This window comes from Coloeus monedula (genome assembly GCF_965178545.1).
Source record: "Coloeus monedula genome assembly, chromosome: 3".
NCBI classification, from domain to species: domain Eukaryota; kingdom Metazoa; phylum Chordata; class Aves; order Passeriformes; family Corvidae; genus Coloeus; species Coloeus monedula.
The window spans coordinates 2,803,663-3,092,020 of record NC_138783.1 but is presented as its reverse complement, the minus strand read 5'-3'; the positions used below and the strand labels follow the sequence as shown (position 1 = coordinate 3,092,020).

The window sequence follows — 288,358 nt, the reverse complement described above, 5'->3', positions numbered from 1 at the left end:
TAAAATTATGTCTTATGTGGTTTAAAAGTCAGAAAATAAGAGAGAGTAAGGTCCCCACATTTTAGTGGGTTTGGATATGTCACCTTCCTTGCAATTGAAGGGGGATGCCAAGAATTTTAAAGGCAGCTCCTTGATATCGTTCAGGAGAATGATGTGTCTGGTTACTCCAATCAGAAGCTCCAAGAGAACCTTCCACGCAATTTTTATGAATTTTTGTTTATGGTGTGAGACCACCCAGGCTCAAGGCGGCCATGCACAGATGCACCACATTCCACAGGGGCAGGGCAGGGAGCCCAGGACACAGGTGGAGGACACGTGTTGACATAAAACAGGAGAGCTAAGCAAGTAATTCACACAATTTTAAGTGCTCGAGTAATCACACCCTTTTTTATACACCACTTCTATTGCTCTGATCTTGACAATCTTCTCCTCACTTCATAACTAAAGAGTTTCAGCAATTCCCATGTTATTCCCTTCAGCTCCTCCAAGGCCTCCAGGGATTTCTTCTCCCATGCTTAACAAAAGCAATCTTTATATATGCAGGCAAACCCTCTAATTGCAACTGGAGTTGCAAACGTAGTTTTTATAGAAGGAATTATTCCCTAATTTCCCAACTTTGAATTTCACAACAATTTCACAGCTGACCTGATATCTCCTTTTAGAAGACCTTTGCTAAGCAGCTCATAGTTTACCACTAGAAGCATCATGTCTGTGGCCAGACAAGGATTTTTTAGCCTTGTGAATTATATAAGTAATACACAAAGTGATTATTGTAGTTAAAGCATTAATTTGATGAACACAGAAACTTAAAAATAAATGTTCCAGGTAGTTATACTTAGATTATGAGGTTAGAATCTTATTTTTCTTTTATACAAATCCAAAACATTATAAAATTTTCTTGAGTTGAATTTTGCCAAAATTACCTCTTTCAAATTAAAAATATTGTGTTTCTTATCGGTTCCTTTTTGCGTATCCATTGTGTGTCATTCCTTCCTGTAAAAATCAGAGAGAACCCTTCATTTCAAAAATTACAAAGCTGACAACAGCTTTGATCAAACAACCTGAGAAATATTTTGAATGTGATAAAATAGCATAATGTGAGTACAGTTTATCTATTTGATTGTGTTCCAAACCTGACTAAAATTTCTCATCAGCAAGTTCAAAATGACTGAAGACTCTTCTGCTTGAGAAATCTTCTCATGTCAATGATGCCTGATGCTTTCCCAGTTAATTTAACTCTCAACCCAAGATATTTTTACCTTTTTTCTAATTTAAAACCACTTTAATGTACCACACATATAAAGCTACATGAACCAATCGGTGGTGTTATTTTGAATAATATGGCTTTTATTTTTTCGAATAATAAGGAAGGATGTGTCTTTTCTGGTTTTATATGAAGCTACATCATTTTTTGGTAAATAAGGTGCAGGCAATACTCTAAAGACTGATTAAATATCAACACCTTATCATGGATATCCTCAGGAAAGGACTGTATACATGCTATATACACACACAAATTGGAGCAGAAACTGTGTATAACACAGGAAACAACAACTTTTACCTTACATCTAAATTCTATTTTTTTTTTTAATTCTAACCCTTATCATTTACATATTTTGTATTTAAATACTTGTGTTGGTAAAGAAAACATTGGCCTGAGATTCACAAAATAATATTTAAAGGATTTGCTCTGGAATCCTCCAGTCACAACTTTAATGGAGGGTGGTTTTACTGCCTGTGTCTGCTATGTCTGAGGCTTCAGAGTTGTCTTCTTGAAAATAGTTCCATTTTGTCCCCATACTTCCTGCTGCTTTATATGGTTATATAGGTCGCCTTTTAGAAATGCACCTAATGCTGCAGGGAAGGTAAAATAGACCAGTCCTATTCAGTGTCCATAGAGAAAAGGTTTTTTACTTCCTGCACCTGAAGTTAGGGAGAGATAAAAAGATTTATTTCCCTCAGTATTCAAATGGTAAAAGAACTTGTCTTATCTTGTTCTTGCTTAGCTCAAAGCTGGGCTTCTAAAATCACTATAAAACAGGAAAGAAAAAATAAAACCAGGATTAGAGCCAGCTCATGGGACCATGGCAGTGCTGCGTTAGGGGGAAAAAAGCACATTTCCATTCTGCCTTTTGTCCTGGTGAATCGAAGGCTCTCTGATTGCTGGTGTCACGTAATGCTGATCAGAAAGGAATTAAGTGTCCAGTGAGAATGTGCTTCTATCAAAGAGCTGGCAAATTGCAAGATTTAGAAGCCCAGAGGTCAGTGTAAATCTCCATATCAGAGGCAGCAGAATGGCAAGGGGGGAATCAGAGGTGGGAGGAATCTATTACAGTCAGCTTAACCCCCTACATCCAGATTTCTGTGAAAACAGACATTAATGATCTCCTCTCACTTTTCAATCATGCTGTGTTCACCCAATTACTTTTGCTTAGAGAAATTTCACTCTTTTTTTTTTGTTCCTAATTCAGTATTTTGTTTTTATCTTACAGTGATAGAGTCCAGCCTGAGGAGGAACTGAATCCAGTACAATAATAGCTACCTCAGCTCCTGCCATCTCTCACTAAAAGATGATTCACAGAACCCTCCTCAAGCAAGATGTTTGTCATCTCAAGAGTTCACCAGCTATTCACTCTACTGCAGATTGCTCCAGATCAAAGCCTTTCTGAGAGAGATAGAAAAAGGGTGGTTGAGGGTAGGACCATGAGAGGCCTGGATTTAGGAGACTGCTATTGCTAGGTTGTGCTTTTGAAGCTCTGAAGACAGAATCAGAGGAGCTACAGTGCAGATCACCTATGATAACCAGAAGCACATACTTATCTGACCTCCTTCACCCTTTTTTTTCCACATGCAAGCATACAGAAAAAATCCTTTTGTGTTCACTTGAAATTTTACCTTTTCAACCTGAAGAGTTGTGCCCACTGTCTAGAATTCCCTCATATTCCAAGTGCTAATAATTACGGGGAAGAACCAGCTAAGAGTAGCTCAGGTCTTCAGATTTTCTCCAGTGGGACTAACTGCTAATGTCAGAAGGAAAATAAGCACTGCCCTGCTAAATCTCTTCTCAGTTACAGACTGTGTTTAATGCTCTTTAAAGAAGCAGAAAAACAATTCCTCCTACTGCAGAGCATGGAAGGAGCCCTTTACAAGTCAGACTTTTGGATATTGTGTTTTGGGTAACTAGGGCTACTTATCTCAATGAACTTTCCTTTTCAAAAAAAAGATTAATTTTCTTATTCTCCATTAAACTGAAGTCAGTGGATCCCTGATGCTGAAATTTGCATGGCAGAACACTGTCAGTGGCAAAAGGATTGGGCTTTCAATCTGGGCATCTAAAATTAAACACTCTGTGCTCAGATTGCCATGGGGAAGATGTGAAATTTTCTGCCAAAAATAAAAAAGAAGGAAAAAAAGAAAATAAAGAAACCCAGTAAGTGTTAGCTGAGAGTGGATAACCAATAAGTTGAAACTGGCAATTCTACTTATCAATACCCCACTCCACAGGAGGCAGTAATTCTGTCCTGGGGTGATTGTCACCCCCAGTTTTCTGTTTGGTCAGTGAGGGCAGAAGGGACACCGCAAACAATTCCAGCTCCTGTCACAGAGCCTGCCTGAGCATCTTTAGGTTCTTCCTGTTGGTGTCTGTTTTGCACGTGTTGCTAACAAACGCAGGCAGCCAAGCTCGATCATCCCCCCGCATATGGAGCTTTGTGAAATGCAGATGGTGCAGTTTAAGTTGTTCATAATTAGGACTCATGTCACTGTAACTTGCATGCCTTTCATAATGGGATATAAAGCCCTCCATCTGCTCTGAAGCACACTAATGTAAATAACTCACTGGAGCAGCTATTTTGTTTGTTCTGCTTATAGTGAAAATAAGGAATTAGCACGGATGCCTTGAAAGGGTCTGCTCATGCATTCCCTTCCCTGCTCTTCCATGACCCACAGCTTCGCACTTCTCCCTTGCCGAGCCCTGGCTCCAGCTTCTATTTCCCTTCAGTTGCTCAGGGAGGACAGAGCTAATCCTCAGGAGGGAAAGCTCATTTATAACTGTAATTACAGCCCACTGGGAGCAGCACAGAACCAATGTTGGCATCTTTCAGAACTGCAGTGAGCACTAAAGAAAAGTTTCCCTCTGTAAACTAGAGGAGCATCCGATATCCTCTTTGGAGATGACATCATTGCCTCTGTTAAGGTGACTGCTTGACCAGACTGTGCTCCTGCATTGTGTTTATTCTCACATCATTCCATTAGCTTCAGAGAAGGCAGTTATTACACTAATTTAATTGCACTAATGTCCTGTTGTAGAACCAGCCACTTGTGAAATGACTAAAACAAACAGATTTCTTTTACACTCTTGAGGAGTTTCACTTGGTTGGTCTTTGACTTCCCAAACTTCTACCAAACTGGCATTTCTGCTATGGCCACAGCAGGAAAACTGAGATTTCAGGCACTTTCCTGTGCTAAGTGCTGTAAACACTGAACTGGGAGGCCGTGAGGGGAGAGGAGTGAAGTCCATTATCAATCAATATAATCAGTGTCTTTACATATCCAGGATCACCTTTCTAACCTTCGGCGTTTCAACCAGTCAGTCAAGAAGGGCAAGGAAAATTCTGCACAGCTCAAGCTCATCTTTTTTTTTTTTCCTTTTTTAAACAAATATGACCCTTCCAATATTAAAAAGTCCTAGGAGCAACCAATATTCTTTTTCTTTTTTTTGGCTAGTAAAAGTATCTTGTGGATCACTCCATACATTTTGCACGACCCTGAAATCAGCTTGTACCTCAGGGAAACAATCACCTTGTCCTTCACGAGACGCTATTTTTAAACACTGAATTTCAAAAACACCCTGTATTTTTGCCGACACAAGGCAAAATTTTTGGATGGTTCCCTCATCTCCCAGTATCATTAGCTGAAGGATCAATACTCCCAGCTGTCTCACCAGAGACCCTAACTTGACAGAAGAACATGATATGGGACCAAAGCTGCAGAACATCTGGAATTAAGGTGGGCTCTGTGGATGTCTCAGCATCATCTATCACAAACCTGAAAAATGCCTTGATTTTGGACATCTGTATCTACAGAAATTCTTTTCCAACTATCACATCACCACAGAGGTGTTTAGATGTGATGTTGTATTAGTTAATCCTACAGTTTTGCTTTTTCAGGATGTTCTTTAGGTAATTTTCTTCATGTTCACCATCATTTCTTCCCTCCACTTTGAAATCTTTGTGTGAGAATATAGTTCTGCATCTGAAAGAAAAATTGAGAGCACAGAGCCCTGTACAGGTGAGCAACAAGTTAAAGTGGGTGAGTACATTCCTGTGGGAACACCTGAGAGAAAGTCTCCAAAACCTGGTTACTGTAATATCAATTCCACACTGCAAGAATATGCAAATTCACAGTAGGTGTCCTTAAAGAAGACACAAGCTACTGGAAAATCTCCTATTGTTGCATGGCTGCAGATAAAACCAGAAAACAGACTATTGCATAATGTTTTCAAAACTGGGGATTTGAAAATTTGATATAATGACAAACTTAATGCCCCTTGTTTTATATATTTCAAAAGATGACAAAAATCCTGTTCACAAGTGATGATTTGGCCTTAAAGGTAAAATTCTCTCCTTATATGAAAACATTCTTCAACTTCTCCTCACAATTTCCTCCTTTTCCATTGATCCAAAGCAAGAACATTATGTAAAAAGATATTCGGGGCTTTAAGATCTGCTTCTTACAGAGTTTTAATGCTTCTCTTCACAGACAAACATTAAAAAAACCACTGCATTTCTTAAGGTAATTGAACTTCAGAAGAATATAATTATTCATCTTTCAAAGTAACTTAAAAATTAAATTGTCACCTTTTAACATGTCCAAACTCATTTGAATTCAACACTAGACAGCACGTGCATATGTAACATTAGGTTGTCTTAAGCACTGCTCCATTTTCATTTTAAGGCTCCTTTCATTAGTTTTGATTGATGCAGTGTTTCCATGTACTTCTGAGCTGTAACTGTTCTAAAAACTGAATTTCGTTCATCTATTACAGGAACTTTTTATGTCCAGCCATGTTAACAAGGGGTTGGATTGTTCTGCCACCCAGGTAATATCATGTTGATGTATTTGTGAGAAACTGAGTTAGAAGGAGGAAGACACCATGAAAGCAACTCAGGATTTAAAAATAGAAATAAAAACCCAAACTCTCCAAACCTAAAAAAAGAACTTAGAAGTCAAAAAGAGAATTTGCCCACGTGTTTAAAAAGTCTGTGAGATTCCTCTCTCTGTTTGCAGCAAGTCCTCTCTAAAGCAGAGCTTCTACAGAATGGAAAGAATGAGTTCCATCCATTAGGAAGATGCTTAGATACTTTTTCCACGCTGAAAACAAATGAGCAAATAGGAGCTGAGAGCAAATGGCAGTCATGATATCATTTGTTTTCTAGGGTTTCCTTTTTAACCAAATCTAGTGGAGATAAGCAAGGTCCCATCCTTCACTGGTAATATTGAGTTCAGGGCAGAAGCTCTCCCAAGCACGAAAAACTATACTCCAGTTGCAAAAGTTTAAAATCAGCCACAGGGAACTGGAAGAATTAAAACTCTCTTCCAGGGTAACAGTGATTCAGATGTGGGGTTTGCACCCTAATGCAGCACCACAGAAAACCAAAACTCAAAGCCTGATCTGGAGTGGCAGTTTTTGGGAGGATGATTTTCAGCCATGGGTTGTGTATCATCACAGGTTTCATCAGAGAAAAAATTCTGCCCTTGTTTGGTAGAAATCTGAACCTTCACCCTCTCATTTACATCCAAACACAGGCTGCAAATGGCAGCACCTAAATGTGTGACTGCTCATTCTTTTATTTTTAATTTTTTTCAACACCACTGTGCCTTTGTGAGTTTGGTGACAAGAGATGAGAAATAAGTCAAAGCATGCCACAGATTCCAAAAAAAACCCAAAAAAACAAGCCAAGGTTTTACCTTGGGGTTCAGCCTTCCTAAGGAAGGGACACTGGGGCAGCTGCAGCCCCAGGCACCTCTCTGGGGACAGGTGGGGCCAGGATGGGCTCTGTGGGGCTGTGGCTGACAGTCCCAGGGGGCTGACATGAGGTTCTGGACCCTGGGCAGGCTGGAGAAACCTCGAGGAAGGGGATCAAGACCCTCTAGTGGCCTCAGGGCCCTGGTGGTTTTGTTGGAATAATGATTTAAGACAGGCAATAACTCAGCTGACAGGAGGCAATTTTAAACCGTCGGTTGTTCTGACAAGATACTGCAAACTTGTATAATATTTTTAAAGGGGAAAAACCCTCTCAGACTGCACAGAAACACTCAAGCTCTGCTACAGGCCAGCAAGGCTCCTTTTGGTTTGTACTGGGGCAAGGGCAGGAGAGAAAAATACACGAGAAACCCTTTATCACCTCCTCTCAGACCTTACTGCTACAAACTCCTGCCCTGTCACACCTTTTCAGGCCCCCAGGCTTTAAAAAGGTCCAGTTTACGATCTTGTGTAGTGTCTGTGTCATATAAGAGCTGCTTTATAATGTATGTTCTCTGTATCATCAGATATGGGCAAATATATCCACACGATGTTTGCATTTGTGGGTTTTTTTTAGTATGTCAAACAGGTTTCAGTTAAGGTAAAAATCATGGCCTGCATCTATATTTTTAAAGCATTACATGCCTTTGAAAGAATATGGTCTGGATGTAGAATACTTATTCTGAGCCTCAGGGAAATCTTTTACAACTCAGTTTCACATTGAGTAATGCTGGTCTGGGCACTAATTTCTGAAGGGCTTGGTCTGTGGCTTTGAGAGACCTGGCTAATGGCACTGGAGCCATCACCAGGTTCCCTGGGCTTCTCAAGTGAGAAGAATGCTCCAAAAGAGGTCTGGTTTTTGGGTTTGACCAATAAGAAGACAAACCCCAGAGAAGATGGCTCTTTAGAAATCATTAGATTAATGTGGGCATGTAAACACGACCCTGCCTGCCTCTTTTTTTTCCAACTTGCCTGTTTATATGGTGTCGTTTTTCCACTGCTCTACCAATCTGCCAGCCCCACCCAGGGAGGTACTTGTTTCTAAACATGAATTGTCTCTATAAGGTGAATTATCTGAATTACCTACGTGCTGAAAGGGCCTGTGGTCTAATAATGTGTGCTAAAAGTGCATCCTGACGTTTTCTTCTTTCTTGCTGCACCTCTGCTCTTCAACTCCTGTTTACAGACTGGTCACACCATTTAGAGACACAGCACAGCTACTATCATGTAAAATAAAATTCACTTCCACTGCCTGAAAAATGGTTTTCAATAGTGAAAATCCTATTTCTCTTTTATAGGGTTGTATACAACTTTGAGACAGAAACTTCTCTTAGCTTAAAAGAAAATATTTAACTTGGAGTGAATTAAATTGTGAAGGTATGATTTAATCTCATTCTAGATAGAGCCAATTAACAAACTGCTATCTGAGACAGATACTAAATTAATACTCTTGTTAGTGCTTTCAGTAAAAAACTTTTTTCTAGAAATATTAATTTCAAAAGCTAAACAACTTGTTTTACCTTTGCAACCTTAAAATGTACAGTCAGGAAATAAAAGATGGCTGAGTAATGCCCCTGCCTGTAACTCTCAGACACAGATTCTGGTACTAAAAATTGCATTCCCACAGCACTTCTCATTCATTCCAACAGATTCTCAAAGCAGTATTAAGTCCAGATTGGCATAAGCACTATAAAAAGCCTACAGCAGAAACTATTTCTCTCTGAAAGATTTTGCCTTTGCTACTGTATGTCTGACATCTTTAATCCCTTTTTCTTTTGCTTTATAGCTTTTCTTGACCTGCATTGTTACCTTACATAAAAGCTCTCTGTTCTGTCAGCTTTTCTACATCTCTCCTGGCCTTGTGCCTGCCATGCCTGGTTTAGCTGGAAGTTGGGTATATTAAGTCTGATTCAAAACTTGTTTATCCCTTTCAGAAAAAGGTGATTTTTTTAAGTAGCTGGAAAGCACAATTGGTTCTGACAATGTTATTTTGGCAGGACTGGGGCAAAAAACCAGGCAGCACAGCAGACATTTCTCAAGCAATTAAAAAAAAACAAAACAAACCAAACAGCCCGAGTCAATCATACATTCAAATGAAAGATGCAGCATAAAAAAATTACAACTTTCTGCATCGCAAAAGGCTGAATGCATGCTTGGAACATTCATTAACCCATTGGTTTTTAGAATGTTGAAACACAAGGGCTTAACTTTCTTTATGACTCAGCTTTTCAACTGTCTAGAGATGGTGAAAATAGGAAGAGCTGAAAAACCTCTCAAACATCAAAATTTTAACGTATGAAAGGAATTGAAACTGCAAAGTTTCAACTTGCTCTACTGTTTCATATTCCCCTGCTCTTGATTTCACCTGTTTGTGGTTCTGCTTAGCATATACAAGGTATGTTGTTCTGATAAAAGTACTGGGCTGATGAATTGCTCAGGAAGAAATATTCTAACAGAGTAGGCACCAGTCCTTATGACAAGGAGAAATTTTAAGTCCTAATGTCCTGGCAAGAACCTGGAGAGAGTTGGAAAAGAAATGCACGCAGCAGTGCTGAGCTGTGAGCAGTTACTGTGCACATGGGAGACAACTTCCAGCGAGTGCATCCACCAGCTTCTGGAAAATATTCCCCAGGATCGACACAACCCTGGCTGCAAGGAGGATGTGCACCTGCAGAAACAGGATATTGTGGTTAAACGTAGGGCAGGAAAAATGTCTGAGGCATGGAAAGCTTAAACTAATCGCGTGTGATCCGTGGAGAGGGAAGGGAGATAGGGGACACAAGGAAGTTGTTTGTAGCCCTGTATCGTTTAGTTGGGCTTAGCTGACACATCAGGCAGGAAACCTGTTTGCTACAGCAGGATTTTCACAGGAGCTGTAACATATGACAACACTGCAGCCTTGTCCTGTCACCACTCTCTCCTGTCATGCTGACACAGGCAATTTTGCAGCCATACAGCCAAACTAATCATGGAACTGAGGATTCAGGTTAAATTCTGCCTCACCTGAGAAGATGGATAAAAAAAGAAGCAAGGAGGGTAAGATGGAAAAAGAAAAAATGTGACCCTCTCTCTTTTGGCAATTTAACCACAATTTCAGTTTAGACCAGCTTAGAGCATGCAAAGAATGGATCCTGGAATGCTGAAGAGGAGAACGATGCCCAGTAATCCTAATTGCTGATAATAAAGAAAGATGATTTTTAATGTCCCCAGAGAAGAAAAGGAGTTTGGGAGATTGTGTTGTTCAGTTGGTCTAGGCCCAGCAGTGCAGGGAGGAAATGGGAAAGCTGAGGACTATTTTTGCCCTATTTACTTTTACTGGACTACTAGTTGTTCTGTTGGTCTTTCATAATCAAGGACAAAATTCTGTCCTGAGCTTTACTCCAGGCACAAAATGCATCTATAATGACCTTTCCCTCTATCACTCTCTCCAGAAGACATCTGCTTGGACCTGACAAGAGAAGCATTTCTGCTCTTGCACTTACAAAGGCAGACCAGCCTTTGCTGATGGGGGACAAACAGCTGCACATGGAGCAGAGAGAGCCAGCAGAGTTCCGGCCCGTGTGTCCTGGATGAGTAATTCAAGCCGAAAGGCCTTTGCAAGGAAATTCAAGTATTGCCTGGACTGTATCACCATTTTCACCCTGGCTGCTGCAGAAGAACATGTGTCAATACTTGAGGAAACAGTAAGGCCCGACAGGAGAAGAGGGGCTCTCACAGTAGAAAGCACGCTCCCTTCTTGGATAACATGTCAAAGACAGCTCCCCCACAGCACAGGGTATTGCAGCAAACTTTCCATGAGGCTGTTCTTGTGTCAGTGTAACTTATTTCCCTGAAAGAGTCTCATTTCCTTCCCTTTTATAAGTGCCTCAGGTGACACCCCTTATCTGTAACACATTCTTCTCTAATGTCAAGCAATATTAAGCCTGAGTAGGTTGTACAGAGAATACTGGTCCTGGACGTTATTTTAATAGCAATTCCATATTCATTAACATTGGCTTATATGTCAGAGACCAAGTTATTCCACAGGGCAAACAAACCTGGCAGGATTTAATCAAAATGCATCTAACGACTATCAAGGACAGAGCATTTGAGAAAATTTGCTGGGACACAGGGTCTGTTCTTGAAGAAAGTTCAGCTTTCACAGTTCACAAAACATGAAAGCTCTCTGGCTGTTCAGCAGAGAGAGCTTGCAGCCTCCAGTGGAAGATTTCCAAGGAGGGTCTGCCAAGGAGGCCGTAGAGGCAGCCGTCATCAAAGAATAGTCAGTCAGCTCTCACCTCTGCCGAGCTTTCAGAGTCTGGAGACCCAGAGTTTGCTCTCCTCCCACTGAGCTTCTTCAACAGTAAGAAAAGAAATGCCATGAAACACTCAGCTATCAAACATATTCCCCTATTCCCCCCCCTCATTTCAACCCCATTCCTTTTCCTCCAGTCATTTACCCTTTAAGTAAAGAAGCTCCTCCTTCACATGATTTTGTTCTACCACTTCAGATCTGGAAAACCTTTGTAAGTGCTTTTTCTCTGGCTGACATTGAGTCCCCGTTCTTGCAGCTGCCATGGATGTTTTAAGCAGCATTTTATTATGAGTAAAATCAATAAGGCAGTTTCGCAGCCTTTCTAGCGCTGAAACAAACAGAATTAGCTTAAATGACAATCTTATTACTGCTGTAGAAGCTTCAATAAATGGGAGCCCTTCCTACTAAAATATAAACCAGACAAAATTAGATGTAACAAAAAATCAAATAACCCAATTAAGAACACTGCATCCACAGCACAAGTGGAAGATCAATACCCCTTCAAAGGTGCAGAGAGTCAATTGCCCCCATTTGCACATAAAGAATTCGTTCATCAAAGCACCATCTCATAGCAGGATTTTGAGGTATGATTAACCTTTCATGGTGTTTTAGTCTAAACTACAATCCTCAGTGCTGGGCCTGACTGTAGACAGCACTCTGTGGGCCTAAACGAAACAGCATTTTTCTTTATGCATTAATATGGCCAACCTTATCCTCACTCTACGAGAAGGAAGCTTCAGAAGTAATGACTTAAACCCCCAGTAATGGTACTTCTGTGCTAAGCCGTTGGAAATACAACATGATGCTCTAAAATAACAATCTTAATCATAGTCATTATAAAAACAGCTCTTCAGTTTTCCTCTCAGTTCTCCATGGCTTTCTATCATGTTGAGGACATTTGTTATATTAAATATTCATTCACTCTTTTTTTTTTTTTCTTGTTATGATTGACACTGCTGAAGTCCAAATCCAAGAATTAAAAAATGAGGAGATGTAGATTTCCTGAGGGCAGATACTAAATCCCTGGAGGTGTCAGGGATTGTACTTAGCTTTGCAAGTCACTCTGGCAAATCTGACTTTAAAGACCTTTAAACCCTACAGAGCTCTAGTATAGGCAAAAAGACTCCAAGACTCTGTATCCTATCTGCAGCCAAGATACATGGGGAAAAAAATCACAGTATTCATAACCAATATAAACCCCTTCACCCTATGTATCATAGAGGGTATTACTCTGAAATGCTCTGTCAAGATCTCCAAATCATTTCAGAAATCACAAGCACATAAAAATTTAAAAGTAAGCCTCAGCTCAACATCTCCCTTCCCTCCTGACCACCCTAATTCCTTAATAATTTTGTTTAAACACTTCTAGTCTCTTATTTTTTGTGTTAGCTGTTCCCAGACAGACACCTGTTTCTTATGACGGGACATATGATCAGAGTCAGGTATTCTTTTGAAAAGATTGGAAAAGTCAGTGGAAAACTGAATTGTGCCAAAATCAAAACTATTGAGAAACTGAATGCAGATTTAGCATACAGTGTTGGTTGAAAGAAATGGGTGGGAAATATTTTGGAAACGCTAAAATATTTCCTTGTAAATTTTGGGAGAAAGGAATGGTATTCAAATCACTTTGAAAGGTCATTTCTCATTCAGAAGCTGAAGTTAATAGAAAAAACAGAGTAAAAAAGCAAATTTCTTTGGAGTTAAGGGGAAAGTTTTAGCCTAAATCAAGGTAAAATTATGGATTTTTGTTTGATAAAACATTTTCTGTTTAGATTCTAAGAACATAATAAGTTTTTCCTTATTTCTTCATTTTAACCAACAACAAAAAGTCCCCCAAACCTCTCCTGCTATGCTTGTTCTATCACAAAGAGTGCTCGTTAATTTTTTTTGGTGCTTGATTAAGGAGACTGCACCCACCCATCTCTGGATCAGCCAAATACTCTTGTGACTCAGTCGCAGCATCCAGAAAGGAAGTGGAGCTGGCAAACCTGCACCCCTTCAGCTTTCCAAACCTATACTCTCCATGAATTCAATGACACTTTATTACTCTTAAAATGATTAATATATTTTTGCTGGCAATACATCATATTCCTTTTCTGTCATTATTAAAACAGTTTTAAGGACTCGGTATCCAAGAACCTTGCCCAAGGGGTGAGGCATGGAGGGGGGAAATGTGGAAAGTCCACCCTTGCACAAGGCTGTGATTCAAAGTTGCCTTTTCAGCTCCTTCTCCCACAGGAAGAAAATCATCCAGCAGAGCTGGGGCAAATCCAGGCCTTTCTCTCCCTCCCTGCTTGGAGTGGTCACTGGGAGAGCTCAGCAATCTCTACACAGCACCAGCAAACACCTTCTCCAGCCTAAATGTGAATATCATTTCCTTTTTTTGCCACGCCCAGTAAAACTTCAAGTGTTGTATTTCTCCTGCTTCTGTGGTCAGAATTTTCAGGGGAAACACTAAGATCTCCACTCAAGGTATGGCCCCTAAAATCCTTTTGGTTCACCAGCTAGTGAAACAAACACACAAATAGATTTAAAGGTTCCTAAAAGGTGAGATAGGTGAACTACCAGCTATGCAGTCTTACTGTGAAAGAAATCAATTTGGAATTTTTCACCAGAAAAGGATGTGGGATAAATAAGGCAGTTGTGACTTGTTCACCAAGAATCCTCAAACAAGGCTTTTACCTGAAGAAAGACGAAAGGAGGTATAAATCTTGCTTTTCTTTTTCAAGAAGGATCTTCTTCTGATAGTTTCCTGGGGCTGTCTGACCATTTTAATCATTAGCTGTAAAAATTGAAACAGTCATTTGCATTCATTGCAGAAATTCAATGTATGGAAAAAAGGATACAAGGAATAGAAAGAGATAAAATGTAAAGAATTGTCAGAAAATTTGTTTTCCCTCTTTAATGTTTGACCTGGCATAAAAACAGATTAAATTTTAACTAACCTTTTTGGGGTTGGCTGGTGTGTTGGCTTTTACTGCTGTTGCACGTGATTAAACTACGTTGTACTGAATGTGCACTGGTTGTTATCAGGAATAATATAGAAATTCAACACCCAGAAGCCAATTCCCTCTTAGAAACTAGAAGACATTCCCACTCTCTCTGTCGTAAACTCCAATATCATCTCTATGTGCAATTTTGTTATTAAAAAAATTACTCTGCTTAATATGACTTAATTTTGGGTTCACTGACTATTGGGTTTGCAAGTCCACATGTGATCTTAGATGTATTTAGAGTTCACAAACACAAATATGATGAAATAAAAATGAAATTTGGGGTTATATTTGTCTTGTTCCTTGCATGCAAGCCTGTCATGAACCCAAGGCTACTTTTCCTCATACAGACGTATCTGTTCTGTTGTGTCCAACACAGCCATAAGTAGCAATATAATTTCTGAATCCTGATAAAACATGAGTTTTTGTGCTGGCTTTTGCCTCCCACATTCACTTCAGTTAAACTACAATGCTTTCACACATATGTTATGATTTTACTGACTGTATCTTGTCCTGTCTTCTTTGCACACATAAACATCCAAAGAATTTGAAAAAGAACCCCCAAAACATTATTCACAGATTATCTGTATTAATTCTGATTTTAACTGTTGGCCCTTTTTCACATGTTGATCTCAGTTTTGCCCTGCCCTGACTGGTACTTGGCATTTCCTTCTCCACCAGGCATTTCCACTTTATTTCTAGAGGTCTGTGGAATTTTGTTCTTAGAGAGGAATAAGTTGAAATAAATAAATGTATTTTGAAATATTTTCTATATCTAGCTATATAATGCATGAAGTAACTCAGTGTGAGGGTATGTTAAACTTTCTTCAGAACAAACAAGTCGGGAAAATCTCAGAGAGAAAACAAGTGAGGCCATTAGCACAGGGTGTGATGGTCTGAGGCCACTCAGACAGCACACAGCCTCTACCAAAGCATGCATTAACAGCTAATGAAAAGCAATGCTATTCTGTTAATATGGATTAGAGATGAAGTCTGAACTGTGAATCCTTGCCAACTTAAACCGTTCCTGTAAGAGTGTGAATAAAAGAATCCATGGACATCTTCCTGACACAGGGGCACTAAATCATCCTAAAATCAATACCAGGGCTTTGGTTTAGTCATCTCCACCAAGAGCTAAAGAAGGCTGGCATTTGTCTGCCAAATCTGTGGCAGGATAAGAGGCACAGCTTAAATAAAGTGGAACGGAAACTACTCCAGCTGCCCCCACACGCATTTTTTAAATCCTGACAAGAGTCAGTCTGGGAATGTGAGGATTATGCCAGGCTGGAAGAATGAAAAAGAGCACTGCTTCTGGAGCATATGTTTCCTCTCAGTCTAGAGGTGGTCTCCTCGTGGGCCTGAATTTCTTTGCACTTTCTGTTTGGCGCGAGCGTGTAGGATCCAAAGGTATTTTTAACACACAACAAGAGAGTGCTTGGGCAAAATGCCTCCCACACAAGATGACACTCACACTGGGTCTCTCCTAGTGAATTTCCAGAGTATATTTAAAATATTTATATTATACAGATAATTTCACAGTATTTTTCATTTTAAATTTCCACCAGCCGCAAAACAATTTCAGACACATCATAAAAAAAATAAAGGACAAAGGAAACACAGTTACATTGTTACTAGGAATAACTGGGTTTTCCTTAAGTACTACTTATTTTAAGAAAATATAGCTTCATTTCTCTATTTTATACATTGCAGGAAAAATTCTGGGCAGAAACATTCCCAGCAGTTTAAATACCAAGGGGTTTAAAAAAAATGAAACAACAAAAAAAAATTATCATAGAGGGAGAATGATAAGTTTTATGAATAGGAATGCAAAACAAAAACATTCTCAGTGTGCACAAATACTTCTATTCAGCTGAAATTAAAAATTCCTATTTTCATAAATAACAGCTTCAAAGAAAAAAACATATTTCCTTCACAATGCCAATTCCCAATATTTAATATTTCACATTACCTTTTTACTCTACATTTACCGGGTATTTGTTATCAGCTAGCAAAATGTTGTATTTCTACAGGTTTGCTTGAAACTGAGCCACCACCAAAAATAAATAGAGAAATTACGGCTCAACATATGACAAAAATCAGCTCAATTTTGTTACTCTCAGTGAAATCACACCAGAGAAAGATGAGAATGTCAATCTGCAGTAAATTTAGTAGGCAAACAAAAAGGAAATCATACCTGAACTATCCCAGTTAAGTTTGATTAAAAGTTTAAAAATTTTACTGCTTCCCTGCCCTCCAAAGCTACATAAGGTTTTGCTCATATGGTCTTGCTCTACCCTCTTTGCTGAAAGATTTCAAGAAATTCCAAAGTTTCCAAGGGTAGGGGCATGGTATAAGGAATTCAGAGACATTTTCTAAGTTCTAGTAGACACAGAGAAAAATGCTGCAGTCAACAGATTAAACTGATATAAAAATCCATATCATGCGTGGTGAGGTGGGGTATACCCAAGCTCCTTTCCTGATGTTCATAATTTTCAGGTTTATTTTAAGCTGATGACCCTCAAAAGTAGAGTTGGTTGGGAACTGCTTCTGGAGTTACCTCAGAGAAATGGCTGTATATATGAAGAAAAATATGGTTTTTAAGGGTTGTTGATAAAAGTTAAAATGAAATTCTGGAACTGATAAAAGCTGTGGAGTGGTAACATTCAGCTGCTTGAAGAGCCTTGAAAATATGGTGGTGGACTGGCTGCTGTAACAATCCTCACCCTGGCCCAGAAATTCTGAAGGAAAGGTAAAACTTAAAACTTGACAGGTTCTCCACTTCTGACTAAACCCTCTGGTAGGCATCCTTCACACTGGTTTTGATTTTACATGTCCTTCAAAACCACCTAAAATGGATTAAAGATTTGGCGAGGGAGAATTTGCCACAACCTTTGATAAAATTACTTTTTGTTTAATTACTCCCCCTCATTGTCATTTCTTTTCCCCCCAGTCCCTAATTTTGAATCTAAATTTACTGTGTGAACAGTATTTTAGGTTTCTATACAAGTTTTACTATGCTCCACATGGTAAAAAGCATAAAGAACTCAGAACTTTAGTCAAATAAAACAGCACCATATTTGCATTCTGTGCAGCACACTGGGTTTTGGAACAACCCCTCAGTTTTGAAAGCACAGTAAAATCCATCTCTGACAGCAGGGTGGTTACAGAATCTGTTTCCCTGATGGCAATCAGGCTCATTCTGTGTTCCAGCCACACAGCCCCAGTGCACTCGCGAGTCCTGTGCATGAACACAGCAACAACAAACACTTCAGCCTCAGCGGGGCTCAGGGTTCAGCTGTGGTGCTTTTTAATGTTGTTCATGCTCAGGTTAATGGGCAAAGCAAAAGGCTTGTTTGCCCTTATGAATAACTATATTTCAAACAGTAATTTGAGTTGAGGGTTTTCCATCATTTGCACTCGAAGTCACGGATCTTTGAGCACCTTCCACGTTTTCATAATTCCTTTTGCTGGTAGACTATTGATTCCTAAAGATAACACGACTGGAAAGATCAGTGAAGGTTAGCTAGTAAAAGAAACATGCATCATTTAAAATGCCTCTGTGCATCTGGGAGTCCAACAATACCTATTAGTATTACTTAGGAGTTACAGGAAGCAACTGCTTTTAGGATGATTTTTAATCCAGACTGTTTGGCTGTCAAGCAAAGCACCAGCTATCTTTTCATATGAAGGCAACTTGGCCACATAGTAACAGCACATTTTTCTGTTCAAAGTTAAATAAAACACCAAGATTGGTGTTTTACACCAGCATTTGGTCTTCAATATGAAATCTCTCCAACACTTGAATTGAGTGGAAAAGGAATCCTAAATCCTTGCTCCCAGAGATTTTTCTGTCACTAAGTCAAAGAAATAGGACTCCGGATGCCACCATCAGGTCACCATGCCTTGTGCCAGGGGCATTTCCATCCCTGAACCAGGCATCCTTCTTGCCCACATGGGCCAGGATGGTAAGACCACTGCCATGTTAGCCAGAGGCTTTCCAGCTCCTTGCAGCAGCCACTGGACCTAGCAGCTCACTCTGGGAAGGAGGCAGTGCAGAAAGAAGGATAAGTACTGCCAAAAAGTCCCATGTGTGCATGGCTAGAGCACAGGACCTGCAGGGTTGGACCCTCAGATGCAAAGAAAACACTCCAAGAAGAACATGGGGAAAAAGCCCAAGTGGAGCATGCTGCCTTATGGCGGGGGCTCTCTGCATTTTGCAGTTGTAGGATGACCCTGGCCTTTATTTCCACAACCTAACAATGAGGTCAGCTAAGTTTCTTCTCCCTGTACTGAGTTTTGATTTTATTTACTCACTCCATGGGTGAGAGCAGAAGGAATAATTCCGTTTACTGATTTGTTCATTCTGAAATACAGTGGCTGGGTCTAAAGCAAACAAATTCCCTCATGGGTCAAGTGTCTTACATGGAAGAGCAGCACTTCTCTTTCTTGCAGCTCTTGACTGAGCTTTTAAGGAAATTGCAGGTAAAGCATGAGCAAAATAATTCTGGTTTTTAGAAAAATTTTATGTTTATGAAAGCAATTGATTGCATTAAGAAATTAATGTTAATACTCTGGCCTTCTGTGATTTTTTTTTTAATATATTCCTTCCTACTAAGAAGAGATATCTATTAAAATAATTAAAGAGATCACAGAAGCAGAGATTAAAAAGGTGTTTCATTTTTTACAACCTGATGGAAACTGAATTCACGTCCACAACTAACAAGAGGTATTCTGTGTGTTTGGAAAAGCAAATCACAGATATACGTGGAAGATTTTGAATAATCTTCTTCTTGTGTCTGCACTCACACTATAAAATCAGACTCATTTGCATCTTGTACATTTTTTTCCTTTCCTTCTCTTCGCCACCTTTCTGCAAGCCCTTGCTATCATCCAGTGTGAAAATCAAGGTAATCTGTCTGTAATGGGCTTCCCCAGCTATGATGTAGCCATTTTCCACCAGAAATGGTGCTGTTATAAACTCAACTTGCAAGCATACCTAAGATGGCAATTTGGAAAATTGTACAAAGCATAAAATACCTGGAATAAAGGCAAAAAATGCTCTCTTTACAAACATTAAAGCATTCAGTGCTTTATTACTGATGGGCTTGCTTCTATTATCTGTCAACCTATACCCACCTTTGCAGTGTTCTAATGCCAGAGATAATTAGTAGAGGTTTGTCAATTTGATTTTGGTTAACTTTTATGGCCTTTTCATGTTATGGTTCCTGTGGGAGCTTGCAGTTTGCTCACTGGCCAAGCAGAAAAATGCATTTATTTTGGGCTAAACAATAGCACTGTTTAATTAAGAGGTGTCACACTATTTATTGCCTACCACGTGCTGTACCTTTGATGAGGGGGCTATAAACACAGAAAGTTCGTCAGATTGAATTTCTCTGCTGTAATTTCCTACCAGAGAAAATGTGACACAAGTCAGAGAACCAATTTCCCATTTCTATTTAGCATTTATATTGACAGAATTAATGATTTTATCATCATCTTTGGCCTGCTCCTAAATGGAAGACATATATTGCCTGCTGAGACAGTAATTTTTCCACTAAATTATGTATATATGTGTGTGCATGCACTTATATACACTCTCATATATATATATATATATATATATATATTTCTGCACTTATTTTTCCATGGGGAAATTATACCTTGTTATTAAATCCCCTATTGAGAAACCAAGGGTAAATTGCTGGGAAAGGTAATTAGGAAGAGTAATAAGAACGATCTTAGACAATGATTCTGAGAAGGGATAAAGGTGAAAGAATCCTTTGCACAGTCACCATGACAAAGGGTTTGGGAATGCCCAAGCCAATGAACTCGTGGCATGCTGATGGAACTAATTTTGTTTCTGAAGTTCCCCACGAGAATGCTGTACAATATATATGCTGCACATTTGTCAAAGTTGCCATGTAAGAAATTTCAATTTCCTTCCCTGAAAATAATTGATCAAAGGATCATGAAGTTCAAAAGACTAGGGAAATGAATAAATATTATATAGGGATATAATGCATTGTAATCATACTGTATATACTATTTTAATAGAAATCTGGAGACCCCTGTTACAATTCTTGAACCTCTCAACAGAGCCAGCAAGATCCGTTTTGCAGTTTCACATGCTGGAATTGGGCTGAACTCCTTTCCCTGGTAATCTAACCATCTTTATAATTTTGTTGGAGATCACTAGCTTTAATTTACTGCTAAAATAATAAGAAGTGGATGATATCTTACATCCCTTTTCGTGGATATTCCATACTCTGAATAACTTCTGTTGGAATCTTTGGTAAGTAAGAAGCAAGAACAGCCTCACTCTGTTTTAGGGAATATCTGAACTCATCTGACAAAGAAAGATCCATTCAAAGGAAGAAGAACAAGTTTCAGAGGGTGAATTACACTTAGCTCTCCTCTTGATGGCTTGACACAGGCAGGCTCTGTGCATACAGGTTTGCAATTTGGGGTTGTCAGGCTAAAATATAAAAAAAAAATTAAGTTTCAGCTCATGTCTTTCCTGTTATTAAGGCTTTCCCCTTATTATGGGCTTGGGGTGTCATTTTCCCTCAGTTAGGGCACGGAGGCACCCGTTTTTTTCTACATGAGTGACAGAGCTGCCTACCAGAGCTGGCCTGGCATTTTAGGTCCCTTGACTCCTTATCCCAGGCCAGGCCAAACATCTCACCACACCCAGGCAGAGCAGAAAGGAGAGAACAATGGGTAATTTCAATCCCAGCCATGATGGTGCATGGTCACCCACCTCCAGTGCCCTGTGAGAGCACAAAGAGAATGATTTCCCATTGCATTTTTGCCCATAGAGAGGTGCCACTGCAGGAACATGGGATGACTGGAGTTAACGGCAATCTAAACAGAAATGAAAATATTTTACTTGAAATGTTTGCCTCCAGTTGCTCGACAGGCCAAATGAATCAGGGTTCAACACGAATACTGGAGGTTAACTTGCAATTTGCTGAGTATCAATGATTTTTTTCTGTGAACATCTGAGAAGGGAAGTGTTTTACTGAGCCCCAGAACATTATTCTGATGTTCCTACACCTTCCAATTAGCCTGCTGCAGGACAATCTTCCTCAATTTCCTGTATATGAATTCACTGGAAATAAACATTGAAGTAAAGTCTTTCTGGCCTTTTGGTTTCTTTCTTTTTTTTTTTTTTTTTTTTTTTTTTTTTTTTTTTTTTTTTTTTTTTTTTTAAATTGCTCTTTCAAACTCCAAATCTGCTTGGGAAAGCTCCCAAAAGTAAATCCCTTTTCATATGGGCCAGCATCCTTGTCTGCAGTGTTGTAGGATGCAGATGTGTTCTGACTAAAAGTGCTCATTTGATGGTTACCATTTCAACTTAAGATATTTGGCATGAACAAATTAGCCCGGGTTGAGAATATTCTTATGGGAAGAAGTTACAGAAAAGTACTTTCTTATACAAAGCTACTTTTTTATATAGGCTTATAAAAATTATTATATTGCATAGCATCCATCTGGCAGCCATTTGGCTTCAACAATATGTTAAAAGGCATTAGAGAAGCATCCTAAATTTACAGATTGTTCCAACTGCCAGGGCAGATACCCTTACAGGGTATACAAACAGCCTGTACTGGTACTACAAACACTTTCTGACTATAAAATTATTGTGTGTATTTTCTGCCCATGTGCTACAGCTGAAATAAGAGCAGTCAGGATGTGTTCTTTTCATAAAAAGCACAATTTCAGAAAGTTCTCTAATGGAGTATTAGGGCCAGGCTTCTCTCAGATTTCAGTTTCTGGCAGGTTTTGAAAAATTACTGCAAATTAAAAAGCCATAAAATTAGTATTGGCATTTTTTTTCCCCCTACTTTTTAGTCATTTTTATCAGTGAAACAACCAGCATACTTAAAATACTATTGAAGGGAATTAATATTATTAAAGTTAGTGTTATAATGGGAGTTTTATACAGAAATATATTTTCGATTATGAATGAAATAAAAATGTATCAGAAAATTGTAATTATACTATTTTTAGAATGTAAATTATTGAAATTTCATATTGTGCAAATTAGAGAGGAATCATATTTCTTCCTAGAGTGTGGTTAACTTATTATCTGTAAGGACAATATTAACAACCTTAGAGGACATGTAGGATTTGAATTCTGCTGTCTGCAAACTCATCTAAAAAAGACCTGCACTGTTTTCTGCCTACCTAAAAAGGACTGTAACAGTAATGTGATTATTTTGGTAATTTATACATGAAATAAACTCTTAGAGGTGTTGTAATTATGTATGTTATGGGAACCTGAACATATTCCTCATCTGGAAGGGCTCTCTGCTGCATTGTAAGCAAGAAGAAGTAGATCCATCCATGACATCAACTTCCCTTTCCTTTTGAGTATCACATCTAAAATGTCCTGAGGAAATAAAACCCAAAACAAAATCAAGGGATTTGATTTTGACAGAAAATGCCTCCCTCTGTAGAGATGTTCTGGTTAATTTATAGAGTTTCCAGTGCTCTAATTGGAAATGCAGAACCCAGGATAGCTCACAGACCTCCAACTCTACTGACCATGGAAGAGTCTCCCACAGCCTGGAGCCCATGGGAGTATCCCAGGCATGAGCTCTTAACTGGGGGTTTCCAGCTCGGTTGTGTGACGAGAAAAGCTCTGAAAAATTAATGTAAATTACTCCAATACAGATAAGAAATAAAAACAACCCCCCATTTATAAACCATTGACTGCCAAAGCTGAATTATGAGCTTTGAAGGCTTCTTATAAGCAATGTTTTTGTAATGGCAACCTGTGGATACTTTCCCAGTCCGTTCTCCTGCCACAGCTTCCACCTAACAAGGGAGAGGAAATTGCTGAAGGACATTACAGAAAACCCTTTAGGAATCCACACGCCTGTGAAGGAGAACAGTTAATGATAGTCCCCCTTCAAAGGGGAAATTTTTGTGCCACATGATTAAATCACATCAATAGGAAAGTCTCCCAGAGAAAGATGTTTCTGCAAAGTCTTGCCAGGCAAAAAGTGTGATGTGAATTATTTCTGTGAACTGAAAAAAAAAAATGGATCATCAATTTGTCTTTAACAAAGTTCAGTGCAAGCAAACACCAGAAAACTCAGTTGTGATGCTTTGCATGGTCTTGGCCCTGCTTGCAGAGGTTGAAAGGGATTGAAAAGTGAAGACAGAAGGAAAGGTGAAAGCAAAGGAAAGAGGAAAAGAGGCACTGTTCCTATATACAAACCAAATCTCCAGAAATCTGGTGCTGTCTGAGTTAAGTTTGGAACAGGGTACATTCAGAGTGCTAAAAGTGTGACAAATTAATTAAGGAATTTTAACTATTTCATTAATGATTCATACCCTCTAAATATCTCCCACCAGTTAAGGGTATTATAAAGGTGGTGGCTGTGTTGTAACCTACCCGTATCTGACCCCTTGCAGCAGCATTTATTGAACAGAGGAACTAATTCATGAAGGAAAAGGCAACCACTACATTTTGCTTCTATACCTGCTCTGTAACCAGGCTGCAATTTCCTATAGTGTTTTCATTACCAAAAATTGTTCAATTAATTCCTTCAACATTGCAAACAAAACGTCAATTCCTTTCTTCAAATATTCACTCCTGAAGGAGTATTGATCAGTCCACACTAGCTGGATAAGTAAACAGCAGTGTTTCTGGTCTCCATCAGGCTGATACTTAAGGACCCTTGGCTCCTACACTTGTTTATGAATCCAAAACTGTAGATCATGAATACTCCAGCATACAAGTTTGGCATTTGCTTTGCACAAACACGCATCATGCTTCCAGTCACTTTGATTTTCAAAATGGCACAATTTTGTGGAACCTCTGGCAACAATCAAAGTCAGCGCAGTGAGCTTACAACATTTGACATTTTACCTCCTGGAATCAAAATGACAAAGTTTTTCTTTACAATTTCTTTTTCTCCCCCATTTCAAGATGGAACTTCAGAGCCACTGAAAACCTCTGTGAGATTTAGAGCCTCAGGAGAAGGCAGAAAGTAGTCCCATGCTTCATTTTAATCTTCACCTTCTAGTCATTTTTATAGCCCCAGCATTGTAGCTATCCCAGAGGTGGGATGTCTGCAAGCAACTCCAGTGCTTGGGGAATGTGGAGCACTGAGCAGCCAGTGGGCCCTCACAATGTCATTTGGTAAAAAGAGCCTGAAAAATTAAATTCATTTCATAACCCCATATTTTTCTTTTATTGCCCACAACCTTAATCTTTTACTTCACTGAAATGGTATGCAGGAAAAAAGAGCAGGGGCAAGATACAGATATTAATGAGGTAATGGAAGAAATTACTTAAAAATAATTCTAGGAAAATTGATTTTCAAAAGTTATAGTTCTGGCTCCTCACTTTGGCTTGGGGTTAAGGTTTTAGTAGCCACATTTTCAAGCTCAATTCAGGCACAACCTATGGACTAAGTTAAACAACCCCCACAATCAAAAAGGAAATGCAACACCTAAAAATAGATTATCAAGTATTAACACAGGTCCAAAGCCTAGAGGACTGCCAATCTTCAAATCTGATATCTGCAAACCAGATTTATTTAAGTCCTAGAAAGGATTTCAGCAATGGATTAGGTGACAATAGTGTTTACCAAGTAGCAGAGTAGGAAATACAGGATGATGGAGCAGATGACATGTTCATTATGCTTTATTTTAAATGCTAGACCTATCCAGCAGTTAAAATCACTGCTATTAAGGAAACTACATCTACACAATTTATTTAAAACTCTACTGACTTCCAGGTTCATCATCTTGAACGTGGTTAATTATTCCTTGCTATTTTGAGATATGGAGAACTCCAAAATAATTTTAGAGACATCAATATAGATAACATTTTTATCAAAGGAACTCCAGACCAAGACAGACACAAGTTATTCTCTGAGTTCCTGCCAGCTGCATACAAGGAAGTGGCATGCCAAAAGGGAACCAAAAAGACAACATACTAATTCCTTATGCCAATACTTCAGATGCTGTTTGACAAATAATGTGCTGAGAACACAAGCTTAAACAACAGACAGGTGAATGCCAGTTGTTTTCCAACAGTGACAGGTGCAAGAAATCTTTAGGAAAGTGTTCATTAGGAGCAAGGCTCAAACGAGGTACTTAAAAATTGTGGCTTCATTTAGGTCATTTATCATCCTCCTCAAAGGCCCTTTTGTACAACTGAATTTTGAAGTGCTTTGTTTGCTCTTAGATCATCACAGCTGCCATGGTATCACTCCAAGCAGATGTTCCACAGACAGAGAGCCCAGCTCACTTCCAGAAGTAACTCCAAGTCCCTCCCTGGCACTGTTGCCCCTGGATGTGGATTTGGCTATGCAGGTGCCAGGGGTCTGCACAAATAAAGTGCCAGCAGCGGCAGACCCCAAGCTGATTCCACTCTGGAGAGCTCCCCACCCTGAATTCTTAACTCTCATTTTTGTTTTGAAACAAGCAGACAATAAATCAGCTCAGATGATTATTGAACTATCTCAGCACTCTGCTGTAAAAATAAGAGGGAAATGGGATTCCTTGACTTTGCACTGCTAGGATTATTCCCCACATGCTACTTGTGTAAAGAGCAGGCTCATGTCACAAGCTAACAAATAATTCCTGTGAGACAGAAGCAGTGCTCACCTGCACGTGGCTTCTCTACCTGCATGGCTGCGTGCTACTGCACAGCCTGAGAGCAGGGAAGTGGTGCTGAGGGAATGCAGAAAACTCACTGGAGAAGTTACTTCACTCTTCCAAACAAAACTTCTACAAATGTGCCTCTTCTGCACAAGACATTGAAAATTCTTTGCCAAAAGGACCTATCTAATTTTGTTCTGGGGGCCATGGTGAGTTTTGCTATAAGATGTGGAAGGTGATGGGAGAAACACATCCTGAAAATGAGCAAATGCTGTGCAGGTCAAACAGCTCTTGTAAAACAGCTCATTAATGGCAATCCTAGACTAGGAGGCACCTGAAATTAGCAAAGTGCAGAATTAGCTCAAAACTGGCAGATCAGCTCCATCTTGCACAATATCTCTTTAGTTCCAATAAGCACGAGGGCAGAGACATTTAACAAATATTACAGTTCTCTATTTAGACAGAGTCAGGATGACATAATCCCATCCTTTGAAGGCAATGAAGTACTTTCCAGTCCATTAGCAAGGGAGAATGGTGTCATTAGACAATATCCATTAGAGAATTAGTCATTAAAAAAAGTTTAACTCCAGGACCGATGATAACTTTTGCTCAAGACTCAAGAAGTTTTGGAGATCTCTGGCTTGCTATTTCTTCTAAAAAATTACAAAACCAGGTACATTTTTGTTAAAGTTCACAAGAAAATGCCTATAATGGTAAGGGAGGGACATCAATCTAAAAAAAAAAATAAAAAAGAAAAATTTAGTAGGAATTCAAAAGCCATGTTCTAAGGAATATAATCCTATGAAAGACAAGTGGTGCCCAATAATCACAATGGCATCTTTAATAAGGTAATGAGTTTAGACAATAAAAATAACTGACATGTTAAAATTAGACTTTTGAGATATTTTTGACCTTGTTCTACACATCTCCCAATTAATAGCACATATTAACAAAGCATATATTATATGGATTCAGACTTCTCTGCTTCTCAAATATGAAAAAGAAGGTGAGCAGTTAATCAATTATGAAAAGTTTGTTTAATTAAGAATTTTTAAGGATCACTTCTAGGCAACTATCTATTAAATTTAAATGTGACCATGGCTAACATTGCTGTAGTTGATGTGGATTCTTGAAAAAGTCCTTTGAAGAATAACAAAGGGTTGAAAGCACGTTGAAATCTTAGGACAAAAATTGAGATCTTCAGAATTACTTGAGAGCAGTTGGCCAAGTCATACAGCAAGATACATAGAGATGCATGCTTGCTTATCCCTCTCAAAACTTGGGCAAAGAAACCTAACATTAAGGATTATTTAAACCAGTTAACAATGGCTCAAGAAAGAAAATAGCTGGCAATTAAACCAATTTCAGTTAAAACAAATAACAGCTTGATTAACTTACTCGAAAGCACAACACATAAACATCTAGAACACACCCCCTGAGGGACATAGTGCAATAGCTTCAAGTTGATACCTTCCTAGAAATTGAGTGTTATGCCAACACAAGTTTCTAGACTCAACACACTGTTAACTGTGTGGAGGGTAATAGCCTGTGGAAAACAGGAGTTCCATCAAATTGATGTAACAGTCCCTTTTGGATCGAAACCCTGGGAATTCAAATCTGGGCCTGAAAAACGCTAGCAAGAAAAGAACACCCTCTCCCACTACTTAAAATAAACCCACCTCATATCCTCACCGCCGCTGCGTACTGTAATCTGCCACTTGAAATTATTAACATCTCTGGAGCCCAGTTTGTTAAATAAGGGGGAAGAAATGCTGGCTCTGTGCCTAGAAAACCTCAGCTCTTCACAACAGCATCTCAGGCAACAACGCTTTTAGTTTCCATAGACTGTAACCACAGCTCGTCCTTTAACCCCACTTTCCAGAGTTAAGTAGGGATGACGTTGATATCCAGCAGAAAATTTGAATTTCCTGTCGGCATGGGCTCTTGCACGAGCTGTCAGTTGTGGGTGAGGCAAAGAATTTATCTCCATCCCTTATGAAGTCCTAAAACAATCATGAAAATCATTTCCTCTGCTTTCCAAACCCTCAAGGAACAGTTTCTTGAAAAGCACTTCCATATGGTGGTAGGTACAGGAGAGGACTCATTTGGCCAGAGATTCCCTCTCTCTCAGACAGCAGAAAGGTCCAAGATGGTTATTGTTGGGTCTTGATGATTAAGGTACTCCAAGGTACTGCTTTTCTTCTCTCTGCCTAGATACTCCCACTTCAGGAAGTTCCTCAATATAGAAAAATATATATGATTCATTAAGATTGAAGCTTTTCAATTCTCTTTCACTGATCACTCATTAAAAAGTAAAAAACAGGTATTAAATAGAGGAAATGTTCATTTTTCAGAAACATGCTCTCATTCCCATTTGTCTGCAGCAGGAGAGGAAGAATGTAACAATACCTCAGTTACCTCAGTGCTGTGACATGGAGATACAGAGGTCTGGACCTGCCCAGTACAGGCAGGAGTTACTGGTCACCCTATAAAATTATATTTTCATTTGCTCTGCATGGAGATTAAGCTCATTAATATAAGAAGACCCAAATACCTCCTGTTCATCACATTTTTAAGCTATATACAATCTAAGAATGAAATTTGTCTAAATCATACAGTGAAATTAGAATCAAAATCACAGTAAAATTTGGATTTTTTTTTTCTTTTTAGATAAAGAGACATGGCCTGGTTTGCAGAAGACTGCTGATCTCACCTTGAAAAATAAAGGCCTTTGAGTACTTGCTTCAGATTGGTAATTTCCAACTGAAAATTGATGAAGAGCCATTTTGTTCAAAGCCTTACATGTGATGTGAATCCACTTAAAAGCATTGGAGGAAATGATGAGATTTCCCTTTCTCATTTACCTGATCTCCAAATTCTATTCATTTCCCAGCAGGTGTAAAAGCCCAGCCCTGCATCAGTTATTTGGCATCCTGACATCAACCTTGCTGGGGTCAGCATGCTGTTCAGCATTTCATGGGTTATTTTGAAGCACCAAAACTGAGGATACCCAGGCAGGGGGAGAATAGAGAGATTTTCGAACAGGTAAAGGGGTGACTAACTCAGCTGGACTTGAGCACAACAACAGCAGAAGGCCCAGGGGCAGCTCTGGAAGGCTCAGCATGGTCTAGTGGGGTTCTTCTCATTTTAGGGGGCTCCAAACAGAGCAAGGAGCCTCAAAAAGGGCGTTGGGACTTTCTTCAAACAAGCACAGCATTCTTTATTAACCTCTAACTCTCTGCTCTTGGTTGGCTGGGAAAGTGGAGAAGGAAAGAAAGAGGGGGGGGAAAAAAAATAAACCCCAAACAAAATGCCAGGATCAGCTTGTGCATCCTACAGTGGCAAGAAAAGGACACAAGGGTGTGGATCTAGAACAATCACTGGAGGAAGAGCCCCCGAAGGCACATCTTTTGCCTTAAAGAAATGGATTTGTACTCACTTTCTAACATTGGCTTGGTCTGTCATGGAGCTAAATTGGAAAAGGGACAGAAAGTATCCATCTTTCTTCCATAACTTAAATTATGAACAATGTTAAAGAATAAAATACAGAATGATCATGCCATTAAGGCTAAAAAAAGTATTGTGCATATAGCACAAACCAAAGACAGAAGATTTATATGAACTGTTGGAACAGTTCTGCATTTTTAAATATTGCATTGTAACTGTTTAAAACTTTACCTTCAGTGAGTGCAAAATAATTTGTTTCTTCTGTCCCTGCTAACTGGGAATGCAATATCACAGAATCACAGAATATTTGGCGTTGGAAGAGACCTCTGGAGGTCACCCAAGGCAGCGTCACCTGGAGCAGGGGACACAGGAACAGGTGGGGTTTGAATGTCTCCAGAGAGGGAGACTCCACAACCTCCCTGGGCAGCTGTTCCAGGGCTCTGCCACCCTCAGAGTAAAGAAGTTCTTCCTCACTTTGGGGTGGAACTTTTTGTGGTTTTGTTTATGGCCATTGCTCCTCATCCTGTCATTGGTCACCATCCTCTTGACGCTGCCTTTGAGATATTCAAATGCAGTATGAGATCCCCTCTCAGTCTTCCCTTCTCCGGCCTAAATAAGCCCAGCCCCCTCAGTCTCTCCTCAAAAGAGAGGTGCTCCCTCATCATTTTTGTCGCTGTCTGCTGGACCCTCCCCAGTAGCTCCTTGCCTTTCTGATTTGATATTTTGGGAATTCACAAGGCAGAACAGTTAAACCCACCTTGTGTCAAGTAATACACAGACAGAAAAGGTGGAGATGGCACATGCTATGACAAGACATCCTGAGAGTAGGGATTCTGAATATTCTGTGAAAAAACTCAAAATAAATGGGGACAGGCTTCATTTAAAGAATTTAGTATTTTCAAAACAGGAGCATGAATTCTGCCTTCAGTATTTCTAAGCCTATTGCAGTTTATTGCAGAGTTTGTGACTGGAATTAATCACAGTTAGCAACTTTGATTTCCTTTGTAAAGCAAAATGCATTTAAACAGAGAGGTAGGAAGATCATCATAACAAGGTGACAATTTTTGCCTTAAAGGTTCTTCCAGCAAGTTGCACGATCCCCATCAGCAGGGGGTGGCTCACACAATTCGGCTGGTGGAATCAGGATAAAATCACAACCACATCTGGCTGATATTTAAATGTCAGTAGTGCCTGCAGTGTAGCTGTGCTCCCAGAGAACTGAATACAAAAGAGCTCAGGTACCTCGTGCAATACCAAGGGCTTGATGTTTGTGTGCTCTTCAGAAGGAGCAAGGGGAAGAATTAAACCTGTGGCCTTGGAGTATTGCTGTGCTACATTCTGCCTCAACTTGGCCTCTATATCAACAATTATCTACTGCAAATTTGGTTTGGTTGGAATAGGAGCAATGTAACACAACATTTTATATTTAAGAGAGCAGGTACCACAGCTGTCTAAGCCCCTTTTTTTCCCCATTAATGCCCATGGTCCTTTCTAATACATGAATTGGAATAGAGCATCCATCTAATCTTTGGAACAGACTGTAAACTTTTACATTTAATGTGATTAAAGTACATCATTTTCTCATTCCTGACAAGTTTGGGGAGTTTCTTTCTGATGGTTAACAGCTACCTTGCTGAGGCTAAGTTAATAATCAATTACTTCTGTAACATTTAAGGCCTGTCAAATTATTTTTGGACAAGATTAATCTTTTTCTTGAATTCATATAACTGAAGTTCAGCAATTTACTTATACCAGCTGCTGTTTTCCCTCCTTTTGCTCTTTAGCTCTGGAAGCATAAACCCTGCCTTGGTCATAAGAACAGGGAGGTGAAACCATTTACAGAATTATCCTCCACCTTTCAAGTTAGTTGCATTAAGTTTGGTCAGTGAGATTAAGGTGAAGTCAGCTACGGTTTTTTGGGTGGAAAAAAACTACCTCTTAAAATAATAATAATTTCTCCCAGCATCTACAGATAGGTAGAACAGATATACTAATAAAGAGATAGTACGACGTATTAAGAAGTTAAAAAAAGACCTTTTGAAAATTCTATGTGTTCCAACGATCACTCTTAGCACTCTGGACACTTGGAATGATAAATTGGGTCAGATGGTTTACAAAGCCTAAAATTTGCTAAATGTTCATTCCAAATACTAAATTTAAAAACAAATGTTTTATACCTCTTTGTGGTTGCTTTTTTTTCAGAGTGCTAACAAGTATCTCTGCCACGACAGCAGCGTTATCTCATGTCCAGTAGCGCATTTATTTTGTGATTAAAAATAGGACGTTTAAAAATTGATCTGTTTAGAAAGGTAAACAAGAATCATAAAGCCTGAAAACTCTAATAGTACTACACAAATCTCTGGGAATAAACCTACAGAAATGAAACAAAACAAAAGACTCACAAGGCTCTTCTCACTCTCAAGCCCCATATAAGGAGGGAAAAAGACAAAAGTATTCTTATCTTCAGTGTTTTTGTGCTTTCAGAACTACTCTCTGGGCATGTTTTTTTTCATGTTTGCACAATGAACTTGAGGCTCACATGCATGGAAAAGTTAATATCATGCAGTTTTCCTGTTCTGTTATCCTCACACATCTCCAGTCAGCATTTCCTATGGAATCATGCAAGATATTTTGGGATTGGTCTCGGGGGTTGCTGTAATTTTGGCCAAAAGTATACTTTCCTGATAATAGTTTGTCCATACTGAAAACTTCCATTAGAAGCATGAGCTTTAAAATGATCCTGTCAAAACACTCCCGAGCAGCCTTATTCCTGAATCATGTTTATTTTCCCCTTGGTACACCCTTGTATCACAAGTTCTGATGTTTTCCCACTTCTTCATCCTGTAGCAGCCAAAGTTCCCATATTTTTTGTCAGCCCCCCTGCTGTTTGCATGTCTGTAGGTGATGGAATCTTACTGCTGATGGGGGTTTTTTTGCTGTCTACTGGTGATGACTCTCAGCATGGCTTCTCCACCACTTTTTTCCCCTGTTTCTAACATCTTTGAAAAGGGCCAAGCTTCCCCAGTCTGCTGCCTCTGTTGCTGCTGTCACAAACCACACAGCATTGGAGTCTTTTCCTCTCATATTCATCCAATTCCCAGCTATTATCACTCCACCCTTAACAGAGCCAAATATCCCCTTTCAGAGCAGGCAATGAAATCTTTCATTGTCATTTTAATTTTCTCACATTAAAAAAATTATCTTCCTTTCTGCAATGCTCATGTTGTCCCAATACATGCTCCAAAAACAGGGGATACAACACTCAGTTCCTTCAAATTTGGAGTTCATCTTGAAATTTTTTTTGATATAATAGCCCTGAAACTCTAGCTTGAAAAGAAGTGACACATTGATTTTTCCCTGTCTCTCATTTCCTACTTCTTTAGGAATTGAGATGCATTATTTTCAGGGCTATCGAGTACTGTCACATTTGAAAAGCATTTCCTTTGCAAAAAAAAAAAAAAGAAAAAAAAAGTTGTTGAAATATCACAAAGAAGATTGATTCATCTCTCAAGAAAAAGTCGCTGCTGTCTCACGGGTAGTTTTGGCAAAATCATCTACTTGGATTAATATCAGCTGCTTACTTCCTCCTTTCCTTCCTCCTTCCCCAACTGACTACTTAGTCCTAGAGAGTGAGGCATATGAAAACCCATGTTTTCTTGAGGGCTCCTCTGTTTCTGAAATTATATCCTGCCATTGGAGACCAATAAAACTGCAAAACTTTGTGTAAATTGCTATTGGGTTGGAAAATTACCGATTTTGCAAGCAAAGGATGTGACTTTATATGGTAAACAAGCATCATTCATTCTGGCCTAATCTAAAATAATACAAGGCTTCAGAGACAAAATGGGGAAAAATTAAAGAAGAAACAGGAAAAGAAATCCATGTGTCCAAGAATAGTTACTAAAAAACCTCAAAAGTCAGCTAAATATTAAATTAAATAATTTGGTGCCAATTAGCTTTGCTGAGGCCACGTAGGACCCCAGGCAGTGATTTGGTGGCAGAGTCCGGCCATGAGTATTTACACACTCTGGCAGTAATTTTATATTTAATCTTCTTATTTCTGACTTCATTTTGAGGAAGAAGAATAATTTGTTCTGCATTCATGTCCCTTCAAGTTCTAGCCTGTCTATAGTGCTGCTGATAATTTTGTTTATGAAATAATAAAGTTTTCTGTGTCATTTTATTTTCGTGTGCCAACAGCAGTGCAGTAGTTTATATGATTTAGGATCAACTATGTTTTGGGCTATGAATTATACAGAGATCACAATAATAAGCCAATTCATTCTTTATCTTTCTCAGCGAGAATAAAATTTCTTGTCTTCTTTGTGAAGTGTTAATTTTTGAAAATGAACAGGGTCAACAATGAAAGCATCCTTTGCTTGCCAAAGAAATAATTTGTGATTTATCACATGGGGATTTGCAGTTTTTAACTGAGTTGCGACAAAGAAATCACCCTTGTCAAGCCATCCAAATGACTGGAGATTAATAATTCAACCAGTGAACAAAGACTTTTGTTGCTAGAAAGTCTTACAGCTCTAATACATCTTTTGTCTTTCTGTGAGTGACTCTTTAAGGGATGTTTCAGTTTTCTGTTGGAAAAGCCTTTGTTCAGATATGAATTCCCAGGGATGAGCTAAGTGTTGTGAGAAAAGAGAACATATTCCTTCATGACTATCAGCTGTGTTGTCAGATTCACCACTGGACAAAACATCCAGATAGGCCTGCTGAGTGGAATAATCAATTCCTTCTCCAGAAATTCTTTGGTTTACCGTCTCAGCAGCTGCTCTGATTTCTGTGTTTGCCTCCTCACCACTTGGCACAAAATCTATCACCGTTTTCAGTATAAAATATGTAGTTTTTTCTCCACATTTTCACCAGTGTCCTCTCATGTCTCCATCCCTGTTGTGTTCCTCCACTTTCATCCATCCCTTTGGAGTTAACTGGCCTAAAATCTACTGTTAACCCAATTAAAAGTCAACAATGTGTTTATCCACCACACACCAAGAGGTCTGTCCTGAGCAAGCTGTTGTCGTAAAACAAAGATACCAACACCACCAAGTTTTTATCAGGTGAGTAACTGATCAGATGGGATGCAGAAATAAGGACAAACAGTAATTTCACTACAGAAAAGATCTTAATGCTACACAAGAAATAGAAATATCTTCTCTTCACAAACTTGCCACCTATTTTCTTCACTTCCCTGACACAGTATTTATTTTGGTAAACACAAGCATTTCACATAGAGGTAGAAGAAAAAAAATTTCTTCAACTGAGGGAGAAGAGATGGGAGAAAAAAGCCTCAGGGCACACAGCAACCTGTCAACATATGGAACGAACAGTGATGCAGACCAGATTTGTGGCCCAAACTCCTCCCAGCACAGACTCTGCATTAGGAAGGCAGTGTTGGAATGGCTCTTTGTGCCAGGAGGGCCACAGAAGAGAAATGGAACCAAGTCCTCCTGATAAAGAGCACCCACGCTGGTTAGATTTCAGTTCTGCACCTGCTGCTTTCAGCCTCTGCTCCTCAGCTGCTGGCAGAGCTTTCATGGAAACAGGAAAAATTTCAAAAGTTCTCTCATTGCTGTTTAAGGTCTTTTGTCTTTCTTCCATCCTTGATTTTGTTTTAGAGTTTGGTTTGGTTTTTGGAGGGTTTCTTCTATTATTATTTGTTTGGGGGTTTTTGAGAATCTGTTTTGCTGCCTGCTTACTCTTTGTACTCAAAATTCTCTGCTTTGAACTTCTGCTGCCTTCACCCATTCCTGACTCTCTATCAGATACATCTCCTAACCTTTACTGATTTCTCCCTCAGGTTGATCAGTATTGCTCTCCTGCAATCAAGAAAAATCCCAATTTTCCATTTTTTTAATATATGTATATTCATTTTCCTTACCTGAATTATTGGCCAAAATTTATAAACCAAAATTACAAAGCTCTCTTTTTAAACAAGAATTTGCATTACTGATTTCAAAGAATTTTTATTTTTTGAAAGCACTGACCTTTTGTAGTTCCCTTTGATTTCTCCCCAATGAGGCACTCAAAGCATTCAGAAAAAAAAAAAAGAAACTCAAACAACTAAAAACACTCTTTGGTTTTCAAGAGGAAAGTTGGATAAAATTAAAAATAACTTTTAATCCTTAATTTAATAAAATTATTTTCTAAATCTCTGTTTCAGATATTTTCTTCTATTATCAGCCCTGTGAATACAAGAATGTTCTAACCATATCCTCAAGTCCTTTACACATAAATTTTGGCTACTGTGAATCCAAAAATGATCCTCATTTTACAGATGAGCAGACAAAAAAACAGTCACAACATCCTGAATGTGGCCTCCAGTTTTGACTTTGAGTCCTATCAGCTGACCTAACAACAAGTACAAAATCAAATGTCTCCCAAAACATACAGGGGGCTTCCAATATCTGTTTGTTTTTAACATTAATATTTTGATAACTAAGAGAGAGGTAAGATAATAGTAAGACCTCTAGAGAAGTCTGGTAAGGGTGATAAGAAGGACAAACCAGAAAAACAGAAATCCTTTCTTCAATTGTCTCTGCTGATCTGACAAAGTGAACATCGGGAAAAGCCACTCCAGTTCAGAACCCATTTAAAAAGGAAATGGTGCCACATGTAAAATAATTAAAAAAAAAAATTTAAAACCACTTTAACACCCAAGACAAAGTTGTCATAGAAGTCAGTCAAGGAAATGGTAAATCTTTAAAATGATCAAATAAAATGAGATGGAAGTATTTGGCTGAGATTCCTACTGCTTAATGTTTTTCCCCACTCCTGGTCAAAAGGGTTCCTGATAGAGCATTTTCCGGAATTTTATCCAACTTACTCTGAAATGGCAAAATCAGCAGGAGTGACACAGAGCAGCCCAGTGTTCCCAGCAGCAATAATGATAAATAACACCCTGTGAGCATCCCTGTGCTTACTTTTTCTCTGCAAGCCTGAATTACATCAGTGTCAGCTTCCCACAGTTTGCCCCTAAGCCACAATGCAAGGACTGCTGGTCTGGCTCACTGTACTGCTCAGGACATGTTCATTATTTCATGAAATATTCTGTATTTCATTTTATCATCTCTTTTTTTTTTTTTTATTTCACGGCACATATTTCATTCTTTGCACAGAGCCACAACATGAGCAACCACAACAACACTTTGCAATCCACAGGGGGAGAAAAAACATTTTGGGGTTTCCCTTCTCAAGCAATAGATCCTTCCCTCTTCCACAAATATGTTTCTACCCTTCTATGGAAATATCCCCTGGAATGTTACATCTTAGACTTCCCAGATATTGGAGAATTTTTATAGGTACTTGAGGTGAAACTCACAAAGGTTTGTTTTTGCAGCAGTGTCTTCACCATTTCATAAATTGAAGAAATAAATTTGTGGAGTGTTGAGATTCCACATTCCCCTGGGGTCAAAGCACTGCCTGACCACACATTTTGGTGTTATGGGTGACAACAAGCTCACATGATCCACACAGTAACTCTGACTAACAAAAAAAGCTTTGTAACACCCCCAAAGTCCTGACATATCAGTTCAAAACAGTCATTTAGATCTGGTTGTGGTTTACTTTGTAAGTAAAGATTCCTGATTCAGATTGTCTTTTTTTTTTTCATTTGTTTCACTGTAAATGTCATCATTAAAAAATTTCTAGTGATTTCTTTTTGCCTCTAGATGAATCCAGTGACAGAGCTCCCTTCCATACCCCCAACCACCTTTGTGAGTCTGGAGAAATTGAAGATCACATGGGCTGCTTCACTACATCCCTCTGAAGAAAAAGCTTAGCATTCAAAACTTGAAGGGATGGTTTTTCTTGTTTTTGGAAGTGTCAGGTGTGAATTAGTGAGATGCAGGCACTTATGCACAAATGTGGATTAGTGAGATGCACAGTGGGGTTCTCTGCTGAGCCCCACTGGCATCCTCAAAACAAACTGGTCTGTACTGGCCAGAGGCCTTCATTGCTGGCAGGATTCATAGCCCAAGATAAAACTCAGTCAGACACACGTGGACAGCCATGGAATGCACACCCTGAGGTGGGCTCTCTCTTTGCCATCCCACTCCATCTTTCGCTTCCCCATTTTCCCCGTGAAAAGATGGGAGAGCAGAAAGAGGAGTCTAGACTGCCTAATGACTCTGGCAGAGAGGGAAAGAAGAGCCCAGTGCCAGACTTCAGACTCAGCAGAGGTAACTGCTGCTTTAATTTCCAGAGGACTTCTCCCCCAGACGCCAAAATCTCCCATATTACATCACGGCCCTGCAGAGCTGATGTTGGAGAGTGAGAGAAGACAGGTTGATTATTTGAAAGGACTTGGATACCTGGGCCTCAGCCCAGATTTCTGCAAGCACTCAATGAGTTACTCTGGGTTCACTGTGTATTAGAGGAAACTGGTTAAAACCAAAAGAATTTTCATTTTAAACCTCTCTAGTACTCAAATCTGATGTTTTTAAACAAAGATGGGACTTGCTCCTGCTTTATGTCTTTGCAGGAATGTATGTCACATAATAGTTTTTGATATATATTCCTAACATAATCCTGAAAACCATGAATTCAGTCAAATAAAGCAGGTCATAAGTGCTCACTTAAAAATAAAATCACATTTGGAATTAGTCTTGGACACAAAATAGATGTACTATATATATATTATCATGCACTGAACCTAAGGGAGGCTTTGCACATCTCTGCTGAAGGGAGTTAAAGCTGCCCAGCAGAAACAGAAGGGAAAAGTACATTTGAAATAACAAGCTGCAGTGAAACCACTTGCAGGCAGATAAGCTGTTTCAAATAAAACAATGTAACCAAGCCACAGAATGAAACACGCAAAGAACCTGAACGGAATCTTTCTGCAGTTAAAATTTTGACTTAAAATTTGATTAACACAGCTTGCTAATTATTGGAAATACTCAGACAAAGACTTTTCTATTTCTTAATTTATATAACCTATGTTTTCACTTACTTCTTGCGGCAAAGAATTTTGGGTGAGGCCCAGCATTTCCAGAAGCTGTCACTGAACAAAATCATTGAATATTTTGTGGTTTTTTATTACTACTGAAGGCATGGGTGGGACCCCAAATATATGAGGCCCTTAAAGGACTCTTAACCTTAAACTGAGGCACAAATACTTGATAAAAGGTTATCTGTACCTTCCTCTAAAACCAAAAAGTCTTCACAGAGTCCTCCATTCACACCAAAACTGTGGGAATGTATTTCTACTTTGCATGGAAGATATCCATAAATGCCATAACCAGGAAAGTAGGCAGTCAGGCAGTGCCAGTGCAGCTCTAATTGTGCCATAAATTCTGAAAACCTGCTGTTTAGCACTAAAAACCAAACCTTTCCTTTCAAAATGGGATATGAGCAGACAGCTCCTCATTCCCTGCAGGATTTAGCCTGTGGCTGTGATCAGCTTTTTCACTTGATATGTTGATAGTTTTGGCTGTGGCACACACACCACCAGGTGGTTGTCAGGATCTGTTGGGATTTTTATTTGATCAAATAGCTGTTCTTGATAAATGCCATTCCAGACAAGCCCTACATGACTGTGTCCTGCTCTGTCATATGCAGATCCACATCTGGACCTGGGGAACTGCTTTATGTTCCTTTTGCCATTTAAATTCCTAAAGAAAACCAAGAGGTGTCTTCATAGTCTCCTTGACAATGACACAGGTGGGGAGCCCATTCCTAAGGACCCTGGAGAAGAGGGGATTCAAGGGCAATCTGTTCTCCTGTGGCCCCAGGAATTCATCACTGGTGGTGTCATATATCTTATAGCTTCAGGGAATGAAAAGATGTCCTTCCTGAAGGACGTTATCAACCGTTGTTCTTAATTTAACACACGCTGACTGAAGGACAGAGATGTCATCATAATATTTGGCTGTAGATTCCCTGAGTGTAGGTCGGTGCCTGTTTTCAATTCTCTGCCTCCTGCCTTTCACCTACATGGCTCTAAAACTTAGGGACTTATAAATCCAGTATCCTTAAACTGTCTTTCTTTTTGACTATTATTTAATACAAATAAACAGTGATTATGTGGGGGTGGTTTTGCTTTGGGGTTTTGTTTTGTTCTTGAGAGGAGCAGCAAGTTACAAAATTGTACACCTAACTGCACAAACCAGAATTTTAACAGGTTGAAAATGCAGTATACTGAGAAATGTTTGAAATTTTCAGCTTGGACAACACTGGAAAGAACTGTGTGAACACTGCAAAAAACCAGTGATGAAAGTGAGTTTCTTTCACTCTGATTTTGTTTTGCAGAGGAAGAGTAGCCTCATACAAGCATTAAGTTTTCTAAAAGCAGTATTGGCAACAAGTGCCTTCATAATAGCAACACTAACAGTAGCTATACACATTAATATTAAGGTTATGTAGGTGAACATCTGAACAGGCTTTGTCCTTGTTTCTCAGATTTGAAACATGATGAAGTGAGAATAAAAAAATATCAGACAGTTCGAACGTTCTGATACATTTTCCTAGGTTATGAATCTGTTTACATCTTCATGATATGCTTAGCATTTATAACTATCTTTCTTGAATTTACTCTGAACTGTAACTATACACACAACTATTTCCTCTACAAATTTCCACAAAATCTATTATCTTGATGTTGTAATTGCTTTAGCAACCTTATCAAACCTATCCTTCAGCTTCATCCTTGTTTCACCTTTCAAGGTTGTCTTTTATGTGCTCTGCAAACACACAGTTTCTTGCCGAGAGATGATCCTTGGGGGCAGAGAGGAGTGAGGCGAAAGAGAGGTGGGGATGAGGGGAATGTCCAAACACTGGTTCTGGAACACAGCATGCTCCAAAAATGCATTAAAAACTTCCTTCTACCATATTTTGCAGCTGCATCACAGATGAAATAAACAGACTTGAGGACCATTTTTTCATGCTGTGCATGTGTATGGCATGTACCAGACAAAGATCCCATCTATGTGTTTTATATTTAAATACACACCTGAAGAACTGGTTTGGTGCAAAAGAAGCAGCATCACTATTGGCCTCTAGTAAAAGAAGAATTTTTAACACCATGTGGAAAAGAATCTGTACCCTGTCTCTTTGCAAGAAACTGGGGATGTTACAGGGGAAAAAAAAAAAAGGTGCCAATAAAACTTGGACCACAGAGCAGAGTATACTCAGTGGAACACCTGGCAGTCACAGTGCTCACCTCAGTGTCCTCTGCTTTAATCTAGATAAGCTGCCAGCTGGATAGAAAGGTTTTCTCCACAAACACTTAGAAGAAAAGCCCGAGTTGCTCTCAGAGTAGTTACAGATACTTTTTCTTGTTAGTTTCCTAAGGCTGTAGAAGAGAAGTAAAGGCATTTCCAAAATAACATCGTAACAACAGAAGGAGAACAGGAGAACAAGGAGACCTGAAGCTCATCAAAAGCATTTTTCTTTCACTGAAGCTGTGCACATCTTGGCCCAAGCTGAAGCGCTCTGGGGCATCAGACATTTGTCTTTTCCTTTGGAAGGAAAGAAAAATCTTTCCCCAAACCAAGGGCTCTCCTAAAAGCTCTACAGTGGGAATTTCATCTTTTTTTTCACATCCCCTTGTTTGCTCCTCTGGGAGAGTGATTAGCCCCCAGGAAGCTCTGCAACGGAAAGCAAAACCCAAGGCACCCAGCAGGTCACACTGTGTGCATATATTTATATCTGGTGTTTAATGGAAACTAGCTACCTTTAAGCTATGAATTGAGACCAGCTTAATGAGCTTGATTGGCTTCATTCTCAATTAAAATTCTCATCCTGCTGATATGAGCCTGAATGCTGGTCCTGCCAAGCTGCCAGAAGCAGAAGTGCCCCTCTTAGCTGAAGAGGAATTTTGCAAGAAGCCAGACACACAGGAATAGATAGGGAGGGGGCTTGGTTAGGCTTACAGAGTTTTTTAAGGTACCTGGTTTTGGCAGCTTATTCTTGCTCTTTATAGTCATTAGGCATTTGCAGCCCTCAAAGAATTTATTCCCCAGACACTCCAAGTGAAACAAAAACTGCCATTTATCATCCTCGCTTTTATAGGACATGGAATAGAGACAGAGAAAACAAGAGGGCAGAAGCTCCCCCTCCTCTGCAGAGGAGCCCTGTCAGCCCTGAGAGAGTCTTGTGCTTCCAAAACTGCCTTCCTCTCTCCATGGATTTCATTCCATGAGCTCCAAAGCAGCTGGCAAACAGTGCCCTGTGTGACTGAGGTTCTCAACTCAGCTTCATTCATTTGTAGCTTAGCAAATTTCCACAAGTCAGCTCCCAGTGCCCGTGTGCACAACCCTCAGCAAACACCAGCTAATGCTGACTAAAATAATCCCTTTTCTTGTGGGTTTGAAAGAGAATGCATTGCTTTTCACCCCCATGCACATGGACAGTTGATGGGACCACTGAAACTGCCATCATTTGCTTGGGCAGCAGAGTTTTGGAAGAGAATGAGCTCAAATGTGTGGTTGTTCAGTGTTCAGCATAACCTGAACACAGCAATGCAATTATTTGCTTTTTGAAAAACCAGCCCACTCTCATGTTCCCATAAGCCTTAAAAACACTTTGTGGGCTTTTATTTTGTTCAACAGGCTACTTAATATTTACTTTTTCAGGGGAAAAAAAAAAAAAAGGATGATCAAATAAGACTGAAGTAAAAATAAGTTTACAATCTCTTCAGAGGCACGAGGGGAGTGTAGACTCAGCTCCTAGTGGCCAGGTCAGAACCAGACGGACTTTGAGGTCCCTTCCAACCCAAACCATGCTATAATTCCACATCATTGCTTCTTTGCCTTAAGCCTCCCTAATTTTAGCAGCCTAAAACTGCCACTCAGCCATCCCCCCTTCAGGAGCTCATCACATCTCCCCTCCCCAAGGGGGGCCCTGGGGGCTGCTGGCCATCCCCAGACCCCACTGTGGGCACCACCACGGCCAGACTTGGCTTCCCCCAGCTGCAGCAGATGTTTAGGGGTTTGGGCCAAAGGAAACTTTGTAAGGCTTTTCCTCCCCTTCAGGGAGGAATGCCAAAACAGTCAAGAAATGGGAAACATATAACTTTATTCAGCTTTCCAAACCAGGAGGGAAATGCTGCTGTTGGATTGTTTGGAAGAGCGTAAAGGGCCAAATTCTGCCATTGAAAAAAAAAAAAAAAAAAAAAAAAAAAGAATGGGACTTGCACCTGTGTAACTCAAACATCCCTGTCTGCATAAAGGGGCGGAAATCTTCTCTCCACTTCAACAGATAATATATAATTTTCCCCAAACTTCTCCAAACAAGCATAAAATAACAATGTATTTTTTAAAAACTAATTCTAGAATGGAACAAGGAACAGTTTTCTACACAAATCTGGTGCCTTAACTTATCACACTGGGATAACAATGTTTTATTTGCCTTCACAACACAGGCAGCCTAAGGTTCTTGAACAGCCAATTCTTTGTTTAAATTAGATTTTTAAATTAACTGCGTCTAGCTTGTCATCAACCCAAAATTTCACTTAGTTTTTAAAATTCTAGTTACTTTAAAGTAAATAAATACAACAGCCTGGAGAAGGGTAATATATTTTATCGCTTGTATTTTAATTTTCTGTTTGTAGTTTTTCCCGCCTTGATAATGCACAAAGATGTCTTCTTGTGGAAATAATCCCAGTTTTCAAATATCACTCATAAGGATTACAAACAGCTTGAACATTTACATTTCTGCAGACACCCTGCTTGTAGACCTCTCTACCGCAAATTCCATCTGAGTAATTAATTATTTCACTGAGAAACAGAGCTGTTCAATTTGAGATAAAAGCACTACAAGAATTCAGAGAACAATCCTTGAAGGCAAAAGACTGAGCACATCTGCTACACCCTTGATCTACAGGATGGATTGTTTTTCTTGGACTCTAGAGATGGATGGATGCATCAAGAAGCCACTAGGCTCCTGTTCAAACTAATCTGGAATGCGAACAAGGTGGGTATCAGCTATTCCACTTTCTTTGGTGTGGGATTGTTAAAAAAAACTGAAATTGCACTTACCCAATATTTAAGCAAGTCAATAAAATACACTCAACTCACACTTTTTCTGGAGGTTCACAACAAGTTTCAGTCATGAGAAGAGCATTTTTTCTGTGAGCATGAACCGTTTAAAACTCCCAGTCCTGTAAATCTCTGAGAACTGGAACAGACCCAGGATTCTGTGGAGCCCTGGTGATCTGAGCTTGGAGCCCTCCCCACTTCTCTGGCAGCAGGGCAGTTCTTAGAATATGCAATTATTTATGGAAGTGTTCAAAACCTCAAGGAAATAATAAGGTTCTGATGACAGATAGGCAAAGTTTTTGTTAAAGTAAGAATTAAAGGCTTAACATTACAGGTGAAATTTCAAATGTAACCAAAAGGAAGCAAACCCCAATTTGGTGCACTTACACAAGCATTCTGAGGAAAAATCCCAACTTTCTTTCTCTACCTACATGACCACCTGCAGGATCATCCCATGTCCAGTTCACCATCACCTCTGGTTAGTGCACTTATCTCTTTAACTTTTAATATCAGCGAGGTGTTTTTAGGTTAAAATGGGACTCTCCTATTTGCCAACACTGCAGTTTGGCACTTGGCTCCCAAGAACCTGACACGATTCCTATTCCAGTATGTGCCTAATCCCACCAAAGGAAAATATGCATAGCCAACTATATGTCCAAAAAAAAAAAAAATAAAAAGTACGCAAACCACACACAGGTTCTTTAACCCGTGTGAAAGAACACAGTGAAGCTGAGAGTGTCCAGCCACAATTTCAGTCAGTAATCTATTTCAAAAACCTGTTTTTTCTCACATTGTTCTTAAATGTGTCCAACCACTACAATTCAGGGAAGGTTCCTCAACAGATCAGTGGAATCCGAAAGTAATCCCAGGGAAGACAATTTATTTTATTTTACAAATTAGTCTCTTTACCTTCAATTAATTGTGAATTAACTGAAGCCTTCTTTGTGTCAAGTTTGCTCTTCAAGCAAATTTGGATACTCTGGATGCAAACATATCCTGCCTGTTGTTCTTGAATTATTTGTTACATTCTTAACTTTGTATTTTGAGGGCCTGACAGTTCAGAATAAGAGACTTTACAAATGACACTTTTTTTTCCCCCCCTCAGGCTGAATTATCATTTATTCACAAAAGTGAAATTGAAGGTTATGACACGTAAGGAATTTTTTTTTCCCCAGGAACTTCTTTATGTCTATGTATTTGCATAGTCTGAGACTCTCATTCTCACTAAGCACCACAGCCATACCTCACGTTAACTGAGTTAAAACCACTCATGTCTAAGGGTTATGGATTCTCCAGCTTATTTATAAGTTTCATTTGATTAAAAAGAAACCATAACTTACACAGATATTTGCTGAGAATGTATGAACACTCGTGTTGAGGTCAGGAGTTCCGTAAGAATCGCAATTCAGATCATTTGGGAGCGGTCCTACGGTGGCTAAATCCTTTCAGAGGAACATTATCAGGAACTTGCTGTTCCTTAAGAAAATATTTTCTAGAAATGATTGCTACAGGCAGGTGAAAAAACCATTTCTTTTCCATTATACCCATGATGCAGAGACAAGTAGAGTGCAGGTTCAGAAATGTCTGTCTAAAGGGAAGAACAAAGGCCTGGGATAATGAAAGCTCTGGATTTCAATGCACAAGAGCAGTCTTTATGTTTGTGGCAACAAAACAGAATTCTTTCGTAATGGATCATCCCAACCTCACCAAAACATCTGGTCATCTTTTCCCATCTGGACTCTTTTTTTTCTTTTTTTATTTGGCTTTTCACATCTTGGGACTGGTGAAGGTGAAGCAAGTGCTGGCAAAGAAAACCAGTGAAAAGGGTTTGATAGTTTGGGGCTCAGCCAAGAGGAGAATGTCAAAGCTGTTCCACATTGATCCCCAAGTGCCTGAAGCCTCTAGCAAAAGAGAAGGGCCTCCCATGAGACAAGTAATTCAATCTTTTTCTGGCTGGCTCAAGTCTTCTTACCAAAGGCTACGAGTTCATGGTGACCTTAAATGAATTAAATGGAACTCTCTAATTCATAGCTATCGAAACATCACCTGCAGCTTTAACTCTCGCTTGGGAGACCTGAAATACGAGAACCATTTCCAGTTACTTCCATTTTCAGAAATCCTCTGGACATAAAAAAGCAATGCCAAGGCATTACAGGGCCCCAAATACATGGCTGTTATCAGTGTAGAAGGATTAGCACTTCATCCCTTCATGAACAAACCTCACCCACTTGATGTTCACACTGCAAAGGTCCCCTTAAAACCTGAATCTAGAACAAAATGAATCAAATTCATGGCTGCCTACTTTTTAGTCTAACAATGGGTATTGATGTTTGTGGCCTGTTCTTCTGCTCAAAAAATAAACTTTCAGCTTTTAAAAACATCAAAGCTGGAAGCATTTCCTTTAGGATGTGACTTCTCTCTAGCAAGCTTTTTCAGAGCAGAACTAATACATGTATTTTCAAAAAAAAAAATTAGGGTTTTATCTAATAATTCTTTATGTATTTTTATAGAGGAAATCCTTTAACCATTAAAGACTTTCCCTGAATCTTATGTTCACAATTTTATTGACCTTTTACTGTCAGTCATATTTTTTCCTTTTTTCTTTAGCTTTATCCAGCTCCTTTCTGGAGCTGTGCTGTGAACACTCTGTGGTGCTCCAGACACACTATGATTTTGGGAGTAGTTGGTGAGAGTGAACAAAACCTCCCAGACAGTTTTTAATTCGTTGTGAGGGGAAATGAACCCTAGAAGCAGGGAAAATCCTTCAGAGAATGAAGACAAGGGACTCTCTTCAAGTCTAGACTTGTTGCAATTCAAAAGGAAAGGTGTGAAACAGGAAAGGGCCAAGAGCAGCAGGAACAAAAGCTCAGGAAGGTGGTCAAGGGATCCCTCACACTCAGCACCTGTGAGGTTGAATCTGGAACACTGCATCCCATCCCCACCTCCTCGGTCCCCAAGACAAAACAAGACTTATCACAAGGTCGTAAGAGAGGTACCAGGATGATCAGGGGCTGAAGGACATGTTCTAGGAAGAAAGGCTGAGGGTCTGGGTCTGGTTCAGGCTGGAGAATGGATGGCTTTGAGGGCCCCCAGCAGCTGCCCCCACTGCCTACAGGGAGGTCATCACGAGACAGAGGCAGGCCCTTCCCAGGAGTGCGCAGCAGGATGATGGCAGACAGCAGGCAGAAGCTGAAACAAGTAGTTCATGCTGGAAATACAGAAAAACCTTTCCCCCATAAGATCAGTGAGACACTGGAACAGTTCCTGCCCAGTGCAGTCTCCAGCCTTGATGTATTTCAAGATCTGGCTGGATCAAGCCCTGAGCAACCTGGGCTGAACCCATGGCTGACCCTGCTCTGAGCAGGAAGTTGGATTAGAGGCTTCTCTAGCTCCCTTGCAAACTCAGTTGCCCTCTGATCCCATGAAAATTCATGTTTGCCCCTCAGGTGTTTCTCTCATGACTTTTCCAAGCTTCACAGAGCTTTTAAGAAAGCATTATAAAAATATTACAGTGGCCTCTTGCTGGTTCCCCTATGATCCTGAAGTCCTGCTGTCACCACTTAGCAATGCAAAGAGGTCATCATCTATCCTCTGAGATTTTCACACACACCTTGCAGCGAGAAAGTATCAAGGTACAAATTCTGTGTTAATACACCTGCAGGGACAATCAAAGACAGGGAAAAGGGAGCACTTAAAAAGGGCTAAAAAAAGGTATTCACTCAAGCCTAATAAATACAGAGAAAGTACAGCAGCCACAGTACCATGTAAAGCTGTGATAAAAAGAATAAATATTGCAGAAGGGGGTGTAAAAGGTAAGATTTCTGTGTGATGTAGCATTTTGGGCCTCTGGGACACCCGCAGACCTTAATTTACTGCACCAGGACCCACACCTGGGCACTCTGAGCTCATTTCTGCTCAGGCTGGACAGACACTGCAGCCTCATCTTCAGCTCCTGGAAGGAGATGAACCCTGGTTCGCCCCTCACTGATCCAGGAGCCGTGGATGGACCCCATCATCATCACCCCTCTCTGTCCATCCAGCGTTTATCCAGGCTGGGGAGGGCACAGACTGTGCTGGGGCACAATCCATTTTCTGGCTTCTGCTGTCTCATGGATGCAGGTTTCTTAAACAGCTCCAAGGGAGAATAATCAGGAGAGTAAGACACCATCTCTGGAAGAACCGTCATACATGAACTCCTCAGAACCTGAAACATCTGCCACACTTATGACCACTCCAGTAAAAGCAGAATTTAAAAAAATAGATGTGCACTGTTGTCCAGACACGGCGCTAATCTCACCAACAAGAAAATGTGTCCTCTGCAAAGTTCAAAAAGGTAAGGCAGGCATTAGCAGAGGAACACATTTTCTGAGGTGCTATTATTCCCTTGGAAGACACTGTTGAGCCCTTTAGCAGTTCCAGTAATTGGAAGGAAGGCAGTGCATTTGCAGAGTCCTTTGGAGTGTTTTAACTAATGTCACTGCAGAAGCGTGGCACCAGAGCAGCCAGCTCACCTGCTACTGATACCACTGAGAAGATAAATATTCCCCAGATCTCAGTTGGATGAGCAAAGCAGTAAAGATCAGCTCTCAGCAAGCTCCCAGACGAGCACTGATTCTGTGTTTTAAAGTTTATAGGGTTTTGGTTTTAGCTGAGTGCAAGCACTCCCCTATTGATCCGTAGTCTGTGCCATTTCACAGAGCCCTGTAGAGTAGCAGGGAAGATAAGGGTGTCTGACAAGTAATAACTCCTTTTCACCTCTATTTTTGATTCTATATCCAGCCATCAGCCTTCCAAAGGCACCTGTAATGAAAGCTCCTAGGTAAATGAAACCCAGGTCCCCTCCATAAGTCGCAGCTAATACACCATTAAAAATACTTCTGAGGATTTATAGCCCCCAAAAAATACACACTGACTGCACAGAGAGCATCTTATGGGAATATCTCTGGGACAGAGAACTGGGAAATTCCATCCTTGTGAAAGATGGACTTTATTGCTATGCTCAGCAACACCATTATTTTGGTTAAGAACTGCATTAAAGAAGAATTAGCTAAAATAAATTGTATCCCCCTTTGGATCTGAGTATCTCTACAGAGTTTTAGGAATGGGGATTTGTAGTAGTGCCACTCTGCCCCACCTCTTTGCATTTCCCTATCACCAGTTAGGAAACCACAGAAGGCATGAATATTCTATGCTGCAGAACACAGTAAATTTAATAGGTTTACAGGTTCACTGCTTCTGAATGCTGCACAGCCCTCAATGCAATCAGTTATTAGTTGGAGGAGTTAAGCTTTGTTTGCCCAGGAGCCCTGGTAAGATCTCAAATAAAGTTTACTCAAGTACATTTGCAGAGGTGTCACTGAGAATCCCCATAAAACGGTCCTTAAACTGCATTTAACAGGCTTTACTTGATTAATTGAGAAAGATATTGGGTGCTATTGGTGATTAGTAGACACCTAAATGTTCCATTTACAAGAGTCTTAATAAGGAAGCATCTGAGGAGATTAAAACTTGAATTTAATTTAAAAAAAAAACAAATCAAACCACACAGATTTCTTTAACACATCACCTGAGCACACGATGTTGAACCCCAGCAGCAGGAAATCAAGACCACATTGACAACTTCTGACTATCTGCATCCTTACTAGCAAACACTTGTGTTTGTTAGTATTGCTTTAAACATAAAAAACTTCCCCAAAAATTTACATTTATATATATATACATATATATAAATTTATATTTTTATATATGTATATTTATATATATATATCTCACTTGAACAAAATGTAATTCATCCTTTCTGGATACAAATCTGTTAACTAATTGGAGACATATTAATTCCTACATTAATCCACCCTAAAAGTGATTTTTATTATTTTCCCTCAAACTTTCTCAGCCATCACTTATATGAGATTTACTAGATCATCATCCAAGATTTATCTTATGTTTTCTCCCCAGACAGACAAAATGCTGCAGTTAGGAGGGTCTATAAACTCAAAATAGAAGTATTCAGTCTTTGCTGATATAGGTGCAAGTAAGGCATCTTTTAAAGTAATGGATAAAATTATTTAATTTACCAAACTCAAGTCAATAATTCTAAACAAGACAACCAATGAGTATCCGGGAAAAGCAGAACTAAAAGTAATTATTTTATATTTATGCACCAATAAGAGAATTTATCCCAGTCCTATTGATTTCAAATGCTACACAAGACAAAAAATCCTTATCCAAATCACATGTCACATCAGCTTCTACTCTGTGCCGAGTCCAATCTCAGATTTCCAGCACATTTCTAGAGCTTAAGTTTGAACTGGCTTTGCACTCTGAGCAAAGTAACACATCTTACCCCAAACCTACGTGTTTCAAGTTGAAAGTAGCTGTTTGAACAAGATGGTCTCAAATGTGAAACACTGGGGATTAATTCCGGGAAAATGCTGGCTGAATTGTACAAATATTCAATTATATCTTACAAAAAGAGGAAATCCTCACACAGGATCTTGATTTTAAATACCAGTGATAAAACATCACCAGTGCTACAAGACTCACACACACTACACTAAAGAAAAATTACGTCCAGGAACCTGGATTTCTGCTCTAAAAAGCTGACATCTGCCAACAGTGCAGCAATTCCAAGAAAATTCTGTTTTCTCCCAAGGAAAACAATCTCTTCTTTCAAAACGGGGTGCAAAAATTTGGGAAGGAAAACTTTCGGGACTCAGTAAAACAGAAATTTTCTTGGTAAGAGAATCAAACTGGTTGGTTGTGCTTCAGAGAGGACATTGTACAGGCCCAGTGGGGCCAAGAGCGTGAGGAGCAAACAACCCCAGAGCAGCTGCTGTGACATTCTCCCAGAATGAGATTTGGTCGTGGAACTGTCAGCAGAATAAACCCAAGCACTGCTTTCCAGAAAACAAAATTTTTCCAATCTGATTTTCAGTCTGGCTGACAAAGTTTATCTGTTACAAAAGCAACAAACCTCACATTTAAGACCCCATCATGTGTTCAAACAGAAAAAGAACATTTTCAAATAGACCTCTGTGATTTCAAGGAGATACTCAAGAGCCTTTTATCACTTTGCATCACACTTTGGCTTGTGAAGTCTCAGTTGCCTCATAAAATAAGGTTTAAGATATTAAGTCTTCTCTGATTCTGATGAAAATATACCCATATAATTCCTAAAAGGATGCAGCTGACTTTTGTAATTATTTTGTACACACTCTGTCATATTGTTCAAGTACATAGGAGAAAACTCTTAGAAACTCAAATAAGACAGAAGAAACCCAAAAGCAACAGTGCTGACTGATGAGGGGCTGCAAAGACTTTTAAAAGCAGGGAGAATAGAGAAATTACAGTTGTAACCCATGTAGCTCCAGTTTTACTTGTGCAAATCAGCACCACGTTGCCCCATTTTAAAGCACTGTTCCTCTTCCCTGTGTGCAGTGTAAAAACCTACAGAGCTGACTACGTTTTATTAGTGGAGAGCAGCTGGGGAGAAGAGAATTCCTACACAGCACCTTGTCACGTAGAAACACAAGGCATTATTTTTATTAATTGTTGAGCAATTTGTCTGCTCTACCACCAAACAACTTTCCCTCATGTGCAATCCACAGCCCTGCCAAGAGAAGGCTGCCAAATCACCACTCCCTCCACCTGAAAGCCATTTTCATAAGCTCTTGTTTAAAGTAGAGACCAAATGGTTATTGTATTTTTGTTAATGTAATGCAGCTCGATTATAACAACCTGTGGCAGATACACAGGATTTGGACATTCATGCTAACAGATGTTTGAGAAGGGAACAATTCTGTTTGGGTTGTTTATATGCCAGCAGATCTTGTGCTGAACCTATATAAAAACCATCTTCCTCCCCCCTGAACATATATATTAGAGGAAGGACTACATTAATCCCCAGTGTAAATCCACTGAAGTCAGCAGTGCTACATCAGCAATGAATTTGACCCTTTGTGGTTAGCTGACATTTATTTTAAAGCACAGTCATGAATCCATCTTCCCCCTGTCTGCCCACCTTCCTAAAGAGAGGACGTGCTGCACCAAATAATGAAGTGAATTACTTGGTGGTGGCTTTCTGAGTATGTGGTGAACTTCTCCAGTTATCTAAGGATATGGTTTCATGTGTTTAACTCTTGTATTTGGATAAAGGGATTACACCATGAGTAATGTCTAACAACCATTGCATACAGTTTATTTGCTTTGCAACATCTGCTGAATCTGCTGAAGCTCAAATCCAATTAAAAAAAAAAATCTGGAAAATAACTAAAGTCTCAGCAACGTACCAAATTAGGGACACTGTTTTTTGCTTGAAGAGAAATGTTTCCATGTCCATGAGAATACAAAATGGCCCTGCCTCAAACCCATCCACTGATTTACGTCACTGGTGCTAGTAGGAAATATAACAGTGAAAAGAAAAATAAACAGTAGAAGAACAACAAAGGGAAGAAAAATAAGTGCAGAACAAAGCAGAAATATAATTTCCATGAAGTTGTAATGCTGAGAGAGGGTGAGAATCAGAATAACAGACGGAAGGTTTTGCTGATGAAGTAATAACACAATAGGGAGAAATTGTGTTGGACCTTTTCAAGGTTTCTTTGACCAAATCTCCTATTTGCAAAGGGCTTGGGTGGCCTGGCAATCTCCTTCCTTGTTTTCCCTGTGAACACTGACATGTGGAATATGTCTTTGAAGGTCCATTAGGAAAGTGACTCCAAAACAGATGTATTTCCCCATTTATTAGCAGGTACAGGCTAATGATAAACAGCACTGTGGCTATTACCTCGTGCTTAAATTACTGCCTTAGCAAAAGACCAGTACACTTAATGATTCTAAGGAAAGAGAGAGCAGGAACAAGTTTTTAACTTTAAAGAAAAAGGTATCTGCCATCTGTTTATTTTTTCAGGTTTTTTTGCTCGTATTTTAATTTCTCTCTCTTTTTTTTTTTAAGTGTTCATTAACACCCCTAATCCTTGAGTGCCAAAATGGAAATCCTTGACCAGCAAGCATTACACTAGAGAACAAAAATCTTTGTCAAATCTCCTCTCACCTGCTCCTAACACAAAAAAGGAATTGGAATTTATTCTTCTTGAAAAGGGATGCTTTCAGTGCCAGCAGTACTTTCATGCTTATTCTTTAATATAATTAAGCAAACAAAAAAAAAATAAACCGAAAAGATGTTTTACTGATGCTCAGTGGTTGGTGTGGCCCTCCTCAAGGGTTGTTAAGAACATGGAACAAAAAGTTGGACACTGAGATTGAATGTTCACTTCTCTATCCCAAAGAGATAAGTGAGGATTTTCATCTGAAGACTACAAAATAGCCGGGGGGAAGGAAAAAAAAAAAAAGAGGAGGGACAAGGTCAAATACGCTGATAAATATGAGGCTGTTTGAAGCCTCTCTCTCATCATTTAGGGAGAAATCATCTCACCAACAAAGCTTGCTGGTTCTCTTCCATTTTTTTCATCTAGGGAAGGATCCTAAATTGTGTAAACTCAAAAGAAGCTTGCTTAGGGCTTAGGCAATACCTGGATTTGTTATCTAAGCATGGCAGTTTTATCTGTGTCATCGTTTGGAAAGTTGTCAGTCCTGTGAGCGTTTCTCTGAAGTGTGAAATACAGACCCTACTTCTCTGATCAACAACCTTTGTTTACAGCCCCTACTTTTCACCTAAACTTGGGAATTTTAAATGAAATTTAGCTTACATTCATCTTTTAAAATATTGAACAAAAAGAGGTAATTTAAAAAACCCCAGAGCAACAGTTTTGTTGATTCTGTGGCAAATTCCAAGCTAACAGAAAAATCCTGAACTACTTGAAAAGGTTTAGTCTAAGTGATATTTACTGTAATAGCCACTGCACAGTTTGTTGTTCCATCCCAGAGCAACCATCAACTCAATTAAGTAAATGAGAGAATACAGTTATTCAGGGAATGTACACCTCTAATTAGATGGAATTATTTGTGCAGTTAATTCATTTATGGATAGATTTCTCAGCAAGCCCACGGCTTCCACTGCTTTCTCACTGCTGTACTGGGCTTAATTGCCATTCTGTTTCTCTTAAAAACCTTAATGGGTAATTGAGTGCTGTAAGGGAATGCAGGTGGGGAGAGTGAGATCTGTAAAGGACAGGCTGTCCTCAGTCACAGAGCTGGAAAACAACCTTTTTCTTCCTTCTGACCACTCCTATTGCCTAACCTGCACTTCTTGTTGGTACAAATAGGCACAGCATGGTGCTTGCACCTTGCCAGAGAGGGAATGTTCAGCCTGAACCTCACCTGGCAAACATTATTCTGCTCCTGGCCAACCCTCCTTGCTGTGTGTTAAAGCAACCTGACCTCCCCTCAAAGCAGCAAAGCAATGACTCTTATCAAATGATGGAACAATATCTGGGCAGGGTTTTCATTATTTCATTTCCACTGCAAATACCCACATCACAGATACATAAAACCCATAGAACAAGCCTGTTTTCTTGTTAACTTCAAGTGATTGTCACCAGTTCAGAGAACAAAACCACAGCTGATTTTAGGAAAGTGTACACAAAGAATTTTTTAAAAGTTACCAAATTCTGGGCCAGAGGATTTTGCTGTCTGACTCCATGAGGAAATGTAAGACAGTTAAATTTTTCAACTTGTTATTTTTATTGAAAAGCACTCAAGAGAGATTCTTTTTTTTTTTCCTTTTAGTGACTTACTGCACTTTGGATGTTGAAAGGACGTGGTTCTATTTAAATTAACAGTTAGACATCTGATCAAGTCACTCATGATTAGAGCTCTCCAAAAATACGTATCTGCTGAGAGGACTATTTTTGACTAATTAGAACATGGAGAATTTTTATCAGACTGGATCAGTTACTGTTTAAAAATTACAAGGAAAGGATTGTAACAACTGAGCTGAGCTATATTTTCAGTGTACATAAGTTACTGTCTTGTGACAGTAGAAAGAAAAGAAAACAGCTGGTGGAAATAGTGAGATGGAATAAACCAGGGAGTTTCTCTTTTACAGCCAGCATTTGGTGCCTGTTGTGTGGCTGAAGCATCGCTGAATTTCTTCTAAGGAACAATTTTCAGCTTAGCACATACAATACCTATGGACCACTGAAAGAGGGCAAAATGCTCCAATAAGCTGTGATAAAGTGGAACATGACACCCAATTCTTGAGGCAATTTATGACCAGAACAAACACCCTCTTGCCAGCAGCACGCACAGAGCTCAACCAGTGGTTTGTTCTGCCTCCCCCAGCCCCCTGAGAGCTGCAGGCTCACCCCCTGGGAACTGAGGGATATTTTCCTAACAGCAAAGCAGAAATCATCGTCCAGTGGCTGAAATTCAAGAACTTCCCCCTGAAGTTGCTTGCTTCCCTGAGGTCTGCTTTTAGATATGTCACTTCAACACTTCTCCATCCTCCTTCGACTCCTGGCTGCAGCTGCTTGGGTTTCAAGGTGCACAGATCAGGGATGGTCACTGCTGGCTGGGGCAGCACCACGGCCCTGACCCCAGCAAGGGTTGCTAAGTGCTCTTACAACACAAATAAGGATCTGGTGCTTGGCAGCTGCCTGAAATTAATGGGCTGGAGGGGAACTGAGGGACTTTCCAAGGGTTTTGGAGAAACCTTAGGCCAGCCACTTCCCATTCTGGATCCCAGCTTTTCCATCTGTAAAAGCTGAGGGTGAGATGCTGACTTCATGTGAAAGCACTTGGGAGCCTCCACGAAAGCCAAATGCTAAAAACATGCCCCTCTGTCAGGAGTTATAGCCCATTTGTTTTAGTAATATTGGACAATATGAATTACATTTAAAGGAAAAAAAACAAAAATTACTTCCTTAAATATATGAACTTTGCTTGCTGCTACCTTGGCTGATGATGCAGCCACACAATATTTGGATATTGGGGATATTTGAAACATAGTTCACAGAAAAGATACATAATGCCCTGCTATTAATGTCATCAGAGGAAAGATTATTTATGCTCTAGAGATTAAACCTAGATCTATTGGAAAGAAATAAATACAGGTATGAGCTGCTTGATTGATTTTTAATTAGACATTTTAAGATGTATTTATTTTAACTGGTTTCAGGGACAGATCATTATTTATTGCCACATCAGGTTTTACTGGAAACTGGAGGTATGGGGTTCATTTGCCAAACTCACTGCAGACATGAGGGGGGATAGACAAGTCTCAGTCAACAACTGAGAGGATTTTGGAGGAAATCTTTTGATGGCAAAGCAATCCCAAAAAGCAAACCTAGAGGAATTATAATTTCTACTGGTGGAAAGCAGCAGAGCCCACATGGATGACAACAGATGATATTGCAGCCTCCAGGAATCGAGGGATGGAGCAGTACTACAGTGTACATCCCCTGTACCCACCACCCAAATTCCCTAAAATACCTCCCAGATTACAGAACCTCAGAGGTTCCTGTTACATCCAAACCCTCTTATCCCACCCCTCAAAGCCCAATATTTTCTGGAAACCACTCCCTCCCTAAGGCTCTACCCTCTGCAGCAGCAGCATCACTTGTAAAGGGGTTTCAAGTCACTGTCCCCACTGCAGATGTGGGATTACACTCCCTGGCTCTTTTCCTGGGAAAATCAGCCAAGGGATAAGGCTGGGAGTAGGAAGGCTTTGAGCTGCAGAAGTCTCTTCCTCCCACAATACTACACTGATTTGCTTTGCCTAGAGGGGTGCAGAGCAGAAATAAAGAGCAGAGTTTCCAGGCAGCTCTCACAGATAAAAATTATTACCTCTTTTGTCTGGCAAGCTTTCCAGAGTTTTAGCACAAGATATGAGAGCAACAAGTCCCCTTGGGCCTGGCTTTGTGGTCAAAAGGGGCGTGCTTGGGAAAACAATCTGGTTCCCTCCACTATTCCCCAGGCACTGAACAGTATTCCTGGATAAGTAACTCTTCAAGCTGAGTCCCTGGACCTGAGTCCACCCATTCAGCAACAAATCTCAGCTTCAAATGGTCCAGAGGCACCTTGGGAACAAGGGACAAACACTGTGCCCAGGCTGCCTCTTCCAGCTGGGACCTGCAGGACATGGCTGACAGGGAAAGAGATTTTACATCACTGCTGCTCATTCTGCTTCTCCCTTTCATTTTCACAAAGAAAAAGGTAGTTTTGAGGATTTTCATGGAAAAGAAGCATACCCGAGGCCAGATAGGAAATTAAGGAGGTTCAGAAATATTTTTCAGGGATCACAATGAATGTGATCACATCACAGTCCAGTCATTTATAATTCTCTCCAGAAGCCAACAGCTAAAGACTAAAGGTGAGATGCCCTTTAGCATGAAAGAAACTAGATAATTATCTAATCAAGTCAATACTTCTCAGAAGTGATGAATTAATTCAAGCACTCTGTCACTATTTACAAGGCACTTACCCAATGAAACCTGTAAGTGTTTTGCACTGACAAGTTACCAGCAGGTTTTGTTACCTGTGGACTTGTATTTCGTTCTTTTCTGCCACAGGAAGGAAAAGGCTGAAATTTATAATTACTGGGGTGCTTTTAAATAGTGTAATTTTTCAGTAATACACAAAAAAAGGGGGGAAAAAACCCCAACAACAACCAGACTATTCCTATACACGTACACACAAAACACCCAATGAAAAACCACAACCAAACAAAAACAGAAAGAGAAATCCAGAACTTTCTCTTTTTAGTTGAAAAGGTGCCCTCATGCCTTCATAAAAAGACACAGCTGGCGTTAGTGGCAACGAATAGGTGAAGAATTCACAACTAAACAGCAAATGAGAGCAATTAGGCCAGCCAGAGCTTACAGAAAAGCAATCACCCAGCTGAGTGTCTTCCCTGTTCAGGTGACCAAGTGCCCTTACAGTTCAGGTCTCCACCAGGAACTCAGACTCTGTGTGTAAATGTGGGGGAGTTCCCGAGGATTCCCCTTCTTCCCATTAAAAATCAAACCCAAAACTTATTCTTTTGATTATGGAGAAGGTCACAGACCTTAAAAATATTTCAACTTTATTTCAGACTAACACAGTGTTTTCAAATAGACACTAAACATAATATTTATATGGATGGATAAATAGAGAACAAGTATTGTAGGTCAGCAAGTCAAAAGCTTCCCCCAGTTACTGCCATCACACTAAGCTCATATTTGCTAACTTTTCCTATCTCACTGTTTGAAATCACACACGTGCACCACAGTCCCAGCAATGTTCAAAACAAAGCATCTCCAGTAGCTCATTTAAGGAACAATTGTCTAGGCAGAACACCGAACTTTTATCTGGAAGTCTCTGAAGACATCCAGAGTGGGGAAACAAAAAGGAGAACCAATCTCCAACTAAAAGTGTAGTCTGGAGACGTCCTCATTTTCATTACCATATTTCAATTCAGAAAGACTTAATTACCTCCTGAGGATCTGACTGTGATCTAAGTCACTTCATGTTTTTAACAATGAAAGTTGTCCCACTGTAGGAAACTCTTGGCTCATACAGCACTACACCAGATATAGGTAATGACAAAATTATTGGAAATAACTCCTAAAAGTTCCCACGTATTAAATCATATGATGATTATTTTGGGGTCTTCTTACCTCTCCAGTTCTGCTAAATCTTTCTCTATCCCTTGTAGCACCACCCATGCTAACATGCCTCTCTTTTCTGCAGTGCATTTTTCTTTTCCAAGCCAGTTATTAAAGGATTTTTGTTTATTGTTTTGGGTTGTTTTTTTTTTTCCATTTATTACAACAGAAGAAAAGTATTTACTAAAATAATTCACAGTATATCTCCAAGTTCTGACTTTGCCTTGAGGATTTCTAAATATAACACTTCTACCTCTCAAATGCAGCAGTAGTTACAGTCTGGCAAGATCATTGTCCAAAGTGATGGAACACGTGGGATCAAGTTGGAGCAATGCTGTTCCTCTTGCAGATGAAAATAGAGTAATGCATTTGTGGGTCCATTTAATCCTTTCTTTGCTTTTTACAGGCCAAAGGTCCTCTGGGGATCATTGCAAAGTGTTCCCAAGTGCTGCACTCCACATTTGGGATTGGCTTTACTGACAGATGTGAAAACACCTAGCCAGATATTCACCAGCCAATGCACAAGAGGATGCTGAGAGCATAAGTAATCACAGCTAAATTTAAGAATAATGTCCATTTAGGATTTAAGCTATTTTATTCTGAGTTTTTTTGTTTGTAATGAGTTAGTTTACTGATCTGCTTAGAATACAGACTTGCTGTTTGCTTGCTGCAGAAAGTCACCAGATTAAGATGAAATTCAAAATGAAGCAACTGTCCACTATGTGTATAAAGCATAAGTAATTTTAGATTAATGAAACAGAATAGTCTGGATCTCACTGGTAGTGTTTGAGGTCCTAAATATTTTCATTTAACATTAATTTATAATTGCATCTAACCATTTTACACCTCTTCTCTGAGTTGCTTCCTAACCTCATTTTTTGCATGTTGACACTGAAGCTCAGAGTTATTTCCTGAAGTTAATCACCATTTTTATCTTTCTAGCTCTCATTCCTTTTCTACCACATATCTTCATGCCTTATAATCACATGACACAGTGCTTGTTTTTAACATGTTCCTCCAAGATTGAGACTTAGCACAGAATGTCACTGTGTATAAACCTTAATCCAAATACCCATGGCTGTTCCTCAATAATTTAGAAAGCTAGTCACAAATTGATGGCATTTCTTCCTGGTGGTAAGATGTGTTTAGTACAGCTCAGAAAAGCTTTCTTACAGCACTACTTCTCTTTTCTGGGTGCAAATCCCTCATTAACACTCAAAATGATTTTTTTTTTTTTAGGATTAAACTCGTTACAGCAGAAAATGTTTACGAACCTTAAGCCTGATTTCTGGATGCTTTATTCTCTTAGCCTTCTCAGCTGGATTCTTTACTCTCAGTTTCCTCAGCTGGATTGTCAACATCTAACCCAAAGATCTTTATTAAATGTTTTCAGATACCTGCTGCTCCATTTTGTCATGTTTCACTTGGATCTTGGTTGGCAAAGGTGATTTGTATTTTGAACTCTTGGAAATAACAATCTGCAGTACAGCTCACTGTCTGTTTATGCTGCCAGGTGTTTCAGAAGCTGTGCTGAGCCAAAAGCTGGCAGTGAAAGGTGGAAGGGACTCCCCTCTGGTGAACAAGGTCTGTCCAGTGATCAGGACATCCCTTCTTGGTGATCCCTGAGGACTTGGTCAGCAAGGACCACTCTTCCTCCATTCAAAAACTCCAGTTAGGAGGCAAATGAACTTTTGAAGCACCAGCTCAGCCAGCCATGGCCATCTAACAGCTCCCCAATACCATTAATCAGAGTCAGAGCAGCAGCACCAAGTCAAAATAAGGGTCCAGCCACTTCTCCTGTCTCCCAAATAATTCTTGTAGCTTCTATCTGTTTGCAACACAGACTTTCCAAGTCTGACTTAACAAATTGCATTTTATATCAATTTTCCTGGATGCCTTTTAACAAAAAAACCATTTAGCTTCCGCATCATCTGGAAGCAAGGCCTGTGCTGGTGTGAGGCCTGGATGTTACAGACATTGCAGCAGCGAGGAGGAAGAGAGGTGACATTTCTGTGATCCTCAGAGCCACCCAGATGACAACACACATTAGTATTATGAGGGAAACAAGGTTAACTCTTTTTGAAAGACATGCACAACACTTCAATAGAATTCAGCTCTGATCTTTATCTGGGCTTTTATTTGTTTGGGTTTTTTGTTTTGGGTTTGTTTTTTTTTGTTTTTTTTTTTTTAATCACATCAACTGAACTTTGAGGCCACAAATCAAAGAACAGGGTCACTGCTGGAGAGTTCCCTCATTTCTTTACTGCTATTTATTGCCCTGGCCCTCCATGCTTGCATGTACCCAGTTCTTAATTTTTTAATTGTCCTCAGTCACTCATTGAAAAGCCTGTCAAAAATCTATTTGCCAAAGACAGATTCAGCAATGAGCATGGACTTTACTTGCCTATTATGGAAAGGCAAATACCTATTGTTTTTCCTTTTGTCATCAATGGTTTGAAAGCTTTAGTGTGTAAAGTACGAAAAAATCAGCTGTACTTGCTGTTACTTATTCAGGAGATTAAGATGACAAAGGTGTCAAAACAAACAAGCAACACTGATCTACTGCAAATATTTTGTATAAAAGCTCTCAGGAATCCATTCTTAGCATACACCACATGTTTCTTCTTAACGTGGTATTACTGAACAGGGTAAGAATCGAGAAGGTTTTGGTAAGTCACCACTCACAGACAGATAATCTTCTGCACAGAGGAAACTCACACTGGGATTTCTCAATATGAAACTACTGAAAACACACACGAAACACAAATGGGCCAAAACCACAAACAAGTTTCCAGCCCACAATATATGAGTACACATTCCCTTCTCTGAATAAAAGCTCACACTGATGTCAGAAGGACCAGAATAGCACCTTAAATCCAACATCTGCCTCTCAAGTTTTGATCACATCACTAGAGGAAAGTGAGGACAGAAAAAAGTATGGTTTCTACTTGGAATAAATTCGAGTAGCATAACTGCATAAAACACATGAGGAACTCAGTATATTTATTCACCACTCAACTCCCAAGGTGCTGAACCAGTCTCCTAAAGCAGAGTCTCTGAGTCGATCATTTTCGCCCCTTGGTCATGAAAATTTTGATGTCATTAAGGATAAAAGATGCGTATAAAAACAGTGCAACACAAATATTTTAAAATCCTTATAGCTGTCAGGTGAAGATGCTGATTTTAAAGACAGCATTCCCCATTTCTGACTAGGATCAGATGGCTCATTATGTGCCTTGAGATACCATCTCCAGTTTCCTAAAAATCACTCCACTTCAGTACCTCACTGCAGTTACCCCATCCTCCCTGCTCCAGAGGGTGATGTGTTCCTCAGTACAACTGTCCTGGCCATGCTTTAGAGGCAGGAAAAGAACTCATTAGTTATTAATCTGTCCTGGACATCCCACTTCTCTCCTCAATCCCTAGGTGATTTTACTATCATGATTTGTTTCTTTGCCATTCAATGCCCCTTGCAGAAGGGTTTCAAGTAAAGCCTATACATATTTTTTTTTCTAGTAGTACAAATTTGACATCCAGTGGGATTTTTTGTTGTTGTTTTTTAGATTTTTTTTTTTCTTTTTGAGAATTTTTCTTCCTTTTTGATGAGATCTAATGAGACTACACAAGGTAGAAGTGGATATTTTGTTCTCTCCATCCTCTGGAAGATATAAAGTGTATTGATCATCACAGGCAATGTCAAACACCCAACAGCCACCCGAAGATAGCACAGCAAGAAAGTAATAGCTGCAATAAGGTTAAAACCTAGAGTGAAAGTAGTTTAAAACCCCCCCAAAACCAGAATAAAGCTAGAAAATCCTTCACTGATAATTTATGTGTGCTAAGGAGAGAACGCTGAAACCTGAGCAGTGTGGTCAAAACCCAAGGGTACAGCAAGAAGTTGTACTCAGTGAGAAAACCAAGAGTAAAACACTATATAAGGTACTGCTGGGAGATGATCCAGGTGGGAGACTGGCTAGGACTGTAAATTACAGTCCAGGAAGTGTTCACAGAAAGAATAAAATCTTTTTCACTTATTCCTATTGAAAAAACCTCCAAACCAACCAACCAACAACACAACCCCCCCCCCCCCCCCCAAAAACCAAAACAATCCACATTACCAAACAAAATTTCTTTTATAACTTAAGACTCATCAAGTTTATTCTGTGTTTCAGATGCAGTTTTATCACAAATTAAGTAAAATAGAAAAAAACAAAAGGCTAACGGCACAGGCAAAAAAACCCCAAACCAAACCTCAAACATAAAAGCTAGCACCATCCTGTTTCTGAAACACTACTATTTCAAAATCTACAAGTCAAGGTAGAGTAAAAATTCCATCTGAGGTACAAAAACAGAAAAGAAAATTCTAAGATGTACTAATGAATTTTAAGCTTTTAGACCGTTTCCACTCTTTTTTGTCCCTAAGAATCTTTTGTTTTGTGAAATGTGTGACAGGTTTAAGGTATCCAGGCAGAAAGATGTGGTGGTAAAACTCAAAATAGGTCACTGTACTCAAAATGACACCTGAGGAAGAGTAAGCATCACTAAGATCAACCCTAACATCCAGTTAACAACCCCAACTACGATGGGCAAGCCTCCCACATGAGTTTTGCCGCAGCTTTCTCTGATCACAATTTTTTGTCTTCCTCACGTAAGAGTCAGGCAACACATTCTATGGTTTAGGATTTTATTTCTCCATGTTCCTTTTATGAGAGTTTCTGAAAGTTTTGTAACTCACCACCTTGACAGGTTTGAAGATAGATATATTAATTTCCTGACACTCTGGCAGCAACTGCTCTGATAAAAAGGTAATAGCAAGAAGAAAAATAGGTGTTGCTTCCCTGCATTAATTCATAATATGGTTTCACATTCTTTAAGCCCCTTCCTCTCCCATGAAGTTGCTAGTGGAGGGCACTGAAGCAACAATGAAATTCTGCTCTAGTGAAGGAGGGAAAAAGAGGCCTTTCTGTCCCCACAATAAAATGCGAAAACTGAAATTTATATCTAAGTTGTTCCCTGAAAAGCACTCCTCCTGTAAAAGGCTTGCACGGTGCCTGTCTAAAGAAACGCAACTGCAGCATTGTCAAATTATCCCCTCAAAAGGGGGCATTAAGTTGTCCCCAACAAACTCACACCCCTCTGAAATCTACATTTCAGGGCTGAATGTCTTTGCACTCGTCAAGATTGGAGAGCAATGATTATGCACATCTATAGTCTAGCAACAATCCATTAATCTTGAATTTATTCCTTGCAACAGAACATTAAGTGCCTTAAAACATCCAGGGCATAGATTCCCTTATGGAACTAATACAAAGTGAAAAGCTGTACAAGGAAGGTACCAGCACAAGACAGATACACACTAAACAAATGTTATTACGGAAAAATAGCAATTAAGATTCTCTTAATTAGCCTGTCATTTTGTATTTATCATCATAATGTTTGTTTTACAATGCTTTATTAAATCTGGCTTTATGACAAACAGTCTGCTGGCAATGCCTCCTGCTGTGCAACATATGGTGTTACACCTAATGAATATTAATGCTGTGAAGTACAAATGGTCTTCAGGGACAAGGGCTGATGGCTGGGAAACTCCTGCAGATGGCATCATTATTCAAAGAGCTTCACCTCACGTGTTTCTCATCAGGTCTCCTCCACAGCTACCTAGGATGCTGCCTGTGGGCTTTCAAGGGAAGACTAATACATAAAAAAAATCTTCACAGGCCTATTCCCAATTTTCAGGGGGTTTAGGGGTGTGTGTGTGTCTTTTCATTTTGTTTTGGTTTTTTAAACAAAAGTTATAGATTAGCTTCATGTTACAAGTTCTTCTAGTCTTTGCTTAAAAAAAAAAAAAAAAAAAACAAACAACCAAAAAACAACAAAAAAGCCCCCAGCCATCTTCCCAAGCTAAAGACAAGCCTCATTTGGGATTTCTTACTGTGCTAGACAATGTCTAGTGCTGTTCTGAGAAGATCATTTTTCCCTTTTTCCCTGGTCACTTTATTTGTAGCTTTGGAGCCAGCAGAGTCACAGCTCTGAGCTGGACACAAAGGGACCACGGTAAGGAGTTACAAGGAGTGTTAGGCCTTATCTTTCCCTCTCCACTTTTGGAAGCCCTGGGAAGCTCACAGCAGGAGAGCACTCGGGCACATCCAGCTAACAGAGCTCAAGCCCCGCAGCACTTACTCAAAAAATAAACCTGTGTAATTGGGAGACTCTTGAAGAGACCAGGGAACGAATATTACACTGGTTTTGTGTCCTGTATCAGCCTTCACTGAGAAAAACCTTACTGATTACTTCAAGCAGAGCTACTTCTACACAAAGCTACCTCCTACACTGCTTCCCTTAAGGACCAAATCTCTCCAGAGAGACCCTGTCCTTTTATTGCCACCTCCCTCTTCCAGCCCCACCTTCTCCTGTGGGGAGAAGTGATCCTATCAAGTGTGATCCTATCAACTGGTAACTCAGGGAAGGGAGAGGGGGGTGTGCTATCCCCAAATTTCCTTGCCCAGGTGCGTTGGTGGTACATACATGACTTTATTGAGGACAGAACCACCCTCATACCAATAACTGAGCAGTCAGTTCTCTTCCACCCATCCCTGGAGGTGGAAGAGGTCTATCTGTCAAGAAATTCTCTCCCTTTTTTCTGGCTGGAAAATCACAACACCAAGAGAAGTAGTTCATTATGATTTCTACAGCATATCTGTTTAGGGAGCTCCTGCAACTGCACAGATTCCTACTCTAAACAAGCTTCTTATTATTTCACAGCTTCAGCAAAGTAGCTCATGTCTGGCAATGATATGACCCAAGAAGTTATTTCCCAGTCTTTTCAGCACATTAAGTTTTAAAATTTTATTATTGAATATGACTCATTTTTTTGAAAAAAAAAAGCTGCTTGATTTAAAAATTACTTTCTATCATCATTAAAAAAAAACCCCAGACAACAAAACAATCAAAATAACCCACAAAACCCCCCAGCCCACATTCAAAAGCCCTGATTAACTTTGATTTAATTGCTTCCCTTTGCACCCACAAAGAAACAGTGCTGTATCTCAATGAGCAAAGTGATTATGGCTTTCCCTGCACAAAAAAAAAGCACATTATGTTTGTTTGAGAAATCTTCTAGATTCTTCTGGAAGCTTACAAATTAAGAATGACAAAACAGAGCCACCAGATTTTCATAACAAGTGACTCCCAGATTCTCCATCAAGTCTGACTATAGAAATGACAGCTGTGCTCACCAATAGTCACTTTGTTTATGGTACACCAATTATGCAGCATATTCCCCCAAACAGCTGGGCAAAACATGCTTATTTGAATGCCATAAATGCTTCAGCTATTCACAGAACCACCCCAATACATGCTTTTGGCTTCCTTCTGCTGAGAGAAGTCACAGTTTGACTCAGAGTACAGAAAAATAAATACAGCACTGGCTGCCAGAATGCTGAAGATAGGCTCTTGGTTTTCCCCAGAGTTATTTTGAGAATATTACATTTATTTCAGTCTTTCAATTGCCTGTTCCTGCAACAAATAGAAGAAACAACTCTTTTATGTTCAAATATTCTTGGTAAACACTGCAGAGACAGCACTGGCTGGAACAGAAGAAGCAAATCAGCAGCTCGCTCTAGGCCATAAAGAGCTTCACGGCTTTTGCAACACTTCCCGACCCAAAAGGTTCAAGTAATACACAGAGATGGCCCAGAAGAGTAAGAGCACATAGTGCTAAGCCAACCCTACACCTTTACAGTAGAAACCTCCTCCTAGAGGAAAGGAATTAACCCTCACAGGGTCAGGCATCATCTTCTCAGATGAAATCAGACTAATCTACATTTTCATCAGGTTTTTCAGGAACAGCAATCACTGCACCTGCTGCTCTCCAAGCCAAAACAGTATGGTTTGAAATGAACCAAGTCTCATGTACATATCTTAGGGTGTTTGAGGATATTGCCTGGACAGACAAAGCTTGGTTTCTGCTGTCAGAAAGAGCTCTGTGTCCAACTCACACATCACCTCCCAGCTCCATTCCTCATTCCCAAAGAGAATCTCCAGTAGACATACAAAGAACTAATTAGATTGACAAATTAACACAGTAAACTGTGGCTGAAAAGCCAGTAAAGGTTCATTTAAGTCCTGAGGATCAGAAGGGTATTAATATCACCATGAATGAATCAGTGCAGAGAATTCCTTGTCAGCAGAGAATTCCCCTCTGGTGCTTGAGAGAAATCATCTGGAAGCTGCCACAATTCTGGTGTGAGGCAAGAGCAAGGGGAATAAATGGCAATAGACGTGTATTAAAAAGCTATTGAATTTATCAACAAAAAACTCTGTGGAGTTTTGGCAGTCTTTGGACACAAGGTCAGAAGCTGTCCTGCCAATGTCCTCCTCCATCCCTCTGCTTGGCTGACGCTTTTTCCCACTGCACGCTGAGAACAAAGCAGAGGTTGGACTCTCACCCTCTCTTTACTTGTTTTCCTGTTTGTTAAAAGACCATCAATAATGAAGGCAGATCTCTGGGAATGAGGTTTGTATTCAGCTTGTGACATTTGTTGTAACTGAATCCAAAAAAGTGTAAAACATCGTGGATGTTTCTGTGCAAGTGGATAAACAGTAGCTGCCGCTTTATGGATATTCTGGCTTATATTTGGCTTTAGAAACTAAAGCAGTTTCTAAAGAGGCAAATGCTTCATTTTTCATATGGGATCTAGGGAATACATCACATCTGATTAGACTGAATTTTAAGGCAGAGACATTACAGGCCAAACTTACAGTCTTGATATAATAGACCTTACACTTCTACATTGCTCAACACAGACGGTGCAAAATCTCTTAGGAGTTATTTCTTCCCTTGTCTTCCTTTTAAAATAAAAGGAAAAAGGGTTTTGAGACACAGAAGATGACAGAAAGCTTATATTTTAGCCTGATAAAGTTAACTCAGTTTATTTGCCAATTTTGAGGAGCAGCCTGCTGTCAAGGAGCAGGATCTCTCAAGTTATTTGTAGTTTGACATCAGAATTGTCTCTTGCCCAGAGTGCTTCTCCTCAAGGCACCGACCCTCACTTCCCTCTCATGGCAGCCCCTACCCAGCTCGGTGTCTGAGCCTGTGGATGGGACAGCAGGGATGAAGGGGATGAGTAAAACCACAGCAAAATCTCTATCCCTTCTCCCTTCTCCTTGCACACTGACTCAGGGCAGGCCAGTCCGGGGCTGACAACACACCAAACTGGGTGGAAGGAACAGCCTCGACCTCCTGGGGCAGAGAATACCCAGGAAAGGCACTCTTTTGGCACTGCTGAATCCAAACCTACAGCAGCTGCTGAGACACCCAGAAGGTCTCTTTCTGTCTGGCTTAAGGCTGTAATTTTGTAGCCTGAGGCTGCTGTCTTCTTTTGCCTATTTACCCGAGAGGAACAATTAGCAGTTTCCCCCAACAGAGGTATCTGAATACCACTTTCTGATTGTTATTCCTGCTTCGTGGCTCAGCATACACTTTTTTAACCTTTATTTAGTTTTCAAATTAACAGTGTTTGTATCGTGATCAGTTTAAACCAGACAATTTCCACAGCAGTTTGTGCTCTTGTTACCCAAATCTGAACAGTAGTTCAGCATTATAGCTATTTCAGCATTCAGATCACTGACCTTGAAAAGCTCATCCAAATGATTGATAATGGAGCTTCATTCTTTAAAATGGGTCTCATTCCTGATAAAGGTACTACAAAGTAAACACAATTAAATGTAGGTCTGAAAACTTTGCTGCTCCTCCTCCAGTTCCAGACAGCTTTCCAGATGCTGAGGTCAGCTTGTGAAATTCTGCACCAGATCCCCCTCCAACACCTTCATATATTTCTAGGAAGTTCAAACAAGCAGCTACAGAGAAGGTAAAACCCATAATGGTTTCCAAGGATGAAGCCTGCAGCTGCAGGGCTCACTGTGAGAGCAGAGGCAACTTTTCTTGGGCTGCTGATACAGCTTCAAAGATAAACACAGGCACTAAAATAACCAGTCTCTCTCTTATCTATTGTACGTCAAAGCTGTTTTCTCTCTTGCACAGTACAGAGAGGGAAAACTTCTTGGCTGTTTGGTATCTTATGCAGCTGCTTGACTTCTCTGAGGGGACATAATTCAATACTGAGAACTTTTCATACCCAGACATGGGTGGGAACAATAACAGATTCCTACAGATTTTGGGGCAAAACTGGAAGAGAAGTGACTTTTAAAAAATGACTGGGCTACACCAGCTCACCTGAGAGTTTTCATTACACTTCTAAGTATGTTCTCTAAGCAACAGAATAATTCTTTTAATTGACATTAACCTCCAGCTGCTGGGGCTAGGGGTAGATTTTACCCTGACCCCATTCTTGCTACCAGGCTCCTGATTTTTCCAAGAGAGTGTAAATCCCACAGTGTCCAGGTTATAACATTTTCCCCATCACTGTACCAACAAGCAGGTCAATTCAGCTGGCTGAAATAAGCAGTTTCTCCAGAAGACAAGAGCATCTCATCAAGTGTTCTATTCCTAAGCAAGCCAGCAAAGGTTAAAACAGCATTAACGTTGATGTCCTGCTTATGAAATGTTTGTCACACACAGGAGGCGAGTGGTTCACAATACTGTGCTAATTCAATAATGAGAGTAGCCATGAAGTTTGTGGTTTTTAATTAATTGGTGTTGTATCCATCTTAAATGTCAAGTACTAAGCTCCTAGGAACTATGCACCATCCATGAAAATAGCAGAAATGGCAGGTATAATGCATCATATCTTATATACTAATAAAAACACAGACTGCTAGGCTTAATAAGGTCATGGCTTACTGCTGTCTCTCAACAATAAAAAGCTTAATGCAACGCTGGGTTCTGCATGATCTTCATAGCCAGAATTAATGAGGAGGAATCACAATTAATAGTTTTCTATGAACCAATGGATCACAAGTGACAGGGGCTTATTCACAATTTATGAAGTCCTGATTTTTTCTTTTTTTTCTTGGTGGGTAGAGGGCTGGAAAATTGCAAAGAGATAATGAAAAGCAACTACTACACAGAATATGGTAATGCAGGTTTATAATCAGAAGCCCCAGACGTGCCCATGGCAGGGAACTAGTGAGCTGCAAGCTTGCAGCTCCTACAGGGATGAGATTTAAGACACACTGACAGAAAAGTACCTGGGGCAGCATCTGCAAGTAAATCACTACTGTATAAAGTGACCTACAGAGGGCATCTTTCTGCATGATTTGTGGTCTGAAACATGAATCACAAAAGACAGAGGAGAAAGGTACCTGAGGAGGGAGAGCTGAGCAAGGAGGCAGACTTTCCTCTGCTCACTTACCAGTCACAATATCACAAGGTCCTCCAACCCTCAGGACCTGGGTTTCACAATAAATCATATTCTGAATACTCACAAATCAAATTTAAGTCATGGGTCTAAAAGTTCATAGTTACGTGGCTCAAGCTACCAGAGTTTCAGTTCCCCAGCCTTTTCTAGGTTTATCTGAAATCCTGTAAAGGCTTAGGTTTATACCTTTGGGCACGTACAGAGTTGTCACAGTCTTGATACAGGTGGGCCCCTTGCTACTTCTTTATTTAAAAAAAAAAACCAACAAACTTACCAAACAAACCAGCAAAAACTACCAAAAAAACCCCCATGATACAGACACTAGGTTTTTGTCATTTAAAAGTGAAATATTTGAATCAACAGAAAGAGTGGACCAGAAATACTGAGTCCTAGACCAGACCTTCACCTCTTCTCCCTAACCTTTCAACAGTATTGTCCCTCTTTAGACCACAGGGTCATTTTAGAGCCCTCCTAACTGCAGGTAGCTCTGCAAGTCCCCAGGAGACATCACAGCCACACCAGAGCTCAAACCAGGAGTGTCAGTGGTACAGTGCCCAAGCTTCCCAGTGGTTCAAACCCTCAGCTTCTTTGGCTCCTTAAGATCTCCCGTGGGCCACAAAAGGAAAGCAAGGTGACCTCCTTTACCTTGTAAGGGGAAAATACCAATGGAAGTATTCTGCCTCTGATCCAGAGCCCACATGGCATTTGGGCCAGCACTGCAGAGGGTTTGAACTGAGGTGCTCAATAAAATGTGCTTTGCTTTCTCGCAGCTGGAGAACAAGTCCTTCTGTAGCACAGGGAAGTGACAGAAAAAGAAATGGGTTCCTTGTAGTGGCAGAAAAACACAAAATTGAATGAGTTTGGGAGGGCTTTGCTGGTACAAATATTGTCAAAGTGAACATCACTGGTTCAAGGCTCCCACACCCTTTCTCCTCCCCATCTCAACCTAGAAACCCTTTTAGCACCTAATGTGTTTTCCATTTTAACATTTTGGCTAAGCAAATCCAGTGGTTGTTTTCCCTGACACAGCCAGTTAGCAGGGAGATAGAAACGAAGGCAGACTGATGAAACCTGGCACAATAATTCCAGCTATGACATAGACTGTGCACTCTTAGATTAATTATTGAATTGGGGTGATTGGTTACAAGGTGAGCTCCTGTTTTCTTTCTGCAGCAATAGATGCAGATCAGAGCAGGCAGCTGGTGACATCAAAAGGCCTGGGCAGCACATCTGATTTTCCATTTGCATCTGCATAACTCCACCGATTCAGATTTATATGGGGGTGGAACAGAGAATAATCAAAGCCAGTGTGCATTATCTGAGCTAGGGCAAAAAATGTCAGCAACCTTAATCTTTATAAGGAATCCATCAAGCAGGGCTTTAATGCAGCCTGGATGGTACACCCAAAGCTGCTGGTGCACAATGATGGATGCGTGGCAGGTAACAGAGCTTGAAAGCAAGGAGCAGATAATTGAAATACACGTGTAAACTATTAGGCTATCACTCCCTGCGGGGCAGGCAGGGGGAGCAGCAGCAGGATGGCTTCCAGGTGGAGCTTCTGGAACCTGAACTGTCTCCAGCCCAGGAGGGGACACATAGCAAGGGATCAGGAGAGAAAAATATCCCTCGATTTTTGATTAAAAAAAAAAGGCTACAGATGCACACAGCACGAATAAAAGTAAGAGCTATGACATGGCAGAAGGGCAGGTTCTGGTTAGGAATCTGTAGTTAACAGAATTCTTTCCCTTAAGTGGACTGATAATGGCAGGAGGCAGGGAGGAGGAGGAGGGTGGAAGGGACTTGCAGGAACAGCATCAGCCATGCCCTGACCTGGGCTAACTGCACATCGCAACTCTTCAGCAAGCAAAAGTGACTCCAAGGTCGATGTAGTCCAAAAAACCAGCACAGCACATATTCCTCACATCCCCCTGTGCAGAATGAGGCACAGCTGAGCCAGACAGGGTGGGTGCTGGCAACCCCACGCTGCTGGACAGAGCCTTCAGAGTGACAGTGCACCGAAAAAAACCCACCAGCAACACTGATGCAGGGGTCTAATGGCTTCTCACTACCTGCAGGAGTGGAAAAACACCTTTAAATCCTATGTGCATCTTCTATTCTAATATATCTGAGGATTCAGCCCTAATATTTCATTTTTACCCACACAGTCTTTGATATGTGAGGACAGGAACTTCAGAACTCACTCATGCAAAGCTAAGGACACAAGCAGAAAAGTGATCCGTTTGCAGGGAACCATTTGACATGGATCAGCTACTGGTTCAACTATTGGAAGTGAAAGAAAATGGGAGCGCATCCTTTTACACAGACATAAATGTCAGAGCTGTCCTTAGAAGTGAAAGAACAATTATTGCAAGAAATAAAGCTGAAACATTTCCTGTAAACACACAGATGCACAAATGGTGAACTTGTGAAGCCGTGTGCTCATTGCAATGCTGCAGAGAGTAATAGAGCAGAGGTAAGTTACCTTGGTTAGAAATGCACAAAAAGCCTGCACATTTACCCGCCAGCCACAGGACATGGTCTGCTTGCAGGGCTGATTTCTTCCCCCCAGTGCTCCTGGTCACAATGGATGTTGTTTCATCCTTCCCCCCATCCTTGGTCGGTCCCTCTAAAACACAGATAGGTGGTTGAACTCTTCCAAACAATTTTTGAAGGCAAGTTTTTTTCTGCTTTACTCTCAGAATGGGAAATAGAGCTGAGTGACACCACAAGTGATGACATCAGCTTTAACAGCTCCTCAAAACTTAGATTATGCATGAAACATTTCTCCAACAATTCCCCAAGCCCCTGGTATTTTTCCTGGCCTCCAATTGCAATGTGTTAGCCAAGAAAAGATACACTTCACAGGACCTCTGGAGATCTTTGCTCTGGTGATAGCTTGGAGCTGTATTCAGCACAAAGCCCCTACACAATGGCTTGAGCCATCACCTGCTTCTGTCTCCCCACACAGAACTTTGATGCTGATCCCCAAAACCCCATTTCCATTGCACACCTCCACTTTCTCCCACCACCCTGGGTCTCCTGGAACATTTAACCTGAAGATGTTCTGTATTTGGAGCATCAAAGTATTTTCTCCAAGACCTGTGCTATTTGATGTGCACATGGTTCTCATTAGTAAGGAATGGTTTGGGCTTTATGAAGAGATTAACTTTGCTGAACTTGTTCATCGGGTGAAAAACAGCTTTCAGATGCAGAACTTCTGTGATCCTTCCTTACCCAGGATGATTTTAGGATATGAAATAAACCAGTTGCAAAATCAGTCTTGCTCCTTGCAGACTCTGGGAGTGAGTGGCAATAAAGGGCATATTCATCAAAGGTTAGTGCTCAGAGTGAAGGAGTCCATATGGCTTTAGACTGGAACAGGGGGAAGAGGCAAAGGAGGGGGACAAAGGGGGAAAATTTCAGTCAGGCCAAAGACTATGAGAGAAAATGTATATTTGAACAAGAGTATTGCATAAGGAGGCCTGAATGATACTTCCAGAGATAAGTCCAACAGACAGCAACTTTTCAAGTGCTAAAAGAGGGAGAGGAAGACTGTCAGCACACCTGGTACTGCATTTACTGTGCTCGCTAGAGTGGCTGAAGAAGTCAGATGAGCATGCAAATTAAACAATAAAAAAAAAATCATTGAAGTCAAAATTGGGAAGATTTAGTTTCAAAGTCTTTTAGTCTCATTATTTGTATATTTCACACAGCTATTTTTCAAGAGCTACCATATTGCATTTTTGCAAGACCCTGAACAATAGACTATGAGTGAATATATTCCAAGCAGAAAGAGATTGATTGCCCTGGAAAATTTCCCCAGATATTCCAAAATCATGTAACCCATACCTTGAATAAGTGTTGAGAGCCTCCCACTGCCAAATAGGGAATTTAAAATTCTAGATATTAAAGCTGATTACTTCAAGTAAGCATGAAAAAGAATTACTTAACTGCATAAAAATGAAGAGCACTGGCAAAATAAAAGAAATTTCTCTTGATTCAACTTAAATATAAAAAAATAACTGATCAAGCAGCCCAAGGTATTGTGCTGCATTCTCACAGTTTAGCTGGCATTCACACCAGACCTGTCTCTGCCCCATATATCAGAGAGAGAAGAAAAATTGCTTAAAGCCTCAGTATCATCAAGAGATTTATAAATGGCAAGGTTTAGTTACAGCAGATTGAATTCATGCCTGCATCTTATCAAACTGGGGCCAAATTATGCCACAGATCTCAGGTTTAAGGCGAGGCACAGGGAACAGACAAGCTATTCACTTGCACCCAGGGCACAAAAGGGAAGGGCCAGATGTGGGAGGGAAGGTGAAGAAGTATCATTTAACCAGAGATGTTAAATCCAGGTCTTAAAGTGTGCCAAGGGAAAAAAAACCCACAACCAACCAACAAGTGAACAAACCCATCTGCTCTTGTTGGTTAACTCAATTGCAGCCCCACCTCAGCACTGCAGGAATTACAGGGTGCTGCACAACTTCTCACCAGGACTGCATCCTGCACTTCCCCAGGAGCTGGGGGAATGCTTTCTGCCGCTGAAAGCTAGGAGGTAGATGAACATATTTTCTCCCTTGCCAGCACTTGCTGTACAACTGAGGCAGAGTTTCACTTGGCAGAACCGTGTTCAGAAAGCTTGCAGCACCCCATCAGACTTCCCTCAGCTTCTTTACACTTCCCTCATGCTGGAGCAGAATGGAAGTTATTCTGAAGACTGAGAAAAATGTCAGTTTAAAATATTCCTGTGTGAATTTGGCACCAGTTATCTTGCTTAGTGTCTTCACTGTAAATTAATTAGCTCTTCTACAGACACATTTTCTATTTATAACACTTTCCTCAGTGACATTGCTGCTGACTTCTTCTTGCCTAAATATTACATGCCATCTGTGGGCTCCCTGTTGTTTCACCCACAAGTCAAACAAACAAACCACAACTGAAAGCACTGCTATCAGTGCATTCAGAAACAAAGCTGATGGTATATTTTAAATTTGGCAATATACAATGGGCAACATGCATACATAGAAAACAAAACCAAAACAATTTATACAAATAGCTGCCCAGTCCTTCTGTGAAAAGAGGATGCTGTCCCAAATTGCTCCCACTGAGGGTCTTTCTCCCTCTCTTTCTCTTATAACAACACTCAGGTGTTCTATACTACTTTCAGAAGGAAACCTTAAAAGACTGTGAAATGATGATTCTAATATGCACAAGGAAGTAAAATAAATTGTGAGAAGCAGGTTATAGCCAATCCAGGAAACTTCACATACCCAAGAGCTAACTCTACTGATTTCTTCATTGGTCTGCTCTGTCTCTTTATAAGGGTTTCAACTGATGAATAAAATGCAGAAAAAATACAAGTTGCATTAAAAAAATAGAAAATACTTTAAATCTTTGCATTAATCCCTAGAGGTGGAGCTGCCCTCTCATAATAAATTTCTTGTAATCCCCTACAGATAAATGACACTTAAATTTACACACACACACCCAAAAAAAAAAAAAAAAAAGACACTTCAGTTGGGAATAGGTAGCTGGAAATTCCTTCTCCTCCTCCCTCAAGAATCTGATTTAGAAATATGTTGAATAAGAGTTTTGTTCCCACTTAAAAAAAAAAAAGAAAATCAATCGACTATCACAAGATATGCAGGTCACTAGGGGATACAGGGGAAAGGGTGAGGAAAAAGGCCAAGAAGCCTTTGGGAACAGGAAGAAGTGGTGTGAAAAGAGTGAACCTGAAGAACAAATATTGCTGTGCAGGGACTTGCAGTCTCCAGAGAGAGGAGAACCCTGAGTGATGCATCCAAGAGATTGTTGCTCGAGCAACTGCAGAGATAAGCACTGTGCACCAAAAAGAGCATGAAGAAGCTATAGAGGAAACACTGTTGTCAATCTAACAATGCTTTTTCTTTCTCTAGATAGAATATGATAGAAAAGGAAAACTTATTGCCTTCATGAATTCTTATCAAGGTTTACAGTGTCCTTATGCATCAGGCATTAATATTTCACACATTCGAGGTGAGTCAAAGTGTCCCTGCTCCCCTCACAGGTTTTCTCTTTGGTGCACAGCAGAGATTTTTGGAGACATCCCTTATCACATACCAATTATTTAGCAAATACTTCCCTATGTCATCTTTTCCTAAAGCTTCCTACAGGACACAAAGATCTGTCCCAATTGGTGCTGCGTTTAACCAAAACCAAAACCCAGTGCCCAGAGACCCAATGGACTGAACTCTCCTCTGCAAACACTGATTAATTTTCTTCTTCACATTCTTATCACCATTTCTGATTCAGGTCCAGACAGAAAAAGACAGAGGGCAAAATATAAAGATAAATAGATATAGACACACACCTTGCCCAAACACCCTCGTGCACCTTGGAAAACACTTGATGTGTTTTTTACCTCCCAGTCACCCCCAACACCAATTTGCAGTTACAATCAGGTTTTCATCTTGGCTATCACACCACAAAGATCGCTAGCTAATTGTCGGTTGTATCTTTTCTCTCCTTATAAAACTGGGGAGATGTTAAGCTTAGCTATAGTGTGGAATAATTCCTCGACCCTGCTTTCAGAGATTACTGCCCCCACACCAGCTAGAAGCAAAGAAATCCAATGTCTCCATCTACAGCTTTCAGGTTCTTCACTAGCATTTTAAACAGAGATTTGGACAAAAATTAAGGCAATTGGTACCCCTGAAAAAAATCTTCAGACACTTAAGGCTTCAAAATGGCTTATTAAATTATTATTGAGACTCTAATCAATCACATTCCAGAGATATTATTAAAAAAAAAAAAAAGGCAATTTCTGAAAAGCTTTAAGGCTTTAGCACTCTTTACGTCTATAATCAGTGCTTAGATTCCACAGCTTTGCCTGGATTTAAGCACTTCCTAATACAGTTAAGTTCATCAAACTTCTGCAAGGTCAGCATAAGATGTTCTGGAGCAAATGCCTTCTAAACCCTGTACATCCAAGCTCCAATAGCAAAAGAAAAGGAAAGTGGGATACACCACAGGATTTTTCTACCATTAGTGTTACAGATATCTCCACTTATGAAAGTTTTTAGCAGAGAGTAATGCAATGATTAAACAAGACCCTGGTTAAAAGCAGTGAAGACTTCAGAGGGCAGGAAAGGAGGGAGAAGGAAATGTGACACAAATCAAAAAACTGCTATTTGACTGAAGGAAAACGAAAATAAAAGAGTCAAAAGCAGAGGTATGAAAAACCAAAAGACACATATGCACGAGGAAGCTGAAAAAATACAAATGAAACACACGCAAATGAAAAATAAATTCACTTGATACAAAAAAATGTTATGTACTGGGCTTTTTTGTGCCTTCTATCTACACAAATAAGAGATGCAGCAGGAACCAGGGAAATAGTAAATGCTCAATCCTTCCCCAGCCACACAGAGTAGAGCGAAGTTTGGGTCATGACTCAGAATAGAGCAGACATCCCAGATTTGCTCACTGATGTAAAGTTATCCTTATTGTTTTAAGGCCCCTTTCTAGGGACAAGTTTCATCCTGAGGACAGGCCCAGTAATTACAGGCAGGTCTCCTCAGTGATGAAGTTCCAGCCATGGCCAGACAACATCAAGAAGGAAGGAGCACCCAACATGTCTCCTACAGGCACTTGGTTACAAAATTGAGAAAGCACCAAGCACAAATAAGAGGGAAATGATGGATCTGAGCAGTTATTCTTTCGACATTCCTGCTAAAGGCTCTTCCAGGAGCAGTTTATATCCAGGCAACTCACTGTAGCAGTGCCCATAGTTTCCTAATCAAATTAGAAAGATTGAGTCATTAGGGTCAAGTGACCAGCCACAAAATGATTAAAGACAGTAATCAGGAAATCAAAACTAATTAGTACCTAAGCCTATTAAAATGGCTTCAAAAAAAATTACTTGTACATGAATTTATGTCCAGAAGTTCAATTTTGAAAAGTAATAGAAGCTTCAGGTACAAGTTGCAGCATTCCTGAGAAGAGCAAAGCATTTCACTGGGACAGCAAAACACAGGAAAAAAAAGGGCTTAGTTCCAAGTCAGCATTTTTAGGTGAATAAGCAGATTTTGAAGGGTCAGAAGTGTCACAGAGCTTGCAGTCTGAGCTCATCTGAAGAATCTCACACAGAATTTATGGTTAACTCATCTACAACTGCATTTTTAAACATCCAGCTTCCGGAAATTTTGCTCCTAAATTTAGAAGCAATAAAAGGAACTGTTTTCAGAAGTTCTGAGAAGCTAAGGGGAGAAAACTAGAAAATAAGTAATTTGCTCAATTTTTAGTTGCTGGAAAACCTCAAAGTCTAGGATTTTTTTGTATGTGGAGACCCAGAAGCTGAGACACCCTCCTGGTTACACAGGACTGGATAGGCCACCAGATTTCTAGCTTTTTTCTAACGCAAATGCAACCCTTAATTTAAGACATTTCAGCATTTTTGTATTTATTCTCCATTAAAACCAAGAAATGGAAATGAGCATAAAAATTAGGAGTTATAGGGAACAGAAAAATCTCATGCAACTATTTTATATGTCAAGTTCAATTCTGATTTCACTTAAGAAAATAATTTTTACTTGTTTTTATTAGGAACATGAATCCAAAGAGATTTATTCATATGATATATGGCTTATCCTTGTGCACAGACAAAGTTCTTTTGGAGACAACACTTCCAGGAACTGTGAAATTAAGCACATTATTCTTTCCGTAGCGAGGTTTTCTTCCTGGCCCAGTCTCTTCTGCAAGCTGTCAGTACATTTTAGGAAACACATTTTCTTGCATCTCAGCTCTTAGTTCAAAGCACACTCACAGATTTTTCTCATGGCAACAAGTAACACAACATGCATAACCAACTAACCACATCATCAAAAGTAATAACACAGCAAGCAGTTTTTAAGTTCAAAATTAATGATGTGATGATTAGAGTCAAAATAAAAGCAGAATTATTATTTTTTCTTTTTATCTCTTGATCATAACTTTTCTACTCCAGCCCCACACATTTTCAGATGATTTTTGGCTGCTGTGTCACCCAGTTTCATAGAAAAAGGAGTCTACTCTCCTAGTCATTAATGCAAACATTAATACCTCATACTCAAGTCCAGCTGAGGATATATAGGATTTTGGAACTTGAGTAGTCTGTCATACATTGTGATTTCAACTGAATGAGATTATTTTTAAAAAACAAACTACTTCCCATGGAAGTATTTATTCAATTTTATTTCATTTTTAAAGAATAATCTGGAAAATTCTGATGCAGAAAAATATGTCACAAAGAGACTCCTTGGCACCCAGCAGGAACAAGAATTGTAGACCTTATCCCCCATCACCACCCTGTCCTTTGGGAAGTTAGGTCACATATTTTAGCTTGTCAATGAATTAGAAACTATATTTCTGTTCAAAATTTTCTCTTTTCTTACACCAGCTCTTGCTACTTTTCATATGTTACCTCAATTCTTTCCTCAGCTCCTTCACTAGATCTCTATGCCATCTTTATCCCATCTTCCCCCTACAAAATCCCATGGATTACTTCAGAACTGTGGCTGCAGCAGTTCTCTCTTTATCTCTCTGATGGCCCTCCTCCAGTCACTGCCTTGTTCTAAGGCTCAGCGCAGAAAGAACCATCTGGTACACGTTAAACAAGCTTAGATTGAAAATTACATTTTTTTTTTGTGGCTGGAATAGGCCACTATGGCTAAAAAGCAAAGGGAAGCAGGGAGCACCAGCTGCAGAGTTTATTCAAGCCCTGCAGAGGATCGCATCTGCACTGTGCCTGACGTGAGCACGGCACAGAGGTCCACGTTCTCTGGCCTGAGGCACATGGGAGAGGAAGGGTAGGAGCACATTGAGCTGAGGGGCAGGGAGGCCCTAAACTCGACTTCGTAGGTGCCATTTTGGATTAAATACTAAGATCACTTCAAATCTGCCTCAGTAAAATCCCTGCAAGCACACCACGAGCCACACAGGCCAGCAGGCAACGCTGCCTGCTGACACAGAGAGGAGCTAACACTAAAAATTACATGCACAGCACATTTCTCAGTGTTACACCAGATAAGCAGCATGTCTGGCAGTCATTCAGTTTGAGCCCGTTCTGTTTCTGAGGGTGTGTGTTTCTTGAGGTTTGGCTACCAAATGTTGTGCTCTAATTATCATTGCTTCCTGGAGTTCTCCAGCCCCTGAGACAGACCCTCACTGGATGTATTGTGCTCTTTGCAGAAGTAGCAGCTGCTGGTGTTCACCTGGATGCATTCATCAGGGTAGAGCTCCTTAACACTATTTCAATCATTTTTGCAGGAAAATCAGCGCTAAACAACCCCAAATCTCTCCTCTGCTTCTTGCTTATATGAAGCTTTCAGCTGTTCTGAAGCTTACTGTAAAGACGAGAGTCTATGGGTTGTTAGCAATAAAAATGTTAATTTGGCTCTTCTATAAAATAAACTCAGTACTAAATTTAAAAAAAATATATAAAAATCACATTAAAGTAGTTACAGCAAATTTCCTAGGTAATGAAGAAGGTATGGTCCTTCATTTCCACCTCTATCATTAGTTACAGATGTCGAATTTTAAAATATTTTTCCATGATCATGGACTGTACGCCCTGGGAAAACAAATATCTGGGGGAGGGAGAGGAATTTGCTGAGGAACTTTTCTCTAACAGTAGTTTTTTCATCCACTGATTTACAAGCCACTGATTTACAAGCTGTGAATGAATAGTAGCCTTCAACAACAGGAAGCCATGGCATTGAGAAACCCTATAGCGTCAGGTGGAGCCTGGAGACAAGGCTGTCTGCTAGCAGGGAAGTTCACTGCAGGAGCCCCCTGTAATCAGAGCTGTTAGCCAGAAGGAAATGTCTTCAGTGCTCTTACATGGCTCTTAATCAGATACTGACAGAGTCCCTTTGATCCGTGCATTTCCAGGACGAGGGGAGCTGCAGTTCGCAGTGTGTCTACACAGATTTCACAGCCAGTTCCCAAAGTGTGCAGCCAGAGAAATTACTCTGACTTCACCCTCCTCTCCCCTTTCCTTTTGCTGTCTCAGAAGATAGCCAGGGACCCAGGAACGAGCAACACAGAGCACCACAGATGCTTAACAGCTTTGCTGGTCCCCTGCATGCAGCAGGGAGTCAAGCCTTCCCTCGTGTGCCTCAGGGCATTTTACAGCCTTGGGGATGGGGCAGCAGGAGAGAGAACACACTTGGTCAGCTGGTCCAGACTCATGGGGAGTCAAGGCTGGAGAATCAGGCTGAATCAGTCTCCTATAAAATAATTGCGGTCTAAATAAGAGTGTAAGGAAAGCATTACTGAAGATTAAGGCCCTCTGTCCTGTCAAGCTCCCTCTGAATGAATTACATTAATCAACTACTAAGCATTAGATGTGTAATAACTTACAGAAGATATTGCATGGAAAGCATCAGCTTCACCCAGAGTGTAAAATGCTGTGGCACTTGGCAAGAGGAGAAGTGAGACAGCTCTGGACATTCCCTGTCCATGTCATTGCAGGCACATGAAAGCTGGCACACCCCAGGACTCATTTTTTCAGTCATTAAGAGTAATTTGGGAAACCAAAAAGGCTCCCAAGCTTTTATTGCTTGAGGACAGGACCTCTGTTTCTAATAAGCCGAAGACCACAACAAGAGGTTCCACACATTACACAAGTTGAGGAGGGAAAGAACAGGAGGCTACAGAGGGAGTGGAGGGGAAAATGGTTTTAGGTCCCATTCCTCTAAAAGAATGTGCTGTGAGCAGAGAGATCATCAAGCAAAACAGGAATATATTAATCAGGCAGTCATTCCTCATCCTCTTACATCACCTGGCTGTACCCCGGTGCAGCAGGGGTCCGGAGCAGTGGGTGATCATACACAGCATATGCAGTGACCTGTGCAGCACATATGGTATAGACATTGCAGAAACTGGAGATAAAAGCTCACCTGCTGTTCTGTGGCTTTCTTAATAGAGTGCCTATGCACCACCAGGTGAATTAAGAGCAGAGTAGCAGCTTTAACTCTGGATTTCCTCACCTCTGTGTTAGAACGCCTTTCTTGTTTAATTTAAGTACTTATTAAGTCATTGAGGAAATGAAGGAAATGAAGAATGTGATGTTAAGACAGAGTAATTTAAATGGAGCAAAGGAGCCTTCTCAAATTTATTCAGTCTTATTGCATAGTGAAAGCTACCCCACAACATAAAACAGATATAGATTTATCCTATAGCAGATTCTCTCTGTAATAATAATAATCTTAATAATTACAGGCATTTAAAAAAACTAACATAAATGGCTCATAAAGGCAGAAGAATACTGGCACTGTTGGTCACAAATACATCAAAGAATCAAATGAGATCAAAACTAACATTTAAATGCCCTAAAAGGCTTCACACCTTCAAGGATGAAGAGAAAAAAAATATTAGAACATTTGACAAATAAATGGTTGCTCATTTACAGTTTGAGAGTGCACCTGAATGCAATGTATACATATTTTATTAGGCACACAACTGGTCTGGATACTGGTAGCACACGAAGAGCTTACAGCATTTTATGGCAGAAGCCTCACCTTGGGCTTACTGCTTGCTCCTTTCTGCTGTGTTTGTAGGAGACAAGATAAAACATTTCAACCCAGATTCATCCCACATCATTTTTGGTGCCCCAGCAAAAAAATAGTTTATCAAAAATCAGCAGTAGTTCCATATCATGATCTGGATAACACATGAAATGTGAGATTTCATTGGTTCTTATTTTTGGTATTTTCCTGGGCTTCCCCACCACTGCCTGCTATGCAAGGTATATCACATAATCTTGCTTTTCTATTAAACAGCTTCTATATTTGTTCTCATGCACAAAATAAAGTTAACATGGACCCATATGCTGTGGCTTGTAGCAAGAATGACCTTCTAAGTAATTGTTTCCTTTTAAAGCTAATTCTGCCATCCATCTACTCTAAAATTTAATATAGAAATTGTCAGAACCAGCTTTCTACTGTTTCATGCATGACCATTTTAAGGAAAATTGAGATGGATGCAACACAAAGCAGAATGAAACTCTTTCCTCTACAGCCATTAGATGGTACCTTTTATTTCAGCAAAACTTTTTGCATCATGGAGGAAATCAACCTAAAGGGTGGAGATGGAAGTTTTTATGAAAGTCTTTAAGAAGCTTGTTAATCACAGACAGCTGATGGAAATGGAACAAGAAGAGGATAATAACAAGCCCCAATGTGGCTTCAGTGAGCTTGGTTAGTCTACAGCATTGTGCCTGTCCTAAGGAGACAGCAAAGCACCCAAGAAGAAATCCTCCCTCACTCCTGTATGATGGCTGTCAAATATTAGGATGCTGTTGTCCTCGTGGATGTTTAGAGATATACATTTCTAAATCAAAACATAAACAAACAAGTGAAACCACTGTGCAAGCCTCAAAACAAGAGCAACCTTGTGTGCTAGCCCACAGATTGAAAGCAGATGTAGGGCTTGGTAATTAGGCCTGATTCGAGCTGCATGGAGTGCATAAAGGCAGTTGTTTTGGAAATGAAGGGAAGGACCAAGGTAATGTAAATACAATTTGTCTTTTTGCTGCACATGGCAACAGATTAAAGAACGCAAGAGAATTAATCATGGGTCAAAAAAAGAAAAAAAAATCTTCAGGGAGGGCACTTAGATTCTCTCATCCTTCAAAAGTGAAATGTTTGAATGCTGCTCTTTCGGGGTTTGTATTTGCATTATGCTGATGTGCAACCTGATCAGCAATGTCATTTATTTTAGAAAGTTCTATATTTATTGAACACATGTCTCTGAAAATGTACAATTAAAGTGGTTGTGAACTTATCAGGAAGAGATTGCTGATAGCATTCTGATTTGGTCACAGACTCCTGCTCCAGTCAATGGAACTCCTGCTTCCCAGCACTTGGATCAAGACCCTGTGCTTAGGAAAGACTGAATGCAGGCATCACCTTTTCCAGATGAGTGACACCAAAATGGTGCGTGGAGGAAGTCACTGTAGATGAATCATATGATTTCATGAACTTTCCTGGTAGTTTTGGCTTTGCAGAGAATTGAAGCACTTTGCAATCCGTTCCCAAAGAACTGAAGTGTGATTGCACATCAACAGGACACAAAATTCATAGGTTGCTCCAATATCCTTTCAAGGTACAGTGTGGCCTCTGGATGTTGGATCTAATTATTCAGGCTTGTCCAGCATCCCCACCTGAATGTGATGTGGGGATGTGACAATGTGAGATTTCTTTGTTTATCTCACTAAATGCTGTCAGTCACACACAGGACACAAACACATTTTATGAAACTTAATGAAAATGTTGCATTAAACACTGAAGTTGTGCAGGCTAAAATCCATTACTTATGGTCTTATCACACAGATGAAAAAAATCCAATTTTTTTTGACTTTGAGAAGGAAGATCTGCTATTTAATAACTGCCTGGGGCTATACTGAGAGCATCAGTGTTATAAATATTCACTATTCTTAATCTCCGCTTTGTGTTTTTCATCTCATAACTCAAAATGTTGCCATTTGGATTTTAGCTCAGTTTTTCCAAAAGCCAAAGCATCACAAAAGACCTGCACTCCTCTAGGATTAAACACATGCATTCCCACCACACCTGCTTTTGTAACAGCAGGATTATCCCTCTCTCTGTCTCTTTTGCCCCTCCCCAGTATGTAAAAAAGCAATTTTAAGTTGCAGTGTGCCTGTTTTAAAGGCATTGCCCTAACAGGCCTTGCAAGAAGTTTTAAAAATGAAATACAAGTATTTGAATTAGTTGCAAGGGCATGAGTTTTTAGTAGGAAATCAAATTAAGGTTCCCTGTCAATGTTCTCAGAGTACATATATATTTATATGGAAGCTCACTAATAATTATTTTTACTGTTGTGGTTTAGGGCTGGGTTTTCTAGGTTTTTCAGGGGTTTTATTGGGTTTTGGGGTTTTTTTCCTGAATATTGTAGGCTTTAACAATATCAAGCTGAAAGGAAGTAAAAGCACTCACATCACTGCAGAGCAGCCAAAAGAATTTGTTTTCCCCTTGGTTTCTCCATCTAAGATGTGTTAACATCAGATTCTTGCCCTGCAAATGGTGACAGGATGCTACACTGTTCATGTCTCAGAAATTCACTTTTCTTTTTCCCTTCATATGGAATGTATCACAAAAGAACCAGGGCCATTCCACTAGAATTTTTCAGTAGGAGTTAAATACCTTCTTTTTCTTCTTTTTCAGATAATTAGAGGCTTGAAAACATTAGTGATTGGTGTAGCTCTAGCCCGAATGATCCAGTAAAACACAGCAAAAATAAATCTCCCAGAAGGAAGAAGCACTGAGAAAGATTTTTCAGGTGGTTTTCTTGAGGGGGAAGGTGATGGGAGCAAGCAGAATGTGGCTTAGTGAGCCTCCTTCCACAGTTCTCATCAACCCTCAACTAACTTTGGCTTCTGAACTACTTATATACTGATTTACAGAAAGCCTATGCATAGCACTACTCAAGAAGGAGAGAATTTTGCATTAGGATTTTTTTGTGTGTGTGTGGGTTTAGGGTTGTTTTCAATGGCTTTTCCTGTTTTATCCCAAAGTCTGAGGAAGCAGAGGCAACTCTAACCCACCACAGTACTCAGGGCTTCATGTTCCCCACAGTGAGAGAGATTTCTGCAGCCTCAGGGGCAGCGAAGCCAAAAGCACAACAGCTCGAGCTGATAAAAAAAACATTCAGGAAATCAAACTCTGAGGCTGGGGAAAACAAAAGGGAGAAAAAAAAAAAAGGAAGATGTTTGTTTTGAATATAGTGACATTAAATCCCAATTTAAAGGCAATTCAGGAATCTCTGCAACCATTTCAAATTTGCCAGCCCAGTGGTTTATGAAAACAACATGAATTCTCTCTCAAAGCAGGAGTCCTCACTGCTTCCCCCTCCCTCAAACACGCACACTTTGGACCATGCAATGCCTATTTTAAAGAAAATTCAGTGTCTTTGTCACCTTTGAGAGGCTCTGGTCTCCAGTTAGAACTCCCGGGGCTGTGGTGGGGAGGATCCCTATCACATCAAGGAGGACCCAAGAACCCCCTTTATTGTCCCAAGTTTTGTTTTACTAGCTTGTTTCCACATCACTGACATTTCACTTTCTCAAAAAAAACAAAAAACAAACAAAAAACCCCCAACACAACCAACAAGAAACCAAACCCATACAAAACTAAAGTAGCCTTCAATGAAAAAATTTCATTTTTACTGTTTTGCCATGCACAAGTTCTTCTTAACTGAGAGCAGTGTAGCTATAAGGTGTCTAAAGTTGTGCTGAACCAGTTTCTCAATTATACTAAGCTTTCTTAACATTCAAATACTAATTGGCACTTTTACAATTTGTGTTTCTAGCTTTCTGTCTGAAGGAGTGGCTCCAGGCTGGGCAGCCAGCACCACTAGAAAGCCAGGATTAACTCCAGAAGATGTCACAAAACCTGCAGAAACCCTCAGCAGGCTGGGAGCTCTACAGCTAACAAGAGGATACAAACACAGTTCAAATTAATTTCAAATTGTGTCTTCCAGCAGTTCAGCTACCAGGTGCCTGCTGTCAGTGAAGAAAGCTCCAGCATCTAGATAGGTCTGCTTTCTAATACATGGTTAATTAATAGTTTGATACAATAATTTTTGTCTCTGACCACTTCTCATTTGTTGAATTGTGAAGTTACCCTCAAGCTCCCCTTTCCCTGTCAGGATGAATGTTGTTCTCCTAATATTTCAGTAAGGATAAATTCGGGGGCACAGGATGGTAACAGCCTCCTTCAGACACATATTCCTGGCAGGGGAAGATGTAAACATTAAGCTTTATCCTTCTGTCTAAATTCCTAGAGACCTTTACCATCCTCAGGTATTTCTCCTCTGCCAGGATCAGTTCTCACTGCAACCAACCAATGGCCAGGTTCAGGGATCAGCTTGATCATCTTTCCAGAGAGCAAAGCACACGAGAAATAGCAAAGAATTTTTCTCCACAGAGCAAACCTACAAAGTCTCTAAATTGAATGTAGCAGCAGCTCTCAGACACTCCTTTACTGTTATTTAGATAAACAAAGTAATTCACATCCACCCCCAGGTAATTGCTTTAATAGGAGCTTTTGGGGGGGTCTTGTAGATCTTTCTTGTTCTCATAGAATACACATCAGCGAAAAAAAGTTAAAGTCTTGCATCAGGACATTGGGCTGAACAACTGTTTCTATCAAACCATGTCTGAGATTTTACCCTCTTTCTACTTTCCCCAATTCCACTAGCAAAAACATTGCCAGTACCCCTTTCCTTGAAGGTTTATTTGCTCTTAATAGAAAAGTTGTGCATCCCTGCACAATTGTCTGAAGGCCAGATGGATTAGTCTTCCCTCTGCTGAGTTCTATGTCTGTTGGTATTCAAATATTTTGGGACTTGGTAACTTATGAAAATTGTTTACCTTGAGAGGTCTCCCCACCATTGGAAGTGTAAAACTCTGGGAGATCCCCTTGCCCAGGAATCTGATCTCTTCTAAGCTATGTGTCTGCAAATTGCTTTCTGTCCTTAAATATACAAATATCAAATATTTTCTCATTGTGCCCTCTCAATTGCCAGTGCAATGAACTCTTCATAAACTTCATTGTGGCACATTAAAATAGTCCATCCCATGAGATATTTCAAATGCAATAGTTTCTGCTCAATAAAGAATTATTCTGTTGGCTATTGTGGTTGTTCAGTGGGAGCCATGAGAGACTAAGGACATATGGAAGAATAGGAAAAGGATTTCTATCTTTCTTCCCCTCTCTAGCCCTCATTAAATACAGGCAACCAAGGTTTTGGGCAGACAACCTCGCACCCATAGACCCCATCAGCTATCACTGTTTAAAATTAACTGAGATTTATTACATAACCTGAAAAATAGAAAAGGTAGGATAAAGAGTGATATCAGCTTTCTGTAGATCTCCCTTTAATTAAGTTTTTTCTGTCCCTACCAGCACCCTAATTTTATTAATCCATGTATTTAAAAGTATCACTGCACATACAGAAGGAAAGAAATCAAAGTGGTTGCATGATATTACAGGTAGCTGTAGCAGACACCTCAGGCTGCTTCCAGCATCACATTTTCACCAGGGAACAGTTTCCTGGGTACTCCATGCACTGCTACATCCCTACTTCAACTCCAAAGAAAAAGAAAGAAAAAAAACCCCACAGATGCCAAAAACCAGACCTAAACCTGACACGCTGGCACGTTCCCTTTTTCTGGGAACACTGCAAGGCACACAGCAGAAATGGTTTCACATGTCTCTTTCATTCAGATTCTGTAAAAAGCTGAGCAGTCATGGATGAAGATGTGCTACTGAGACTCACAGAAATGTGAAACATTTTAAAATTGAAACTGCTGGCCTTTAAGTGGCTGTAGGTAATAGCTGAGCTGCAGCCACACTGCTTTTAATTTAACAGCACTGAGTGACAAATGATAGCACAGCATGGAGAGAAATGGCCTCCCTGCAGAGTCCTGCTCTTTACTGCATTTCTAGTGTGCTTACTAATCAGATATGAAAATAAGCAGCACCTTTTAGTTTACGAAGGGACTTGAACTAAAACCTCACAGACCTCTCAGGCAGTTGAGCTAGGAAGGTTTTCCATCTGGAGATTCTCTCTTGCTGTAAATTTCTCTTTCACCTTTATGTTTATCAGAAAACCAAACATAAAAGGCTAAACGGGATTTTTGGAAGTCTTTAGCAAGCCTTAGCACAGTCAATATGTAAACTATGGGTGTAAAGTTCCTTAACTCTATCAAGGTACTCCTCTCTAACCCTAGTACTCCTTTCAAGACTTGTCCTCAGCCTCCTATTTCTGACATTTTATTTACCCACAGTTTATCACCACAGTGGTGACAATAACTGTGTCCTCCTACTTCTGACCCAGCTCCAAGCTTTAATCTCAGGACTCCCATTATTTACCCTCTACCATCTGATGATTTTTTTATATTAATTAACCATTCAGATCACCCCATTGCCCTGCAATTCAAACCTTGTATGAATTCCATTTCTAAATACAAGTGGTGTCTGATAACCATAACTATGAAACAAAACATTCAACAGAGTTTATGCAACCAAGCAAAGGATGGTTTGCAGGGGACAGCAACTTTTGTCTCACTCCTCTCAGAAGAGGGCTTATTTGGGCATTGAAATGTGATTTAAATAAGCTTTGAGACTTCCTCCAAGGAAGCAAGTGCTTCTCCATAGCAGAACTGGGCTCTTTTGACTTTTTTTGAGAGGAAAGGTGCTGCTGCTGTGCCAGAAAAAAAGGTGCAGGGTCTCAGGGGCAGCAAACCCTTCTCATGTGCTGCCAGAGCAGGACCTCAAAACATCTCTAGAGATGTCACACCTGCCCCATTCTCACCCAGAAGGACAGGATAAAAATCCACAGAGCAATGCTGATAGATGGGGATACAGGTGCCACAAGAGGACAGCAGGAGTAGTTTTTATCACCCTGCTCCACTGAGCATTGCCCTTGGCCACACACGGGATCCCAAGGCATGATAAATTGTCCTGTCTCACAGGACAACATGCAGCCCTTTGTCTCGGAGTATTTTTCTGTTATGCAAAGGGTAAGTCAAAGCCCTGATTTATGTGAGGCTACAGCCACTGCTTTGTTCTGTGAGAGGGTTTTTGGTGTGTGTTTTAGACTTGGTGTTCGTGTCCTGTGCGCAGGACGAGCATGAAGGTGGTGAAGTTCAAAGGAGCGTAAATGACTCGTGCTGGTCTGTCACTCAGTGACAGCAGAGCTTGGGCACTTGGCTTCTGCAGAACTTTAAGTCTCCAACTTAATAAGTAGGTAGGCAGGCTGTTGGAAGCCCTGTGCATCTAGTTTAAATATGTAACAATAACAGAGAAAAGCAAGGGACAGGGTTGGAAAAATTATGTCAGCTCAGCTGAGAAGTTCAAGGAGCTACTGCTATTTTCTACTTTGATTTATTCAGGGAAAATAAAAAGAGCATATAGATTTAAATAACTGAATTTGCCCAATTCACACCAATGGAAGTGCTGGCTCTTCAATGGTAAAGGCTCAGCAGTGTTTTCCCACAGTCACAGATACACAGAGGTGACACAGACATAGACCAGACCTGGCCCGTTCTAGGACATATCTCTGGCAATATTTTAATTGCTGGAGCTAAGCCTCATCATACTACCAATGCTATTGAATAAAAGCTTTCATCTGAAGTAACACTTTCATCTGAAGTAATGTTTTTACATCCTAAAATTGGTCTTGATCAACTTTACCCTCAGGAATCAACAGAGACTCCTTAGGGATTTTATTTCCACTGCCCAGTTTCCTTGCCCCCACTAAAATTCTGGTAATGGAAAATTGACATGCAGAACCTAAATCATTCAAAGCCACTGGTCTTGTTAATTAAGGGCCTCCTGCCTTCAGATTTCTTCCAGAAGTCAGATTTTCCTTTAGGTCCTCCAGACCTCCCTTGTGTTACTGTTTCAGTCACTTCAACCTCAGCTCTGCTCAGTTCTTTACCAGAGCTGCAGGGTGTGTCTATATAGTAGGGCTTAAAAAACGCCTTAATCTTTCACGCTAAAGCTCACAAGGTTCAATTAGATGAGAAACAGGCAAAACTCTGATCAGCAGAGCCTAATTAGTGTAGATGTGGCCCTCTATCCCTCCCTCCCTGGTGTAATTGGCAGTAAAACATGCAAAAACAAGAGGAAGAAAGGATGTGCTGGAGACAGAGGTGATCATCTTAAACAACTAACTAATCATTCATAATCTGGATTCTCATATTTACTAAATACATCCTCTTCCTTTCCATGGGCGTGTGTTGGCACCTTCAGTAATTACTCCCAGAAACTTAACTCTCTGAGGCAATATTTCTACCCTACTTAATTGCACAAGGACCAACTTGCAGTGTATCAGCACTGATGAGCACTGACATCCTCCTGTCAGCCAAGTAATTTGTTGGCAGAAAATGCCACAGACACTTTCTTCTGTACCTTTCAAAGCTTCTCATGCAAACGAGGCAGAGTAATTAGCACTGACCTTTGGCTAATGCTGGTTGCCAATCAGCAGTGCTTCCCCCACTCAGCAGCTGCGTTTGTACATCCCTATTTAACAACCAGGAGTACAAAACAGGCACAGAAGGCAGACAGCAGTGCTGACGATTGCTCACCAGAGAGGTTTAGGATATTCCCCCCAGCACTGCTAGAGGTTGCAAGTGCCCAGAAGGAAAAAAATTCCACCACACTCCACACCTCATAGGAGTAAAGGAAATTTTTAGCCCAATAATCGAAGAAACCACACAAATGGAAAGCAAAACAAGCAGTTTTCATTCAGAAAGTTTCAGTGATAAAAATGCAGGAAATGGAGGAGCTGCAGAAGTGTGGGCAAACTGAAGTCTGGTCTGGGACCTGCTTCTCTGAAACAACCCTGTGGAAAAGGTGATTTGAAGCTTCAGAATGCTAAGGTTCAAAAGTTAGAGTGACCACATAATGCTCCAGGTTTCCATAAGTGACTTCCCCGAGACAAGGAAGGGCACAGGGGGCTGCTAGTCCTTCCCTCTGGCAAGCCACCCCCCTAAACTATCAGGGTTCATTCTGAGCTCCCCTGCTCCAGGCAAATTGGTTACAGTCTCATTCACTGTCAAGCAAATCCAACAGAAGACAAATCACCCTGCATCAATCTTTTGCAGTCTGCATATAATACAAAAGAGCAGCAACCTGACACTTTAATCATGGCACTGTTACAAGCTGCTGTTCCCCACCAAGCTGAAAACGCCTTTTGCACTTGGGCCTGTCATGATGAGCCTCATCATCAGAGTGGAAAATGCCATCTCTGCCTTTTTCAAGAATACAGATTAATATAGAAGCCACTGGGAGCTGCTGGGGCCTACCAGGACAGAGGAGGAAGCAAATGGTCCTGGAGCACAGATATCCAAGCAGCCCCACCACCAGCAGGTTTCAGCTTGCTCTGAAGATCCAGAACTGCTGGCATGGGGATCTCCATGATACAAAGCCCACAGGTTCTCTGTCTAGTTCAGTCTGACCCCTCAGCAAAATAAAATTTTACCCTAGGAAGCTGTTTGTCAACAGGATACCTTCCTACCTGCCACATCCATAGAGTCTGTAACCACAAAAACTCTCTGCTGTTTTCAGCATCAGTTTGTTAATGGTAACTAAAGCATTTCTCCGGTGACATGCATTGTCTATCACAGACGGACATAAAGAACTACTTCAGAGCTCCATAACAAATCCACTAAGTCATGAGAAAATATCTAATTGTCTATCCATGATCTACACTTTTAAAAAGTCACGTTTGCTTCTGCAGGAGCAGAAATGTGTAAGCTTTACGTGGGGAGAAGGGGAAGGATGATTTGTATTAAACTTATTAATTAATCACAAGGCCACATTCCTGAAGGAGTTCTGCCCAAAGAATTTCCATTGGAAAACAAGGCAAGACATACAGCTCATACCTAGAAGTAAAATTGAGATAAAGTCTTCTAAGTCCCACACATTTCTCTCTCTGAATTGCTCCATGGAACATCTTTCACTTTGAACCAGAGGAAATGTTCTTGGGACAACTTTTCTTTAGGAGACGCTGAGCCAGAAGCTTGCTCTGAAGCCAGGGAAAACTGCAGCTTCTCAACACCTTCAGCAGATATTACTTGCAGATATACACATATGCATGTATCACACGTACATAACACACACAGAGCTGCAGGAAGACATTTGAAACAGAGCTCCCTTTTGTATTTACTTTACAATCACCATGGGACACAACAAATTAACTGAACTAATCAACTAATAGAGAACATTAACTCTTTCAAAATCTAGATGTTGTGGTTGCTGAATACGCGAATTGATACCAGACAGCCTTTAGCCACTGACTGTGTTACTGATTATGTCCAATTATGGCAAAGAAAAAGGATTCTGAAACATTTGAGCTGGGGCAGAGGGAGAGAGAGAAGCATAATTTGTGCCTTATGTTAGGCAGATCCTCCTCACTATTATAGCATTATTCAATTATTCACCATCTATTTACCATCAAGGAGACAGTCTGGCCATGTGCTCTGCAATATTTACCCTTTTGCCAAGCTGTCTGATGCTAACACGTCCTATTAATAGGGCACCAAGGGGTGACACCGAGCAAAGCCGCGCTGGAGTGCTTCAAATCATGTTCAGCTCACAGCCAATTTGTCAAGGTGGGAGGTTGAGTTTCAGGCCTGGAACGTAGTTCACATTTCAGCATCCTGACAAGAGGCAGCGCCGGTGCCTTCTGCAGGCAGGGAAAGCGATCCTCCGCGAGCCTGCGACAGAGCAGCGGCGCAATTATCCCACACACCCTCCACAGAGAATGCCTCCTGTGTCTGAGCACCACAGAGCTGCTCCTGCTGTCTGCCAGGATAATTAACTGTGTGATCTCTTTACCTATTGCTGTGTCTGGCATCCACAGCTCGGACACACGCACAGAGAGCATAAAGCAGACAACACTCCCTGGTCACAAGGGTGGTTTAGGCAAAGCGCTGCTTTAGAGGAACTACAGACGTCACTGCCTTTCCACTGCAATCACCTCCTTTCCCCAACCCCGAGTAAAAAACCAATATAAAACAAAAATAAATCAATCTATATCAACTCAGAAAGGAAAATTCCTGTTTCAGCAAAAGATTTGCAGCTCAAATACACTGGGTGTATCTAACACTAGAGAAGAGCCAAGCCTCCATCTTAAGGCACATCTGTCCAGCTGGGCAGGGACACAAACCAAGGCTACCACCATTCCTGGTTTCAGTCCACCAACTTCCACTTCTCAAGCCACAAAAAAAAAATCTCTGCATCACCCCAAAGCATAGCAGAGCTTGCTCCCAGCCCATGCAGCACCCCAGGGTCACGAGGCCAGGCACCCACACCAAGGGGCTTTCCATGGAAATAGGTTCCTTCCCTATCTCAGGGCCTTGCAGTTCACCTGTAGCAGAGCAGCTATGCCAGGAACCCCCTCTCAGCTACCACATAAAACTCTTTCCAGCCACATTTTAACCAGTGATAGCCTACAAACAAACCCATGCCATCCAACCACAAGACAGCTCTAGGTTTACCTCAAATGTGAAAATGCCAAAAATGACAATATCAGCAGTTATTTTACCTTTTGCCAGCCAGCAGAGAGCAGCCCTCAGGAAGTCCTGGTGTGCTTGGTCATCAGAAAGAACCAGACACACTTGCCATGAGTTGCTTTAAGCACTGCTTTAAGTATGCACAGCTGTGACAGGGGAACCTCCATTTACACCCAAGCAGAGAGGCTCTCTTCAGATTACACAGCATTTTAAACAGGTGCTGAGGACTGTACATGATAAAAGACCATAAAAAAATAGGTGCACTAACCCCAGGGGTGGTTTGTTTTTTCCTTTATAAGTGTTTTTAATTGATTCTGCAGGACAGAACACCAGAGTAGCCTTTTAATCCCAACATAAGTTTTGCCCTGAGTAAAAGTTTGGACTGGATTTACTTTTATCCAAATCTGTCCCTTGTGTAACTCTGTGGAAGACAATCAAGTTACAGCATGGGAAAATACACACTTTGACATCTAAATGCAAGCTTTCTTTATTAACTCACTGCAGATGGATGCAGGTGCAGGTAGTTGCTACTGATCCCATTTAAAAACTCAGCTACACAGTTTCCCCTAAAGATGTGTGGATGCTAAAAGGAAAAGGTCAAAGCTGCACAGGTCAAATGTTAAGTTCCTTCAACAAAAAGAGAGGTTCCTGTGACAGTAGGGCAAGTTTCTGGTTGCTTGGGTCTCCACTGTTGCTCCCTGATGACCACAGGGTCCAGGACAAGGGCACATCCTGCACCAGGGATGATCCATCTGGATGACTGGGAGATACATTTTGGGCCCCTGAGGATATGACATATTTCTCTCCCGCATGTCATTACATTAAACCACTTCTTCTGTATCAGATGATCATTTCCTCGGCAGTTTCTGGAAGGAGGTAAATCCCTTAACTGCCTTGGAATAAATCTGCAAGTCATTAGGCATCTCAGGGGGACACGGGGCTCCAGCTGTGCCAGGCTGCAAGGCAGTGCTCCTTCCAGGCTTGGAATAGTAAGAAAGGGGACAGGCCTCTTCCTATTTAAGCCTCAAAAAGCCGAGGTACAAGCACGATACAACTTGATCATCTTTTGTTTTCATTTTCTCGTTTGGCTGCAGCCCCGTTAGTTTTGATTTGATTTGTTGGGGGGTTTTTTTTCACTCTCATCAGTTAACAGGAATTAAACCAAAGGAAAGGCCTCACTAGTTTGATCAACCCACCCAGGCAGTTTTGTAAACATCCAGTGACTCCACATGTGGTATCACTCAGTTAATAAATAGAAGCTCATGATTTCACCATCCCTGTTGCTGTGCAGTGTCTTGAAGGGTGCTGCCGTGCCCCAGCCCCTCACAAATGACAAACAAGATGCTGATTTTCCCTGAGAAACTGCAGCTCAGGTAGAACTGGAATGTAGTCCAGACCATGAAGATCCAAAACTGGGATTTCACAACACCTTCAGAGAAACACCTGCAGTCTGAGTACACTACAGATGGTGTTTCTGGTGGCTTTCTGCCCACCTCTCAGAGGCCACTCTGTGCCCAAGGGGTACCGTGCTGCAAAGGATTCACGGCCCCCTGGTCAGAAAACTCCTGAGGAGCAGACGAGTACAAGGCTATATGAGAAATGTTTTGCCTCTGGATAAGTTTTTATGCTGCTTGAAGCTCATGAAATTCTTTTTTTGGAGAAAAAGAAAAGGGTCAGAGCATGATATCAAAGCTTGCACAGGTGACACTAAAGCCTTCGTGCTCTTCTGTCCAGCAAGAGGCTTTAACAAGACCAATGTTTTCCTGCACACTTCATCCAGGAGAGAATAAAATTCTCCCTAAGATGCCCACCTAGGAAAATGGATTGGATTTGTTGAGCTTGTTGGCTGACCCATAAAAAAGTTCTTTTAAAATATCAGTTCTCCACTGGCTGCACCTGCACTGCTCAGGACTGCTGGCATTGAGAGAGTACTTTCTCATTAGAAAAATGCTCATTTGTGGAAATTCCAATAATCTACGAAAAATCTAAAAATATTTATCCCCAAAGCAACCTGATAAGCAGCTAATAAGTCCACAGATGTACTAAACTCCATTTTTCTGCTGTGAGGACTGTCTCAGAGCAGAAAGCCATGGATTTGAGATAGCAGAGGAAGTCATATAAACTCCAGCTACACATCTGGCTTGATCCTAGAAATTTCCCATTTCTTGGCAGGTGGGCACAGATATCCAGACTCTCCTCTTTTGGGCTTCTGGGAGTTGTGTGTGGGGGCAGGCATCCCAGAAGGTCTTTCCAAGCCTCCAGCAGGGTTGTAAATCCTGTTTTTTTCTGCTCTCCTCAGGATTTTATGCTCTGTGGACCAGAAAGCCCCCAAAGCCTTAAGAATCAGGATTGTCCAAAAAAAAGTCCTCCAAGGGTAATGCTACGGACTCCACAGCTAGATGTAATCATTCATTTAACAATGGAAAAAATATAAGAGGCTGGGATTTCACCTCCCTTTGGCTTTAGCAGTGCCCTTGGTGGGGTGGTTGTGCCCTCCAGCTGTGCATCCTGCAGTGCTCTGGGTCCTGCTTGGCATCTTTCTTCCACCTCCAGCCACAGCACAGGTGGCCTCCTTCCAATTTAATTTGTCTGGATGGCAACTTTCAGGCCTTGGAGATGCCACCACCTCTAATTTTCACATGCTTTGAACAACTGCTTCAACAGGTTATCTAAAATGGTGGTTAAAAATCATATCCTAAGAAAAGGAATATAACTACTGCCAACAGGAGTATAACATATTTTAAGGTTGTATCTACTAAAGAGGTCCTGTTTCTACCTGTAGCAAAAAAAAAAAAAAAACCAAACCAAAACAGAAAAAACCCCAAAACAAACGCAGGGTTTATTTTAAACTCTTTGTTTTGCTCTTGTGATGTCTAAATTATCATTAAAATCGACTCCGAGTTCCCAAATCCATGCAGAGACTTTGTTTTTTCCAAACAGGACAATCAAAATGAAACACTTCCTTGGCTTCTTTTTTTTTTTTTTTTTTTTTTTTTTTTTTTTTTTTTTTCCAAGTGAGATTTTTTTGAGTGCAATTTTCAGAAGTTCTATGAGCACATATGTACTAAGCCCGGCTTGGGGACTGAGCTAAATTCTGTGGGAGCACAGCAAGGTAGAGAGCTCAACATGCAGCACTAAAAGGAGATTGTTATGCGTGTTGTAGCTACCTGGTTTTGAAGGATGGGGTCTTTCAGCCCAGGGCAGGGCTGAGAGTAGAAGCAAACCAAATACTCTTCCAATTACAGGTCATTGATTATTCTGCCAAGGAATAAACACCAGATAGTTTTATATAATTTATGTAACTTAATTCAACCTCATGATCCCACTAAAATCAAACAGGGACCCATCCTTGCATCTTTTTGTTCAAAATCTTATTCCTTTTGCTTCCCTCACTGGGAATCGTTATCTTACAACAAAAATAAGGTCTATTGTGACCACATGGAGTCAGTGATCAGCAGCTTTAATTGCCTTCATCATGCCCCTTAGTTAATTCAAGAAAAATAATGGTTACAGTGAGTGGATAGGAGAAAAGTCTTTTCTCAAGCCACAGGACTCCTTCAAGCTTTTGGTCATCATTGATAGACACTGCAGTGACAAAGGTTACATTAAATGATCTTTAACAGAATGTTCTTTAAACACAAATTTAGCAAAAAAATCCAAACCAAAACAAAACACCACTCAGCAAACAGTATAAACCCAGTGCTTTGGCACAGCCTGAAGAAATGAGACGGAAATTATCAGGGTTGCAAAAACATTTATTTCCACTTACAGAGCAAAAACTCGCCAACAAAATCAAGTTGTCTGATTGATTTTAGTTTTTATTAAGTCATCCAGGCCTGCTGCAGCCATAATCTTCATGTTAAAACCTACTGCAATTTCATTTATTAAACATTAAAAAAAAAAAAAATTCATACAAGCTGATGCCATACTCTTTAAATTTCTTGAAGCTACAATTGACTTGTAACAAAATCCCCCGGTGCATTACAAAACAGGGCTGTCAAGTCATAACAGCTCTATTACAGCTTCTGCTCCAGTCTCTGTTAGCCTTTGTACAGACTGCCAAACCCCCCCCCTACCCAAGGGAAGTTATACTCAACAACAGAGAAGAGGAAATTGTCCTCGTATGAGCTGTTCTCCCGCCGAACAGATTGCACAGGTTGTTCTCTTGTTACTGTAATGCTGAGGGTGGAGGAGTGGTGCAGAGCTAGAGAAAAGCCACGGGGTGATGAGCAGCAGGAGAGCCGTGTGCAGTTTGGGTTTTTCCCCCACTTTGTGGTTCTCAGAGGGTGTCAGGATTTTGTGACAACAAACAGGCAGGGCTGAGCAGCCTGGGGGCAGAGGGACCACGCTGGGTGGGAATCAGCCCTGATCCAGGCTGCAGCAATATTAATGTCTGCCTCAGACACAGCCAGCAAGGGTTGTCATCTCTCTGTGCCCAGCACACCAGGGAGATGGGAAAAATGGGATTTGTCTCTTAGGCCAAAGATTTTTCAAGTGTAGGGATGGGAAGAGCTATGTGACTCCAGGCGAGTCATGAACTCTGAAGCCGAAAAGACAGAGAGGTTTTTCTGCCTCAGACCATACCAAATGATTTCTGTGAGATGCCAGACTATTATTTTATTGAAAGACTTTGGTGACAGAGGTTTCAAACCTGCTTTTGCTGCTTACTTTGGAGCATAGCTAGTGTCCAAGTGAAAACATCGAATTATTCCACAGCTACACCCCTCATTGTATTTGTTTTCCTCTGCTGTGATTTAATCATTCCCACTGTTTTGCATAAGGCACATTAAGAAGTTTCAGCAGAAAGAAGAAATTTTCCAGTTGTTAGGTTACAAAGTAGACCTGAGATCTTCTAAAATGAAATGAAAAACCCAACAAGAACCAAAGCCAACGAGGCATTTAACAAAGTCGTGCTTCTATCTTGGCTCTTCCCTGTTGCTGAGGCACAACAGATACACACAGAGAATGAAATGTAACGAGTTTCAAATGATGAGCACTTTCCTTCGTGAAGTATTCCACCACCATCCACCATTTAGCCTTGCCAATACCAGCAGTGCCCCAGCAAGGGCTGGGCAGTGGCTGTGCAGGTGTTGGTATCCCACAGGGAAGCCTGGAGCTGAGTTTTGGGGTCTCCAGCCTGAATGAAATCCCCTCCCTTGCTGTCTCCGCCCATACCTGCTGCTTCAGACCCTTCTGCAGCTGAGAAGCAGAGCTGGAAATCACAGCCCCACAGGGAAATTCTGGCCTTCAGGAGATCCCCAGGGACTGTGGCACCATGGGGTGTGATGCCAGGGATGTGGTGGCAAGATCAAAGCAAGGAAGAAAAACCACCCCGTACCTAACAGAGCATTTTTTCTTCTCCTTTCTTTCTTACATTTTTTCTTTTACCTCTGAGAGTTGGATAAAGTGTGCATGGCCTAAAAAGAAAAATATGTGCACATTACTCTAAGCTTCTAATGGTAGCAATAAGTCTCAGGGGTGTTTCTCCGAGCTGCAGTTGGACTTTTACAATACGCAGAACCCCCTTTTAAGGCATCTCATTCTGGTTTCTCACAAATGCAAAGAGCTAGGCAATTACTGAGGGGTTGGAAATGCCACAACCCTTAAATGACACAAGAGCCGGTGTATTTTTCTTCCAAGAATCTTACACTCTCATGTTCTGCAAAGAGATTTATAATGCACTGCTCCCATTCCACATCCAAGCCCCTGCACGGCATCTCTGGAGAGAGGGGTAACTTTACCCTGTGTCCAAACCCTGCTAAGGCTAAATGAAGGAAACAGGAATGCTTCCCCTGAGTCCTCTACTCCTGCCTCTGATATTACTGAGCTTGGTATTTCTGGGACTAAACCAGATATTTTAAAACTTTTTTTTCTCTCACTCTCCCACTGGAAAATTAATCAGCTTTTCACAAACTGTAGGTGAAATTTCTGACAACCCTCTGAGCTTTTTCAGATTCCTTTGTACTGGAAGATAGAGCTTTTCTCTGCATAGTAGTGGCAACCTCTCTCTCTAGACATAGGACTAACATTTAGCCTAAAACATCAAGTAGATTTCATATATCTGGTGATTCAAGCCCATAAAACTTTTACTTGTTAAATATTTTAAAAATATTTCAAGGATATTTTAAAAGTTTTATACTTTCAGTATCACAGTAACTACACACAGCCAGACCTGTCACAGCAAACTCAATATGTTTTACAGAGTGACAAGAATGGTTACTTGGAGAAAGAATTCCTGTTGATAAAATGATAGGATAGTAGCAGATAAGTCTGAAAGTTTCCCTTTTGGGAAGCCACTAAGACATTTTTGACCATTGGTTCATTTGGCTCCATGCCTGTTTGAGTCGGATCCTGCACAGACACCAAGGACACGGATGAAAAGAGTGTGTGATCTAAATTTCAGATTGTAAATTCCAAAGGATTAGGACAAAAATATCCAAGTTGGTTGTTCCACTGGTTTCCCACAAGATGGAAAACTTTTGTTCTGTCTTCTGGAGGACCACAGTCTACCGTGACCCATGGGATCTTCCTGTTGAGAGCAGCAAATTGTTTAATCTGTAATTTTAGCACTCTTCTAGCAGGCACTTAGCCACAAAAGGCCATAGCCAAAATCATTGCAAGGACTCAGGAGGAGGTCATTTAACAGCCAGTAATTACCTGTACTAAAGGTAAAGATTTGGGCTTGGGAAGAAATCCTGTGAAAGAGGTTCCTCTGAAAAGGCACAGAACAGATCCCAGTGAAAACATTGAAGCAGATAGAGTGGGAGAAAGGGTTCTTTTGGTGCCGTGCTTGTCATGGTTAAAAACAGACTGGACACACAAAAATGCAGTCCAGACAGAGCACCTAAAACCCAAACAGCAGTAGGTGTCGTGGCAGGCAGAGAGAACAGGCCAAAGAGCTGCTTGTGTTCATGATGTTTATACACATAATGCCTCCAAACACTTGTTGAGATGGTGGAACCTGGTGTACACAGCAGAGCTGCATCCCCATCAGCCAACATTATCTTAAGCGTGGAGGAGCTGCTTAGCGTGCGGGTGCTACTAAATCTCTCTTTTTTCAGTCTAAATGCTTAGCTTAGCCAGTTATGCTTCAGCAGAGGATATATTGATAGAAAGAGGATATATTGAATAGAAATCACAAAAGAAGGGAAAAAGAATGCACTTAGTTTTGGAGGTTAAGACTAGCAAAGGTCTCTGACTTCTTCAGCTTCAGTGTTTTCCTTCTGTTCTTCTTCTGATGGGATCTCTTACCTTGCAGCAGGAGATTGATAAAGCTGTTACAATTCTGATGGCTGGGACAGAGGTTTACTTTAATTTGATCTTTATTTTATATTTGTTTGAAGGAATTTAATTTTTTTTTGGCTTAATTGGTTATTTAGATAGTCCATGCTGGGGAGGTGCTCCCATACAGATTTTTGGTGGTATCTGATGTACCTGATTTTTCACAAAAACCCTATAGAACCTTATATGAAGAGGACTGCTTATATATGAAGAAGAGGTAAAAAGGGGCAGAAAAATAATTTCTCAGTGTGCCAACTCCTCTGTCTCCAAAAACCCACATGCACAAGAGAAGCTGGGAACAGAAAGTAAAAAACTTAATTGAGTAATAACAGAATATAAAAAAAAAAACCTCCAAAAAACGAAAACCAAGCAAAAAACTCAAGAAAACTATATCTAAATCTCAGAAATAGATTTTATTTGTTCCAATTGTTTCCTATTTTCATTTAACTTCCTTGGCAGGTAGCCCAGTGCTCCATCAGAGAGAGGAAAGGAAGTTACAGCATCACATTGTTGTAGGGATTGAATTTTATTGCTTTGCTATTACAATTAGGCAAGAATTAACTCAGTTAATGAGGCACAACTTTTTTTAAAAGTATATACAAGTGGGAATTGTGACTTAGTCCCCAACTAAAGCCCCCAAAAAAAACCTTTATGAAAGTGAAAGAAAGAGATTACAAATAGCTAAATAATAAAAGGTGATGCAACTTGAAAGGGGCACACTAAAAATGGGAATCATTACTGGTGGTTAGCTGACAACCAGCCTGGGGGAAGCTGCATGTCTTAGCAGTGGTCAAAAAACCTGACAGCAAATACCCAGCTGGATCTGCAAAAAGCCACCCAGATAAGGCAGAAAAGATGGGGACAAAATGTCTACACCGAATGTGATTTATGGGGGGAAGAATCCCAGGCAAATCTAAATGTCTGGTGGGGTTCACAGAGTTAAACTTATATGGCACAGAAAGTGCAGCAAGGCCAACAATCAATAGTGCAGCTACTGAAACACTGCTTCGACTCTAAAATACCTCCTCAAGTCATCTCCTATCCTTATTTTTGGGTTTTCTGGTGGATTGGGCTGTAAGACACAGCAGATGGGGAGCCCCTATTGCCAGCAGAGGGAGGAGGGGTCAGGGCGATGCTTGGTGGGGACAGCAGGGGACAGCAGGTACCAGGGAAAGCCTGCAGGAGGAAGGGGCTCTGCGACACAAAACTTCCGTGGTTTGAGCCTAATTTTAGCCTCTGTTGAACTGCACAAGCTCTGAGAGCAATGAAAGTGAAAGGAGAGGAGCACCCTGTGAAAACAAAATGCTTCAAATAAAATGTAAACCATACCCAAGGACTATTTCCTGCTGAGTGGGGAGGGGGAATGACAGGAAAATTGACATCAGAGATGCTTATTCGAATCCCTGGTCAGACTATGGTGCAAAACTACCAGACCTCCACTTAATTTTTTTTTTTCATTAAAAAAAATAGGTTTTAGCATTTATATGTGGGGGTTTTTTTACAGGCTTCATTTCATCTCAGTGCCTTAAAATAAAATGTTTTACTCTATGCTCCCATGAACACAGTGAGACTAAACGCTCATTTTTTCTGTCCACACAGGCCTTGAGGCAGGAGAAGAAGCCAAAAGCCTGCTTCCCTAAATCCCCAAATATTAGGAATAAAAAGCTCTGGTTATTTCACAATTTCTTGCAAACATACATTTCTTAAAGGGCTGGAAGCTAACCTCAGTATTAATTACAAATGCATGGTGAGTAAACACTCACTTTACTGAAGAAACTAAAAAATTGAGCTTCCTGAGAATACTGGATAAAAGGGCAGTGGAGATACAGGATATTTCTCCTCTAGTGGAGAGCAATAAAGTGAACTGGAAGATTTCTAATGAACCCACACCTCAACTACCTTCAAAGTGATATAGCAGTGACGAACCTTAGCTACTGAATCTAATTAAGAGCAAATAACGAAATTTGCTAACCAAATGCTCCCTTAATGATGACTCTTAAGAAGCACAAGAAGTGGCCCACACTATGTTTTAAACCACTCCTTTTCAGAGCAAAGAGTCCTGCAGAAGTCCTGGAGTCCAGGCAACTGGAGAAGAACAAAGATCATCCTGGGCTTTAAAAAGAGGAGAAAAGCAGAGCCAGGCAATTCCAGAGCAGTTATGCTAACCTCAAACACCCAGAAAGATATACATATATATATAGAGATATATAAATATATATATCTCACACAATACATTTCTAAGCAGCTGGAGGATTACAAGGTCTTAAGAAACCAACTCAGATTTGTCAAGAATAAACAAATCCTGTCAAACTCATCTAATTTGTTTCTGTGACAGCATAATCTAAAAAGTAGTGGATGTGATTTATCTTGTCTTTACTAAGACTTCTGGTGCTGTCCCCCATGACATTCTTATGAGCTAACTGGGGAAATATGGGCTATTATGAAACCATTTTAATGTGAAAGCAGAGTGAGCTGAAAAATCCCATGTACTCAGCACTCTTCACTTACCAGAGGTTCTCTGGCCATGTGAAAAGGATAATGAGGAAGCCAAGAGAAAGCTGGGTTTTGTGTTTTGTGCTGTTCACCTTTGCATGAGTAACCTAGATGAAGACCATGTGCCTGTTTGTATGTGGGAATGAATCAAAGCTGAGAGAAATATCTCTAGAATAAATATTTTTAAATAGGAAAAGTAAAATTCATTAAGAAATACCAAAGGATTGAACCAAGGACTGAGAAAGGATCTGAGTGCACACCTATTAAACAGGGAATTACTGACCAGGCAGTGATAGTTTGGAAAGGATCTGAGGAATTAGAGCAGCTCAGAAAATGAAAGGAAGTCAATAGCCTGGATATCTACATGAATTAACAGGAGTGGCACATGAGACAGCAGAACTAGTGGTCTGATTTCACTTGGCATTGCTTGGGCTTTTAATGATACAGATATCTGGGTCTGGGCATCATCCTTGAGCAGAAATGCAAAGTGGAAAAACACCACTTGGGCAGCACTAGAAAATCCCACAGATACATTGAATTTATGGAACAGATTATCAGCAATTTACCTCTCCAGACTCGAGGATCCTGATGGGTCCCTTCCAAATCAGCACATTCTGAGATTCTGTGGTGGTGGGGGCTGCCAGGCAGTTCCTGGTCCTGCTGCTCTTAACTGAATGCATCCTGCTGCCCTTCCAGAACTGGCTGAATAAGCACCATTTTACAGTAAAAGCAATAAAAACACCAATTAGCCATTGTGCCCTCTAGGATCCAGAGCAAGTATGATGTACCAGCAATGCCAAAGGGACAGACACAAGTCAGGGTAAAGCAATTCCTGAAGTGCAACCTACTCACAGAGCAAATGCTTTGCACACTGCATGGATTAGACCCCGTCAGAGCCACCTCCCTGGTGCTCATACACAGCATCAAACCCCCCCTGTTTGGAAGCTAAAATGGCACCATTTACCCACTACAGCATGAAGCATTCTGGTGGCAGGAAGAAAAAGCAGCTTTCAGTCCAGCTGTTGTCATTTAAGGACAAATCCAGCTCTGGGTGACTCTTTTCTGTGATTCCCCTTTCTGTTGGAACACATCAAGATAAAATGCCACTTCCCCCCTGCCCCCCCCGCCAAAAAAAAAAGTATGCTACATCCACATTCATAAAGTTTATCAACTTACAGACTCCAGGACAGGTATATCATTCATTGTTTTGCACCAGTAAGCAGAGTAGTATACAAAAGCATGCAAGATCAGGTATGGTACAGAAAGAACCTGCGAAATTCAAGAAACTGGCAAGCATCAAAACCATTCCTATTTTGATAGGAAGAGGATTCCTGAGTTGTGTATGTTGGCATTTTCAAAGACCCTGTACTTGGGTGAAGCACACAGAAACAATGGGGCAGGGACATAACAAAACAGGGGCAAAATATTATCTAATACAGATACTCAGAGGCAAGAAATGATCATGGGGTGAAATTACAGTACGTGGTGGGCTATTTTATTTTGTTGAAAAGTACATCTTTGACTGGATTCAACATAGTATTAAGATGAAAAGAGGTCCACTGGTGAGGGAGGAAAAAAAGCAAAAGTTTGGAAGTACTTGACACAACTAAAATAAATGACAGCTTTTTTCGATATCCCATAGGCAGGCTGTAGAAGATGATGTTTTCCAGTATCCATGGAGAAAGTAAAGTCTTTGACTGATGTAAGTCAGTTTTGCACAAATGCTGGTCTGTTTAGTTAAAACCTGCACTGCTTGTTTCTTTTAATAGATAATAAAGGTAATATCTAGCTTTCACTCCAGACCCATGCTTTAACACTCAGAATTTATCCATATTTAATTACAATTTTATCACACTAATCAAATAAATTTACTTTGTCCTCCAAGCAATCACCTCAGTATTTCAGTATGTAAAAAATACTTTCATTATGTTTATTATAAAAATATAAATGTTTCCACTACAAATCATTTTACATTAGTAAGAGGCCATCTACAATTGCACAATATATAATCTAAATGAGTAAGTAATGCTTTCGAAATACAAGTTAAAGTAAATACATATTGTCAATCAAATCACATCTATACATTGCTTATTGGATGCTAAGTTACAGCACAAAAACTAGGTTATGTTAACAGAAATAAATAAAATGGAAACTATATTGAAAGGTACAAACCCAATAATATGGCATGGCATTTTATGAGCAGTTTGCATTTTGCTTGATGTCCATAACCTGTACAGGCAGATGGCCACACGACCTCTATTTCTCTACTCCACACTGAAGAATTGTACACTGCTATGTTTACATATGTACAAGGGGACAGGGAGTACAGGATGCTTGCAACAGAGGCCACTTAACAGTACAAATCAACTTCTGACAGGGAGAGAAAACCAAACGGGTTTTAAAAACTCTCTACTCCTAACAGCAAAGAAAAGCAAAACTGAGCTGCTTTTTTTTCCCAGTGAGATTGAATCTTCTATGCTGAGCATGCCTGAACAGTGGGCAAGGAACACGACAGGACACATGACAGGAGGAAACTGAGGGTGGTTGGTGCAAAGTTTTCAAGTGTCTAAAACTCTAAGAACTTCCCAGAGAAGCACTTCCTAGAGGTCAGCCCCCCACCCCAGCCCCTCGCCCCACTCTCCTGCAGCATAATGAGGCTGAGGAGAAATGCCACAAAAAGCTGTCCCCACACAGTCAATGTCTGCCACTGGATTTTGGTGGCTTAAATTCACTAAGTGTCTGATTCAGAGCAATCTCAGCTCGAAGAAAACAAAGATTCTGGATGAACTGAGCAACAGAGCATGCTGCATTTCATGAGAGATTGGGGCAGATACGGAGAAGTGTTCTTCACATCTTAAATGCTTTAGTTTAACTTTCTTCCACTTTTTTTTTTAATTTCAGCTTTAAAACCCATTCCCTATTCTTTCAGAAAGAATTACTAATTATTATGCTGTGAGTGTGTTTCAAATCCAGTCCTTTATAGCATGTTCACTGCCAGCACTCATGAAAAAACCTCTAACTGCTTCTCTTTAGCAATGTGTGATAAATGTCATGCCTGGACATTTATAAGTCCTGGACTCATGGAGAACAATTTCAGCCCCACAGACCCTAGAAACTGATTCTTTCCTTACTTATATACCAAGGAGTTTCAACACCCAAGCCAACAGAAGAAAGCACAACTGGTTACCTGGTTTTGCATGCACAGAGCAAACACAGTGTGCCATTTACTCATCTGCCTCTCACACAGTCTTGGACTTTTAGGGATTCACTCTTGTTCATCAGAATCAGGTCTAGATTCTAGAATGGCAAGCTGGGAAACAGAATGGTTTCCCCTGGTGACCAAGGCCTGCTGTCTGTGTGCCTGGCATCACATCTAGAGCGTTAAGAAGCACAAGAAGTGGCCCACACTGTGTTTTAAACCACTCCTTTTCAGAGCAAAGAGTTGTGTCTGCTCAGAACTGGGATTGATGTGCTCCAGAGCAACAGCTTAGGAGCTGGGAAGCTCTTTGGAAGATGCTGAAAATGGTGCAGGGCCCTCAAAATCCACTTCCAGTCTCCTTTTTCCATGGGGAGATGTGAACACTCTCCTAGACTTGGGCTCCCTCCTGCTTGCTTTCAAGGAACAGGTAACCACAGAAGCTGTGCCAAGAATTCAGGTCCTCTGCAGGGTGGCAGTGTCTGTACAGGGGCTTTCTAGCTCAGGCATGTGTAAACTTCCACACCAAAGCCCCACTTCACAGCTTAAGTCATCCTTTTAAACAGGGGCCACTTCCCAGGGAACTCAAAAAGTATCATCAGTTAATGCAGGATGCAAGAACCCTGGCCCTTTTTAAGATTTTCTTGGCAGATCTCTCACCTGAACACCGCCCAAGAATAGGGGTCCTTGTTGTGACAGGAAAGCAGCCTTGGGGAAGGAAATGGGAAGTGCAGTTTGGGGCAGATACTGATCTAAAGATCAATGTACACACCACTGTCAAAACCCCAGCCTGGTTGAAAATACCACTCACAGCAAGTGGAAGAAATCTCAACAAGTCCAGATGCTTTTCATAGTGTCAGTGCTGAAAAAAAGACCACCTTTCTTTCCTTCTGTACTTCATGCAGGATGCTATGAGTGTAAAATAATCTAGTAACTAACCCTCAGACAACACCTCGGGTTGAACCAAAGAAGTTTTGATAACATTTGGCACTTGGCAATAATACAGCCAGGTTAAGGTATTTAAGCATAAATATAAACAATAAAGAAAAAAAAAAAAAAAAACAAACCCAAAAAAACAAACCAAGAAAATAAATAAGCCTTTTAAAAATTAAGACTTGTTTCTGTTTAAATGAACACAGGGAAGCTAAAATAATGGTGAAAATCTTTTGTCAACTAACTCAAAGTCACTACAAACTTTATTTGTGTGTTCCTTCCTGAAGTTGAAATAGCATGTTACAATGACATTATAGTAAATATGGCCAGACAGGTTGTGAGGTATAGTCCTCCATTTTCCTTGCTTTTAAAGAAATAAAATACCTGTTACAGATCTCTTCTGTATAAAAATACTGCAAGTCTTTCTTTCTTCTTGTTTGCTGTATAGATCAAATACACAGCTTTTATGTCCATGGGGTTTTTTTTCTGTTATTCAGTCACTTAATATTCAAATGGCTCTAGGTTTTAGTAACACTGGTTTTTACTTGGAAGGATTTTTTCACATATTCTTTTTCCTTTTGAAATTTACTATCTGCATTAACAGTCAGTCAAGAGCACCCACACTTTAGGATTAATAGATAGAAAACAAGTTTGCTCCTATTTTAAGGCATTTATACTCAATATTTGAGTGTCTTGTGGGTTTGAAATCTCAGCCATTACATTTCCAAAGCTGTTGCAAAGAAATCCTTTAAATTCTGCCGTTTATCAGCCATCACTTCTGACCTGTGATGCAACTTTTCTCCTTTTTTTTTTTCCTCTCCTGAGCAACATGATTTTGGTAGCTTACACAGGAACGGGGCTGTTCTTTGTATGAGTTTCGAGAGCTTTGATACTGCTGACAATCTTCTTCTGTGGGCCCACCACTGTAACACCAACCTTCTTCATGTCACTGGAAAAAAGAGAAGATGTGTGAGTGAGGACGCTGAGTTTCCTGGCACTGATCTCAGCAAACAGCAATGAACTTGTCCATCTCATAATGCTGCACTGCAGGAGCCTCCAGGTACAGGGATATTGCTGAAACACAAGCCCTGGTGCAAAAAATACTGACAGCCACTGTCTGAAAACTAAAGGGGGCTGCAAAAAATAGAGTGAAAGCTCATTTAGCCTCGTTGTGTTTGCTTACCTGGATGGAAACTGTTCTCCAGTGATACAGCACCGGGGTTTTCGGGCAAGGGGGTCACAGGTGGATCAGCTGAGCCTCTCTAACACCTCCATCTCCTATCAAACTGATGGCTTTTCCTGGGCAGTGCTGACACATCACTGCCCTCTGAATGGCCCTCTGAACTCTGCTATCAGCATTGAGGTGAAGGACTCCATGGCCAAGCTTGCAGGGTCTGCCCTGGTTTTCACCTCGTTCATCCAGGATCTCCAGTCTCATTGCTCCTTGTGCAACACAGAGGTGGTTTGACACCTGTGAAGGGCTAATTAACCAGGGGCTCACAGGAAATTGGGCATTCCTAGAGGATTTCTACACTGTCCCCAAAGGGTAATTGTTACAAAAAGCCATTAGCACCCTTTTTATAGATGCAATAACACACTAATTAGTGGCATTGATGTGTTTAATTGTTGGTAGCACAGCTGCTGAATACTTCTCCGTAACTGGTAGTGTATCCAGCCAGCCCAACTGGGAATTAAGATTTCCTTTGACATTAAAATTTTATCTGTACTTGATGCCTTTTCAGGTGCAGAGAGAACATTTATCCTACTCTTACTTGTCACTAGAACAAAGATGGATTGCATTTAAAATGTAATAAACTTGCCATTTGCTCACTTCCAAGCATAGCAGGAGGGAGTTCAGCCCCTGAGTAATTATTAGCATGGAGGAGGGAAACAGCAACAGAGTTTGCACCCTCACCTGGTTTGGTGACATATGGGCTGGGCAAAAAAGGGAAAGATTGGCAATGTGCCAGCTGTAGAGAAACTCCCATATAAAATACAGAATACAAAGAATCAACAGAGAAACTTCAGTGGAAGAAAGTGATGCTAGTGTACCAGAGGATGCATGGTGCTACCGTATTGGAATAAACAGGGAATTTCCTTGTACTTAGTGAGAAAAAGCTGTGGGACCATGGCCTTAACACAGTCAGCAGACATAGATTTCCTTCATAAGTATTTCAACTACAACAAATAGCTCCCATTTGTCTCTTTAAATGGAAGAAAACTTTAGCTAAGAACTGGAAACACCGTATAAAAGTGCTACCTTCATGCTTATGCCTGAACTTGTACCTGTGAGGAAAATCCACAGCAGATTCCAACTTACTCTGTGGAAATCTTGGCTATTGTGTCACAGGAGCTGTACTCCACACCCGTGAAAATGTCCTTGCACTGCCCTGTCCGGAACCCATTGAGCCAATCACCCGTGCTGCGGAAGGCTGAAATGTCGATGCTGCTTTGGTCCAGGAGGAGATTTGACGGCCTGAAACGACAGAATAACGCAATGCAAGTTAGGGAACAGACGGAGAAACAGATTTACTTTGTATCTAAACTTAGCAGTGGCAGGAGCACCCAGGCTGGATGTGGCTTTGCTGTTGGTCTGTGGGAGTTCTCAGCTGCCGAGGCCACCACAGGGGCTTATGCTGGTGGCTCTGACAAATGCTGTGTAATCATCCTGCTGAAGAGCAGCAGCTCCCCATGCCCGTGTTTAAATCATTGCAGCATTCACAAAGCATATTGTCACCTCCCAGTTTAATGTGCAAAGCATTTACAAAGACTAAATCGGATTATATTTATGGGATTCACCCAGTCCCAAACATCACACAAACGATGCACACTCCAGGCTCCAAGTTGAGCGTGTTGGTAGGATTTGGTCATGTCAAACATTCAGAATATTGTGGCCCACTGAAAAACCCTAAATGTTGCTACTAAGTTAGAAGCCTCAACAATAAGTAAAGTACCTTATTTTTATTGTTTTATTGCAGGCTTAAAGCCAAGCATGTGCTTTGCGGTGCTGCACTTGAGACTGAACTAGAGAATGTTCAAAGCAGTTATCTCTGCAACTTCACAGCCTATTTTTTGCCCCTTAATTCTTTTTCCCCTCTATAACCTGCACAGGAGTCTGACTACTGCTGCTGAACCCATTTGAAGTGACTTTTGTCACTGAAAGCATTGAAAATGAGAGGTGGCTGGACTGACAGCATAATTTAAAGGCAGTGATTACACAGTGTAACAGGTAGGTGACAGCTACTGGAACTGGAGAACTGATCTGGGTTGTAAAACACTCTCTTCATACTCAAGTCATCTCTGAGCACAGGAACAAACATAAACAGGAGGAGATTTTAAAGGCACCAAGAGAGCCACGTATCTAAATATCAGTGCTTTTAACCTCATAAAAAGCCCAGAAAATCCAAATCCTTCTCAATTCCAGCATGTCTTAAATTCCATCAAGTTCAGCAGCACTACAACAGCACCTGACTTACCCTGGAATCAGGAGATACCACATCAGTTACAGAAGTAACATTGCAGTTACATCTTTTTGAAGAAAAGAACAATGATTTTTGGTATGGCCACACATTAAACAGCTCTTTTTACTTCTGATGTTTTCCCAATTGTTATCAATCAGCTCATTTCTTTCAGGCTCAGGAAGTTAATACAATTTTTTTTCCCCTTCTGGGAATGCAGGGCATAATTAAAGAGCTACTTGGATTCTTGAAAATCATAACTCCAAAACACAGTTTTCCCCAGGTCCCAGAGCTGTGATGTCCCTGATGGGGCAGCTTTTGCCTGGCTACCTTCCCTCCAGAGCCCAGCCAGGGCTGTGATCACTGGCAACAACTCTGGACCTCACATGCTGGGAACAGCCATCCATGGAAAGAAAAGCAACAGAAGACACCAAAAACCTGGTCTGTCTTCAAAACACCAGCTTAGACACCTACATGATACCCAGCTTTAAATTCCCTCCAGTTAAAGGCTCAATTTGATAATCAGGCCCAAGATAATTTTAATCAGTAGCTGTAAGGCCTGAATTTCACTGACTACTGTTTGTCCCATGAAGAGCCAATGGTTTTTATTTATAGTTTTCTGGGTATAGTGTCTGGAATCCCAAGATATTAATTAAGAGTATTTATGAAGTGTTCTTAGTGATAAAGCATGGATTATTTTTTTTTCCCCAGCCTAGTATGCCTTTTTAACTTAAGTCTAATAAAACAAGGTCCGACTGAAGAATCACTAATGAAAAAAAAAGTATAAACAAGTTGAAACAGAACAGGTCTCTAGGATTAGGAATTAGAATGGCCCAAAAGAGCCTTTATGTTTATTACTTGGATCAAAGTATCATTATGATAAAAAATATGACCTAATTTTAATGTGAGTGACCTCAGAGTAACCAGCACTGTAAAGTATCATTTTTCTTCGTGCAGGATTCCAAACAAAAATTAGTTACTTTCCTCCTCAGAGAGGACATCTGGACTGTTTATCAATGAGCAGGAATTTGCCTCGCTGCAAAGAGTCTGTGATGTCTCCTCATGTGCATCAGGGGAAAGCTGGGCTTGCAGAGCATCTGCACACCCTGGCAGGCTTTTTCCCCCTGACCCAGCCCCTAGACAGAAGGGCTGAGCCCGAAATTTATGGTCTGGGTGATGTGCGCCATGAGCTCACACTTTAGCAGACAAATTAGACGGGCTGCAGTCTGTGCAGCTGTAAACGACGTCCTGCAGGGTTCCACCTGATCCTTTACAGCTTTTCATAAATCAGTACCTACCAGTTTCAGAAGAGAGTCATTAAAAAGAAATCATGGAAATTACATGTTTGCTCAGGGGAAGTGAAATAGAACATTTCTCTCCATCTTTTCTTCTCTCCCCTCCTCTTTCTTTTTCTTTTTTTTTTTTGTTTTTTTAACTCTTTTTACTTTGTTGCCTTGACTATGATACACCCTCTCATGTCATCTTCTGATAGTCATGGCAAGATTTTCTATCAGGTTCACCCTGATTTTCTATCCTGTTCACCCTGACTGTGGGCCCCATCTACAAAGTTGTATTTACTGACATGTGGTGCCCCAAAAAAAAAATCAGGAAGACTCAGTTTGGAGACACAAATTGAACAGTGAGATGCCAGTTACAAAACATCCTGTGGCTGGAAGCTTTCTCTGGATGTGTCCATTACTTTAACAGTTGGAATTAACCTTTGAGCCATCTGCAGTGAGGAGAACTACGGTGCATTGTCATTAGCACAGCTTTTTGTCACAACACAGGGAAAAACTTGCTTTACTAACAAGAAAAAACACAGAAAACATCATTACAACCTGGCCCACTACAGCATTGAAAATTTCACCTCTGGTTGGCTGCTGTGTGGGGAGACAAGGAGATACGCCTACTTGTAAAATCCAGGAATTGAGACAAAGAATATGAAAATGTCCTGCCACTTCTTCTGCAAATACACAGAGGAGCTGTGCACACACAATGCCAGACTTTGTACTGTAGAAGCCTCTCTCTTTCCATCCCTTCCTCCAAACAGCACAACCAACCTTCAGTTTTTAAAATCTGGACTTTCTTTTCCACAGTCAATTTCTTTTAAAGAGGAAAGCATTTTTTAAAAACCAAAAAAAACCCATAAAGTAATTTCCTGTAGCAAATTTTAGGTAATTAAAAGCTGATTTTTGTAAAGTGAAATTGCTCCCTATGAGCCTGGCTGGAACACAAATCCTATGGGCTTTATGATTACGGCAAGCTGAAGCACAGAATTCAAGTCTAACAAGAATTCTCTTTCAAGAGCAAAATAACTCAAAACCATCAGGTGGCACGGAAAGCAAATTTCAGTTTTATCTTCTACAGCAATCAGAGTCATATGCACAAATGTATATAACAGGAAACCAGTAAATAAATGCCATGCAAAGGAGCAGTAGAGTTATTCTGTTTACTTGATTATCCCTGGACCTTAAAGATAAAAATCTTCAGAGTTCCAACTCTTCATGCCCATTTTTAACATGCTCTTAGCAGGCTGTAATTCAGTCCCTAAAGTACAATTCACCTCTTAAGGGGGCTTTTTGCATTTCCCCAGGGCTTTCATGTGATGTTTTCATACTCTCCAAATAAGCAGGTCTTGGGCTGCTCCTTGGAGTGAAAGGAGAGCTGCAGAAATGGAGAAGGGCCATACAAATAACCAAAGGGAAAAACAGTGCAGTTGAGGCTGCAAAAATGGTACGCCTCTGTAAATGTCAATATTTCTTGTTTCCTAGCTCCATTGTTGCTAAAAAGTCCCCAACTTACCACAGCTTCCTCTAGGATAATAAGCAAATAAAATTTCAACAAAAGTCAGTCCTTTAGTCTTCCCTACTCCTTTAGCTGCCTCTCAGAACATGATTTTCAATATACTTTATCTTCTCAGCATCTTGGTGGGATAATAAATCATATTCCTGGGTGTGTCAATGCTTCTACATTTACTTTTTCCCAACACCAAACCACTAAAGACAAAAAATACCAGCATGCTGCTGAATTTTTTTTTTTTCCTTTCATAACCCTGCTTAAGTTGTGCTTTTAAGGAAATACAGGCACATTTCCTGGGATGTGTAGCTGCCTGACAGACCCTCAATGCCAACCAGTTATTATTGTTAGGACAGTCTGTAGGGTCCTCAGAAGAGGGAGAGAAAAATGCTATATAAAGCTCTTAAAATGCTTAAAATCTAGCATTTGCTGTGGAGAGTTTCCCTTTATGTCTCACTTTGGCTGCACTGTTGTCGCCTATAATCAAAAGAGAACCAACCCTTGCAGCAGTGTTAGAATAGTAAAGTAAAAAGCAGACCTCTATCTGGAAGCTTCCAGGTGTCCCAGTGGCGATGGGCACACCCTGAAATCAAATTTCTGCAATTTTATAAGGTTAATTAATTAGGATATCTAACAGGCACATCCAATAGGAGATTCAGCTGCCCCAGTAACCCACCCCCAGGTCAGCCCCTTGGAGTTGGTCCAAGGGGTTCCCTGACCCACTTCTTACTGTAGGTCCCCTGCTTGGAATAAATATTATTTATTAATCTAAACAATATTTCAGGGATGTGTTTAGAAGGTCACCTTACTGGTCCAAAATCTAGGGGGAAAGGGCAGGAAAAGTACTGGAGCTACAGACATCTACACAGCTACAAATACATGAGAAACACATAAAAAGCTCAGGCAGCACCATGAATTTCTACTTTTGCCACAAGAAGCGCGGCCATGGCTCCGTGCAGCTCCTCTCTCCAGCACTCCCAGTGTGGAATTGCCACCCCCACTAACGAGGGCTCCACGAGCTGGGAGCAGCAGAAGGAAAACACCTCAGGAATCACTGAACAGCAAAGCCTCCCTTCCCCACCAGGCCACCCGCTGGTCCAGCTGCATTTCTCTTTAAATTACACAGTACCCAAGTCGGCCTGCTGCAAATTCCTGCCCGAGTTTCACCAAATTAGAGGTGCAAAAGTGCCAATAGATGTTTTACTGTCCCTGTTAACAGGGAACCCAGCTCACTTCCATCTACTCACTTCGAAGGGACAATGGGTGAGCCGTGCCTGCCCCAGGCTCAGTAATAATGACTGCTGGGGAAATCGGCTGAAAACAGGGCTTTTCTGTCTCTAGCTGAATGAAGTCTCTAAAAATTTCTTCAGTTTAACTCCTGCACAGTCCAAACTATTTTCAGACACCAAGAAGTACAATTTACTGTATTCCATTTTGTGATTTGTAGTTCAGTTTCTTCCCCCCTTCCATAAAGTCACTATTTTATGTTTAGCAGGCTTCAGAGAGAGAGAGAGCTGGAGTTTTAGGTTTACATTACATGAATTCTTTTAGGGCGAACAGTCTGGGTTTAGGACACAGATTATGTTGTTGCTGGATTTTAAACGAAGCTTAAAATCCATACAGAATCTTGCTCTACACAGCATTTGGCCAAACTCAAACCCCTTTGTTAAGACCCTGACAACATCCAAGGAAAACTGAAATCTCCTTCTCTCTTCCACCCTGGAAGTTCCTAACAAGGAGAAGCAAACAAACAATATTACAGCAGGTCAGCAATATATGTCAAGCATCTGAGGCCTTCTGACCTGAATGGCAAAAAAAGAGAACTTCTCAACAAAATGTTCAGCCAATCTAAACAGTAATTTCATTGCAAATATTTTTGTAAAAACAGAGCTGGAATTAGGCTGCAAAAAGGAGCAAGTCTGAATTTTTTCTTTGCCCTGTTCACTGCTCCTTTTGAGCTTGATTTTCATAAAAATCCTACCAAGCTAGAAGGTAGAGTGTTTCCACCAAGTTATCAGGTTTTAAGTGGAAATAAACTTTGTGAGGAGCAAACTTCAATTTGTAAACACTGCCCCTGGATGTCTCAGGATGACACCAGTGAGAGCAGCACAATGAGAGACAACAAAGCACATGTTTAGCAGTGAGCCCTTAAAATCAATTACTCACAAATAACAGCCCTTCCAAAGACTGCTCAAGGAAATTACCTCAACCAGTATTTCAAACAACACATCAAATTTAAGAAAGTCAAGATAGGATTGTAAACAACTTGCTAATATTTAAAAGAATGTATGAGGAATTAATTATTCATACACGGTTTTTCATCAGGAAGAATACCTGACCCTCACTCCTTAAGTTTTCTGGGCTATATGAAAAGAATTTCAGGTATGATTTTTCTGAAATATCCTGAATTCTCAGGTGTTCTTCTCCCCTTCCTTGCAGCACAATTATTTCCTCGTCTCCTAAACATGTGCTTGCAGTGTAAAGAAACAACAGCAGCAATACCTGACACTTTCACTCTACCAAAAGCAAACACAGAAGCAGGCTGGGATTTTTTTGTGCAGACTCCGCATCAGTTTTGCAGTCAATCAGAGGCCTGGCAGAAATCCAGAATTTCTGAAAGTCATATGTTGGAATTAGAAACAAATTTCAATTTTTTTTCAAGTGCCTTTTTTTTTTTTGGCAGAGGGCTGTGCATTAACTCAGCTACTCCTTGTTCCATAGGTTCATGAAGGCTAAAGGGCTTCAGTTCCCCCTACATCATAGATGTGAACACACACAGCAAATATGGGAAAGCTACCACAACGTTTGAGCTGCCTGAATCCCATGTCACAACCCTGATACCTCAAGATCACACTATATTACGACAGCTTTGGGACACAGAAATGCTTTAGATATATTAAATTACACTCCATGTTTTAAATATATTTTTTGAAATGGCCATGTAAAAGTAAGACTCATATACATAAAAAGGTAATATACATTGTAAAAATATATATATATATAAATTCAGAATCAGGAATATAAGTAAGAATAAAAAAAATCATAAATATAAATAAGTGAAAAAAGTGAAATTGATAAAAATCATTTTCACAAGTGCATTTCAGATTTGTAGTGCACACAAAGTGTTTCCAGTTGCATGACTTGGGTTACATTTTTTCCCCTCACAAATGAAACAACAGCTAAAGAGCCATTTCAGCCTCACCAACTCACTCACAGGTGGGTGAAGTGATTCTGACTCCCCAACCCAAGTTGAGAAAAGTTTCCATCTGCTTTGTATCTGTATGAAATGCTCACAAATGTGAAGTAATACACAGTGGACTAAAAAAAAAATAAGCTAGAGAGGAAAAATAATGAACTTGATCAAAACTGGAAGAACGATGAACTCACTTCCACCCTAAAGATATCCAAACAACCTACGGACTCCATTAGAAAAATGAACATCATGTTCAGAAAACAGGAAAGAACAGCAAGACATAAATCAAATAAAAATATCATGAGGTTGAGCTTTAGAAAACCACATGGCTTGTACTGAGTTCTGTTCCTACAGCCCCTTACAGAGCTGGTTAACTACAGGCAGCCTAAGGGACACAAAAACCCATGTGTCCAGAACCAGTGCAGGTCTTGTTAGCAAGAGCTCAAGGTGGCCACCTGATTAAAAAGTGAATTTTGACAGGTAAGAAAGAAATCAGCCCTACTCTGTACTTTACAAGGAAAAGAAATGGAGCTTTCACGTGAATCTGAGATGAAACACAACACCAGGAAAGGTATTATGAAACGTTTGCTGTGCTGAGGCTACAAAAACCTTTTGTCAGTGTAAGGTTCAAAAGCACGTAGAATGGTCTGCAAAGCAATGATCAATAAGGATAAAAACATCCCCTCGGGCATCAAGAAATTATTAGATGCCATGGAGTGGCCTGAACGGATAGAAAACTTTAAAGGAAAGAGAGAATTGAAGGCTTTGACTCCTCTTCTGTGAGGTATTAGTGTAAAACATGCCTGGGCTGTGGCCTGGAATCAGATGTACAGCCAAGCACATCCTCCAGTGGAGGTCAGTTAACAGCAACCAGCACCCAGAGGACAGGGATGTCCTATGCACCTCCAGAAATATGTTTTTTAAATAGGATACAACAGTGCTGTGACTATTTTAAACAAACATCAGCCCTAAAATCTGTAAGAAGAGACAGGTTTTGCATCTGCAGCAGATGTCATCAGGTTAAACATTTTTCCCTGACCGAGGATATTCTGAACACCTACAAGCATATGGTGGGCATCAAGCTTTAGCATTCCTCCAGTAGCACCACAGACATGGCTAAGAGAGAGCTGGGACCTCTATAATTTAGATTAATTGCTTATTATGGGTAGGAGGAGAGGTGGTGTGGGAGTGCTGCAGCCTCAAGTAACAACTGAGAGCAGCCATCTGAGCAGATGGAGTCCCTGGAGCCCTCGGGGCCGAGTCCCTGAGTTCTTTCCCTCTGCAGTGATGTCTGTCCCTCTCTGGCTGCTGACAGCAGAGGAGCACTGGCAGGGATCCCACTGTGTCCCCTTCTCCAGGAGCTGCTCTGACTCACAGCCCTTCAATATCAGTTGCGTATTCCTGCACACAAGGCTATGGCAAGCCCTGAGCCCGTTTTAACTCTTGCTTCTCATTTTTCAGCCTCATTTTTCTCTGTCAGCCTGTCAAAAAAGCAGTGCTGAACCTCCAGGCTCAGTCCCTGGCCAGCAGCACCAGTGGCTGTTACCTGCCACCAGTGCCTCTCTGCAGGACACCAAGGGGTGTGGAGCTGGCTGCAGATTTTCAGCCGTGTCCACGGTTTGAGATCAGTCTAAGGTTTGAGATTAGTCTAAGGTTTGAGATTAGTCTGCTTTGACAATGGTTACCTGGCACAGGCAACCCCTCATTTGTGTTTTTACATGGCTGTGTTTAAGGACAGCCTGGGTTGGCCTGCAGACACTGACAGAGTGTGAGATGGAGAGATCACGGATCACACATTCCCTGAACTGCAACAAGTTCCTTCCTAGAGGGTAAGGGCTTGGGCTCGCCCATGCTGGGACTCCACAGTGCCCTGTCTGTCAGCAGGGAGTGAGGAGCTGCAGAAAGGCAGAGAGACTGCACTGCTTGGGAATGTGCAGGGATGTGGCAGTGGAAGGGTAATTGGGAAGGAAGCAAGGAATAAAATCCCCTTTGATGCCGCCCTCCTCAGAAATGCGCTCTGTATCAAAGTGAAAGCAGCAGCAGGAGGAGCATTTTACTGAGAGCTCACCTAAAGCAGCTGTGAGAAGTCCCCTACCATGCAAGCAGCCTCCTTCCCTCCTTCCCTCCCCATGAGCAGAGAGCACGGCACTGTGTTAGGGATGTGCAGCCTCTGCCACCCCTCTGCACCAGCACAGAATGGAACAGGAGCACAGAGAGCACGAGAGAGACAGAGGGGAACAATATCCCACTGTAGAGCTCCTGCACAGAGCCCAGCAGGTGGAAACAGTGCTCAGACTGAATTTGGTCTCCATTAGAGGATATCAGCTTCTACTGGCTATGAACAGGTAACTGGAAATGATGGTTTCATGTTGTTTTCAGCTCTGCTGTGGTTCAAATCTGCAACTGGAAGGACAGCAAACAGGGAGCATTTTGCTTCTGTTTGGAATGCAAAATATGCAGCATTAGTTTCTGCAATCAAGCCTCCAAACCCAGACAAGATAGTTATGATTCCCAACTCCCCTATTCAGCAGATTGCTGCAGCATATCCCTATAAAATAATTATTTGCACCAATTGTTTGCCAAATAGGGGTGCAAGGTGTTTGGAAGTTATGTACTTGACTGAGAAAATGGTGTTTAAACAGTTTGGTGTTTTTCCCAAAAATGTGTTGTGTTGCTTTGTTTGTTTGGTTGTTTTTTTTCTGTCAACTCCTAGACATAATTGCTTCTGTAAGCATGTGGTTTCCTATGTGTTAAAGACTCACGAAGCAAATTATTGAAACATAATTAGTGTGCAAGCCATCTTCTCTCAATATATAAATTTAAAAGCAAAGCCCATTAGTATGACTGCCTTTCTCCTCCCATCTCTACTTTCTTTTTCTCCTCTCTGGCGTGGCAGTAGGAGGTAATTAGAGTGGTCAGTCCCTAGCTGAGGGTGCAGCACAAAGCTGGGGCCAGGAAGAAGGAGGCAAGGTCCATGGCAGTCACACAGCAGGCTGCAGGATCAATGCAGTTCTTTCCACTGCCTTTGCTCCATTTCCTTGTGTGCCTTCCCATTCAATTGCCATGGTGGGAAGCATGCTGCATCTCAAGTAAAGGTCTAACAGGAAGGTCTTCTGTGTTCCCTTTTGAAACTTGCCTCGTGTCAGGCTCTGGTCTCTTGCCCAGTGAAACACAGAACAACCTCCAAGGCGTGGGTCTGAAGCAGCAGAGAAGCAGAGTGCATTTCTTCCTGACTCTGCCTGCTTTGCTGACAGAGGATTTGGCACTAGCATTCATGCTAAAAATAATTTTACATCTTTTGCACCCCTCCAGTAAGAGTATGACATTTTGTGCATTGTACAAACGAATTCTCTTTAACCCTACTTAACTAAAGCTCTTCTTTCACCACATCCTCATTATGCCCCTAGGTGTCAACACACTCTTCAGCTACTCACTCTCAATGAGATAATTCTTATCTCATCATAGTGATGATGTTTCAGAGTGTGTTGAAAACGCAGGATTAAAAATGAAAGTTTTTAATGCAATTAGGAACATTGCACAGGTTGCAAATTAATTCCTAGTTAACACATTGATCTAAGAGAGCGTAAGTGCATTTTTAAGTCTGTGAGCACTACAGAAAGCAAAGAAACATTATTCATATGATTAAAGTTAACATGACTTGTCAGAGAAGAGCACAAGTGTATTTGGACCCCATTCAGAAAGATACTTAGGAACGTGGCTGGCTGTAACCTATGAAACACTAAGCACTTAAAACACCACCAAAGAGCAGAAGGAAAAGGAAGATCACATGATGGCCAAATCTGCCAGCTGTGCTTTTCTCATAAAACTCTGCTCAATTCTACAATGGGTTTCAAAACCTTAAAATAAAAATCTTTCATAAATTGGATAAATAATAGCAAATAATTAATAAAAAAACCAGCAATAATAAAACCAATAATATTAAATCCTTCTTCCAAAGGGATAGTCTGGAAGCATTCTGTATCTTTAAATATTACAAACAGCTACAGTTAAAGGGTGAAGAGGAAGCAAAGAGAGCAAACAGATCCTAATTACAGGAGATGAAGGAATCAAAGAGGTTCATGAGCAATGTAAGATCTACTATGTCACCTTGCTGCCGCGTTGGTGATGATTTTCAGACTGCTGGGGTTACGGATCAGCTTATCCAGGATGCTGACAATCTGCTCAAACTTGGGTCTGTTGTTTCTGTCTTTCTGCCAGCAGTCCAGCATCAGTTGATACAAGGCAGCTGGGCAGTCCATGGGAGGTGGCAAGCGGTACCCTTCATCCACAGCCTTAATCACCTGCACAAGGAGAAAAGTTTGTGGAAACTTAAAGGCACTTTACACCAACTTGGTTTTTATCAGCTCTGTGAGCATTAACGTGGACATTCTGAGTTTAAACAAACGTGTTTATTCACTAATTGCCTTGTCATGCAATGCCTCTCGTTTATCTGCAAAGTAAACCAGGCAGTAGATTAGGCATGCAGAAAAGGGAGTTAAGATGCAGTGTGTGACTTTGAAGAAGGTGAGTGTGGAAAGGATCTCAAAAACCCACACTCCATTCAACTGAATCCATAAACAAAAGCCACAGTTAGAAAGTGCTTGCTTAAGTATGCCAATCTTCAAAAGGTCTTGAATATCTCTCCTCTGATCATCCTTAGCAACACATGCTTTCCACATCCTCCAGTGGACACTGGAGTCCAAAAAAAGTCAGAAAAAAGCAACCTTTCCACATCCTCCAGTGGACACAACTCAAAAAAACAACAGAAAAAACAACCTACCCTGCTGAAAAATCAACCTGCCCACTAACGGGACATCCTGAACCAACAGACGAACGGTCTTGTGGATGATCTCACAGGGCCACAAAATGTTTTTAAAATTTACATCACAGACACCTATACACTTTCTGTTAGGCAGTGCCAGCCCAATTCTTGTATAACTTGCCTAGATTGATAAAATTTGTCTAGATTGTCTATTGAATTTTTCCAGATTGACACACACATAAACAAGAACAGTTTAGAATTTACGTTGTCCAGAAGCTGTTTAATCCAGCCTTTTCACTAGAGTCTAACACCTCTTGATCAGGCCTACAGGATCTATTGCACCATGAATAAAAAACCCCAATGCATTCAAAGTAGAAAATTACAAAGCCATACTCTGTTAATCTGTCCTTTTTATCTGGATCAATTAATTGAAAAGCAGAACAAACTATTCTGAATCAGAACAAGGACAAGAGAACAGTTAATGGTTTAAGCAGCCATGAAGGAGAGGCACATAAATAGGTTAATCCTTCTGTTTCTGATTTTAATGGGATATTATTAAAGGCATTCCACTAACATATCAGTCTGCACAACAGGATACATTAACCTCCACAAACAATAGAAAAAACATTCATTACCAATTAAAAGAAAAGCACTGTTTTCTGCAGAGACTTGGGTTGCAGAGGTACCCATTTAAAGGAAGTTTTCTTCTCCTTTCCCTTGTTTAACATAAAGTAGTACAGAAAATGTTTAACTACAACTGTGTTACTGACTTATTTATTTTAATTCAGGACTTGTAACAATATATATCAGTTCCTTGGAAAATCTATTTGTGTGAGTGACTGCATTCCATAAAATTTGGTTCATAAGTAACTCCTGTGGAATGAATCTAAAATTAATAAAACAACAGAAAAAGAACCCAAAACAGATATAATCAAGATCTTCTTTGGGGAAATGTTATGCTTCTTTAAAAAATACTGGGAGACCTCCATTAATCATTTGGATTGCAGGCTTGGACAGTTTACTAATGTTACAAAGAAACCTGTATTGGAAGTCTAATCAGATCACTCTCCTTCTCTAAATTATCCATTGATTACTTCCAGAAGCATTTTGGTTTCATTAAACTCTTAGCAGAAATTCTTTGCTTCTCTTTTTCAAAAGTGCCAAGAGCAATTTATTCAGTGGATTTGACATTTACAGAAAATTTCTATAGAATATTATACAAGTGGAACTAAAGGGGATCAACAGAAATTTAGGAGGGTTTTCTAAAAACGAACAAAGGAATGTAAAAGGCAGTGACCTCACTGCAGTGGAATTGTTTGCATCATCTTACAGGAAACCACCAATGGGATAAAATTCTCTACTCTGCTCCTTCAGAGGTCCAAAGCACTCTGCTATAAAGATGGTGGATTTGTTAAGTTCCAATGAACTTTTACTTGACCAGGAAGATGCAGAGATTTTCACCTCTCCACCTTATTCAATGTCACCATCAAAAACTCAGAGCCACTGAGTCTCATCATGCTTGGCTTCCTTCCACAGCTTGATTCCTTACTCTGAGAACTTCCTTAATCTGAGAACCTAACTCAGATAACAGTTTACTCACATCCTGGTTGGACATCTCCCAGTAGGGTCTCTCCCCATAAGACATCACCTCCCAGAGGACAATCCCATAGCTCCAGGCATCACTGGCTGACGTGAACTTCCGATAGGAAATGGCTTCTGGAGACGTCCATCGGATGGGAATCTTGCCCCCCTGGGAGCAAAACAAAACCAAAGAATCCATCTGACTGTCCTGCAACAAATATGATTTTGTGTTGATTATTTTATCTCTGAGATTCTCAGTTATCATGATATTGGTATGAAAAAAACCCCAGTGTAAGCTGGAAAACGTTGCTGCCATTTACCATGGGAGCAAAAGGGAGAGTAAAATACATTTCAGTGCAAAATCTTCTGATATCTAGTAGGTTTACCACAGATTTATCTATATACAGTATAGATATCCAGGACAGGATACATACTTTATACACATACATACATATATACATATATATATATATATATATATATATATATATATATATATATGTAAAATGTGCAGCATAATTTGCACAGATAAGAGTAAATGGTAAATCAAGCCTGGCTGATTTGCAGTAATAAAATGTTTGGAAACTGGCATGACAGTCATGCAGCATTAAAGGTGAAAAACCCAGTCCAAGGTCCTTGCTTATAACCCAGGTCCTTTTGCACACCACAGGAGGGCTGGCTTTGGCTCATTTTAAGGCACTGAAGTGAATTCCCTGTTGGTGTGGAACCTGCATGGCTTCACCTCTTTTCACCCCATGTTTTCTAGGACATTCAAGGAAAATGAGGGGCCATGATGCTGCTCTGTTTCACCAAAGCCAAGCCTCCAGCTGCACAAGGCAGTGACTGTGACCACAAGCACAAATTTCCCATTCCAAAGCTCCCTGAGACAGTCACAGAAAGTCAGATGCAGATGGGGTCATCTGTGCAGAGGGAAGAGTGCACTAATGTCAGCTGGGAGAGCGGCCTCGGACATTTTTTACAGTCATAAGAGAAGCAAGCTATCGTTAAATGACAAACTTGAAGAGAAGGGAAGCTACCAGTACAATTAACATGGTAGTTAGGGGAACATCTCTCTCTGGTCATGGCCACCACCTGGTGCTGTAGGTCAAATTAGTAAAATGCACACAAAGAACCTCAGGCTGAGTTTCTAAAATGAGAGAATTAGAGGCAAGAGACAATTCCTGGTGATACCATCTTTGACAGAGGTTTTTGAGATTCACACATGAGAAAATAAAGTTCTAAAAGAGAGCGCTGCAAAACTTGTCCCTGAAGACAATTCTGGAGTGAATGTGTTTTGGTACAGAAAACTGTGAGAGTTTAAAGTTATTTCCAGTTATGCACAACACGTACAGAATATATTCTGAAGATTTCACACCAGACCAGCTCTTTGCAGTACTTCTGACACCCTCATTATACTCCAGTCACACACCTCTCCTCACAACCACCGTGTGGGAAGAGTGCTCTTACTTCCACTGAGTAACCAGCAAGAAAAAAAGATTTAAATATATTACTGCTTTGCCTACACTTCCATAAACTGTTCCTGCCCTGAAGGTAGCTATACAGTCACCAGCTTTAGACTGACTATCTTGGTTAACAATAGAAATGCAGGCATTCGTGTTAATTAGAAACCTAAATACAGTCTAAAAACACTGAAGCATCTTCATTTTCATGGCTAATATTGCACAAATTAAATTAAGTATAAACAACACAGGCAGGCCTGACTCAGACTACAATTTAGACCTCCAAAATGTCACTAGATATGTCTTAGAGGCTTGCCAAAGGTCAGGGAGAGAATTATCTTGGCATGTGGTTTTCATGGATCCCATTCTATTTAGCAGAGCTCCCTACCAAAAGACAAACCTTCATTTTCCACACAACCCTTAAAATTAGGTAAACACCGAATTAACGTATCACTTGTGGACCAGCAAAGAGGACACAGAAAATAAACTGGAGTATTTGAAACCACTGTTTTATCACTGAAGCCAGATGAAGAGTCTCTCTGTCTCTCTCTTGGAAATTTAATCCATTAGATGATGTTCTTTAGTCACAAAAAGTACATTGTATTTTCCATGCATTATAACTTTATTCACAATTCCCAGTGCTGCTCCAGAACAGCACCAAGAACATAAAAATGACTTTGTTTTTCTCATACTCAATTAATAAGCAATACTATACTCCCTTTACAAGTGTCCAGGGGCCCTCAGTGAGTCCAAGGCCCAGCCAAGAAACAAGGAAAGCTCTCCTGTAGCCTTGTGTTTTCACAACAAATCCACTTACATTTTTAGATGTGAGGCTGATAAAGAAATCAATCTCTCTGTTTTCTATGCTAGTAGTGAACTTTGGTTTTCAATAAAGAATGTCAATCCTGGGGGAAAGCTGTGTCCTAAATCTACACCAACACAAACCCCACCACCATGAAGAGAAAGAACTTCCTAATCAGGCATCTCCCACTTGTCCCACAGGCTCAGAAATCACCTCAACAGCAGACTGACACAGCTGCAAAGCCAAGGTGCCCAAGGCCTGCCCAGCAGACCCACATAAATAGTAACATTTTTGAGTTTTCAGAATATTTCTCCCTAAAAATCTGAATTTCCATGGGTCACTTTTGTAGTTTCATGTCAAGATAGGGAAATGCAGCCCTTCTTGCTGAACCCTAGAGAAATAATGGCCAGGTGCCACACAGAAAAATGTGCTCATGACTAGAATATGAGCACTTTAGACAAGGGCAGGAATTTCATATTTGATAGAAGGTCTTTATAATCTTATGTAGAAAGTCATTTATGCAATTGGAGAAACAGATTTGCAAAAAAAAAAAAAAAAAGGTAATTAATTCCTCTCCTAACATTTTGGGACTGCTTTATTGCAGGAAGATTAGAAACTCAATGAAATAAGTTTTTAAAGCTTTGCTTTACTGAAAAAGGAAGGTACAGCAACCCCAGATCCGCATTACAATGAGTGTGAGTCAGTGGCTCTCCAATTTTCTTTGCTAAGCCTCAGCTGTAATCCTATATACCTGCAGATACACATAGCATTACTATAAATAAGACAAAAATATTAATTAAAATGTAGTTAAAAAAAGACATCAACTGCCACTGAATAGAGTCTAAAAGTGTAATTTTGGTATTCTGCTCCCCAGTTTGTCATAAAAATGTCTTATAATTATTTTTAAAAAGACATTTTGCTGACTCTTTTTTTGGAATAGTTTAAGAACAAGAACAACGATATATTTACTGACTATTTTCTGAAGACAAATACAGTTTTTATATACTTTCTTCATGGCCTCCCTTTAAGGGTGTGCTTATCATAAAGCCAAGCTCCCTGAATTTGAGTAGAAAGACAGCTTTGGTGCTAGAAATTGCAGGAGTTTGTTATTACAGCTGAAAATCCCAGGCAGTCTAGGTCAGAGAACCTCTCTCAGGGTTTGAAATCAGTGAGCCAGCAGTAACCAAAGTTTTATCTTCTGTGGATGGAGCTGCTATTCCTGCAGTATAATTCATCTAAGGTCAATGAAGTCCTCAATTTATTTCCAGCACGTCTGGCACTCCAGCACAAGGCAGCTGTTTCCAGGACTTCAGAACCCATTCCAATATTCTGATTTATAATCTGTTACAGGGTGACAGCCACAGGCACCTAAGCCACAGGCCCGGGGAGGAGAGAATCAAGAAAAATGGACTCGAACTGAATGACTAGAAGGACTTTGCAGAAAAAGCTGAAGATAAAAGTCTGACATTCATTCATTACGCCAGAACTTAGGAGAGTTCAGGAGATATCTTACTGCTACAGAACAAGACAGTTTCATGTGAGTGAGATGAGCCTGACTTACCTTCTTACACACCTGAAAATTATCTGATGCTGCTTGTCAGTCCCTTACTAATGAATATTTTTATATTGAAATTATCGCCCCCTAGAGTAGTCAGTGATGACAGAACACTGTTCCTCTCCCTTGTGCTTATCAGGCAAGAGAATTTATGGGGTTTTGTTTCCTTTCTTGCCACACCCTTCAATACACTCAGAATGGATCACTGTGCTTTTGCATATATAGGGAAAACACAGCTGATTTTTGTCCAGCATGGGCTGCATTTACATTAAAATGTCATGAACACTGGTGATGTATCTATGTGCTTAAATAGTCAAAGTTCATCTACTGATTACCCAAATATTGTCTTTGAGAGACACAATTACAGTCCCTCTACAACTGTGATGGCTTAAATTCACTTCCACTTCATACTGTGTCGTTAGTCCACCCACTTGTCATACAGACATTGAAAAAATAATAAGGATAAACCAGATCCATTTGACACTGACAATCGTAATACAATCTCGGTGTTTCAATTAGAAGTGAATAGATATGGAGCATGTAGATAATTACAGCACATCCCCTCAGGCACAAAGACTCTGTAAAAAACAAAAAAATCCCAACAGCCAGTCAGCCTGATTCACATACTGGCTTCTGCTTCTGTAAGCAGGCAGAGCCCCTAGGATGCCAAAGGCCTTTTGTGGTATCAAGGCAGTGACAATAATTCAGGAGGTAAAAAAATGACCCTGTCAGGCAGGAAAGTTCCTTACAACTCCTGATTTGCCGTATTTCACACATGCAGTTGTGATCTTTGCATTGTCCTTCAGGCTTCTTGTACAATAGCAGGAATATCACAGATTATGCATTGATATATAAAGGGATACATAAATTATTGATATATAAAAGAATACATGTTCATAGCCTTTATGCAAAGCTTCAGACATGGCTTCTGAGAACAGCACAACGTAAAATTTCACCCAGGCAGTGGTGAGCACTGGAAGCCTCGCTGGGCTTCTTGAGGGGAGATCAAGCCTGACTTGCAACTATGATTTAAAGCAGTGTAATCATTCTCAGGCTTTGACATTTACAGGTGGAAAATAAAGGTAGAAAAGGAGCCTAAATAGATAAAGCTAACTCTAATCTTTGCAGCTAACTCTGTAAATTTCCCTAGTACCATGGATACTACACGGAGAACTGGGAGTAGGAGGAGATGGAGGACAGGAGGACATCAACATAATGTTTGAACTTGGGAGTTATAATTTAGATTTTTTTGGGTCTTTTTAAATAGCTTATAAAGCAGTTGTCATCCTTTAGTTTTAAAGACATGAAACAGTTTGGGACAATGCCATTATTAGGCATGAAACAGTTTGAGATGATGCCATTATTTTAAAAAGTGGCACTATCTTTGTCTTGGCTTTGTCCTGTAATTAGTGCTAAGAGCAGCCTAGGAAATGGTCCTGTGTTTTGTGAAATGGCCAAGCAGCAGGAGCATGAACTGCTCAGCTCTCTGCCAGTGGACTGAAGCTCTGTTTCACATATGTGGTCCCCATTTTTTTCAGCTGGGGATCAAGCATCCCACCTGGAAACACTCCCTTGACATGAGCATAAGATTCATTTTGAAGAAAAAGTGAGCAAAAAAAGATGACTATCACATAGCCTTCTTGTTCTCTCAGAGCCAACATGTGGCAGAGGAATATTCACAGCAACAACTCTTGAAAAAAATTTAGCTTTGTCCTAAGTTGTATTTGAAAGTTTTAGTTATGTGAGCATCTTCCTGCAGCAGTTTGCACACACACCACAAACGCCAGATGGAGTTTACTGAACACAGATGATTACAAAATAGTTTCTTTCTATCTGATTTCACTATCTAATTGCAAATAGGCAGGTAGGCTCAGAAGATAGGTGGCAGGAGGAGAGTAAGAGCAAATTCATGTGGAACACTCGCAGAAAACATCTGTGCACCCTGGCTTGTCCAAGCCACCCACAGACATGTCACTGATGTGATAGCTTCGTTTTCAGGGAGGTGCACTTCCCTAATAAAAAGCTCTGCAGTTTGATGGGGAGACAGAATTTTTTCTATCCTAAGTTAACTAGGAATTAAGTTAGGACTTGAATTCTCAGCTCTTAATGCAAGCACACAAAATGTCTTTACTGAATTATAGATGATTTGCACGCCCAGATCAATTTTGAAATAAGAGAATTGAACTTTGAAGCCTGTCAGAGGTGTGTGCCCAAGCAAAGAACACGTGTTGGGGGTGGGATGAGAAATTGAGAAAGGAGATGTTAACAGAAAGGTCATGTGTAAGAAACATGAGATAAATATGCTGTGCCTAGTGCTGTGGATTAGGATCCTGTTTGGGCATCACATTTAAGGAAAATGTAGTGAAGTTGAAAATAATCTGAAGGAGACCAGCAAGAACAGTAAGTTTGGGAAAAATTCTTAGAAAATAAAAGAGTGGACCATTTTCTATTGAGGAACTCTTGCATTCCAGGAATATTTATTTATTAATGCTGTGACTCTACTGAGAATGAAAACTGCTTTCTCCTACTGATTTCTCTTTATGTTAACCATGAGAGATCTCTGCAGACAGTTTTCTAAAGTGGTATATATTGCATATTTCTAACTACATGACAAAGTTTATCAGAGGGCAAAGAAAACACTGAAAGGTCAAGTAAAGAATAGAGTCTTTATGCCTGGTAAGTTATGAAGGTATGATTGATAAGTACGTATCTATTAATGTATGTGTATATAATGTGCCAGAAAACTGCCAGGATTTCTTTACTAATTTCTCACATGCTATTTTATTTCAATCATGGAGAAGGCAGCATGTAAACTACTAAAATTACTGATTGCTCCTGTCAGTGCTCAGGAATGAAGGAAAACTTAGAAAACCCACATGAAGGTTGTGCTGATACATTGTAATCTGGTTTGTACCAGTGAAGATGAGGTGATTACTATGAGCAAAGCAAATTACGCTTGACTAAGATACTGGATATTAATGTCACTTTGTCTAAAGTTAAGAAAATTCCCTTTAACAGAACTCAAATGAACAACCAGATCTCCAAGTGTAATACACATATATACAAACAGCCAAAGGCTTCCACAAAAAAATGGAAGTGTTATTCAGGGTGATAATCAGGTGTGCATTTTCTTGTTTTAATCAAGTTTTTACTCAGTTAGAGGTACAAGAGCAGGTATAAATGATACAGCCTTGCAAAACAGTGATATCAGTATGCTGCAACCACATGTGTCCTGTCATACTAGAAAACACACAAAAATTTGACGGGTAGGATAATTTTTTTTTTTTTACTGTGTGGGAGCTAAACCAGCAGTGCAACTAGAACTTCTCAAAGCACACACGAGGTCTTAAAATAATGTGTGCCAAAAGAACTCAGGGCTTAATTGTGATATTCACTCCTTTACACATCCAGAAGAAAGAAACTGAGCCAAGAATTTTGCATAGTTTAAGAAAAGTAATCTAACAACACAAACCATACTTTCTGCCTTCTATTTTCTCTGAGACATGAATTAAAAAATAACTCTGATGAGCTTCTGGTTTATTGAACATCTCTGGCCATACAAGACTGCAACACAGCCTCAGGGATCACCAGATTTCAGCCTTTGTCACAACCAACAAGAATTTTAAAAGGGTAAAGAAACACAGGAACTCACCCTTGTGGTGTAAGCAGCTTCTGGGTCATCCTCCAGCACACGAGAGAGACCAAAATCAGAGACTTTGCATACCAGGTTACTGTTGATGAGGATGTTACGAGCAGCTAAATCCCGATGGACATAACCCATATCCGACAGGTACTTCATGCCAGATGCGATCCCTCGAAGCATGCCCACCAGCTGGATCACTGTGAACTGGGCATCGTGCTTCTGGAAAACATTGAAAATGTCATGTCAGGGATTGCTCATGTTCCTCCTTGCACAGACTTTTCTATAAAATACCCTGGAAGCTCCTCAAATGAAGAGCTCGTGAGTCAGGCATTGTGATTTACATGCCACACGTGGAACCATGTTGATCTCCCAATCAGCTGAGGGAAGGGGACAGATTTGCAATTCAGATAAAAATTCATTTTTCCCCTCTTGCTGTCAGCAGATTTTTAACTTCCTAGATGGGACATGTGTGAAAGCAGCACATAAATCTAAGTTGTGTGTGCTCCTGAGACTAGAGTGTCAGAACATTAGAGAAACAGATGTCCAACTTCCCTGAAAGGCCACAGGATTTTTTAGTGAAAATCCAAGCCTTCCCCAATGGCCTAATGAAAGTTTTCTATTACACAAGAAATTGATTTAACAAAAGCAAATGCTGATCTGAGTCAGTGGCTTTCAAATTCCATTAGTTTTAAACTAATTCCTTAAAATTTTCCTCAACTTCAGGAACACAGAAATTACTGAAACACACTGTGATTTAGTCTCGAAACCACTGGTTGCATATATTTCTAATCATCTACTTCCGGGCATAATTTACATCTCCCAACTCTTACTAATCCTTTTTGTTAACATCTACTTTTGATATTGATATATGGATATACAGACAATAGGACAGCAGTTTGTTGTAGTGCAGCTCCCAAACGAATTCCCCAGTGCTGTAAATGTATCCTCATGGGCAGCTCTCCAACTCCTCGTGCTGCTGCTTCTGGAATTTTATTAAATGCAGGGGAGCTGGCTCTGCCACATGAGGTGATCTGACATGAATCAGTCTGCCAGACTGATTGAATCCATTTTTCGTTTTTGATTAGGGTACTTGGGGGTGATATTAGCACTGTAAACATTAGACAAATATATGGCACAGTGGATGCTTGAACAGTTTCTCAGAATTCCCCTTCATGAAGAAATTAATTATTTTAAAAGATTCTTAGCAGTTTTCTGTCCTTCTTTTTTTATTAGAGCCAACCCAAGAGAATTTACATAGATTCTGGAAAAGATTTAGCTAAAAACCAGAAGGTTTCTAACCACGAACAGAATCAGATGCTCAAAGAGCCTTTCAATAGCAATGGGGAAAGCAAACAAAGTAGTTTTCAAAGGCATTTATAGAAGGGGTTATATGGCCCAAGTTGCCTGTGATATTAATGAGTCACAAGGTTCTTATCTATGTTTCCACACAAGCGTAGTAAAAAAAAAACCAAAATCACACTAAAGTGAAAGAACAAGCTGAACAACTGCTCTGTGCAGTCAGAAATTATTCTCCTTTCCTCAGAGCTCCCCTCAAGGATTTCAAGCCTAAACAAAAAATATATATAGTTCAGTACAGAGATATTTCATTCAGCTCTACTGACACATTATTTATATGTATTTTACATGCTCCAGTAGACACCATAACATATATAGTACATAGTGAAACTAAGGTTGACAATATATCCCCTTTTGGGGTTAAATGTCTAGTTCAATGTTATGAATTTGGGGGATAATGTCATTCAACCATGGCAGAACCAAAGCAGTCTCCCAGCCAAAGCTGAGTTTGCCCTAACAAATTAAAATTAAACCAGTGTTTCCCCTCAGATGGGATTTCATTTCTCCTGCACTCCTTGTTTTGCCACAAGTAAATCTTGGTGACACAGGGAGCGTTTTAATTTTTTTAGGCTCACTACCAACTTTGACAGAAAACAAAGATAAATCAGCCACAGCATTAGTATGTCTAAGGTTGGGAAAAGAAAACAGGCCAGTAGACTTTGCTAGCTAAACATTTCTAACATCCTCAGGTATGGGGCTATTCTCTCACGTTTTCATTACTGATAAAATTTCCACAAATCCATCCACTTAAAAAAATCTCTTGCTTAGACATAGAGGATGCCAACTAATAAGCATAACAGCATTACAGTCACAATTCAGCCTCCAGAAAAACAATTCTCATTTTTATGCTCCAGAATGTTTTGTTTTGTCCATTTTTAGTAGATGTGACATACTAATGAGACCAAAATTGTCTTAATTTTGGAAAAAATGCTTACTGCAAACGGACCAGCAGATCCCTACGTGGCTTTCTGGGCACATCACGATACACAAAAACCCAAATGGAAATACAGAATTATCAAGCAACAAGAGCTGATGATGAATCAGTGTAGAGTGGCAGAAAATCACTAACAAGTTCAGAACAAGAGGCAGTTCAGCCCCATTTACTTTCCTATTGCACTTACTCGTAGGAAGCTGTCCAAGGAACCATTTTCCATATATTCAGTAACAATCATAACTGGTTTACCTGCAAACAGAGCACAGGGGTCAGGTTTTTTAAAGGAATACATTGGAATACAATCAGCTAACCCAGGCATTTCAGGAATGTGTCCAAATCTTCCTAACCCCAAGAATAATTTTTACATTTAGAAAGGAAGCAAAAGACGCACAGGCAAACCAAGGCTGGGTGCAGACAAAGATGGAAAATGCACAGTAAAACACAGGGCACTGGGAAGAGAAGCAGAGCTGTAAGATGGGCATTCCCTCCTTCCAGGCAGTCCTGCCTCCCTCTCTGCTGGGATCACCGACAGCACAAACCTGGACACAGCTGGGACCTGAACATGCTGCACTCACGGGGCAAAAGCAAACTCTAAGGAAACAGCCCTTGAAAAGCCTTTAATATCATCCAAAACTCATCCACACATATTCAGCCCAGTGCTTGAAACCATTCCTTCCACCCCAGAGTATTTTGTGACACAACCAAGATTTTATATGCAGCTCTGACATGCTGGAGAGAAACTAATGCAAAAATTAACGTGATGATGGTGAAGTTTTCAGACCAAGGTCATTGCCCTGCGAGTATTTTACCATCATATGGATTTTATTATTTCATAATATTTACTAAAGCTTTGCTTATTTTCTCTTTGTGGTAAAGTTGGGTAAGAGCATGAAGTTATTCAGGGAGATGAATTATTATTGCATATAAAATGCAGGAAGGCATCTGACCATAAAAGTAGGATGAAGGCCTGCATATTGTATAGTGGGTACGGTGAAATTTTAGCTTTTAAAATTGAACAGCATGGGGCTTGATAAAGGCACCTGGTTTAATTAAGAACAAGAAAGCCATTAAAAAAGCCAAGTAAATGGTAACAACTCCTTTTTTGTTTGCTTTTCAAAAAAATACAGCTTCTAGCAAATGGAAATCTTAGAAGAGAAATAGTAATTTCAAAGAATGAGTTTAGTATGAGAAGAAAATGATGCATTAATGGGTTCAAATGTCTTCTTTCTGTGGCAAAAACGGTGTGTTACACTGTGGGAGTCACACTAATGAGTAATTGACTGTCATCCAATGACCAGGAGGAAATACTGTATGCACAATAATAATATTGAATGATACAGGAGATGATACAGATACAAGATCTAACAATGGAAAAGCTTGAAAAACCTCTATTTATGCTTAGTCTTGTTAGCGACAAATACACAGATAAAGTACCTTAATTACATTCTGTGTGTAACATGAATACAAAGGGATTTCTAGTAACACACACAAGATGCTGCTGGACCTTTCAAGTACAGAGCTATCCAAAACTTTCTATGATAAATCCATATGCTTTGCCATGCACTTTGAATCCAAGAGACAAGTGCCTGGTTTCTGTACAGACTCAGGCAATTTTACAAGACTTATCAGAAGAACTTAAATTAGAGTAAGAAATATGTCTTCCAAATTATTACAGGAGCATCTTCCTGCCTTCCTTACGCACACTCCAAAAGCCTTAAGTGCAGGGTTTCACTCTCATTCTGTTGGAAACGTGCCCATAACAAGAAGCACATGCTCTGAAGTTTTAAAAGCACCCCCTGCATCCATTTATCAAAGCATGGCCGTTTATAAATGATAACAAGTTGTGTCAACAGTGTTGCCCAGGTTTATTATAATAACAGACTACAAATTGCTGTAAATTATTAGTAAACTAAGCAGAACATGCATGCTGGTTATTAAGATTGCTGCCTATAGTGTGCCCAGAAGGGTAGGGCAGCAGCTGGGAAAAGCAGGACAGAAATCCATGAGGAGCAGAGGAACAACTCTGCACTGGAGCAAGGTTGGAAGCCTGAGGTAGTGATTGATTTGTTAAAAAAAAACAAAGCAAACACAAAAACCCCCAAACCCAAAAGCTTCTTGTCCTTCTATCACCCTGTAGAATATTAAATAAAACAAATGATTATATTTCCTAGTTTATTTACTTTGGGCCATGTACTTTTGCCCAGTAAAATGGAGAAAAATAGCTCCAGAGCAGATTTCTCAATTCCTGTGTTGGAGCTATCTGGAGAGGGTGTTGAACCCCTGAGGCTTTTATTGCCTTCAGCTGGGAATATTCAGAGTTTGTTCTCTCATACACCGACCTGATGGGCAGCTGGCACTCCTGACCTCCCCCCAGCCCCTAAAAGCAGACAGCAGAGGTGTGACTACACCTGAGCAACAAACTCAAAGAAGTCACTTATACAGAATACAGAGAGAATTAGTAATGCACATGCAAGAGCAATGCACGAATTCCTGCAAGTACAGCAATTAATTTATTGTCTCAAGTACTCCAGGAATACAAAATGTAACAAAATAGATTTAGCTCAGCTGTGTGCAGACTGATGCTGGCATTTCATGGGATTTTGTGACTGCAAATCTCTTTATTCTGACTGTACAAAGTGTGTGTCACTACAAGGTAGGAGATAAACCTCGATTTATGCAGGCAGACCTTTCCTAATGGGACTGTGAGACCCAAGAAAAACAATCATTTCTTTGTTATTGAAATCAGCAAAATAGACTTTCATGAATCACACATGGAGAAGGCATTATTATTATTATAATTATGTGTCTTCATAACATACAGTTTTTACATACCTTTCACTAGCGACTTTTAGACATATTCTGGCGGGGTTTTAATTTCTTACACTGTCCTGCAGTGTGCTATGAAATTTTTTCAGACATATGTTTGTGAACCCTTAATCACACAATTAAAAAAAACAAAATTCTTAAACCATCTACTTAAACCCAAAGTATTTGGTATGTTTCTATCCAGTTAAACTGGAAACATCCTCAGCAAATTCCAAGCTGATCAGTGAAATGGCAAAGAGCTGCTTCTCCAGCAGGGTCCTCTAGGATGAACAAGAAAATATCCTACCAATTTTTTCCACTCCCCTGAAAAATCTTGGAGCATTCCTGATTTTTTTTTCTTTTTTGATTGCCTCATATAAAATCTTACTGATCTCCCACTTAAAAACTAATGTAGCTAGATAAATTTGATTACTAAATTTATCACTTCATTCTGCCGTGGAAATATAAGAAAGTGTAGCTGAAGAGGGTTGTTGAAACATATTACTTTTCCAGGAAGGTACCACATGTACATGGAGGTTTCAGTTAATTTTTTTGGTCTCAAAAGGAGAAGGTGATTTGTTATCATAAACAAAGACTAAGAATATGCTTTAACAAGAAAAAAAAGAAAAGAAAAACCAACCAAACCCATAACAAAAGCACCCAAAGTCAGATTTAGAAAATGCATTTAAGTAAATATATATAAAATCACAGAAATAAAATTAGTTTTACTGCTGAAAGATTAAATCCTCAAGACTTTTTTTTCAATATTTTTACCAAGATGTGTGAATTCTGGAATTCTGGACCTTTGAAATGCCTCATGCTGGTACATATTGACTATCCCATGGAGTATTTCACCTGCATGAAAACTATGTAGGCAAAAGATTTGGTCTTATTTAATAATTCACTAGAACCAGTTGTTGTACCAGGTAGGCTGTTCATTAATTAGTGCTAATGACAAATCTAATGATTCAGTTGAAAGCAGAACACAGTGCAATTCAGTGCAATTAAGAAGCCTCAGCACATCAGACTCCATGACTCCTACCAGATTATCACCCAGTGCCTCTTGGCCACTGTGGAGCAATTTGTAGCTCTGGAGTTTATTAAAGGTGCCAATTTATTATTGAGCTTTTGCAGAGCATAAACCTGGATTACTTAATTTATAATTCACTTTTGCTCTCCTTTGAATCATCAGCAAACCAGAGAATTATTTAGCCTGGAAGGTTCCTCCATGACATTTCCACACACAGATGTCCCTGTCATGTCTTACTTTTAGTGACGACTCCCTCCAGTCGGATGATGTTGGGGTGGTCAAACTGGCCCATGATGCTTGCTTCTCCCAGGAAGTCCCTCCTCTGCTTTTCTGTGTAGCCAACTTTCAGGGTTTTGATGGCCACAGAAATTTCCTTTTTAGAAGGCAGCTTCAGGCGTCCACTGCAAACTTCTCCAAACTCCCCTGAAAAAAAGAGTGGAAAAGGGACAAACGCTGAAATGTGGTTATTTCGTAGGGATTCAAGAAAGAAGAATCAGCACTCAAAAAAGCCCCTGGAGTGTGGTGTATTCTGGTTTAACCTTTTGCAATATGCAAGAGCAGAGCACAAGGAAAATCATCTTAGCATTCAAAAGAGGAAGTATTAAATGTGTAGAAAACTGTTGGAAGAAGACATCTCACTTGAAATTTTTTTCAGTTAACTAATTTTTACACAAATCACGTAAGGAAGTTCCAGTATGTTAATAAAATAAGTTAATATTTGAGCAGCAACTGATTTCAAAGCCCCTTTTTCAGCCCCTTTTCCAAGTTTTATTTTTAGACAGCCAAGTTAATCAAAAAAGACCCTGAATAAATGTGTGATAGGGCAATGACCTTTCTCTTTTGCTAACCCAGGCTGGATTTGAGTCAACAGCATAGAAATGAATATCACCATATCTTATCACCAGCTGCTTCATCCTCTAGGCATAGAACTGTACTATCAAGGTAATAACCACTAAAAGGAAGATATATCTTTATGTACATTCACATTGCTAAAAAGCACTGACATTACATCCTCTGATTCTAACACTGTTTGTATTTCAGGCTGCCAAGACACGCAGCAGCTCAGAAAACAAACTTTAAAAGCTATCACTAGTAACTAATGAGAGTTGAGTTCTTTTCAGACTTAATTAAAAGCATTCAACTTCTGCAAGCCCAAATGACTACTAAGAGTTCAAACACCAACCCCAGCTCAATACTGTCAGAGCACTACAAAATAGGAAGACCAAAGCACATCTTGAGAACAGAAGGAAGGGGAAAAAATGCTTGAAATAAATCTTGTAGTGCCCAGCTTCCAGCTCCATTTTCTTGATGTTTTAATGGTCCAAAAAGCTATAACAAGCTAAGCTCTTAGAACTATTTTACAGTTACTGTCAATGGAGACTTTAACTATGATTTCAGCCAGCAGCCCAGCAATCAATCCTTCATTTTCAAGCTGGAATCATGTATCTGATATTTGTTTAACTTCTGGGAAGGAAAAGGTTATGGTTAATGTCCATCAACACAGTCCCATTTAGCCATGGCTGAACAATTCAGAACTTGAGTGATTAATCAGATTCCAAAAGTACCTCAAGGCCAGCGGATGCTGCAAGAGAATAAAACTTGGGCTCTTTCTAGCAATGAAGTTTGCTGTTGTCTATGGATAGAAAGCAGGTTTACCTTCTTGGAAATTATTTCATTGGAAAGAGCTCCTCAGGCATCCCAGTAACATTAACCTATGATTATTTATATCCAGAGCAGCATGGATGCTAAATACATCTACATGGTCAACACCCATAGTGACCCATGCAGCAATACTACAATTTTTCCTGCAAATTATTATTATATGGTCCCATTAAGAAATGGATTGGATCTACACTATTTAGGAGGAATAAAGACTTGTGTTTGAGTGGAGCACCTGGCACTGATTGTAAGATATGAGGATGATGGCTTTTCATGCAAAGCCTTCCTGAGGTGTTTATTTTTAATTATGTCACACACACAAAGACTGTATAACCTGCCCTGCAGACTGGTGTGTCTATTCCCACATGAAAAGCTGATAAGGATTATTTAGGAGGGCTGTTCATGATGCAAAGATCTCTCCTCAAAATCTTAAATTCTTTTTATGTAGGCTATTTAGTACATCAGGGGATGGTATTTGCTGTGCATTTAGACTCAGGGGATTAGTAAACAAAGATTCTGTGAAATCAGCTCCTCCCTTTACTTTTAAATCATGATTGTACTGTTGTGCACACAACTCCCTCAGATTTGGAGAGGCACCAAAGCTCAACATTTCATAAACCTTGGGAACACCAGCAATGTTCTAGCCCTCACTGAGACACTGCAAACCTTCACAATAAGTTCATGGACAGGTAGGTCCTGAATTTTAGCAATACTTTGATCAACAAGATGTTATGCTACAAGTGTATTTCAACTTCAAAAGAAAAGCAAATGCTTTCTTGTTCAGCAAAGCATACAGTTAAATCTACCCCAAATCAAGAAAGTACTTTCTGTAGTGTTCTCCTACTGCCCAGTTGGATTTAAACTTCTGAAGTGGTTTGTTGAACTGAATCCATAAAAATAAGTGAGTTATTTTAAAAGAAAGAATTAGTGTAAAGAAAAATCTGAAAAAGTGGCTCCTGACCTCAATTTTTCTATGCTTAGCCTCCCACTAAAATCCCTTGTGTTTTTCTTGAGGTTCTTTTGGACAAGAATATTTCCTTATTGCATTGCATGTTTTCAAAGCTATGTAAGCTCTGAAAGCCCCTCTCTTCTCAGAGACTCCTGGCAAAAGCTGTGAAAAACTGCTTGGTGTACTTCAGAACATTGAGACTGCTTGCCTGACTTGAAGGTCTCATTACTTACGTCACACTTCAAGGCAGTTAAATGAATCCCTTCTTCTCAAATCCCTGTCTTTTTTATAATTTCATTCACACTTGCCTTGCAAAGGACAAGGGCAGGAAGAGACCAAGCCATTCACTCAAGTAAGTCATTGACTCAGTAAGAGGCAGGAAATGCCTTTCTGGTTTTGGGGAGAAGTGTTCCTGAAGAAGTTGCCTCAGAGGCACTCTGAATGTAAAAGCCACCACGTGCTGAGAGTGATAGCAGTGTAAAGTGATGCCACAAACCCAGTTTGGAAGCTCCCGGCACTCTGTGGCCTGATTTTCATCTGTTCTTCCCCTCCTGGCTCCTCCTGTTGGCACCTCAAGCAATGGCTAAGAGGAAATGTTAACTGCAATGCCTGATGTACTTCAGGATACATGAATTGAGTTATGGTGCCCAGAAAAGGTGTTATGATCTCTTGAGCCCAAGGTTTAATGCAAAAAGTTTGCAGGAACCCTCTGCCACTTAGCTCTGTTGGTTTGAGCAGGGTACTGATAATGCCAAGGTCCAGGTTCAATCCCTGTGTGGACCATTCACTTAAGAGCTAGACTCCATGATCTGTGGGGGTCCCTTCCAACTCAGAATAACCTGTGTTTTTCACTGCAGTGGAACAGAAAGACTTTCTTTTAAAACACCTGACTCCTTTAGGACATAGTCCTTTTTTGGAGCCTCTCAAAAAACTCTTCCTCTGTTTTCAGGGGCCATGTTTGACAAACTTTGGATTACCTCTTATTCTAACGTGTATCTTGACTAAAAATAGGTCAGAACAACCAAGCTGTAAAACAGGGCATGATCCTTAGGAAGTTCTTTTCTAGATTCATATACTGCATACAGCCCAAATTTAGAAAGCTTCAACTTGCAAACAAGGGCTCCTGAAAGTCTTACAAGGAAACAAACACATTGCCCCTGGACTTAAATTTTGAGTATCCTCCTTCTCCATGCCCACACTAATTCCCTATTATGTGCAGTAAGCAGACTTTTGCTGCCTTGACTGAAGATGATGGAGAACAGTGCACTCTTGTGGGGCAAAATTAAAACCAAGCAAGGAACACAGATTCTACCTGTCCATAAAAAAACTTCAACTAAAAAAAGCTGAGTAGCTTCAGTAGGACAGTTCCTTTTTTTTTGGTGGGTGATTCAGGAGGTGCACTGAGTACAGTAGCTTGGGTTCTACACTTTTTCCAGCTGAAAATCTTTTGCTGTGCACTCAGAGTCTGCCTCTCACATCTCATGGTTTTAATTGAAACCGTGTATTTAGAGAGAAGCTAAACAAATCAACAGTAAAGGAACAAGTATTTTTCAATGGATTAAAAATCAATAGTACTCCTCATAAATGCTTTAATATAGGAGGAAAGGTAACACTTCATGATCTTCTGGCTCAATGAGACAATCTGCCACTTCACTTGAGGGAGGAAGCACACATCCTCTCAGGAGCTACATGTTGCATTGCAACACTCAGGGTAGTGGGACTTTCTGAAATCTGGCTCCTCTGTTACAAAATCTGATCATTTCACCAGCTTGTTTCCTGTAAATCCAACAATCTGTGGCACCTGTATGGCTCAGACAGTCAGTTATTGGACAGACAACCCTCTCCTCCTAAATCGATAATTCAAATCCAAAGCAGTGACCAAAATCAATCCCATGACCAAAGGTCACTGCAGTCTGATGGATGCATGGTGACTGGTATGAAATGAGTTTGTGGTTTCACTCAAGGCACAATAGTCAAGAGCCCTTTTATGGGGGAAAAAAAGAAAAAGAAAAAAACATCTTCACAGCTGATAACATTCTCTGTGCTGCGCTGACAGGTTTTAAAGAGAAACATAGAAGTGAGGCTGAATGACCCTTCCAACAGTGGTGCACTCAACTATGGGCTTGGTGTCCTTTGAAAAACTGTCTCGCTGTCTGCTTTCTTTGAGGAAAAAAAGAAATATAATGTTGTGTGCCCTTAACTCCGTACTGAAATCAGCTGTAAATATGACCTACAAATTTGAAGACTTTCTAGAACATTTTCTTTGCAGTCACAACTATGAACCCAAAGATATAAAACAGCATTTACAGGAAAAAGCCATCTTTAGTTCAACATATCTGGTGGTCATTACCTGCTCCAACTACTTTATCAATGGATATATTGGAAGCATCCAGTTCCTTGGCAAATTCATGCACAGCTTGGTTGGGATCCTCATATGTGTGTGGATCTACGTAAGTCCTCAGGCCTGGGAGTTTTACTGTGTAAAAACATATTCAGAGAGAAAATGTTACTTAGGCTTGAGTAATCCTTCTAAAGAAAACTTATGAGACAATAGAAAGCAAATCAACAGAAGGAAAAGGTATTCTTCAAATCAAACTGGTTTTTACAGGTCTTCAGAACCTTTGTACAGCGTGAAACCAGACACTGATGTACTGCAGAGAAGTCTTGACAACCCATTTCAAATATCTGCACATGTAGTATTTAACTGCTTTTCAAATATTAAAATACCACTCACCCCTCCTGGGCTGCTACGTTTAGATGCTGCCTTATATTGACCCTTCCAAAGTAACAACAAAGGGGCAAGGAACAAAATGTGTTGCTATAGTCAGCCTGAAAAGTTCTTAGGAATACACTAAGAAAGACAATTAACTCCAACTTTTTTTTCCCCAAGTCCATCAACAAGATGCATAATAAGAAACTTATACATGAAAAAATGCATCCCTGCCTCAATCCCTCTACCAGAACATACAAGGATGGTAGACAATTGTTCTTAATAAAAACTGGTTCTAGAGCTCTGTTCCCCTTACACCCATGTTACTATTTTGGCCCCCTCTACAGTTTCCTGGCTAGGGATTGCTGGAAGAGATCATTCCCAACCTTTGCCTCCAACAAAAATGCTGAAGGCAAAGCACAGCCTCATTCCCCCTCCCCAGCTCAAAGCCTTGCCTGTGTTTGCACCCAGTACTTTCTGTTCCTGCCTCTGTATTCATTTTACAACAGGAATATATTTTATTAACAAAAAGTGAAATACCCAGCTTGAAGTTTTCTGCTTCTGACACAAACCCTACATTCCCAGACATGTATTCCAGCTTTCCCTAACTGTACCAGTTGGTCTTGTAAAAAATATTAACTCCTTCTACAAACACTGCTTTAACCCACTCAGGAATATCCTTTCCAGCTTAGCATTATTATACTGCAGCAATTTTTTCACTGCGCTAAAACAGTTAAACCTTTTTTTGCTGGGGTTGCACAGATGGGAAAAAATACCTTTGGACCGTGAGAGCACATATCCAACAATGCAAACCGTACGTAAAAAAGGAAAAAAAAATCAATTTTATGGAGATTTATTTGCCTCAGAATTGACAAGAACAGGATAAAACTGAGTTCCCAAGCTAATTGCCTTGAAAACAATGCAAAGCAAGAGCCATGCTCTCAACACAAGGGCTGCGTGTGCACGGCGTTAAAGGCCGACTGTGTTTCCTTCAAGAGCCTGATGAGTACAGAATTACCTGCAAGTAAAACAAAAAGTAATTGGCTGTATATTGCCGATGGTTAAAAATCTTGTAAATGCTCCTTTCCGTCCATGCTGAATGCACATTACAGGCCCCCCCATATCCCCAATAAAAATAACAATTAAAAGCTTCTGCACTGTGGGGTTTTGGGCTTCGGATTTTTAATGCTGACCCCAGAGGTTCCTGAGATCAGGTGATGGTGGCTGCAAGGAGAATAATCCCTTCACACCAATAATTAAGGGCAGCCTGTGTAGGAACTGGGTTCTGTCATGAAATACAGATAATAAACACGTGCACATGTGTTAAGCTGCACTACTTTACAGCTCATTCTGTGCAAACATAATAATTTACATTTTCATTTTAACAGCACAAATTGCCCTAAAGGTAGCAAAAAAATAAAAAAGGCCCAGCCAGAGAAGGCAAAGGGAGAGGATCTGAGGAGGTGAAACATTTTTGTTCCTTTGAAGTAATATTATAGGATTTGTAATAAGGCTGGAGGGAATAGTTCATGGCTGGAGCCTTTTTAAAAGTAATTCAGAGTAAACTGACTGAAATAAACCAGCTGCTGTATTTAAGATGCTGAAAGTTTACAACAGCCATGGAAGTTACTTTATCCTATTTTAGTTCATAGGAGCAATTTTGTTATTTTTGGGAAAGACCACAATTTGGTAGATTAAAAGTTTCAACAGCCACACACGTATGTACTTACAAATTCTAAGAGATAAATATCTGCAAAATCTAAAATAACTAATTTTTAAGAACTTCTAACAGAAGTACCAGGCCCATGATTGGCTCTGTTCTTACTGCACAGTGAATCAGCATGGCACTACTCAGAAAACAGTACATAAATATCTAAAGTCAAATTAAAAGCAATTTAATCCACAGGAATTTAACAGCACCGACATGTTTAAGAATAGTGATTGCAACTTTCCATTGTGTGGGAGTAAGGAGAGCAAATTCTGACCTGTTATTTGTCTGTGACACTTATTTTACTGGCTGCTTTTATTTTATAACCTCATTAAATTTGGATGATGAAGCATTAATTCTATGGGCCACATGTAACCGTAGAGATTTTTTTTTTTTGAGAATAGTTGGTTTGCAGTTGTTGGGCTGCACGAAGCAAACCCACTGCTACAGCTTGTGTATCCCCTGACAGTGCTGGGGAAGGAGGCAGAAATTGTGGATATTCATGCTCTTGGCTCTCTGGAGATAAGGAGGGGCTGGGAACTTAAAATAATAATAATTTGAACAGTCAGAGAACAGTTATTCCATTGTCATGAGGATTGGGAAACAGTTCTAATTTCCAGCTACTGCTGGAAAATCCCTCATTAAAATGTTAATTCTTTTATATTTGGGGAGGAGGCACCTGATTATGGTACCAGCAGCTCTTTCCTTGCAAATAGCAGAGTGCCAATGTTGTGTGCAAAAAACCCCCACATATATTAACATTACAACGTGCTAAGCAGCAGAAATATCTGGTTCAACATGGTTTACACGGTGCAGCACGACACTCATCTGGAGCTGAAACAGTTGCAAAGATGAACTACTGCTTCTTATTTAACAAATCCTCACTAATATCAAGAATTATGTGGGTGAAAAGAATTATTCTGGTCTTGGTGTCTAAGAGAGGCATTATCTTTGCCTGTAAGGATATAAAAATCCAAAGTACAATGATTAAAAAAAAAACCAAACAAGTAATCCCCCCATTCAGGAATTAGGCTATCACCTTCTTTTCCCCTCAGCTTCTCCAGCTCCAAAACTAATTTATTCCTGTTTTAAAGGGTGTATGGGTGTGATCCAATCTTCAGGATCCACAGCTCTGCTGTGGAAAAGTGTAACATAGTTATGCACATTGCAGAGAGGATCCAGGATCAGATTATTACCATTATTTGTAGGTGAACTTTGTCAAGCAAACAATTTTCACAGTTCCTTTAGTGTTCAGCAAGACAGGTTTAATTGATTTATATTTTGCTTTGGGGAAAAAAAAAAGTATATATTTCTTAGACTTTATATGATGAGGAAGTTGCAGTTACACTCTGGATTTCAGTGATGCACAGCAGAACCAATATCACAATTCCAACCACATGCATTGTTCGAACATAGACAGCGATGTTTTGCTCATTACTAACCTGAACACAGATGAAAGAAGTTGAAACAAAGAATAATTGTTCGGGGAAAATCTCCTTACCCACAAGAGAAGGGATAATTCTCTTCCTAATTTCACCTTGGTTTAAGTGAGGTATGGCTCTCTTTTTTTTTTTATTTTAATTGAAAAATATCAGTTACCTAGGGGATGAATTCAACACTTCTGGAAGCATTAAAATAAGGCATCAGTAACTTACAATGGCCGTTCCCAAAATGCAGCCTTTTCTCATCAGTGCCATGTTTAGACTTCTTGTATCCACAGAATCTACAAGCAACAGAGAAAAAAAAATATAGAGAATTTTATGTGTTAACTGCAGGTGGAAACAGAATAAAATGTTCTCCCTGCACAATTAAATGCCTGTTTGAAAGTTTAATGATATTTACATTCTCTGTGCCCTATAGAGGCATGTGATGTTCTCAGGGAATTTGAGGAAATTGGCTAATGAGAGGATTTGTTGATTTTTGACCCCTACAGTTTAATTTTACAATTGCCTGAGAATGTGTTTATAGCATTTTTTAACAACTGCTGCATGATTTGGGCTGCTAACGTTAGCGGGCTCATTACTGACTGTGAGGCAGTGTTTGGAGCTCCCGGGCAGCAGACAAAGGATTGAAAACCAGCCACACCACAACACCCGACGTGCCACAGTCATCAGGGCCCCTCTGGGACGTGGAAACAGGAGAAAACGTGCAAATCAGACACCAGACTCACCTCCCAATCAAGATGTACACCACCACTGTGAGGAGAATGATGGCCACTGCTGCTGAAATGGCAATCATCACCACCTGGCTGTTCTCACTGGAGATGGAGAACGCTGCAAAGTCAACACAAAAATATATAAATAACCTTACACACACACATCACACTGATGATATCACAACTGACATGCATAAAGGGGACAGACATCATTATATAGCATTTGGTGTCCTGGCAGTATTTAATCCAGTACAGAACTTCTCATCAAGCAAATAAATACAAGGGAAGAAAACGTAAGACTCCAGCCATCTTTGCCAATTTACCAAAGTTGTTTCTGCTACTCTTAATTTTTACTCTTGCTAATTGTAGCAACCTGCTGGCAAACTGATACTTATATACAAACATATACTTAAGTAGCACACATGTCGTGTATGCCATACATACTTTGTGTCATGCTCAGTAAGGAACTTTTCCTTGGCAAGAAATCCCATAATCATCACCTTCACTTTCCTTCTGTATGATGGAAAGTGCTTTTAGGAGCTGAGTTTCCCAGTTAAGCCTGACAATATCCACATGAAGGTTGTGGAAAGCCAGGGCACGCAGACACAGATGTCTACAGGGAAAATAAGGGCTGTTTTCTGCCTCATGTTGGGTATCCCCCTGTGGTCCCTAAGCATGGAGCTTTAGACTGTTCTATAATGACAGGATGACTTTAGACCTTTGGTGTGAGGAGCAGTTTCCAGCAGAGACCTCCTGAGCTTCCCTGAGCACAGCAGGACTGAACTCAGCACTGTGCTTTAAGTCAGCTGTCCAAACCAAGCTGAGAGCTACCACTCCTGGCTCACACAGGTTAGAGAGCTTCTGTTTAGGGTCACATCATTCCCATCTCCACCTATTACACACCTGCAACTGCACTCAGTTGTGATAACTTGGCACAGGAACAAACTTATGCCATTTGTTGGTCATCTGTGTAATTTGTACACTCATTATTGAGATGTGCACCACCGTCTCCTTCCACATTTCTACTTTTTCCCCTTCTTTTGGTAACATTACTTTGCAGAGAAAACTCATTTACCTCTAAATTGCTAATTTTTTTATTTCTGCAACTGATTTTTTTCTCCTTGTTATAATTGTCCTACCTTAAGCTCTAGTTTCAACTAGTATGCCAAGTCACCATAACAGCAATTTGTAACTCTGTTTTTTAAACAGGAAGCTTGTTTGCCTTTCACAATAAGAGCTGGGGTGGAGAAGGAAGAAGTGGGGATGAAATACATAAAATATCTCAAATATACATGGAAGCCAAGTGAAAAATTTGGCTTGACACTACTCTTTGTTTTCCTATCAAACATCCTCCCTCAGCAAGAGCCATGGCCTAGCAAGGCATCGATTCTGGCCTGAGGTAGAAGCAGGGCAAGGAATGGAACAAAACACCATCTGTGATAGTTACGGGATACTCTTTTACAGCCTGTTTCAAGTTTAATGATAAAATATAAAGTTGTACAGCAATGCTACCAAGAAAGACACATCATAAATAGTTATGAGACACGTTTCCTCAGCTAGAGAAGGAGTGAAAGCAACCATTCAGATCAGTCAGAAACTGGGCAGGACGTCAGTATAAACCCTTTGAACAAATACATACAGTCTGGGCTGGTTTCAAACTCAAACTTGCGGCTGCTTGTCCCATATCCAGCTGCAGTTCGGGCTCGGATTTGGAAGACATAGGTGGTATCAGGCTTGAGGCCACTGATGGTAACGTTGGTGCCCTTGGCTCTCAGAATAGTATAGCTTGTCTCTTGTTCCTGCTTTTGAAAAAAGAAGTGATCAGATTAAAACCACACCCTAAAAAACAGAAACGATAGGTACTAAATTACTACAAACATCCTGGAGAGGACTGGCATAGTTTTAAATATTTATAGCCTGACAAATGCTTGTACAAACATTCATTTTCAATCATCTTTTAACAAGATATCTTAAATCATCAGATTTTCTATGGTATTGTGCTGTAAATCGAATACTAGACACGCTGAGTATATGACATTTTATTAAATGGCTTTGCAACATTTTGTCCGTGGTCTGTAATACAACAAGAAAATTATTAAAAGATTATTTAAAAAACGTAAATCAGATTTGCCTACTGCACTGAACTGGAAGTGCACAACAGGCCAACTTAGACATTTTAGGGCCCTGAAGAGCTGTTGCAGGATGCAGTTTTTACGGCCTCACATTTTACAAGACAGTGGTTACCTTTATAACAGTCAAGAGAAACCCCACTTGGGCTCCTCAGTTCAGAAAAGAGGCAGATTTAGCTGGTTTTCTACTATGCTATAAAAACTATGAGATAGTTGTGTCCATCCTCATTTGGACAAAACCTGAACTCAGTCCTGGACTACGTTCATAACCCCACTCTGCTTAATAGTCACCTAAGTCTGACATAATGTTTTTTATATAAAATAAGAGGAGGACTGGTTTGTAATTTGGTAAGTTTGGATACACTTCACACCATGTGAAAAGCTAACTCTGAAAAAAGTATGTCTCAGTCCTCCTGTAAGCACATAATCTTAACATTTAAGCACGCATTTGGAGCCTGAGGTAGTGCTTATTTTACTAAAGCCATCTTGTACCAAAAGAGCATTTTTGGCTTCCTAAACATGGCAGCTGGAACTGTCACAGGGAAAAAAACTCTTGGCCAGCAGCCACACATGTGGGAAATTGTGAGAATCTCAATTGTTTAGGTTCCCCAACATGAACTTTTTTTATTCTGGAGGTGGTGGGGGTTTCATGTGATGTCCTTTTACTTTGAACACTCTGCAAAACACTGCACCCATTGAATTTTGCTGGGTTGAAAGCAGAAACCGAGCAAATGCACGTCGGATGCAGAGAATCTCACCTAATTCTCATCATGTTTTATGGCATTGCATTAGCTGGTGAGGGGCTGACATTTCAGCTCTGACAACACTGGAGTGCCAATGCACGAGCATAGGGGGTGGAAAATACTCAACACACTCACTGCCAAGGCCATTTCACCTCCACGTGTAAAGTTCAAGTGACTGGAGTTGTTTTAGCGTGTTTACTCTGCTGTGCTGTCTGCAGGAATAGAGTCAGGATATTCTAGGTTAGTAGGTGAACATCAGAAACTGTTCACTTTGGTGTGCTAAAGAAGCCTAAGTGCCCTGTTCTTGGCAGTCTTTGATATAGAGCAACAGAAACATTTACACCACAGTTAGGGGAATTGCCAGAATCTCCAATATTCAACATTATGCTCATGAGAAAGCACAGTGAAAGGAAAAAAGAAAGAAAAAAAAAAAAAAAAAGAAACCAGAAAAAGCAGCCAAGCCCGTGCCTTAAAGTTACCATCCAGAATCCAAACCTCAGATAGGGTGAGCTGGACCCAGTCTTCAAAGAATGACCATAAAAATGTTTACCATGGCCCATTTTCTTTGCCCAGTAAAAATAAAAGGAAATCAGTGTTGGACCTCCTCAGAGTTTCCCCGTACTTCTCTAAAACATTCTCTGTTCTAAATTCAGGGGAGCAAATTTACAGGAAGACACTCTAAAGAGCTAACAGGCTTGTGTAAAATTATTTATTTTAGAACCAACAAAGGCCTAGCACTATAATTTGCAGGCTTTCCTTATCTTGTCATTCAGTTGGATGTAGGGAACTATTTTAATTTCAAAGACATAATAATCTTGTCTTTAAAACACAACATCTTTTGTGTATACTATGACTGGACATTCATTTTGATCTCACTTTAGGCTGCTTTTATGAAATGCAAACATTTCCTTCTGGTGCAGATACATACGTGCAAGGGAAAATATAGTCATGGCCCTGTCTGTTAATAATCCACATTGGAACTTGGAAAATAAACCTCTAAAACAATGGTATGGAGGATGTAATGGTATCTCAGTTTATGGGAAGCTTTTTACACACATATTTTGTAAGTCATTTTTTATGTTACTAGTAATCAAATCAGTGCAACACCACATAAAAGCCCAAGTTTATCTTTCTTGGGGATAAGGCAAAACTTCAGAGATATAGCACCATAAGCAGGAATACACAAAAAGGAGAGCCAGTCTTTGCCAAGCAGAACTTTAACCAAACACTCTGCCTGAGGATAAATTTGAACTTGGAGGCACAAAGCAATTTCTTCCTGAATATTTCTGCATAGTTTACCAGACACAATCTTTGCTGGGAAGCAAATCCCACTACTGTTGGTGTCTCGTTTGCAAGTGACATTTTCTAATTTTATACTTTGTTTTAGAAAAAACATATTTTGGAGACATTTTAAATTGATAGTGGCAGTACCAGTAAGGGAGAATGGTCTGTCCTTTTCCAGATAAGCCCAGAGAGTACTTATATCATATAAGGAAAAATATTTTTTCCATTGGCTTCATGTGCACTTGAGAGGCCAAAACCTGGCTACACATTTCTGGGAGTCCACAGCCCTGATAATGCTTCCCTTATTGCCAGAAGTGAACTCTTCATGGATATGACATTTCCTCCAAGTCTCGTGGAATATTCATGGCCTACCTACACTCAAAGCCAGAATAATAAGAGTTTAAAAGCAACAGGGTGCATTTGAATGCACTTTTTCAGCCTCAGAGAGAGTACAAAGTGCAGAGTTATGTGTTGGCTGTAACCACTGATCACACAATTCCTATGACACCAAAGCAAATCTATTTTAGCAATGTGAGACTGCAGCTGAATTTCACTCACTGTTTGCAGAAGACTCCATCTAAATAAAGTGCACATAATTTAATTGTAAGCCACATATTTAATTGAAACAATTAATAGTTTATGAGTGGTATTTAAGAGATGGCTTTTTTCTGTACCTTCACATGAAATGATGCACTCCTTCAAGAGAACATTATTATGTGAACAAGGACAAGAAGGAAACAAAGAATAGGACTTGTGCAAGAAAGCAACATGGCTTATTTATGCACTTTGATGGCTGAGGCACTTAAAATTCAGCACAGCATTATATGGATGAACTAAACTGAGGTGTCATTTAGTACCATTAACTCAACATAAACTGTTATGCCTTACCATAAAAGAAATGCCTAAAAATGCCATATGGTCTCCATCTAAAAGAGGATTTTGTTTCTTTTAAATGTTTTGAATAAGTATTGATTGGGGCTTCATAATCAAGCTCTAAACTTTTTTACAAAAAATACAATTCTATTCCAACTGCTGCTCCTGAAAAACTGAACTCAGTCCATAATGCTATGAAGTGTTCAAAGCCAGGCTGGATGGGGCTTTGGACAACCTGGGATAGTGGAAATTATCCCTGCCTATAGCAGGGGGTTGGAACTAGATGATCTTAACGTCCTTTCCAGTCCAAGCCATTCTGATTCATTCCAAAAAGTTAGAATAGTTTCCTAAAGCTGTAGCTACTAATTTCTTTAGACACATATAAAGCTCTGATCTTTTGGCTACACAAGGGCAATAACTGCTGAAAAAACCCAAAAATAAATGGGTTAATTAACTACCCTTGGGAAAATGAATATATTCCACACATTTTTATGACAATAATGAATTAGAAAAACTACAAGATATTATAATGTGGACACATTACATTCTATTTTTTATTCCAAATCTCTTGTAGCATCCTAAATACCTTAAGAACAGCTTAGCAAAATAATGTCACAAGCAAGAGGTATGACAGAATTGGGCTGACCTGTATTGCTCTATTAATGTTCTGGTTTTTAATTTCTAAGAGATGACAAAACACTTATCAGCTGAAAACTAGCAGGATGAAAAAGGATGGCTCAACATAAATCATCTACCAGCAATCAGGTAGATGACTGCCAGGAGAAATACTCAGATATGCTAACTCTGAAGGGTTTATTTCCATCTAACAGTGGTGGGTTTTCTGATGAGCACAACCAAGACGATTTCTGAAGCAGGAAAGCAAATGGAAGGGACCAGTTTGAAAAGAAATCTCTCCTTTTAAAAGAGGAGGGAATGAAGCATGCTTAGAGATCTCAGACTGAAAAGCATCATCTTTCAAAGGTGTTTCGTGGAGGAATGAAGAGTAACAATCTAACATGAGCTGCTCTGGCCTCAGGTAAGTTTATCACAGCATTAGTTTTGAACCTATTACAATTTGCAAAGCTTAAAAATACATAGATTCAAGTCTCCTGACAACAGATTTGCTTTTTAAATTTTTTTCCCCCTCATAAACCCTGAGGAATAGGCCTCTGACTCCCCAAGGGCCTGCAGGACACACATTAAAAGCGCTGGTGCCAGCAGGTTGGCTTTTTAAAAGCCTTTTGCTCTAAATGGTCTGGCTCCCATTGTCAAGCACTTGGCTCCCTGGTTTAAGAAAACTGTCTGTGCATATGAACTCTTGATCACAGACTTCAAAGGGGAGAAACACATGCGCAAGATCAGCCTCCTAAGACCGTGGGTTGCCTTATAAAGCTGTCTTATGACAACCAATTGCTCCCTGAGAGTGGATACACACAGTGGGAATAGGACCTGCTTGCTCTGTCTGTGCACACAACAGCACGGGATGACAGTTTTCTTGAACAGAAAACCTCAATTTCGGTGTAGAAAGATGATCACAACATCCCAAACTAACACAAATAAAACTTATTGGTGATTTAATTAAAATTAACTGAATACACACAGCGGGGAAAAAAAATATCTCCCTTTGGAGCAAGTGAAACTCAAGAGATCACCTGTGCTGTTTTTGGCTGGGGTAGAACTAATTTTCTTCACGGCAGCTAGCTGTGGCTTTGGGAATTGCGCTGAAAACAGACATGTTTGATAATACAGAGATATTTTTATTATTGCTGAACAGTGCTGACGGTGCAAAGGCCTCTTACACCTTTCCAATGAGGAGGCTGGGGGTGAACAAGGATTTGGGAGGTGACACAGCCAGAACAGTTGATTCCAGCTGAACACAAGAACAACCCATCCCACATGGCACCATGCTCAGCATGTAAAGCTTGGGAAGAAAAAGGAAGAGGGGGATATTTGGAGCCATAGCATTTGTCTTCCCAAGTCCCTGTTACACGTGATGGAGCTCTCTTTCCTGGGGATGGCTGAACATGGGAAGTGGCAAATGAATTCCTTGTTTTGCTTTACCTGGTAAAGTGTCTTATCTCAAACTATGAGCTTTATCACTTTTACTCCGACAGTTCTCATCCCACAGGGACAGGAGTGAGAGTGGCTGCGTGGGGTTTAGCTGCCAGCTGGGATTAAACCACAACATCACCCTAATTCCAAGATGCACAAGAGAGAGCTGTGTGCCACAGCCTTTACCCTGTGGTACAAAATTCCCCAGGCAAGGGCTACCACCTGGGGTGACTGGAGCTGGAGCTGCCACAGCTCCTGGAAAACAAAGGTAGGGCCAGTGGCAGCAAGAGCAGTCAGAGGTAGGTCTCAAATCAAGCACAAGTTGATCATCTGGAAAAACAACCTGGCCTGTGCAAAGCAAGCTGAAGTTCTGGCATCTTTCAGGTGTAGGTTCTTTGTGATGTAAATGGATACTTCAAGCCTTGCTAAAAGCCAATAAAAGTGTCTCTTCCCTTAAAAGAAATTTGGAAGTAAGAGACCGGAAATAATTCCTGCATCCTTTTTGTACTAAGGTTGTACAAATCAAAACAATCTGGTCTGTGAGCTGGTTCTTCTTTGCTTCTCAGGCTCAGGATCTGAAAGTGATCCTGTCCTCACTGAAATGAAAAAAAAAAAAAAAAAACAGAGTGGAAGTCCACAGAATGCTGCTGCATTATGTGAGACTGAGCTGAAATGTTTCAGATGATTTCTTTTTCTCCCTTTATCACTAGCATGAGGTATGTTTAGATTTTCACCAGGGTTTTTGAAGGTTCAAGTTCTCACCAAAAAACTCTTCCCAAAATCAGATTACATGAATTTGGGAGAAATCTTTTCAGCATACAGCCTTCTGATCCTCTTTCTTCAGCTGAAGATCAGGCATGAACTATCAGCACCACACTGTCCCACTGTAAAGCTCCATGAAAAAAAAAATTCTAAAGATTAACTGAATACTTACGGAGTATTTTAACAACATTTTCTTAGAGGATATTATCACTACATCTTCTCTGGTATGTATGAAATATAAGCCTGATTATTAGATATGAAGAGCGTTAGCAAATGCTCAATTAAACCAGAATTCTGGCATTTTATTCAACGTTTGTTAAAGTCAGTAGCAATGTATCAAATAGATCTATCAAAAAATGGCTAATACCACACTTCTCAATCTCCACAGCAATTTATGACCTTTTCAATTCTACCAGCAACACCTCCTAAAAAGCTTCTATTACAATTTTTTTTTTCTAAATACAGATCACTATAGGAGGATGTGTAAATAAAGAGTTGTAAATAAAAGAAAATGTCAATAAAAAGCAGAACATATTTCATGGCAGATTTTCTGTCATTTGTAGTCATTTGCTTATAATTTATGAAGAATTCAGTTATTAATAAAAAGAACTTTCACAGTGCAAAGCAGCCCAGAAGATCAGCCAACATTTTCCAAATAATTTTCATGTAAAAGATGCTTGTGCCAAAGGGAAGCACCAGCACATGGGTGCTGATAGATAAATGTATGAACACCGACAGCATGATAGAACAGCATAATAAGAAAATTTTAGTCAGGAGAATAAGAAAAGAAAGGAATTACGTATTGACTGCATTACTTTGTGTTTGTTCTGATGTGCTTGGGGACGAATTTGGTAGACAACAGAATGATTTCACTTTCTATTTCCTGATGTTCTCATTACCAAAAATCGAGCAATTCCAACACTTAGTGCCATTGTGGCAGACTGAGTGAACCTGAGTGTTTCTGAATCCTTAACACAGGCAAGATGCAATGATTTCATCACAGTACTGCTGAGGAAAACCCCTCCCCTTTGATCTTCCCACCTTTTCATAGTATTTGACCTCGTAGTCCAATATGATCCCGTTGGGATGCTCGGGCTCTTGCCAAGAGAGGGACACGCTGTTCCTGGACGTCCTGTCCTTCCTTATGACTGTGATGGGGGATGGAGCTGCAGAGGGGCGGGGGGTAGGGGAGGGAGAGAAGCAAACCGAGTTTATCTCCGTTCCAGTTCTTGGCAAAGATCGCGCTTTCCATTTAAACGACTCCCGAGCAAAGGTCTGGCCCCGCATCAACAGTGAGCAGCTGGACTGCAGCCGTGCTACTCATGCCTTGGAGCACCCTGGTCTCATGGAAAATGAGCTGAGATTTTTCTCCTCGACTGGAGGACTGGTGGCAAGGCAGCAGATGGTTTTGATCTGCTACTACAGTGTAAGCAATGAAATACATTCAATGGACGAAAATACGGAGCAAAATAGCAGCACTACCTATTTGTTATAATGCTGAGGTATTATCATTACCAGACTGCAGAACTCTGATAACATTTTGATATGAAAGTCTAAAAGGGTGCTGGGATGTATTAAGTACAAGGAGCTCCTGGTATTCATGGCTGGGAATAACCATCAGCACAATTCAGCCTCTTTGGCATCATGATTTGGTAAGCTCTCCAGATTAAAATTGCTCCCATACACACTTCTCCTTCACCACGTTTCTTTGAAAATGAAATTTGAATGAAAAAGAAAAATCTACACTGTAAAATAACGTATTTTTTTTACATGCATTGATCAGGGTTAGGCATGACAACTGATTGCATGCCACAGATTCACCCACCACCCACGACTTGGAAATAATATCAATGTTAAACAAACACATAAAAAATCATAATTACTTAAGATTCTTGAACACTGGTCCAGTTTTAGACCACCCAGATCCATAAGTTGTTCCAAGACCAGGTCTGGGTTTCCTGGACTCACTAAAAGCTGTGCAACTTTTTTAAAAATTATTTTGTTTTGTTTCTTTTGGGTTGGCTTCCCACTTCAAATGCTTCTCTTCCATGGCTTTGGCCAAAATTCATCAGATTATATCTTACAGATCACACACTGAAGGTTGTAACTGCCATTTCAAAAAAAATCTTTTACTAATAAACAGCCTTTTATCTTAACATGTAAATAAAATGTGTTTATAAGTTCAACATTTGCTATCCTAATAAAAAGGTTCTAGAGCTATCTCAGCAATTTAGTATCAGCTGAATCCTCTGAAGCTTTTATTGTTCATATAAAACCAGCTGCACTTTACAGGCATTACATATTTACATGCTTTAGCCAGTACCCTTTCTGTCTGGGTTTTCATTTCTGCAAAAGAACTTTCAATAACCAGGAGAAAAAAAAAAAGGGGGAGAAAGAAAAAAAAGAAAAAAAAAGAAAAAAAGAAATGTTTTAATTAAAATAAATTTTGGAAAATTCATTCTGCTTTTGATTTTGCTAAACTTCCAGCAAAATATACCGTCCAGTCCTGAGTCATAATCTAAGTAGTGAAATCCTCCTTTAATGGAGTGGAGGATCCACCTTTTCATGTTCATTCCAGGCTGAACACATCCCGTGAACAGCATTTTCACATTTCACATAGTTCACAAAAGATTAAAAAGTTGCAATTTTTGTTTCATCAGCAGGACAAATTTATCCTGTATTTAAACTACTAATATAAATTGCTGTAGGGCTTTTTTTTTTTTGGTAAGGTTTACTTATTTCAAGTAGAACGCGAAAGAGTCTGTCTATTTTACTCAGCCTCACCAGAGCTATGCTTGGTGAAAAGGAGGTGAAAAGCATTTAGGGGAAGTAGACAGGATTTGTGTGCAACAAACATCCTTCAGCAATTCCACTTGAATTCCACAAACCAGTGCCAGAGCCAAAACACAAAAGTGCTTAGCAGGCTGAACTTCCCTGCTGTAGCCAGCTCCATGTGAACTCATATATCCATACTTGCTGCTTTTATGCTCTCCTAAGTCATTTTTATGTCTTCTTTTTAAGTCAAGCTATTTATTTTATTTTTTTTTTTTCTTGGTATGTGAGTAGATTGTCAAGCCCAGTACCCAGCTGTTAACACTTCCCATTAAGGTAAAATTAATACTGATTTTATGAATAATTAATATATGATTAACAGAAATGGCTTTTCCCCTAATAAATTATGGTAATTTTGCTCTAACAGATTCTCAGGGCAGGCTGAAACAATCTTGCATGCTCCAATACAGATATACTTTAAAAAAAACAAAAGCTTTCTTCTAACACAGTATTAATTATTTTGAGCTCATTTGCACACATCTCTGCAGATGCTCCCAGTAACTTATCTCCCAGCAGTTTATTAGAAAACATCTGTTCTACAGTTATCAATAACATCATAAAACATTCATATACCTTCCCTAATCCCTAGGGTTCCCAAAGCTGCTCAGAAATGAGACATCCAGAGTGTCTGGAAGAGTCAGCATCCCACTGCAAGGGCAGAGGGAGGGGAGATAAATAATCAGGGGAACATAATGTTTCAGCCTCCTTTAATCCCACACCAAGCTGAGATAAAATGGAAAAAATTCCCAGCATATAACCTTTCTTTGCTGGTCACTGAGAAGCTGGACTGTCAGAGTTTTAAATTTTAATGCATTCGTTTAGGATTTTTTTGTTATACCTGTCGGATAGGTGGGTTTGGAAAGCGTTCCAAGTCTTGAACCCAATTAAAGGAAATATCTTGTTGGGATAATTTCCAAGTTTATGCTTAAACCTACTGCCATCAATGAATTTTAGATACAGTAAGAGTTAAGGTAACCTGAATATGGCCGCAACCCAGGCCTGGGTTGTAGCTGGGAGAAATAATTTGACATTTGGACCATTTAATTAATTTTTTTCTGTACGCATCCCCAGAATACATTGTAAAACTTAATAAACTCTGTTCTAAATAGTGTCTAAGCAGAAGCCAGCCTTAATTTCCATTTTGTAATACCAGAGCAACTTGGTTACTGTATTTTACTATTTAATTGGAAGAGTCTGAAAATCCAGCAGAGAGAAAAATCGAAGTTAAAGGCAATTAACAGTGAAGGCATCATCATACTCAGCAATGCAGTCTTTAGTCTTCCACATGAGGAAGAGAGAACCAAGAGTTTCCTGAAAAGAATTAAATAACCACAGTAGGATGAAACCAAATTCAAAATCAGGCTACAAAAAGAAAGAGAAATACGTGATATTTAGAACTGCCATTTTTCATTGAATCGCCACGATTTTTCTATCTTAACCTGAAAATTTAAAATGACATTTCTGCCTCAAATCTGCAGCTCCCACTGACAAAATAAATTTTGCACTCTGGGTTAGCAAATAATGAGACCATTATGAAGCTTTTTACGATTAGTTGAAGTTTTAAAAACTATATTAAAGTCTCATTAGCAATACAAAGGCTAAATTAGTTTATCATTTAGAAAACATGCATGCAAAGGTGAAACTTAAGGACAATACTTTTTTAGACTAAGAAGATGAATTAATGCTGTTTCAATGATTTTTTTTAATTAATCCCATGTCTTGTATGCCTCTATGTATTTCCATTTTTATCGATATTTTGATTAATGTATTCGTAGTCACTTCTTCACTTGAATAAGAGCTGGCTTTTTATGATTAACTTTAGACTCGTATGGACATACATGAAGAGTTTTAGTCTCAGGAGTCCCATACAATGCACAGAGAGGCATTTTTACACATCACATGGTTAGAATTTGTCTGGCACTGCAGCCTAACTGCTTTAAGCACTTAATAGGAGCCTTGAAAACTCCCTGGAGTTAAGAGGGGAAATGTACTTTGAGCACTCTGTGTTGTTAGGTAGCATTTGTGACAACTGGGAATGTGGATGTTGAAAAGGTAACAAACACAATGATTCAGGGAGCTCAGGCTCAAGTGTAAAAACCTCCTCAGTCATGACTATTAAAGGTGCAAGCAAATAACATGAAGGATCTGCAGAGACGACAATAAAACTCTGCTCAAATTGATTTCCCACTGAAACTGACCCCAACAGATGATTTGTTTTCCTCCAGTTTAATAGCAGCTATATATAAATTTCCTTATTGACTTTTTCCTTATTCCTTGGTTATTGTTTTCATATGTGACTGGCCTACAGATGTATAAATGCACTGGAAGAAAATTCCCCGTCCTGTGACAGGGAGAACTCAGTATTAACTCTGGGAAGGCACGTGTGTACAACTGCTGAAACATTTAGAGCCCTATTGTTTCTGGCTTAGGTTTTGAGATCACAAATTAAATTTTAGGAAAGGATTTAATTCTAAAATTCACAGCTCATTTCCAGCTTTTGCTTGCAAACGAGAGTAAAATATGCTTTGCCTAGGATGTTCCAAACTATGCTGAAAGATGGTGACCAAGCAGAATTGACTGTATTACTCAATTTTCAACTTCTGCCCTCCTGAACAAATGAACTTGTTCCTTTTTCTTTCTTTAGAAAACTGATGCTGTTATTATCTAATCATAATACTGTAATCTGATATAACCTATGAATTTTCTTTAATGTCTATGAAGCCCCTAGGAGGTAATGTGGAACAAGAGCAGTAAATAAAAATCATAACCTGAAAATTAGATCTGCGTTCTCTGACAGTAGAATCCACAGGGACTCAAACCTAAATCAGTCTTAGAGGACCAGCATACAAACCACAAAACTATCATACAATTCAAAGTAGAAATACCAGCGTTTGAATGAACAAACTGATCTCTCACTTGGAGGCAGTTTCTCTGGGACACTGGACCCACACCCACAGTGTCAGGACACGAGAGAACCAACCCTGGTGCATGGCTGGGTCTGGCACTGCTCATAATGCTCCACACACACATTTTGATTTATGCAAAACCACCCAACATCTGGGGGTTTTGAGAACTTTAGGTTTCTCCGTCAGTTCCACTGCCCATCAGCATTCAATTCCTAACAGAGTCGCAAGTACTGACTTGCAAATCGGTATAATGATGTCACACCTCCATGGCATGCTCACATTAACATGAACAGCTGTGCTTGTACTTGGACTCTAACATTTCCATCATCTATTCTGTGGAACAGTGTAAAAGGGTTTATGACAGAAGCCTGCTCACAGAAAGCAGGACCTGCCCTGTTCTAGACCTCCTCTGGCTGCACTCCTATTCACTTTCTCTATTAAGAGCAGTGATGTGCTGAAGCAAGCAAGCCCCATTCCACAGGCACATTCCAAGAAGGTCCCCAGGTGGCTCCCAGGAGGCAGGAGGAAGAAACAGTCCCACTTTAACAACACTTTGGAAACCTGCTAAATCCTACACACTGCTCCTCCAGATACAATTCCACACCACTTCAAGGTGCGTGCAGGCTCAGTCTTGTGCCCTTTAATCTCCAGGACACGTAGTTAAACCAGCAGAGTGCCTGTTTGTCCTCCTGCATGTTTTCCTTGAGCTGCAGCAGGCTCAATCTATTTTTATGACCTGGGCTGTAAACTGTCACCTGATTCTGTAACATCACCAGGTGACCATCAGCCTGAAGGTGATGTGCCTTCCCTGTCGCCAGGAACGAGGCATCAGGGACTCCACTCGTCCCACACCAGCAAAATGCCCCTCACACCAGCCCCAGGCTGGATCCTAGTAGGACTCAATCACAAGGAAGGAGGTGAAAAGGCTCACAGTTTCTGGGAGGTGGCTATCAAGATCACATGTCAAAACGTGGAAGGAAAGAAATAGGACAAAACTTCAAAAGCAAATACAAGCAGGCTGCCTTTGGATGAAATAAAGCTGGGCACATTTCTCCCAGAAACAGAAAAAAATTAAAAACCGGTTTGTTCATGGCTGTTCTAATGGATGACTGCCTGCATAATGGCAGAAGTACCCAAATGCATCTGTAAAAGGCTCCAGCCTGTGGTTACAGACTCCAGAGTGGCTGCAGGCATTTCACAGGTGCTGTGGAAGAAAGACTGCAGGGAACTGGAAAGGGGGAAACAAGCAGCTTCAGCAGGAATTACACCAAAAGGCAGCTGCTTGATTTCCCTCTCAACTGCAGAGAAAGGCAACCTTCTGGGCAGCAGCTGTCACTGGACAAGTGATTATCAGAGATCATTTCTCACTTTTACAAATAAATTCTAAATTAAAAGAAAACGCCATTAAGTGTAGCACAATCGTGTTCTTGCTTCTCTTTTTTATTAAAAGAGATAGCAAATGCCTTCCCCAGAGCAAACAAAACGTTTGATTTGCTCATGTGTTTAACACATGCACAATAAGTCATTGAAATGCCACGTCCATTTGGGAAGGATCAGGCTGCACAAGGCACTCACTTCAGAAACTGGAAATTATGGTGCCGTGGCATTCCCAGCTGTTATTTCAGAGAGGAGACAAATGCTGGATGTGCTTTCATAAGAATTCATCCCAAAGGTACTCACAACACAAATGTTATTCTTTCTGCTCTCTGTTGAGGTGGTGATGGTGGGAGCTTTGCAATAGTTCCATTTTTCACTGAACGTGTTAAGACCGTATCAGTTTAAATAAACTGTTTTTCTTTGCCTTCCCTACCCCTTTGTTACATTACCTTAGAGGATGTTAGAGCCTCCCCTTTCCTGGTGTGAAGTTTTTAGAAAGAAGAATTTATTCACCATGCTCACAACATCAATGTTCAAGTGCTGAGCAGGCTTTCCCTTTCTGTGGTCATTTGATTATTTCCTCAACCAGAGAAATCCCATTCATAAGGTAAGAATATACTCAAGAACTACCTCTGAAAATGCCATTATCTAAAACTGGAGAAGACAATTGCCCTCAAATAAGTAATTTATGAAATAAAATATTCCCCTCCTTTTAAGTAATCACCAAGAGCTCCTGAACTGGTCTGTCAGTAAGTCTTTTCCACCTGGTCAGAACACACTATGAAAAGAAACATTTCTCAGACTTCTTGTCCTGTTGTTTGGAGCAATTGCTTTTGTGAAGGTTAACCAGGAAAGAACCTCTAACAGAAAGGACTTGAAAGGTGCTGACATCTTTCACATGCTTTTAGATTTGGGGATGATTTAATATTTTTGTTTGATTTAAAACATTTTTATTTTAATGTACATAGAGGCATAGGTTACTAAAAGGAACGCTAGAAAGAAGGCTCTTTTTGCTCTAGAAGCTGACACTTCTTACACTCACAATTCCCATTGCAGGAGTAGTCCCCAAACACAAAGAAACATTTTTTTCCCATCTATCCCCAGCCTGCAAATTGCCTAGAGGGAATTGCTTCAAAAAGCAAAGTGATAGCTCTGTTTACAGTCAAGAGGAACACAATTTCCCTCAGTGATCACTGAGAACGCCAGCACAGATAACAGAGAGAGACATAAGTCTAGGGTTTATTATTTAACAGAGGATTAATGTTTACCTGCATTTCTTTATTTTCACTCTTTTACCAAACCAAGATATTAAATGAGAAGGACCAACAGAAGCAAGGAAAGAAAACCATTATCCACCAACTGCTGAATAAAACTTCACCATGATGTGTGGAAAAGCCAACTGAAAGCTTTGAAAGAGAAAAACTCTCTGAGCCACAAAGTTCACCTGCGAACTTTCTGTCAGGTCAGGAGCGTTCACATGAGGACTGTGCAGCACTGAAGAGCCCAATGTGTGTCACAGACTTTGAAGCCTTGGCAGAGCTTCCTTGACGTTCAGGGGAAAAGGGATCAAAGACTTTGCAGGCAGAACATCTCTAGCTAATAACAGGCTATGCATGGAGTGACATTGTTAAAACACTTCCCTTTTATATCCCTGAAGGAGTTTTATTGAGTTAAAACGATCCTTGAATAGCCTCTGGGCTGAACTGTAAAACACATTTGAAGAGCGTAAAATCTTTATTTATGCCAGGAATGTTTGAAACTCAAAAGATAAATGTCATTCAGAGAAACAAGCATGTCCTAGGTATTCAGTACATAATGGGGCACAGCTGTAATAACAGTCAGTGAACCAGAGACTCCCTACATCATGTCATTAGCTCACTTTTAATAAGTCTATCTTCTTGTCCTTTTTATAAGGGCCATAGGGAAAGAAAGAAATATATCATCCCCCAAACATCTGTGCCTCTCTCAAATTGTCTCTCTTAGAAGACAGATCTACTTAAGGGACTTGCCTTGGGATAGACATTGTAAAGTGCACACAAAACTCTCTAAATGTGGATTTTATTTAAACAGGGAGCATCACACATCATTTGTGAGCTGCTGAAGACAGTGCAGTGCAGGCTGAGCACATAAATAGCATCAAAGTACCTGCAAATAATCAAATACATACAGTGAAACAAAGCTTGGGGCTGAACTTATTCCCTTGAAGCCACAGATTTCAGGCAAATAAAATTCTGGTTCTGAGGAGATTTTAACAAGCCTTCCAAGGAGCCACAGAAATCTCTGCTTAAAATAGGACTGAAAAAATTGACTGGTTCCTTCTCCACTGTAAATATGTTTATCCCTCCAAGCTGAAATTAACACATGGCTTGGAATTTTCAATGGCACAGGGAGATCAAGATAATGCAAATGAGCTATGTCTGCCCTTTCACACTCCTGATGATTCTAATTTCTCTACCTAGGGGTTACTCTTGTTCTCAAGGTTTTTTTGAATAATTTTCGTTGTTATTATTTATAATGTAGCTGTGCATGAGGTGCCTCGGTTTGGATGCAGGGGTGGTTACTCTCTAAGCATCCTCTATGAAAAGTCCCTGACAGAGAAAGAAATCAACATTTTACAGGTGCGCAGCTGAACTGTGGAGAGGCCAAAAGTCAGGGTTAGGTACTTATAGGCTCTCAGCTGAGAAGCATAATCACTTTCTACAGTTATCAGGACAACACTGATGTTTCTAGCCAAAATTTAGCTCACAAAAAGCCTTCAACGTGTCCTCTGCAGGGATTCCTCTTTATTCCCCAATTTATTTATTTTTGGCACCTATCTGAATCCTACCTGAATTGTGTGGAGGAGCTGTAGTGAGCTGAGGACAGAATTTGAAGAAGTCTCTTGTTACAACGTGTCCCCTTTGTTCCTCTGCTGATGCCAGGATATGTGACAGCACAAAACTCTCTGGAATTGGTTTAGTGCTGGCATTGTCTTATTGTAGCTGAATTTAGTTGCTACCACCTCTTGCAGCTGCACTGTTGGGACCTTGGGTTAAAAGGCCTTAAGTCCTTAAGAGCTAAGCTCCATCTGAAGCTGTTACAGTGTGCTTTTGGTGATCAAAAGAAAACAACCTATTTTATTATCAATGCAATAAAGAACTGAGGTACGGGGGGAAAAGCAAAATATTTGGGGATCGGCATGAGTATATTGGGAAAATACAGAAAATGTAATTATTTCCACTAAACTTTAATGCTAAGAATTATTTTGCTGAAACTATGAACACTGAATAATAATCAGAAATAATGGAAGGGGTAAGAATTCAGGAAGATGCACATGGAAAGTTGGGGTTTTGAGACAAAATATTCAGATTGACGTGGAACAGCTGCTCTAGCCAGGAAAATGTCACAAAAAGAGGGTCACAGGCTTGACCCCCTTGTTCCCACCTACCCTCTACAGGGTTTTCATTTTGCTCATTGTGCTTGCTCTGCCTCGTGGCCCCTCTGGTCTAACCTGGACTTGTGACACTTCATAGCAACCCAGACCCATTTGGATATGGTACAGGGAAATTAATGTAGAAAAGCTCTCTTGGGACAGCATTCTAGACCTTACAGAGCTAAAAATGTGCTTCTGATATATCCCTTTTGTGATCTGACCAGTCAGGGAATGCAAGACAAATTGCATTTTTGTAATTATACTTTAAGAGACAGCTTACATACATAACTGAAGTCTAATTTTAGGAACTTGCAGAGTTTCTAAGGGAATTTTAACACAGTAAACCAATTGGAATGATCAAGATAGCACAATTAAGCCTGTACTAACCCACATCACCTAAATGTACTTACAGAAAAAATGGGCTACGCACGAAAGTAGAAAATAAACAAACTGCTTAAGCTGCCCGTGGGCTGCAATAAACAGAGCTGCTATTGCCAGAAATGCTTTGACCTTGCCAGTACATCCCAGGCACTGTGTGTTCCACAACAAAATCAAAATCCACCTTGCAGTGCAAAGGCAGCGGCTCTGGGCCCTGGGGAAGCACACTGCAAAGCAGGAGGCCTCTGCAGAGAAAGAACTTCCCTGATCCTGGACAGTTCATTTTTTGGACCATGCCCAGGCGATTTCTAACTGCTGTGGTGATGAACAGGCTGAAAGGCAACATCTCTGAGAGAAGAAAGAGAAGAAAAGAGGGCAACTCAACAAGGATGCTCAAATATCCAAAACAATGAACTATAACAATAACAAATTGAATGGACATAAAATTCAGGTTCCAGAGCTGAATTGGGTAGATTCACCTCTGTCTGCCTACTGCACAGTTAGACAGCCCCAGAGAGCATTTGGAAATGTAGTGACTGGTGCCAGGAACTAGCCTGCTCTCACATTTTTATGCCTCCCACTACAGCTGATCTGTGATTTAAGGAGAAAACATACATCCTCTACAGTGAAAAACATTGCAATAACATAGCCCACCAGGAGGATGCCTACTTAGAACAATGTTAACTTGCCAGTGATTTAAGGAAGACAGAAATGGAAGTATTTTGGGGACATGGTGTGGGATGGGAGGACGTGGGAGAAGGCTTACTGAACTCATGCATGTTTTCAGTACCAAGCTTCCTGATGGAGGCTGCATGGAGCACAACGACAGAAATTTCAGCATCTAGTCTCTCTCTTCACTGGCAAGCACTGCTCCTAAAAAAAGTTACACCTAACCAAATGCCAGGGAAGAGCCTAGATTTTCTAGATTCTTCACAACTTTCAGATAAATGGAGCCATGTCAAATGAGAAGCAAATGGTGGAACAGTGCAGCGATGACAAAGGCTCTGATCCAACAGTCAGGGCACACTGCCGTGCTCATGCAGGGCCTCAGAGGCTTTAATAAGTCTCCACAGAAGCAGAGCGGTCCTTTTGTACCCCATCAACTGTGACACCGTGATCTAATTCAGTATTCAGCTCCACATCCCCATCATGTTGGCAATAATTCAGAGTTGGTGAGACAACTTGTAAAGGAGAGAAAAAAAAAAAGCTGTGTTTTAAACTTCTCTAATTTAATGTTAGCTTTTTATGTGTCTAACATCAAAGCCTTTTTTCACGTCTGTTTAATCAAAATTAATCACTAAGATTACTACAGTAATTTACGTTGGAGATTATTGAAATGAGTGTTTTATTAAAATCTGGTTTTATTAATAAAACACATTCTGGCTAAGGAATCATGTGAGCCTGCTATTAGAGACTATTAACTGGGAACTGGGAGTTAATCATAACAGTCATGCTGCCAGGTTCTTTGACAGAAACGCGCACTGGGTTTGCTTCTGCTTTTACTTTTATAGGAATATTCAACTCAATTAGTTACCCCAGCACAGAGGAAATTCTGCAAGGCAGGGAGAGGAAACAAAGGTACACAAAACTCAGTAGCTTTGAACAAAGGAAGGGTGAGCAGAAAGAGACTCACCAGCCTGATTAGTTGTGATGCTGACAGCAGCAAATTGTCTGGAGAGGGTGCTCAAGTCAGACACCCCGTTGACTGCATCGATCTCGAAGGTGTAGTTGGTGTGTGCCAGAAGGTCCACCACTGTCACCGTGGTGTTGGTGAGCCCGCTCTGCCGCGGCAGGAACCGCACGTTGTCGCTGCAAGGCTCGCACATCTTGGTGTTCCCTCCACATTTCTTGCAAATTATGTTGAAGGTGACATCTTTCCTGCCTCCAGTGTCCAGAGGCCAGCTCCAGTCCAGGATAACAGAGGTCTCGTTGATGTTAGAGATCACATTTCTTGGGGCAGATGGCGGTCCTGTGAAAGGAAACGGGAAATCAGGGGAATGAGATTTTCTCCCTAAGGAGGCTCCAAAATGGGAGTAACAAGGGCACAGAAGTATAAAAGTAAAAAGCATCAATAACCAAACTCTTCTGGTTATTTCCTGTGGAGACTCCTGAAATATTTCACTAGATTACAGACCCAGGCTATCAAGGACCATGTTTTCTTACAAAAAGAGAGTCCCCTCAGGGTGCAGTTCAGGATTGAGGGCTGGAAGTACTGGTAGCAATATAAAAATCCTATTTCTCCTTCTCGAGTCTGACAGGGAACAAGAAGGAGAAAATGAAAACAGACACAAACCCAGCCCACCAATTTTTAGCAGCCTGTCCAACACTCAAGAAGACACGTGAGGCAGTGGATGGCTGACTGCAGTGGGACATGAGAGGAAGCAAGCAAGCGAGCTGTTGTGGAGGTACAGATGGAGGAGCAAGAATGACAGCCCCGAGCAGAATGACGCTACTCACTGGTGCAAGCCATGGATGGAGGGTCTTTCTCAGAGCGAAAGTAATTCTTTTCACACCTGCAGTTCAGAGATGCATCTTCGTAGGTGGAGCTGTGAGGGGGGCATTTGGCACACTTCACATTGCCAGCAGAGGCTTTGTAGAACCCAGCTCGACAGGCTGCAAAGCAACAGGGATAGAGTTTTAAATTCCATGGACATCTTGGTTTTAACATGTGACTACTGCCCTGGAACCTACCCATATGTGGATCACAGTTTGCAGACATTTATGGTCTAAATTTGTAATTTTTTCTCATAATGAGAGCTGAGAAAAATAAAACCTCTTGGTAGAATGGAGTTCTTGCATCAGCTTGGATTTGCATTTAGTTTTGCCTGGAAAACAAAACAGCATATTGCACCACTAAGAAGAAACATTTTCTATGCTCCATTTTGAGAACTTCACTCCTTTTTCTTCTGTTCTACTTAATTTGCCAAAACATTGGTCCTATCCTGAACAGGAAACTAACTTTATCCTCTCCCTACTGCTAACATTTGCTTACAAGGGCACACTGATTGTAAACTATGCCTCTTCAGTTCATCAGGTGAGGGCTAAGCAAGCCAAAACCAAGAAAATAAAGTGGACAGAGAAAGATCTCATCCAATTTTGAATGATCACGACAATGAGCGCCTTCTGATACTATCAGGAACTTGTGTGATCTGTATAAGAAGGATGTTTTTTGTATTAATTCAACATAAAAGAAAAGGACCACATTTTAGAACACATTCACCTTTTGCTGCAATTTGGTTCCTCAGCAAACACTGCCCCAACTCCCAAGCACATTAGGAAAACCCCAGGATATTCTCATTACAAATATAATGTTAAAAAGAAGGGTAATACAAAGAAAAACATGCCCTATTTTATGTCTGGAGCCTAGGTTAAGGTTAGATAAAATTGCCTGAGACCTGTCACAGAATTAAATGCTTCTTTGAAGCAAAAGGAATGGCTTCACCAGTCTTGAGATAAGCCTAACCAGGGACACACTTCTCAGTTTTGCTTGTGGACACAAATTGATTCATAAACAGTCTAAAATCTGAGATACTAAACTGCGCAGTCTTTTTGTGTTCATTCATGCACTGCCAAAATAGCAAAGTCTTTAGATGAGCAGCCTGAGGTGGAACAAAGTCTGAATAAACATTCCAGCATCTCTGTAAGTGATGGAGGAGGGAGGGACTGTTCTTGTCCATCACCAAAACCCAAACAAATGCCTGGGCAAGGCAGATTTGTTGGTTAACTCCTGATGCCAAACACCTGAGTGAAACATTCTGGTGAATAGTGAGAGAACAGCTACTCTGCTCTTCTCTGAAACATCTTAATAAGGGAAGGCCTCCTCCCACTGCACTGCACACAGCAGGAGGAGCACAGGTTTCACAGGGAAGTGCCAATCTCAGCCACCCTTCAGCACTTCCAGCCCTGGCAAACAGAAGCACTTGGCTGCAGCGGCTCCCTCTGACTTCCAGGCTACAGCAAAGCAGCTGGGAAAGACAGCTCCTGCTCCAAGTTCTCTCCTGCAAGCCCTGAGGAGGCAATCCCAAGTCTGAGCCCCTGGGGCAGCGGCCCAGCAGGGAATCTGTTACAGCAGAATTGCTAAAAATGACCTTGTGTGACCAACACTGACCCGCCCGACCTGGTACGGCCTGTCCGCCCTCAGCTGGCATTTCTGGTGATCCCCTGTCCTCAAAGGCTGCCAAGGGTGTTCCCATTCAACTTGAGGAAATAAGGGAAACCAAAGTCCCTCTTACCCCCTTCCACTAGGAGGAAATGCAGCAGGAAACAACTGGCTTTTTTTGTTTGGCTGTTGATTTTGCAGCCTTTTACAACTCAAATCCCATTCCCTCCCACGTGCTGCCCGATGAGGTACCTTGAGCAGGCCCCTTTGGTGGCCCTCTGGGTGACAGAGGAAATTCCAGTGATTTCCCTGCCTCTGTTCCCAGCCCTAAGACAACAAGCCAGGCAGAAAAGAATGGATGCCAAGACTGTTCTTACCAGCACTAATAACTAAGCAAAGACAGTAAGGAATGAACATCACACTTCATCTGCCTAATTAACACAGAAAACTTGCATCCAAACTTCCCATGGGGCCTGTTTCCAGATATTAAACTCTGATGATTTTGTTTAACCACCTTGAAGAGACACCTTTACCTTTATGGGCAGTCACACATGAGGCAAACATGTATTTATGGTTCTGTACAGTAGAATTTTTTAATAAATCTATATGCTAGTTCAATGTCATGACCAAAAAGAACCCTACCACCACTAATTTAATAAAGCAACAAATTTAACATAAGTAAACAAGCTTGCACAAGAAGTAGGCAGATTCAGAGAGCTGAAGAAGAGAAACTGCTCCATTAATCAATGTCTCTTTCATCCCTCAGGTGAAAACTCATGGACCACATTTAAGAAAAGGTGGTGATGGTCAGAGTGAAGGGGTGAGCCAGCAAGATTCCTGCTGTCCCAATATGCCCTAGCAAGGGCATCCCAATCTCATGTCTTCCCCTCAGGTTGAATTGCACTTTCTGTCTTTGTCTGTCTGACCAATTTAAGATTATTCACAACTGCAGCCCCAAGGAAAAAAAAAGCATTTACACTTGAAACTGAAGCTTAGAACTGGAGGTGCCAATGAAAAATGTTGTCGATGTACTTACTATAATTATTCCTTTCCTAGTAATTTTTTAATTCTAATATATAAGAGAGAAAATATGAAGTTGTTACTTCAAAATGCATTAATTTCTCTGTCAGACAAATTGGATTACATGTACTGATAGAAGAAGGTTTGGCTTTTTTGTGGCAAGTACCATGGCTTTAGTTTCAGTTAGGCTGAAAAAAACCATATGAATTAGCATATGAAGTCTTCACAGCATCTACTTTTAGCATGGAAACCAGCTGTGAACAGCAGTGGCTTTTTCTCAACAATTTCTTCCAAAAACTAAGAATTTTTTCTTTCCCTCACAATGGGGAACAATGCAGAAGGAAGGAGATGCAATGGCCCAGGAAGAAAAACCTCTTAGAACACTAAAAGTGAGTAAAGGAAACTTTGGAAATTTCCTCATAAATGATATAAAGTGAACAGCAAGACTGTCTGGTTTCACTTTTTTAGGAAGCTCTCCTCAAGCCTGTTGGCCCTGGTGATTCCTGTGATAACTTCCAACTGCAGCATTTCAAAACTCTATTTAGTCTGATTTCCATCTCTTTTATCTGAGTGTGAGGCCAAGGTGACTTTGTTGAGTCACCTGCTGGTAAGAATTTCAGGACTCTGGTTGTCCTTGTCCTTGAACAAAAATGAACTTCCTTAAGCTATAACTGCTGACAGAGAGCAGGGAAAGTTAATTCAGTGAGAGGAAAACAAATGCATGTAACAATCTGTGGTAGCTACTGATTAAAGAAATGTGACTGTCTTTTCTACAGCAAAGTGAATTTTGCCTCAGCTTGAGTAATCGGCTTGAGATGAAAACATGATCCTAATTAAGGGTTAAATTATTAATTTAAATTGGAATTAATTTTAAATTAAAACATAAATCTGTTAGTAAATAGGAGCATTTTAGTATTCAGGTCCTGCAGCCCCCTGCATGCAGAGCAATCTCACCAATTCCCAGCTGTAAACACCGAGGAACGACAGGAGCCTGCACTGGTGACGTCCCAGCCCCAGCACTCCAGGCTTGACAGGGCCCATCTCCCTGCACAAGGTCACAGAAACTTCATTTGCAAACTGCCTGGCACTCCCCAGCCCTGCAGGAGCTCTGCTTTTTGTGCTTTGAGGCAAGACTGGAGCACCACAACATGCTGGAAGTGGAACCACATCAGGTGTCCAGCACCCACCAATTGATTGGTCCCTGCCTTTGTTCCTCTGCTCCTCATTAGAACAGCCCAGGGGTGAAATGTCACAGTGGCATTAAGCCACAGCATTTAGAAAAGAAGGGAATTCAGTCACAAACCTGTACAGCTCACAGATAACACCTCTTCAGAGTGTGCATTAACGAGACAGGCGAGAGAAACTCTGGGCATTCTTCCTATGCCCTGCTAAGAGGACAGGGAAACATTCCCCATGGAATTGGTCACTCTTAGAGGGGCACTACAAACTATTCCCAATGTCACCTGAGCAGCAGCAGAGGTCCTGAAGCTGGACCTGAGGCCACAGGATGACCTTCAGCTGGGCAGGTATGTTGCGAAGGGAATCACAGAATCAATTAGGTTGGAAAAGACCTCTGAGACCATCAAGTCCAGCTTACCACCAAACACTGCAATGCATCTTTCCTTCAAATGCTACTGACTGGCTCACCTCGACACCCACACACAGCCTGGCATCTTTGAACTGTTCTCCAGCTCCTTTCAAAAGTGTTTACACAGCTCTTTCCTTGTTCACTATGGCACCCCATTCACCAGCAAACAACACTTCATAATGTAGGCTTCCTTCAAAATCCCTCACAACAATGAAACCACCTTTCAGCAGCTCTCACTGTTTATTAGTACTGAAAAGCCACATAATCTAGAGCATTTTATAGGTCTGTGTCATCCTCCCTCTCTCCTGAACCTCTATATAAGTTCTTGAATACTAACTCAGCCCAAAAAGGCTTCTAAAAATTACAGAGTATTTCTGATTCATATTTCCATTGAACTTCAGGCACACTTTTTGTCGTCAGATCTGAATAAAAAGACACCACTTCAGTGAGCAGCTCTCAAAACTAAATGCTATTGCTGTACATGCAGAGCAGGCTTTCTCTGTGATAGGCTGTGGTGCTGGGACCTGAGGGAAGAGGCAAATAAGACTGAGAAAGGCTCTAATGAGGGTTAAAAGCTCTTGTTGTGATTGGACCCTGTTGCCACTACTGTAAGAATATCCCCAGAAAGAGGTAAGGATATTGACTTTCTCTCCTTGCCTGTAGGATTCCATTCTGTCTGGGGAAGAAATAAAAACTTACAAATGTTCTTAGTATTTGTATTCTTACATCACCTGTGGGATATGCATGGGGCAAGGATTCAGTGCAATATGAAAATGAAATGTCTCCAGAAAAATATGCTTTAGAATGAGCACTTTTCATTTTTTACACCTGAAAGCTGCTGCTAGCACAAGAAAAAAAAACAGTAGTATTTAATCTTCCTCATGAGTAAATTTCTGCTTTTTCCTCCCCGCTTCCTATTTTATAGTGATCTGTGACCTTAACATATTTTAATCAGATGCTTTTTAAATTGGCTTTACTCCCAGGTCAAGTCATTCAGCAGAAACAATTCCTGTTCTTTGTTTAATAACTGTTACTGGCAGACATATTAATTATATGTACATAAGAGATAGCGTTGTCCTGAGGGAATAACACTGCACCTTTCAACCACAGTCTATAATAGCTGCACGTTGTGCCTTGCAGGGCTTCTGTATCTCTTTTTGTGCAGTGCATTACAGCCAGGGTTGCTGCCAGCAACGTTGTTTAAAGTGCAGTATCAAAGATAGCGGGTCTAAACCAGCTTTACAGCAAAGAGGTTCTCGCTTGTGGGCGCCTGGTTTCAAAACGTGTGAGGCATTGAGGTTTCTCTGCAGTCAGCTTTGGGTGAAAGAAATTCTACTTCAACAAGTATTTAAATCAGGAATTTAATAAACCCATGTTTATAGGCACTAGCTTTCTCTTTCCCTAAACAAGAGGGTTTCTAAACTCAAAACCTGGACACTCTGAGATATATTATGCTATTATTTTTTCAAACAAAGAAATTTCATGTTTTGTTCTTTTTCAAAAAACTTGATTTAATCCACAGATAGATGAAAAATAACTTGCTAATTCAAGAAGCATTGTAATTTAAAATCTAAAGTAAAGAAATACTAGAGAAAAACCCACCAGAACCAACTTAAACAGGAAAAAGGAAAGGTTGTACAAATAGACGCATAAAGAATTTTAAATGCTCAGTTGGCAAGGATAAAAAGCAAAGAAATGCTTTTTCCCTGAGCTGAACTTACACTATGAACTCCTCAAAGGCGAACCAGACATAGGATTGTGATAGCCTCAGACAGTAAATTTTAAATAAAAATTAATTCAGGCCGAGACCGCCACAAAGGGATAACGGTGGCAATGGTCAGGTTTAGTCTTTGCTCAACCTCCCACCTCTATGTCAGAACTCTAAAGAAAAATCAAAACAAGAACAACCAATCCCCCCAGAGTAAAGCAAACAGACCTGGCAGTCTCTGTCCCACAGGCTGCCAGCTCGTGATAAGGTGTTTGCTCTCCAGCCCAATGGAAAAATCAAGACAGTGCCTGGTAATCCTTATGGGCTAGATTTAGCTAATGAATAACAAACCACCTTTCCTAACTTGGGGGTGTTTATGTAGTTTCCCTGTGCCCAAAGCAGGCCAGGTGAGCAGGTTCAGAACAGGAAAGGTACTATAAATAAAGAAGAAGAAATTAATTTCCATGCAGATCTAGAACCCATCTTGCATCTAATGGTAAGACCACGCGGAAGTGGAAGAGGAAGGCCAAGAGGGAATCACCATTTGCCACCCCTCACTATTTCACCCTCACACCTACAACCCCGATGTTACTTCAAAAACCTGGAAACATGAGGTTAGATTTAGCTGTTAATTTATTTTTTTAACAAAGATAATTATGTTAACCTTCATTGTACTGTCCTTCACGTAGACTACCCAATGTCTGGGGTTTTTTTGCAAATTATTGGTCTCAGTGCATTCTGCTGCTGTCTAAGTAGTCGATGTGAAGAGAAAAAATTAATCTTTCCTTCATTTTACCTTCAACTTTGGTAGGTTTTTAGCCAAATCAATGTACCCTTGGTTTTTATTACATGACAGGAAGACCAGCTGCTCCTGATGTGCCCTCTCTAAGCCGTTCCTCATCTTACAAAGATCTATCATGAACTCATCTTCTCTGTGATGAACAAATACAAACTTTTCAATCAGCTTTTACAGGAATACCTTCTGATCCTTTGATCATACCCATCGCTGTTTCTACACTGTCATTTATCCCGTGGAAAATGCTCTTATTCTTGCCATAACATGTCTGATGAAACCAATTGATTTATATATTGGACTACATTTTATATCTTGGTCTCTAACACATCTGGGCCTTTGTTTTGGTTTGTTTTGTTTTTTATTTTGAGCAATCCATGGAACATCTCCCCCAAGTGTGTCAGTGCACATATTCCAAGTCAAAACAGTTAATTCAGACATATAAAAGGTATAAATTTTCTCTCAGGGGTGGAGGGAAGATGATGATGCATTTACTGAGGCTGAATGTTCTTTCGCAACTTTCCACCTCTGCTAGCACATACAGGAGTCTGCTGCTGTCCCTATGAGAAAATTAATGCAGAATAGGATCCAACTCCAGTGTCACCTCCTAATCAAAATGCTGCCTGGTGGCTCGTGTGATGTTTCAGAGAGCTCAGCCCAGCTCCCCGATGACACAAGTCCACTACTGCAATTTGCATGAATTAGTACTTTTGTTAGGAGTCTCAGCAGAGCTGTCAAATTAATTGGAAAAGAAATTTAACAAACACCTTTTCCCTCAGAGGTGTGCTCTCAGGTCGAGGTTGAGGCACATTGCTCGAGCAGTGAGGGGGAAGCTTGTGTTCCTTACACCCTTGCTGAACTTATTTATTTTGGTAAAACAGGGAGGACTTTGGTTTCTTGGCTGTTAATTTGGTACCTGTCACAAGCAGCCCACTGACATAAAAATTAGACAGCCTATTTTTATGCTGGTCTTGGCTGGGCTAGGATTAATTTTCTTCATAGTAGCTGCTGTGGGGCTGTGTTTTTGATTTGTGCTGAAAACAGTGTTGATAATTCAGCAAAGTTTTTATTTTTTACTGCTGAGTAGCACTTAAAAAGTGTCAAGGTCTTTTCTGCCTCTCATCCCACCAGTGAGTGAGCTGGGGGTGCACAAGGAATTGGGGGGGGACACATCTGGGACAGCTGACCCAGTCTGGCCAAAGGGATATTCCATCCCACCTTTCCTGGGGATGGTTGAACACCTGCCTGCTGACAGGGAGTGGGGAATCAACTCCTTGTTTTGTTTTCCTTGTGTGTAGTTTTTGTTTTCCCTATTAAACTGTCTTTCTCTCAACTCACAAGTTTTCTCACTTTGCTCCTTTGATTCCCTCCCACATCCCATGAGGGAAGAGGGAGTGAGTGGCTTAGCTGTCAGCTGGGCTTAAATATGACAGTTTTTTAACACTAAATATACCAGATGCTGATAAAATAAGAACAAAAAGGCCCAGTTAATGGCCAGCGACTAGAATCTATACATTCATTTTTCACAAACCCTCACTACTTTCTCATACCTCAGAGTTAGTTCTTTTCCCCAATTTTAACATATTTTTGAATTCAACCACTGGACGCAAGATATGGCCAGAGGCACATAAAGTTCAGGAAGCAAACACTGGAGATACTTTACTGTCCTCCCTTCTAAAACCCACCCACCCACCCCAAAAAAAAAAACCAAAACAAAAAGCCCCTACCAAACCCAAAGTTCACATTTTTAAGCATTGACATGAACAGGAGCTGAAAAGCTAAAATTGAAGCTAGAATTGTGTGCCTATGCCTCATTCAGTGCTACTGTCACTGCCAACCACTGACATATCACTTCTTGAATTCACTGAGAACTGGTGCTGGGAAAGGGAAGCTCTTAAGAAGAGAAATGGTGCTGCAATGGCAGGCACTTAAACCCGTAGGAAAAAATCCCTAAGGTTTAAGGCACTGTCATTAAGTCTGGGATCTAATTTAGTGTATCAAAAAATGGCTGTAATTTGTAGCAGTGTACAGGAAACAGCCACTGCTTTGCTAGGGATGCTGTTAATGCCACTTAATGGCTGCATCCATAGAAGTATTTTAGCCACACTTCTAAAGCAAAATCCCATTTCTCCCCCTCTTGTCATATGATTCACAGCATAAAGTGTGTCCAGACCACACAAATATACATATTCCAGGTATACTGGAATATGCACGCTTCAAATGTCTCCATGCTGTCAGAATTGCTAAATTTGTTGGATGTTTCCATAAGAACAAAGATGGAAAAAGACCTGGCACTGGAAAAAGGAGGATGATTTTATGTAAAGCCATTAAACATATAAACAGATATTGTCATGTGCAGAGAGGTTTCAGTGATTGCTAAAGAAGAGCTTTAAACAGACGACCCAAAACATTATGGCTTCATCATTGTCAGAACATCCTCTTGTCTTCACGTCCTTTTTCACTGACTGTATTTTCATCCCTCCAGCAGAAAGCCTGAGAATTAAACAGTTACAGCCCCTGGAGGCATCTGTGAGCTGACAATCTTCTCACAGCTGAAAAGAAAGGCTTTTGCAAAACTATCTGAATACTCAAGTGCATTTCTACATGGTGTGCTTTAGCTTTTGCCTCTTCTTCCTTGGTATTTTTCCTTTTTTAAAGAAAATTCTTAATTACTTAACATTCATTTTGTATGCGTGTATTAAAAATGTCTGGCTTTGCAGGGTAAGCAATTATCCGCTGAACAAAAACCCAATTAAATGTAAATTTAAAAAAAATCCCACAGGTCAGCATTTTTATTCACTTGCCTGCTACCTGTGTGAATCCAAGGGGTGCAGAACCTCAGCTGTTTGGAAAACAAAGAATCTGATGTATTGCATTTTACAGGGTATTTGCTACAGAATGAAATCCTTCCTTACAATCAGTAACAGAAACAAGAACTCAATATTCTCCAACAGCATTCACTTCTCAACGCAGAACATTCATCAGAAGGGACAGGAAACTACATTTGCATTATTGTTCCCTATGCTTTCTCTAACAAATAATAGTGTGCTGACATCAAGGGCCACATGTTCAATTAACAGCTTGCAATTCCACTGGACTTTATGGGGAAAAGAATGAAAAAACAGCATTGCTATGCCTTTCGTGACTCTGCACTGCTTTACACAAAGGCTTTCACTATATAGACATCATGCCATTTTCTGAATGAAGGAACAATAAATATTGCAAACACCATGGATTTGACTACAACATTGGGTTTATATTCATTTTTTCCCCCCACTTCTCGCTTTAACATTCAAAAGCAGAAACCAAGGAGGCTGAAAGGACATCCAAAACCCTTGAAAGATGGAAGTATTTAGGGATTCCACCATGAGATTTGACATTCTGTATCTATCAGGACCAACTGATGCAGAGTAGGGTGGGTGTTTTTTCCCTACTAGGAATATTTCCAACTACTCCCACTAGAATTCTTTGGAGTTGATTAAGAGGTGAGCCATGTGCTCTGCAATTGAGCTGAAATAATTTTTGTGCTTTATCCTGGAAACGAGGAAGTCAAATTCCACCTGGTTACTTTGCTTAGCAAAACTCTGTCCACAGATCTATTTCTAAAAGATCTGCTTTACTCTTCCTGACCACATCTCAAGACAATGAGAAAGATTTTCTTCTTTGTAGGCTGAGTCTCAAGAGCAAGAAAGAATCCAGAAGAAAGGATGCTGTACACATTAAACTGGTACCAATGGTACAAAATAGCATATAAATCCAAACAATTTCAATAAATCAAGTCAAGAAAGTCTGTTCTTGAAAACTAACATTAAAACAGACATAATTTCCTGCTTATTGATATAATTTTGACTGGGATAACTGATTTCCAGCACACACAACAACGAGATATTTTTTAACTAAATACATTTTAAAAGCCAATAGAGAGAGGAGAACAGGAAAAGGGCTTGTCCTTGACTAAGTGGCTACACATCTCACATTCACTGCTAACCATGTGCACTTCTGAGAGCCCAGGGTGGATGGATCAAACTGTACACCTGATCTAAAAGCTTTGCAGATTAATGAGATCCCATATAAGCTTTCCAGCCACAGCTGAAGCTCCCAGCCCTGTGCTGGGATGAAGTGTGTACCACAGCCAGACAAGAATTCAGCTCGGGATAACCTAGAAGAAGTTAGATAAACCTAGAAGAGATTCCTTAAACTGTGTCTTTCTGCAAAGCCATGGTTCAGTGGATCATGAGCCCTCATTTCCCCACCAAACCCACAGAATAATGGTGTATTTCAGCTGTGAGCATCGCATGTACAGTTTTTCTTCTATATAAGGCTCTGTGCTTCAGACGGAGGAATCCAGTTAAAGTGTAGTAGTAATAATGTCCATGTAAGTCACTAAAGCTTTTACTTCTTTTTTTCCTCCTCCTCCTCTCCTTGCTGCCTGTCCTGTGTGTCAGATTAGAAATACACAACAAGTGACTACAGTAGGCAAGCGTAACTGTATTTTGAAGGTACTGTCAAAATGCATCAGCAAAATGCCCTATTATAGCCCAGCTAATCTGAAATGATCTCCCACTAACACGAAAGTCATCAGTGCTGTGCTCTGCTGCCCTGACATCATGAAGTGGGGCTGTGACAGCTTCCCACAGTTACAAACCTGGCCCTGCAGATCCAGCACCATGCCACAGCAGCTGATTAAGCGCTCACATCCCCACCTGCTGCCAAGGAAATGGCACACGCAGCCCTCTGTTTTATCTTGGTCCCTCCTTATGAATTAGCTGTGCACTGAACCTCCTCTGGACTGCCTTCAGCACTGATGGGATAAATAATACCCTTGTCTGGGTAAGCCATGGCCAGCAGTGCAAGGGAAGGGGTGAGGACAGGGAGATTCCTCCACTACCATCAGAATTTTCTCTGCTGCTCTGTGCCACTTGGGACAGGAATTCTGAGCTGCTGTGTTCAGGTCCAGCTGTGAACTGGGACACTTATTTGCACTTTCTATTCCCTAACAAGGAAACCTTTCCTTCTGCATTAGGATTCACTCTTAAAGAACGTTTTGCTCTTTTCCCACTTCTTCTGTTGGCTGCAGTGAAGACTGGGTTAAATGTGTGTGCAGCAAGCATCTGAAAGAGGCAAGCAGCAAGCAGGCTTGTTATTCTTGATGAATAATGCAACTTAAGAGCTGTAATGCTTACAACTGATTTAACAGCTGCCAACAGCTCCAGTTTAGAAAAAGTGAGGCAATGCTTGTAAATTTGGCTTGAATCAGATTAATCCTCCCTGTTACCCTGCAAGTGGGAAATATTACCCTGCCTGCTTGGTGGCACCCTCCTTGTGCTTTGATTTATCTGCGGCAATGGTAACTCCCTCAGAAGTTATTCAAAAAGTGATACTACTGTGATAAATTCAGTGTGAGACTCACACCCAACTTAATAGGTGTTCACTCCCAAACTTCAGAAGCAAATTCTAAACTCAGTGGATGATTATGGGCATGAAGGAAGAGTAATTCCCAGAAGTACAGAGGGACACGTGGAGCACTTCCTGTGCACCCTGCAGTTCTTCCACTCTGAATCTGCAGAGGACAAAACAGTTATCTAAAATTCAGATTTCACATTAAGCTGCTTAGCACCCAGGGGCAGAAATTCCAGACTTGTGGCTTGTAGGATGGTTATACCTATTAGTCTTTGTATATCTGCAGTACTGCCAGCTCTGAAAATAAAGTTGGTTTTACAGACATGACTTCTTAAAGATTGAAATTGCTGTTAGCAATTCTTTCAACCCTCTTGAAAATATCAGGTTTTTATATCATATTATAAAATCCCAGATTGGTATTTAATACTGAAAATCTCTGCTGCCCCCTGTTCCATGCACTCTCCAAAGTCTCCAGTAAGATATTACCTCATTCTTATTACAGTAATTTCTGCACCTTTTACATCTATGGCACAACAAAATCAGAATAGGAGTTAGGGCTCACCTAAAAATAAAGGACAGCATTCTATTTAAAAAAAACCAACTCTACTTTCTATTAAAAAACCCCCTTCTTTCTTCTACAACTCCTGGTTTACAAGTTTGAGGCAACACGATCCCAAACCTCTGCAACTACATCACAAAACTTCCAAAGTAGAGGAGGAAGGAAAATAAAACTCTCTGAAATTAGGAATGCTTATCTATGGTGGATTCCTTGTGTATAGCTAATAATCAACCATTTTAAGGAAGCTGTACCAGTAGAAATCACCAAATAAACCCAACCCATTTTCCCCTTGCATCTGAAAGGTGGGAAAGGATACAGTGGAGCTGCCTCTCTGGTTTTTTTCCACCCTTCGACTAATTCAGGTTTTCTTACAGAGAACTTTCACAGAAAAAAGGTCTAAAAAAGAAACTTGTGGCCCTTGAAAGGGCTACTTTTGATTAGGCAATTTCTGCCCCAGAAAAACTTTGTACAACCAAAACAATTTGAAAATTAAGCCTGGGAAAAAATATCAAGTTGAATTTTCTATGGGACCATCAACAGAGGGAAGGAAATATTTAAGGATATAAAGAAAACAGCAGAAAATAATCATGAAACAACAATAGGAGGAGAGTCTAAAAATTTTTAATTAGCATTTTATTCATCAAATTTCTGTTATTTTCAAATAAACCTCCTACCTCAACATTCGTTTGCACCAAGATACCACAGTCCAGGTAAAAAGTAAAAGCTGTGTGCAATACTGAAGTAATATCCCTCCTAATATACAGGAAAAAATTACTATGCTATTTTCACAGCCAAATATTCCGTGAACTCCAGATTACTAAAATAACTCAGTTTCATAAGTGCTCCTGAAACAGTTCCAACTTTACAAGAGCAGAGTTGGCCTGGATGAGCAGTTCAGAATCCATGTGAATATTCAGTCTTCATTTTAGCTAAATTTAGCATTGACTCTTTGGGGATGGACTCCCAGAGGTGAGGCAGAAAAGGGCCACTTAAACCCTGCCAAGTTCAGTGGGGGAAAAACTTGCAGTGCCAGCCTGGTTATCTAATTGTTAGCAGCAGGCAGCAGCAGTTTTAAGTAGCAAATTAATATGTTTGGGGGTTATGCAAAGCCAGAATAATTTACAGCAAATTGGTATCAGGAGCAGTTTTAATCAGCCATGATCTGAAAATCCTGAATTCCCATTAAAATAAATTGGAATTGCATTTGCTTCTACGTAGCCTGCTTCTGACTGCAGGAATTTTGAGTAGTGAAAAGAGATTAGTAGGGGCTTGGCTTTATCTGTAGGCTTTATCTCTCTAATTATATATTTGAGACTGGTAAAATTAGTATACAGAATAATGGAAAAAGGTATTAAAAAGTTGCTGTACATGCCATTTTTGTTGCCCACATACAGAAAAAAAGGATTCAACTCTGAGTCCAAAAGATCCTCAGCTACTGAGGCAGTGACTAAGTTCAGAGGTAAAGAAAACAGAAAACATAAAAGAAGTGGGGGAAATAAAAACCATCTCTTCTGGCAAAATTAAAGGGTTGTTTCCAGGGGTGACACCAGTGAAAGGGAGCGTGATCAGATTATAAATGATAAATAACCAGGCAGCATGAGAAAAGTAGTTAAAGTTGATCGTGCCTCTGGGGAGAGACTGGGAGTCCCCTCCAGATCCCTCCCTGCCCTCTTTTGGAGCTCTGCAGCAAGGTCCTTCTTTAAGGTGCATCTCGAGGCCAGGGACTCCTTGGATGGTCCTTTAAAACCCATATCATATACTTTTGAATCATTAAATATTCACAAATAGAAAAGCAGACCACAAACAATCACCTAGGGTTGTCCACTGTCAGAAAGAGAACACAGGACTAGAAAACCACTTGTCCCCATCCATTCTGGTAGGGCCCCCCAGCTGTGGTGGTCCCTACGTTTCACAGAATTACACCAATGTAACTGGACAAGGTCTGCTTTTGTCTTTCAGCAAAAAATCTCTGTGTATTGATATTTTCCTCAGCTATACCTTCACACTTTAATCTGAAACTTTGTATTTTTATAGTTGGCAATAAGATAAAATCACCCCCCCCACACCCCACCCCTTGCAGCAGCTGAAAACATTACTTCTAACACACACATAATAAGAAGCTTTTTGAGCTTTTTCTGTGTCTGTCTTTGGAAGTTTTATTTGGAGGTTTGCAGATCTTTAGCTTAGCAGTCATTTCTATCAGCTTATATTAAATAGCTGCTTCGTGAATTCCAGTTAAAACCAAATTACCCTGAAATGAAGCCAGGATCTATACAAGAGTAGCAGTAACTTAAATAAATCAATATCAAACAACAACCTCATCTGAAGCTAGACAGCTTGCTGATGTGCTAAACAAGAATATAGACACTAAATCCAAGCAAGAGTTTCTTAAATCAGAATGATGTCCCCATATGTGTTTGCACTTACCTAATGAAGCTGTTCTCACTAATAGGGACAGCAGCGTATCTAAGAGGGAAACTGACACGAGCCAACAGGATTTCTTGACAAACACAGACAAACATCTCTGCTGAAACACCTATTGCAAAATGACTGATTCTGGCATTTCTAACATTTCTGTGGGGAAATCCCAGCACACCCTGGAAAGAAGCCAAACCCACACAAATTCTACATTAGATTTGATTATTTAATTTTCAAATTTTAGGGCAGCACTGTTGAGTCCCATCTTGTAATATTTTTCCATTCTCATCGTCTTTCCACAAGAAGAGTCCCAGGACTTCTCTATCTTTTCACTTTGCTTTCTTAGCTGAGCATTGAGTGTTCTTCTCCTGTGACAGCTCTCCCAGATTTGGTCTCTCCTAGCTGGGCACCTTAGAGTACAGAATAAACCACACCAAAAAATCACATTTGTGTTCTCATTATGCTCCTCTTTTCCCTTTACCTGTGCAATTATACCACCAGAACAACTTTCTGTGATTTCCTAACGCTGTATTAATCATACATATATATATATCTATGTGGAGAAATATATGAAAATCAATAAATCAATGCAGCAACATTAGTTGGGGGAATTTATAAAAGTGAGAAAAATGAACGCACATATTCCATTGTTTACTGTTTTATAATCCTAAACATTAACTGTGAGAAAGTTAACACAATCTTTTTCAGCATTAGTGTGTTGATCTCCTTTAGCTATCTGCTGTTTAATTAAGCTAAAGAAGCAATGAAATCCCTTCATTATCCTTCCTACTAATTTTCTGCCTCCAATATTAAGACCCAGCATGGAAGAAAGACAGTTACAACATTCTCTGGTTTAGTTTGCTGGTGAATTTGGGATTCATAATGGATGAGAGAATTTAAAAAAAAAAAAAATTTAAAAAAGAGAGACTACAAGGAACAAGAGAGAGAAAGATGATCAGTTATAATAAAATTATAAGTTGCTTCGTGAAACAGAAATAGTGAAGCTACAACCAGAACATCTTACATTCCTTTCAAAACTTTAAAAAATAGCATTGTCTTTGGGAGAAGATGGTGACATTCCTGGTATTGAGTTGAAGACTGTTGTTGTCAGATGTCCAATCTTTCATCCAGTGGGAGAATTTGGTCCACCTACCCAGCACCTGGTGGTGAAGTTCATGTGGGCAGTGTTTATATTAAAAATGACACCAACTCTGACCAGAACAGCCTCCAGAAAATGCCACTAAACAAAATGTTGTATCTGTGTAGAAAGTCTCAATTTTTAAAAGTGGTTTCAACAGCTACCCAGAGGAATAACACTGCTGAAATTTAACATTATTCGTAAGAGCCTAAGAAGTGTTCATAAAAAAGTGAGGCAAGTGCAAGAGAAAAATGCCTGTAAGTCAAGAAATTAAAGCTAACATCTTAAAAGATGAAAAGGAAACTACTGAAAACAAATAGTGTAATGATTTGGCAAAGGAGATTCTGAGATCATTTCAAGCAGAGGACTCAGGGTTGGATGTGACAAAGAGCCACTGTGGCAAACCAGCAGCACTATCATGCAATAACACAAACCAAAGTGCAAAATTACTCCAGAAGCTCTTTCTAAGTCGTTAATATCTCTGAATCTTACTTTCAGCCCTTGCCATGACATGAATTTATTATAAACAAAGAAGCATAAAGACTTTGCTCCCTATCAGCCATCAGTGTGAGCACTGAGCACGGAGCCATGGTTAGGACCCACATCTTGAGAACACGTGTTCTGGGACCTGGGAGCCTCCTCTGGCAAAGTGGGATTTAAATGGCTCGAACAGCTTTGTTCTTACCAGCTAAAACTCAAGTGTCTTGGCAGAGTGGCTGAGAAACGCTGTTGTAGCACTTCCCTACTCTAATCCTGGCAAGAGCTGCTGTTGTTGTTAATCTTTTGCTTTCCTAAGGACTAAATTCATTATTATTTTAAATAGACGTGGCAGATGCTGAACTGGTGCTATTCATGCATCCACACAGAGATAAGGGGCCCTCCTTTTGCCCAAGTGATGCAACTCCACTGAAAAGTTAAAATCCTTCAATTATGTCCTTTAATCCTAATATTCTCATAAATAAGATCCTTTCAACTCCTTTAAAAAAAATTAATATGTGGAAAAAATGAGAAAGATTTTAAAGGCAGATTTCAGATTGACCAATGCTTTATCTACAATCTACTATTCCTGTTTTCAGAGAGGACAGTGAGATGTTTCAGTTTTAACTACCAATATTATATTAGATAAAAACAAGAGAAAAAAAAATCTACGAATAACACAACTGCTGTGATAGAGTCACATGAATTATAGCAGAAATATTTTATGTGGCTGTGGACAGTTAGGAGAAATTCTGTCCCTTTCTCTGATTATTTATTTTGTATGTCTTTGTTAATCCTAAAAAAAGGTGTCAAGGTAGCAGCACAGGCAACCCCAAGCCCTTTGTTTAGAGTTATATCACAAACAATCCAATCTTTACCAGTTAAATTCCTTCCTTTTAATTAACCACTCTCAAAAAAGACAGAGAAAATTAATTTCCCTTTTGATGCTGTAATCCCTTATTACAATACCACTGTACTTTAGAAAGAGGCTGACATGACGACACTACTAAATGAGGTTTATTTTTGAACCATTAATGTATAAGAACGTTGTGTCCAATTCTCACAAACAGAAGAAGAAATAGTGTCAAAGCCAAAAAAAGAAAAAAAAACCAAAAAAAACCCCTCAACTATTCCCAAAGCAGAGAAGGGCAATCTTCAGCAATTAAAAAAATTTATTAGAAAGCTGAAGATATAATTCCCATTTTAAAAACAAAGTGTTAAAGCCATTATACGCTGCCCCATGACAAGGGTACAGCTTGTTTCCTATGCAGTTTCTTATTTGTGGCACTAAAAAATGAACAAATGTTCCAAAAATTGGAGGCATTTTACTTTTCAGGCATGGGAAAAAGAACATCTTGTTGTACTCACACCATAATTGAACTAAAGCTGTAGAAACAGTGAGTCTGGAAGTTGTACTTTCTGCCTCTATAAAGAGAACGTTGGGCAAATATTCTAGAATGGGGAGTTGGTTTTTTTTACATTTATGAAGAGTTAGCAGGGACCTGCTGGCAATTCAGATAAACAGCCATTTTGGCACTCTTAATATACTGATATCTTCCATTAAATAGGTGTTTTTCTCCTAAGTAGCACCCTCTTGAGACTACTTATCTGTCTTTATGGCCTTCGGATTGATGAAGCCACTATTTGATGAATATCTGGCCCAAAATACTCTTTTGATATTTCTTGTTTCCCAAGTCACCGTTCCCAAACTCCGGCCACCATTCTGAGTTTCACCCTCCCACGCTGAGCACTATTTTAATCTAAGATCAAAGGCTTCACAGACACAGTGCTGGTCTCTGGCTTTCAAAAAGCTGCTTACATGTACCAGGCAAGGGTATTTTGAAGGGAGACACTCACTTGTATGAAGCAGTAATGAGTTGCTGCCCATTACTGCCCACCCTGCACAAAAACTCAGCAAGACAGGAATGCAGCTCAACTTGCTGCGTGTCATTTAACCATTATTAGATTTCAAATATAAGTCAACTTTAGAAAAAAAAAAAAAGACCAAAACCAAAGAAAAACTCTGCAAATTGCAAAATTCAGTTAAAAAGTGAAGAGTAAGTTTGTGCCTTCACAGATCCCAGCTCAGTGCAGAGGAGGAACATCTCATGGTGAAAACATGCATTTCTAAGAGGCAGAAATGCTTAGGCTTTCTCCTTCTTTCTATCTGAGGTTAGGATAAATCTAAGGGTTAAAACTACACAGGGAAGTAGCTCTTTTTATGGGATTTCTTGTGGCAAGGAAATTAACACTACTTGGAGTGCTGACTGGTGCTATAGGACAACCAGAGTAATTAAAACAGAAAAAAGAAAAAAAAAAAAGGGAAATTTCACAAGGCTTTCCTTCATACAGCTCATTAACTCAAGCACTGGCAGGTGCCAGTATTAATGCTTCAGTTCCTTCTCCTTTATTTAGTTTCAGAAATCAGCCTGACTAAACACAGTTGAAAAGAAGCAATGGTGCAGGCTGCAAAGGCTTTGTAATTAACACCAGAGAGAGACAGATGAGAAAGTGCTGACTGCATATTACAGCATCTGAGATCACACCACACCAAAAGAGCTGCCCAGCAAGAGAAAACCAGCAAACTTCGTAACAGAAGCATTAGTGCTGAGTGAAAAGGAGGACTCTGATTTATTTCTGCATACATCAATTAAAAACCCTCATCTCCTGAGGCTCTTAAAAAGCAGAGGGACCTCAAGTGACAGCAACTCTCTACATCCATCCAGGAACCAAAAAAAAAAAAACCCACCCCAAAATAAAATCAATCAAATCAGACGTCTGTGGTTCAGCTGGGATGTCAGCACATTTTTTAAGATTTCACTGCCAGCCATCTCCAATTTATCTCCACTGATTGGACACTGAAACTGTCACAGGGCAGATTGTAAACCTGCTCAAAATACATCAAACCCCTTGCAAAACAACACGGAGTTCATCAGGAGAAGAGATGTTTTCATATATCATGCCAGCTGGGCACCCACGTCACATAAATCAGCCCAAACTTTTAGCCATGCACAACAAAGTTTCTTTCTCTTCGCTGCCAGTAAGTGACAAGAGTTATGAAGTGCAGGAAATGATCCTTGCACATAATCTCATGCAAAGTTGCACTTCTAGGTCCTCAGTGGTTTAATAACAGCTCTTCAGCCTAAGTACCTAAATTGCCTAAAAGGTGTCTTCAACGTGCAATCTCGTACTGATCTCATTATTCAAATATTCTGTGAAAAATTCTATTGTTTCCTCCCCTTTCCTCCAGGCTTGGGCTTTTGTTCAGGACTAAAAGTGCCTTTATTAACATCTCTGAATATGCACCAAACTGTTCTGCATAATTAGTTCTGTGGGTTTAGAAAATCATGTTTTTTCTCCAAGCCAGGCATCCCTTGAGTGCCTCAGGAATGCTAAAGGGAACAGTTTGTTGTGGAGCTGGGATGTTTGCAAATGCTCTGTCGTTGGGGAAAGGTGAAGATTGGAGCTCCCAGAAGTGACAAGTGCCAATAATTGAACATTAGAGATAAACTGCTGAAGGAATCAATCTCCTCACAACAAAGGACCTAAGGCGTTGGTTTGCTCACTGCACCAAATATTTTGCCTCCCAAATAAATAACTACAAACCCAACAGCAGCAAAAGCAAGCACATTATGGTCATTGACTTTAGCCTGAGTCTCTGAGCATGACACTTAATTTCATTCATTTTCCCAGCTTTGAAACAAGGCCTTCAGATGCCTCTGAGATGTCCTGTCTTGTTAGCAGAAAGCTTTAGGCTTTCCTAACACTGAAAGGGTTTATCTGTGAAAAATCCTTCTTGTGCCTAAGGTGCTTGTTAATCTATTAACATTTGCAAGAAGTAGTTTGATTTATTTTAACTCTACTAGGCCTTTATACACTGAATTACACTCTCTTACGTGGTCAAATGCCACCAATTGGATATTCTCACAGATGATGCAAAAAGGATCTATTCCTTCTGCTTTTTGTCACTTTGAAAGGTTACCAAAATGTGCAGCAATCCAGAAAATCAGCCAGGACTCCAAAGATTTAGCTTCCAAAGCAAAAACTTGGGCTGGTAGGCTACATCCTATCTCACATCATATTCCCTTAAAAGCAAAAGCCTCATAAACTTCAGGTGGCCAGAAGATGAACTTTAAGAGAAGAAATTTATCCTTTTATAAAAATAATTCTATTGAAACCCACTCAATCATACACATATTCCAAAAATATGCTGAAATGTGTTTTTAAAAATTTACAGATAAAATGTTGCAAATTATACTCAAGTACAAAAAAAACTACTACCCATTCCCCCAAGAAATAACTTCAAAAATGACAGGACCAGTTCATTCAACTCCAGAATTCAGCTTTGCTTAGGCATAAGGCAGAGCTTTTCTGTATTAAAATACAAACCTTTACCAGTAAACTCAACAAGACTCACAGTTCAGCACAGGCACAACTTTTTACTTCTTTATGTCTTCATAAAAAGAACTTATCAAAATCCTTCAAATTCTTTCTAAGGAACACCTTCCAAAGATGATGGCTGTGAACTGTCACTGTATTTTTTGTACATCCTTTAAAATAAAAGAGGAGGTTAAAAGCTTTTCCCCAGTTCACAGACAGTGGCAGAAACTCCTCCAAACCTCTTGACACCACATATTTTACATCTCACGTAATGACAAGTTTTCTGATGTTTAAGCTGAGGTCTTAATTTTCCACCAAGTATTTACACCAGAAAGACCCCATGGCTCTCTGAAGGGTCAGCTGGGGCAAGGCCATGTAAAACACACATTCAAAGGCTTCTGGAACATCACAATTTCATTTCTGGGTGGAGAAATATTCACAGTTTTGTCTTGGGGCGTGATGCCACTCCTGTGTGTGGTTGTGGGGTGTTCTGAGTGTCCACAGAGAGACCAGATCAACAGCTCTCTCCCCCCAAAGGAGGCTGCAGAAACACTGCTTTAAAAATCATCTTTTGCGCCGCATGCCGCTTTTTGGAAATTAATTTTCTTCATAAAAATCATCTTCCTGGGAAAAGGTACATGGTGACAACTTCATGGAAAATGCATGAATGTTCCAACTAATTCTCAGCTATTAAAACAGAGGTTTCACCCAGTTAGACCACTCTGAGGGAATCACATTAAACTGAAACCTGAGGACATCCATTCTATATTGATGTAGTCCAGTGAGCAGATAAAATGCACTGCATTGTTTCTCCTGTACCTGTGACAGCAGCAAGGCTGCCAATTCAGTACACCAAACAGTGTAGTCAGGTTTCAGTGACACTGAGGGAAAAGAAAAAGGCTTTAATGCTGAAAGGAATGACAGAATATACATTAAAAAGACCACCCAAAAAGTTTGATTTTTTTTTTCCTTTTTCCCCTCAGGTCTCTATTGCCACTGTACTGCCACAGTTCTTAAAATTATACCATACACACACACACACACACACTGACATGTACATACCCTAATACCAAAACATCATCCTAACTTTGCCAGATTAATAAAAAAACCCAGCATTTTCCTCCATTAATGATTAACACATTTTTCATAGCTGGTCATGGAGTGAGAGGCATCTCATTCATAATGTGCTTTTCATTCTGAACATCTGCCTAAATGGATGCCAAACACAATTCTGGGTATGTTCAGTGATTAACTGATAAAATGCCATTTCTGTGACAGAAATGAAGCTCTGTGGTGCTGTGCCCTGTTGGCATTTACAGTCCTTTCCATGGGCCACCTTAAAAAGCTGTGGAGAAAATGAAATGTAATGTACATAGCAGGCAAACACAGTGATCTTTGTACGATGAGCACCATCTTTTCACAATTATATTCTTAAATGCCTGCACCAGCAACATTTATTCTGCAAGGAGCTGGGAGACAAACAAAACCTTGCACTTGGTGCAGTTGCAGTGGCAAAGGCTGGAACAAAGCTCCAGTGTCACAAGTCTGAAATAATGTCCCACAGTTCACTGCTAAAATACTGCTTTTGTAAGCCTCTTTGCATTCATGCAAGCATATGGGCATGCTGCAGTAGTTATAATCGTGGCTATGGTTAGAGGTGGCTTAGAAAGCTGCTTGACCACTGTAAATTACACAGGGAAAGTCCGGGATCTTTGACGAGCTCTTGAGTATTATCTCCTTTGTAAGGATGGGAATCTACAAAACCACATCAATGTTGGGTTCCTTGCCCCTTGAAGCCCAGAGATTCTCTGTTATTTCTTAGCTCTGGGAGCAAAGGAAAGGATCCTGGTATGCCCCACTCTGGTTTCTGATCAAGGTTTGAGAAAGATGTGCTCTCCTGGTGTCGCAGAGCTATGGTTTGGGCATGAACTCTGCAAGCTTCCAGCTGGATCTCTCCAGCACATTGTCCCCCAGCAAGCCCTAAACCCTGTTCCACGGAATTACCAGCTTGCTAAAGCTGGTCCATACCAAATTATTTTACCTGAGGGGTCACTCCCTCACCTCTAATCTGACAACTTCTACTCATGTTTATCAGGTCCAGGAAAAACAAACTGCTTGGCTGCTCCTGTCAGAGCCAAAGCAGGGATGCTGCCAATTCAAGATCCTGACATCACAAAAATCATCCCTGTTTGAAGCCCAGCTACCACAGGTAGAGCCTTTAAACCTCTACTGAACAGTACCAGAGTCACACCACACTTGCTGAAAAGAGTACAGATGGTGCATGATAAATAGTACCAGCATGGTTTGGAAATCTATAATTCATCTCAACTGCGAGTTAAAAGAATGATTTCTTGACAGTACAACAAACACTTTCCCATTTTGGCTTCTGAAAATGCACTTAAAACCTGCACAAACAGAGCTTTTTCTTGAATCACGGCCATTTGATGGAGTTATTTAAGGTAGCCAGTGCCAGGACAACTGGCACATTTGCATTTCATACAAATCTCTTGTGCTAAGAATATGCTCACACATCTAAAAAAAAAAGGCAAAAACAGAGAAAAGAAACAACTCATCAGTACAGATCACATTACATGGCATTCAGTCACACCACTATTAATGTCCAAGCCATTGCTATCCAACCATAGAAGAGCTTGGTACCACAGTCAGGGAACTGGGAAAGAGCCAGAGGGATTCAGCTCTCCAAAGGATCCCAGGGAGCCAGAAACTCAACCACACAATGGATTTATCCATGAGACTTCTACTTCTCACTTTTTAAAGGAAAAATAAAGAAAAAAAGAAGAAAAATACAATAAAATCATTATTAAATAGATAACCTAGATATCCATAATAAAAATAAGGGTTTTTTTCCCCCAAAACATCATTTATGGCACACTTCACATTAGAATCTAGTACAAGCCACTTCAAAGAAATAAAAACCAAAAGATTTTACTCTTTGATGAGTGGAAAATACTAATCCCAACCATATTAAATTACAAAGGATGTTCTTACATCAAGCAAGATGCCAGAACCAAATATTTAAATTGATCATAAAAATACCTAGGGAGATTTCAGACAACTTTTCCACATATCAAGAAAAGCATTAAGAAGTTTACAGCCAAAAGTATTTTCTGCTAAGCTTTCTCTTTTGCTCTCCTGCAAGATAACCTGGCAACTAGATTGGGAAGACTCTGGAATGCATGTTGAAAATAAACTATATTGATGCTTTCCATACAATTAAAAACTATTTTTGTTCAACTTAAGTATTATTTGTAACTGCAGTGGCTTAGCCATTGCAAAACTAAAACCAGGACTTGACCAGAAAAATAAACACCAACACCAAAACCCCAACTGAACACTGACTTACAAGGCAGCCTCCTCTCTCATCTGGAATATTTTATCAGTGTTATGACTCAATGACAACAGGAAAGTTTCCCAAGAACTAGAGATTAAAATTTCCCAAGTAGTTTTAGATGTTTTTGTTTACAAATGCAGTTGTAACTTTAAAAACAAACATTTTAATAGCACTTATGTCAATTAATTTTTCAATTTCAAACCATCACAGACTGCTGAACATCACTGGAGAAGGTCCAGGAAGGACCTTCTATATATCTATAAAGGAGATGCACTGGGGACTCAGAAATTCATGAGGAGTAGACTATGGATTCTCTCATGTCCATAACAATTCTTCTCATGTCCGTGTGAGTCATCTCACAGCTTTTATCTAAAGAACATAATTTGTAAAATTGAGCCTAATTAGAGATTTAGGAACAAGATACTTCCCTTTTATTGGTAATCTGGAAAATAGAACAAAAAAATAATACTAAACTTGGCACACCAAGTTACCATAAAAAGCAACAATTCTGTTTCCTCTCCCTTTCTCCTGAGTTTTCACTGTGTTTAGTCATCAAACTTCCTCTAAAGCAGAACAACTCTGATGCAAGACAGCACAAGCCAATCTAACCACCCTCTTTATAAAAAGCAAAAAAAAGCCAAAGTCAGGCTGACACTCCATCTAGAAACATCTCTCCCAATATGGTATATTGGATGCAAAAATGGAAATTGTCCTCAAATTAAGCTTTTTAAGCTTCTAATTTTAAAATGAAGCATCAATTACTAGTCAATCTTATTCACTCTTCACAAGGCATTAATGGAAAATTTATTAGGATATTGAAATCCTAACACATCTTATTGCATAACTAAGTAGTGATTTGCAAAGAGCTTCAAATAAATAACTTATAGGAGTACTGGATTCCATGTATAATTTTGGGGTAGATATTTTCTTTTAAAATAAAAATTTTTTTAAATTGTCATAATCCTTAGGAGCTCCATTTACTACCAAGTTAATCTCAGAGTGGGTCAGGTTGGAAAGGACCACATTGGGTTCAGCCTTCCTGCTCAGGCAGGGCCATCCCAAAGCACAGGGCACAGGACTCCATCCAGAGGGTTCTGGGATATCCCCAGTGAGGGACACTCCACAGCCTCTCTGGGGAACCAGATCCAGTGTCACCTGCACTGTAAAGAAGTTTCTCATATTCTTCTCTTTATTTAAGAAAGATAAAGCAGTGTATTTGCATGTCTAAATATCACCTTATCAGCATCTGTAACACGCTCAGGAATGCTTGCAAGAGAACAATGTTCAGACACATGGGGATGAGGCAACCCCCGGGAGACAAGGTTTGCACACCCCCAGCAGCAGCCCTGGGCCATCTCCACCTCCATGAAATCCCCACTGCTCCCTCTAAGGCACTCTGAGTTTGTGCCATGCAGGACATGCTGCCAACCACCTGTCCCTCTCAAATCTGTCTCAACAGTCATTTTTTTCTTCAGCTTTTGAAAAAAACAATAGTTCCACTGCCTGCACAGACATCTGAAGGCAACTAAAGGTACAGGGAGGGCTGAGAGAGAATGATTTGAGTTGTCATTACAGACCATCAGTGCAGGAGGGATATTTTTAGCTCCTTGTGAGTTGAGAAGAGCGAGCTTCTCATAAACGCTTTAGCACTGAAGACAATCTGCTCACCAAAGTAGCAGCAAGATTTCTTGGATGCTGAGCACCCTGGGGCTGGGATGAGGCTTTAAAACCTGCAAGAAGGCCACTTTGCATTTTCTGTCACTCTTTTAGAGACATTTGTACAAGAGGGCACTTGCTGTGTTGTCTACCTGTGGTAGCTGAGACCCTGCATGGATGAAAAATGCTTTTAAGGTGATGCATTCAGTCGAAGATGGAGCAGGGCATCCAGGAAGCCTCTATTTCCACTTGCCAGCTGCAACTTCTCTTTTCACCACCTCCTCCTTTTTATCACTTCTACATACTAGAGCTAAAACTGGGTTTCTGTATGTGCTCAAAGCTGGCTGCTCTAACCACTGCCAGCAGCTTAACTTCAGATGTTCGAATAGCTCACGGAAATCAGCTGGCTGCAAATCGGAAATACCCAAAGAATAGTTAATTCCCAGACTCCAAAAGAATTTAAGTGCTTGCAGAAAATCAGTAACTAAGTAAATCAATAAAGGAATGTCTCTTCATTCTGGCTGGAATTTTAACACACTGACCCTGGAAGGCAGTATAAAAACCCCCAAACAGACAAACAAAAAAAAACCAATGAAGGTTTTAGTGTCTGTGTCCTGAAGGCAACATTTACCCATCAATGTCATCAAATAGTCACTATTAATGGTAGAGCCCACATAACTTACGAGAAGTATACTTCTGACAGAATTTTGTACAGTTTTGGCACAGAGGCTTCGTTCAAAAATAGATTTACCATGACAGATGTCCTCACACACTTCAAAACCCAACAGTTCCTACATGCAATTCCAATGATAGGGAGTGAAGAAGAAATGGTGTCAATCAAACCCTGCATTCCAGCTATTGTAAAACTTGCACAGCATATGACTATCAGTTCGCTAGAGATCAGTTTCCAAAACTCCACGCTGCAGGATGATTTCTGCCTCGTGCTGCTGGGGTCTCAGCTGTGTTTCTTGTGCTCTTTGACACATAGCTATTGAAAACAGTGCAAAATGAAAGCAAAGCAGTTCATAAAATGTTACCATTGTCACACTCCTCTCTGTCCTTCCTGGAGTTTAAAATGGCATAAAATGCACAGCCTGTGAATATCACAGTCCCACCTAGATCTCTGTAGGTTAATAAGATTTTTTTCCCTTTTCCCTTAACATTACAACACTCAATACTTTCCTTAGTTAAAACACTAGAAACTGAACATCAAAATAGCAGGTAGTAATTCAAACATAAAAAATATTAAGATGGCAGGTAAATATTCAATTATAGACTGCTTTTATTCTGTGAGTTTGAAACTCTGATGAAACTCAAGATCAAGGCCTAGCTGCCTTTATTGTGTCCTGAAGCTGCAAAAGATTTCCAACACTAAAATCTGAATCCCAATACAAATCAACTGCTTTGGAGTGCTGAGAATAGGTAACTGTTCCCATAAGTTTTTGATTCTGTTGCTGTTTAACCTCCATTTTACTCAAGCTGCTTTCATTCAATTTTTGTTTGAGAAAGAGCAAAATTTGAGAAAATCACCTGAAGTAATGTTTGGTTATTTAAGAAAGATACTTGGAGAAACAAAAAAAAAAGTTATGCCTAAATTCCTGAAAAAACTGATCCCTGGAGGCTGATCTGCTGCAGTGCATTCTCCTTCTGGGAGAAGTTCTGGAGGAGATGTACTCACTTATTTAAGATCTGAAAGAGTCTATTAACTGGTGTGGAAGACCATGATAAGTCAGAAAACCTCTGCTGAAAAAGCAGTGTGTGATGAAATGACCAGCCAGCACACTATCAAAACCAACACAGCTTCACTGTTTCCCACCTTTAATTTTTGTCTCCAACTTGCATGTGTTGCTTTGAGGCTAAACTTCTCAAAAATTTGGTTCTTCTGGCTGCCTATGGCATGAACAAGAACCAAGGGATCAGGTTCATCAACACTGCAAATACACCTGTTGCTTCTAGCCAACAATTCCCACATAATCTTACTTGGTTCCTCTTTCAGATTGTTTATCAAAACAATAAAAAACATACAGGGAGCTCTCTACTATGTTCACTCATGCAAGGCAGGTGGGTATGGACTTGAACTGCAACCATTCCTAACAGCTCCTCTGATGGGACTCAGAAAAAAATCCAAAAGACATCTGAAACCCAATCATAGACACCTGACACTCTGGAAAACACTCCCTCCCTCCAGGACAGCTCCCTCAGCCGAGATCGATTGGGATAGAAACATCACTTGTCTCTGCTGAAGTGCTTTGATTTGTGTGAGCTGTACAACAGGCAGCAGAGACAAGATGACAGTGTGTCCCTGGTCTGCTTCACCAGACCTGGCAGCCTTCATATTGATCTGGAATTAAATCTGAGCAGCTCTCCCTGCACTGATGATGTGAGGATGCAGACGTGCTGTCTAATGCAACACTCACCTCTCTACAAAGCTCTCGACTTTCTAGACATATTTGTCTCCATTTCTGTGGAACAACTTACTTTTGTGAGACTTCTGTGAAATATAATGTTGTACTGAAAGAATTCCAGAGACATTTTCAGAGATTGAATTATAAATAGCATAAATAAATAGCATAAGTAATGCTATTTATTGATGCATTTAATGCCACTTCATGCATTTATAGGTCCAGGGGACCTTTTAGGTTTCTCTTAGTTTGCCCTGTCCTAGCCAAAGAATGTAACACAGTAGACCCAGATATCTTGTCTTACTAGATAATAATAAAATCCTTTAGGGGGATTTTATTAAGTTGATGTAATATATACTGTGAAGGAAAAAAAAAATCCTTAGGGAATTTGAGAAAAACACCAGTGGTTAGTAATTTCTAATTCTCAAATGTAAGAATAGGATAGAAAAAAAAATAATCTAGAGGTAATTTAAATCTGCAAAAGTGTTATTGTCAAGAAACAACACTTGCATTGATTTAAAAGGAATGAGGCATACTTGCTGCATTAAAGCAATATATTCTTCTCCTTTTAAACCATGCCCACAGAGATTGAAAAGAGATTATTTTTTCCATCTTGCAGGTGATTATGCTTGAGATGCTAAACAGCACTGCTAGTTGTCTCTGTACTGAGAACTCGTGTCTTGGCATCTTACCTGGTTTTAAAAGCCTTTAACTGTAGCTTAAGCTAAAAATGAATGAGGACAGCCAGCAGCACCCAAAAGGCATAATACACACCTCAGGTATGCTGTAGAGGAGGTTCCTTTTGCACAAAAAACTCCGCATTTCTGTAGGACACTCCTGAAGATGAATGCCCTCATTTAAGAAACAGTGGGATGTCACTTGTGATCAATTAGCAAAAATCCTCTCTGTACAACTGGCTGACACACCAGCTTATTTCATTGAACACGGAGCAAATTGTGCCATTCCTCCGAATTTTCAGCTCCATTTAGCCTAGGCATTTATTAAACTAATCTTTAAGCCCTCAACCAATTGTCTGTGGAGATCTGTTTGAAAGGAGAGTATAAAATGAATTAATGATGGAAAGCTCATGATGTTTCATTTCTAAATTAGGCATATCTGGTACTTTATCTGTAAATATTATAGTACAGCAATTGTACCTCATTGACCTTTTCCATCTCATCCCTGAAAGACAAGCAGAGTGTAGCTGTTGTAGCAGACAGGTCTGCACAACCTTTTAAGGATATTGCTCCCCGCTTGGAGAAGAATCTATACCTGACTGATAACAGTTTGCTTTTTAGTCAGAAATGGCCACTTTTATCCTAACAGAAAGGGATACATTTCATTAGGAAGAAGGTCACTCTTCCCAGTTACAAACATACAAATAAATAACAACAGAAAGCATCTTGCCCCTCGTCAAAAACCTTTTAGGCTTTGACTTTTAAGAGGCGCAAAATGGACTGAAGGCAACTCGCTCCTAATGAATATTGATGCCAGATAAACATCTTGAAAGTGCCCCTGAAAGCCTGCATAAATAGTTTCACTTAGTTTGGTTTTAGTTTTAATAAAACTGCTTTTTAAAAAAAAAGGAAATACGCAAACTACACAAGACAGCACTTGTGGGAAGAATGACCTCTCGGACCGTGTTCTCTGCGTCACAGAGCCCCACAAAGGCTGATGCCAGATCCTGCAGCCCTTTCTATCCCTAAGTGACTGCAATCACTGAGGAAGGATTCATTTATGAATGAGGGCAGCAAATAGCAGTGATCAAGTAAACAGGTACCGCATTTCAGTTCCTTGCTGACAGAATGTGAAATTTATCCCTGTGTCTCACCTGGGAAGCTCTTTAGCTGCTCAAAATAGCAAATGACAGCAACATCTGCAGTCAGAGCATCCCTTCTTTATCAAATCTTGCACCATATTCTATGTCAAAAGATTACTTGATGGGGCTCAACCTTTTGGGTTGCAAATATACCATATTTAAGTATACTGAGCAGAATATTTAAGGGCAACTGTAATAGTCTGGTTGAGATATCCATGTCATTACACGACATACTTATGTCATTACATGCTGCTCTTACACATTTTATCCAAACATGAGTTTGCTCATATCTACCACAGCAAAAGACAAGAGAAAATACAGATACTATACATGACACCAACCAGAATCACAAAATAACTTTCTGGCAGAGGAAATCAATGGGGAATCTGGAATGTCCTCCTGCTGGGCCTACACATGGTATTGCACTCAGTGAATGAAAAACTGGATTGTTTCACTGGAACAAACACAGGGAGCAATGGGAACCCAGAGCTGCAAAAGTTTTCATTTAATGAACTTGGTACACTAATCGTGTTCCCATAACTCAGCCTGACAGGCTGACTTCCCACCTGAAAGAAGGCAGCTTCTTCAACCTGAAACCACCTACAGAGCCAACCACATGCTCACTGCTGCCTTTATGCCAGAGGTATGGCATGCCTGGATACTGCTGGGGAACCAGCAGAGCACTGGAATAAAATCAGGCAGTATGTCTTGAATCGTGCTCCAGTGTGCTTGGGATTAGAAACACACCTTCAAAAAGGGACAGGTGGCCAAGAAAAGTTACCACAAATCTGTCTTCAGTGCAATCTTCATTCAGGAGCTAAGCTGACATAGTCCATTTTAAAAGGTTTCAGGGGAATTAAAGGGTGTTATTACAAAGACACACTGTAAAAAGTATAAACCCAGTATGAAGCTTCTAAAAGCAAAACCAAGCACCATTTGTGAATCTTCTTGTTGTTGTTGTTTGTACAGTGAAGCATAAACAGCTAACTAGAAAAGTAAGGTGCTGCTACTCTTCACATAAAGATTAAAAACTTTGTGAACTGAGCTGAAACTTCCAGAAACAGCACTGTCTGAATATCAATTGTAATAGGCTAGCAAAAGAAAAATAATGATGCTGTGAATTTCTTTCTCCAATTTGTGTTTAGATTTACCAGAAGTTCAGGTTTGTAACCTTCTCCTCAACTCCAAACCATTTTTCATTGACAAGTCACTTTCTTCCCCATTAGGAAAGGACAGACAGAAGTGTCATGCCCTGAAATTAGATCAAAGCTTTGAAAATATGAACTGACATGACTGGTTGTTCTTTCTATAACAGATACTATTCATGGTTTTAAAAAATTCTAAATTCTCCTCTCTTTCTTGCCTGACTTTATTGTCTCCATATTTTCCATCTTTATTTTATGTACTCCAGCAGCTCTCGCTCTCTACAGCTCTGATTCAGGAAGTGTGTTTAAAATATGCTTTAATTTAAGCACGTACCTATATCCTAAGGGGCAAGGCATATATTTAAGTGCTATTCTAGATGAATGCCTTTTTCCCTCCTCTCTGCCATTTTTATCCCCTGGAGGGTCTTTACCAGGTGAAACACAGATCCAATTGTGTTAATCCAACTAATTTAGCGTTTATTCAGACAGGATCAAGACAATTCTAAACCCCCTGCTGCTTAAAAACTTCTGTCTTTTATCATGTTGTTACTGTGAATTAGTATTAAATCTAGATGAACTAAACAGGTATTTAATTTCTGGTCTTACACAGTTGGAAAAAAAAGGTAAACAGCATTGAGATGCTGGTATTAAAGGAATAAAATTAAAAAGGAAGCCCTTTTTGATCTTAGGTCCCTAAAATCTGGAGCAATAAAGTGCCATATTTGAAATGCAAAGTGCTAAGAAATTGTAAAAAGCTGACAGCTCATTACAGCAAAACAGTAAAAAGCGCTGTGTGAAAATCTACAAGGTATGTGGAAATGCTCCCATAATTTAAAAAGAGTCAGGAGAAGGTGATAATTTTAAATACAACTATTTGCTAGCAATATTATCACTTTCTGAGATGTAACCACAGCCTCAGAACCGTTATCCTGACAGGCACATTAATGCAAACACTTGCTTTGAGAAATTGTTGGCTCATATTCTTATTTCATCATCTAATCATAACCTCGCTGCTAAGGAAAATACAAACCCCCAGACAAGTGCTTTGCTCCTCTGATGTGAGTTCAATGCCACTTTGAACAGCTCCTCCTGTCCTTTCTGCTGAAGCAAAGGATGCTCATCTACAAATGGGAAGTCTGCATATTTTTAAGGTGTTCAGTTCTGTGTCTTTCTAAATTAAACAAGTGTTGCTTATTTGCTCAAAATTAAGCAACCTGAAACTTTGACGTTCTGGAGGTTTTTGAGTAAAACCATCACTTTCATAGCTGTCTGGAAAGAAATACAGCCCAGGTTTGTGGCTCATGAACTCGCCCCTGAGTTTTTTTCTATCCACTTTGTCTTAAGGGATTACTTCAATTTTTAGCCTTCCATTCAATGACAAAAATACCTCAGCTAGAAAAACCACAGTGGGATCTTCACTTGAACACAAGGGCCTGCTTTTCCCAGGAAGAGATGACCCTCAGCTGCCAAGCCTGCTGATATCCCGCTGTACAACAAATTCCAGCCTATAAAATTCCAGAGGAAGAAAGGTCAGTTCATAGGACAATCAGTTAAAAAATGTTGTTGCCTTAAAAGCTGCAAGTTTAATCCTTCAGTGCAGTGCTCACTAAATATAAGCAGAGAGAGCACATAATGGAAAAAAAAGCTGCTGTTACAGCCTTAGCCAAAACATGATCTCCTGGAATCCCTGCAACAATCCATGTTCACATTTTGCAAATTAAACAGTAACTATGAAAACAAGCTTGAAATAACATCTCTTAAATCAGAGTTTCCATTTCACTTAAGTGCTTGCGCTTTGTTAAACGTCAGGGACAGAGCGTGGCCATTAACTGCAGCAACATCACAAGTGCACCCAGTAAAAACTCAGCTGTAATTGCTTGAGAGAAGAAATAAATTTCAGACCAAATATTTTACTTCAGACCAAAAAAAAAAAAAAAAAAAAAAAAAGAAAGAAACAAAGACCTGCCAGATGACAGAAGAGAAGAACAACAAGGCTTTGGCTTTTGAAATATACATGCTGGATGTGAACTGTAACACTTATTTGGGATCAATATGTGGGGAAGCAATAAGGGGAGTATTTCAAGATTACAGATTAAAATTAATTGTCTTGACTGACTCTTCAGTTTAAAATAAATAAAGTTATTTATTGCAAAATATTTGCCAGATATATGTAAATCCATCTTTGGTCATTTTATTTTTCTAACAGGGAGTAAAATTACAGTGGTCCGGATTAGTACCACAGCTGCACTCCCTCAGAACATCAGTGACTTACAGATATGCCTTTTAATGCAGAATGCTCTCTTTAGTGTTGCAGAAAAAAAATACATGATTTCCTGAATTCTGTGGGAACTTTGGCTTCTTGAGAGCACCATTTAGCTTATTCTCATAAATCTTCCTACCAAACGCAGAAAGCTCAGGAAAATTCACTCTTACTTAATCAAACTTATAAAATAAGGCTTTTTTAAAACAACATCCAAGCAGTTCAGCTGGGTCTCTACCCTTCACTGCTGCTTTCAGCTCCTGCTTTTTTTTTTTAAATTTACATGTGAAACCACGGTATGGAAAACAGAAGAGCACAAATTACCTTTGCGTGTGTTGCTATTCAGGCTTTAATCACACGCCGTAAAAGACATACAGTAACACTCTCCTCACTGGCAGGCAACCATTTAAAACAAATCTCTTCCATTCATTCCCCTCTTGCCCTCCCTGGAAGTACCAGCCAGGGGCAGGTAGGAGGATGGATGACCCAGGAGGGCTGGATGTGAAGCCTCAGCAAGGCGCGTGGCTCTGCTCGCACTGGAGGCTCGGCCGAACCTCATCAAAGAGCCTTTCAAGCAGCAGAGTGCTCTCATGGCTGTAGGTCGGGTGGGGTCAGCATTACCATCACAAAACCCCATTGTTCCTCACTTGTAATTCGGACAGAGGTGGCTAGACCGCAGGAGCGACTTTGAATTTGCAGGAGTGAGGCTGGATCAGGAAAGAAATTTGTGGCAGCCAGCTCAGAGTGCTGCGAAACAATTCGAGTGCGCACAGAAAATGTGCGAGAGCGTCAGAGAACTTTCTTCTTTCAAGTGGTTCAAATTGGTTTTGCCCAAAACAATGGCAGCGTCCACGAGCCACTGGCAGCCTCCTAAACACGGCTCAGTGCTGGAAGGGATGCACAAGAACAAATTTCCAGTGCTGCGTTTAATCCTCTCTAAATTAGGCATGAAGCAGAGTTTGCAGCCTTGCTGTGCTTCTCAAGTCCCTTCAATAAAAAGGTAATCTATAACTCATTATAAACAATACCCAGAACAAAGGGGGGAGGGGAGGGGAGGGGGGAAAGAAAGAAAAAGAGACTTTTCCTCCTCATGTCCAATGGTTCTCAAGGGAATTTCCATGTGACTACATGGAAGATTACATCCCATTTACAATAGCCCTGGTTCTAACAGTGAAAGTATCCTATTAGCTCTTGGGAAGCCCTCTTGGGACTTCAAACAGCAGATTTTGAAGTTACTTTTTGAAGTTTGCAAGCATCACTGTGCAAAGGCTAAAGCTATCTAGAACGATTTTCATATTCCTATTTCACTTAGCATTAACTTAGCAATACCAAGGATTGCTCTATAAAAACTGTGGAGAAAACCAGCAAAGAAAACGCAATTCATTTGTTTCTGTTAGACAGTTGTTTATGGGTTTTTTTCTTCTCGCTCCACAAAAGGTTTCTCGAAAACCTTGGACAGAGCCAAAGCTTTCACTGTTTAGTATCAGTGACTGCAAAACTTTTACTTTAGAATGTCATGTTCCCAAAGAAGGATCCTGATTATTTATTCCACACTTCCCCTCCCCTCACATACCCCCCCAAGACAGATTACAGTATTTTTAGGAATAGAAAATGTGGCTGTGTGAACAAAGAAAATATCATTAAGTCATTCCTCACAGATAGCCACAGCCAAAGCCTATTCATAATCTTTGTTCATCCTTTTGAAAAACATCATTTTAGCAAGAAAACTCTTCTTCCAGGGGAAGGTCCACTTGTTAAAATTAAAGAAATCACCTGCAAAAATATTAAAAATAGGTTTCCTCTCTTGAATTCAAGGCCCAGGAACATTACATAGCTTTCGTCTGTTATCTCAGTCATTATTAATGTATGGATACGCTTAACACCTAAATATTTGTACAGGAAAAAGAAAGGGAAAAGGAGCAGCAGACAGACATTCTATGAACCAGGGAGAGAACAGCTGCGAAAGGGACCAGCAAAAGTTATGATGCAAAGCACAGCATCCTCACTGAGAGGCTTGATAGAGCTCCTTCCTTTTTCTATGCTTATGTGAGCCCATCATGTTATTTGGGCATCACAAAGAGAAACTAAATTGCAACTGCAGTGCTCTCACCACAATAGGGAACATTAGCTCCTTTGTAGAGATGGAATACTGAGGGCCAAAAAAAAGTCACCAAAACCATCTGTAGAATATGGGAAGGGGATTTGGTAGAGTTGCTCAAACCCTTGACAATAAGGCACTTTTCTTCTGAAACAACAGCAGCTTGGCCATTAGCATTTCAGCACAAGCAAAAACCGCATAATTCCGTGCCATTCTGGGAGTGAAAGAGAGCAGGGTTTGGCAGGGCTTTTTCTGACTCAGCCTAGTTAATACCAGCAGTGGGAAGGGATTCAAATGTTTTCCTTCCAGTGATTCTGCTGGCAGAAATGTCGGCATTTTTGCCAAGCTCTAGATGCAGAGAAAGGCAGGAAGACAACTTCCTGCCTTAAAGCTGCCCCATTCCAGCCTCGGGTGTATGAATTACACAGGAACTCACTGGAAGTAGGAGCAATCAGCACTGAGAAAGACAGAACAAGTAGGTCTTACTTCATCTCTGGCTTAGACATTTTTAAATTTGTAATTAGAAATTTTTGCTATGGATTTCCTTCCTATCTTCTCCTTTTTTTTTTTTTTTTTAATTATTAGAATGACTATGAAGCAATTGAAAGTGAAATACTAAATGCCATAAGGACGCTGGTCTGTTTTTGAATGGACTTCCATACAGGAGATCAGTAAAATGTCTAAACAGTCTCCACAGATGCATACAACCAAAATAAAATATGGAGAATGGTTCATTAGATAATTCTTAGCACAGTAAAATATATCCCTTTGAAGAACATTCCTCACTTATTTTAACAAAGACAGGCTGATACCTGGAGGGTCTGGATTCAGCCCCAAGTAGCTGTGAGAAATAAGAGGGGGAATGAAATTCTTCTGTCAAAATGCAGACCACATAACTCTCAAGCCATCAGAGATTTTCTCCAACCTCATTTCTGGTTTTATTCAAGGATTTGGATGAGATTTATAAAATATCTTGAAACTGGTGTAATCAATGACTTCATACCAGAATTATGCCCTGCATTCACACCAACGCTTCTGCAAACCACTGAAGACTAAGAAGAGGTGCAGAATCAATGCGTACAAGCAGTGAAACCTGAACACTTTGATTTTTCACATTCCTGACTGATGAGGCTTTGGGCAATTCAGTTTATCTGTAAAAAGAAACCAGCTGGCAGCCAGAAAGCCCCTGGGTTTTGCACTTAAGTCCCTCCTTCCTTATCCATAGGCGCCACAGTCCAACAGGTAGCCGGGAGGCTGCCTCTGGATAAGCAGGATGCCTCCTTCTCCCTGGAGCCAGGAGGCCCCCAGAAGGATAGAAAGAGGGTTAAGGATGACTCTGTGTCCCAGAAAAGGGAGGCAGCCAAAGGCAGGCAAGGCTGAGGCAAAAGGGGACAGAAAGGATACCAAACACCCCAGCACGATGTGGTACCTGCTTTGCTTCCCCTATTTTAGAGCATTCCCTGACCAGAAATGGGTACAAAACCCATGTCACAGGTCAGCTCTAAGCAGCTAAAACAGGTACTAAAAAACCCTCATGCAAGGCCCGAGGTAACAGCATGGAAAGTTTCACCAAAGCTGCTAAAGGATGAACCAGAGCCCATAAAAACAGGCAGAGCCAAACAGACCAGGATATTCTTTCTAGACACGGATATCAGCCCCAAAGCAGATCTTCCAGCTGTGGCACCACATCACAAGTGCAGTGTATTTTCCCATTATTTGTCACAGAAGCCTTTGGAAGTGTCCTGAATTTAACCAACACAGGTCAAGCAGCGCTGTCTTGCTGATCCCCTCCCTGTGACTGGCACGCCAAGCCAAGCAGGTCTTGACCCTTAATTCCTCTTCCATCACTTCTCCTCCATGATTTCCACTGGGAATTGCAGTGTGGTTGCTCATGGAGGATTTGCTGACCTCTCTTTTTCTTTTTAATGAGAATATCCCAAGGCCCCAGTAAGCCTACTTCCCAGATTCATAGAAGCTGGAAATGGAAAGGACCTAGGTCATCCATGTCTTGGCTTCCCCTCCCTCCTTCCCCATTTGTCCGGTGTGTGATTGTTTCCTACAATGTATTTCTTCCCTGCCTGCTGGCCTGGTAATGTCTGATTTATCCACTGCATGAAATCAGCGCAGATAATTAATGACATGCTTTCAGTGAATGCACAGCCCGCTGCCTCCCCACAACTCCAGCTCCCACACCAGCAAACAGCCAACTGAATTCATTTACAAAGCAAACAATAATGTTGCTCACCAGCTCCTTAAATTACTTCTGGAGGCCTTGAAACATTTTCTGTAACTCAGAATTTGGCATTCTGAGGATAAGGTTACTTTTTCCCACTGATCCAGTTTGATTTCTACTAATTTTCTGCTACATGTTTTACTCGGTTTCATTTGCAATTTAGTTACCACCGAAAAAGAGCAGTCTCGGGGTATGGGTTGTATTTTTTTTTCCCCTCTTCTCCTCAGCTTCTACCAACAAACCTGGCTGTGCTGTAATAGCAAGAGAGCATAAAATACATCTAAGCAATGAATAATATCTGAGGAAAAGGATGTAGGCAAGAGTTTCACTTAACAAAACTCTCATCTGGCATTTTGTTTTAAGTATTTTTTAAAGGTCAACTACCCTTGAAGGACTTTAAAGGTTGAGCAGGAAGATCTCAGTATCTGAACAAAATATAATATCCATAAGGTAGTGAAGCAGTGCGAAAATGTCATGGATGGAGAGTTTAACAAATTACAAGTTCAGTAATCACCATATTTCCCTTCCTTCATTTTTGCACTTGCTATTGACACTCCAGATCACAAAAAGCACACAAGTTTTCTCATGCTTCAAACATGTTTGTGTTGCTGCTCCACATACAGTGCTCCCCCCACCCTATAAGTCAGCAATACCAAAGCCACAGTATACTTTTGTCTCCCAGAGGTATCCCCAGCTTTCTTGAAAGAGGCAACTTTTCCTCTCAAAGGTACAACAGAACAACTGCAAAATAAGCAAAGCAGCAAACCCCTACCTGTGCCCTGTGATTTCAGCAGGCTGTGCTCAGTGAAGGCATTATTTGGTGACCCCAGAAGACTCAAACTGCACTGATGCATTTTTCCATGTCCAGCCACATGTGCCCAGGCCCTGCTTTTGGCCATAGAGAAGCTTTTTAGTGGTTTGGGCAATTTTCATTCCAACCTTGGGGAAACAGATTCATTAGTGCTGACCTTGAGCTGTAAATAACTGCAGTTAATAGGGAACCCACAATTATCATTCCACTCCTCGTCCCTCTTCCATGATTTCCTCTGACAGTCTTTGCCTCCACACCAGTCTCCCAAACCTAAACTCTCATGCAGCAGGAAAGCAATCAGGTAAACTGAAGCATATGAAGGAGTTTCAAGATTTAATATCCACCTCATCCTCTCTCCCATTTCAGCTTGCAATTCATCTTCTGAGGAAATGAGGAGTAAATAACCTCTGGACAGCAGGACAGACTTGCACAGATGCTGGGGAAGCTCCAGCAACCTGAGGGACTCTACAAGTAACCAGGATGCTCTGGAGAAGGCATCTTTCATTCTCTTTTCAACACTAAACACCAATTTCCTTCATCTATGAACTCTTTAATCCCCACAAGATAAAATTACTGTGAAACAAATCATAATGCAATAGGGGGAAGACAACAGTGGAGTGGCTGACAGTAGGTTCAGGGACCAGCTCCCGTAATGCTGGAAAAAGGCCTGTTCTCAACATTCCTCTTAGGATGTCTCCCAAAATAAGCACCTCCATTTGTTAATTTGTCTACTTTTTACAGACTGTGTCCTCTGCTGTGCCCTTCACATCTTCAAAGGAGAAACAGCCAACAGTAAATTAGGGTTGGACCCAAAATTTCCCCAAAAAGACTGACAGAAGAACAAATATTGACTGACCTATCTCTTGGTCTTCTGTTTTGTAGCAGGAAAAGTGCTGTGTGTATAGCTTTGGGTACAGGCCAGTGGCAGGTTAAGAAAAATAAAACTCTTATTTACAATCACATATACAAAATACTTCAATATCTCAAAGATATCCTGAATGCATCTAAACCATCTTCACATACAATCAACAAATTTCCTCTTTTTTTCCTCTTTTTTTTTTTTTTTGTTTTTGTTTTTGTTTGTTTGTAGGTTGTTTTGTTTTGTTTTTATTGCCCATGTAATCTGTGGATGAAAGTCCCCATGCCGTTCAGATGACCATAAATTCAATTTCCCCAGCTGTTAAAACCAAAGAAGATACATGCACTATGTGCAGACACTCTTTGAAGATAGTCTTGCCTTTGAAACAACTGAGATGTAGGGTAGGATGATGGCCACTGGTTTCTAAGTGCTACTGAAAAAACCAGCTGAAATTCAACAATTTCTTAAAGCTATCCACTAGATCCTCATTCCCTGCAAAGACAGACCAAACTTTTATGAGTTGCACTTTAGTTTTGGGGTTTTTTTCCTCTGAGAGTCTCCCTGCTATCAGCAAAGGCTTTTGAAGCCCCAAATATTTGGAAGTGCAGCCTGTGCTGGGCTAACCAAGGCAAGTGCTTATTTATAACATCCCTGCTTGACTCAGTAATCTCCCCTCTTTTCTTTATATGTGGGACCTGAAACTGGCCTTTCGTTTTTAATACACCATGAAACCAGGACCTGATCTCTGCCCATTATACACGGGGTCACTTCTGACACACATTCTCTTTTTGATGAATTCAATCCATGTTACAGCTCTCAAGAGATTAACTGCTGTTACAGCACAATCAGAGCAACTAAGGCTTACTCTGACTCCTGAAAAGTTTTGAGGTTTTTTTCCCCTCCCTTTCTTTGCTTGGGTAGGGTTTTTTCATTCCTTTCTTTGTTAAAAAAGTTGTGGGAGAAAGGAATAAGAAGTACTCAAACTGTTAATTGATGGTAATTGTTCTTATTTCGTAAGCCTGCAAATCCTCTTCTTTTTTTTCCATATAATAAAAGCCTTTCAGATCCTCTGAGCAAAAAATGTACTGGATTAACTTCTATTATGCAGCTCAGGAATCTCCAGGCCAGAAGAGGTGACATTAGCTTCCACAAGAAAGGTCTCACTGCAATAATTTATGGTTATTCACGAGGGGAAACTCTGCAAAACCTTCCAAAAAATGCAAGCATGGCAGCAGCTCCTGCTGGGATCAGGAGTATCACTTGCAGCACTGCTTCAACCACAGTTTCACCTCCACACTTGTCGATGCATAAATCTTTCATTATCGCTGGGAATACCTGAGTGACACCTGGGAACAGCACTGGAGATGAAAAAAGCCCCTGAAGACTCCCACATTTCCTCAAAACAGATGAATTTGAGAGGCTTATCCAAACGATCATGGTCAGGCTCATCTTAAATTCATTTGATGTTCAGAGCATTCTTGAAATGGAAAAAGATATAAAGTTGTCCCTGTCCTGCAGTTAACAACCACAGTATTGTAATTCATATGGACTGAATATTTCACTAGTGGCCATGCAGAGAGAAATCACTGCAAAAATCCTGGTAGTTATTTGATTTCTTCTCACTCCTTAGCACATTTTATTTAAAATGGAATAAATTTCTGATTTCAGGAATATATGACAAACATCCAGTGAAAATTGAAGGGTGTCACAATCCAAGTGTCAGCCATCAACCTTTGGAAAGAAGGGTCCAAAATAAAAAATATACATATATTTTATGTATTTTGTTTTCAAGCAATAGTTCTTGGACCACTTCTAAGATACTCTGTGAAATTTACATATTGAGTATTCAGTTCCAATAAATTTTCAAATGCACAGATTTATATTTGCCATGTTTTATTACAGCTGAATCAGTGTTTAGGGTACAACCTGTTAGAAAATACTTCACACTGATATTTTAAAAAATGCTATTTATGGTTTTCATGCAACAGCTCTGGCAAAGGTAAAACAACTTTGTTCACAGCTTTGCTCCAACTAACCTACCTTCCTTCAACAGCAAGGAAGTCCCTCAACTGTTTTAGACAAATTTTTATCTGTGCATATATATATTTACATATGTGCAGTCTCACACACATGCACACAAAAATCGTATTTTGGCAATCAAGAGAATTCTGAAGGGATGCTCCACGAGACTATTCCTCCTTTTCTCACTCTGTCCAGATTCTTAAATAAAAAAACAAATGCAGCGTAGTGTGAGGACAGGGGAGATTTTTAATAATGCATCCATTTGTTCTGAGCCTTCAAAGGCTCAGTGACCTTCAAAGCTGATCAGGTGGAGCTGTGGTTGGATTCCCACCAGCCACAGCTCCAATAATGAAAGCTCAGCATCACTGTGAGTGAGAGAGACTCTTTCCACTTCAGTTTGGATCAGAAATACACTGTGGAACTCTGTGCTGCTAGAATCACTGAATCAATGCATTATTAAGGCTGGAAAAGAGTTAAAATTAGTCTCATATTAATTCAACCTTCTGTTTTGTCCTCAGACAGGAACAAACTTCAAAACTGCACTAAGCACCTCAATTAAACCATCCAAAAAAAAAAAAGGTTTTGTTTTTTCTCCTTTTAAAATTAAAAATTTAAAAAATATTCCATGGGATCACAAGGCTTAACTCAGCTTCACTGAAGGTTTTGTATCCACAAAATACAACCATTTCTTCTTGACTTTTTTTTTCTTGAAGAGAGTGAGCTGAGTTGTACATCATCAGAATATCAGAGTCCAAGCCACCAGAGAAGTGAAAGGATGATGAAGAGCACCAGGGAAGAAAGGGATGTCAGGTTGACATAACACCTTTTTGCCTTTTTAACACAATGTTTTAGGGGAGGTTGGAAACACTTTGTATCTTACTGTTTCAGGATCTAATTTCTGATCTTGCATTGAAATATATCACAAAACTGAGGTAAGTAATGCACTGAGGTTATTCCTTCCATCAATATCTTCTTCTCTCACAGGAGAAACAGAGAGAAGAACCAGTGCTTCATGTCCCCCATGTTCCCATTTGAAAGGGGCAGTTAACAGGAAATGATCTCCCTACCATAAAAAAATTTATGTTGAGGGGATTTTTTTTTCTTTTTTAGATGATGGATTCAGTCTTTTCAAATTTATGATGTATTCCTCTGCAAATGCTTCAGCTCCCTGAGCATTTAGGGGTCTTTTGAACTGTTGAGTGAGCTGCTTTCAATTTGTTCCCTATGAAAGAGGTTGTAGCTTGCACAGGATAGAAGTGAGCACCCCACAGCATCCCAGAGGCCAACAGCAGATCCCAAAAATGAACTCCAATGACTCACTGAGATGTCCCTGTCCCACTAATGTGTTTAAAAAGCTGTCAAACTTCCTTCCTTAACCTGCAGCACCAAGAGGAGACACAGCCCCAAAACCCTGACCCTCTGCCTACACTGGCATGTTCCACACCCTAAAGGCTCAGCTGGTTGGATAGGAACACCCAGGAGAGACCTATTAGCACCTCCACGGCTCAGGCCACTCTGCTTGATTACAAATTCATTGAAATTAATTAATTTTTAATTTCCCACTAACCTCAGCTATTATAAATCAAGTCAGCCAGGCCAGGGGAAGGTTCACTGAAATATGAAACTGTCTGTGGAAGAGGCGCCTGAGCAGAGGTTCAGCTTCAGCAATCTGGCACTTGAGAGACAAAAACAAAGCAAATTACTTTGCACAGAAATCATTAGAAAATAGTGCCTTGATTAGTTATGCTGTTTCAGAAAAGGCACAAAAAGATGCTATACCAGTACTGAGCTCTGTAAGTCTGGGTCTGGTAGTGCAGCTACTTAAAAGGTTTAATCATCTGGAAAATCCAGTTCTTTTTTTTTTTTTTAACCATTTTGTTGTTGTTGTTTTTGTTTGGTTGGGTTTTTTTTCAAATGAAGGAGTAAAACCCATTTTACACAATAAAAATAATGAAAAATAATACACAGTATTACCATACCTGGATCTAGGAAAGCAATATCCAGGCTCCCCATAGATGTTTCTCTCACTGTCCTCAGACTTCTCTGCCACAGCTCCAGGGAAAAGGAAATAATCTTACTTTGAGATATTGACAGGTTTGATAAAGATTCACTTGATATCCCCCTTCCTGGCCCCTGGTGCTTTATTAACATGAGAGTTATTTATCAAATACATCTATACAACAGGAGCACATTTCAGTTCCACCAAAATTAACTCTCATGTGAGATCCACAACCTTCTGTCATGAAAAAAGATGGGGATAGGGGGAGACTTCCTGGAGCTGTTGCTGCTTTCAAGTTTTTGAAGTTCAGATCTATTATGTGTGAAGTATGAATTCACACCTGGTGTAAAGGAAGAGTAAGTATTTCAGTAAACTCAGATTATAAACCTGAGGTGGTTCAATATAACCCTCTCAATATTCATATATTGGGTATCACCCGTGCATAGCCTAAGCAACATGGCACTGAACATGTAATATACGAGTTAATTTCAGAGACAAACTGGGACTTGACACCTCTGGTGCTACTTTTCTTTCTCTACTCAACACCCATTCTGCATTTACATCTACTTACTCTCAATGGCACTTTGAAGCAAAGCTATTTTTCTTCTTTAAGGGTAATATTTCATAACCGATACCTTTACAAGTGTAAGAACTACTACCACAAGTATTTCATAAAATAAGACCAGACATCCACAGAGACTCTATTGTTATACTTGAGACTATTTTTGTAACTGCCTCTGCCTGAAAAGAGTACAGAAAAAAGACAAATAGTGTTTGATGCTTCCTCAGAATATTTCCCTACACTCCAGGTATTCGTGGTAAAGCGATTTCCTGCTCCAGAGAAGGTGCCTTTGTATTTAATAATCTTTGATGGCATTTTCAGCATCCACAGTGTCTCAAGGATAGTAGTGCCATAATTTAAAGTGCAATTAGACAATAATTAAACAGCTTTAAGTAAGGAAATAACCACAGATGTCCTCTAAAATTGTGAAGATATAAACCACTATCTCATACCCTAACATTTTGTGGATAATTTAAATTACTTGGTAGGAGTAGGAAGTTGAAGAATTGTATCCTTAATCCTGGTACTCCTAGGATAGAAACAGAAACAGAAATGGAAAGGTGGGAATTTTCTCCTTCCCAGGAGACAAAACTCTCACCTCAATCTTTGTTTGCACTAGTATTTAATTTAAAATTTAAAAATCAGTACCAGTGACTGGTACCTTTACTAATGGTACCAGTGATGCCAATTTAAAACTGTAATACCTTTAGGAACAGGGAAGTCATCCCTAGTTGAATTTGGCTCCCATTCCCCTTTGCACAGAGATGATTTCAGTAGGAGCATTCTGTATTTCAAGCAGGACATGTATTTCTTCTCCAAAACCAGAATGACTTCAAAGCTACTCAGACATGCAAGATTAGAGCTGATTGGAAAATCCTTCCCCAAACAATTTTCTGCTCAAAAATACTGTTCCATCAAGACTGAAATCCCTCATCAAAACTGACAGGATGTGTGCATGTGCATAAATATTTGGGTGACTGAGAAAGTCAATGAGCCACCTATGCTGGAGTATAGAAATCCAAAAATGTCATCCTAAAAAATCAGGTTATTGGAAGCCTACCACCTGGTATTTCAAAAATACTAATTTTTTGGAGTGTGTTTAAATTACCAAAAAATCCCAACCAACCAACCAACCAAAAAAACAAACTAAACCCAAAATCTAGAGATAAGGAAAAACCTTCCCTACATCATCTTTGAAAGTACTTTATGGTACATGACCCAATTTTTTATTTTCAAATTTACTTTATTTTATTCCATTTGCTCTCGAATAGCTCATTCTGCTTTGTACAAAACGTCTAAAGATAAACCTAGAATGGTTAAAGACAAAGATTATAGAAATGAAAGACAGAGAATTTGCCAAAGGAAAACACAGATATGTGAACACTATGGTTTCTTTCAAGCAGCTATGAACCTGCCACGAGGAAGAGAGGAAGAGATTATTTCGCCTCAGAATGCAGCGTCCAGTTGATGGAGGAGGTGAGATGAACATAATTATTCTTAAATTCTGTGTTATCAAAGCACTCCGAGGTGCCTTCACCTCCAGAACAATTTCCTGGCAAAGCCTGGGAGTTCTGTGGGGTTGTTTTTTAAAACTGTCCACAGTCCTTTTTTTCATCTCTATTTGTTTAAAGTGGCCTGGAGAACACAGCACCTGAATTAATCATAGCAACACAGAATCATTTAGGTTGGAAAACAGCTTTGAAACATTTGATTCAAAACTTAAATTTCAAAACCAAAGCCCAGTTAATGTGTCTGCAGGAACACAAAATGTGAGAGCCTTCACTAAACTTTCATGTTAAGGATAATCATAACCTACATCAATTCCTACATCAATTTCTGAGCAAACAAAAGCAATGCCTCTTCTGCAAGTCACTGGGCAGGTGAATTATGAAAATTAAAACTTAGGAAGTGACCTAAAGGAAAGCCATTTTAGGAACAGCAAAAGTCACCTCACTTCTCTCGCAAGGGGCTTTCTCATATGATATCATGCATAGTGATACTACATTTATTCTTTTTCATTCTAAAAGAAAAAGCAAACCAAACCCTCACTTCTGATTTGTTTCATGCTAGCTCTTTTCCTCCCCTGAGAAGCTTTAAACACACATTATGAGCTTGGTCTAGCAATCATTCAAAGCAGAACTCTGACTCGAGTCCACAAGAGTTTTGTCTGCATGAGGACCACAGGCTTGGCCCCTTGTGAATACTTTCATTAACACTGAAAGGCTCCTTTGTTTACTGCATGACCAGAACATGCATATGTGCCTATAAATGGGAGGCATTTATCATTCCCAAACAGCGATGAGGTGGCCACGGTTCATGAAGCAAGCAGAGAGATGAGACTCAAGAAAGCTGGGTTCTGTTGCTCGCTGGGTGACAGATTTATGTGACCAAGCAACTGCATCTCTTCCTATTTTAGTACTCTGTTTGTAATCTGTAGACGATATTTTATTGTGCCGCAGACTGCTTTCAGATTAATGAATTAAATTCCCTGATTGATCATTAAACAAAGAGGCTTCTTAGCAAACATAATCATCAGCACAATGAAATATGAATGAGACACTATCCAGTGAGACGCAGGGGAAGCAGGAAATCTCTCATTTAACAAAGTATTTCCATAACATTAAGCTGTAGCTTGGTCCACCTTCACTAAAAATACATTTTCTAAAACCACCAGATTTTGTGGATCTGATATGGCAGGCAAATTTTACAAAATAGAGAAATAAAGGAAAAGACACAGAAATAACTTGAGACCTTACAGGAATTTAACCTCTCACAACCCTTTCTGGGTGCACTGTGCCCACTCCTCCTGGAGTAGCCAGGTACCCCAAATCCTTCGAGCTCATGGATGGCTTTGCTTTAGTAGCACCTGTGCAGTGCTAGCGCTGCCTGCCCTGTCCTGTGGTCACACTGGTGTCACCACAGTCCGCAGCCCTGTCCCCAGCACAGCACTCCAGCATGCCTGGGACTAGGGCAAGCTCAACCCAGGACAGTGCAGGAGGGCAGCACATCAAAAAAGAGCTCCCAAAACTGGGAAATTACTTCTCCAGTGTGCAACTATCAGGTCTGAAACACAGCAGACTGGCTGATCCTGTAGCAGTGATCCTTCTAACACACTTGAAGCAAGAACAGGGCACGGTGAAGAAGGCCAGGAAGTGATAATCAATACTATTCTTAGAGAGATACCTTCCCCTAGAAAAGCCCCTGAGGGATATTTATCAGAAATTCTAGAAGCAATGATTGTCCTGAGTGAAGAGCATGAGCTGCACTGAAACAGGTCCTGAGCTCACTTGAATCCAGGTGATAAGATTGTATCAAGGATGAAGAAAAAAATATGAATATGGGTGAGCTGTGCAACCACTGGACACTGAAAAAAGAAAAGAGATGGGGAGAGGAGGGAGACAGCTATAAACACAACTGCAGAGGACAACACTGAGCACTTCAGCTCAACAAACCTGCCACAAACTGGCATCTGATTAAAATCACTCATAATTCAGAATTAAAGAGAGTGAGCCAGAGACTGCCTCTTAAAAAAAGAACATTTCAGCTCTCATAAAAAATACAGAACAATTATGGACAAAGCTGAGAAGATACAAACTATAAAGCATTAAGAAAAAACACCCATTCAGACCATAATAATTTACTGCATTAGTTGAATAATTACTTCTCAACAGTGCTCTAAATGAATTATGAGCTTTACTCATGGCAAACCAGCCGAAAAGAGCTAAAATTTAAGTATTCCAATCACAGTTCAGCTTGAGCCCAGCAAATAAACATTTTTTCGGCTACAGACACAAGAGCTTCTAGGGGTTTTAAATAATTCTAATACTTAATTTCTGCACCAAGTTTTCTTTTCACTGCACATGCCTTGGTAGCTTGTTCTTTAAAATAGCTTTAAAGCAGACCTCCTACATTTAAAAGCATCAATTACTATTTATGCCAACAAATCAATTCACCAATTCAATTAAATTCACATACGTGCCAATTTTTTTTTTCTTTCATACTATGGTTTTTTAGATGAAATGTGTAACTGTTATTCATTGCTTTTTCACATAGCTTGCATTAGGTAAAATTCCTCTATGTTTTGGCAAGTTTGGGCTTTATGGACAGGGAAATATATTTTGTGGCAGCAGTGGCCTGAGAGGCAAATTTCCCTGATCACTGAGCTCCTGCAGGCTGCCAGCCCCAGCATGGGGTCACCCAGCCTGATCCAGCAGCTTCTGGTCAGGTTAAGGTGGAGCATCCCATGCTGGGGCAAGTGGCCTCTTCAGGCTTCCCCCCTGCGGTTTCCATATGTTTTCAAATAAATCTCCCTATTCTGTATTTTGCAAATTGCTCTCTCAAGGCATGCAGAGAGAACAGACTTTCAGCTCTTCTTTTTGTGGGATGTATCGATGTATTTTATATAGATATATATCTGTATCTATACTCGTATCTGTACAGAGATATAGATATGACAAAAAGAAAATACACATCAAGAAAAAAGGCAGAAAAGGACAGGTTTTCTCTTAGGTATTGCATCGACTGATTTGAACCAGAAGCCCAAACCCAAAGCCCTCGGGCATGCTGGAAGTTCAGTCCTGTGAATGCAGTAATTTATGCAAACTCCTAAATTACAGGGAACGAGCAAACCATTTGCAAACCATTTCCATATATTGCTAATTGGAGCATTTTTCATGCATAAAGCTGTAATGAAACTGGGACCACAAGGACTCTGTAAAATCCAAACCCAAAAGCAATAAAAACAAAGCCTTCAGGTTATCATAATTCTTCTGTAACAAAACATGTGTGGGCCACTGGTGATATTTTTTGTAACTGAAAAAAAAATTTATTTTTTTACAAAGCCTTGATGTACAAACATTGCATTAAGTTTCTCAATGGCAGGGCTGGATCCTGAATAACGAGAGCTGTAAAAACACCAGAGTGTACATAGCTTTCTACAGTCTAACCTAAGTTTCAGCTGGACAAAATTACATTTAAACACACAAAATTATTGCAAATACTTGTGCTGGTGAAGCTCAGCTGCTGCCTTTTTATTGTTTTGTGAGATACTATTTTTAGATTAAATATGTGCTAAAGCATCTCTTTAACTAAGTATTTGCTTATTAAATTGATCATTTGAAAGTTGGACTCCATCTATTAGTAAAGTCACACAGCCAAATACTTTTGTTTTCTAGTTGGATAACATTCACTAGAATTAATGTCACACAAATGTTATATACTTCATTGAAATGTTTCAATGTTCACGTTGATGTTAAGTTACAGAGGCTGGAATTTAAAAGAATGCCACTTGATTAATATTATTAGCACACCAACTGTCTTGTACCTTAAATCACATTACAAAAATATAAAATAAAATACAAAAAAGAGGTGATTTTGAGTGACTGACAAAGCTAAAGATCTTCTCTAGGTAAATTAGCTAAACAATTGATTAACTAATAATTTTGCAAATTTCATGACCTGATTTGTATTTTGATTTTGTATTTCACACATACAAAAATTTATTCACTAATATATTGCACTGCTTTCTTAACTGTAGAGAGATATGTTGTTAAGAGGCACAGCATTTTATCAAAAAGCCACATGTTCACAACTGTCCAAGAGCTGATTGTTAGAAATTCTTGACTTCTTCCCATTAAATCAATGGGAACTCCACCACTGATTTCAGTGACTGCACAAGCAACAACCCTGGCATGTGGTTAGAGACTTCGCATCTCAAACATAAAGACAAAGCAAAATACATCGTCCACCAGGCAGCCATTCCCCCATGTCCCACCTTCACAGGAGGCAAAAATCAAGCCTTACTGATGAGGAAAGCATTCCTCCTCTTTCAGGCCCCTGCCATTTTCAGCTGACAGGCTCCAGCGTGCCATCATCTGTCTCTGTCACTGGTTCCAGTGGCTCCCACTGCGAGCCAGCCATGAGCATCAATCCTGAGCCCAAGAGCTTGCCAGCTCAGAGGTGGGAAATCTGCCCCTGCCTACCCACCCATTCCCTCTTACCTAAACAGGAACACAGCACACAGGCAGGAAAAGCAGCCTGTGCAGAGGTCTGCAGGTCCATCACAGCGTGAGAAGGTGAAGTGGAAAGTTATGTTAACAACCACAAAGGGAGAAATGAATGCTCTGACGTTATGGATGGCTGCTGGTGCAGAAGGTGCTCCTGCTCCTCAGGGAGAAGGACTCCCAGAGCCACTGGCCATTTTTATTCATTTCTCTTCAACTGAATTCCCCCAGAATGAACAAGCCTTTATTTGTTAGGAAACATTTCACTGGAAGTTACAAAAGCCTCGCAAGCACACTTTTGATGACTCTCCAATGGGAATGTTTAATACCTCTATCAATAATTGTCTTCATAAATATCTTTTTCAACTTTTATACAAAATGGCAGTTGCCACATCTCTTCATGTGGTCAACTTGACATAAAGAGAATTCCTAATGGAACCTGGTGCGAATGATTCTGCTCACATCCAAGAGTCTCCAGTACGTAACAATCAAGTACATCTCACTCCAAAAATCTTCATAATTACTAGAGCAAGGAAAAAATGACACATTTTCTTTTTTCCCCCCAGCTAGAAACCTTCTCAAATTACTGCAGGACATGACTGTTACCCAAAACCAGTAAGTGTTTCTAAATTGTTTGCAAAGAGAATATGCAACACTGTTTATTCTTTGGTTTGTTTTTAAATCAACCTTTGGACACAGACAGATTCTCAAGTAATGGAAACAGTCTATAGAAAGTCAACAAACACATCATGAAACACCACAAAACAAGGTGAAATGCCCCAAAGCAGATTTACAGTCTGCAAGGAAAACCAAAAGTCTTAACTGTATCAAAACATTTCACCTCTAAGATTTCAAGAGAATTTCTAAAGTCCTCACTCCCAGCAACTTTTTTCAGAGTCCCGCACATGATCTCACAAAATCAGCTGAATCCCACAGCAAGGTTATGAATGCATAACCTTGTGTTCACATGTGTTTGGGAATCTGATAGATTTGACCAAACTGATCCAGGATAAAACTCCTTCCCTGCTTTCAAACATCCAATCTAACAAACAGATTAATGTAGAAGGCAGGAGCTCAGCAAGGAATCCGATGTGCCTAAGAAAAATAACTTAGAGGAGCACAGAATCATGGAATCACTAAGGTTGGAGAAAACCTCCAACATCATCCAGTCCAACCTGTGACCAAACACCACTGTGTCAACCAAAGCATGGCACTGACATGTCCAGTTGTTTCTGGAACACTGCCAGGACTCCATGACCTCCCTGGGCAGCCCTCTTTCAGGGAAAAAACTCTTCCTGATGGCCAACTTGAACCTTCCCTGGCACAGCCTGGGGCTGTGTCCTCTTGTCCTGTTGTAGTTCTCTGGGAGAAGAGGCCACTCCACACCTTGTCACAGCCTCCTTTCAGGCACTTGTAGAGCAGAGAGAAGGTCCCCCCTGAGCTTTTTTTTTTTTTCTCCAAACCATACAAAAGCAAGAAAACACCTGTAGGTTGAATGACCACTTCAACCTCGTGGATTTGCAATCTGGGGATGCACATCTGGGGATCTGATACCAAGGGGCAAGCAGGAGGTGATAGCTTGGCTGTCCTGACTGCAAAACAGACAAGGAAGCTTCCCAGAAGATGGATAACTAACAAGATATAAGATAATTCCAAATTATAAGAGAATTTGGGATAGAGGGCATACTAAGTTTTAAGACAGTCATTTAGACACACTGGCTCTGGAAAGTAATTATTGCGCAGAAAAAACCAACGTATTCCATTCCAAAGAAGCCTTTAATCCATGTGTAAATAAGCTCTTTACTAAACAGGCTTGTGCCTGAACACCTGCTTTTACCAGAGGATTTGGCAGTGCATTGTGTATTTTTCAATTAAAAACTAGTATTTAACTTTTGGGGGGAAGCAGGGCCTACTTGGTCAGGAAAGAGATTAAAAATTAAAAGGTTAGGTTGCTATCACACTGCAGATGTGGATCAGAGGTAAAACTCGAAATCCAATTGGGTGAAAACTCCTGCGAGCTGTATTATTGTCATCATATTTCGGATTTGCTGTGGATTAGAACAGATCAGTAGCATGGCTGCAGTGTGAGGGCAAACATGGATTAACTTTTACCCAGCCCAAAAAGCTCTGCCACCCTCTTCCTCCCACCCCCTGAGGGATCCATCACCTGATACCCTCCTCTCCCCTGTTGTAAGCAGCTAAAGAAAGCAGAGAGCAGGAGGACTCTTGAGTTCCCCTGTGCTGCACACACACCTCCCTGGCCACAGCAGCTGCTTGCCCATGAATATGGCATGAAGCAGCTGTTCCCAAAGGATGAGGATGATAAACTGCACCTCTGAGTCATCCCTGCAAAGAGAAACCATGGATGTGGACATGGCCGCTGACAAGCACTTTATTTCATGTCCCTCTGCTAAGAACTCTACAGAGCAGGGCTAAATCCACTGAACACAAGGCTTTTCAAACTCAAAAAACCCCGAATCCACTGAGTTTAGAACTAGGTGCAGTCTTTGGGCTTTCAATTTCACAGAATAACAGAACTGACAGGGTTGGAAGGGACCTCTGGAGATCTTCCAGTCCAACCCCCCCATGTAATTTCCATAATTTCTGAGAAACTGCTAGGTACATATTCATCAGAGCCCTTGAAAATTCAGTGACACAAAGAAACATCAAGGAAACATTCTTAAAATGCTGTCCAGACAAAATTCAGAGAGAGAATTCTGAGAGGAAGGCTCTTAAGAAAACAATAAACCTTTCTAGTCTGCAGCTTCATTTAGACATGGCTCACTGAGACACAGGAGATGTGTCCCTGCTTACTGTACCTCACACTGGCTTTAAATCTCCCAGTGTAACACACTCATTATTGATGTTCTGGTATTATTATTATTTGCAGACCAATTCTGTGTGAGATCTACCTTATACCCAAACATAGACTCGAAGCAGCCACCATATTTTTTTCCCCTGAAACATGAATATCTTTAGCAGTTAGGCATAGAGCAAACTTGCATACAAGATTTACATCTTCCTTTAAAGACACCATTGACTCCTGTCTGAACTAAAATCAGTATTCTCTCTTTTCTCAGGAGAGCCTCTTAGTTTTGGGGCTTTTTTGAGAATACTAATTGCAGCATTTAGGTTTCAGTGAAACAATATTTTATTTACTATGGTGATTTTTTCTCTCTATTCTCTTTCCTCTAGTTCTTTTTCTTATTCTGACCCTCCTGAAAAATGCTTTTAGCTTTCTTCCACCATCTGCTGTGGTTAGTGTGGGCAGAGAAGAGACACCGAAGCTGATTCCCCTTTTGCTGTTAATTTCACTGCCAGTTCATCTGCTCACATGGTGTGAGAAACAGGACTGTCATTGCTTATTAAATGCCACACACACGTAAAAATTTCATATCCATCCTCTGTATATTCATATGAGCTCGAGGTGAAAGCTCTGGACACAGTCAAAAAAGTCAGAGACATTATACACTGCATGAAAGTAGCAGCTGAAGGAGTGATCCATTAATTAATGAAGCAGAAGGTTCATTAGCTGTGGTTACCTGAGATTTCTAACCAGCTACTTCTTCAGCTGATCTCAGTCTTGGTTCCTACCCAGGCTCCTCCTCCCCAGGATAACTCCAGTCTCACAGCTGCAACAGTGATCTCATACTCTGTTTAATACACCTTGACTCCACTTCAAGTCACAGTCCCTCAGCCCTGTTTTAGTTTTCCACATTATTCTTTTGGGAGCAAAACCTGAAAATTCCTAGAACAGATTTGAAGAGTAGCTTCTTAAAATAAACTGCCCATAGCTGTCATCTCAGTATCAGGATCACATTACCAAAATCAGGAAAAAAAATCCTGTTAGACCTTCAGAGTTCAAGTTGTTCTGGCATCTAAAGAGGCACATTACAGCAGCTGGAGGTGCTCCTGTTAAATCTGAATTACATATTATTGAATAATTCACTTGTATATCTTTTAATAATAATAATAATAATAACAACTACATTATGCTGTTCATTAGCAAAACAGAGGAGGAATTTTTACTCACTGGATTCTACAGCACCCTACTATTAATGTGGCATTAAAAAAATGCTACAGAAGACATTTATAAATGAACAATTCTATAGGTACATACCTTAATCTTAGAATTACCTCTTCCAGAGATAAAGGGGCTGGTCAGGTTAGGTCAAACTCTGCATAAATGACCTCTGTATAGGGTTGCAGAACATCAAAGAACATGTTTCATATTTGACTTTAAAATTTTTGCCACACTTTAGGTCTTTTCTAAGCTCAGCTGGGTAACAGATGACCATTTCAATATATTTGACTGCTTTACTATAATCATCTCAGAGATTTTCTTTTTCTTGGAGAAGGAAAGAATTTTCTTCTTTAAACAACGGGTTTTTGTCCCATCCTCATTATGGGGGGAGAGATGGGGGAATGGGACACACCAAAAAAAAAGTATTTCTAGAGGCAAGTGCACTGCTGGTGGAAGGTTTTTGGTCACTTGTTTAGTGGCACTTTTTAAAGGTAAGAGCTGGGCACTCTAAGTAATTTATTCTGTTATTCTCCTTCCCTTAAAAATCTCCACCAGATCAAAAGGAGTCTATGTTTTGGGGTTTTTTTTACCTAGAACTAATTATTGTGACAAGTGATTCCTTCTCTCCAAATTGGGGGACAGATGAATTCTGCATAAGATTTTGAACTCCTGATGACCACCTTATTCCTATTGACCACTACTGTTTAGGATGAGCACTGGGAATTACTAATTTCATGATATTTCATGCTACTTCACATGCTCAATTTACTAAAATTTAAGTATGTGAATAAAGGCAGCATCACTTAAGTGAATTACTTTGCTAAAAGCATCTGAATTAAAGTGTGGGACACATTCTCTAACAATAAATGTTAAATAGCTTGAAAATCTTGAAGCAAACATTCTATGAAACTTTGATACGTGTTTAGAGCACAAAGACTGGTCTGCACAGGGCTATGAACGTGTATTTTTAAAGCCCACCACCCTTTTTTGTCAATTAATCATCATTGTTAATAAAAAGTATTATATAAAAGTAACTAGGAAAAAGTACTTGTAGGTCAGTTAAGTTATGATTCAAAAAAGCACACAGATTGGAAACACCAATGGCAAGTAAAATGCCTTACTTTGAGCATAGTGTTGAAGAGAACTGTCCTGTATCACTTCTGCAGCTATTCAGGTCTGGCACAGTGTCAACTTTTACCATATGGCTTTCTCTTCCCTTGCTGAAAGTGAATCTTCCTGTCAAAGAGCAGCTGTTCTAAATTATCACATCAAATTTTAACCTTACAGTAGACGACCACTGAACCCACAGAGCCATGACAGTGAAATAGTTCACCTCCTTGACCTGTGAAGGATTTGTCATTGTTTAGGTCTGTCCCTGCCTCAGAACAACACCCCCACTAATTGCCACGGTACCTGATGCAGGTACTTAAAGCTGAAGCTACAAACAAATTCTAGGCAGTGAACTTTGCATCTTCTCTCCCTAAACGGCTGTGTGAAGTGCAAGTTATTATTTTCCTGGCGTGCTGTAAAGAATAAAACTGCAACTTCAAACTCAGGGAGGATGAAGCACTACAAATGAACTGAATGTTATTCAGTTTGTCATCCAAGAAACAGCAAATGCTGATACTTCTCCCACAGCCTGAGTGTTTCAATAAAGTCTGCTATCAATTGCTGGTTATTTAGATGTCTGCCAACAGCATGTTTTCACAACATCTTGCGCTTCACGCTGAGGAGCAGCAGACTCAGAGAAGATTCTCGTCGTCTCGTACTCATCTTTCAAGATGGTCCTTACTCTGAGAGTATTTTCAGAGTTGTGTGTTATCAAAACTCACAGCTCTTGCTGCAATTGCTCTCTATTTAAAGCCTAGTGCCAGCTGTCAGTGGCAATGCAAACCCCTGTTAGCCTTTATAAGTCCCACTCTGGAACTAATAGGGGATTGTCAAACGGCTCTTTACACTCTGCCAGTGTCAGAGGAACCGATGGGCAACATTCCCTGAATTCCCACTGACAATGCAATCCTCCTGCAGCTCCAAGGTTGAAAAATCACTCAAGGCACGGCAAGACAAACGTGCCGAGGATGATACTCATTATTTAGTTTTTAATCTTTTGAAAGCCTCCTAAGAAGGGAACCCATTAAAGTGAAAAGGTTAAGGAAATGCCAGCGAGATCCCTTAGGATTCTCGGTGACAGACATCCAGAAGATTCCTGCAGGAAAACCCTGCACACAAATCCAGGGGTATTGAACACGTGAGTGTCAGAGAACTAAGGCAAGAACTTCTGCATTAAGAGGAGCAAGTAAATGTGTCACAAACTTGTTAAATTGTAGAGAGTCTGGGTTCCAGGCAGTGGCGTGTGGTGTGGAGGGGTTTTTTTGTAGGGTTTAGACCGGGCTGGTCATTTTGTTGCTTGAAAAGCAGGCAAGGAAGACAAGGAAGGAATTGTCAACACACCCACAAAGTGGCAGAACAAACACTTATAAAGTGGCAACACATCTGGATTAAACAAACATACAGCTATACTAAGTTGCATTTTGTGAGTCATTAGCACTTCGGCAAATATTTCCAATTTTTCTGAGTGAACCTTTTCATTTCCCAAGTGGTTTTAAATACAAAAATTTAATTCTAAATTATCTAGTCCTGCCATATATTGGCACTGCAGCACTGAACAACTTGGAGAGATGTATTGCTAAGTTTACTAAGAACACTTAACAGTAATGTTACATTTAAGCTCCTAATCACTGAACATGAAAAACTTTATAGTAATATTTATAATAATGTTTTTAAATACTTCTATCACTATCTCCAAGAAATTTAGTGAAGATTTGTTTCAAGAAACTAAAAAGGGCTGAACAAACACTTTTCTTACATGAGAATGTGCATAGTATTGTATCAAAAAAAATCTCTTTTCCAATAATTTCAGAATGATTTTTTTTTTCTTCAGGATTTGTGACAGATGTGGACGAAAACCATAAAATTGTGTCCAATAAATTTTGCCTTAAAAACTTGCATTTTTATATCTACTGTTTATGATGAACAAATTGGAGGATATTTCCCAAATTTGTGACAGTCAGAAAATATTACATAAAAAGTTGGCTGGGATCTTTAGGAAGTATTGAGTGCAACATAATTCTTCTCCCGTAAAAAGCATCCGGACATGTTCTACATAACTTTCATAAGAGTTAAATAAATTCTAAGCAGGAAGGTAAATCCTTCCCTGTTGTGCTCTGTTTATGTACTTATAGAATATAAAGTGGATAAAAACAATGAATATTTTACAAATAAAGTGATTCATAATTTATAGCTGCTGTCATTTTAGTTTACCAGCTTGAAAGATTAAGAGTCCTTTTAAAAAGCATCTCTCCTGCCTTTTAAAATCAAAACAACACAAACCAAAGGAGTAAAAAACACCCCTCAGACCTCTGCTTGAAAAAATTTGAATCCCCAGCTTTTTTTTCAGATTTCATGTAAAAGGAAACTTTCTGGATAGCTCCATTATTATATTGTATGATCTCCATATGATCAGTGCCTACATTTTATTAAATATAGTTGCTCCTGTGCAGAATCTAAGAGTTAAGGCCACACATTTTTGCAGGGTAAGTAACACATCCAAGCCACTCAATTAATTCCAAGGGAAACTTTGCAGTTGCAAAAAGCATTTGTGCCTTCTTTCTGTTTTCACTTGCCCAAAATTGAGTAGTTCCTCACAGCATCTTTTTTCTCTTTACATGTAAAGTCATATTTTTTTCCTACTGATCTGGGAAAGTAAAAATTAGATTTACTTATGCAGAGACAAAATGGTTATTTAAAGCTTAGAGAAAAAAAAAGAAGTCTGGAGAAATGCTCTGCTTCCTTGGTATTAATGGTGTTTTATATTTTTTTACCTCAAGTGGAGCAGTCATTCCACTCAAAGAATTAAGCAATGTATGTGATGGTTCAGATTTAGCAGCCACAGATGGCATTCCTTTCATATCTCCAGAAACTCAGAGAGAGAAATATGATTTAGGACATACTCACTGCACAACTTGAAGCACTGAAAAATTTAGTGTTAGGCAAAGTTTTGTGAAGTCGTTTTTGTGATAACCAGGCACAGTGGGTGAACTTAACCTCTCCCTCCTTTACCCCTCACTCCCTTTTCTCCCATTCAATGCACCTGATTAATAGCCAAAAGTTAAATACATAAGGAAGGACTGTTGGGTTCTGTAGGGTATGCCCAACCAGTGCCCTGGAGGGATGTCTGCTGAGATAAGAAGATTGAGCAATCCCCCAGCAGAACTCCCCTGGAAAGGCAGCTACTCTTCAGTTACGGCAAGAAGACGACAAACCCAGAATCCTCTGGGAGATCCTATGCAGATCCTTTGTAGCCCATTGGCCTTTACCCTCTGACACCCACCCCCTGGATCCCTATAAAGCTATAGCCCCCTGCCCATTCGAGGGCAGAGAGATGCCCGTCCCTGGCTCCCCTTCACCGGACTAATAAAGCTGCCTCGTGTGGAACAGCTACACGGGCCTCTCGTCTCTCCCCGGTCTGGCCTGGAGGCTGCCCTGCAGAGCTGAGCTGGAATCACGAGCTGGCAATCACTCAAGAGCTGACAGCCTCTGCACAGACCCTCCTGCCAGCAGCTGAGGGAACACACCGGGCCTCGGGAAGGCGATTCCTTTAGGGACCATCTCTCCGGACCGGCCACCTCTTCCTCGGTCAGAGCTACTGACCCCTCACCAGCTGTAATAGGGTTCCACTCTCTTTTTCCTTCTGGCTTTGTTATAGAAAATGTATTAGTCACTCATCATTAAGACTTACAACTTTATTACAAAGTATTACAGAGGAAATTTGCAGCTCAGACTTACTCAATTCCAGCAACAAAAATTTAGAACTACACCTTGAAACAATACCATGCATAAAGTGTTATTCTGTGCTTTTTGGGTCATTCTGTTCAGGCCTACCTATTTAAATTTTTCATTTGATAACCAGAGCCAGAAAACTTGGTTTTGGTCTAAAGGGTCACCTGTTGGAAGGATTCAAAAGAGCATTCAAGCTCACTCATAGTCCCACATGGATAAACAATTGCCCACTGCATGCTTGCTAATTAAGGATATTGCAATGAAAAACAACCTTCTCCATGTCCAATTGGTCTTTCTGAAGTGCATGAAATAAAGCAACAACAGATAGACACATTCAGGATGGAAAAGATTTATTAGTCCAGACCTGCCAGTGCAGGACTTCCTTTATCATCTGGTTACTGCAATGTTTTTAAGAACAACTCCTGAAATGAGGCTTCCATTATTTCCCTGAGGAGCCTTCTAGATCATTAGAGAACTACAGATAGTTCTTCTACCACTTAGCCTACATTTTCCCATTTATTTTGATACCAATACACCAACTAACCAACCTTCAGCTAGTGAGATCTATCTCTTCTACTGTGTTCAAAACAAAACTGAGTCAAGCTTTTCCATGTACAGATCCCTCACTGGGCAGGTGATGTGAATGCTTTCTTTCAATCTCTGGGCTGTTCCAAACTCTAAGCCACTTTCTAAATTCCTCCTGCACTCGAAACTTAAATAGTGCACACAAGACTCATTGCCCTTTTCATAAAAATCACATTGTTTACTAAGAGGCAGTCAAAAAGGATGAGGTACAGAGCAGTTAGTCTGTCCTCTAAAAAAGAAGGCACTAGTAGAGAGGAAAAGTTCAGAACAAATGTATTTATTAGATATGAGATATTAGACATGAAAGGGATCTTGAAACTTGTTAATATGGAAGCTCAAAAGGGAGCAGTTATTCCCTCACTATACAAGGACATGGAAAAACTTATCCCAGTGACTCTAAAACAGAAGGCTTAAACACAGCAAGGAATTATGTTTTTCACACAAGGCAAGACATGGCATCCATTGCCATAAAAACTTAAAGAGACTTAAGGCCATTAGTCACTGTCAGAGAAACAATATTAAGACAGACAAACCTTTGACCTGATCTACTCTGCCTGTTTGATGGGGAACAAATTGAAAAGATGATTTTTTTCCTTGTTGACTGAGAAGCAGGATGGAGATTATTAGAAAGCATTAAGCTTAGTGTGTAGTTCCAGACAGCTGGCTTTTTTTCCCCCTAATTAAAACACACTAATTCTAAGAGAGAAGATGCCAGAAAGATGTAGCTTGGTCAAAGTGGCAGGAAAATGTAATTTATAAAAGACGTTGTGAGGAAGAAGTCCTGTTCAACCATGAAATACTAGAATAAGATTAAATAGGATCCCTGTGGTACTCACAAAGCTGTAATAACAAACAGCTTACAGTGTATGACATATACCATTTTAATTAACTAGCATATGTATTAATTAAGGGGGAAAACAGGTATGAAAGGGTGGCTTTTCCAACTTGCTCCCTGACACATCTTACTTTACTTCAGACAAACCTAATCCCTCCAAACACTGAGCAGGAGCACAAGCCTTTGCTAGAGGAGGAATTAAATCTTAAGCTGTTAACCAAAGTGTATCACAAATACCAGAATTCCTCAAAGTGAGGTCTACAAATCATTTTTGGGAAATCATTTCTCCACAAACACACAAAAAAGAGGACAAGGATGGTCACAGTGAAGTTCTTTCACTGACTGACAGGTAGGGATGTTGCTGCTCTACATGTAAAATCAGTCAACAGGATCCAGAACAGGACAATATTCCATCCAGCAAGAACCCATCAGCTGAGCTGGCTTTTCACAGCTTACATAAAAATGTGTTATAAAAAGATACACCAATAACAAAAAATGGTCTGAGTTTATATTGACTTTTCCTGGTTATGCAGAGAAAAGAAAGCAGTCAAGGAAATTGGTGAAATTTGTGTTATTTGGCAGGCCAAGTTTTCCACGTACAAAGAAAAGCTGTTCTGAATGAAGCTTATATAGGCTGACCTTATACCATTAAGGTCCTCCATTTTAATCCTCAGTGATGATCTCCAGTTCATGCAAGAGGACACTGTTTGTGAAAACATCATTATGGAAACAAACAAAATCAGAAACAGTCTGAAAGCAGGATCAAGTAGTGACGGACACTAAGCTCTTAAATGTTTTCATCTACTAGGAAGACAATTACCTCTGTTACTAATTGCTCCTTAGACTTCAACTAAAACTTATTTGTCCTTAGTTATGCCTTCATTCCAGCCCATGCTTATAACACCATTTTGGTGTTACATTGCTACAATCCCCATTCTACTGCCCTTTTGGTGACAAAACAAAAAACAAAAACCCAAACAAACACAAAAATCCCTAAACACCCTAAAAGATGGAGCAAGAAAAGGAGAGAAAAAAAAGAAAAGGAAAGATGCAGGAGCAGCCTTGAGGCTGAGGTGAAAACTGAACTGGTTTTCTGAGTTTTCCAACTCCTGCTGCATCACCAATGCTGACAAACAGGAGGTTTTGAGTTCCTGCTTCCAGAGAGCCACTTCAATCACACTGAAAGAATCTGATCATTATGACTTCCAAGAAAAGTCAGTAGAACATTCTATGTTAAATCTGAATAAACCAGAAGGACCTGTCACTATTGTTAATAGCTTCATCATATATAACCCCCTTGATCAACAGTGAGCAAGGAAGAAAAAAAAAAAAAAAAAAAAGGAAAAAAGAAAAGGTATGGGAGAAAAAAAAGCCAACAAAAACCAGAAAAATATTTTCATTCTATGGTCTGATTTTCTCTGTAGAACTCAGTAGGAGCTACCTTGCCTGCCCCAAGCATCTGAGAACTCATTTTAAATAAAAGTTTAGTTTAATTTATTTAGCTTTCCTTTTGCTCAGTTGTAGTCACACTTTCTGGAGTGCTTGTCTCTTTGTGCTCACGTGTAACTGAAACTCTAAAACAACAGTCTTCAACCATTTACAGGACCAGAGGCTCTGTGGCAAGCAAGAACATAGGCAGTGGATAAAAGAGTATTGCTCCTGTTTTAGCATTTCTAAGTGCAGCTGTAGGAGGCCCTGGATAAAGCATTTCTGAGCAATAAAATATCCTCCCCTGAATTCAGCTCTTAACAGAAGAGTTTAATTGGGTTTTTTTCTTAATATCAGTACCTAACCTCAAAAAAGCATCCTCAGACCTGGCTACTCAATTTTTTCAAGGGTAAAAAATTATTTTAAATCTACTTAAAAGAAAATCAAAGCAAGAACACTCTTACCCCCTTCCCCACACATCTCCCTGGCATTTTCTGAGAAAAAGTCATGCTATTTAGGATTATACTTTTCACAACAACCTGGCTACGGTTTGATGGGCTCTAAGTATCTCCCCAGGACTTGTTTGACACAAGTATTATTGCAGGACTGATAAAAAGGAATAGGCACTGTCCCAACAAGGTTCAGAATACTTTAAATTTCTGTTCTATGCATACACACCGCCTGCAGTAAACATCTCAGCTGTTCTTCCATCCACGGGATTTCCAGATACTACTGTCTAACTTTTACTTACATATTTAATGGAAGACCCTTTGCCCACAGCCAGAACCCTTCAAGGCACTCTGTGATAAGACTGAATCAGCACAAAACTTCAAATGTAACTTTATAAAAAGCATAAAAATGTTAGCTGCTATCACCTTGGTTGATATGAAAATTAGTAAATACAATATGCAGTTCTCTAAGATTTAAAAGACCATTTCTGTAAAAAATCCAAATCCCTGTACTGTTGTTCTTGGGAGCATTCACATAACCATAGTTTGCAGAAATCAAAACTTTGGAGGAAATTGAGTTAAATACATGAGTATTTATGAATAAAGTTCAACTATCAATTTTTCAAATGCACCTGCATTTAGTAATTATGCTACAGGAACATTACTACTTTTTTTTTTCCAGCCAATCCCAATTAACCAACACAGCTCAGTGGCAAAAGTCATACATAAAGCCACGAAGTTTAAAAGAAAAAGAGACACCAAAAAAAAAAAAATCATTTTTTTGACACAAGCATTTAAGAAAACTATTGTAGACTGGAATTAAGTCCAAAAGTGGTAAGTGAGCCTAGATTTGCTACAGAACATGTTACTAAAAATCAATTGTTGACTCTTACCAAGTATTTTTAGCAAATTACGTTATTTACACAGCTTTAACAAACCCCATTTCCATGGTGATTTTAACACCTAATCGATTTCTCTCCAGAACCTGGAGCAAACGAGCACAACCCAACACAGAGGGCAGGGAAACACGGGGAAGCCCCTGCTCAGAGCAGAGCTACGCACAGGGAGGGCATCGTTACCTTGGCACGCAAAGCCTCTCTCTTCATAGCCAGCGTTGCACAAGCACTTCCCTATGGGCACGAGCCACTCTCCCTCTGTGCTGCAGTACATCTTGGGGGGCTCCTCCTCCTTGGAATGGTTGACGCAGGAGCCCCGCACCTCCACCAGCGACTGGGAGTCCATGGGCACCGTGTCCGGGAACATGGCGAGGTTCTTGACGGTGAAAGGGCACTTCTTGAAGTACACCCGCACCGACACTAAGGCAACACACGCGCCCACGTCCTGGAAAGCCAAGTAAAAGCCTTTCCTGCTGATGGGCCCCACCTCACGGATTTCTGTGTTCAGCTTGAGAATTCGGTCACCAAGGTCCATCTGCGTGAAGCTCTCATCGGCCGCGATGGTGTCGATCTTTGTAAACTGGTGCTCCTTGAACTTGACCGAGTGGTCGTCATCAGACTCCATGTAATACAGGTTGAAGGTCTCCTTGCAAGTGCCCAGGACCAGGGGGATGCTGTTGCAGTCCCTCAGGGTGAACTTGAGCTCCACGTAGATCTTCTGAGCCGAGTTGCGCGGGATCCAGTTTGTCCGCAGCCAATTGTTCTGGCTGTGATCCATGACATTACACACTTGGTAAGTTCTGATTGGAGTGTAATGCTCGTCAACACCACTAATCTCCTCCCACTGGATTAAAAAATAAAAAAGAAGAAAAGGAAATGTTTTAGGATTCACGATTATACCAATAAAAATCACATTTCGAGCAAAAGCTGTGAAAAAGCAAGAATAACTTTGCTTGGACATCACTATAAAATAAACAATGAAGTCTGGTTGAACTTGTGCTTACTTTTTTCTTATTAAAACACATAAACATCTTAAATGAACACAGAATTCACCATTAATAAGTCAGTTTTGACCAAGTTACTTCAAGGTGTTTTGCATTATTAAAACCCTCTGATTTCCTAAACAATAAGCAGTGCTGTCCCTTCCACCATAATTCCATGTCTTTACAAGAACTACACTCACCTCAAACAGAAGAGATCCTCAAGAACAACACACATTTACACTATTAGAACCAGTTTTATTTCGAAGATTAAACAAAAGCCAATGGCTCCAGCTGAAATTCCATACAGTCACAATAAAATGTTACAGTTTTAGATTTATTCAAAGCATAACAATTGATTCTCCTTGGGATATATATACTCTGGACAAACAATAACTCTGGAAACTGCATTGAGCTGGACTAAGAAATGCTACCAATTTACCATATCTTGATTAATTGGTTCTTCTGTGGACTACATAGGCCACGACACTAGAATGGTTTTTGAAGAACACAGGGCCATGATTTGTTTTTACAGCAGCCATCAGCTGACAGATTCTCTTGACCCAAAACACGAAGGAAGGGGCTTCCTACTTGTAAATTACTCATGTACCAATCCTACCTGATTTTCTAAAGTCACACTGTCTAGAAAGGAATATTTACCAATCACAGGAAAAAGTTTAAAAAATCCCACAACAAAAACTGGAGAATTAAGTATGCTGTCATAAATCAATGCCACCCCTAGGGGAGGGAGACAAAGAACTTCTACCAGAAAAACATTTTCCCTCAAAAATCAAGTCACATCAATTTCCTATTTAAGATCTCACTTTACTAATTACTTGCTTTACATAAGCATCTTTTGCTGCAGGACTTTAGTGTAGTGCACACAGTAGGAGAGGAAAGAACTATTCCCACTATAAAGACAAAAATTGTGGCGCAGAAGTGTTTACAGTTTCTTGGGTTTACAATGCATGTATATAACCCACACATACAAAGCAAGGAAAAAAAACCCGTATCAGAGTAGCATCTGAGAGTTCTCAGTCTCCACCCGCTGATTTAAGGAAGTTTTGATCTGACTAAGAGCTGGTCTGCACAATGAAATTGTCCACACACCACTGAAGATGTGATTTTAAATCACATTATTAAACCAGCAGATAAAAGTAGTGTAAATACTCTTTCTTTAATTGAAACCAAGTTTACTGGAGTTCACTTTACAGACCTGACTATACACAAGTTTTATCTCTTCCTGACTAGCTCAACAGAGTTTAAAACACAATCTTGGATGTGTCTACAGCAGCTGATACGCTGCAGCACGCCACAGCAGGATCCATTGCCAAAAAGAGCCAGCAGTGCAGGGACTTTCTGAGTCAAAATTACCGCACTGGAGCTCGTGGCCACTTGAGAGTTTGGCTCCAACCATACAAGGATGAGCTGCTGCCTGCAGAAGAGGCAGCTGGACCCTGGCTCCCAGCCTCTGTCAACTTCCCAAAACTGAGTGAAGGACTCTCCTCTGGCAGATGTCCTTGCACAAGCACAGGCCCTGAGCCAATGATCTAACCCTGCTGCAAAGAGCTCCTCAGATGCCATAACTGCCTCCAGAGAAACTGGATGCACTGGTTCTCTGGAGCTCTTACCTGGACAAATAACCACTCAGTAACAACACCTGGATGAAACTAGATAAGATTATATAATGAAACTAAATTTTACAGACATTTTAAGCGGCTCACACTGATTCAGAAGTCATCTAGTGATTATCTTCTCCTTATAATTTCTAATCAGTTCTATTTTAAATGTCCAGTGGAAGATAGAGACAAAACCAGGAACTTGTAGAGCTTAAAATATCTCCACAGCAAGATGTTAGTTTTCTGAACAAGCCTGATAGTAATTTTTTTTGACTAAGTTTCTTATCCAACACGCTTACACAGACTTCCGAATGTAGATGTAGGACTTGCATGACAGAGGTAGCATCACCACTATGTTCTTCACCTAGAAGCTTCAATTAATAATTTCATGCAATTATCACTTCAATAATTTTCAGTGAAGATCAAATTGCCTGGAAGTCTGTGTTAGTCCACCTTCATGAACAATAAAGTTTTAAATCTATCATTTAATGCTGAGGCATTGCTGAAGGGCAATGCCACTCTCACACTGGGTGCTAACTTGACTAAAATATTTTAACACTTATAAAATTGTGGAGATTGCAGCTATTGCATTAGAAAAACATGAAATAAGTCACCAAAAGTACAGGAAGAGCACCCAAATCACGACATGTACCAGCTTCAAATACATTTGGAAATTCAATAGCTATCATGATCAAAGTAAAAGGCAAGCAGTACATTTGCATTGCTCATACATTGCAACTCTTCCCAGTAAGCCTCTGTGTTGCCATCTCCAAGTGATCTTCATGGTAAACAGATCAACAAGGATATTGAGACAATTTTCATTCCATGACCCATGAGCTTCTTCTGTTGAGGTTTCTCAAACACCTATATTCGCGCCTGTTTTAATTTTTATTTCTGTACTTGTAACTCATGTTCAACTTGTCCTGTAAAGTTAAAACAGTTAAAAAATTTCTTTAAAAAAATATACAGAGAGAAATTCTTATTCCAGGGATGAAATTATGCAGGGAAAATAGTAAAACAGATGGAAAGGGGAGAGAAAATACAAAAAAAGACTCATGGGTCAAGATAAGGAGAGGGAGAGGTCACTCACATGTTACTGCCATGGACAAAACAGTCCCAACTTGGGGAAACTGGCTTAATTAATTATCAATCAAATGAGATCAAGGTAGTGTCAAATAAAAACTAAATCTTTGGTAACTCTGGTCCGTGGAGCATTACACTGCAGAGATGTCCCAGCTGGAATTTCTTTCAAAACTGTACAAAACTAATGGATATTCATCAGTCCTGGCTATTGTTAGAGAGGAAATTAATAGCCAAGTCCTGAATTCTGGAATGACAGGAAAAATGACAGGACTATCCTCCTACAAGACCAACAGGAATGATAAATGCAAAAATTTTTAGGAAGATGTTTTTATAAAAGTGTTTATAAAAAAGGGACTCTATGTCAGAATGATGTGGGGCACAATTTCTGAATTCATATTACTACACAGTATTTATATCATATTCCCCTGATGCCTTCAGGCACCTTCAATATTTCTGAAACATGTCCAGAAGTGCCATAGCACCACTCCCTTCTCAGCATGTAACTTGGCTTTTGGAAAATGTTCTTCTTTTTGCTTTTCACTTCTTAAAATCTTCTTTGGATACTGTTAACGACAGGAAACAAGAGATTCCTTTCAGTGGTGTAGAAAAATCTCCAGATCCCCAGTGAGAGGGTCTAACTCCTGTCTCTGAGTGACAAAGTTGGGCCAAAAAGGATTTTCTTCTCCAAGATCTGGCAGTGTGCTGGACTTACAGCTTTGGTTTATTTCTTCCAATGTCTTTACAAAAGGAAATGTACAGCAGTGAATGCAGGACGTTTCTATAATGTCATGAGCAGCCTCAATAAAAAGCTCCCTCTCAATGTGGGAATCTAGGACACGAGTGATCTCAATTCTTTCATCCTGCCTGTGAAATCACTTTTTGTGTCTTTTTATCCATCATAATTTAAAAAAAAAATCTGAATTAGAGTAAGAAACGGAATGATGTTTGTGACTTACAATACAACATATATGCAACTGTGTGATTGCAAAAAACCCCATTTTTTTCTATCAGCATCACGTTGCTATAAAACTCTTAAACTACAAAGTATAAAACTCCAACTTGAGATAAGCAATAAAATAATTCAAGTCTAAATAAAAACCAGAACCTTCCCACATACTATTTTAAAGTTCAACAAAATAGTAGCAGGATGCAAGAGCTCTGAAAGGTTGCTATTAACAAAAACCCTGTAATGACCATATTATAGGAGAATGCATTCCAGAGCAGCTCATCAGTATGGAAACTTTCCTCGTAACATCACCAAAGATGCTGATTCAAGGCCCATAAATACCAACGGCTGAGATCAGAGGACAGAAAATGATCTGATTTGGGAGTTTAAGAAACTTTAAAAGTACCACGGAATTTTTTTTTGTCTACATTTAACATTCAAAAATCAATGAAATTTCCTCATGTCACTGGCTCTGGCCACAGATTTTTAGTTTTTTCTAAGTTGCAAATGAAAGAATAAGTCGCATTGCAAGTTTTCTGATTAAGTTATACACACAATGAAATGGATCATTTCCATCACATAAACCCTCCCAAGACACAGACTTTGGTACACTCATAGCTTCAACCTAAAACTTGGGTTTCTTCACAGCTAAGCAAAACTGTTTCAGAATTACAAGCAAGACAAAATATTAGTATATTGTCTGTTGAGTGCTCAGGTGAGATGAGAAACTCTTATTATGAGTATCCAGACACTAAAACTCCCCAAGAAAAACTGAGGTCTATCATTTTACCACACAACTAGCTCCAAATTTATCCCAAATTATCCAAACCAGTCACATCTGTGTTCCATGCAGTTATGCTTCTGAGTTTTTAAAGAAGTGGGAAGGAAAATAAAATAAATATTATAATAAATAACTGCCTTACAGCAGCTAAGCACAAATAAACAATATTGAGAAAGTAAGAGCACATACCTTATCATGGGAATACTAAACTATAAATTAAACCAAACTGCAGAAAGACAAGGAGAGCCATCTTTTTCCCCCCATCTCTAACTGGCAGACAGATGAGTACTTCATCATCAAATTTTTAAGGACAGCTGATTCTCACCCTTCAGCAAGCAAAAGCCTCTTAATCACAGTGAGGTAAAAAGGTCACCACAACGTGGATAACATCTGAGCTCCTAACAGACATGTGAATCCAGCATTCAAACACCCATTCAGAGCTTGGACAAGCAAATCATTTACAGCTTCATTTTTTTTTTTTCGTAGGCTATATATCTCCTGGAGAAGCAGGTTTCAATCTTATTTATCTCCCAGGTGAAGCAAATTTTCTGGGAAGTTCTCAACACAACAGTCCCCATGGCTGAAATCTGTACTGAACAATAATTTGTATAAAAGCACCTTTCTCTACAAGCATTGAATAAACTAGGTAAGATTCAGCCTCTAAGTGTAGTTGTTTCAGAGATAGAAATTTACCCAAAATGGAACTCACCCACAGCTGTGGATGTGGCAACCTGGTGAAAAAAAATGTGCCTTCGAGTAATTATAATCAGAAGTTATTTCACACAATGTTAGACATGACACTTCACTCATAACAATAACCTTCTGTAAATATTTAATAATAACACAAATAAAAAGTATCAGGTCATCCAACACCATCCTCTGGTTCACCTAAAGCACTACCTAGCACCTAAAACTGAATGTAGCCACACAGGCAGTGATGGCAAACTTCTACAAAGAAATAATCAGGACACAGTCAATTAAAAATGGGAAGAACCCACTTCTCCAAACTACTTGCTGGCTACCCAAACAGGGATCCCTTGCCCACATTTATGCCCCGGTTTTCTAATACATAGAACAAATTAATGGTAGGGCAACATTTGTGTTACTATTTTAGTTATTTCTTGTACTGTAAGAAAGAGTCAATGATGCCTTCATAAAAAAAACCCCAAAGCATTAGCAAATGCTTTCAGAACCACCAGCAAACAGGAATTTTTAAGCATGAAATTCTTACTAAAATGGGAAAACAGCACCACAACAGAGAAAGTGAAAAACATCTGTGGCACCAGAACACTTAAAAATTCACATTGAAAAAGCCCCTGCAGTTTGTTGCTTTGTATTTGCCAGCAAAACACATAAACAAAAAAAGTATTTACATCCAAATGCACAAAACAGGTGCATTATATAGCATTTCCTTGCTAGCCAGTCTTTCAAAACAATGTATTTTTACACAATGGCTTTTCCTAGAGGAATCCCAAACCACCCCACATTCTCCTATTGTCATTAACACAACACTCAGTGTACAGTGAAATTCAGTAGTGTTGTGCTGAATGTAACTGTAAAAAGCACCAGCTGGCTGTATTAGAAATGGCATCCTTCCAGGTCTCAAATGTCTTATTTATATACAATGGAATCCTTCCAGCTGTTTAATATTTAGGGCTAATAAATATAATTGGCAGTACTACTGCACAAGGGCAAGGAACACAAATACATATAAAACTACTTCCCAACAGAAAATCTCATTTGTTCTTAGATGATTAAACCAAAGAGGGGTATGGAGTTCTGAGCAAATTTTACATAGCAGCCTTTTTTTTTTTCTTTAATCTGAACAATATTTGCTTGTTTTCTAAGTGCAAAACTGAGGAGACAAAAACCAACCCAGGCATCCTTTACTCCAGCTGCTCCTGGAGCAATGTTTCCTTCAACCAGTGCCCTGCACAGGCCATGAATAAAGATAAATTGGCAAGGTAGAAAAACAAGAAACAGCAATGCTGGATCCAGAAAACAGTCACACCACACTAGCCAATCCAGAAGTGAGGCTTATTCCCAATTCTGTGCAGGAAAATTTTACCCCTCATGAGCAGATTAACCCCGCACTGAGTGGGAAGTGAGCACAGTGCAGCTGAGAATGCAGATATAAGAGTTGCCCTGTGGACATGCTGTAAGATTTGTGTCCCTATTTCCAGCTTTCCAGCAGATATGATGATGGCAAGGCCACCACAGCATTACCAAAGTGACACTGCAGCAGGCTCCTGCTGAATGGAGCAGTCTCCCTCCAGCTCCAGAGGATCCCCAAGGCCAGGGAGCTGGGCTTTTTCACAGCCATCTTCACAGACTGAGAAAAGCTCCAAGAGCTCTGGCCTCCAATACAAAAAAACCCTTTAAGATCACAACGCTGGATGCAATCCTGCACAAAAAGGCAAGAACTGCGACTCTGCCCCTTCTGAAAGACCTTGATTCCACCGAAATCTTCAACTCCCTGGCACGACCCAGATGTAGAACTAATCTAGAAATGGAAACCTTTAATTTGGGTGAGTGAAACACAGTTAATGCTTCATAACTTCATGTGAGGGAACAATTTAATTTGAAAACTCAAACAACTTCCCATGACAGCTGGAGCGCACAATCAATTCCATAAAAGGCTGCTCAGTGTAATTACTGTAATTTAAAGGTATTTGGGTTGTTTTGGTTTTAACTTTGTTCACATGGCAATGCTCCTTTTTGATATCCTTTAGCTGGGCAGTTACGCACTCACATATCTCCATGCTTCCATCTTTAGCATCATTTCTTAATAACAAGGGGCTTCCTTGTCATTCATCAGTTCATGTTTTCATTGAAAACTGCATTCTTCAGTACAGGTACTTAAATTACACTATGATATTCTTCTAAGTAAAACACATTTTTCCTCCTGAGGTTGCCTCTTTATTCCTGTAGAAGGCAACACACCTCAAAGAAAACAGCATCTGAAATCCTGTCTCAGCCATCATACCTCCCCTTTAATGAGGGCAAGCCAAAAATAGTTATGATATATACCTGAAAAGCACAATATTCATAATATTGTTTCCTCCAATCCCTTGCTTGGGAAGTGCTGCAAAAAAAGGGCAATAAATAAAAATAGCACACGTACTACTTTTTAAATATAGCTATCATATAAGGTCTTGAAAATTAAGCACATGCTAAAATCAGACAAGAGTCATTATGCTTAAAAGGCTAAGTTAAAAATACCTCCAAAAAGGTGATTATTCTTTTGTCAACTGCTGAGTCAAAAGAGAAATGGTAATTATTGTATTTTTACTGTAACTGTATGGAAATTAATTTCCTCACCATACAATTAGGAAAAGTTAGTTCTGTGCACATATTTCCAGTTATTTTAATTGAAAAATATGTGTAATACAGGAAATCATATTTCACTGACATTTCATATTTTCTAAAGATAAATTTGTTTCAGTTGAACAAGAAGAAAGTAATTAGACTGGGAATTCTGGAGATAGTCCAGATATCTTCTCAACCTCTGGCTGAGATGCTCTTGATTTCTCAAGGCTCTAAAACATTATTAAACAATTACTTTTCCTGTGTCAACCTAGGGATGCAAGAAGAACTCATGGCTAATTTAATATGAGAGAAACAAACAGAAATAACACAACCAGGATTCTAACCAAAGACTCTTGAGGAGAAATGGCATTAACTGATTTTCATAGTTCTATACTGTAGCAGTAAACTGGAGAAACACCATTTTCTAAACACTCTCTGTTATTTTACAAATTGTACACATTGGGAACTGCAAAAAAGTATGCCACAAAAATACATCGCTTTACCTGTAGAAACAAACAAACAAAAAATAAACCAAAGGCAACCAACCATAAAAAAACCCCAAAAAGTTAATCATACTTTTATAGCTGTCAGGTTAAATCAATTCCAGTCCTGGGTAAACAGCAGCTCATTAGATAAAACAGCTCACAAACGCACAAACAAACACTTGAAAATAATAAATCTGGTCACAGATCATTGCAAGCCCAAAGAGGAGCCAAATGTCTCTGGGAATAGGATACATCCAATATAAAAGGTATTGTCATATTTGAGAGAAGCATCACAAACAACCTCAAATTCAAATCTCATTAAATAGGTGTATTTGTGTACTTGCTCTGTGGGAGGTTGAGAGACATTAGCAGGAACAGAAACTCCTGACCTATAATCCTACCCACCAAATTCCTCCATAAGGCATGTAAATATGAGGCTTAAATTTCATTTTTGAGCTTACTGTGGAGCACAATGTGCTTCCGGAAATCCACTACACTAATAATTATCAGTGGTATCAATACCTTACTGCAGAGATTAAACATGGTTCAGAGAATTACCCTAAAGACTGCTCATTAATGCCAAAAATACTTCTATAGCTTATATTTATTTACTCATGCTTCATTTCTTTGTCATAATGTTGGATATAAACACACTCAGGAGTCCTGCAGTGTAATTTTTGTATTCAAACATTCAGAATTGTCTCACTTTTAGGTCCTGTGGTTAAAAAAGAAAGTTAAGCTTGCACTGCTCTCAGTAAGACACTGATTACATGCACGTGAAAAGCTCAAAACGTAAACAACTGCACAGCAGAGAGGTTTGTTATTTTTTAACACATAACATACTAAATAGAAGCCTGCTGGGAATGTGCATCAATAAATGTGTGTTTGACTCAGTTCTCTGCATTTGGAACTGCAGAGAAAAAAAAAAAAAAAAAAAATCAGACAAGGATTTCAGTGTTTTATTTATTTTGCTGAATTGTGGCTCCAGAGGTAAAACTTTACACAGAACCAGAATACAATGAGCCCCTGTATTTGCCATCCAGGTAGCCTTGCAGGAGTAACCACAGGGTCTTCCACGATGTCCTGACAATGACCTCAACAGGAATGGGTGAATCACAACCTAAAGGAGGAGACACAAACCAACCTTCACGCTATCTCATTCGCCTGGTCTTTTCCTGCCCCAAGGTTAGGGACTGCATCCAATTATTTATGTTTCTGATAAAGACTCAATTTCAAGACTCTGAGATAAGGCTGTCGCAGACTTTCTGGGTGAGTTAAGTCTTTGAAGTCCCATAAACCAGAGGTAAAAATTACATTTTAATATACTTGGTTAGAAAAGCTACCACGTGTATGCAACACTCTTTCAGATCTTCAGCTTCAGTCACTTGCTTCCCAGGGTGCAACTGAACACGTTGTGAGAGTGAAATTCAAAGCCCACAAAGAACCTGAGCTGTCAGGAATCCTTTCCATTGCTAGAATCAGAATTCTCCCCTAGAAGATGGATGAGACCTAGAGAGAAACCCAGGACATGAAAACACTTGGAATGTGCTTCAAGCCACAGGAAACAGGAAAAATCTAGTATCACTGCTGATTTATAACCCATGAAATACAGCCAGTAACACAGATTTACTGATAGGCAATAAAGTTCAGAAGTGCATTTCAGGGTTGTTTCATATTCACATGTCCCAGAGCCAGCATCCCAACTGGGAATGTTTTGGGAAATGAGAACTCCAGCTTGAACTGAACCCACATGCCACTTAGAGCAGCAGAAAAGGAGATGGGGAACATAAGAGGCTGATAAACATAACAAGAAAAGTTCCATTTTTGAAATGATAATGAACAAAATTATTGCTGATGAACCTTAGTGGTGCTACATCCCAAAGCAAAGGAGTTAGGAAAACAAATAAACTGTTAAATAAACATTATCTTTGACAGCACCAAAACTCCTATTTCATATACCAGCATTTCATGTGTAAAGCCTAACACTTTTGTCATGAAAATAGCAACTTCTGCCCCAAACATACCAAAAATGCAAATTCGTTTAGCCATTTCAATTGTCAGGAAAAAAAATTTAACTAAAAAATCCCCACCATATACCTTTGAACTCTCAGGAGTATTTCATGCAGGTGATATTAAATACACACTTTATGCCCAGGAGTTTCATAATTTACGCATTAAACATTCTGGAATATTCCAGACTGCTAATTTTAGGTACAATGTTATTTCCTACTAAATGAGAAATTCTGTCTACTATAACTACACTGCACCTATTTCACACCATAGACAAGGACACTTCCAACAGGAAAAGCATTTTGTTGCCATTACTGATAAGACAGCAATTATTTTACTTAAACTGAATACAAAAAGTCAGTGAAAAACCTGAAAAATCATGCTTCACACACCTGGATGTAACTTGAGCACATTTAACATTTCATTCACTATTTAGAGAGATTTTGGAAAGAAAATAATAAAATACTATTTATATGCCTACTTATACCACAGTTTGAGAAGAAATTGCTTAGACTTGGAACTTCTGCTAAATATAATTATGTGGGCAGAGAGACCACGAAGTTAAAAATATAAGAACTCGTTTTTTAAAATAATAAGGCATAATTTTTTATTGGAATAGTCCTACTCTACATACCACATATACTTATTTTGCATTGTAATTTCTCTCTTTAATTAAAGCATTTTTGAACTGTATGAAAAATTATAAATTCTATTGCCCTGCCTCAAAAGGCAAGGAGATTTTTCCAAGTAGAAAGAAAATAAATACAGCTTTTAGGGAAATATAAAGAAAAAAAAAAGTTTGAAGTATCAGAAACATCGGAGGGAGAGGAAAAGTGGGGACAAAATGATGTGAAGCTTACTAGATGAGAAAGAATGGAAAAAGCAGGCACTGTAGACATAAAAGTGGGAGTCTGTACCAGAACTATTCCCAGACACTTGGAAATTTGGGGAAGAACCAGAACGATGAAGGTCAGGATCAGCAAGTAGATATAACAGAGGCCAGAGAGAGAGAGTGAAGCAAATTCATGCAGCTTTCCAAAAGCTAGGAAGGCAACTCCTAATTAAATCAGAAGGCTGTGAAGGTGACAGAATACAGAGGCAATATAATCATGTTTTTGGAGTCAAGCTGCACTCTGACTACAGCAAACTGGGTACCTCCACATGCAGAGCATGACAATTTAAATAAGAGCAACAATTTACAACACTCGGGATATTTTGGACACAAGCTTGTATTATTCAAGATGGTCTAACACAGTGTTCTAAGGCATAAATTAAACTCCTCTCACTGCCTTTGAGAAATAAACACTGTCTGACTAAGGCAAATCAAAACAGCACAAACAAAATACCTGGCCAAAATACTCTGATGTCTTTTTCTTGTGAAGAGTACAGAAATGTGCATCTGACCTCTAGGCACCACATGGAAAACTGACTGAACTTCATAGAGAGTGAAGTCATGGCCCTACACAGCTTAACTGCTGATTCTGCTCTGCCCTACTCCTACCTCCTCTTCTGCTCCCTGCATCAGCTTTAAAGTGCCCATACTTAGAGCTGATGAGAGGAAAAATCCATCTGCATGTCAACCTGGCAAAAACACACCAAAAATAGAGCAAAAGAAAAAAAAAAAAAACAAACAAACAGCCTTAAATAAAGACACAGAAGTGGCTGCTATGATCAACAGTCATGAAGTTAATGACTGGGTTGGGACAGGAAGAGAGGGATGGGGAGTAGGGGAATCCTGAGGAACCACAGTCTGGTCAGCCTCCATCCCTGTGAACTTAATCGAAGAAGTAATCCTGGGAATCATTGCTAAGCATACAAAGGACAAGGAAACCATGAGAAAGAGTCAGCACAGTTTCACCACGTTCTCCCACAACACAGTCACAGGGAATCTGATGAAATACAGACAAGTTGAGAAGACAGGGAGGTGAACTGAAACTGAACAGCCAAGTTCAGGAGGTTGTGAACAGTGGCACACGGTCTGTCTGGAGGCACCCCGAGTGTCCAATCCTATTCAACAGCTTCATCAATGCTCTGGATGATGGGGCTGATGCACCCTCAGCAAGTTTGGGAGACAAAACTGGGAGGAGTGGCCAATACACCAGAGGATCGTGCTGCTACTCAGGGCCCACCTCGACAGGATGGAGAAATGGGCTGAGAGGAACTGCAAGAGCTTTGGCAAGGGAAGCGCAAAGTCCTGAATCGTGGGAGGAACAGCACACTTCGAACTTTTACTTGGCAAAACTGCATTCCTGTGCCACATCATCAGCTCACCACGACCCAAACAATAGCTGATCACATTGGTAAAGAGCCAGCTAGAGCCACGTAATTGCTTTCTAGACTGTTTCCCCTCCCACAGTGGTATCACTCCATACACTGCAGCAAGGAGTTGGCAGCAGATCCAGCACTGCTGCTTTCCTGCATAATTTACAGCCACCTCATTGTGGTTCTCAGGAGAGCACCCCATGTCTGGCACAAACCATTTGACTGTGCAAGTGAAATTGTCCATCTCAGCAGCAGCAGCAGCAGCAAGCACAGCACAAAGCTCAGTGAAACAGTCCCAGCCTGCAGGTGATTTAAGGTAAAATCGGTAACTTGGTAGCTGCACGTTGCAGCATCTGAGCATGCACACCGGTCACAAAGTAGCTTCTTTAAATTATGAGAGGGAACTCCCATTTCAGCCAAGCATAAGAAAGCAGAGTGTGCCCTGAATACCTGTGCAAGGCCTTTTATTCCTACATAAAAGCACTTTCCCAGACACCTTCTGTGATTCCTCAGACCCAGTCAACACTTGCTCTTCCTGAAGCCTGTACCCCAAGGGCCCTGTCTCTTCCATCAGCAGGGAAGGTACCCCTCACTCCAGAGCAGGAACAGGATTTCTCTTAACTATTTCCAGGTTATACCTAGCAGCCAATTATTTAAACAATGTTAATTCAATCATGACAGCAATTCTGGGGTGACTGCACACATGTGATCCAAGGAGGGATCCAACAAACCTATGTCACAGAAACAACCTAAAATCCATGCAAGTATTTCTGGTATGTGGTCATAAAACACAGCACTAACTTAAAATCGAAGAATAAGCTAGCATCAAAAGTATTTAGGATGCACTAAATGACAAAGAAAATGAGATTTACACAATAAAGGCAGATTAGCTGTGGAAAAAGGAAGAACTCTAAGAAATATCTACCCTACAAAGTAGGTCACCTAAAGAAAAAAAAAAAAAGTTTAACGTTCCTGAAAGTGAGGTAATGGCACTTCTTTTTGTAGCAGACAAGTTCAGGGGAAAAGTATTTTTACTGTTACCTTTATTACTTGACAAGTGGTAGTACTGAGAAAGACCAATTCCATTGTGAAAGGCATAATAGGAATAGGTTAGAATGACTCATCTCTGCCCATAAAAAGTTTTGTTTGAATGCTGGACGCTATTTTATAGCACAGATTTGAGAGACAGGGCCCCATGCTTCTCCACAGTGAATCATCAGGGCAGAAAGAATACAACATTGTTCAAAACAGAAGTTCATGTTTTATCAAACTAAACAGTATATGTAATGTCCTGGCTTAAAATAACTACAAATCAGAAAGTTCAAGTGGACTTTTCAGTAAAACTCAAATATAAATGTCTGAGCATACAGATGGACTGAGCCATCCTTTAATGACATTATTTTCTGGAAATAGAGACCATGGCTAAGAAAAGGGCCATCAAAACTTCAAAGAAATTTCAGTCTTTGCCTGAAGTAGGGGAGAAAAGTTGAAACAAAGTGTCATAAGAACATTTAGTGAAAAGCATTCTTGGCTTTCATTGGCTAAGAAACAAAAAGCCAAGAAAGTCTGTTAGAAAAAAAAAATATTTGGTGAGGTTTTTTTGTCTTACACCTGGAAAGGAAAATATAAAATATAGCACAATGTTAAACATCTATACAAAAAAACCTGAGATCCAGGAAGCTATATCAGTTTAAGTTAGCCTACACAATTTTTTGGTTTTACTTAGCCAGAAAGTTTCAAACAATCCAAAATCTTACTCTTTTCCTGCAGGAGTACAACACATTATTCAGCAGTCATGTTGAAAAAATTTAAAAATGTATTGACCCTCCTGAAAGTTGGTAACTTCTGAGCACAACACATTGCAACATAATGCAGGAAACAGGGAAAGAAATATTCCCTATGCTAATTTTGTGTCAGCCACTCTCACTGTTCCATTCATTTTCCAGTGAGGAAGAACTGGTTTCCTTATGACAAACTTCTTGTGATATTCTGTTGGGTTTATCTTTGCTTTTTTTCTGCTTGGTCACCCTTTTTGTTTTAAGGAGAGGAGTGTGGGACAAGCACAACCCAGCAGCTCCCAGGTGATAGGAACCATTTGCCTGCTCACTGGGACAGCAAAGCCCCTTTGAGTCCACTCTGCACAAACAGAGCCCTAACAGCCTTGCAATTATCAGTAATTTCAATCAAGTGACCAAAGGAAAGGTTAACTTTGAGGAAAAGAAAGCATGGAAACTAATTAACGTGTCAAAGTAGCACTCTCTGCTCTGTTCATGAAGCTTTAGGAAGGACACACGTGTGATTTTTGCTGTCCAGGCTTGAGGAGCAGCACTGAGTTAATTTAAATAATTCCATTTTATTTACCTGAGTGCCAACAGCACCTGAATACCTGTGCCAGAGCCCTCTCCTGCCCAGCATCCCACCTTTGCCATGGTAACTCGAAATAGCTGAGGATGGGTAACCCCACAACGAGCTCCTGGCATAGCAATGAAGAGTGGGGATACAGGATGAATGACCAGGTTTATCTGCTTAAGGTCATATAAAAAACATTTTTAAAAACCCACCAAAATAAACAGAAAAAAAAGCCAAAAAACACAAAACAAAACCCAACCAAACAAAAAAACCCCCAAAAAACAAACAACCCCCAAACAAAACAAACAAAAAACCCCAGACAACAAAAAACCCCAAACAAAACAAAATCTATTACCTAACACCCCCCCACACACTCCAGCCTCTGTGCAAATGTTGAAATGCATAAGAAGATAACCTCTGAGGCAGCTATTATACTCAGTCCATAGACTGACTGTGACAGCTTCAGACACTAAAAATAAATAAGTTTATCCACTTCAAAGAACATGTTCTTCTCCTCAAAAAAGCTTCTTATTTACACTCTGCTTCCATCTGGGAAGAGCCAGTACATTGTTCAATCCTCTTGCCTCAGAGAAATTATAATTTTCAGTTTGCTTTTTATGGGAAAGGACTACACTGCAAAAAAATAATACAAAAAAAAAGCAGTAATTCCAAATTACATTAAAATCTACCACAAAGTATTTTCCCATCGCAAAACAAAACCCACATGAAATACTGTTCAAAAAACGTGCAAAACACCCCAACAAACATTCTGCCTCTTCTTACTTAGCATAAGAGCACTCACTTCTTTCCCTCAGAAAACATCTTTCACCCTGACTAGTTTATATCACAAAACAAAATTCACATCAAAAATATTGATGTGACTCTTGAAGAGCAATTTTATATGTAAAGTGTAAATTACTCTTGTTCCTATGACCATATAAAAATCCAGTTAGTTTTAGGACCACTGAAGAGTCTTTCCAAGCTAAATTCTTTACTTATTTAAGTCTGGTAAGATTCTCATTTCATTAAATTGTAAATTCTGCGTTTTTTCTAAATGGCTGCAGAAGAGAAACAGTTCTCTCTGCTGAGCTCAGGATTCAGTTCTTTTCTCCAGAAAGCAAGTTAGGCCTATAAAGCTCTAAGCTCTCAAATCTTTGCAGCATCGCTATTTCTGTGAGGGGAAAAAAAAAACCCAAACCAAACAATGAAACATCACTTATGGTAAGTTTCAATTCTCACCAAGACTCACCTCTTTGGGTGGCAAGTGAGCCTGCCATGAACACATGCACAGAGGAACTTGACTATGATCAAAAATCTCTTAAATATTTCTTTTTTATGGGCTGGGACAAAAACCAGCAGAATTGAACTGCTACAAACCCAAAGTTAACAGAGCAAAACAGATTTTAAGAGAAAAAATGGACACTAGATTGATGGCACTGCTTTGAAGGCAAGAAGCCACAGGACATTTGTGGGCAACCTGTGGTTAGGATGTCAAACCAGAGAAAATAAAAATCACCTATTTCTGCCACTTGTGGAACAGGCTTTGTGATTCTGTGCAGCTTGAACAACTTACAAGAGCTCACAACCTACTTCTGAAATTATTTTACTTCTTCCCATTTGAAAAAAGGGCATTCCTTCAGTGCTCCAACCATCATCATCGCTTAAAAACTACTGCACTATCAGCTAACACCTTCAGCTCCCAGGAAACGCTGCCCTTGCCCCATCTCCCATGGAACATCCAGCAGAAATGGGAAGCAGGGACAAGTCAAGAGGCTGGGTTTGCCCTACAAGTCAAAAGCTCTTGAGATGGTACCAAACAAATGTTAGGCGATTCCAGAGCTGCAAACTCTTCACTAAAAAGCTTGTAGCACCTACAGAATCCTCAGAAAAAGATGGGAATGAAGAAACTAACACCATTTGTCACAAAGCCACTGAAATATCAAACAACTGTATGGTATTTGAGACGTGCAAATCCAACTCTGCTCCAGAGTACACACACATGGTGGTACCACCTAATTCAATGATTATACATCTTCTTTCCCACAGAACCTTTGAGTTCTAGGAGAGTGGGAAATCCTGATGAATGGCAAGATCTGGTCTGGATTCTGGAGACAGACAGTTTGAAAATTATATTCTAGCCTCTGGCCACAGATGAAGGGTCCCCTTGATTTTGTACAGTGGAATGCAGCATCCTCTTAGATCTATGTTAGGACACCTGTTCTGCAGAGAGAACGCCTGGGTCCAGAATGAGGAAGGTAACAAGAGAGGCTCTGAGTAGTCTGACTGCGACAGAACCTTTGCTCAGGCATTCATTCATTTGGCATTTTATCTGGTAGCCTCAGGACTTAGGAAGAGCTTTGCTTCTGGCATCTTTGGGATTTAATATAAAAATGAGCCACGCTGGTTAAATATTTTTCCCCAGTGAACAACCTTCAAGATGCACAGGCAGTGACTGCACATTTAATACTTGAATTTACTTTTTTTAAAGTTTCTGGACTAAAGACTCTGAACATACAGTTATTCCCCATGTTTTCTTTCCCCAGCCTCCTCCCACATCAACACCAAGCAGCAAATCCAGAGTCCACTGAGATGAAAGAACAAACAAACAAAAACATTCAGTGATTTTAGGTGACTAGGAGACAGCCCTGAGAGATGTTTACAAGAAAAAAAATGTGACCATGAAAAGATATTATCACAGCAGAACTTCTTTTAGGAACAGGGATGTTGCTTGGATAGGCTAAAAACTCCTCTAGATCCATATTCTGCCATGGCATCCACAACACATTAGAGTTCACTGCCCAAAGAGGTGCAAGTTTCTGGTGCAATATTAGGATTGGCATTGGAAAAAATCACTTTAGAAAAACATTAATTACATATAGAAGTAGAAGGTTAAAGACTAGCTACAAGTAGGAAAACTTCCTATACACCTCCTGTTCAAGTTTGCACAGTTTAAGGTCCAATCAAATGCATAAAAGGCCAAGGCTGTCACCAAGAAAGACCTTTAAAACACAACACGTACAGCAGCAGTCGACAAGCTCGAAAATTGAAATCCTCATTGTAACAATTTTACCTGAAGCACATGCAGAAGTGAAGGAACAATTCAACTCTCAGTTTGTCAGCTCTCCCAGTAAATTTGTATCTTGCATTTTGGTGTCAAAAGTCTTTCTTTAGAGCCACATTTGTTGCAGAGAACTTCACTCACAATGTTATAATTTCAAGGTAGCGAGTAGAAGCCAAATAATCTCTGGATTGAGAGACTGCTGCTCACAGCTCAGTTATGGAGTCACTGACCAGAGCACTATCGTATGCTCTGTTTTAATCAATTTATTAGGAACAGGTTGAAAACTAGTAAACATTTGTTCACTAGTCCAACAAGATAAAAATGTGTAGAAGTCCAGAAGATAAGGGCATATTACTTAAAATCAACTTTTTCCCCTCTTCACTAAACACATCTAATTTCAAAAGAGCCTCACGTCCACCTGCACCTAAGCTCATATAAAGTGAATTACATAGACAGAAATGACCACTCAAGCCAGAGAAAGACGCAAACACCTCTGAAGACTTCAGAAGCATTAACTAAGCTACAATGCAGGAATCTGAACACAATCTTTTTGTTTCTGCTTCAGCTTTGCTCTAATAATGACACACAGCTGTATTTGTGCCGCTGAATATTGACGTTAAACGTGCCTCCAACCTGTGTAAGATTAGCAATGCGTCTTGCTGCTTTAACATTAACTTTAGGCTCTGCTGACCTGAGTTTTCAAAATGTTCCACCTTACTACCCCCTTCATTTTCTCAGCCCTGAATAGCTACACACACAGCGTGCAGACCTGTTTCGTGTTCGCAGTGCTGGAATTCCTTGCTGCCCTTTGATCATGGCCCAGTGAGTGGTAATTTTCTATGTTGAACATGTCACTTGGAAAAAAAAACCAACAAGAACAAACTGTTCCCAGTCTCAGAAATCTAAAAACAAAAAATCCACAGTTGCCAAAGTTATCTGCTTCTTATCAAGATCCATGTTTGGCACCAGATGCATTTGATTCATTCATCATTGTCAGTGCACTCGCACACTAATTATTTCAAATTGTTTCCTCAGGCAGAGGTCTAGGACAAATGCAAGCAAGCCAAAAATAGCAGTTATGAATAATTATGCATAATTTACCTCAAGGCCTGGGCCAGGCTATCATTAAAACTTCTTCTTGCCACCTGTGATCCCGACTAATTGTGGACTTTAAATTAGTTCAAGACAGCTTTTTTTTTTTTCCCCCGAATACAATGCCCACATTTAACCTTCCTATTAAAAGTTTTCTGATGCTTTAAAAATTCCCAATAAAATGTCAACAAGGTTCCTTCTTTTTTAACAATGCCTTTGTATTTCACAGCCTGACAACAAGTTTGCTAACAGGAAAAACTTCAGAGACAAGGTCAGCAACCTCAATTTAAGACGCTGCCAAACAAGGTTCTAGGAAAAGCACAATTCCTCCTCCCCAACCTCAAAGTAAATCCTGATCCTCCAAAACTAAAGCTGTTTCAGTCGCTAAAACTTTCCCTACTACAGTTCTGACTCCTTAAGGCAAGAAGAGAACTTTCACAACACTGATATTTCATACAGCAACCATAACAAATTGATAAAACACTTGCTCCCCCAAAAGCAGAAGTATCTGTTTAATTTTACAGATAGTAAACTCATTAATTCCAATGGGATCTGAAGTGAAGCTGTAGATGGCTTTGCAGAGCCTTATTCCATTCATTGTAATGAATGTACCTCCTACGTTCTTGTGCTGCTTTAACTATTCAAATTACAGGTTTAAAATAAAAACAGCCGAAAAAAAAAAAGGAAAACCCACCCTGACTATTTCCAGCAGAAGAAATATGTATCTCATAAAAAAACCAAGTGTATGTACCAATGATAATATAATTCCTAAGCACTCTCCAGTTTGGGAGCACAGCACATGCTGCATTTTGAGACAACAGAAAGTGTCTAACAGTAGCCAGAGATATTAATAAAAAATTACAAGTGCTGCTTATTCATGAAAAACTACCTACAAATTCCTCCATTCAGGCACCCAAACATCAGACCTCTCCGGGACAAAAATATTCCACTGTTCAGTAAAAACAGTGCAAGACATGAAGGAACCAGACCAGCTAACTTCTGAACCCTTTGAACCTGAGGATATGTTTATATACTTTCTTTATTCAAGGCAACAAAAAAATATCAGAGCAGAGATTTAAAAAAAAAAAAAAAAAAAATTAAAATGTAAGATGTTATTAAAAAGAAAACACACAGAGGAAAAGATGAATTCAAGCTTTCTTCTGGATAGCTTCCTAAAACGTCAGTCGCAAAATAGCTCTGCTATTAAAATCAGATATTCCTAAAACATTAGTGAATTTTACACAGAATGATCAGCTCTGAAGCTGACACACACAGTTCTGCATCAGCACCAGACTTCTGGCACAACACAAAGCAAGCTAACACATCCTAAGTTGGTGTTTATTAAGTTTCCTAAGCAGGAGAAGAAAAAATGACAGCAATCTCTCATCTCAATTCTGTGTCCAACTTCCCTGCGGTCAGTTCACTGTTATGGACCTTCTACCACTGAAGTCTGTTATTTACCAGTCTGCTTGTGTTGGTCATAAGGAGTAAGGAAGTGCTTTACAACTTGTAGAATAAATAACTCTAGAATAGATATCTCCAGGTCCTTCAAGACTGAATTAATACAAGTTCAGGAATTCAAGTGACCTCCTTGACTTCTATTTTCCACAAGGAGAAAACAAAGGCATAAACTCATCTTTCAGCTCTTTTCTGTCCATCACACACCCCCACAACCCTTCTATGTGAGGTATAGACTGCTAAATGCTCCTCAAAGCACAAGTATTTTTATTATGAACAACTTTGAATTGAAAGCCTTCTTAAGAGCAAAGTTTTCAGAACAACTAAAACTAATAGATAAACAACATCCAGATATTGCTTAGAAACTAATGAAATCTTACCATGAAACAAATTAATATAATGAATTATACTACAAACAGTAGTATAACAGTAGATAACATCACGGTCATCTTAAATAAATTTCTCTCAGTAAATTTCATCAAAATAAGCGCACTCATTTTTCCAACTATGATTGCACTGATGCTGTTGAATTATTTTTTCCCTCAATGCCTCTATTTTTTTTCCAGACAATGCTGCAGTCAAGCAGCTTTGTTTCATGTCTCTTCCATGTTACACCCTCAAATTATTTGTCATAAAACATCTGCTTTGAGCAAAACAGCATCTAGAGATAAAAAAAAAGAAGATAAAATCCTATTCACTACATTTGCAGAAGGAAGCAAAAAAACACAGGACAATGAAGTATCAGGTATTTATGACAAAGCGGAACAAATTCAGAGATGCTGTGAACTGTGGTGTCAATTACACACAGTGAAACACACATAATTCAGGGTGAAAAGAAACAAATAAGCAGACTATCCCCTCACCCCACCCGGCTGTTTTATTTCACAATGGGACAGCAGACTGCCATTTTCTTCTCTAGGAATGCCTGGAAAATTGCATTCCAATTCTGTGTGGCTCTGCTGCCTCCATGAACCACGGCGCAGACCCCAAGGTAGCTGCTGAGTGCCCAGGAGGGGACTGGGGGAGTTCATCCTGCACAGGAAGCACAGGGGCTGGAGAACACTGGGCAAAGGGACAAAACCCCACTCAAATGCAAAATTTGTCAGTGTTTGACCTCCAACTGTTTAGGGTTTTTTATCTGTGAGCTAATTTTCCATTCTCATTTTTCCCCATGCATGCTGCAGTTCCTGAGTACAGTAAATCTTTCCCTTTTTTTGAGATTTATCATCTCTTTTAATACCCTGTGCTCTCTTATCACACTGCAGTCCTCCCCTGTAATACATTGTCCCTAAATTTCTCAAATGACATGAACTTTAACAGCTATGGAAGTGACTGAAATACAATGTCAACTATTTTGTTCCGACAAAAATATTCTAGGGAGGCTCACTCACACTTGTTCGTGACACAGAAGCAACAGGTGGGTCATGCAAATTTAAGAACAGAAAAAAATTATTTTAGTCTCAAACTCCAGGTCATAAAAGACACAACACCAATGATGATTGTTTTTGTGATTTCCTCTGATTTATAATACACATTGACTTGATCATTAAAGGAGGTGCATAAGCAATTCAAGTCAAATACATGTAATTAAAATGCTAAAACTCAAAAATGTGATGTGACGTTGTTACAGCTGATAAATACATCAGCCATAAACAGCCTACAGATGCTATGCCACAAATAAGAATTAAATATGGTTTTGTTGAGGTGTTACATAATAACATTTTAAAAAGCACAGTAATCTGCCAAGTTAAAATGCAGTTCTTTCTAAAATGACCCAACTCACCCATTGAAATGTTTAATTTTTGCTACATTTTCAGCTCTCTCCTCAGATAATTGCACAGAACTCAAACGATTGTATTTGCTGAACTGTCACTCTGTCTTGGGTCAATTCCAGCTACACTTCCAGCTGCTAAAGTAGTGTGGTGTCTTTTGAAAATTGCAACTTGCTTTTCATGTCCCCGCTTTCCACCTGTCACAGTGTTCCACTCCATGCAAATTCCATGGCACACTCTTATGCAACGCTCACAATTAATGATCCCAATTTGTCACAAAAACTCAAATATGTGGATTTTTTTTGCTGCAAGTTACACTTTTGACAGACCTTTGGAGAGGTCTAATGACATATCTTACACAAAACTCTGCTGCAACTGTAGGTCCAATACCCTCTTAAATTGAGTTAATGATTATAGTGAAGCATTTCTTGAACCCTTTGAATTAAGCAACAAAAATTCCCTCCTGAAGCTCTTTCCTGGTACCCAACTTGCTCTTTACAAAGACCACCATAATAAAAGAGCAACTCTTGTACTTTAGAATGTGCCACACCATATTAACGGGAGATTAAAGAACTTCTGCTCAGAAGTGCATCACAGAAAATCTGAAAATCAAGTCCAGGGAGTAAAGCAACAACAGGTACACACATTGTTGGTCTCCAAACATGAAGACTCTCTGTATTTTTGAGACATGTTTAACGCTACAGAAAAAGAAAAAAAAAATTCAAATTTTAAAAGCTTAGGTGAAAACCTCATACCTCAGTAATTTTACTTTTTTGTACCATTTGTTTAAAGTTAACTCCTACTTCATATTCCAGCAACTGGCACAAACCACGGTCAGGAAACAGCAAACTATTTTCTCATTAAAAATTACTGTCTTATTCACCTCCTCATACCCCCAAAAAACTTTCACTTTTTCTGCCAAACCCCAGCTAGCATTTCCTTTTCTTAATTTCCAAAGAGATTATGCCAGTGAAACATACAGCATCTGTGCAATGCACACATTTTCTCTTGCTATTTATCACTAAACAATAAAGATTATTAATTTCATTTCAGAAAACAACAATATTTCATATTAGCCAACTATTTAGTTGAATACAGAAGGGTGGTGGAGGGAAGATAGTTCTTAGCTGTAAAAACAATCAAACCTGTAAAATTGTCCTGCTCTACATTTAGTATCAAAGCAACAGGAAAATTTCATTAAGTTAGGATTCTAGTTGTCACTACAATTTCACCCCCTTAGATTCAGTGATTGTCTGGGAAGAAAATGTGATTTCATTAACAATGTTTTTAAATAAGCGTTTTTTTTCTGCTAATACGGTGATATAACCACAGAATACAAGCGCTGTTCCTCTGAAATCAGCATATTAGTGCTACAAAAAAAGTAGTACAATGGATGTACTTGATGTGCTTGAACACCATGGGAACACCTTATGGCATGAGCTCACAAAGGGCAGTGTAACTATTCCACGTTTAGTAAGACAAAAATCCAAAGGAAAACTATTCTGTAGCATAAGGAATCATTTCAGACTGGAGCTGCTCAAGTTTACATCACATTTCACCACAAATTGCTGATGTGCAACAGTTCCTTCTTCTCCCTCAAGAAATACTGAGATGTATTACTGCATCTTCCTACCATAAATCAGGATTGGATCAGGCTTGTGATAGGGAACATCACTCACTGTCTCATCAAATTAAGCCGCCAGGATCAGAAATACTGTAACTCTAAGCTTGACAAAATTGACTGAACGTCTCCCCTGGAACTGTTGTCTGAAATAACACCCCTTATTCCTAGTAAGACATTCTAACCATAAAATGATTTTGTATAGTATGTGACTACTTTTCTTTACACCTCTGACAGATACTATTATGGGGTGTTTTTTCCTATTTCTCTGTAAAAGTGATATTTGAGGACATTTACATGACTACTACTTGCAACCAGCCCTTAAAGCACATCTCAATGGATCAGAGAAATACCCAAAAAGCTCCAAATAATATCTACAACAGTTTTCCTATGCCTACCAGCACCAAATCCAGAGGTAATATCATCAAAACCGTGATTGACCTGAACACTGTGCTAATGTCCAAATGTTTTCCAAGTTCCAAAGTTTATACAATAAATTGTATTGATGTGGTTTGATGACTTTTCAAAGAAATTATTCGAAACTAATCAGAGCTGTAGAATAAAGGCAACAGAGCTTAAAGGAGACATAGAAAAAGGTAAAATTAAATGGTAGAATGTAGAGGAATTTAACTCTGCATACCCAGCAAAATTTTATACATGTAGTCATCCATTAAATCCTATTTTGTTATGAAAACTTCAGAAGCAAGGGATTTAGTGAAGACTTAATTTCTCAAAAGGAGGAAAGCACTCCAGGCCAAATCATCCCATGTCTGTGAAACCAAACAAGTTGCCCAAAACAGCAAGGTTGGAATGTTCACTTCTTCATGTTAATAAAAAAGGCAGTAAGTAGAGAAATAAGGAATAACCTTTAAGAGCAACGAAAGTAGTCAGGTTCTGTAAGGCAGATATCACACTGCACGTTGTCAATACACTGCAGTACAAAATCAATGACTATCAAATTAATTTCATATTCACTCTCGTACCATCAATCACAAAGAACTTGGTATCAATACACTGATCTGATCTATAGCCTTCATTTGAATTAAACTGAATTCTTTCAATACTGGCTGTTTTCTTTGGGAATGGCAAGGCTTCTTTGGTTTGCAGTTGTTTGGGGTTTTTTTAACTCCCAGTAATATAAAAATGTGATTTCCATGACAGTCTTTCCCTCATTTTACATACACTGCATTTGGCTGCTCTGATACACCAGCAACAGAAGTTCTAGTTTAATAAATATAAGTTTCTTTTAGATGAGTCTTTTAAAATTAGCATGAAAACACTAAAAAATACCAACTTGTTTGCATGAAGAAAAGACAAGATTTGCATAGCAGGACTGATAAAAAACCTTGAACTGGCAGGACCTAATGCAACTCACAGATAATAAGTGTCTACTGTAAGGTTATGAAATAGGTGTGAATGTTTTAATGCACAGAATAGGCTGCATACAGCATTAAATGTATATAATTTTGCAGTTATTTGTTTTTTTAACTTTTTATCAGGCAAGAGTGTGTGCATGGCTATAAAAATTTCTGCAGCTGTGTGACCTTCACAAAAAAAAAAAAAAATGACCACTGAGAGCTTCTACTATGCCCATAAAATTTTAATATTTGAATTTTAATTCAAATATGAGAATATTGCTTTATACTTTAATTTGAACAGGACTCTGTTATTTATTCTATCCATTAAGGTATCTGCTGAAACATGGAAAAGGAGACTTAAAAAGAAAAAAATGAAAGAAAAAAGGGACAAATGCTGCTATGGCGGGAGTCACTGCTTCAGGAACACAGCCCTGTGGAGAGAAAGGACAATGCTGTCCTACAGACCCCAGAGCATGAAGCAAACATGGATTCTCTTCTGGGTTTAACAAACAAGAGGGAGAAAAATTAACCTATAAACCATGTGTGTCTCTTTCTCAGTCTGCAGCTTGTTCATACATGATTATGTATTTTAAAGATTGCATCCTTCATTTTTCTTTTTTTTTTTCTCCTTCCTGAATTTCCTCTTGGTCTCTTCCTTAGTTCCACCTCCTTTTGCTATTATCTCTTACATTGTGATCTCCTGTTTTCCCCTACATCCCTGTTCATTTCAGAGCACAAAATGTCAAGTGGCACCAAAAAACCTAATACCAAACCATACTCAGTGTCAGCTAGCCCAATATCATCTTTCTTGCATTACTCCTGGTTTACACATTTTCAGAGATTTGTGCACACTGAAACAATGTTTTTAACCTGATTTTGGTTTTAGACAAACTTCACATTAATCAAATTAGTCTGGGTTACTTCTAAAATTCTTCACTTTTTCTTCTTGTTATTTGCCCATTCTCTCCCAGATAATACAATACATCCTTATTATTTATTTTGACCTTTTAGCTTTCTTACTTTATTATCATTTTAATAAAGCCATTAGCCATTCCATAACCTTTCCAGCAGCACAGAATACCATATTCATTGCTCACACCAGCCATCAGTGGTTACTTATTACACTTTTGCACTCATTATGTTTTCACAACAAAGGCATTTACAGTCACGTTGAACCAATGATTCCTCTTCAGACACTCACTCCGCCTCTGTCCTTTCCATCCATGACTTGGTCTCACAATGTCTGGCACAGGACATGAAGCCAAAATATAATTTATATTCATTTTGGTTCATGCATTTACAAAACACTACTCACATTTAGGATGCCAGAGGAAGGAAAAAAACTCCAAAACACAAAACCCTTATATTAACTTGTCTCTTTGTTATGTTCAGTGCAGGAGCATTACCTACATGAAGTCAAATTTTACTCTTAGTTACAACGGAAATTCAGCACAATTCCAATTTGAATATGAACAAGGCATAGAAAAAGAGAAATAAAACCCTGCCCTAAGTTACTAAATGAACTTGATTCCTAAATACAACACATTGCAAGTGGCCATGACAAAAGCTGTTTACATTTGGTCACAGCACTGCCTTGAACTCAACCAGGGAAGCAAGTTAAACAAACCAACATCACATTTGGCCGGTGTTTGTAAATACCTCTACCATGCACCAGTTAAAAGGCATATGTTTAAAAGAAAGTTCACTTCCAAACATGTCAGAGACAATTAAATATACTTTTTTTTAGTAAACATAAAACAGGGTGGCAGATATAACCCTGCAAATTTTTTGTACATCAGCATTACAAGAATCCATGAACCTTCAGGTCTGACACTTCCTTGCTCCACTGTTGAATCCTTTGTTTTTCAAAGGACATAAACACAAAAAATTACATATTTAATGCAAATTATATACTTAATAACAGATTATATTGCTCTTTCACACCTTCTATATAGGAATCTGCCATTCTTCAGATTAAAACACAACTCTGAGTCAAGTAAAACTTTTTGTATTTTCTCGGGTCTGTCTTCAAAGTCACCACATTTCAGCGTGTATGACACAGATTGCAGACCTTTCACTTTGTGTCTCTATTAATAGTGGTTTACCCCAGTAAATTAGCTCTATGGGTTTAATGCTGCCCTCCACCTTCTACATCAAGACATTGCACTGGTGCAGTCACATGCAACAACTGAATTTTCAAAATGTAGTGTGCAAGATACGTCAGTTTTCCTAAAATTTTAAGAATGCCAACATTCAGCATTTACTATTTTCAAAATGTCTTCCATCCTCTCAATTGCTTGTTATATTTCCTTTATCAATACTTAAATACAAAAATCCCAAACCCTTCAGGAAGTCGGGAGTGGGGAAGCCCACAACCCACCCTCTGCTTGCTGCCATACAAGACAGACAATGCCCAACTTCCTATTAAAACACTATTTAAATTAAAAATGTCACAGTGCTGATGTTCAATAAGGGGTTTGTTCCCAGATCTGGCCATCCCATCCTACCCTCTGTGCTTTAAAACCAACACCTGCCTTTAGTCACATGGGTATTTTTCAGATACTTCAGTTAGTTCCCAGTCCACAGGAGTAACAATTCAGGAGTCCTGTGGTTCTGGCAAATCAATCCCATGGTAAAAGGAAAGTTTCCACCTGGGCTGCACATTTATTTTGTGCATTACCTCATCACCTCTGCCTGTCCTTCATCCACACAGCACTTTTCTACAAGATCTGATTAACATTCACCCTCTGGATGTTTTCATTGTAAGAGGATGTTCTAATCTGAAAACCATTTACTTCTGAATACACACTGCTGAATTACGGTGCCATAAGGAGAAGCGCAGCTCAGCTTCTCCTCTAAACATTTCTTCAGGCTAAAACACTTCTCCAGAAATGCTCTGCAGTTCAAACATTTATTACCAGGTTTCACAGCAAAATTAAATTACCATCATGGATACATTATGTTTATTAATAAAGTGTCACAGAAATATTAGTGAAAGTTAAACAGGTAACACAAGGCTATCAGGGAACATAAACGCTCAAGTTCCAGTAGCAGTGTTTGCTTTGCCAGGTTACACATCCCATAAGTCTGATGGAATGCACTGCACATGATGCATCAAACTGCACAGTCAGGAAGAAAATTAACTTCTGAAGCTCTGGTTGGGATTTTAATTCTTGTGAAAAGTAGAGAAGTGAGAATCCTGTTTGTTTGGACTTTGAGTGAGTACTTACAGAGATGCAGAGTTTTGAAGGAGTGACAGGCACAAATGTCACTGAACCGATCTCTGAAATACAAAGTCAGAGTCTCAGGGAAACCAGGAGTTAACCCAAGCTCTCTCCCTCTCAAAGAAGCCAAAGGGTTCTGTCTTTTCTCTGGAACATGAAGGTTGTTGTGGCATCTTTATTCCCTATTGTCACAGGGGAGAGAAGCTCCAAGCCTTCCAGATGGAAGGCAGCAGAAACAGCCCCATAAGCAATTTAAATCCAGGTTGCTTTCTGGAGATTGCAATCTTGATCCTTCACTCACCCTCACACCTGACACCTCTCCACACAGATCTGAATGTTGAATGTCACCATACTCAGAGCTCTCACCTTCAGTTCAGCTGCCACTGTTTACTCAGCTCTCTTTTTTTTGTATCCTGTTTACCCACAGAAAATGTTTGGGTTTTTTAACAAACAAAAACCCCACAAACAAACAAAGATACAAACAAACAAAACCACAAAAAAACCAAAAGGAAAACAAAAAAAACCAGCCCAAAAAAACAAACCTCAAAACACTTAATTCCAAAAAGCATTTCTGTTACTGAAACTTAAACAAACAAAATCTCCCTTCTGGGTAGAAAATACAATCTTAAGAATTTTTGCCATCATTGAAAAAGCTCTTAAGATTGGAAAAGGTCTTGAAAACATTCAGATTTTAGACAAACATGTCTCCTTTTACAAGAGCTATTGATCACAAGTTAGCTTAAGGCCAAACTTCTCATTTTTAGGAGCTGTGAAGAAATAAGCCACACCATGCTCTTACCTTTCTTTTCAAGAAATCCCTCCAGAACCCATTTAGCTTACATAAATCCCTGGGTTGTAAAAGGAATGTAAACTAAACTGCAGTGTTGCTTGTGAAGTGTTTCTAGACTGAAACACTCAACCAGTTACACAGATAAAGCACCTACATCCTTACTTCATCCCACTCTTGGATATTTTTCCACCATCCTAGTAGAGGTTTTCCACATTAACCTTCCCATTAAGGAAGCCAGGATAGCAGTGAGTATGGCATCACACGTAACAGGATTGTTCAATATCAACTTCGAGGACAAATCTGTTGCAAAGACACAGGGATTGTTCAGTCCTGTAAAAAGGAAAAGCTGAGGAATGATCTCATTACAGACTGCAACAACTTGAAAGGGAGTTAACACAAACTCTCCTCAGTAACAGCAGATGGTCTAAGAAGAGAAAATAGCCACAAAATGTGTCTTGAGAAATTCAGGTTAGGTATCAGGCAGAATTCTACCCACTAGCAGACTCTGTGGCACTAAAACAGGCTGCCTGGAAGGGCTGTGGTATCTCCATCCTCAGACTCCACTATCCAAAACCAGAGCTGCTGACCTGGTAGAACCTGAGCAATCATCCTGCTCCGAGCAGGAGACCGGATGGAGTAAATGGCCTCCTGGCAACACTCCTGAACAACATTTTAATATGTCCCTGGTAATCTACATCTCTGAAAATAAGGCATATTTCAGCACAACATTTTAATGACGATTCTGATTGAAAAGTAGATTCTGATTTATGCCATTCTGCAGCCTGAGTCATAACCAATACTAACATTATCGCCCTCTCCCATCACTCATAACTTTTGGGAGAATTAACTTAAACCAACTTAATTCACTATAATGCTTCTGTTGATATCAATGAAGTCTGAACAAGCACTAATTAAAGGGTTAGTGGTCCAAATCTACCCTTAACATTCCAAGATAAACAACTGATATAGGATACTAATTCCTACCTTTCTACTCAGAAAGTGCAGCATATAAACGTCGACATCCAATTTAGAAACTAAGTTTCAGCTGCTGTAAACAGAAACTTTCCTCCAGATTTAAGAGATTCACTTTGGGGTTAGGCTTTTATTTTGTTTAAAAACACGAACACAGAGCAATTCATTTTTTTTTTTCCCCTGGAGTCCAACTAAAATCAATTGTCAGGCTCTTGAGGAAGGATGGTGTTGACTGCCCCTCCTCATCTACTGCAAGAGCACACAAACCACATCGCAGCACAGCACTCATCCACACATCCTCGGGCTAACACACAACCAGCAATCAAATCACTCCGCGTGTCCCAGCTGCCCTGTGGGGCCTCTGGAAACCCAACAGCTGGAAATAAAGTTCGAGGAATCGCTGTTAGGCAGGAAGAACCAAGCCACAGACACAGTGGCCGAGTGTCAGAGTAAAACGCCGAGATTTCATCACCTCATTCCGTGTAAGATGGTATCTACACACCGTGCAGAGAGTCCTCCACACCACACAGCCTTCACTGAGCTCAACCACTGATTAAAAGCAGAACATGAGTACAAAACACGAGTTTGGAGCAGAAGGTGCTGGGGTGAAACACCAAACCAAGGGCACCAAGAACCGAAACACCGGTGCTGGCTGTGATCCGGAGTCGGATGATTTATCCCAAGGGACCCACAGCAGCTGCCTACATCGTGGCGAGGCTGTCCACGCCGGAGCGGGGAGGTGCGGGAGAGCATCCCGCTGCCCGCCGCAGGAACATCGCCACCTGCCGGGACACACCGCGGGGATGGCAGGCGGGAGAGGGCTTGGGAAGCAGGAGCGGAGATGGGAAGTGGGATAGGGCTTGGGAAGCAGCAGCGGGGACGGGAGGCGGGATGCTGCGCTCGGAGCGAGCCGGGCTGCGCTGTGCCGGCTGAGCCCCGCCGCTCCCGCTGGTGCAGGACACCAACACCAACATCCCCGCAGGGCACTCCGCAGGATGCCGGGTGGCTGGGAGGGGAACAGCGGGGTGGGTCATGCTCCCACCATACTCCTCATCATCACTCACGGCTCCGAGCGAGCCGCAGCCCGTCCCTGCGCGTCCCGCGGTGTCCCCAGGGCTGGCCATGCCCAGGCTGGGGTGAGGGTGGCCGGAGCACGGCGGGGAAGGAAGGGAAGGCGCTGTCCCTCTGGCCGGGGACCCCTCCCGGGCCAGCACTGGACGCTGCTCCCGCTCGCAGCGAGCCTTGGGAGCCGCTCCGGGCAAGTTAAAGCGGGCGAAATTAGGAAATTAATTAACACAATCCTCAGGCTATTTTCACAAACAACTCTGAAAGACTGGGGGAAGAGGGAAATCGAGCAACGAGTGTCTCCTGCCTTGGAACATCCTGCGAGTCTCGCTCCTTCACCCTGCACAGCCGTCAGTGCCCTTCGTGCTCACTTCCCAGCTCCTTTTAAGGACTTTACAGCATAGAAAACACTCTTCTAGAACTACAATCTCACACTGAAGACGTACAGACATTTGGGGAAATAAGAAAGAAACTCCGGAATAAACCACCTACCCAAACTATTGAGACCATAAATAGAACTACAGCAAAGCTATCAGGAGAAAACATTTATGGGCATTTTAACAGGAGACGTGAATTGCTTGTCTTGTGGACTTGATGTTATACAAACAGTCTTAAAACCGACTGCAGTGTGCCCCTGTGATAAATAATATTGCATTTCATGACAGTTCCTGTATTTACTTTGCTCTGTTCTGGTTTATGCAAATAAATTCAGCACAAAAGAATAAAATTATGAAGTGAGCCTTTCCTTACAAAATGAAAAATACCTCATGGCGATGAGACCATTTGAGAGAACTTCTCACAAATGGCCTGGATTTATGCTGACAGAAATAAAAGCCTGCCCATGAGGAGAATGATGTTGCTTCTAAGCTTTGAAAGTTAAAAGGGAAATTTGGAAGCTGAAGTTTCTGCATTTCCAATTTTAAATAAGATCTTTATTTAACTCTTGGAATAGAGGCCAAAACTTGCTCTTTCTTTTTTCTTTTTTATTTGAAACCACAGAAAACTGATATCCAACCTTCAGCAACCTTATTACCAGTAAATGAAAGGACTGATGAGACTAATGAAATACAGGGAGGGTGTCCATGTATTTTTTTATAAAGTGTGGTATAAAGACATGGCCTTACTTTTTCTTCTTGTTGTTGCAACTTTTTTTTTTTTTAATAGAAATCTCATCATTTGAAGTAACATAATAAAAAAGTGGGGGGGGGGGAAGCCTTTCTCCCTCCCTTAATAATAATCACTGAAACTAGCACAGTTTCTACTTTAGATCAACTTAAAAGCTGTTTCAAAAATGTACCAAAACACAGCACCGTTATGATCACACTGAATTTTTCAAATGAATGCAATGCAGACTGCAATTATCAAAAAACCACGTCTTAAGAGTATCACAGTGCTCCACATTTTAAAAAGGAAGGCATTTCTTTCTGGTAACAATTCCTAACAAGACCAGGGATGCATAAAAATCTGAAGTAATATGCTTAATGTCTTTTTTTTTTTTTTTCCCCAAAGCATTTCTCTTATTTCTTTAGTCAACTCCACTCAAGTTTTTTTGATTTAAACTTCCTTTTTAAATGCATCCAAGTAGCAAAAACAGTGTATAGATGAAACACAAGTAAAAGCCAGCTAAAGTACACCAAAAATACAATTTGTCATTGACTACTCACACACTGCTTCTGAAAATATGAACAAAACTCACATTTATTCAAAAAGCAGTCATTGATATAAAAACATTCATAGAATTAATATATTAATCTGGCCTATCTCATAGCTTTATATTGTCACCAGAAATACCTATCAGAAAGAGGAAAAAAATAGAGTACAAACAATTTTCTTTTTACTCATTCAGATTTTGTATAAAAGCAGTACCCACAAACTTAAGAAACCACCATTGCATTCTGATTCAAGGACTTGAGTGTGAATGAAGAGACTTTTAAAAATTCAAAAATCAGGCAGATTTTAAAATGTCCCTCTCCAAAGCAAAATCATTCACTTTACAGCAATACATTCAGAGAGAATGTAGAAAGAAAGAAGCAGAAAGAAAACAAGAAGTCTAAAAATGAGGAAGAGCACAGGCTTGATTACAGAAAACTGAGATGAAGAGAAAAACTTACGAAAACTCTTATTTTTTAATGCTTTCACTATTTTGAAAAAAGAATCAAATGAAACAAATACACTTTCAGTGCACCCCAAAAGGACCGACTGAAGTGAAAAAAATAAGCAGATTAACAAAAACAAAATTATTTTCCCAATCAGCCACTCACTGAAAGACGAAACAAAGTCTGTGAATCGCTAAACCAGAATCCCAAGTGGTTCCTTTGACTTGCAAACATCACAATAGTCTGCCTACATTTCAGACATGATACACAACTCGTGGAAGGCAGGGTAACAGTATGAGGTTGTAAGGACACCAGAGCTCAGGCAAAACAGATAAATCTTGATTTTAACAGAACACATTGTTTTAAGAAGTACTGAGGAAATTCCACTGCTAATGGATAGGAAAAAGAAAGTATAAAGCACAGCATGTTTGTTTTCATTTTTAAAACAAGGACTTAATTTTTTGTTTTACAAAGATATCTTTAAGTTTCAGGTTTTTGTCTCATACCAATTTTTTGATATCACTGGACTCACTTTGAAACTCTTTTTCACAACCACTTAGTGATTTCAGCAACACTGCCCACTTTATATACAGCAGAAGTTGTCAAGTTTGGTGTCAGACAAAAAACAAACACAGGCTAAGACATCAATCAGCATCAAAAGAAAACTAAAATGAGGCGTCTGATAAATTTTTGTATTTTTGTTGGCCAGTTTCAAGGTTTTTTGACAGCTCAGCTGCCCTGAGATTCTGCAGTGGTGTGAAAATATGAGACTTGTGCAAGGAAGGGAAAGTTCGTGTGCGCAGCTGAGAGGGAAGGCTGAAGTACGACACAAGGAAATCCACTAGCACTGAGGACCTACTGAAAAAAACCAAACCCAAACCTTCCACAGCACAGGATGCAATTAACATCAAGACACAAAGCTGCAGGAAAACAAACCTTGTGGAAATACTTATTAATCTGCAAAACATCTTCTGCATAACAGAGAAACTTTCCAGTCACAGTGGCCTGAGAAACTGATTCTTGAACGCCATTTATTTGAGTGCACCTTGATCAGAGCCCAGATGTCACTCTGCACAAATTCTCCTCCACCTTCACCTAGTCACAAGGGACTGCTTATAAAAGTCAGGCTCTTCTGCAGTCATTCTGTCCATGATATCCCACAAAAAGAAAAGACCCAAAAGTTTTTACAGTGCCACACATTAGCCAACTATTGAAAGCAGAACAAATGAAGCCAAAGAGGCTGCCAGCAGCCTGGGTAGGCAGCGATGCAGGCTAATGTGACAAACTACTTTCAGGCTTTTGAAATATAAGAAAGGAGGCATTTTCCTCACTTTCACTTGGATTTTTTTTTTGATTCTAACCCAATTTTTGGTTGATGGAAAAACTCTCATTAATCTCAGTCAGGCAGGCTCTAGCCTGCTCAACACACCACCAACTATTACAGGAGCAGGGAATGCTATCCTTCTCTCCTCTAATACTCATGAACCAGTTCCCATTACTGAAATGATCAGCTTGATTTGTTCAAATCACCACCAAAGTTACCACCAAGAAAATGCCAAGTTATTCACACCAGATTTCAAACTACATGCCCAAAAGTTTAAGTGCTGACTATGGCCAGCTCTCAAAGAAATCCAATATTTGTGAAGAAACTCAGGGATTTAGGAAGCTGTTGAGATCAAAGATAGGATCTTTATTTTCCAATCAGTCTTTTAAATTTTGCCTGCTTTTTACTAACTTTAGTCATGTACAGAACACATTGAGGTTAGGTATTTTTTTTGTTAGGGCTGTTTCTTCTGTGGTTTGTTTTTCCTGACTTGGTTTGGTTTCTTTTTCAACAATTATCTCTTACATGACAGTAAAAAAATGCCACCGCATTCCCTTCTCTAGCTACAAGCAAAACAAGATAAGAGTGATTTCTCTGTTACTTTTCTACTGACTACATGAAAAAACTGTGCCCAAAATTTCAAGTCCATAAATTTGACTGATAAACATGCAAAGATTGAGTCACAAGCTGGGTGAGTGCAGAACGATGGATTGAGATTATGTCACGAATATATTTATTTTTTCAAATTTCCCAAAAAAACCCATGGAGCAGGAGTCAGACATCCTTCTCCCTAAAAAATGATGCTGAAACCAATACAATTCCCTCCATGAATATGCAGAGCAGGTTGTAGACTGTACTCCTTTTGTCCTGTGTGAATTATCCATCACATTTCTATTGTATATTATTAAAGTGACTTGCTTTATCCCAACCCCCACATCTGTGCTGCTGTAATTTATGTGAATTACGGTTAATGATCATTTGCATTATGCTTAATCAGCATATCAATAATATACTCTGCACAGACTAAGTAGCTCTTCTTTCTTTCCCCTTTAATGAAACCTATAGAAATGGTGCTGCTGTTCGACTGATTGGCAACACAAAAAGGTTGCCTGGGCAGGTGCTGGGGATGGTGGCACAGGATAGAGGCCTTGTGGCTGCTGCCAATCATGCTCAAGCATCAGCAAAACCTGCTATTATATTTTTTAAATTCTGGTGCCTTGCTTTCTGGAGGGGCCAACGCTTTGGGCTGACGGGGCTTTAATGAGCTTGACCAGATCAGTGTTCCTAGAGCCAAGGCTGTGGCTGTGTGGGATGGTAAAAGGAGAGATCCCATTCTTCCAGGGTGATATTACTCACCAGAGTCTAAACCACTGCCATCACAGTGTGCTCATGTGGATCACACAAACTCCTGAATACAAATGAGCTACAAACCATAACATGAATATTCAGGAATTGCTGGAAAGCTATTATTACATATGCCCAAGTCGAGGGCAACTTGGAATAAAGAATGCTCGAATGCTGGAAACAAGAGCCAATCGATTTGGATCATTTTGCCAGAAATCAATCAGTATCATGTATTAATGGGATAAAATTATTAACCTAGTAAGAGGTTTGTTAAACACTTCAGTTAAATTATTTTTAAAAACTCTCTAAGTCACCAACTTCGGTGTAATGACATTTTATGTGAACACTGCTGCACGCTCGAGAGGAACTGGCACAACACCAATATTCTCATTTGTGAGTCACAGCCTCCAGTGCAGCTCTATCAGCTTTACCTTGTAAATCACAGCTCTGCTATTAGCAATCTTTCAATATGATGTGACATCTTTATTATAATGTTTTTCCACTGAAGTTTAAGTTCATATTTTAGTTAGCTCAGAGACAGACACAGCCATATTTACCAGGTTTAATTAATTGACTATAAATAAAAGGGCTGTAAGAAGAAGGCGCCTCTCACACGATGTTCAAGTTGTCACCATCTTACAGCAAAATGCCAATTGGGATAGGATAAACATTGCTATTTCTACACTTTACATTTATATTTCAATATGCAAGCTTAAAATTTCAGGGTATTGTGAAGACTACAGTTTAGAGCTTCAGTTCTCTTCCAAAAACAGTCACAGCATATGATCTACATTCATTTACTGCCATGCGATTTTTAACTAAGAATTTCATTAACTTGTAAGAACATCAGTGAAATTCCATGATTTACTTTGGCTTCGATATCCGTGGATATGGCAGCAAATAGGAACACCATGTACAAACACACACAAACAACAAGTTGGGCTGGATTTACCTGACAAAAACTTGCAGAAGCCAATAAAATCGGCTTTGACAGATCTGGGGGCCCTTTTAGGTGGGGTAATACAGCACATCTGTTTTACTTATAGCCCCCATGATACCCTGCATCATCCCTTACCAACTGCTTTAGGCATCCAAGGCAGGGGAGACACAGCTGCAGGGATCAGAGCAGCAGATCTGCACAGCTGCAAGGAGCTGAACAGAGCAGAAGAGCAAAGTAGAGGAGCAGCGGGAGCTGGGAGAGAAAGGCTTCACAAAAAAAAAAAAAAAAAAAAAAAAAAGCAAGTGAAAACAAAAAAAAACCAACCCTGATGAGCCAGAAATTGCTGGAGAGTTCCCTCTTGGACATCCTGTTTAGAGACATTTCTTGTTGGGAAAAGTCAGCAGAAAAAGCCACTGGAAGGAAACATGAACCCTCTTCCCACTTCTTCCCCATGAGAATGGAACAATTTTATCCAGAGACACGGAGAGAAATCCATGCATAAACTCAAAAAATAAACCAAACCTTCATCCTTAAATACTGCTAAACACCTGCATAATGCTTAATATCAAGAAGGCACAACTTAAACATTAGGAAAGGAATCCCATGAGGTAGAGATGCAAAGGCACTGTTACCACTGATTCTGTAAAAGTGATAAAGGTGAATTAACAGCTTGCCCAAAGGTACAAAAAAAAGAAAGAACAGCAAAAGAAAGTCTCACAGGTGCCTTCTTAAAGCAAAGACTTGATGGCCCAGCCTTCTCTGAGAGCAAGGGCAGCTCTGGACACAGGGGTTTCAGTTTACCAGGTGGTTTTTTTTGTGTTTGAGGAAACAGAATGCAAGAATGCAAGTCACCCTGCATATCTGCACGATGTAATGCAGAAGGAGAGCCATGGGATGTTCCTACACACACCCACGTTCCACAGGGACATGAAGGTGGGGAGTGAACACATAGCAGCAGCACTAGACAGATGCACACTATTTAGTCATCAATATAATGTTATAAAAAAATTTTTTTTAAAGAGGCTGCTGGCAGAAACTGCGTACAAATGATGGAGTTAGCAAACTGGAAAGTACAGATGCTTCAGGACTGCACTTCTAAATCTTCCAATACAATGCCTCATTTCATTAGCTCTGGATACATGGTAAACAAAAAAACCAGCAACCACCACTAGAACATTATTTAAACATTTCTTTAGTAATATTTTACCTCATAACTTGAACAGTTCAGCAACAATTCAGCACAAATTTACAAACAAGTACTTACATCAGCCACTTATGTCCACACATTTTTCACCTTCCGCTACTTCCATCTGAACAAATTAGCAACTAATACCATGAAGCAGAGCCATGATCTCTTTTAGAAACACACTTTATGACAGAAGAAGGAGCAGTACCTAAAGAGAACTTTTTGCTGCTGTTGTTCAGTGCACCTCTTGCTTTCATTTTTCTCCATGAGGAGCGAAGCCTTCCTAGGGTTTACCTGCAGTGGGATGCATGTTCTAAAGAGAAGGCCCCACAGCTACGTAAGCCATATTTTGCACATTCAAAGCAGACTATTTTTGCAGCTCCAAAGACCCAGCATTACTGCACGGTGTCCTCTGAAGAGGAAACAATGGTTAAATAGCACATTGGTCTGCAGCAGCACTTTTCCATTTCACACTCTAGTGAACTCACCCCATGTGACGGGTAGGAGATCCAGCCCAGCTCCCCTTGAATTGCTTTTGAATCCAGCAGATTAACTACAAAAGAAGACACAACGAAGAGAAGTGAGTTTTGTTTGCCTCTGCCCAGTTAACCTCAGTTACCCACACCCAGAGCCGTGTTTATCTGAGGACCCTGTGAGCCATTGATTTGTTCAGGTGGCCTGGCAGTGAAGCTGCACAGAAGAAAATGACAAGACAAATGAAAAGGATCATCTTGTTTAGCTTAAAACACTATGAACAGCAGAGAGGGGAACTTCTGAAAAACAGAAAAGTGGCAAAAAACAAACAATGGATCACTGGCTAAATTAATTGCAGCAGGGGGTGGGAACAGAACTCTTCTATCAGCTGCACAAACCATAGCGTTTTCCCCTTGGATGCCTGAAATTTGGGTCAATGCATCTAACTGCACTGGTGAGATCCGAATACTTGAATCATTATTTGATTAAAGGCTTTATTTGATTTGGCATCTATAATTTTCTCAGAATACAGGAATAAATAATGAAAGCTGATTAAAGTCCTTCCTGCAGTTCCTTCTTCCTTCTGATCTAATTTGTTCTCAGATTGTCTTGCAGTACCGCTCTCTAAATGTCATGTGTAACACATTAGATACAAAAGTAATTGTTTACAACGTTACAAGTTCAGACAAGCCTACTTTTAAAGAGGGCCATCAACTGATTGCTAATCTTGCTGTTACCTCTTTTTTTGTGCCATGCAATAATTTTCACTGTAAGAAGGAAGATTTTATTTGTGAACAGTCTGACAGGCATTTTCCAGTCAATCAGATCTCAGTGGGTTTATACCTATTTTTAGACACGACAGGTATTTAAAATAAATACATACGTCCAAATTAAAGGATTTTCTTCTTTTGGCATTTACTTATTTATTTCATACAAGCACAAAAATAAATTCTCTTCCTCATCTTGGCCATACAGACTCCAAGTGCTAGATCACACACTTCCCTAAGTAACCATTTCTTTATCAACATGAAGCAGAACAGGTGAATTTATACAAAATACTGTACAAAAAAAAACCAAAAAAAACCTCTGTATAAATATAAACTAATGAAGTATTAATACTCAACATGGCAACACTGTAATATTTATTATCTGCAGTCTGGGCTTACTCTTGTTGGGTGTGTTCATCAGCCCCCACACCCCCTTTATTTTTTTTTCCCCCCTTCAGTATGGAAATTAATGATAATGAGAAATGAAATAAATCTCACCATATGCTAGGAAATTTTAACACCTGACAATGACAGATCTATTAGAGGTGGCCACTGTAGCAGTCTGAGCAGCTTCAATTTCTATTTGTTAACCCAAAGGGTTGTCACTGCCCACAGAATCAGATAGCCTGAGCATTGGTGCTCCAAGTAAACAGAAGAATGGGAAGCAAAAAAACTGAAGGAGAATATCAGCTAAGATATTTGTATTATTTCATCATTCTCCCTTTAACTGCTGTTTAATTTTGGACACCACATTAAAAAAAGGCTCTCTGAAGGCATTATTTTTACTCTTAATTAGGATGTACAGAAGGAGACACGGGTGTACAGGATTATAAATAAGACTGTGTCATAAAGAACCATAAATATACATGTTTTCTACATTTGTGTGCACACATATTTGTGTTTTGTATGGATGTATATGCACTGCTATACTGGCATGAATGAGCTGCCCTGCCATCTCTGTGGGAAAAATGTTTCCCCCTGCAGTTATACTCCCCTTTCAAAGAAAACAGTAGCATTGTTTTATCTACATCAATAAACAAAATATCTTTACTAATCTGACAGAAAGAACATAATCCAGTGCTACATATTCCTTAGCTCTGAATCAAGTCCTCAATCACGTACACAAAGAAAAACCAGTCAGTCCTTTATTGAGTGCACAGGGCCCTAGGCAGGCTATTCTGCAGCAAGGTTTGCATCTGTAAAAAGGAAACAGTAATAAAAACTCAAAAGGAAAAAGTGCACTTCTCATTTTTGTTAGTAGAAATTCCCACAGATTATAGATCTCCTGAGATGAGACAGATCTGTTTGCTGTGCACCTGCACTGCATGGTGCTGAAGGAAGTGTGGCTCCTGAGGTAAATCACTTGGCAAGAAGTGGCTGAGGCAAATCACTCAGGAGTAAACTTAAGTGACGTATTTATTCTTTAAGAACGAGCTTCTTGAAAGCATGATTGCAGCCACTCTGAAATTGATGACTTCACACCAAACTCACCTGTTTCATCTGCAAAACATTACCAGGCAATGGATCCACAGCCAGGTGGCAGTTTCCCCTCTCTAGACCTGCCCAGCAGGTCCAGCTTGCCCTCACAGGCATCACAACAGGACATGGGTGGCAATTAAATATTCAGAGTCCCCCATGACAGGCAGGTACCTCGGCCACGGGGCATCTTGACATCATCAGGATCAAATCTATCAAGTTAAGAACAATTTTTCACCTCCTCTCCTTCATTCCACCTTCCTCATCTCCTTCAGACTGGAACCACTAACTTTTAGAAATCCTTGCAAGGGAGGCTTTCACACTGGCTACAGGAGGCTTCTGGTTCAGATGTGCACTGTTCTTTAACAGTATCTAAAATGCAAAAAAAATATTTCCTTTCAAGTAGTAACCTGACAAAAAACATTTCCCTCTCCCTGATAAAAGCTTCTAGGACACTCATTTTCCCCTGTGACTTCAAGAGAGAGTTGCACACCTCAATAGAGAGGAAACAATTAATGCAGAACTTCAAAGATGCAGCCTTGGTCTCTAGACAAAAATGATGGGGAGAGGCAGTAGTACATTTTGTCATTGTATGTCCTACTACCACATACTAATCTGGAAACTGGAGGAGAAAATAGCATTTTTCTACACCAAGACTGAAGAAATACATAAAGAATGGGTTAGAAATTCATTGTCTCATTTATTTCTTTTTTCATGGATTTGGATGGTTAGGTAAAAAGTAAAAAAGTAAAACTTCACACAAGCACTTTATCCTACATTAACTCATTACAACTCCTCTCAATTCTGATAGATCCTTTAGTGTAACAAAATATAACATTTGGTCAGATTCATTTTGTGAACCAATTCATTAAGTGTTTCATGAAGATATATTAAGTCAGATCATCACTGGCAGGCATTTTTCAGTATGATCCTCATTTTTTTTTCCCCATACAATTAAAGTTAAATGAAAGCCAATCATTAAATATCCTACAAATGCCTATAGCCACATATTTACTACATGAACGAAGTTTGTGAGCTTCTCACACAACTGATTTGCTCTCCTTGTATCAACTCCTCCTGCAAAACTCTGTGATCATCACTCAGCTGGTTCCTACAAAAATCTCCGAGGTCGACCTGGCAGTTACCAGGGCTAACTCTTAAAAAAGCTGAACAGTTCTGTTGCTACTGATTCTTTCCAGCAGAATGCCTTGGAAAGGATTCCTGGTTGTGCTGAGGAGACACAGAGGAGCTCTCATAAAGCAACTTTAAATAAATAAATAAGTAAAGTGCTGTCTAATAATCTCAGTGTCCTGCACTGGTTCCCATCACGCAATTAACTCGGCTTAAAGCTGGTGGTAATTCTGAGGGAGAATTTACTGGTATTAAGATGAGCAGCCATGACTTCTGACTCTGAAAACCAGTGATTCGGTCCCCCTGTAAACCAGCCCTGCTCACCATACTACAATGCAGTACTTCTGCCAATCCAGCACAGCCCCAGAATGCCAATTAAGAACAAGTTCTCTTTCTAGAGGCTCTCTCCTGCCTGACTCTCCTGGCCTTCCCCACACACAACCACAAGAGAAAGAATTATCAGCTCCCTCCATGTAGATTTCCAGGGAAAAAATGAATCTCTTTCCAGAACTGGAATAGGGATGTGGATGTGAAACACAAAGCTCCCTCATTCTGCCTCTCATGGCACCAAGCAGAAGATGAATGGAGGCTTGGGTGGAACATGGCACTCGTGCTACCAGAAACTGCTTCCAGATTGGGGAGTGATGGTTCAGGGCTCACTAAAAGCATGTTCCATCAGGAGTAACGTCAGGGAAAGAAAAGAACCCTAAACTAAAGTGATTCCTGAGCACAGTCTGAAAACTGCAGCATGTCCACAAACACGTGGAGTAATAACTGCTACAATGAACTGAATGCAGTATAAATATCACCCCCCTCCCCCCAACCCACCTCAAACAAGGAAAAAATAAACAAACAAATGTTGTGCCAGGTAGAATCACTCTGAGATTCCCTTCCTTGCCTAAGAAATGAGGAAAGCCTGCTAGGAGACACTATCTTGCAACTTACAATATTTAGAGAACCACCTACAAACAACTTCACCACTGGAAACTACTTCCAAATTGTCTTCTTTACAAAGAAAATACAGAGCAATAGCCAATGTCAAAAGATAGACAAAATATTTTTTCTTCAACTAATTAACATTTTCCATTAATATTAAAAAAAACTGCGTAAAAAAACCTCGCACCACCACGTTGTCTTTTCCTGTTTGGCATCAAACTGCCAGTTTAGAGACACAGTAGTTAGTTATTAGAAAAATGCCAACAAATGGGAAAAATTAAACTTCCTATGCAACATAAAAAAAACCCTAAAATGGTGAATGTCTAATTGAAAAGTGCCATATAATCCCAAGCAGCAAAGAAAATACTCTGCGGCAGGAAGTCAGCCAGAACTTGGTTTTGGGGTGGGACAGAGTGGAGTCAGCGCAAAGCCTGATGTACATTTTTGGAATGGTGAACCCTTCCCAGCAAAGAGAGCTTGCACCCATATTTTCACCCACCTATGGGCACAGACCTGAGTCTTCTCAACTCTCTACTGCCCCAGCAGTGGCAGGAGAGCACCTTTGTGTCTTTAAATTATTCTGGGGTTAGAACCAACACTTACAGACAGACTGGCAGAACTCGGGCAATGCCAGAGTTGCACTTTGATGAAATTTTAATTGCCAGCTAGGATCAGCTATCATGCTGATGTTGCCAAAATCATGCTGAAAATGGCTAAAGCAGACCAAGAAACCTTTGGGAAGGAACAACAAATAAAAAAGGGTGCCCAACAATGAAGCCTGTTTTTAAGTAGCCTAATTTGCTGCTTATCCAATAATAAAAGTCAAGCCTCCTGTGATTTTATGATCCTGCATTTCCCCTCAGACACTGGAGTGAAGATGTCAGCACTGCTCCGAAGAAAATGATCTATAAACAGCCAGTAGAACTTTACAACACTTTGCCAACCCACATGCCAAGAGTTCGACCCATTTACCAAAAAACTCTTCTCCAAACCTGAGATTTCTGCTGCAGCCCAAAGCCAGGCTGCAGTCCTGAGAGAGACAGCCCTGTGAGGTCTGCACTTCCAGCCCTCCTTGCCTGCACTGTGACGCTGTAAATACAAATATGATTTTGTGCAGAACAGTCCAAATTTGGCAACTGTCATGTTCAATCTCTGGTCAAACTGCTGACTGAAGGACTCCACCAGGGTGGGGGCAAGGGATGAACAAGCAAGCGAAAACCAAAATGAATTTAAAAACAGCTGCTGCAATACTGAACACAGGAATCTTCAGAGAAGACTGGAAAGACCAAGCCTCCATTATTTTCATTTCAATGTTCAGTAAAAACTTTCCAAAATTAAGAGATTTTGTTACAAATATCAGATGAAAAGACAAAAGACTAGCAAAATATTTTAAGTTACCCTAGAGATTATTGCTTCTGCAGACCATAAAAGCTTCCACCATCAATTTGGATGATTTGGCAAATTCTAATTTTATGGCAGCTTCCTGTGGCTTTTGAAGAGGAAGAATTTAATTTTCCTCCTCCCAGATTTTACTTTTCTTATCGAACACTCTCCCCAAGAGCATCTGAGGCCAGATTTAGATACCTCAGCTTTTCCTATAGCTGAAAAATAAGAAGCAGAAGCAGCCAAAGCAGCAACCTCACTGCAAGTTCCTCTCAAAAGGCTGCCATGAAGGAGGGAATGCAGGACAGCAATCAGCAGTGCAGGAATCCCTATAAATAAAAATATCTCCTGCACTTGATGTTAAGTGGAAGCTCTCCAGTGGTCCTCCTCCTTTTGCTAAGTATGGAGCCTGCCTGTGGAAAAGGGACAATGATCCACCCACTCTCAGTGATGAACATGGGCAAAGCAGATTTTTATTTCTTTTTTATTACTTTGAAACATGAGCATTCTCTTGATATTGTTAAAGTGGCACAAAGCTCAATTTCCAAGTATGCAAAAACATATGACTGGTGGTGGGCTGGAATGCACTGTTTATCAAAGGGACCTAATAAGGTTTTGGTTTTATTAGGCTATTTCCTGTAAGTTGATATGTGCCAGTTCTTTTCATTAAGACAAGGATATAAAAATTAAAAATGGATTAACCTAATGGGTTCCAAATTACTGTGTCGCCTTCACCTCTTTGCATTTTTTTTAAACAGTTCCAGTTGGTCCTTCTCCAGTACCTCCTACAAAAAGCAAGAGGCATAAAGCTTCAGCATACCTGAATTAGAGTTTAGCTGAACTCACATGCACATACAAATCCTACAGATCTCATTCCACTCCACCACTCTGGCATTAAATCTGATATCACTGAGGCACCATGTTAAACATGCAAATGCAAAATGGGGGCTACTGTGTTGAAAGGGAGTTTAAATTCCCTTTAAAACCCAAGCTTTCTTCCCCTCTCAGAGGAAAAAAACCCCAGAAACTACAGATGAGATTCAGTTACCTAAACCCTGCAAATCCCTGCCTTTTATCAGCCCAGCACAGAAGTGGGTCTCTTGTAGGATGTGTCATATTTATCAGTCCCACTGGGTGCCCAAACCCTGAGGCACATAAAATGGCACCCAATGTCTAGCCAAAACTCCACAGAAAATGTTACTCATCTAATTTTAGTAAGTTCTAAAGCACTTCTCAGAAAGGTTTAACCACACTGCACATCTAACTTTTACATTCCCTTGGGGGGAAAAAAAAAAAAAGTAATTTCCAGTATTCACTGGTTTTACAGAATTGAGCTCTCTGAAGGTCTGGTAGATTTGGAGCGTGACAAAGATCCTCCTTAGGAAGACTTTTAGCAACTTAAAGGGGAAAATAAATGTTGAGTCACAGTGTCCAAGTTCACTTAAGGTAAGCTGAGAATTCCAAACCTACTACGACACACTCAGTTTCTAGAATTCTAGACACCAAAAAGTGTCACAGAAGAGACTCTCGGGCATGCATAACACCCACAACTAAAAGTTCCAAGGTTCCCACAGATTTTACTGCAGTTCTAACCTATTCAAGGTCCTGAAATCAACAAAAACCACAGCAAATGATCAATACCCCTTTGGAGGACAGAAATTTTTGAGACAGGGACCAGAACATAAGTCCAGGAAATTACTATTCATTTGTTAAAAAGGCTGTGATATCCCCCAAGTGAACCAACTGGCAGCATGCCACAACTCATAAAATTTTGCTTTTAAGGAACTCCTTGCATGGGGCACAGACAAACAAAAATAAAGAGAGTTGGGTTGGGCTTGGCTGAGTTTTGCTTTTCTAAGTTTAACACAGAGAAGTCTAGAATCGTAAAACAATTCTGAGAATCCTGAAGTACTACAGTTGGAAAGCCACGTACTCAGGAGTGCCCTGGTAATTTTGTCAATCTTTTCTTCTCTACCTCCACAAATAAAGAGCTCCAGCTTACATGGCATGCTTGGGCCCTTACATGGCTGCCCCACAGATAAAATAAACCCACAGAGCAAACGACTCAACATCATGATGCAAACTACAGGAGTAAAATGCCAATAGTAGAAGAAATCTCCTCAAATGTCATGCTGAGAAAATCAAGATGCTGAACCTGTTTTTATGTTCCAATACAGTGATGTCACTAACACGATATTTTCATTGTTTGCCAGGTTAACAGAATTTATGGAGGTAATTAATGTAGAACATGTGTGCCGAGCTATTCGTATGAAAAATGGAATTGCCCCGACTTCATCTGCTGCCTTTGCAACCAAAACCCCACCAACATCTTTTTTCACTATTTCCATATGTGAGAAACACAAATATTTATAAGAAAGGTAAATGACTAAATGACTGCTCTATTCCCATCCACCCACAAGACACTTCTTCATACCCCTGTCTTCTGCTTATTCTTCTGCTTCCACCACCTTACCACAAAGGGCTCGGGTTTCCATTCTATTCTACAAACTAACCATATTCCTCACGCCTCTTCTCCAGTGTTTCTTTCCTTGGTTTGCATGGAAAACTTCTGTTTTAATTTCTTAAACACCCTATATCTAGCCCATCTTTCAGGAAAAGCAATGCCATTAAACATTTAATTCTTCTCGTGTCTTTTCTTCTGGGCATCTACAGGGTCAAAGTATCCCCTCTACGGTAAACAGCTTCTAGTAAAAAAAGGACTGGACACACAGCCCTCAAAATCAGAAAAAGATGAGCTTTGCCTTCTATCCTTTCTGGCTGAATGTTGATTTCTGGGAGGGAAGGGACAGAAAAAATGGCACAGACATGAGAGGAAGGGTGGGTAGGTAAGCTGGGAATAAAGAACCTGATGAGTTTTCCCTACAGCTGGGTTTTCTTTAGAGAGTTTCAGTGAGCACAGAACATTTTCCACAGCTGGAACCACGTACTCCAGGAAAGCTGAATTCTCAAGCATTGCTAGCACATTTGTTCTCTGAGGTAAATCACGCATGGGAGAAAAGTTTTTGCAGGGTAAGGCCCTCACCATCTCAGAACCTGTCTGAATATAAAGGCCTCAAGTCAGTGTTCTCCATGAACATTAAGGCTGGGCAGACATAACTTGCTTTGCTTTTTTTTTTTTTTTTCCTTTTTTAAAGAAAGCACTGTCGGAGCAAGATTAAATGGAATGGTCAAAATGCCTCTACCCTTTCTTAACTGCAGCCTCTGTTCAAATTCACCACTGGTAAATCAGAGGCACAATGCTTACTAATGTAAACACAGCTCAGACTTTCAGGGAGGCAAGGAATTTCTTAATTTGTGCTTTTCCCGCTGTTCAGATCCCTGGCAGGGCTGAATTCTGGGTTCCTAACTTTGTCATTAATCAGAGACAGTTTGGATTTTGGTCTGATTTTTTTAATATTCAGATCCACCTTTCACTTCATCTCTGCCTACCTACTCCCTTCCTTTAATCCTTCTCTCCCTCTCCAAAAGGGATCTCTCAAAAAGCCTTGCCTCTCAAAAAAAAGTCAAACAAACCCCCTCTAGCTGCCTTCTAACTTCTCCGCAATTAAATTAAGAAATCCCATGTCACTTGTTATTATTTGCTACTGCACAAAGTTTGTGGGAAGCCTACCACGGACCAAAACATATTTTTGTGCTTTAATTGGAATTTATTTAAAGAGTAACTTGTCATTCTAGATTTTCTACAAAACCCTCCATTCCTAGTCACCAATTTAGAAGTTTCAGGTTTTAATTACTGTCTTCTTATGCGAGGCAGCTATACTCGAGCAGGTTTAGTCACTCTTTAAAAGAAAATTAAAAAAAAAAGAGAGACCAATGCCATTCAAATCTTTCTATCCAAATATAGATATAAAAACATTATGAGAAACCAGATGGAAATTAAAAAAAAGCACCATTCCCACACTATATTACACTAAACTGCCCTGACTGAACCTTAACATTCAACCTATTGTTCTCTTAATTGCTAGCAAGTTTCAAGCACTGTTCGTTTGGTCCGCTATTCTTCTTTCATCAATATTTTTCCAGCAGATTAATGGGATTTTCCTCCATATTTTGCCTGAAACAGCAGGACATGGTAGTTAAATGAACAAAAAAAAAAAAAAAACCACACCAAAACGGAGAGTGGTACAAACGTTTCTGCTTACAATGTGTCTGATTTAATAGCATCTCTGCAAATGTAAGGCTTTACGTGCTGGTGTTTCACTCTGGCTCCCTGTCACTCTCACAGACTGGAACTTTTCTGTCACCATCACAAGGTTTCTTTCAGGCAGGATTATCTTTACTTCTACATCTTTATTTCTTTCATTCATTCACTGCAGAAATTTGAAAGGAACTTTCCATTTAAGGGACTGAATTTTAATCTTGCATCTGTTTCACACTGCAAAATGAGTACTTGCACTTGGATTTAGCAAGCGCCTAAGAAACTAAAAAACACAAGACTACTGCTGGGGAATACAATCCTAAACCCACAAATTGCTACCATGCTCTGTTTCCAAAATTACACTCCTGGGACTTCATATCTAATCTTCTGAATTAACCTATTTTCTTTTAAAAGTTTTACTTCTTGTCTAGAACCATTTAAATATGGGGGTTTTTTTAAAAAAAAAAAAGCCACTGCTCTAAAATGTTTATAGGAATAAGGGTTACCCCACTGTGGTAAATATTTAGGAAAAAGGATCATTTAACAGTAGTCAGATGCTGTTGTAAACAAAAAAATTATTCTCTTTCACGCTATCATTTCTTATGGCAAGTCTTTTCCTTCTTGCAAATGTGTTTTCAGCAATGCTTCAACCAATCTAACAATGCAAAAGAAAGGAAATGTCTCATTCCAGAAAAAGCACTCTTTGGATGCTGGAATTATGTTTTAGAAAGGCAGTGGGTTAGGGAAAGCCCTCTGCCCCACCTCTGGAGATTTATCTAACAACTCTAGAAACATCCCATTTTGCACCCTAGGGTATCAAAATTATCTTCTGGGTTTCAATATCAGCTCCACAGAGCAGAGCTCTGAAATTCACCAAAATAAGGGCATGATTTCTCTCCAGTTAGTTACTTGTTTTTATTTTCTTTCACAGAAAAATCAGAGAGCAGCTACAAAGCTGCACAAGTTACAGGTACCTTATGGCACTAACTCAGGCTCTGTATAAAACTCCACAAACAGGACTGTGGTATTTGGTAACAGCTCTGTAGTGACCCTCACTGGTGATAAAATCCAGAGCTCTGAAAACAAGAAAATGAACACCTGCGTCCGTATTTCTAAACTTTCATCAAGTGGGGATTACAAGAACAAGAGCAATTATAGACATTTTCCTTGAGGAAAACTTGCAAATTCTCCAACAGAATCAAAAAGTAAGTATACTAATAGCAATTTACCTAACTCCAGCAGAGAATAATTAAAAAAAAATTAAAACTAATTTGTACATCCTCCCAGATGGGAATGAAAAATTTAAAGTTCAATCAGAACACACTCCTGATTTGCAATGATTTTGTGTAAACAACTGTTAAACTTGGTGTGCCTATTATCTGTTTTGTGCTTGCCCATCTGGTCGTGCCTCTTTGCTGAAGCTGAGGGTACAGAAGACTTCTGACCCATTTCTATGCCCTGAGTGCTTCGCTGGGCAGCAAATAAGTTGTATTTTGCACATCTCTGTGTTTCAAACACCTGCTTTAAGTTTGCTATAGCCAATTCAGAGATTTTACTTTTTAATACGCTATGCTGAAATAGTAAGTCAAGAAAAAGCCCACAGAAAAACAGTAAAGAAAATAAGTTATTCCACGTGCTAGAGCCTACTATCAAAAATGTTGTCAGAAAATGATGCATTTACCCAACTTCTCCTGGTTTTAAAACCACCATGGTGTGAATTTTAAAACATGTTTATTATTTGTCTAATTGTACAGCTCAGGGTTAAGCACAGAAGCTTTGAATAAGACACAGCTGTATGACAAACAGTCCTCTAGTCCCCCATGACTCTGAGCTTTCTGAAACTAAATTTTAAAAGGTATCACATTCAGACTTCCAAACCCACTTTTAGCTTCTTCCGCAGATAAACACTCAATTGCAAGCCAGGGGCAGCAGCAGGAATTGTGTCACGAGAAATGAAGACTTACCCTGACCTAATGATACATGACACAGAGCAAAGTAAGATTTGTAAAAAGCATTTTCCCCTTCTGATTCTATTGAGAAGTTCCCAGTATTGCCAGCCTTTCCCAAAATCAGATGCAAGACTTGGGCAAGTATTTTGTTGCGTGTGCAAGCAGCAGATTTTTCAAAACCACACCAAGAGCTGTCACGACTACAAAGGCACAGTAAATTGTCTTTAGCAACTTTAAGTGTTAACAGAGACCAGCTCAGATAAAAATGGTGCATTTAATTGCGCAGTTATGCAAAGTTCTGAGATGGTAATCAATGCTCAAAAGATGAAACTGCATCTCCAAATCCAATACGGACTGAAAAGAGAGGCTGATCGGAATCTTCTTACTGTAAACCCAAAACAGGCACTGTTTGAAACCAAGTACCGTAAACAGATTTCCTGTATTGATCTTTTGGTAGCTGTGTTCTCAAGAAATTAATTTTATGCTAGATTGAGAGGTTACAAGAAGTTTCCTGTCTGCACAGTCAAAATATTATTGAAGCAATTCAGGTTGTCAGTAAAAGCTTAAACAAATTTGCTGATAATCCTGTTAATGACCTAGGTCAAGTGTTAACTGTTGTGGGTTATAAAACAGTGAAATTAAGGTGGCTGGTACCCCCAGGCAGGCAATATAGTTACAAAAGAGACTGAAGAGAAATTATTAAATTTCCCCATTCGATTTCTTGATACCACAGGAATTATTCAGAAAGAGAATTGCATCCTTCTAAGAAAAAAAGAAACACAATCCTCACCAAGCAGAAAATATCCAACAGAATGAACAGGAGAACCTGTGGTTTCTGTGCACCTACGGGGTTCGGTCTGTGAACTCCAAACTGGAAAAGTTGGATGTTAAATCTTCCTGACACCTTCCTGCCCCGCAGAAAATGGCACACACCTTTTACCAGTCAACACAGATAAATCTGAGCTTCAGAGAACCTCCTTGAGCTCCTGTGATTGCGTAGGGAAAACGCAGGCAGATTTCTCATGAGCACGGCAGAGAGTTTGAAAACACACTTGAGGGAAAAATTTTACTTTTTATCCAGAAAAAACTCTAAATGAGACTTCTCTGGGATGAAGCAAATTAAGAAAATGTCGAGCTCTCCAAGAAAAAGACAAAAAAGGAATGCATTGAACACCACAAAGTGCAGTAAGCCAGCAGTTTGTCTTCAGCCCCTCTTTCATCCTTTTATCCCTTCATCCCATCCACTTCCATTGCAGTATTACCACTAACAGTCGTCAGCTTTAATATTAATTGCTAACGTTAAGTGAAGTTGGATTTCAAAAAAAGAGAAATAATTATTTCAAGTTAAATAAATTTAGGAAATATTTCTCTGATAGCTCTGCCCGTACTCTTGTTACGTGCCCACTGCAACATTTACATCCCCTAGAAGTTAGATTAAGCTGTATAAACACACCAAAAATTAGTTCCATCCTTTGTTAAAACAACTTATGGGGAGAATTTCAACAGTAGCTTTAATATAAAACGTAGGGAAAAAGGTAGACTTTTTATCTGCCTGCCTACATTAACAAACGCTGTCCAAAATGCACCTTTTTTTATTCTCAGTAGTGGAAAAAGGAAACTTTTGTAAATACTCCAGAGAAATGCAGAAACGTCTATCTCTAGTTTTGGGAGGAAATTTATGGGAACAACAGCAGAAATGTAAATGAAGTGGTTAGAAAAAGATTATTTAATAGAGAAAAACATCATCTTCTGACATAATATAAAGCTGCATGCTAACACTTGTTCATCAAATTAGTGGGTCAGCAAATTATAATAATTAAGATTTCTAAACTCACATGATCAATCTGTATAGTATAAATAAATAAAAGAATTACTGAGCTTTCCTAAATGGGGGGTTAAAAAAAAATTTAAAAGCACTTTAAAGTTGATCTCTTTTTTTAAAAGAAACTGTCAGCATTTCTGTTTTTGAAAAGCACAGCAAAACAAATACTTGGAAAAAAAAAAACAGCCACTCAAAATCAGGTTACACTCCAGTAACTGCATTTTTACTGTTGTTTTCACTACCAATTCTGCAAATATTGCTCATCTTGTACAAGTTCTTGAAGCTGAAAAGAGAGAAGGCAGGCAGCATTTGCTGAAAGCTGACTTGAAAAAGTGTACTTAACATGCATTCCATATGATACCCATATTTTCCCTCCTTTCTCAATTCTCAGCACCAGCGACTTGAAACAAAGACACAAAAAGTGGGGTTTTTTTGCAAACTGGAATGCTCCCATATCTCTCTGGCATAGTCAGTGTCAGTTTGCAGAATGCGTCTGCCTGCCACCGCCATGGAGGCAGAGCTGCTCTGCTGACTGACAGAACCACAACCATTCCCAAAGAGCTCTTAATAAGACAACAGTAACCCCTATTCACACTCTTGCTTTCATTTCTGAAAATGATTTTTGAGAGACGACAATATTTACAAAATAGCTTCTATCTGGAGGCTTAAAAGGGACTGTTGAAAGCACACTCATTTAAAAAAAACCTATAAGGCACTGCATAAAAAACAGATTTACATGAAACATACAAACAGATGACATTGCTCTTCTTGTATAATGGTACTATAATTATTCCCTAGCAATGATACCAAGTGATTAAAGATTACTCAGGACTTCTAAAGTTTGCACCTCTCCTTGCTTATTTTTTTATTATATTTCTTTTTCCCTTCCAGAAATCATTTAAAGTTGTTATCTCACCGCCTTATCGCACAAGCACACAGAATATCAGTAAGTACATCAGCATTATTGCTAACGGAAAAATAATTGTTCTGACAGCTATCAGAGCTTCTCTACACAGCCATGTAACTCAAGCAGGTGCAAGTTTTACATGGTTGTTGGGTGCTAGAAGTTCTTCGCAACCCTTTGGCCTCTGGATTTTATCTCTAAGGATAATTGCACTGGACATCCTGGTCATGCCGAGTGCCTTCACTGTGCGAGCAAGCAAAAAGCTCCATTTCTTTTTTTTTTTTTTTTTAATAGGAAAAGGACAGGGGTCTTTTAGGGGTTTTTTTTCAAGTATTTCAATCACTTTTTCAGAGTCCAGTTGTCATTACTTTTTTTCCCTGAAACCTAACATGGGTTTTCAGCAAATATCATCTTAAAAATTAACGCAGCAAAAGAAAACAAACCATTCATGCTTTGTATCCGTAAATTTACACACATTCACATCCACACGCACACGACTTTAACACATTGATGCACATCCGATACAAACGACACGATCCGACACAAATCCGCTAGGGAACCAGAAGGAGGTTTTGGAGGGGAACTAGCTTCTTTCTCGTATTAATTAAAAGTTTTGAAAGACAGGACGACTAACGCACCCGTGCCCATGCGAAAGAGTTCAGAGTCATCAGCGGGGTGAAGGCGGCGGGGCCATCGGAGGCTGAGGCAGAGGCGGCTCGCCCCGGGCACCTGCCGAGGCTGGGGCGCTGCCCCTTCGCGCCCCCGCCGCTGCCACCTCGCCCCGGGGCTGGGCTCCTGGCTGCCCATCGCTGGTGGAGGGCCGCGGGTGGCACAGGCTGCGCTGCCCCCGCCAACTTTGCTCGGGGGCGGGTGGGGCGGCTGCCCGCTCATCCATCCATCCATCCATCCGTCCATCCGTCCATCCACCCACCCACCCCCCGCACGGCCGCGCTGTGCCAGGGCGAGCCCTGCGCTCCCGGGGCGAGAAGCCGCTGCCGCACGGGACCACCTTAACGGGGAGCGAGGCGGGGGAGAATAACGAGGGGGGGAAAAAAAAAAAAAAAAATAGAGAAGGTGTGAATAGCGGAAAGAAAGAACGAGGAAGAAACGGGTCACCCGGCCGTGCCGCGGCTCACCTTCGTTGCCGGGGCGGGCGCTCAGACGGCCGGCAGCGCCGAGCGCGGCGCGGAGCAGCAGCAGCAGGAGCAGCAGCGGCAGCAGCGGCGGCGGCGGTGGCGGCAGGCGGCGGCGGCGGTCCATGTCGGCGGGGCAGAGCGCAGGCACAGCCGCATGTCTCCGCGCCGCATGCCACCGCTCCGCGCCCGCTCCGCGCCGCCGCCACCAGCCCCGGCGCCGGGACCATGCCCCGCGCCCGCCTCCGCGCTGCGCCCGGGCGGGGCCGCCCCCGCCCGGCCCCGCCGCCGCCGCCGCCGCCGCGCAGCCCCCGCCCCGCTCCGCGCCCCGCCCACCGCACCGCCCCGCCCGCCCCTGGGGCAGAGCGCGGAGCCTGCCCCCAGCCCGCGGAGATGCTCCGGAGCCCGCCCCCAGCCCCGTGAAATACCCCCGACCCCGTCCCCAGCCCGCGGAGATGCCCCCCGAGCCCGCCCCCAGCGCCGGGAGATGCCCCGTGACACGGAGCGGGGGCTCTGCAATAGGGGGTGACACGAGTCACGTAACTCGGGAGCCTCGGGTGGGTGTTGCAGCCAGCTACGATCCGTTCGTGTCCAATTACCGGGCTCTCCTGGGCGGGAGGCGACGGCAAAGTAGCGGTAAAACCTGGGAGTTTCAGACTGCAGCCATAGCTGGCTTGCCAGAGAAACGCCAACTACATCGTTCGTCTCTTGGCTGCTCTGGTCCAGCCTGCACCACGCGGGGCCACAACTCCGGCCCCAAAGAACAGACTGACTTTGCCATCACTAAAGCAAACTGCAGCGGGGGCCTCCACCCAAGAGCTGCTCTCTGTAGGAGTGTGTAGCTCTACTCTAGAAGTTGCCATGTAAAACGACTATTTTTTAGAAGCGTTTTCTTCGTGGCCTGCACCTTTCCTTCAGTCCTTGCAGCCCATCAGAGGCCCCAGAGTACCTGTCAGAACACAGAGCAGAGAAACAGGCGTGCAATGCTGCTATTCCACTGCTCTCAGGGGGAATCACTGCAGAGCAGTGCTTCCCAAGCTTCCCCTTCTGCAGATCATTTTTGCGGAATATGGACATCTCTCTTCCCGAGTGACTTGTCTCAGGTCTCCAGAGCCACCCAGTGTGGTTCTGTGGAAAATGGGAAAATATTTGAATAATACTGAGGTCAAATAAATATTTCACTCCGAACCAAAGTTATTCATCCTCATAGTACAAAGTCTAGCTCTGAATGCATGTCCTGTCTGTACAAACAGCAAGCAACAGAATGGGAGGAGAGGAGCCTTTGGCAACAGATGTGGAACTGTGTGGCAGAATTAACATCCCAAATCTGTGACAGCAGAGAAACTGAGCCCCAGTGTTTCTCAAACCAGTATGGTAAACATCTGAACAACCTCCTTCTTCATTGTTCTGAGTGTCCTTCTGTCCTCAGGATCACCAGTGCCTGCAGGACAGCTGGGAACTGCTGCCTGCAGCACCTGAGCCCCAGGTTTATCAAACAATATAGAATTACCAGCTCTCTTCAGCAGTGATGCAGCATTCCTGCCCTCAGCAGCAGAAGAGGAGGTGCTGGACTGGTTGCAAGCCAGGACCTGTGCCAAGGTCTCTCCTACACACCCCAAACATCTGGTTTAACTCTGCCAGGTCTACACTGCACTGGAGGGATTGGAAATGTATGGAAGCCAAAGCAAAGGAGAGAGAAGCCCGTGAGAAGTCAGACAGGTTCCTGCTTCAGGAGAGCACAGTGGAGGACATAAGCACTAAAAATTAATATGAAGACATTAATCTTTCCTGTTTCCAGGCTTGATTATTCAGTCAACCAAATTAAGGAATCGTGAAAATTTAATACCATTTGTTTCATGTCTCCAACCCTTCCTTTCCTTCATATTTACCATCTACACTATTTCCTCTGTGGTCAAACTTCCAAAAGAAGGAAAAGATGCCCAGAGCTCTTCAGCAGGAAACCTCCAGGGGCAGAGGGAGGAGCAGCGTGGTCTGGTCATGCAGTTGACAGTGTATGGCTCAGAAAAAAGTGTCTCCTGGCCTCCTTTGTGTTTCTCAAGGCTCATTTCACTACACCTTTCCATTCATTAGACAAAGATGCTTTTCCACAGCAAAAAGGCCAGAAATATACCCTGATTTCTCCAAAATATAATTTTCCCTAGTAATAAAAACTATTTTGCTTTTGTTCGAAGGGGATTTTTGCCAACATTTTCCTCAGCTTTTTTAGAATACACCACTGTTTTCATTGAGTTCTTTCGTACAGCAGAGATACATCTTTAAAACCCTACTAAGTTTACAGGACTACTATTTCTGGTCTCTCTGAAGACACATCTTTCTTTCCTGATTTCAGGTAGATATTTTTTTTTACAGTGTGAGAAAAAGGTGAAAGAAAAAGGGTAAAGAAAAAGGGTGGAGAAAAAGGTGCAATTAAAAGGGTGAAGAAAGATGACACATCTGGGGGCTAGGGGGTGGGGAAGAACGAAGACAACAGTCAACTCAAAACCTAACAAACTTCTGTTTTCAGTTAGTGGAAAAAAAATACTTCCAAAGAAAGTAGTTTTTGAGGTTCCTCACAGCAATCACTTTCTGAATTTGTAAATATCTCAGCACCAGTGAACTCATCTCATCCGGGAAGAAAAGAATATTAAACACAATCCATATAATGGAAATTTTAGTGTCAGACTTCTAAAAAAGAAAACCTCTCAAGCTAAAAAATGAATAGGAGAAATACTTGGAAA

General features: G+C 40.1%; 1 protein-coding gene across 1 annotated transcript; it reads right to left on the bottom strand.

Annotated features, from left to right (window-relative positions):
• Nucleotides 1-107,960: 107,960 nt before the first annotated feature.
• Nucleotides 107,961-285,727, bottom strand: EPHA3 (EPH receptor A3). The gene is made up of 17 exons (XM_082278329.1): nucleotides 285,624-285,727; nucleotides 269,975-270,039; nucleotides 230,543-231,203; nucleotides 166,961-167,116; nucleotides 166,137-166,472; nucleotides 154,640-154,764; nucleotides 147,395-147,557; nucleotides 145,771-145,873; nucleotides 145,256-145,323; nucleotides 141,533-141,658; nucleotides 136,812-136,997; nucleotides 132,927-132,988; nucleotides 130,459-130,668; nucleotides 123,009-123,158; nucleotides 120,754-120,947; nucleotides 109,520-109,675; nucleotides 107,961-108,148 (listed from the first exon to the last, which is right to left on the bottom strand). The coding sequence occupies exons 3-17, from the start codon at nucleotides 231,135-231,137 to the stop codon at nucleotides 108,043-108,045; spliced, it is 2,736 nt and encodes a 911-aa protein (XP_082134455.1). The 5' UTR covers nucleotides 231,138-231,203; nucleotides 269,975-270,039; nucleotides 285,624-285,727; the 3' UTR covers nucleotides 107,961-108,042.
• Nucleotides 285,728-288,358: the final 2,631 nt, after the last annotated feature.

What these genes read in the sequence shown, in the direction of transcription:
- EPHA3 (XM_082278329.1), bottom strand. Translation starts at nt 231,137, where the DNA reads ATGGATCACAGCCAGAACAATTGGCTGCGGACAAACTGGATCCCGCGC. An exon ending in GGAGGGAGTCGTCACTAAAA is followed by an intron (nt 132,989 to 136,811) that starts GTAAGACATGAC and finishes CTCTGTTTGCAG; the next exon opens with GTAAACCAGTTATGATTGTT. An exon ending in AAGCTGCTTACACCACAAGG is followed by an intron (nt 123,159 to 130,458) that starts GTGAGTTCCTGT and finishes TTTTGCTCCCAG; the next exon opens with GGGGGCAAGATTCCCATCCG.